Genomic DNA, 288358 nt, shown 5'->3' with positions numbered 1-288358 from the left:
TAATAGAATTTGAATTTTAGAAAGAGTGTGTTATACTAATTCACCCCCTCTCAATATAATTGTGAGCCTAACATAGAGCTCTTTCTTTTTTGTTTTGTAAATGTCATGACTACCACACATAGACATTTCAACCAAGAATAATACCATTAAAGTACCACTAATCACCCACAAATAACACATAGAAGGAACCATCAATATGATGGTATGATGAAAGAATAAGTATCTGGTAGAATACTGAGAGGGGGGGTGAATCAGTATACTAAAGAACTAATACAAACTCCCAAACTCAAAAATAAACTTATCAACAAATAACTCAGTTAGGATAATATCTCAAAGATTACCAACATCAACCAACATCAATCGGTTTGATTGTTATGACAACTTAACAGTAAACAATTTCAATCTTGTAAACATAAAACATGCTTAAACATATGTCAACATATTCATCTCTCAATGCTTCCAGTTATCATGCCATATCAGAATAGTTAAGTAGTTAATCAAATCAACAAATAAGATCATAACCACAAAAGCATTCACCACTTGACACAAATATTTATACATAGGAAACCCAAATAGGTAAAAACCATGGTGAGATGAGATTCACAAGGATAGCTATCTGAACTCTTCTGAAGTTTGCCTTGTTAGGAGCCAAGCCTGTTAAAGCTTTTACAATAAAACCCGTTAAGAACTAATTCTGTTAGGAATCACCCGGTTAAGGGATTTACAAATATGCCTTGATGAAAAGCACAATACCCTGTTAGGAGTAACCTCGCTGGAGGATTTGAGAATCCAAACTAATGGACCACCTTGTGAGAGGATTTAGAAAGTAACCAAGCTTGTTAGAGCTTACCCGGCTAGGGGATTTCAATTTTTGTTATAATTGTTATAAAACAATAGGTTTTCTTGATCTGTCTGAATAGCACTACATCTGCTTGATCAGATCCTTCTTAAGCTTCAATCTACCTTTACTCAAACTGTAGATCCATTCACTGGTTAGGCAACCACAAACTCAACTAGTTTCTGCCAATCTTGTCAACTTTACCAACACTTAACAAAACAATATCACCAACCTTAAATACAAATCAACTAGGTCGGTAACACAACAAAAACCTAATTCTCATCATCGAGATTACAAACAAGTCGGTACAATCTTGACTGTTAAAAAACATAACAATCTCTTCACATTAATCAAGAAAATTCCAACTGCTCCATGATCACCGCTTCATCGGACTTTGTAACTCATCACACGTTATGCATTAGATGCAATCCACTTTTCTCCTTTCCAAGATAACAAACAAACACACCAAATCAATCTGAACTAATCCTCATTCAAAGATCACACGTGCCTCTATCATTATTTCTCAACATTAGATCTTAAACCAACAAACTTGATCGGTTAGAGTTTAACAGAAAACAACTGGTAGGGTTTACCTGTTACATAACATAGAAAGGTTTAACCCTTTACACTGGTTCAACTTACAAACTACCATATACCGGTTTACAACATCTTCCTTAAATTTTATCATACCGGTTATAAGACAATAGCAATAACAACAATAACATCAGCAATGTCATGAATGCCATTCACCGATTCAATTGACATCAATGACAACATATCATTAATGCAATCTATATGCAAAATGCCAACAATCTCCCCCTTTGGCATCAATGGCAATACAAATATCAACGCCTTTGATTGTTGTTGTGGATTGGTGAATAGGAATCCTAGTTTACATTACCAAGTATTCACCATGCTCTATTTGTCTTCAGTCGGTCGCTAGTTCACCTAATCAGACACATAATTCTTCTCCCCAATCACATAATTCTTCTCCCCCTTTGACAACAATGCCAAATTGAAAGTAAAACATGTAATTCCAAATTTTCATTGTGCATCAACTTACTGCAACTTGATGCTCCCCCTGTGGAATACATCCACTTCCAAAAACATCAATTCATGTAAGATTTTCCAAGTAATTCAGGGACTGATGCAATCAACATCATGCTCAACTAACTTCATGAAGAGGGACAACCCCCAACTGACTTCTAAGATACTCAAAAGTGGTCTTAGGTAGAGGTTTGGTAAAGATATCTGCAAGCTGCTCTTGGTTAGAAACATGCTCTAAGATAACATCTTTACTTTGAACTTTTTCCCTCAAAAAGTGATACTTCAATTCAATGTGCTTATTCCTTGCATGCAAAACATGATTCTTAGAAATATTTATTGCACTTGTATTATCACACAAAATCTTTATAGGTTCTAAGATCTTCATCTTAAAACCTTCCAAAATGTGCCTCATCCAAATAGCTTGTGTGAAATTCATGTAAGCTGCTACATACTCAACTTCAGCAATAGATTGTGAAGTACAACTCTACTTCTTACTTCTCCATGAAACTAGCCTTCCTCCTAGAAAGAATGCTCCATCGATAGTACTCTTTTGGTCATCAACATTTCCTGCCCAATCAACATCAGTGTATACCTTCAAATCAAAGTTTCCTTCGTATGGATACCATAATCCATAGTCAACTGTACCTTTCAGATATCTAAAAATTCTCTTGGTTGCTATCAGATGTGTTTCCTTTGGATTTTTCTGAAATCTAGCAACTATACCAACTGCTTCAGCAATATTTGGTCGACTGTGAACAACATAGTGTAACTTGCCAATCATTGACTTGTATTCCTTTTCATCTACAGACTTAGATGCATCTTCCTTGGACAATTTACAACCTGTAACCATTGAAGCTCCAACTAGTTTACAGTCACTCATGCCAAAAGTCTTCAAAACCTCTTTCACATACTTAGATTGAGTAATGAACATACCATTCTTCATCTGCTATATCTACAAGCCTATGAAATTTTTTTTATTTCCCCTACTAATGACATCTCAAACTCATTCTTAATTTCAACTGCAAAATTGTTGCTCATGACATCATTACCTCCAAATATAATATCATCAACAAATACTTCACTGACCAGTATTTCATCTCCTTCAGACTTGAGATAAATGTTGTTGTCATCACTGGTTCTTGCAAAGCCTATCTTCATCAGATGTGTATGAAGTTGTTCATACCATGCTCTGGGTGCCTGCTTTAATCCATATAAAGCTTTATGCAATTTGCATACCATGTCTTCCTTATCTGTCAATGCATAACCATCAGGCTGCTCTATATAAACCTCTTCTTCCAATATCCCATTCAAAAATGCAAACTTAAAATCCATCTGGTATACCTTGAACTTCTTATGAGCTACAAATGCAAGTAATGTTCTAACTCCTTCCAGTCTTGCTACTGGTGCAAAAGTTTCTCCATAATCTTCTCCTTCTTCTTGTGCATAACCTTTGCAAACTAATCTTTTCTTATTGTGAACTACAACACCATCTTCATTTAACTTGTTTGTGAACACCCATTTAATACCTATAACATTCTTGTTTACCAGTCAGGGTACCAGGGTCCAAGTGTTGTTCTTCTCAATTTGATCCAATTCCTCCTCCATTGCTTTCACCCAATGATCATCACCAAATTCTTACTTAGCAATTCTTGGTTCAATGGTGGAGATCATGCAAGAGTTCTCTCTAATTATCCTTCTAGTTAGTACTCCAGCATCCTTATCCCCAATAATATTCTTAGGACTCTGATTCAACCTCACATATCTAGGAATAACATGATCATTCTCATCAGGTTCAGCTTCTTCATTTTCTTCTTCCTCTAAATTTATATGTTTTGGTTGAACAAGTACATCAGGATTTGCTTTATCGGTTTTTGATTTAACAGTTTCAGGTTCCAAAAGTAAAATGCAAGGATCTTCTTCCTTTCTCTCTGAACTAGTTCCTTTTTAAATTTCAGAACATTCATCTACACGAACATCAGCACTCTCAACAATTCTCTATGTCCGGTTGTTGAAGCATTTGTAGGCCTTACTCTTGTTGGAATAGCTAAGAAATATGCCTTCATCACTCTTAGCTTCAAACTTGCTTATGTAATCACCTCTTTTAATAAAATATTTGCTACCAAATATTTTAAAATAACTAACATCAGGTGATCTTCCATACCAATACTCATAAGGTGTCTTGTCCTTACCTCTTTTCACCAGAACTTGGTTCATTGTGTAGATCGATGTACTCACAACTTCTCTCCAAAAATTTTTTGCTACATTTCCTTGTATCAACATAGTTCTAGCTGCTTCAACCATTGACCGATTATTCCTTTCTACTATACCATTCTATTGTGGTGTCCTTGGTGCAGAAAGTTGCCACTTGATACCATTCTTATCACAATACATAGTGAATCCTCATAAGTGAATTCACCGCCTTGATTTGTTCTTAGACATTTTATCTTTTTGCCACTCTCTTTCTCAGCTAAGGCTCTGAATGCCTTGAATTTACCAAAATCCTTATTCTTATCCTTCAAGAATGTGACCCAAATCATCCTTGAACAATCATCAATGAAGAACATGAAATATCTATCACCTGAAATGCTTCTAGTTCTTATTGGTCCACATAGATTTGTATGAACCAAATCTAACAAGTGCTCTGCTAAGAAGGACTTTCTCTTGAAAGTTGAAGAAACCATCTTTCTTAACTAACATTATTTACAAAGAGCATTAACCGGTTTGTCTATTTGAGGTAGACATCTTACTGTCTTAGACTTTCTCACTTTAACAATGTTATCAGAGTTTATATGACAAAATCTATCTATTTTTGCTATCAAATAGTTGCTAACTTTAGAATTAAGATGAAATAGATTACCTCTGGTCTGTTTCCTGGTTGCAATCAATTCACCTTTGTTGTCAAAGATTTTGCACATACCATTTCTAAACTCTAGTGGGTATCCTCTGTCATTAAGTTGTGCCACACTCGGAAGATTGTGCTTTAGGCCTTCAACCCAATAGACATCATCAACACTGCTCTTCCCATTAAGAGAAATAACTCCCTTACCTTTAACCATATAGGGTGAGTCATTGCCAAATTTGACAACACCGCCATCAATTTCCTTCAAGGAAAGAAATTTGCTCCGATCATCGGTCATGTGATGTGAACAACCACTATCAATGATCCAATCATCAGAGTTATCCATCCTATACACTAGTGCCTTCTGATCTAATATCTCTTCCTTAATAGCTACAAATACAATATCTTCACTAGCATCATCATCAGATTCTTCATCAGTAATACCACTGTCAATAGAAACAAGACAATCTCTCTTTCCTTTACCCTTATATTTCTTAAATTTGTCTCTCTTGTATTCATTTTCACCATTAGGGAAATAAGCTGCTATATGACCAATCTTATTGCAAGCAAAACATTTCAACGATAGCTTACCTCTGTATTTCAAAGTGCCTCTAGGCAGTCATTTTGCCAACAATGCTTCAAGCTCCACTAAACTGTCTTCATCATCAACATCTCTGTTGGATCTAGATTCATAGCTATAGCCAGTATCTCTACTTCTTCCACAGATGAGTTAGAAACAGAAGCTCTGAATGTAGATTCTAATTTTTGTACACTACCATCATAGCCATTTAGTTCAAAAGCAATAAGTTTGCCAATGATAGAGTCAAGAGTTACCTTTGTTTTTTCAATGGATATCAGCTCTCGAATAATTGCAACTTGGATAGCATAGACTGGTAGCAGGCTTCTTAGTACCTTACTGATCACTGTGGCATCTTCCACTTTCCCTCCCGCACTCTTTATTTCACCAACTATCTCTTTTATCCTTTGACCATACTGCTAGATATTTTCACCTTCAGACATTCTCATATCATCAAACTTTCCTCTTAAACTATCCTCTTTAGCAATCTTAACATGTTCATCATCGCTATAAATCTCTTCAAGTTTTTTCCATACTTCATGTGCAATTTCAAGACCATGAACATCTACATATTCAGCATCAGACAGGGAACTGATAATAGCCTCTAATGCTTGATGATTCTCTTGTTGATCTTTCTTTTGATTATCAGTCAGAGTTCCAGTAGGTGCAGTATACTTAGTTTCTACATGATCCCAATACTAACTACCAAGACTCTTAATGTAAATCTTCATTTTTTCACTCCATATCCTATAGTTATCTTTGTTGAACTTCAGACCCTCTTTCTTCATCATGATCTACAATATCTTTTCATCAAGCTGTTAGGATTTTAGGTTAAAGAGGACTTGAGATGCTCTGATACCAATTGATGGTATGATGAAAGAATAAGTATTTGGTAGAATACTGAGAGGGGGGGCGGGTGAATTAGTATACTAAAAAACTGATACAAACTCCCAAACTCAAAAATAAACTTATCAACAAATAACCAAGTCGGTATAATATCTCAAAGATTACCAACATCAACCAACATCAACCGGTTTGACTATTATGACAACTTAACAGTAAACAACTTCAATCTTGTAAACATCAAAAATGTTTAAACATATGTCAACATATTCCTCTCTCAATGCTTCCAGTTATCATGCCATATCAAAATAGTTAAGTAGTTAATCAAATCAACAAATAAGATCATAACCACAAAAGCATTCACCACTTGACACAAATATTTATACGTGGAAAACCCAAATAAGTAAAAACTACAGTGAGATGAGATTCACAAGGATAGTTATCTGAACTCTTCTGAAGTTCACCCTGTTAGGAGCCAAGCCTGTTAAAGCTTTTACAATAAGTCCTGTTAAGAACTGATTCTGTTAGGAATCACCTGGTTAAGGGATTTACAAATATGCCTTGATGAAAAGCACAATACCCTGCTAGGAGTAACCTCGCTGGAGGATTTGAGAATCCAAACTAATGGACCACCTTGTGAGAGGATTTAGAAAGTAACCAAGCTTGTTAGAGCTTACCTGGTTAGTGGATTTCAATTTCTGCTGTAATTGTTAGAAAACAATAGGTTTTCTTGATCTATCTAAATAACACTATATCTACTTGATCAGATCCTTATTAAGCTTCAATCTGTCTTTACTCAAACTGCAGATCCATCCATCGGTTAGGCAACCACACACTCAACTGGTTTCTGCCAAACTTGTCAACTTTGCCAACACTTAACAAAACAATATCATTGACCTTAAAAACAAATCAACTAGGTCAGTAACACAATAAAAACCTAATTCTCATCATCGAGATTATAAACAAGTCAGTACAATCTTGACTGTTAAAAATCATAACAATCTCTTCACATTAATCAAGAAAATTTCAACTGCCAACACAATACTAGTGGAGAACCGTTATCGTTGAGAAGCAGTCAAATGAAGGTAAAATGGTTAACAAATTGTGGTATCAAAGCATGACAAAGGCTCTTAATCAAGACTATAAGCCTTTGGATAGTATCATCATAAATGATAGACCATATAGCAATGATAGGGTTGTGACAATGTTGTTATGAGTAAGAAATAAAGAGAAAAGGTCACATCAACATTGGGAGATCCTATATGTGTTGAGTTTGTCTATTGAAGTCCAAGGATCCATTGACAACAATTAAATCCAAAATATAGTAAAGGCTAAGAATAGAAGAAAGAGAAAAATGACTGTCCTAATAGTCACAAATGTGTTTGAAAATAGGGATCAAAGAGTTAGTGATTTTCTTTTATGATCGAAGACAATGAGAGCTAAAGGTTTTTAATAGGTAGAATAAGGATATCATCAAATTGAAAGAATGTACAATATGCAGAGATCTATCTCAAATTACTTAGTCATATCACATGATTCAAATCCTAGAGACCTATTGATGATGTAGAAGGTCTTCAACAAGACTTTAAAAAAACAAGTTTCACATTTTCTATATTAAATAATGCACAGTTCACTAAATGCAAATACAATGAACATATGACAGTATAAAAAGATGAACAAAGAAGTCACTGCCATGAAAGATTACGAGGAATCTTTTTGGTGCAAGAGCACTAAGGTCGCCTTTTGCAATTAAGGGGGTCTACTGTTAGAGTTTAGGTATTTTGAGTCAATTTTTTGTGTAATAAAGTCATTGTGGACCATTTATAAGTTTTATAAGGTCATATGGGTGTTATATTGAAAATATTGCACAAGTTGCAAAATATTGTAAAAGTTGTCATTATAAAATTGTAAAAACTTGCAAAATGGGAAGTTGAAGAGACAAAGTTGTAAAGGGGTAGTTGGAGAAGTTAGAAAGGGTGTACGAAGTTATTTATGAATACTAAGAGGGGGGGTGAACTAGTATACCAAAAAACTTTACCAAACACTTAAGCAAATTTATTGCAGACTGGTATAGCCTTTTAAATAGTAAATTGGTATAGCCTTTTAAATAGTAAATTGGTTAATACACAGAAAAGCCAAATAGAAAATAAAGCATTTACTCACAATAAAAAAATCACCATAACACAAGATATTTTGACGTGGAAACCCAAATGGGAAAAACCACGGCGAGTAAAACTCATAAGTCTACTATCTACAGAATAGCAACTAGATCAGTTAAGGTCAGATCAGTTAAGGCCTTACAATGTTCTTCACCAGAACAAATCCTATTAGAAATCCAGATCTTTGTTAGGAGATAAGTCCTGTTAAAGACTACCATGTTAAAGGATTTCAAATCCACGACTATGAACCACCATGTTAGAGGATTTTTGAACAGGCTTAACTAAGCCTACCCAGTTAAGGTTTCAAACTTGTTGAAGAGATTAGTACTCAACAAGTAAGTGATCTAGAAAGTAGCACATAATGCTTAGTTAGATCCTTGAATTGTCTTTGTTAATGCATTACAACATTACTTCAGTCTTTTGTTCAAAGTCTGTCACAAGATACTTTTTCCGCAAAGACCCAATATTTTTGTGCAACACTTCACACACATACATCTACATGAAAAACCCTAGACATGATGTCCTTATATAGGAATTTGATTTCATGTCGTTCTAATGAGACTGGACTACAATTTCCTAGGTACAATGCATCTAGACACAATTTGTAACACAACACAGAATCACCACATCAGTGTCGGTGGATGATAACTCATCACACTTTACAAGTTTGTCGGTTAACCAAACACAATATACCGATTACCGGTTTACAAACAAAGAATGGTAAACTAGAACATAGTGTTCCAATCCAAAAAAGATTGGTTTCTGCTTGGGGTCCTCGTATCACTTGAAGTCCTTGTACCACTTGAGGTCCTCAGTCATGCTTTGACCGGTAAGCTCCTTCTGCAAACACTGATAGTCTTCAACAAACAAAGACTATGCATACAATGGCATACAATGCCCGTTTGAGCCATACATCACATAGTACCCGTTGAGAATAACTCATACAACAAATAAGTGTGTGTCCATCAATGACAATCACAACTAAACATCATAATAATACCAACAATCTCCCCCTTTGGCATTGATGGCAACACTTAGGAAAATTTGACATCTAAGTGCTTACAAAACAAAAAATGATGCCATAATCAAAATTACTCCCCCTAAGCATATACACTACTCCCTTTGCTCAAATTAAACGCATGAAATACTTCAATACCACTTCCCATAAAATTTTCAAACCAAAATTACTCCCCCTTTGCCAACATTAAGGAAAAATTAATACAAACATGCCAAAATCATATTGCATAACATGAAAACAGAGTATATGTTTATGACAATAATGAGTAAAACTTTTCAAAAATGAATTTAAAGTTTTTCAGAAATTCCTTCATGTCTGTAGACCACGTGTCTAGGAGTGAGGCAGCAATTTCACTCTGAGTCTTCATCTGGAATGCTAATTCCTCCATGGCATCAATAGCACTCAATTCCTGAGTGACAATTATGGTGTCCATGTTCAGAAAGCACTTCTGAAGAATCTGCAACTTGGGTAGCAAAAGAAACTGAAGTTTCTGCAGATCTTGAGACCGCTTGTGGATCTTTGAATCAATCTTGTCAATCTGTTGCTGGTGAGTCTGTGCAGTCTGCCCATACACTGTGAAGGAATCATATGGCACTTTGAATTTGTCTATATATTACTTTAACTCCAATTGGAGTTTCCCCTTCTTCTTTAGGGCATCATCACATAACAAATCGGGCTGGCAGATTTTGCTCAGAAGTTTATTACCTTCAACCATGGCCACCGATATCATCTCTCTATTGTATTAGCTTGGCTCTGTCTTCATTAAATTGCTTCACCAATACAATTTTTAGTTCCTTTGCATGCTTTTTCTCAACAGTAGCCTGGGCAAAATCTTCCAATGATTGTACTTGATCACCCACTATTGTGCATAGAAGTTTCAACTGGGCCAGTGAGGAATCGGTACCGGAAAGATCAGTATCGGAAACTAAGGTTGAAAAAGTATCAACAACAAGTTGAATAACATCTTTTTCTTTCTTCCTTCTTAGTTTCTCCAATATTTCTTGAGCAAGTTTAATACATCTCAGGAGCTCATTTTCATCTACTGATTTGGTGAGACAAGCAAGAGTCAATACATTGTGACCGGTGGAATCAACATGTTTAACTTGACCTTGATCTCCGGTTGCCTTGGGAGTCTCAGAAGTCTTTCCACCTTCCTTTTCTTTGATCTCCTCTTGTCTCTTCTTCTCCTTCTCTTCTTTCTCCTTAGCCTCCTTGTCGGTTTTCTCTTTTTCCTCTTTCTCCTTCTCTAGTTTCTCCTTCTCTGCCTTCTCCTTCTCCACTTTCTCCTTCTCCGCTTTCTCTTTCTCAACTTTCTCTTTTTCCACTTTCTCTTTCTCTAGTTTCTCCTTCTTTGCCTTCTCCACTTTCTCCTTCTCCACTTTCTCTTTCTCAACTTTCTATTTCTCAACTTTCTCTTTTTCCGCTTTCTCTTTGTCTATTTTCTCCTTCTCCGCTCTCTCTTTTTCAACTTTCCCATTTTAGTACTCTCAACATCTAATGCATCCACATCAATAGAATCATTTTTCTTAGTTATTCTTTCTACTTTATCATTGAAGGTTTCATCCGGTTTAGATTTTGATAGGTCAGGCTCTTGCTCATCCTGTCAATTTTCATCGGATACCTTTTGCATCTTGACAGTTGCTTTAACCTACAGATGGGTGTCTTTTTCCACCTCAGAGACTTTACCTCCAAGTAATTGAAGTCTTCTCTTTTTCATGAAAAAGATGCCTTTGTACCGATTAAGAAGCTCAAATAATTCAGAATTAGAGGCATCTGGAAAAATATTAAGCAAAAATTTGCTCCCTAATTTCTTGCTCCTTTTCAATGACAATGCGCCATTTATTATCCAAAGAATTATACAAAGAATTAGAAACAACAGGTTTAATATCAATCAGAGACCAATCATTATCACATAAATACTTGATGAGTTCTTCCTCTACCTCCTGCTTTTCAGTATCTCTAAGATCATCAAAATAATATTTTAGATCATCACAAATTTTCCTTTTAATGTTCTTTATAATCCTTTGAAAATGCATCATAGGCTTGTAAGAAGGAACACATATATTTACCGGTGCAGAGGTTGAATGTACACTACCGGTTGACTTGGTCTTCTTACTCGATTGCCTCACCTTCTTTATTTCATCTTCTGATTCAATGTCTACTGAATCCTGTGGTTTGTTTTTGGTTTTTCTATTCCTCTCAAATACCTTTGGTAGAATAGCTTCCAGTTGCTTCTTGGCTGGTGACCTCTTTGTTACTTTAGGAATGGAAACAGATGTAACTGGTGCCGATACCAATGGCACAACTTTCCTCTTCTTCTACTTCGGTACTATAGTAGGATTAACCCTCTCAGAGTAGGTACCGGTCCTCTTCTTCTTTGGATCAAGCGGTGAAGCAAGTAGGGTAGAGGCATGCCCAGTAAGTATATCGTTCACCACTTCATAGCCCATAGGCTCAACTTCATCTTGTCGGCTCAATCGCTTCCATTATGCAATGATCCACTTTGATTGTGAAACATATATCATCTTCATACTTCTTAACCAGGTCACCTGATATCATTGTTCTCTGGTTCATCTTCAATCTGAACTCATCAAAATACTTGTTTAGAGTCTTCGGATAAGTAGATCCCACTTCTTGCAGACTCTCCTTGATTTGTCTTGTAACCAGTAGGTCACTTGACCATTGAACATCACCAACTCCCATAAAATACCCTTGAAAGTAGAAAAACAACCCGACAAGTAGTTGATCGAATTTGAACCTTAGTGTCTTGTCCTCTTTGATGGATTTCAAATTCTCCTTGAGTTGTTTTTGCATGCAGGTACACAAGTCATACTCTGCATCTTCCTTAATCATTCGATAAGCAGCATGCACCACAGCTGTAGGAACATAATTCATTTTGTTTACATAGAATACTCTATATCCGATCACCATGCACGCATACTTCACCAAGTCCTCTTCAATGGTGTTGACAATCATTTCCCTCTTGTCACTCACAGAACCGGTGAGCTCTGTCACTTTGGTTTTTGTGATCTTACGAAGAACAGGGACTTCTTCAATATTGCAAAAACCAGTCACGGCATGGATTGCCTCCAGTCTAATATCATGGGTTCACTCAAGATACATATTGTCACCATGAACCCTACTTAGAATAATTCTTATATGATCTGTGAATTCCTTGAGAAAATATGCTGCATTGTGGAGTTTCTTCTTCTCTATCACGTTGTACTCTAGTTTAATCTTCTTATCTTTTCCATAGAACAAATTCAACTGGCAGTGAATCACTAGAGACCCTAGGTCTTCCAGTTTGCAATCAATGTAACCAGAAACATCCCCTTTGACAATGACTCTGATGGGAATTTGAGATAGGGCATTGTATTTCACCTTCTTCCTAAGAGATTCAGATGACTCCTCAGGTGCGGAAGAAATAGAAGAGACTTTGGATGTAGAAGCCATGCCTAAATAATTTTGAATGATAAGAGTGAATCGATGAAAAATACCTTTTCACTCTGAACTGAGGTTCGTTGATGTCAGGCACAACACACTTCTCCAAAATCTTGCTTTACCACTCTTACCTCCACTCTAGATAACTTGAAATAATTGTTGAATCTTGCACAAGATTTCTTTCTGGATTTCTTCGAATGCAAGATTAATCGCTTTTGTTGCTCTGCTCAAGTTAGAAAAATGCTTCTTCGAAAATAGGTAAGTAAAAATGACTGCAAGAACCACCTTTATACATGCTCCTACTTCCATAATAAATGTATCATTGTTAGGGTACAAACCCTAATTTTACCTTTTACCACTTTATTTCTTCTGTCGGTCGACAGGTAACCAATATCGATAAAAGCACTTTACTGATATACTCTGAGGGTTCAAAACATTGTTACTGATATGTTCCCCCTTACTCTTTTTGAAGCTCAATTTGTCGATTTAGGGGTCTCCACACTAGGAGCGGAAACTGGTACATCTTGTGGCTTCTCTTCAGATTTCTTTTTCCAAATTTTATCCATATCAGCCTGAATAGTTTCAACATCGACCTTTCCTTTACCTTTTGGGTCGACTGGTTTGTCTTTTGATGGATTGTGTCTCAGTCTGCATGCTCTGGCAAGATGTATCAATTTGTTACAATGATAGCATACCATACCAGGTGCTCTCCATGGTCCGATGTTCACATTTCCGTTCTTTCTCCTACATGTTGCAACAGTGTGACCGCTACCATGACAGATCACACAGGTTGCTCTCCAACCGTTTGTCGCTCCATAACCATTTGACCTGTGGTCATAGGTTCTATACCGATTAGGGTTTCGATTCATAAGAGGTTCTTGGACAACTCCTTTTGATCTCGGTGAATAACCTCCAGGGTTGTTCATAACCGACCTGCACTCAAAAGATCTCTGCCCAAACTTTTTACATGCATAACAATAACCATTAAATCTACCAGTTCTAGCCTTGTGATCATACACATTGTTTTGCATGTAAAGGAAATTATTATAAGCCTTGCTCCTACATACATTGGCAATATGTCCTTCCTTATGACAGTTAAAGCATACAAGTTTGAACTTTGTCTTACCTTTTCTTTTTCTGCTTTTCTTAGATACCAATTTCTCTTTTGATGCATCAATCTTGGTTCCAAATGATTCATCTTCCTCATATGCAAAGAAACCAAGTCTAGAGGTATCCTTTGATGGCTTCATTGATTCCATCTTTTGATCCAACTTTGCAGCACTCCAGTTGAACTTTGCATGTATGTCCTTTGTCTCAACAAGTTCCTTGGAAAGAGATTCATTGGTCTTCATTAGGGTTTCATTCTGAGAAACGACTGCATTCAGTTCTGCTTGCATTTCTTCTTTCTCTTCCTTACCCTCTTGCAGATAAACGATAATGGTACCAATTTCTTGTTTCAACTTAGAGATCTCATGCTCCTTGTCCTTCACTAGATCCTCAACTTTTCTTCTGTTTTCCAGTTCCTGACTCATCCTAATGGTCAATCCTTCAAGTTCCCTCCTCAAGTTAGTTTTGGACTCATTCAGTTTCTCCACTTCTTCGACTAGGGCATCCATGTCTGCTTCATCAGAAGAGTTGTTTTTCAATAATTTCTAGCATTTTCTTAGCAAGTTCTCTTCTTTTGGCTAAAGAGGCTTTATACTTGACCTTAAGTTCATCATAGGCTTTCTCAGATTCAGCCAGACAGTGAGTTAATTCCCTCATGTTGTACTCCCTCGTATCTCCTTTCAAGTGGTTAGACTTAAATAAAGGTTGGCTCTAATACCAATTGATGAATACTAAGAGGTGGGGGGTGAATTAGTATACCAAAAAACTTTACCAAACACTTAAGAAAATTATCAGTTAACCAAACACAGTATATCGATTACCAGTTTACAAACAAACACTGGTAAACTAGAACATAGTGTTCTGATCCTAAAAAGATTGGTTGCCGCTTGGGATCCTCGTGCCACTTGAAGTCCTCATACCGCTTGAGGTCCTCATACCGGTAAGCTCCTTGTGCAAACACCGATAGTCTTCAACAAGAAAATAGTATGCATACATTGACATACAATATCGGTTTGAGCTATACATCACATAGTACTAGTTGAAAATAACTCATACAACAAATAAGTGTGTGTCCATCAATGACAATCACAACTACACATCATAAAAATACCAACAGTTATAAGTAGGCCCTTGTGAATAATTTGTAAGTGGTTAAGTGTGGAGGAAGGTGTGAGGATGGTTGGAAGATGGAATGAATAAGAAACCTCATTTTTTTTCTCCGTTTTCCCAGAAATTCGCTACTCTTTTTCTTACTACGGCTTGTACAAACGTGATGAGGGTTATAATATTATATGGTTGGAAAGATAATTGAACATAACTTTTTCATTCTTACCAGGTCAAAAGAAAATGTCATTTAAATTGTCTAATGGTCAAAACTTTCCAGTTCCCCAGTTCAAAAACTAGGTTTTTCCAACATAACAACCCATTTTTGAAGGTTATGTTCCAAAGAAACCCTATTCAATTTTGATATATGTTGTATAAATTCCAAATAGGTATCTAAAAATGGTTTTATATTTCTGATATGAATTCTATAGTGAAAGTTTTACCATAAAAAAACCCATTTTACTGTTGTAAATTAGCTCTCATGAGCAAATTAATAGTCATTATTTGAGACACATTTTCCAAAACAATCATACCTCGGTTTTACATATGATTAGTAATTCCAAAAAGGGTATCTGAAAATATATTTGGTTTCTAGAATTGATTTGTTAATGAAAAATTGTGATTAGTTTTGTCTCTGGACAAGGCTACAAGAAACTAGGACAGGTTATGTGGAAGTTGTGACAGTTAGAGGAATTTGTGTTTGTGGAGGTTGCTAAGGTGTTGAATTATTTTTGGGGGAGGATATAAGGTGTTCCTGAAGTATATTGAGCCATGTGAACACAAAATCCCTCATTTGCTATTTGTAGCCTAGAAGGCAAAGTGTCTTTGTGAAGAGGAAGCATGAAGTTGTGAAGTATCATGGTGATGGGATGTTTGAAACAAACCTTATCAGAATAATTGTTCATTCATAGATGTTATTGCGTCACTAATGTTTTCATGGTTTCTTGATTGGTTTATGAGGAGGTTTTGAGCCCATTGTTGTGAAATATGCCTACTTAGTATTGATATGTTTTCATGTTGTTGAGTTTTGAAGCCCACCTTTGCATCAAATTGGTATTAGAGATTAGAAGGTATGGGCAAGAGAGTTTTTGGTTGTGTGTTTGTGTTTGTGCAGGTTAAAGAGAGAACCTAATTTCCAAAAGACTAGGTAGAGAAGAGAGAGACCTAGGTGAGGCAAGGACAAAGCGGAAGCAAGGTTAAAGGGACTTGCTTGAAGGAATGGATTTGTTGGAGATGTATTTGCTAGGTAAGGGTTCAAAAAAAAAGAAACAAGAAAAGAAAAGAGAAGACAAAGAAAGGAAGAGGAAAGAGGAAAAGATGAGGCAAGTAGAGTTTGAGGAAGAGATTAGATAAATAAAGAAAGATTTGGAATGAATAGAGGAAATGGCAAAAAGACAACTTGAGATAGATCAGTTGCTCAAAAGAGAACTCAGTTGGCATTTGATAATTAAAAGGAAAGTTGTGTGGCCTATTAAAAGGTCAATTAAACAAAAAATACAAACAAGGACTGTAATACCCTAAAATTGGTCATCTAAACCATGGGCCCCTAATCTCGACAGCATCACCAAGGTCCTAACCAAAGGCAATTAAATAAATCTTGAGCACACAATTAATTTCTAAAATCATCAATGTCACATAGCAAATTAATCAACCAATATTAATTAAATATTTATTTAATTAATTGATCATTCCAAGTAAATCATTTTTAAACAATTATCCTATTTATTTTATTGAATATCCTAGCATATTTAATTAAATAAATCAATTTGCCATTAAATCATCAAAAAGAGGAATTAATTTGAAAAAAAAAATTAAAAATTGAGAAAATAAATCAATTGGAGATAATCTTGAAAAGCAAATTAAAAATCGATAAATAATCTAAAAGAAAGCAAATAAAACAATTAAATATTAAAATTGAATGAAATAGAAAATAAATCAGTTTTTTCCTGATTTTATCTTAATTTTAGTTCAATTTCCTTTAAAACTGAGAAAAGCATCCAATCACATCAATTCACCTAGATTGTGCTTCCTCTTGGAAAATCTTGACCGCTCGTCATCATTTGATCTCAGTCGTTGGTTTCTTTCTAATTTTTTTATAAATTCGGGCTCTCATCTCTCATTCAAAGATCCTGGAGAATATATTGTTATTATGTTGCTTTTGCTCTAGGTTCATTGAGAATTTGCATTAAGATATTTTATATTTCATATTGCTTAGATAATTTAGCTTAAATATTTATATATTGCTTAAATCATGTTAGATTAATCTTGCATATCTAGCTTAAATCTTGCATCCATTTAGCTCATATTCATGCTCATATAGATTAAATCCTTCGTTTAGGTGTTGTCTAGTCACTGGATAGCTTAGCAGTCTAAGAGCAATCTAAACTCGCATCTACTAGAAAGAAATGGGTCTCTTTGTAATGGTTTATTATTCATTGATTATTGATTTACTAACCATGCATCTAATGACTTAATTGAAGTGTTGTGTATTCTAGATACATATACATGTCCACTTTTCATGCACACAAGGACAACAACAATAAAGGAGGTAAACAATGAAGAGGTAAATACACCTATGAATGTTTTGACATCATCAAACATTGATGAAGTTCACAAGGATAAGGTAGACATAATTGTGGACGAATATTCCTACTATTTTCAGTTGTTTGATAAACAAATAGAGGAAGATGTTAATATTGCTGATAAAGTTGTTGTTGATCAGTTTAGAGGAGTTTGGAATACAATTTTCATAGATGTTAATGATCAAATTGGTATTGATACTCAAATTATTGAAGAAGAGTTGCAGACCATGAGGCTTCAATTAGGTGTTGTTATGTTGCAGGGGGAAACCAAGAGAATGTGAAAAGCAAAGTAAAGAATGCATGAGTAGTAATAATACTAACCAAGTGGGAGATATTATCATTGTTGTTATCCAAGTGCAGTTGTGTAGGGATGTAGATTGGAAGAAGTTATTGTCATTTTAAAGGCCTAAAGTGTTGGAAACCAATAACATTGAGAGGGGGGGTGAATCAGTGTTATATCGAAATAGTAGATTTTAGCCTAAACAAAATATTCATGCACCAACCGGTATACCGATATAAATAGAATTGAAAGAAGTAAAGCAACCAATAAGCCAAACACATAAATGAGAACCATAACATAGAGATTTATGCATGGAAAACCTCAATGAGGAAAAACCATTGTGGGATTTGTTACCCACAATATCAATCCACTGGCCATATGAAGAGATATTACAATATATGATGGGCATGCACTTGCAGGAAGGCTTACAGCCTAGAGCACACTGCTCAATCATGCAATAACCCACTTAATCCAAAAAACTCAACTGATATATATATATATATATATATTGATTTCTTATTCTTACTTATTCTTATTTATTTTTTTATTCAATCACATAAAATTTAATTACAAACTCTAAAGTATAATTCAATTTAAAAAATTCATACATGCACAGGGAATAATATTTTTTTTTTCCTAAAAATCCAAAGAGATGAATATGTTTCTAAAAAGTAAATCCACAGAGATGGGTATTTATCTAACATACACAGAGATGTATATATTTCTATTTTTGTTTTCTTTATTCTGATTTTATATTACTTTGGCAATAGATTTATTTTTGTTCAAGTTATTCCATTCTAAAAAAAATCTGATTTTTCGTAAAATAAAGAAAGTTCATTGAGGAAAAGATTTCAGAATTAAACAATATTCAAATTTGTATATGCATATTTTGAAAGAGATCTATTAACCAATTTATTTCCTACATGTAGAATAAAAAAGAAGAAGATTTTTTTTTTCTTTTATTTTATTTTATTTTATTTTATTTTCTTTAAAAAAATAAAATTAAAATATAAACTTCCGTATGTGCAAAATTTTGAAGAGACGAGAAGAATGTTTTCTTTGAAAAGAAAAAGCAAGCAATGCATGTGCAAGAGGGGAACCTAGAATTGAATGAAGAACCTTGTTGACCTCCTTCAATTCCTCCTTGAAGCTTGGTAATGATCTTCTCCAAAATCCTGCAACACATCTACAAAATTTCTCCTACAATAACATGGTATTGAAAATAAATTCATAAGAATTTCAAGACTACTTTTCATCCAAAAACAACGAACTCCCTTTTTCAAAAATTTAGAACTCAATATATAGAAAAGAGAGTCATTTTTCCACTACAAAAGAAATCAATTGATTTCCATATTCTTTTCCCAAAATAATTTCATGCAAAATGATTAATTGTCATGGTGGGGGTTACATGCAAAAATTGAATTTGAAATTCTCTTCTAGAACCTTCTCATTTCCTCCTACAACATGTGCTAAATAGCATATTGAGAAAATAAACAATTCCTAAATTAATTTCATGCAATAATGATTGTTGTCATAGTGGGGGTTACATTTGACCATGCATTCAAAATTCAAATTTGAATTCTCCTCCAAAAATGCATTTTGTAACTCCTTTGTCATAAAAATGCCATGAATAGAATTATTCTTGTCATATAATAATTTTGTAACTCCCATGTCATATGTTTGCTAAATATAATATTTATTCCTTAATATTTTGAATTTAAAATTTCTTTTCTAGAATCTTCTTATTTCTCCTACACCATGTGCTCAATTAGGATATTGAGAAAATAAGCAATTTTCAAATAAATTATGACCTCATGTGTGCGTCACCACTTAAATTCCTTTTTATTTAAAAACTTCAACCTCATTTCAATATATATTTAATATTACTCATTAAATTAATATTATAGTAGTAGTAGTAATAATAATAATAATAATAATAATAATAATAATAATAATAAGTCATATCAAGGTCCAAAAAGAGGGTTATGACATCCTTCCCCCCTTAAATTGTGCATTGTCCCAATGCACTAATTATAACTTTAAAAAGAGTTTGCTAATTCATAATGTTTAGAACTAAAGTGAAAACATTTGTTGCATCATAATTGAGTCTTCCCATGTAGTATTTCTTTTATCATATTGATTCCATTATATTTGAATAGAACAATGTCTTTGTTGCACAATTGGTATTGGCACTTCTCCAAGAATCTGAATGGCTCTATCATTATTCCTCATGATTCCTAAGAGGATCATTCATTACTTCATAAAACCTTAGTGGATAAGTTATCCTATTTTAACTGCCCCTATTAGTATTGTATCCATCCCTTTGATTTTGATTATGATGTGGCTTCTTTCAGATAAATTATTCTATTGATCCTTGTTGAAGTTAGCATTTCCCTTGAATTCATGCTTCGCCTTGAATGAATGATTCATGTTAAAATTCTATCTCGTTATTGCTAGAGCTTGAATCTTCCTTTAGTGTTCTTTTAGGTACTTCCTTCATGCCTACGAGTCTGCACACATCAACTTCTTCCCCAAGTTGGTATTGATCTCCAAAAATGAACTTTTTGATTTGACCCTCTCATCATTTGACACATGGGTACGCACTTTAACAATTTGGCAAACTTATTTTTATATTGTTGAACTGTCAAAGCCCCTTGTCGAAGATTATGGAATTATGTTACATTCTCATTGAAGAATAATTGTGATAGCCTCCTCTTATGAAAATGGCGAATAAACTGATCTCATGTGATTATATCCTTGTTATACCCATTTGTTCCTTAGTATTAGTCCACTAACAAGATTCATCTCTAGTGAGTTGATAGGAAACCCCATAATGTCTTAATTATTTCACTAAAGTCCTTTAGTTCAATGTATTTTCCCTTTCCATTCAACCAATCCTCAGCTCCTTCACCTATTTCTTCCCTTCGAACTTAGGTTGGTTAATTTCCTTGAAATTCTTAGATGGATCCAACATATTGTTTTCCCTCATTTATTCAACTGTTGCCAAGTTCTCATTTTCAATCCCACCTCTATTTATTGATGTCATGGTCTTGCATTCATTTTTCCATGGAGTTTATCTCATCCCTTTGCTTAGTTAATATGTTGATTATAGCTTCAACTCATATTCCATTATTCCCTTGATCTTGTTGATTTTCATCATTGCTATCTTCCCTTTGACTCCTTGTAGTGGTGGTATGTTTTCCTCTTCCACGTTCCCTGCCATCTAGGTTCACTTGAAATTTGATTCCCTTATTCAATTCTTGATTTAAGATATAACAATTCATCTTTACTACTTCCAAGATACTCTTCTAGATTGCATAAGTTGAGTGAGCTCAAGGCCTAGACTTGAACCTTCACTCTGATACCACATGTAATAACCCACTTACTTAATCCAAAAAACTCAACTGATTTTTTTTTTATATATATATATATATAAATATTGATTTCTGATTCTTACTTATTCTTATTTATTTTTTTATTCAATCACATAAAATTTAATTACAAACTTTAAAGTATAATTCAATTTAAAAAATGCATACATGCACAGGGAATAATATTTTTTTTTTCCTAAAAATCCAAAGAGATGAATATGTTTCTAAAAAGTAAATCCATAGAGATGGGTATTTATCTAACATACACAGAGATGAATATATTTCTATTTTTGGTTTCTTTATTCTAATTTTATATTACTTTGACAATAGATTTATTTTTGTTCAAGTTAGTCCATTCTAAAAAAAATCTGATTTTTTGTAAAATAAAGAAAGTTCATTGAGGAAAAGATTTCAGAATTAAACAATATTCAAATTTGTATATGCATATTTTGAAAGAGATCTATTAACCAATTTATTTCCTACATGCAGAATAAAAAAGAAGAAGATTTTTTTTTCTTTAATTTTTTTTGGATATAAAAACAATTTATTACATGTATTTGATTAAATCAATTAACAAAAACTGAGAAAGATTTCCTTGCAAAAATTTGAAATGGATAAAAGAGATTTCTTTTAAAAAAATAAAATTAAAATATAAACTTTCGTATGTGCAAAATTTTGAAAGAGACGAGAAGAAGATTTTCTTTGAAAAGAAAAAGCAAGCAATGCATGTGCAAGAGGGGAACCTGGATTTGAATGAAGAACCTTGTTGACCTCCTTCAATTCCTCCTTGAAGCTGGGTAATGATCTTCTTCAAAATCCTGCAACACATCTACAAAATTTCTCCTACAACTAACATGGTATTGAAAATAAATTCATAAGAATTTCAAAACTACTTTTCATCCAAATACAATGAACTCCCTTTTTCAAAAATTTAGAACTCAATATATAGAAAAGAGAGTCATTTTTCCACTACAAAAGAAATCAATTGATTTCCATATTCTTTTCCCAAAATAATTTCATGCAAAATGATCAATTGTCATAGTGGGGGTTACATGCAAGAATTGAATTTGAAATTCTCTTCTAGAACCTTCTCATTTCCTCCTACAACATGTGCTAAATAGCATATTGAGAAAATAAACAATTCTTAAATTAATTTCATCCAATAATGATTGTTGTCATAGTGGGGGTTACATTTGACCATGCATTCAAAATTCAAATTTGAATTCTCCTCCAAAAATGCATTTTGTAACTCCTTTGTCATAAAAATGCCATGAATAGAATTATTCTTGTCATATAATAATTTTGTAACTCACATGTCATATGTTTGCTAAATATAATATTTATTCCCTAATATTTTGAATTTAAAATTTCTTTTCTAGAATCTTCTTATTTCTCCTACACCATGTGCTCAATTAGGATATTGAGAAAATAAGCAATTTTCAAATAAATTATGACCTCATGTGTGTGTCACCACTTAAATTCCTTTTTATTTAAAAACTTCAACCTCATTTCAATATATATTTTCTTTCTAACATTACTCATTAAATTAATATTATAGTAATAATAATAATAATAATAATAATAATAATAATAATAACATGTCATATCAAGGTCCAAAAAGAGGGTTATGACAAATCATAATAGGAGAATCATTGAATACATAAAATTCTAGACAACAATCCACAAAAGTGTGAACTGCTAAGATAGCATCTTTTATATCAGAATACAGTTTCGGTTTAACCTCTGTTTGTTGCGGTTGAAACCCTAAACCCCTAAACCCCTTTACCGGAATACCCCTTACAATAAATTCCTCACATACATAATCTCTCTGATATATTTTGCATCATATTATATTTACATATCCATTACCATGTCTCCATCCTTATTACAAAATGATCTAATCAATCTACCCTATATACCATATACAAATTTATGCCTTATGTCGGCTTACAAAGATATATAAAATGTCAGATTACATGTTGGCCATATAAAAAAAAAAAGAATAAACATTAAAACAAGTTGTCGATGCCAGATCCAAGATAAGTCAGCCTCCAATACTGATAACCTTTACTATACCATGTCGGCCTGCATTTTCGATGACCAAAGAAATCCCCCTGACCTACCGGTGTCGGTGTTGGTGCCGGTGTAGAATCTGTGAAGTGCCTGTCGGTACACCATATGAAGCTGAAACCCAAAATCATGTTGCCATCAATGAAAACATAGTGAAACCTAACCAATAGAGTGTCAATTTCCAACATAAATATCTTAGCAAAAAGATGGGAAGACCCAAGATCAAGATGAAACCGGTCATGAAAGGCAACAAGGTAGATGGGTACCAAGTTTGCATGGACAAGATGAATCCAAAGGTGAAGATGAAGTTGTTTCTAAGAAGAGATGGAGAATAACATAAAGGAGGAGCATTCAAATATGGAGACCTATTACTCCATTCACTCCAAGAGGACTTGGAGATTTCATTTGGTCGAGAGTATGGTGCAAGAGCACCAAGGTCGCCTTTTGCAATTAAGGGGGTCTAGTGTTAGATTTTAGGAATTTTTAGTCAATTTTGTGTGTAATAAGGTCATTTTGGAAATTTTTAAGGTTTATAAGATCATGTATGTGTTATATTTCAAATATTACACAAGTTGCAAAATATTGTAAAAGTTGTCATTATAAAATTGTAAAAAGTTGCAAAATGGGAAGTTGAAGAGACAAAGTTGTAAAGGGGTAGTTGGAGCTGTTAGAAAGGGTGTAGGAAGTTATAAATAGGCCCTTTTTATTAATTTGTATGTGGTTAAGTTTGGAGGAAGGTGTGAGGATGGTTGGAAGATGGAATGAATAAGAAACCTCATTTTTTTTCTCTGTTTTTCTAGAATTTTGCTTCTCTTTTGCTTAGTATGACTTGTACAAATGTGATGAGGGTTATAATATTATATGGTTGGAAATATAATTGAATTAAAAAAATAATTATTCTTACCAGGTCAAAATAAAAGGTTGTTTAAATTGTCTATTGGTCAAATCTTTCCAGTTACCCAATTCAAAAACTAGGGTTTTCCAGCATAACGATCCATTTTTGAGGGTTATGTTCCAAAGAAACCCTATCCAATTTTTATACATTGTATAAATTCCAAAAGGGTATCTAAAAATGGTTTTATATTTTTTATATGAAATCTATACTGAAAGTTATACCAAACAAACCCAATTTACTATTGTAAATTAACCCTCATGAGTAGATTAAGAGTCATTATTTGAGACACATGTTCCGAAGCAACCATACCTCCATTTTAAATATGTTTAGTAATTCCCAAAAGGGTATTTGAAACTCTATTTGGTTTCCTGGGATTTATTTAATGGAAAGTTGTGATTAGTTTTGTCTCTAGACAGGGCTACAAGAAACTAGGACAAGTTATGTGGAAAGTGTGATAGTCAGAGGAATTTGTGTTTGTGGAAATTTATAAGGTATTGAAATTTTTTTGGGGGGAAGATATAAGGTTTTCCTGAAGTATATTGAGTCTTGTGAACACAAAAGCCCTCATTTTCTATTTGTAGCCTAGAAGGTAAAGTGTCTTTGTGAAGAGGAAGCATGAAGTTGTGAAGTATCATGGTGATGGGATGTTTGAAACAAACCTTATCAAAATCCTTGTTCATTCAGATATGTTATTGTGTCAAGAATGTTGTCATGGTTTCTTGATTCGGTTATGAGGAAGTTTTGAGCCCATCGTTGTGAAATATACCTACTTAGTATTGATGTGTTTTCATATTGTTGAGTTTTGAACACCACCTCTGCATCAAATTGGTATCAGAGCTCAGAAGGTATGGGAAAGATAGTTTGTGGTTATGTGTTTGTGCTTGTGCAAGTTGAAGAGAGAACCTGGTTGCTAAAAGACTGGGTAGAGAATAGAAAGACCTAGGTGAGGCAAGGACAAAGTGGAAGCAAGGTTAAAGGGACTTGCTTGAAGGAATGGATTTGTTGAAGAGGTATTTGTTGGGTAAGGGTTCAACAAAAAAGAAACAAGAAAAGAAAAGAGAAGAAAAAGAAACGAAGAGGAAAGAGGAAAAGATGAGGCAAGTAGAGTTTGAGGAAGAGATTAGAGAAATAAAGCAAGAGTTGGAACAAATAGAGGAAATGGCAAAAAGACATCAACTTAAGATAGAGAAGTTGCTCAAAAGAGCACTGAGTTGGCATTTGACAGTTAAAAGGAAAGTTGTGTGGCCTATTCAAAGGCTAATTAAACAAAAAATACAAAAAAGGACAACAATAATAAAGGAGGTAAATAATGAAGAGGTAAATATACCTATGAATGTTTTGACATCATCAAACATCGATGAAGTTCAAAAGGATAAGTTAGATAAAATTGTGGATGAATCTTCCTACTATTTTCAGTTGTTTGATAAAAAAATAGAGGAGGATGTTGATATTGTTGATAAAAAAATTGTTGATCAATTTAGAGGAGTTTGGAATACAATTTTCATAGATGTTAATGATCAAATTGGTATTGATACTCAAATTATTGAAGAAGAGTTGCAAACCAAGAGGCTTCAGTCAGGTGTTGTTATGTTGCAGGGGTCACCAAGAGAATGTGAAAAGCAAAGTAAAGAATGCATGAGTGGTAATAATACTAACCAACTGGGAGATATTGTAATTGTTATGCAAGTGCAGTTGTCCAGGGATACAAATTGGAAGAAGTTATTGTCATTTTACATGCCTAAACATCTTAGGAAAAAGATGGGAAGACCCAAGATCAAGATGAAAATAGTCATGAAAGGTAGTAAGGTAGATGGGTACCAAGTTTGCATGGACAAGATGAAGCCAAAGGTGAAGATGAAGTTGTTTTGAAGAAGACATGGAGCAGAACATCAAGGAGGAACATTCAAATATGGAGACCTATTAGTCCATTCACTCCAAGAGGACTTGGATATTTCATTTGGCCAGGAGTATGGTGCAGGAGCACCAAGGTCACCTTTTGCAATTAAGGGGGTCTAGTGTTAGAATTTAGGCATTTTGAGTCAATTTTGTGTGTAGTAAGGTCATTGTGGACCATTTGTAAGTTTTATAAGGTCATGTGGGTGTTATATTGCAAATATTGTACTTGATCACCGAGTCTTCATAATTTGATTCTTTATCATAGTGGATTTGTAGCCTAGAAGGCAAAGTGTCTTTAAGGAAGAGGAAGCATGAAGTTGGGAAGTATCATGGTGATGGGATGTTTGAAACAAACCTTATCAGAATCCTTGTTCATTCAAAGATGTTCTTGTGTCAAGAATGTTGTCATGGTTGCTTGATTGGGTTATGAGGAAGTTTTGAGCCCATTGTTGTGAAATATGCCTACTTAGTATTGATATGTTTTCATGTTGTTGAGTTTTGAACCCCACCTCTGCATCACTTTTCACAACTCACACAAAGAGATCATATAGCAACATTTCATTGCAAACACAGTGAAATGTGTGAGATCTTATGCAACGAATGCAGTCCAAAATGTATAAAGACAGTCTAAAACCCTTAAATAGTGTAGATTTGACCAAGGCAATAGGGTATGACAATCACAATTTGTGAGAGCAATAAGGAACGACAATATGAAAGGATATCCTCACTTTTGATTTGATGGTAACAATGAACTTTTCACTATCAAAACAAAAAGAATGCACCAAAAGACATGTATGAAGGTATTTGAAAACCCTAATATAGTCTTAACAATGAAAACATAATCCAAAGAAGCAATAAAGAGAACATTTTTAAGGAACACTTCCAAAAGAGAATGGATAGTAAGGTCATCATAGGATAGTGCTACAGCATGGATTGTTCATAGCAAAGAAAGACAAAGTTTGTGGCAGAGAGAAAAGGTAAAAGAAAGGTACAAACCTAGAAGGAGCAAAACAAAACAAGAGTAGCTAGAGTTTGTTGCTTATATGGAAGCACAAGAACATACCAAGGAGAAAATACAAATAAAAGCTTGTTCACAGTCATTAGAAAGGGCATTGTGTACTAGAAAAGGAATAGAAAAGGCATCATAGAGGATAGTGAGCTCCATCAAATATAGCAATATCCTTTCATGATACAATTACCAAGATCTGAAAACATTCAAGGATCTCAAGAGGAAATCCACTATGATAAAGAATCAAATTATGAAGATTCAGTTATCAAGTACAAGGTACCTTAATGTTTTCTCATTCATAGAGTATGGACTTTGTGATTGGGTTGCAAGCAAAGATAGTAAAAAAGGCAAATCATGACAATCCCTCAAGATAAGAGGGCAAAGATTCGTAGAATATAAGGTGATTGTCAAGCCACAAAGAAATCATTATTGATAATGTAGTAAGCAGACACCTAGGCCAAGAGATTAGCAATGATCAAAGATGAATATCATTAAGAAAGTCAATAACAAAGCAACATGAACAGGTCAAATATCAAAAGGTCATGTTGCGAGGATTCAATGACATGATAAAGAGATCATTGTCTTAGTCTCTTGAGATCTCTCTCAAATACTATGATAAGATCAAACCTTAGGTGCACAGAGATAAATATGTAGACCTAAGAGATAATCAAAGAGGAGTAAATTCCAAAGATAGTGAAGGTCACATATAACAACTTGAAGGAAAGATGACCATAAATGAAGTTGCAGACATGAGCATTCAACAAAGATAAGAATGCAATCCTCATTAAATGGTTTGGTAGTACTTAACAAGGAACCTTTGGATAGTGTTGAAGACAGTGCCTGAAGGATTAGGATAATAAAGGAGCAGAGCAACCAATAGAGGATAGTACATCTTCAAAGACAGTCAAACTTAAAAAATACAATGAGATAAGATGGACCATTAAGTTAATAAGAGGTGCATTCAAACTCTATGTGCTCTCCTATGACTAATAAAAGCATTATCAACCTCAAGATCAAGTTAGTCCTTTTGATATGCAAACAAGCTCCTTACATTATGCATCACCCAAGATGATCATTTAGTCAATGTAAATCATGTGAATTAAGGATCAGTTCAAGGGCCGAAAAAAGGGAGTTATTAGAGAAGATTCATGAGTTAGACCCTAGTTAGCTACCCCAAATGGATATAGTATGAGTTAAGGAATACCCCACCAAGCATTAGTTTGGGTCATCTTTGAGGGGTATTTTGCATGATTTTGGATCATTTTTCGATCCAAGAGGAATTGTTCATGCAAGTTGATGGATATTTCAAGAAGGAACACCAAGTTAGCATCACCAATTCGAGTTGAGTTCAAAGATGACACACTAATCAAAGCAAGAGTGCATCTCAGACCTATCCATCAATCAGGAATGAAGCTTCTTCCTCTATAAAACTTCTCCCTTCTTTTTATGTTATTTCTTTCTTTGTCTTGCAATTCACAACAAGTATTGCATTGTAACTCATATTTTTAAGATTGTAATATAAAAAATTCCTTCAAGTTCAATAAACAAGCAGCGTTTTTTCTTGGATATTTCTGGTTTTCATTATTGTAATGAATAATTTGATATGTTTTTTGTATTTTCTCTTCAAGAAACCTCTATATGCATTTCATTTATGCAATGCTAAAGCAAATGAATTCATATCAAATGCAGATATATGAGTTGCATTAGGATGATTCAGTTAGTTTGAAATTGTGTAACTTTGTTCTCCTTTATGCAAACTCTGAAGTTTAGACATTCTCATAAAATACTAGTGCATTCCATGATTAATTCTGAGTTGTTAAAAGCAAAGCATTTTTATCCAAACTGATTGTGAGTTGAGGAAGACAAACATAATCACAATTTTAGGAGAATTATTTCCAAGCAATCAATGGTTTTAGGAGGTATTTTCAAAGGAAAGTAGCCCATAATCTGGAGGTTCACTCCAATTTTAGGCAACTCATAGGCCTAGGAGTGATCCCATGTTGCACGGGATTGTTGAGTTTTAAGAAATTGGAATCAAGCACAATCCTTTGTGACAACAAGAACTTCAGATGCAGTCCCTTTACTTCTAAGACTTCTGGAGGAAGAAAATGATTACATCAAAACGAAAGTGGCTAGTATAATTGCACAATTAAGTTATGATCAAGGTGACAAAAATTCATTGGCTAAAGTTGGTGCTACACTAATACCAGGGATAACTTTAAGAAACCTCCCCCTAGGTAAAGATGTAAAATCTTGACAAATCTTTCATTATTTTGGGCGAAAATTATTAAATTTTTTGGCAATTTTTTTGTTAAGGAAAATATATTAAATTTTGTTGGCGAATTTTTTTCAGTTACATAAGAATTGTACCAAAATTAAGGCGAATTGTTCAATGGAAAAAATTAATTTTATTGGCGAATTTTTTTCTATTACATGAAAATTTTTAAAAAATTAAGGCAAATCTTTCATTATTCTGGGGGGAAAATAATAATTACATTGGTGAATTTTTTCCTATTGTGTGAAAACTGTATAAAAATTAAGGCAAATCTTTCATTATTTTTGGGGGAAAATAAAAAATTCATTGGCGAATGTTTTTCAATTGCACAAAAATTGCAAAATAATTAAAGTGAATCTTTCATTATTTTTAGGGGAAAAAACCAATATAGAAAACGCGTCACATCTTCATTGTAAGTGTACTGCATATCCGTTGGAATTAGAAACCTTCTTTTTTGCATGTATGAAATCTTGATCTAAGATTCTAAGCAATCCTTTCACATAGAAAACACTTCACTTGTCAAAGGAAGAAAAATACAGAGGATAGCACAGATTTAATATTCAATGAGAAGCTGCCAATATGAGAGATGTTGAGGTCGTTTCCAATTAACACTCCTCAGCAAAGTGGATACATTATTTGCACGTTGCATTTCAAAATGTAGAAGATAGACATATTTCTAGAGATAAATTGTTAGGAAGTGTTATTGCCTTGCTTGCAGAGGTTGTAAAATGAAGTGCATAGAAGGTGCAACTGAGTTATGGCATAAGGAGATATTACTAAAGAGGACTACGTTGTTGAAGGTTTGCAGATGCCATGAAGTAAAGCAGATCGATGACTTACCTTATAGACAAAGGGGTATTAAAATTTCCAAAGGTAACCAAAGGGATATTAAAAGGCTTGAGTGCAACTACATGCTTTGGCTATAGTTGCAAATAATTATGATTTCTCTGTCAACTACCATTTCCCCCTTATAATGGGTAGAATGCATAAAGAAATATGGGTGAAGACACATGAGATGAAGTTTTGGAGTCAGTCATTCTTGCTTGATCAAAACTCTCCAATTTTTCCCCTACCAGGAAATGCAATGAGAATCTTTCATCCTAGTATTCTCTACATCAATAACCACAAATGTGAGATAGTGGCATGGCTCATAAGGTAGTTGGCATTCATGGAAGCTTTTAATGCCTCAACACCAAATCTTTCATGTATAATGGCCTAGCAGTTTTGATTCAAGATAAAATAGAGGCAATGGGTTTTTCTAGGAGAATATTCTCTTGTGAATGGATCAATGGTGGGTAAAAAGGGGATCACATGTAAACGGTCAGTAGCTCGTTGCAATCCTTATGATTATAAAAGGAATACCAAGGTCGTAAAGAAAGATTATGAAATTTTCTTATCTCTTGGGAGAGTAGAAACGGGTCTTTGTCTTGTCTAGTGTGTATGGTGGATTCATGGTGAAAGAATGTACACTTTCTCTCATTAGTCTTTTAATTATTTCATGAATAGACTACTATATTGTTACTGATATTGTCTTCATTTGTACTTTTAGATGTTACATGAATCATAATATTAAGGAAATTTTGATTTGTCTTGGCAATTTCCTTCTCAATGTGTGACTGTGTAGTGTGTGTGGGTTTCCTTCAAGGTAGGAATTAAAGTCTATTTGCAAGTTATAATTAGTCTGGAGTAATATAATGGATCTATAAGAATATTTTGTGCAACTACACATGGAGCTATGTTAATGTTAGGCATTAATGCTCAAATAGCTCACTAATTTGAAATGGTTCACTGCTTGGGTTTGCATTCTTGATCTCAAATTTGACTTTGTGCCCTGGACATAAACACTAGTCTATTGAAGCTATCCGAGATTTGTTTCAAAAATACATCAAAATCAAAGTGCAATTTCCTTTGTTTCATAAATACATCAAAATCAAAGTGCAATTAAATGTAGAATAATTAAGGCATATCTTTCACTATTTTTTTGGAAAATATCCCATATAGCAAAGACGCCATGGTCCCTGTAAGTATCCTTCACGTTCGTTAGAATTAGAAGCATTCTTTTTCGCACGTATGAAATATTGATCTAAGATTCTAAGTGATCCTTTCGCATAGAAAACACTTTGCTTGTCAAAGGACTTTATGTGTGTTAGTGGGATGAAGAGTTGCATGGGTACAGATGTTACCTTGTTCCTAATGAAATATTGAATTGGCGGTTAAATGTTTATAGCAGACTGATAAATTTTGATCCTTTCACTAGGTGCATGAAGAGTTGCATGCCAACATGGATATAAATGTTATTTGTTCCTGAAGAATAAATTGAAATGACAGTTAAAAATGATTACAACATATTTAAGTTCTGATTCTTTGAAAGGCGAAAAGGCAAAAAGGAATATTTAGAACTTCTAAATTTAGAGCTTCCAGGTTTTTCATATATCCATAGCTATTGAGTTGATCAAGGAGCATTATAAATATCCCTCTACACTTGTTTTAGAATAGTATCAGAAATGGAATGCCCATATGTAGATGTTTCCTATGTGCTTATAAGATATAGGTTTATTGTCACCGGGTAGAGAATATTTCAGGAAGGTTGCATTTATAGTAGTACAATAGATTGCTTTGTAGCTAAAGGGGCACTGATATAGTAGGGGGTATCTAAAGGGATAATGAAAGGCCATTGCAACTACAGATGACCTTTCCCTAGTTTCCTACCTTCACCCTCTCGTTTCCTGAAGCCTCAGAGCTAGAGGGAGTGGAGAGAAGAACAATGAGGATAGGAGAGAATCGACTATAGTAAAGAGCCTGTTTAGTTAAGATTGATAATTAAATTTGGACCCCCTATTCTGCTTACAATATTGCTTTATGAGCTCCTCCTCTATTTCTTATAGAGAGAATCTTGCATCTGTGAGCTCCTCCTCTAGTTTTTATAGTTAGAATCTTGCATCCATAAATTTATTAGCAGTGTGATGGTGGTGTGGCTCAAGCAGTTGAATTTCAACAATATTTTATTCTTCACTGTGGTCTGTGACAATTTCATAATAGTTTTAGTGCATATAGTTTGATAAAAAGCTATCCTTTTCTGTTTTAGGTTTCATATTGGGAATATTTCATTTACATGCATATAAAACAAACATATGTCAAATGAGAACATGGCAGTTGTAAACATCATGAAGCTTGTTGCATTCCTTACTCTTATAAAAGGAATTCCAAGGCTGTAATTAAGAGAGTTCTTTTGGAGGGAATCTTGGTCTCTTTGGAAAAGGGTAGAGTAGCAATGTCTAAGTTAAAATGTGGAGTCTTTCATAGTGAAGTATGTAAATATTCCTTTAGCAATATTAATTAGTTTATGAATTGTCATGAAAATTACTACAAATATTATTTCCAGAATGTACTTTTTTATCTCACATGAATAATAATATCAAATATTTTGTTATTTTTCCTTGCAAATTTCTTGTGAAAGTGTAATTCTGTCTATGGGCTCTTTTCAAGGAAGATATTAATTTTCTACACGTATTGTAGTAGGTTTATGAACTTGTATAAAAAATTTAAAAATAAAAAAAGAAGATATATATTATTAATATATTGCACAAGGCAACTTATGGTAAGAGTGTATTTAATGAGACATTTATGATCAAGCTAATCGAATTCCTTTAAATTGGACATTGGGGTATTACCATATTTCCACATTACATGTTTGAATTTGAGTTGGAAATGTTGAGAAGTGAGGTATGAGTGATGGCCACACCGATAATCCTTAGGTCAACAAAACCACAGATAGCGCTTGTGGGTGAAGTCATTGATAAACAGTTAGGGGGAGTCTTGGTGAATGAGCACATGTACATAATGCATGCAGTGAAGACAATGCTAGGGTTGGAGTTTCTGATGGTGTATCACAAGCATAGGGTCAATTCAGACATTCTGACCTTTTTTCTTGCAATGTTATTGTAGACAGCTAAAACTGGTCAACGTTTGTGGAGTCGTATTTTAACATTTGCGCATTGCCTTATTTTAGGTTTTTGCATCGCATTAACATTTCTTCTATGTTGCGTACTTGGTCTTTATCATTTGCGAGCATCGAGTCCTTCTTCTGCATTCTTCATTTGTCTCGCTTTCGAATTTGGTCTTGTCGATAACAATCTTCGATCATGATTTTGGTCGATCTTATCCTGTCGCATCAATGTGCATGCTCATTTGTCATCATTTTGGACATCGTCAATCCTAATTAGGGTTTTGTCCTCTTATCAATCTTGTCATTTTGTGATCAATTTGTCATCGATCATTGTCCTCTTATCAATCTTGTCATTTTGCGATCAATTTGTCATCGATCATTGTCCTCTTATCAATCTTGTCATTTTGCGATCGATTTGTCATTGATCGTTGTCATTTTCAATCTTGTTGACTTGCAATCGATTTGTCATCGATCGTTGTTATTTTCAATCTTGTCATCTTGCGATCAATTTGTCATCAATCGTCGTCTTTCTCAATCATGTCAATTTGGATCAATTTGTCATTGTTCCTCATCAATTGGCGCATTTATCAATCAAATCATTTATCAATTCAAAATCATGATCGAATCGACATCAAATCAATCTTACATCAAGACCTAATTGTCGTCCTTGCATTTCTAATTTATCTTCTAGGGTTTCATGATTTATTCATTTAATCTTGTTTGTCATTTTCCCTCTAGGTTAAATAATTTATTTATTTATCCTAAGTCTTCTTGTCACAATTAAATATTTATTTAATTGGCTAATTAATTCCCTCTCTTTTTGTGAATTAATTAATGAATGAAAAATTGTTAATTAATTCATCTAATTTTCTAATTTCATCATTTCTAATTTTCCTAATTCCTAATTTCCACCTCATTTCTAATTTTCCTAATTCCTAATTTCCACCTATTTTCTAATTTGTCAAATTCAATTTCCACCTAATTAATTTCTCTCTAGTCTCTCCCTATTTTTGTGCTTCGGTGGAAGCACGAATTTCTCATGCCTCATACTATTGGCATAGTAAGATGTCATAAGCTTTTAGTCCTCTAACCTTTGCATTGGCAATATGTCATAATTCATGACATAGAAGTTGTCATAACCTTCTTCCTTCAACTCAATTTTGCCATTTTGAAATCAATTGCCTCTAATATCAATTTCATGCTAATCTTGTCTTTTCTCCAATTTATCTATAAATTGGATGAATTTCTTCAATCAAAGGGCCGAATCAATCACGCTTCTAGTATCTTTATGTTGTCTTGTCAATCTTGCTTTCATATTATGCTTATGCACTTGTAAGTGAGATCCACAAAACAAAGCCATTTGAAGGAGAAATAAGGACAATGGAGAAATATGGAGGAGACATTCACGTTTGCGATGGTTTGCATTTGATTTGAATGTTTTATTTCCATATCTTTATTGAATGTTTGTAGGTTTTGTTATCATTGCAATCTGGTTTTGTGATTGAACTAGTTTAATATCTATTTTCTTTGATGATCCTCAATTTCCTATCTACATTAATTGGTGAACCCGACGTGAAAATGCTTGGATCTAATATCTTTTTGAATGTTTTGTGAAGTTGCAGATTTTTTGTGGAAATTGCAGATTTTCTTCTTAAAAAAAATAGTCATAATCAATTGATCACATAAAAAATTTCATGTAGAATTAAAATAAATTATTTCTGGGTATATTAGATCACATTTTTAACTTTCCAGATCATCTTACAGTTTGTGATTTGGATAAATATTGAGGAAGTTATGACATTTTTAATTATGCTGCTGTAAATGGTCAAAATTTAAAAAAAAAAAACAAAATCATGCAACCTTCATCTAGATTAATTTAGCTTGGCAAATTAATCATGCATTTATGCAAATTTTATCTAGATGAATCTAGGGTGGTAAATTTGATAAATTTCACATAGATTAATCTAAGAGGACAAAGAATCACAACTTTTATGGATTAATTTTGATGGTGATTCATTTCTCTTGATTCTCTAACATTGTTGGTAGCTTTGTGGCGAAACGCTTGACAAAGGATTATTTTACAAATTACTAATGAATTGTTTGCAGGTTTGCTAGTCAAAGACCAAACAAATCAAAATCCTAACTTAGTCATTTTGCAGGTTGCCTTATATTCCAACCAAACTTTGTGTTTGTGATTTTTAATTAGGCACCTAGTATGTTTGCTAAGTAGGATGGAATGAACATGTGTTCACTTTGCTTGTCGAGTTTGACATTGGAGTAGGAGAGTATGCTCTCATCCTTCTTAGGGTGATCAGAAATCTAGACCTTCGATACCTTTCTCATGTTTTGGATTGTTTGTTACCTTTAGAGGGCCTGCCTTCCCGACCATTTGCTTTCTTTTGCAAGCAAGTGACAATCATGAGAAGGGAACGACCCAAAGTGAGCACAACCAGAGTACCTTGGCATTCTAACTCACTATAAATAAATACCTGATGGGCGAAAGCTTTGAAGGAAGGGTTACATGGGAATTGTAGTTACTTGGGAAGTGATGACCCTTGGACTCTTTCTCATATCAACATCTAAGTAGGGCCTCGCGGTCTAAATCGTGCTTGCGTGACTACATTTGTTTGGTATCTTGGTGGGCTTATGTCTCAATCACGCTTGCGTGACACCAAGGAGTAACACTTAACAGAAACCCTTATTAAACACCTTGTATTTAGAGGCCAAAAATCCTTCTAGTTGCTTGAGAAGGAGGAGTTCGGATACTTGGAAGAGATACTAAGTTTGTCATGGGGAGATTTCCATGGGGACTAATGCTTGGCTGCCCTGAGAAGTGAGTGTCATGGAGGGGAGCCCGTGGGGTCAATCATCTATGTATTCTCCTTGAATCTCATAACGAGTCTACCTCTCAAGTACCTATTGTCCTTTCCATCCATAAGAAATGTGTGAATGAGCAGGATTGTCTTGAGTCTAAGTTGAAATATCTTGTCTTCTTTGCTTGTCAAAAGTTGAATTGTGTCTCATTTCAAAAACAAGATAAATTGATTCAAAACAAGGTTAAACACAAGAACATTTCATCCAACAAAGTTCAAAACATCTTCAAACATGGTTGTCAAACATTTTTCAAAATCTTGTCTCAACATTCATGTCACTTAGATTTAGGTTCATCCTAGGTTTGCATTTTGCGAAGTCATTGTCAAGTACCAAGGTTAAGTTTCACCTAGGTCATACTCCTTTGCATATCAATAAGGGTCATCCATTTTGTATGTGTCCTCTTGCATTAGAGTAATACCATTGTCATACATTTGCATTTGCATACCCTAGGTCTCTTCATCAAGCTTAGGTCATTATCATATCATATTAGGGTCATTTGCATACTAATTGTCCCTTTGCATATAGTGTCAAAACTAGGTTTTGTCATACTTGAGTAATCCAAATCTTTGATAAACCCGAAGTCATTGTTAGGAAGTCTAGACCTTATCAAACCTTTTCTCTTTATGTCATTATGGTCATTTGGTCAAACCTAGCTTAGTATCCAAGCATATAGGGGAGACATTGTCATTTTGTCCTTTTGTCACTTGGTCCTTTTGTCCTTTGAGGTCTAGACATCATTTCAATTCCTAAGGGTCTTTTTTTTAGATTTGCATTTCAAAAGTTTGTCAAAACCTTCAAAAACAACAAAAACAATAGGTTGCATTCTTGCCATAGATTTCATTTTCATCTATTTAGTTTGCATTTAGTTGCATATCATAAATTATCCTCGAAAAATTCCAAAAATATTGCATTTACATAAGTGACATGCCTGTTGAAACAAGGTCAAAATCTAAAAAGATGGGCGAACCAACGTATCAACCCATTGACAACATATCAAATTCACAGTTTCAAACTAGTCAAATAGTACAAATTGAAGGTTCATCAAACACATCATTACCACCATATGGAATGGTTCAACTTGGACCACCTCCATTATATGAACCAGTATTTGTACCCATGAAACCAGGACATGGGAGTGTTCCACCAACACCAAGAGGAAATGCACCTTTCGATTGGAATCAACCAAACCTACAACATGAAATTCAAACATTACATGAGGAACAAACTCTTTCACAAGGATTTGGTTCAGATCAAGGCATTCAACAAGAAACAAATCCAAATATTTTACCAGATTCTTCATCAGATTCTGATGCCTCTGATGATGTTGATATGTTCCTTCAAGATCCAAAGTTGACAAAAAAGATGGATAAATTCTTGAACAAGGTCTTTAAGATGTTCCCCCAGAAATACCTTGACATGATGAGTAATGTGACCTCCTCAAGTGAGCAAATCAATGTGCAAAAACAACAAGGCGGTGAGCTATTAAGTTTCTCCCCGCATCCAAATGAAGAACATGTGCAACAAGAAACTCAACCTACCTTGATGAGTAAACGTGCTTCAAAGGCATTGACACTGACTATTCCTCAAAAGTCACCATTTGAGACAATAAATAATCCATTATTTAACGCAACACCTGTAACACAAGATCAAACAAGGACCACACAAATATTGACAACTGTCCCTCAACAAGAAGTGGTTCCTCACATGCATAAAATTGGATCAAAATCTAAGATGCAAGAAAGCTTCACGACTGGAATGCCTGATCTCACCAATGTCCAAAACAATTCCACAATGCAACAAAGTTCCTATGTCCCATTAAGCTCAATGTGTTTGCCAAACACTCACATACCTGTTATGCAGACTATTGTGACAGATCCTTCGATAATGGCGATACAAAGAGCTACAGATAGTGGTTTGCACCAACAACAACTGTTGCAACAATTGAGTAATACACAAAAGGTACAATCGAATGTGCAAACAAACAATGTACAACAACAACAATATCGCATTCGACAACAAATTGCAGCACCTTCTGCCTCATTACAAGTTAATGCAAACTTGCAACCACCACAATGGATTGGACAAACAACACAAGAAATTAATGCAAGTGTCATACCCCATCTTAAGGAGAAACAACAAAAACCACCCAAACAAAGTTTTTTCCAAATGATGGGATTCACACCGCGACAACAATTGGCACAAAGTTAGCAAATTCCGATTCGTTAGCATCAACAACAACATGTGCCCCAATATGTGCCAAGACAAACAAGCTATCATACTTCACAACCGCAATTGATGTCTGTGCAATATCAACAACACCCTCAATTGCAATATCAACCTAGGCTACAAATGATGATTCAACCACAAGAAGCACAACAACAAGGTCAATATCAAGGCATGGCACAACCACAACAACAAGAGGTCTACCAAGAACATTATATGCTGGAGACACCAAAGACGGCAATTTCAGAGCATCAACAACCGATCGGAAACACGATGTATCGACAAAGAGTACCCATCAGGATTAATGATGGACCTCCAAAATCTGACACAATTGCGCAACAGTTTGAGAAGTTACAATGACAAGTCGATGCATTAGAAACCAAAGGAACAAAGAAGTTGTACACAGATCAAGATTTATGTCCTAATCCATTTGATAAGAGTTTATATATGCCTCCCTTCCCTAAGAATTTTGAGGCACCTAATTTTGAGAAATATAAAGGGAATGGCAATCCAAAAGACCACATTCGAGCATTTTTCGCAGCGTGTACTGAAGTGAGTTATGAGGAAACATATTTAATGTGCTTATTTGCACGAAGTCTCACGGGACAAGCCATGGATTGGTATTCGCATCTGCCAGGAAACATAAAAACTTGGTCGGAACTGGCTCAAAAGTTTATATCTCACTTCGCATTCAACATCGACAGTAACGTGACCATGTCAGATTTATGCAACACCAAGCAAAAGCAAGGTGAACCATTAGTGACTTTCTTGCAACGATGGCGAAGCTTGTATAGTCGTTCTTCCCTAGATATACCTGAAGAACAACAAGTGAACTTGTTTATCCAAAATTTGGTCCCAGAAATGATGTATGAACTCAAATTGAAAAGTCCCAATACTATTGAGAAACTCATTAAGAAAGGGATGAACATTGAAACTGCTCTTGTAGCTAAAGGAATCATTAAGCTCAACAAAGACAGTGATAACACAAACAATTTCGGGGACCGAAATAGATTTTGGTACAAAAACAAGAATGTCACTAATGATGGAGTTGTTGACGCAAGAGTGGTGAATGCAAATCAACCCCCGTTCACAATAAAGAAATTGAGTGCTCCTAATATGTCAACTATGGAACAAAATCAAACACCAGTGAGAGCAATGTTACTCAACAACCGCAATACCAACAACATCCTCAACAATATACTCAACAATATAATCAACAACAAGGTCAGCAACAAAACCAGCAACGAAGACCTTTCCGATCAAGGGATGGGCCTCCTCGACAATTTACGCCATTGGGAGAGCCTATTGAGTCAATAATGAAACAATTAATACAAGAAAAATTTATCAAGTTACCAGATATCAAGGCAGAACCATTGGTAAAGCCACATTGGTGGAATGATAATGCCTATTGTGAATACCATCGGTCAAAAGGGCATAAAACTGCATCATGTTGTCAATTGAAACATATGATTCAAGACCTGTTAGAGCAAGGAGTAATTGAGGTAGATCCGCCCAACGCGACCTCTAACACTGATCATACAATTTTCAAAACTCCTTTGCTTGATCATGACAAGCGTAAAGCATCTTCTTCAAACTCTACCCAAATAGCAAATTATGCAAATACTGGTTATAACAATGTCATCAATTGTTTCTGAGCATCAAATGAGTATGTTTCCACCCTAAGAATAAAGGGACAAGATCCTTCTTGTGCAGTCACCACTCATCGATCCAAAATAGTCCTGAAAGGAGCTCCTGCCGTTCCTCCCAAGCCAACTCCTGTGAGTCAGTATAATCTCCTAGATCATCTGGGAAAGACACCTGCACAAATATCAATCCTTGAGTTGTTGAAAATGTCCCCTATGCATCATGCAGTCCTAGATAAAGCTTTAATTGAGTCCACTATCCCGACAAACATTGATGTTGACCAGTTTCAAACCTAAATAGGACATCTAGCTGTTTCCCAACACGTTGCATTTTCTGATAATGATATCTCACCTGATAAGCTCCCTCATAATGATCCTTTACATCTTGAAGTCTTTGTCCATAATTGCAAAATCCGACAAGTCTTGATAGATGGCGGAGCTGGTCTTAACATCTGTACCTTGAGAGTGGTCATTGGTCTTGGTTATACAGAAAAGGATATTGATTCTTCCAGAAGAATAACAATCAAAGCATATGATGATGTTGAGCACCCATCTAAAGGGATAATTACATTGCCTATTAGATTCGGTCCAGTGACAGAAAACACTTTCTTGCAGGTCTTAGACCTTGATCTCCCTTACAATATGATTCTTGGTCGTCCGTGGATCCATACAATGAAAGCAGTTCCATCCACTTATCATCAATGTTTAAAATATCCTTACAATGGAACTGAGATAACAATTTCAGGAGATCTTGATCCATTTCAATTTTGTGCTGCCCTAAAGGATTCTCCACAACAGCAAGTCCCAGTCAATAGAGAGGCCAAATCACATAGTTATGTGGATCCTAATGAATTGTTAGATGTTGTCAAAGGAAAATTGAAGATACAGGACCAAGGATGTGGAGAGTATTCAATGGCTCAAACATTCCTTATTGGGAATTTACCGATATCTCCAAAATCACATGGCAAGCCACATTTGTTGCAAAAGGAACCTAAAATGGTCATTCAGTATCAACCCCCCACTACATTTACAAGATGGGGTGAACTTGACAAAGAAACTTTAGATGATGATGTCATAGATTGGCTTTATAGGGATCTAACTGAGACCCCACCTGTCAGGTTGCCAGTGGAGCAATACGACAAAGGATTTACTATGCTGCAGAAGAAAGGATATGACGGTTGCAGTGGCTTAGGTCCTGACAAGAAAGGAAGACTGGAACCTATTATACCCAAGATGCGACCTCCAACTTTAGGGTTAGGTTTTGTACCATTGCGAATTGGACCCTCGTCTACCAAAGTGACCACGTGTAGAAAGGGGTGTAACTCTGATGATGAAACAATACCTGAGAATACCCGACCCGAAACTGGTTCCAATGAATGGGAGTGGAGTTCTTTTTCCTCTAGTTCCTATGCCCTTGACAGTGTTTTCCTTGACCCTAATGATTTGCCCATGGAAGACAAACATGAAATAACTCCTCCTCCAAAAACATGTCCTAATGCTTGGATAGAGTCATTCTTGGACCCAAGCTCTGAATTAGATACAAGCAGTTCAGACAGTGATACCACAAATGTTCACATCTTTACCATTTCGGCCCTCTCTCTCTTTAAAACCGATGATGACATGCCTCTCGTTTATCCCCAGCTTATCCAACATGACCAACAAGAGCCACTCACATTGGACTGTTTTCAAAATGACGAAGCAATTACAGAATTCCTGGGACTACGGGAAGGCATACCACAAGGTGATCATAAGGCAGGATTTGCTATTGATCTACATTCCACAGCATATTTTGGGGCATCAACTCCATCTTCCAGTCATCAAAATAAAAAAAGAAAAGAAAAAGTACAAAATCAAGAAGATAGGTCTTTGAGTGAAAACTGTAAGGCACTCTCTGATCATACAAAAGTAAAAATAAAAGACATACCTAGGGGTGAAAACCTCTCTGAGGTGCCCAAAGGTGGAAGAGTGGACATACCCCTATCAAGTTAGGATAAATCAACATTGCTTGTGGAAATGACCAAAGAAATCAATTTGGGTACACCTGACAACCCTAAGGTCATTCATTTCGCTGCTTCTTTATCAAAACAGGAAAAGATAGATTTTGTCAATTTCTTTCTTGAGAAGAAGATTAGCTTTGCATGGTCCTATGCAGATATGCCTGGCCTTGATCCAGAATTAGTCCTTCATCACTTGCCATTAAAAGCAAATGCCAAGCCTATCAAACAGAAACTCAGAAAGATGCATCCCCAGGTGGCTCTTTTGGTCAAGGTAGAACTGAAAAAATTACTAGATGTGGGCTTTATTAGACCCATTGATTATGCAAACTGGATTTCAAATTTAGTACCAGTTAGCAAGGTAACTGGGGGCATCAGAATCTGTACAGATTTTAGGGATATTAATAAAGCATGCCCTAAAGATGATTTTCCACTGCCAAATATCGACATCATAGTTGACATGACTGCTGGATATGAGATGCTCTCATTAATGGATGGTTTCTCTAGCTATAACCAAATTCGCATTGCTCCTGAAGATCAACATAAGACTGCATTCACCTGTGCTTGGGGTACCTATTGTTGGAATGTGATGCCCTTTGGTCTTAAAAATGCTGGCGCCACATATCAAAGAGCAATGATGACAATTTTCCATGATTTCATGCATACTTTGATGGAGGACTATGTTGATGACTTATTATGCAAATCTGTCACTAGAGATAGTCATCTAGCCATCCTGGGCCCAATCTTTGACCGAATGGCGACCTACAAGCTCAGACTCAATCCAAAGAAGTGTGTCTTTGGTGTCACAGCTGGCAAATTACTAGGGTGCATTGTTTCTCACAGAGGCATTGAAGTCAACCTGCCAAGGTTAAAGCAATAATGGATATGCCTCCTCCTTCCAATCTTCGGTAATTAAGAAGTCTGCAAGGAAAGCTACAGTCAATCCGTCGCTTTATAGCTCAATTGGCAGACAAATGTCATCCATTCCAACATTTATTGCATAAAGGAGTCACTTTTAAATGGACTGAGCAATGCCAATCAACATTTCAATCTCTTAAGGACTATTTGTTGTCGCCACCTATTATAATGCCTCCTATAGAAAGAAAGCCATTTATATTGTATATTTCTGCAACTGAAACGGCACTAGGAGTTCTCTTGGCCCAACAGGATGAGAACGGCAAAGAGCGAGCTATTTATTATATCAGCTGGACACTAGTAGGCTATGAGCTGAATTATTCAACTATTGAACGGGCATGCTTAGTAGTGGTATTTGCAACACAGAAACTCTGACACTATATGTTAAATCACCACACATTGCTGGTTGCAAAAATTGATCCCTTGAAATATTTGCTTAGCAGAGCAGCTTTGACAAGTCGCCTAGCAAAATGGGTTATGATCCTCAGTGAATTTGATATTGAGTATATAGAGCGAAAGGCAATAAAAGGGCAAGTCATAGCGGATCAACTTGCAGAGGCTCCTATTTATGATGATCATCCCATGTTGATAGATTTTCCGGATGAATCAGTCTTTGCTCTTACATCTTCTAATGAATGGAAGTTATACTTTGATGGGTCCCATACCAAGTTTGGATCCAGAGAAGGCATATTGTTTGTCACCCCTCAAGGTGATGCTATTCCCAAGTCCTACAGGATAACTTTTCATTGTACCAATAACATTGCAGAGTATGAAGCACTAGTCATAGGACTCTGAGTAGTGGTCCACTGGAACATCACACATTTACAAGTCTATGGAGATTCTCAATTAGTCATCTGACAAGTGAATGATGACTACGAGACAAAAGATGAAAAGCTTATTCCCTACAAGCATATGGTAGATTTCTTCAAGACAAAATTCACAGCTATCTATTTCAGTCAAGTTCCAAGAATTCAAAACAAGTCGACAGATGCGATGGCTACAATTGCTTCCATGTTGAATATGCCCCACAATATGAACAAATGTGAATTTTTGGTCAAACAGTTGCTTGTCCCTTCTTTTGAAATTCCGACAGCAGATGTGATGTGTGTTCTTGTTGGCCCTAACTCCCCATGGTACAATGACATCTATCAATATTTAAAATCCCAAACCTTACCACCTAACCTTTCCGCTAACCAACACCGAGCTTTCATCCGACAGACAGCCAAATATGTTATCATTGCCGACACCCTTTACCGTCATTCCTTTGACCATACCCTCCTCAGGTGTTTGGATTCTGACGAAGCACAAACGGCTTTACACGAGGTTCACGATGGTATATGTGGGGGCCACTTCAATGGTCTGAGCTTAGCCAAAAAGTTGATTCGTGCTGGATATTATTGGCCCACTCTGGAAAAAGATGTTCACGATTTTGTTAAAAAGTGCTACAAATGCCAGATCCATGGAAATTACATTCATGGACCAGCCCAAGAGCTTCATTCTGTCATATCTCTGTGGCCCTTTTCTCAATGGGGATTGGATCTTATCGCCAAGATTCACTTGACATCTGCAAATGCACACACGTTTATCATTACAACCACGGAGTATTTTACAAAATGGATCGAAGCTATCCCCATGACCTATATCACTGGTGTGCAAATTTCAAAATTCCTATTGAATTATATCATATGCCGATATGGGGTTCCCCTTGCCATAGTCACAGATAATGGCCGTCCCTTCAAGAATAAAGATGTCAAGGAACTTTGTGAAAAGTTTCATATCCAACACCGTTTCTCCAATCCATACTATCCACAGGGTAATGGTCAAGCCGAAGCATCAAATAAAACCATTATCAAGATCCTGAAAAAGGTTGTCAATGACGCTGGTCGAGATTGGCATGTACAGTTGAATCCAGCACTATGGGCTTATCGCACTTCTATCCGCACACCCACTGGTGCAACACCTTATTCCTTGGTGTATGGTGCGGAAGCCATTTTACCCTTGGAAGTGGAGATTCCTTCTTTGCGTGTTTCCTTGCAACATCTGATTGATGATGAGACGCACAGAGTCTCTCGGTTGCATCAGCTTGAGATGTTAGATGAGAAATGTCAGACAACTCTGACATATTTGCAAGCATATCAAAACCATCTTCGTCGCTCTTATAATAAGAAAGTCAAGGGGCGACACTTCGAAGTGGGAGATCTAGTTTTAAAGGCAAACCCCAAGAATGCACAATCTACTAACATCATCAAAGGCAAGTTTGAACCTAATTGGGCTGGGCCTTTTATAGTGACTGCAGCCTATGGCTTGGGGGCATATCAGCTTGCCACTCTAGAAGGTGAATCTTTATCCGATCCTGTAAATAGCATGCACCTTCGCAAGTACTGGGCATAATTTTCTATCAGTAGTTTTTCAAGTATGATCCTAAAAAAATACAAAAAAAGCAAAAAAAGCAAAAAAATACAAAAAAAGTGAAAAACAAAGAAAAAGAACAAAAAAAAAAAGTAAAGAAAAATGATTCGCCCTCTAGTGAAAACCTGGCAAACAGGCACTTTGGGCAAGTACCATGGTGAAAACCTAGCAAACAGGCACCATGTGTAAAACGATCATTGCTATGTCATCTATCATGACCTCTAGCTATGCTTTCTCTGTGCAGGTTTATCATGTCTATCCTCGTCCTGACCCAATGTTCTATTTCAGGCCTGTGATTGGTCAACATCATTGTCTTGCATACTCCATTTCTTGTGCATATGTTTCGGTCCTGGCCTCTATATATGTCTTTCAGATGTGCATTGGGTGTGTTCCCCTTGTCCTGATCAATCACTGGAACTTTTGAATTTAAAATGTCCTGAAATAATCCAAAAAAAATTGAAAAATGTCCTAAAAAAAAAATCCAGAAAAATCAAATAATGTTCTGAAAAAAACCCTAAAAATCAAAAAAATGTCCTGAAAAAATCCCTAAAAGGTCAAATAAAGTCCTGAAAAAATGAACACAAAAAAATTGTACACACTCGAAAAGCAAAACAAAAAAAAAAATATATCCTCTTGGTGCATAAGACAGATCACTGAGTATGCATCCAACGACACGCAATCACACACTGTGCTTTAATGAAATCATGCATAAATAGTTGAACTTTTTCAATCAAACCAGACATTCAAACTGATCACAATTGTCATATCAATCAAATGTTAACATCAATATCATTTGTCCTTGTCACTACTATCATGGGTCTTATACAGGGTGTGGTATGCTCAAAACCAGACTGTGTCCTGTCTTAAACTGGGTACCGCATTCCTTGAAACCTGACAGCATGATCGTCCTATCAACACTTTCAACTTTTGACAATGCAGATCAAGATGTTTGTTTGACTTGTTGGAATTAGCGAGTCTTATCATTTACTGATTTCTCTTCGATCATGTTCCTATGTTGCTCGATGATGTCACTGAGTGATTTAGAGTGACCGGGATGGTTCATGGTTCCTTTCTTTTTGTTGTGATTGTTGTTTGTCTGCGATGTGTCTGTCTTTTGCAAAAAGGGTTACATTTCAGCTCTGGCCTTCACTGCCATGATGCTACACATCCATTTTGCTACATTAAATAAAGGTTCTCACCTACAAAGTGCATTAGTGAAAGCAAGTTTTTCTTCGTCTCTAACTGTCCTCTGTCTCATTTCTTCTTACTAACATTTCTTCCGTCAGTTTGGATAGTCAGTTCGGTCTAGTGCTCCAATTTCCCCAAACACATATGCTACATCCTGCATTTGGTTAGTACATTTGCATTACATCAAGCATCATATCAAGCATTTTATCCATTTCATATTATAAATGCATCAAAAACACATAAAAAAATATATCCATACATGTTCCACAATAATACATAAACAGTGCATACACCATCCATACATGGAAAATAAACATAAGTCATAACACATTGCATCCCATCATATCGATGCATATCATATCATATATCCACATAATATCAGAGTATAAAATTGGATTGTCTGTCCTAAGTATGGCCCGCAGGCTGACTATGTAATATCACACTACATAATGTCAACTGTCTGTCCTAAGGAGCACGTGCCTCTGTCACTGTGTGCTCCCTCTGTCCTCCTCATCCCTGCCATGTCTAAAGGATGATGTCCCTCCTGTCCAAGGTCTTGACTGTGGTGGTCTCATAGGTCCACTCACCCCCATGCTGCTCACTGACCTCCGAGAGCGTGCCCTGCTCTCTGTCCTCGATCATGCCCGATATGATGATACTTTCTGCTCTGGTGGAATTGCACTCTCATATAGTGTCCTCCAATGGCATATCTTCTCTCCGGTCTCTACCAACATCTGTGCCATCTCCCATGCACTGGCATCCCGAATCGACCCAATATACTCAGTGACTCTCTGTTCTTCTCGCTGTGCCTGGGCTATCGCTGTATCTCGAGCCGCTGTAAGTCTGGCTATCTCTGCTCTGAACTGATCCTTCTCTGTCCTCAAGCTGGCATTCTGTCTCTCTAATGTCGCAATGTGATCATGCTGACTCGCTATGGTAGCCCTACACATCTCCATCTCCTCTATCCTAGCTGTCTCCGGCTCTATGGGTATATCCTGCAATGACTCCTGATCGGCTGAGTCTGGCTCATAATCGTCATCCCTCTCATCATCTCCATCCTCGTCGTCCCCCTCATCCTCATCCCTGCCCTCGTCCTCCTCATCCTCATCATCTCCCTCCTCCTCTCTAGCGAGTGGGAAGTCCTCTTGTCTCCTCGGTACTGGAATATCAGGATCTGTCAATGCCACTGGTTGTCGTCATGCAAACCATTGCTCATACTCCTCTGTCGTCCCGACATCCACCACATCTGATCTCCACTCCCACTGTCTCCACTGTAGCTGTGTGAAGTCAGCGTATGCTATGTGTGGCTGAATCATCCTCCCCCACTGACTCGTCTCTCTGTGAGATCGGGCAAAGTGTGCAGTCCCTCTAGGTACATCCTGCCTCTCTCCAAACTGTCGTCTGACTCTCTCTAGCAGGTACATCTCAATCACTCTTTGGTGATTCACTGGTCACCCAATCAGGTACCTCTCTTGTCTGTAATACGGTAGCTCCTCACTATCATCTGACCATCCAGGGCAATCAAGATATGGCCTCCATGTGAACTCTCTCAATCTGTCTAGCTCATGTCGCCAATACAATATGTATCCAAACGGACCCTGTCTCAGTGCTCCCCCATAACAGTACACATATGGTAGGTGTGGTACTACCTGTCTCTCTGCAACCGGTCGACATATGGCTATGTGCTCAAATGCCCATACCTGTAATAGTGTGACTCCACAACTCAAAGTCTGCACTCCCTGATATGCTATCCGATGCAACTAAAAATATAGCATAGCAAGCACACATGGTCCCCATGCATACACCGTCCCCTCTGTCGCCATCCACTCTAGCACTCATCCCCATCCAATAGGGAATCCATGTCCTCGTCTGTCCCCTCCTAGTAGGCATGCTATCACCACTGCTATCACCACATATCGTCGATCATACTCTGATGCCATGGTCTCCCAACCAATCTCCCTCTCTACGATATCCAGATCATTTGCGTCACATTCAAATAATCTGCACAAAGCATCTCTCCCTATCACTTGGTCATACTCTATCATCTCTCCATGAATCGGAATGCGGAGGATACACCATACATCCTCTAGTGTCACAGTCGCCTCTCCAGTTGCCAGATGGAATGAGGAGGTCTCTGAATGCCATCGCTCTGCCAGTGCAGTGAGTAGTCCTGTATTTGCCCTAATCTCGGGCATGAATGTGATATAGTATATTCCAAGTCCTGCTAATGTATCTCTGTCCGTGCTCCTGAGTCTATGTTGTAACATGAAGCAGTCAGGTCGGTTCTCCCGCGTGATCAATGGATACTGTCGACTCTGCATCACAATTGGGGCACATTTTGTCAGTTTTAGGGTTTGCTCCTACGGGCTGCATTTCCTTGTTTCATGTCCAAATCAGGGTGTTTTTCATCTATTTTGACCTATCCTATTCTTATCCCCCCTTTTCAAATCATTCGCATGCTGGTTTTGGCCAAAATTGAGTTCCCAGGGCACAACTATGCCTGTGTTCTGTATCATGCGCTTGTGTTGCATTGAACTACGCCTGTGTACCCTACACAAGCGCAGGATGCGCTCACACAGGCACAAAAGTCAGTTTCTGCATTCCTTGTGGGCCCCGCAATGTCCCACAAGCAATCAAAATTCATAAAATTGACAATATGGGTTTTTGAGATACATACCGCTACTCCCACATCGTCCGGTCGTCTGTAGGTGCGTACACGTTCTCCGAGGTGATCTGCCACTGGAATGTTCGCCATCTCTCTGCAAGTGTCATTTTCCAGAGCAACAAATCCTCCTCTTTGGCTAGTGCAAATGAGCAATTTTCACTCTCTTTGTCTCATTTATAGATCTTTGTCAGTGCATAGATGGACCTGCACTCTCTCCATCTCATGTCGGTCGTGGTCTTTTGCACCTTCAATTGCTTGTCATTCGTATATCCAATCTCCGATTTTCAGTCTGTTTGCTCCTATCATGTTCTATCATTCTTATCGATCAATTGGCCTCTTTTCTGGATGTTTTCGACCAATTCCTCGAGGGGGCATGCATATGTCATTGTCATTGTCTAGGGCATTTTCATTATTGTTCTTTGAAACAATGCTTAATATCGCATTGTCTCAAAGACGGGCAAAACGTAGACATCTAAAACTGGTCAATGTTTGCAGAGTCGTATTTTAACATTTGCACATTGCCTTATTTTAGGTTTTTGCGTCGCATTAACATTTCTTCTATGTTGCGTACTTGGTCTTTATCATTTGCGAGCATCGAGTCCTTCTTCTGCATTCTTCATTTGTCTCGCTTTCGAATTTGGTCTTGTCGATAACAATCTTCGATCGTGATTTTGGTCAATCTTATCCTGTTGCATCAATTTGCGTGCTGATTTGTCATCATTTTGGACACCGTCAATCCTAATTAGGGTTTTGTCCTCTTATCAATCTTGTCGTTTTGTGATCAATTTGTCATCGATCGTTGTCCTCTTATCAATCTTGTCATTTTGCGATCAATTTGTCATCGATCGTTGTCCTCTTATCAATCTTATCGTTTTGTCATTGATCGTTGTCATTTTCAATCTTGTCGACTTGCGATCGATTTGTCATTGATTGTTGTTATTTTCAATCTTGTCGTCTTGCGATCAATTTGTCATCAATCGTCGTCTTTCTCAATCATGTCAATTTGGATCAATTTGTCATTGTTCCTCGTCAATTGGCGCATTTATCAATCAAATCATTTATCAATTTAAAATCATGATCGAATCGACATCAAATCAATCTTACATCAAGACCTAATTGTCGTCCTTGCATTTCTAATTTATCTTCTAGGGTTTCATGATTTATTCATTTAATCTTGTTTGTCATTTTCCCTCTAGGTTAAATAATTTATTTATTTATCCTAAGTCTTCTTGTCACAATTAAATATTTATTTAATTGGCTAATTAATTCCCTCTCTTTTTGTGAATTAATTAATGAATGAAAAATTGTTAATTAATTCATCTAATTTTCTAATTTCATCATTTCTAATTTTCCTAATTCCTAATTTCCACCTCATTTCTAATTTTCCTAATTCCTAATTTCCACCTATTTTCTAATTTGTCAAATTCAATTTCCACCTAATTAATTTCTCTCTAGTCTCTCCCTATTTTTGTGCTTCAGTGGAAGCATGAATTTCTCATGCGTCATACTATTGGCATAGTAAGATGTCATAAGCTTTTAGTCCTCTAACCTTTGCATTGGCAATATGTCATAATTCATGACATAGAAGCTATCATAACCTTCTTCCTTCAACTCAATTTTGCCATTTTGAAATCAATTGCCTCTAATATCAATTTCATGCTAATCTTGTCTTTTCTCCAATTTATCTATAAATTGGATGAATTTCTTCAATCAAAGGGCCGAATCAATCACGCTTCTAGTATCTTTATGTTGTCTTGTCAATCTTGCTTTCATATTATGCTTATGCACTTGTAGGTGAGATCCACAAAACAAAGCCATTTGAAGGAGAAAGAAGGACAATGGAGAATTATGGAGGAGACATTCACGTTTGCGATGGTTTGCATTTGATTTGAATGTTTTATTTCCATATCTTTATTGAATGTTTGTAGGTTTTGTTATCATTGCAATCTAGTTTTGTGATTGAACTAGTTTAATATCTATTTGCTTTGATGATTTCCAGATTCCTATCTACAGTTATATATGAGGGTTTCCAAGGAGTGGGTGAAAAAACTCACCCATATGGTGTTCAAGCATTGCATATTTCATCGACATTGATGTGATGATCGACAATGTGGATGAGAACCTCCTCATTCCCCTCCTGCAAAATTATTACAATAGGAGGATTGAGGTGCGTGAATTTCCAATTGTGCAAACACAAAATGCGAAGTTGTTGCAAGCTTAGAGGAGTGATATACTTAGTAGTATCAATTTCCTCCTATATGTAGCCAAAATCAAGGAACCTGAGGAGGACGAGTGGCATTGGGACTACCTAACCACTAAAGGGTTCCTAGATGAAGATGAATATGATGAGGCAGGTGTAGCTGAGATTGTAGGGGCATTGGAGCTGGGGAGCGGAGAGGAGTGGATTGAGGACAATAGATGCGATGTGGAGGAAATTGCAAAAGGCAAAGCACATTCTTACTGGCAACAAGACTACCCGCTCATCTTACGAGTCAAGAAATCCAAACATGACAAAATGAAGGAGGAATGTGAAGCTATAGAGGTAGCAAGGCAGGCTCAGAATGTCTCTTGAAGTAAGGTGCAGTTTCTTCATTTTGTTTTAAATTTTGTATTGTGGGTTATGGTTTGCTTAGTTTTTTGTTAAGTACTTGTGCCATCTTTTTTGTCACTACTGGATATATGATGTAGTGAATAGTGTGATCATTGGAAACAATACTGGGAGGGGATATTTTTGGCTACAAGCCAAATATTCTTGTAAATATTTGATCTTATCTTCATTTTAATGGGTGTTGGCCCTACTCAGCTATGAATTTATCAAAAAAAAATGTTCAAATGATTTATATGAATATTATTGATGAAGTGATGTCATATGAGATTTTATTTTTAACTTCACTCTATTTTATGTTGAATAATAAGATATACTTTTAAGAAACATAACACAAATTTAATACTAATAACATAAAATTAAAATCGATATAAAATTTATACTAAATACTAATTTATTTTTTTGGTTGGTAATAGGTATATTTTATTAGTAAAAGATATATAGATACATAGCTGATACAAAATTTTGCAAAAACATCTGAACCATTTAGGCAGACATACAACATATCACCCATCGCCAAGCACTAACTACCACCATTAAACTAGACCAAGCACCAAAATCGGTTGGCATGATTTAGAAGAGCCAACCCAATCACATGTCAAAGACAATATCACCATTACAAAAGTTCACCCACCAACCCTATGGACAAACATCAAGCACCAACTACTACTCGAAGATGCATCCAAAATGGGCCCAAGTATCAATAAATAATGATCAAGCCTCATCCCAACATTCTCGGTCGTGCAAAACTATAATGGCAATTAAATTTCAATTTGTACACCTCCGCCCAAGTCATCATCTTGATTTGATAGATCTCAAAAATCCATTCTGCTTGAAGTCCTACAATCCTCTGATATGTTGTCGGTGGTCTCTATCATTTATTTATGCTCTAGCCACCTCCATTTTTCTCACCCTCATGTCAAACCTTGACAGTGCATCCATATGTGATTCCAGCTTCTTCAATATCTACATCTCATCTGCAAAAATGTCTATCAATATTAGATCCAATATTGTCCCAATCTTTGTCTTCCACTCAGACTTAGGCCTTAACACTTTCCTTCCTTCCAAGCTACTCCCATATTTATCAAACAAGACTAGCACGTGGCATGTAACCAAACACTAGAAGCTTCTGAGCTCAGTCCTTATCCTCCGTGTATAGATCTTGTGGATAATGAAGAGTTGCTTCATTACCTCAAACCCTGATTTGAACTGTACCAAATTGTCATGTAAATGGGTAGGAAATGACTTGAGCAAAAAAACCTCCAATACTACAATTATCTTTCTCATATGATACAGAGAGCAACCAAGAAACTTCTGCCATTTCAAATGCTCTTCAAGAAATCCCAATAGCTCTCTATGTTCATCCCAAGCCGCAGCTGCATGATCTAGGATTGTGTTAATCTTTGACTAAAGCAAGGACTGAGCCATATCTGCAATTGCTTTCTTCTCCATCCTCAAGGCATCTACTTTTAACATATCAATTTTATTATTCATCCTTGTCATATCTATCCTAGCTTGAACTAGGTCTCTTCTTAATGCCATTCCTTCTTCAGAGGAATATTCAATCATCTGAGGAGGCTTGTATGTTGGGCCTAAGTATAATAGTTCTTTTAATGATTTTACCATGTCCCTTAAAATATGAACCTCCTCATCTGCCTTCATTGCCACCTTATGGGCAAACTTTGCCATTTGCATGGTCATACCCATGGCCTCTGTGACAGAAGTATCTACCACTCTCTTGACCAGGAGACTCCCAAACAACCGATCCATCTCATGGCTTAGAGTTGGCCTTCTTGTAACGGAGTGCAAACACCAAATGACCAATTGATCTAGGTGATCATCAAAAATTGCTCAATAGAGTACCTTATTTCTCTGTTTAGGATCCATTGTGTCTAAGTCATTGTCATGCCTCCTTCTCAAGGCGTCAAAAGCCATTGCAGAAGATATATCCCAACCTTGTAAGAGAAGTACACCACCCTTCTTTACAATCTGTCTTCCCATTTCAAGGGTCATAATAGCCAATTATTCCTTGGCTGCCCTTAGAATATCATCCTTCATTCCAAGTCTCTCATCCTCTCTCAAGTTGTCAAGTCTGACACATTTTCTTCTCTCCAACTCATCTACCAAATTTCTTATTACAAATTGTCAAAACTCCTTTGTATTTATAAACTCATCATCATCCATAAACTGCTCACAAGCATTCAATCTTATGTCCTCACTAAGGTCACCTCCAAGCTTAAAAGTACAAAGGGCCCACTCTTGTGAAGGGTCCTAAATTGTGACACCCAATCTCGTGTCAAATCTTTGTGGAGGCAAGGGTGCCTCTCCCTGAAAATGAAAGCCCTCATAGAACTAAAGTGGAATGTCTCTACTCGGAGGTAATGTATGCAAAGGAGTCACAACTCTAGGACTCTCTGAAATCTAATATGGTTGCCTGCTTGAAAAGGAAGATGCAACCATTGGTTTCTTCTTTGAAACTTCTGCAAGTATCCTCTAAGATGGTTGAGGCTCTTGGGAGACTGGTACTAAAACTTGAGCAAGATTGGAAGCAGACTAGGGGCTCATCATAGCTAGGGGGAAGATGGTGGAGGGGAAGCATGACCAATAGGAGATCCAATAGATTGAGGAGAAATAGGTCTTTCTTCCTCCACCTCTTGAACTCATGGCTCAACCACCAATCTAGGCCTCTTATGAGGCAAAGGATTTTTGTCCACATCTAGATAGGCAACAAAAATTGCTCTCATTCTTGCTTTTGAAATATTTAACATTTGTCATGCTGGAGAAAATGAGCTATCCTCTCTAGTCTTCTTATGTTCCTCATATTGTATCTTGTATCATCTTTCTTTTCTCTTCAAGACATCATTATAATATTTAGCATTTCTAATAAGATCTTTTGAATCTTCACCATCCCATTGATGATGTTGAGGCTTTGCCTTCCCAAGGCCTTGAATAAACCACTCAGAATCATAGTACCTATACTTAGCCTAGGGAAGCTTATATTTATTCAACATGGAGTCTAGAATGTCATATGCTTTCCTATTTGTAAAGTGATACATCCCTGCCACAACTTGTGATGGGAGAAATAAACCTTTCTTATGAGCCCCTCTAACTAGGGACTTCTCTACTTCTGCTAGCTAATGCATGATTTCCAAGAAAGCAACTCTATCTTGGACAGTAATAGGCAAAAGCCTAGGGGTGGCAGAGCTACCAAAAACCCTAATAATAGTATGGTCCTTAAAGTAGAACCATGATCTCCAATTATGAGGGATTCTCAATTCAAGTACAAGATCCCTAGGTCTTAAAAAATTCCTTACTTCTTTGCTTAATTCCCCATCTTACCTCTCCTTGAAGAATACTTAGTAACTTTCTAACAAAATGGTTCTCAAAAGTAAGATAACTGGACTCATTCATGTGCATATCCCAAACATAAGTCCACTCTCGGATTGGAAGCAATTTACCATTTACTACATAAGTGACATGTAGGTCGAGATGCTAGACCTTAAGACTCTTGTACAAGAAAATATGCATCAGTAAAGAGTAGTACCTAAAGTTCATTGGCTTTCCCCTCTTAAATTCACATAGAGCGTTGTGAAGACCTTCAACCACTACAATAGCATAATCAAAATTTCTATTGATATCTCTATTCTAGATGTCCACATCCAATTTGGAATCATGCTCCTCACATTTGCAACACATACTTGACACAGAGCATAGTATGTGTTTGTGAAGTATCCAACAAATAAATTAGTATTATAGGGGGCAACCTCCTTTGAAGTTAATTAACTCTAATCTCTTCTCAAACCTTGAGGCCTCATAGATGCCAGCTTCTCTCTATACAACCCTTCACTGTTCTTATATTCTCTTCCCAATTCCTCCGGGTTGATGGTCTAATCCAAGTTAGGATTTAACATGAACACTCCATCAATTACCTCCTTTGTGATAGTTGTTGCAGCTGGGATTTTCATGGATGAGATGGTGTTGTTAAGTGGTTGTTATTGATCTCAACATATTGTTTGGCATTACTGTCTTTGTTGTTCTTAAGAGTAGTCATCTGGAATGTGTGATCCTAGAATTTTTGGTGCTTTGGAGGATGTGATTGGTGATCCAGATAGTTCTAGTTATTGAATATGGTGTTCATCATTGGTATTAGCATGTATCTTGGTCCTATTCTTATTCATGTTGCTTTGGGCGATGGTGTTTGGGTCAGGATTAAGTTTGGAATTCAAGGATGTGTAACGACTTGTGGTGTAGTGTGTGTATCATGATTTTTTGGGTCTGAAATTTGTAATGAGTGTAACGTGTTGATCTGTTTGTTGATGTGTATTATGGTATGGTCTACTACTCATTCCTTCCCACCACTGGAATGTTTAGTGTTGACCTATTTTACATCCCTATCTTGGTCGACTTGGAAGACTATGCTTCTCGGAAGACAGTATATATATGAAGATGATCTAATTGTGTTAGACATAGAAAAAGTGTAACATTGTTTTGAAGATATGTGAGATTGGAAAGGAAAGATCTGACTATTGGTGATATGCAGGAGAGTGTTGATATTGAGGGACCGGAAGCAATTCAGTTTTGCAGATTGTGTTTTAGTGGTGGATTCTTTCTTTCTTTCTCTCTTTCTTCGACAGTGAGTCTTTTTCTGGGTAGTGAGTCCACATGCAGTGAGCATTCTGGTAGTGAGCCACCCTTTGTAAAAATCACCTTAACCAATGCTTTTATTGAGAACTAACATTCTATATGTTTTTTCCCTTCTTGGGTTTTCCACGTCATATATGGTGTTCATTGTGTGATCGGTTGTATGTTTTTTTTTATATTGTACCTATGTTAATTAATTCTATTAGTTGGGATCCAAAGGTGAAAAGAATAAAAGTAATTGTTTTAAGTAATCAACTGATTCATTCCCCCTCTCAATTGCCCGAATATTCAACAATTGGTATTAGAGCTTTGGTTCCTTGGAGAAGAGCTTAAGCACTTGAGGTAGATCCTAATCCGATGACACATAATTGACTATTCCTATCTTTTGAGGGATCCGACTATAGTTTTTAGAAAGTGAAGATGAGGGGCTATCTGATATCTTTGGCATATAATACATGGAAAGCAATGGAAACTAAGTATGTTCAACCGACAAATTGTCTTACCACTCCTGATGAGATTCATGCCTATGAAGAGAATGAAAAGGCAAGGTATGTTATCTTTAGTGCTTTATTTAAGACTAAATTGACAAAGGTTATTTCATTAAATACAACTTATGAGATTTGAAAAAATTTGAGAGATATCTATGAATGAAATGATAGAGTGAAACTATCAAAGAAGCTAACAATTGAGCATAGATATGAAAATGGAAGGAGAGGACATAACTAGCTATTTTTAGAAGGTTGATAGTGTGGTAAATGAAATCAGAGAGCTTGGCAACACCCTATCAGATGAAGATATAATTGAGAAGATCTTGATGTCCCTACCGGAAAGTTATAGTGACAAGATCTCGGCTATTGAAGAAACCTATGATCCAAAGAAGTTCACTAGAGAGCAGTTGTATGGAACTCTATCAGCATTTGAGATAAGGAAGTTTGAAAAAGACAAGCCTAAGGTTGAGTATGCATTTAAAGCATCTAAGAAAGATCCGAAAGATGTAAGTTCAGATGAAATGGAAGCAAACTTTGTGAGGAAATTAAAGAAAGACACCAACAAATACAAAGGTATGTTACCCCTTAAATGTTTTAGATGTGGAAAGATTGGTCATATTGCTACTAGATGTCCAGAAAAAAATTCAAGAAAAAAATCTAGAGAAAATAAAGGAAAATTCAATAAGAGAACCTATAATGTCAAAGATGATGCTAGCATTTTAGATGATGAATCAGATTATGAAGATGGTGATTGCTTATTTTTGGTAGAAAGAGATGTTCCTAAAATTGATATCCCTAGGATTGTTGCTATTGCTTTACATGCTAGAAGAGATAGAAATAAATTGTTGATTGATAGTGGATGTTCAAATCATATGACTGGTGACAAGAGTAACTTTGTGAAACTCGATAAGTATGATGGTGGTATTGGTAGGTTCGGAGATGATCAGACAATACAAATTGTGGGAATTGGTTCTATTTATTTTGATGGAAAGCATAGTACTGACAATGTTTACTATGTGAAGGGTTTGCATCATAAGATTTTGAGTGTTGACAGATGTGTTAAAATAGATACAATTTTTTCTTTCAGGATGATGGTTGTGAGATCCGAAAATGATCCAAAATTGTTATTGCAGTAGGGAAAAAAACTGGTACAAATATGCATATGCTAGAAGGAGCTACAAAACATTGTTTGTTGTCTTAGATCAATGATAGTTGGCTTTGACACTAGAGGATGTGTCATATCAATTTTGTTAACCTGGTGAAGATTAGTTCATCAAGTGCAGTGAAAAATTTACCAAGACTATCCAAACCAGATAACAATATGTGCAAAGAATGTCAAGTTGGAAAGAAGATGAGGAACTTATAGAGGAAAGGAGCATTCGTCCATCAGATTGTTGGATTTAGTGCATACAGACCTATGTGGTCCGACCTAAACAAGGAGTATACAAGGTGAGAGGTATTTCATGTTAATAATTGATGAGTACTCTAGAATGTCATGGGTGGCATTTTTAGAGACAAGTCAAAAGCTTCAGAGAAATTCAAAATATTCAAGCCTAAAGTTGAAAATGAAGTTGACAAAAAAATTAAGTGTTTGAGGTCTGACAGAGGAGGAGAATTTACTTATGTTGAATTTAACAGTTTCTATGAGATCTAAAAGATAGTTATCTGCCCTGATAACACCTTGGTAGAATGGTGTAGTAGAAAGGATGAACCAGACAGTTCAGGAAGCAGCTAGAACAATGATCAAAGGAGCAGAACTCCCGAAAATCTATTGGAGAGAAGCAATTCATATTACAGTCTACACTCTTAACATAATTATATACTGGAAGAGACATGGAAAGACATCTTATGAGCTATGGCATAGTAGAACTCCGACAGTAAAATATTTCAAGGTATTTGGAAGCAAGTGCTACATCTGGAGAGATGAGGGTAATCTTAGAAATTTTGATAGTAGAGCTAATGAGGGCATATTTCTAGGATACTCTACAAGAAGCAAGGCATATCGGTGTTGCAACAAAAGGCTAAACAAGATTGTTGAAAGTGCAAATGTGAAGGTTGATGAATACACTTCTAAAGAGTCTGATGAATCAGATGAAAAAGAAAACAGAAAAAATAAGATCAGAGAAGGAGAAGAAGAAAAGGACGCTCGGGAAGCTTTGACATCAACATCTAAGACCCCAAAATATGTCCTAAAGAATCACTTAGTGTATCAAATTATTGGAGACAAGAACAAAGGAATCATCACAAGAAGCAAAGCAGCTCGAGAACAAGTTCAGTTATGTTTACTTTCAGAGACTATTCAAAAATAGTAGAAGAAGCTTGCAATAATCAGAAATGGATGAAGGCAATGAAAGAAGAACTAGATCAGATTGAGAAGAATTAGACATGGGAACTAGTTAACAAACCAGAAGACAAGAATGTGATTGGAACTAAGTGGGTATTTCAGAACAAGTTGGATGAAGATGGGAAGATTGTGAGAAATAAAGCAAGGTTGGTTTGCAAAGGTTATATTCAAATTGAAGGCATTGATTTTGATGAAACATATGCACCGGTTGCTCGGATGCAAGCAATTAGGATGTTTTTGGCTTTTGCAACTTTTAAGGATTTCCAGGTTCATCAGATGGATGTGAATCGACATTTTTGAATGGGGAACTAAAAGAAGTTTATATTGAACAACCAGATAATCTGAAAGATTCAAGTTGAAAGATAAACTAAAGGATTCAAGCTAAAAGATAATCTGAACATTGTTTGCATATTGAAGAAGACCATATATGGATTGAAACAAGCCCCTAGAGCTTGGTATGGAAGGTTAGACAACTACTTGACTGATCAAGATTTTCAGAAGGATTCGACTGATAGCAATTTTTATTTCAAAATTGATTCAGAGAAAATCTTAATTGTTGTAATGTATGTTGATGATATAATCTTTGGAGATAATGAAGGAATGTGTAGAAGATTTGCTAATGAGATACATAAGGAATTTGAGATGTCCATGATTGGTGAGTTAAATTCTTTCCTTGGTTTGCAAGTTAATCAAAATGATAAAGGAATTTTCATTTCTTAGTCTAAATACATCAAGGAATTGTTGAAAAAAGTTTGGGTTAGAAAACTCCGAACCGATTTGTACATCTATGACCACCAGATGCAAGTTGACAATAGATGATAAATCCCCTAAAGCAGATGCAAGTCAATACAGATCAATGATTGGAGGATTGTTGTATTTGACTGTTAATAGAGTGGATATCATGTATGCAGTTTGTTTGGCAGCTAGATTTCAGCAAGAACCAAAGGAGTCTCATTTTGTGGCAGTGAAAAGAATCTTCAGATATCTAAAAGGAACAAAAAAATTTGGTTTATGATACCCTAGAAGTTCAAATTTTACTTTGACAACTTATACTGATGCAGATTGGGTCGAAAGTGTTGATGACAGGAAAAGTACAAGTGGTGGAGCATTTTTTCTAGGCTCCCGATTAATGGCTTGGTGAAGTAAGAAGTAGGATTTTGTCTCTTTATCTACAACTGAAGCAGAATACATTGCAGCATCTTCATGTTGCACAAAGATGTTATGGATGAAGCAAAATTTGAAGGATATTGGTGTAACATTCAATGAACCTATCTCTATTATGTGTGATAACACTAGTGCAGTAAACATTTTCAAGATTCTGATACAACATTCTAGAACAAGGAATATATCCATTCGATGTCACTTCTTAAGCGAAAAAGTGTTGGATAATGAAGTAAAGCTTGAGTATGTACCTACAAAGAAGCAAATTGTAGATATCTTCACAAAGGCATTATGCAAGGACACTTTTGAGTATCTTTGGCAGAAGTTAGGGGTATTACCCCTTTCCAATTTGAATTAATGTGCATTTGGATGTGCATTGGTCCAATGAGCGGATTGCACATTTTTATCTAGACTAATGCTTGGGTGCTTCCTCTTAGGGGGAGCAAGAGTGAGTTTCATAGGGGGAGTCATGCTTGCCTTTATCATTGTTGTCAAAGGGGGAGAGATCTTGAGAGTTTCAAGTTATTCAGGTGCAAAGATTGTTTTTGTGTTTGTTGCTAATGGATGTTGCCATCAATGACAAAGGGGGAGATTATTGCAGATGTGATTGTCATGGATGAGATGGTGCTATTAAGTGGTTGTTAATGATGCCAACATATTGGTTGACATTATTATCTTTGTTGTTCATGAGAGTAGTGATCTGAAGATGTGATTGGTGATCTGGATAGTTCAGGTTATTGAATATGGTGTTGATTGTTGGTATTAGTATGTATCTTGGTCCTATTCTTATTCTTGTTGCTTTGGGCGATGGTGTTTAGGTCTGGATTAAGTTCAGAATTCGAGGATGTGTAGTGGCTTGTGGTGTAGTGTGTGTATCATGATTTTTTGGGTCTGGAATTTGTAATGAGTGTAGCGTGTTGATCTGATCATTGATGTGTATTGTGGTATGTTCTACTACTCATTCCTTCCACCACTGGAATGTTTAGTGTTGACCTATTTTAGATCTCTATCTTGGCCGACTTGGATGACCATGCTTTTCGGAAGACGGCATATATACGAGAATGATCTGATTGTGTTAGACATAGAAAAAGTGTAACCTTGTTTTGAAGATAAGTGAGACTGCAAAGGAAAGATCTGACTATTGGTGATATGTGAGAGAGTGTTGGTATTGAGGTACCGGAAGCAGTCTAGTTTTGCAGATTGTGTTTCAGTGGTGGATTCTTTCTTTCTTTCTCTCTTTCTTCGGTAATGAAGCTTTTTCAAAGCAATGAGCCCACCTGCAGTGAGCATTCTGGCAGTGAGCCACGCTTTGTAAAAATCACCTTAACCAGTGTTTTTACTGAGAACTAACATTCTTTGTGGTTTTTCCCTTCATGGGTTTTCAATGTCTTATCCGGTGTTCATTGTGTGATCTGTTGTATGTTTTTGTTTTCATATTGTACCTGTGTTAATTAATTCTATTAGTTTGGATCCAAAGGTGAAAAGAATAAAAGTAATTGTTTTAAGTAATCAACTGATTCATCCCCCTTCTCAGTTGCCTAAAAATTCAACAATAGATGTTAATCTACCACCTACCTTGGCTAAAACCTCCCTAGTATCTAGCTTATAATTGTTGGCAATGGCAGCAACCAATTCAATATTTATATAAACAGTTGGGACTACAAGCCTTGCAAGACCTCAATTCCAGATGTTCGACACAAGGATGTGTTCCTTATTCTTGTTGTATCCTCTGCTCCAAAGGCTAAAACCTTGTGGTGGGATTAGAGCATCCCTGCATCTCGTAGAATGATCAATTATGAACTTATCAAGCCTAGCTCTTGGCTTAGACTATGGATCTGGGAAGCTGCACAATTATCTCCTCTAAGAACTTCCTCTTGCCCAAGCTAGAAGACTCAACCATTACTAGAGCTAGGGTTTATGTAAATTGATACAGGTAATAGCTAGGGTTTCAAAATTAAAATTAAAATGATTCTCTCTGCAACTCTAGATGACCACTTAGACTCGTGAAATTGAAAGACATAGAGAAAGCAATGATTAATGTAACAAATACAACTATAGCCTGCGTAGAAACCCTAGAGCATAAACCCTTACAATGGTAAATTTAAATTGCAGAACCAATCTAGAGCATTTCAAAGCATGGTAGACGTAAAACAAAACTGGAATGAAGCTAATATAATGAAAAATTTATGGATTGCAACGAGAAATTGGATGTATTTACTACAGGGATGAATACTGGTTTAATGGCGAGAACTAGTTGTTAAATTAAATATACGAACATTGTGGTCCCAACAACTAATTCTTTGTTAGGCGGCAGCAAATGAGAAACAAGTGTGTGGATGTCTTTATTATTTCTTATTTCTTATTGTTTATAAAAACCTTTGGTACTACAGAGTTAGCTTCATCAAGCACTTCCGACTAACTGTGCAATCGCGCGAAGATCCTGGCCATTAATCTTACAGAAGACAATTGTAGATTATCATATTTCTTCTAGGCCACCAATTATTTTAGAGAGATACAAACAACCAGACTTCACTAGGGTTCCTAGGTATCCAAGCCTAGTCCCGGTTGAAGTAAGGATCACATTTTAGATTTTTTTGGAAAGATCATACGAAAGCATTCATAAATCTAACTAATTGACGGGCATTGGCTCACATTTATAGGGGGGTGAATCTATATAAGCCAATCCTTTAGATTTTTCAAAACTTAACAACCACAACATTATCAATCACATAAGATCTAACAATTATGCAACGCAAGAAGAACATACGATTTACATGGAAACCCTTTCAAGGGAACACCATTAAAAAATATCATTAATATAAAATCCTCTTTACAAGCTTTGTATGCACCAACCCACTAGAGACACCAATCTCCACAACTCAGCATCAACTCAACAAGAGACACTAATATCTTCTTTTTGGGAAGAACAAACTTCTAAATGAGTAAGTATTCTCCTCAAAATATTTCTCCTTTAATGGATGACAAAGCCTTCATAAAACGTGATTGTACACAATATTTTCTCACAGATATGCTCTTTGATGATACAAATTCTTTCATACATTTTTCTTCTTATATTCGCATGCATTTCACTTAACAAATCTGTCATAAATTACCTTGAAGATTTGGTACAAATCTGTTATAAGTCACCTCGAAGACCAACTGTCAATTAGCTATAGGCCACCTAGAAGGTCTACTACAAATATGCTCCAAAATTGCTCTTAGATCTGCCATTAGATCTTCTCTAAAACTACTCTTAGATCTACTCCAAAATTGCTTTTAGATTTTCTCTTAGATCTTCTCTAAAAATGTTCATAGTCATCAACTATATTTCAAACGGGTGATTCATAATTTAGTTTATGCCTTTAAACATATATAAAATTGTGGTCGGCTAGTCTTTAGCTTTCTTTATATGCAAGTTTTTGGCACCAAGGTCCAAAGGAGTTGGCTAGCTCTAAGATACAATCTTGGTTCCTACTACCAAAACAAAGGCTTTGCTCTAAAAGGTGCACTGTTATTAGCCAAATGAGCATGTTCAACATCGCCTTTGAGATATATGTTGTTATTCTCTTCAAATCTTTTCCCTTTGACATTATTCACAAAATTTGCAATAGTCTTCCCCTTTGTCATTGATGCCAACCTTACAATCAAACAAGTAGTGAACATGATATGAACATAATGCTCCCACTATCTTTATTGCTCTCCCTTTCTATGTCTCTCCCCAATGGCAAAGGGAAATTTAGTACTTTCACAAAGTAAACTTCCCCTTTCCATAATACTTCCTTTCGACATCAAAGCCATCATTTCCCTTTTTCAATAACCCTCTCCCTTTTTAAAATCAATGGTAATGAGATGTTTATTATACTTCCATCCACAAATAGATCATGGGGAACATCTCCTTATTCTCTAATATTCAATAATACTTCATTCTTTGAGTTGCCTTCTCTGTGGAGTTAAAAGATAATGTAGTGATTAACTCCCTTTGAATTCGTACTTCTCTCATGAACTTAATGATACCTCGAGTGCATTAAATGTAGTTTGCACAAGCATAGATTTTTCTTTCTTCTGATTATCTCATTCTTGCTTCCTTCTCCAAACTTTTGTATTTTTTTTAGAGCTATGGTATCTTCTTTCTTTTTTTGGCTAGGTGGTTCCACAAAATCACTGCTACCAAAGCATGCCATATGTCTATAATTGTTGTAGTTATAGCATACAACATTATAACCCACTAGAGCAACAAATGAGTTGTATTTCCTTTTTGAAAACCCATAACAACTATTTTGGTTCCATACATGACTATATATTGCATGTGTCCTACAATTGCTTTCTTTAAGACCAAAGTGATACACGAAAAGGAATACCCAAAGAAAGAATGTTGAAACCTAGTCATACATGTCTATCTGAATTTTGCATGGTTAACTCATGTAGGAGTGTGTGCTTCCAATGGAACTTGATTTTACTTGTTAATTTTTTCTTTTGATAGGGCTTTTTGGGGTTTTAGCATAACGCTTTGGTTCCTCTTCATTTGACTTCTTTAGTGCCTCTTTGGAGTCTTCTTTATTGGCCATCTGATTTTCTTCATATCCAAGGGCAATCTTTATAGATGGCGACCTTTTCTCATTTATACTATCATTCAAGATCCCAATGCATTTCTCAAGATCATGCAATGTTAGCCCTTTATAGGTTGAATTATTACAAGGTGATAATTTTAGATCGACCATTGGAGTTAATTAATTGTTATACATGAATGTGTGTGCCATATTGACTTTGTCACCTTAAACAAGCACTGATTAATCCGATTTCTCCCATAGCCCTAGAATTGATATTTAAACAATAAATCTCAAATCAACTAATTTATATTTATGTATATGTTTAAAGCCATCATATTTGAAACAAATTGATAATAAGGAGCTTGCATGTTTTAAGATCCAACTCACAAATCCTTATCATAGGCATACGAGAGTCAATCTGCTAAGTGTTGAGTTATATATATATGTTGCATTCTAATGCTCAATGTAATAAAGGGAAACCCACCTAGGTTTTGTAAGCTTGAAATGCAGAGGAATACACAATTGAAAGTGTTTCCTATTTGTTGGCCTAACTTTTGGTAGCTTTAGGCATACGAATCAAGTAAATCTTTAGGAGTTGTTGGAATACAAATTGGGGAACCATCAATCTACTTGTTGAAGGTAATTCATTTAAGGCTAGGCATACAAACCAAGAAGCAATATCAACTTCTTTGGTCATATCTTTTGTCAATAAAAAACCTCAATTCCCATTTCCTAACATTTATTTTTATTCCAAAAAATTTACATAATAAACTTTAAAAAACAAATAATGCTCAAACCTACAGAGATCAAATATCTAAACTAAAATTTTCTAATTTTATTCATTTCATTCATTTTAGAGCATCAATACTTCAATATTTTGGAAAGGACACAAAATATAGTCACCTAAAGCTTCAAAAAAAGTGGTAACTAAATTTAGGCATTAATACTTAGAACCAAGCATTAGTTTAATGCTGCAATTTTCATATAAAGTTTACATGAGTCTCTCTTAGGCTTGAGCCATTTCAACACTTCTTTACAGCATTGCCACTAGAGTCAAAGTTTTTGAACTAGCAATGCCACTGGAAAGATGTGATCCTTCCTTTGATGAACACATTTTCTCCTTATCACCATTTGAACTTCTTTCCCTCATGGCATTGTCATTCACATTTGTGTTGTTTAAAGAGAATGTTAAGGAGACTTTGAAAACTAAGCCTTCAAAAGCATGAGTCATCATAGTTTTACAAACAAATGTTAGTAGATATACTATGCCATGATCCGATAACTTGATAGATTGATGAGAAGGATAACATGACTATCATTGACTAGCATAACAAGAATGTCGACTGTAAATTTGACTATCTTTGGTACTAACACATTCTTGGAAGACCACCCTTGTCATCTCATCTTTGGAGTGGACGGGCTCCATTATCACTAAATGATAAGCCATACCCTTGTTTGGAGCTAGCCATATCACCTTTGAAGCAGCAACAATAGGAGTATATAAAGAACGTAATTAAGACAATGATAATTAAATTTAGGGTTCATAAAGTGGTTTAGAGTTCACAAGAATAATCCCTATCATCTATTAAATGCGCACATCATTGCTACATGTGCTTGATATGTCATGCACTGATAAAAAAGCAGCTTTTAATGCTAATATCAGATGGTAGTTGAGTTTTGGTTGAAAGCCATCAAGGCTTAGTTTCATCTCACATTTTGATTAAAAATTGTGCTATTTTTACCAGGTGGCATGATAAATTTCCCCTCATGTTTTTATTGTGTAAAACCCAGTACTCGGTGCTTCATTAATATAAGGCTTTTTTAATGCACAAAACAAAATATCATATTTATATTGCACCAATTCATTCACTTAGGATCCGAGCTTCTCCTGATATGTTGATTTGTATAACAAAAAAAGTTGAAACTGTTTGGACACGATATTCATTTAAACACACATTAAAATCTTTGGAGTATGTTCAAGTTAGTTGGCTTTATCCTTCACATATGTTGGATGCCTTGTGTGCTACTCCAAGAATATGGCAGTTACATCAATATACTAACTTATAAATGCAGAATTAGTTTTTGTATGCTCTTCTTTGTTAATCCAAATTTGAGGATCATATATGATATCAACCTTTCAGCCTAGCGAATCTTTAAAGCTCTTTGTTGTAGATTTATTATTTTATAATATTTGGGGCTGTGATACTGTACAGTATGCTTTTTATGTATTAACACTTTCAGCACATTCAGTTGTACTTTGCCTTTGGAATAACACTATTATCATTTTTTCTGCCATATGCATTTATTTTAGATGTTACGACCATTTGTGGAATGTGACCAACATTTCAATATTGTGCAGTCCTGAGTAGCTCAGATAACTCAGGGTAATGGTTTTCAGTCATGTTGATCTATAAATAAAAAGTTCACTCATGGCTTCCCAAATTCACTTACAAAACTGAGATTGACCATGGATTATCAGGCTGAGGGATGTAGGATCGTAGTTGCAATTGATGACAAGTCACTCATCGAACTAGCCAACATAGTCATGATGAAAAGGATCAAACTCTGTTTCCTACTATACAGATGAGGTTACAATTCTACTACCTAGTGTTTTGAAAATTGTCAGAAATTATCAGTGGGTAGATGAGTATCATCTGTGCACACGAAGGCATATTCCAAATTTCCAAGACAATAATAAGAGAACTAAGGGCCCAACATTTTGAGAAAAAATGCATATTCAAATGCAGTCTCCTTACAATGCCTATAACGACCACTCTCTCCAAAATGGCCAGTGTTCATGTTTGTCTTCAGAAGAACAGGCCGAGAATAATCTCTCTCAGTTAATTCACGCACCCTAGCGACCCACTTGGCAGCTTCCCAAAAACCAACCCTGAATATCAAGCATCGAATATCAGCCTTACATTAGAATGTCTCCTACAAAAACCTCGAGTTAAAAAAGAAGGTTCTCTTGAAAAAGTAAAATACACAAGCAGATATTGTTGTTGTGACAACAGTATTAGATTTGCCAAAGGCCATATTGATGCTTGGTTAAACAATGAAAATTGTAGACATGCCTTGAATCATGGAAAGATGCTGTCACCAACATGGCAGGGTAAGAAACCCCTTTCTGAATATTCTCATATGGAGAATAACTACGAATAGTTGAAAATTCAACAAAGCTCCTTGGATCACCAAATTCTTCATAATCCAAAACTGTGAGCGGTAAGCTTGGATCCAATAATGTGTTACAAACATCTAGGAAAGGAACCTGCATACAAATTTTTAGACAATACATCTTCTGCTTAGACAATGAGATAAAAATTCTAGTACTGTTGCTAGATATTAGCCAATGTATGTCACTGGTGGTATCAAACATAAAAACAAGTGATGCTTACAGGTTAACAAAGAAGCAAGAATTTTTTTTAACCCAAGACATCTTTAACATCTACCATTCATGTGATTTTGTCTCCAGAGATCAGTAAAAGCATTTTTAATTATTTATTTTGTTCCCAAGATATCACTTCTTAGATACTCAACCTTCAGAATTATAGCCCCGTATAAGTCTGGACATGTGTTGACAGATGAAGCTACCAGAAGCCCACCTGCACTGATTCCCATGGCTCCTAAATATTTTTTATGCACGTATCCCTCCTCCACAAGATATTTGCTGCAAGCAATGAAATCAAAGATGGAGTTGGTCTTCTGCAACGCTTTGCCTGCATTATGCCAGGACTTGCCTCCGCCACCGCCTCCTCTATAGAACCCATATACAGAATTAGTACCGTAGTCCTAGGCATTGATGAAAAAAGAGAAAACAAATATACACACCATTAGAACAACAAATCAGTTCATCTTTTCTTGGTTTCTTTACTTTCTAACACAAAATAATAGATATGAAAATAAAAACTTCTACTAATCCAAGCACATAACTAATGATAGAATCCATGGATTTTCATTTCTTTTGTATGGATAAATGCTCTTTTAATAACAGAAAGAGAGCTATGTACATCAATGAACAGTTTTTTGGAGGTCAAACTCCTCTTCGTTAGGGCTCTAAGCCTGTAGGTTTTGAACCAAAGGCAAAGCCTTTTGCCCGGGAACATCACACTTAACCAATGAACCAGTACAACAAACTCTATCTATGGGATGTTATTCTTTTATAAAATTATATTGTTACATGGTTAAGAACTCAGCAAGGCACAATCTAGGTGACTCCTAGCAAGATAGCTTATAGTCAAACTTTTACTAGATTCAGACATCTTGGATTACAATTACAGATACATAACAGAGTCCACCAGATAAAGACGATCTAGAAAACAGTTACACCAAAGATTCAATGGTACAACTACTTCAAAGTTTAAAGCAGTGTTTACTGTTGAGCAGTTATTACTGTTAAGTGCCATGTTTGCCTTCTATTACCTCTTCACTAAATGTGTAATGTCCCCCTTAAATTAACACTTAAGAAATAGGGACAATTAACTTGCAAAATCAACTGCAAGAGACTTCTTTCCTCAATTTCACTATTAATAATTATACGTAATGATAATTCATGCAAAAATGATTTGATACACATTGATTTCCACTTGTAATTTGATGCTATGAAGTCAATATCACTACTATCTCTGATTTGACAGTTTAGTGTATGCAAAAATGAATTTGATCACTAGATATATAGATATACACTAGGTGCAAGGTGTAGATGGATTATCTCTGCTTTTTCAGATATATTCGAGCAAGGATGATCTTTGATCTGCAACTCCACTATATATCGATAATGCCATGCAAGCTGTGTTTGCACTGGGGAACAATCTTATGTCATGTCTTGGTGCTGGCTGATTGTTATCTTTTGTGATTCCCTCTTCCATATCTTGTTTCCTTTCATGCATTTATAGTGGAAGTTTTTATCAGATTGTGTCTTATATTATTTCCTTTATATTTTCCTATTACCTCCACCCTCTCCTTGACCAATGAGAGCTGGCCTTAATATACCTTTGCCCCTCGAAGGAATGGTAACCTGAGAGGGGTCACGTCTCTTCTGATATTAATCATACCTTTTAGATATTTGTTTTCCTTTCCAAATCGTATTGATTTGTTGTTTGATTATATCTAAAATAATCCCATTTTAATCTACCTAACTATTTTTCACAGCATATCATTGTTCTATCAAGTCACTGTGATTCTTACTATCAAATCGCTGCTTCTATATGGATCTCATGCTAAGTCTACCATATTATATGGATTCGCTCTTTCTCTTGGGGTTATTGGCTTCAATCTGCAATCTGTATTATTCAACATTCCTATGATGCTGCAAGGCCCCCATATGTGGGATAATTTGGTTGTTTATAGATTTAAGTCTGAACAGTAAAGATGCGATTATAATAGATCATTCACCTCTTTGCCTACTTCCTTTATTCACCATTTGATAATCTCCCTTGAACCAATATTACCTCATGTAGTTGCCGTCATTAATATAGGTTGATATTAATAATGTGTCGAACTTGTATGGGAGCGTAAGATTGCATGGTTGAAGACAATGACGTGACTATGTGTGGTTGTAGTCTTAATTCAATGACAATCATCCTTTTGCAGAGACACTGTGATGCTATGCATTAATGTGCACAAGGTTACTTAACTCCTAATTATTGTTCTTCCTCCATCGACATTATTCACCATTCATATTGTTGGTTCACTATCCTTAATTTGATGCTTTCTAGATTACATTGATATCCTTACTTTGGTTTCCGTGTTCATGCTTGTCGTCCATCTTTTAACTCTTAAATTGGGGAAATTACAAAATGCCTTCAGAAAGGAAACCAAAACACATTGCAAATAGGAGGGAAAGCACTTGGAAGCAAAAGGAATTTAAAAATACTGTAAACACACACACTTTCTCTCTTCAGAGATTTTCATAGGTTGCCCGGATAAAGTCTAATTCCTGATTTTCAAAGTGAACAAAGAACTTTTAATTACAAGAATACAATCACAGGTGCAATTGAATGTTTAATTAGTACTGAATGCTCGAAAGACGGGTTATTCAGTGACAGTATATTGGGTAAAAGGCTCTTGAATTCAAGGCGACAATTAGATGGCTTTATGGTATACTCTGCAGAAAGCTATTCGATTGCCTATTTTACAGTAGAAGTACAGAAATCCCCAGTGAGGGGGCAGTGGGCAATAACAGGTTCCTCATTTTAAGGCTAATGCTTAAATATCTAATTGTAGTTCCAATATATAATCGGGTAAGGGATTTTCCATATGTACCCATGTTCAAACCAGGGTTTGAAACTGACTTTCTTATAAGGAGGATAGATGGTGATGGGGTGATCCAGGGCACATCATTACTTGAATCATTCTGCAGTGAAGCTACTAATCCATGCATCTGTTTTATTCGCATACAGCTAATCCATCCATCTATGATCAAGGTGGAAGGGCTGACTTAAGCTTGTTTGCCCTCTCGGGTGAATAACTTAAAGTACACAGATAAAGCACGTAATGCAGAATAATAATGCCATAGATATCAGGTCAAATATAAGAGATGTTATTCCATTCATAATCGTCCGTCACAAGTTACATTCGGAAGTATATAAAGATACCGAAGGGGTGCGAGCGCCAACCGCCGCACCGCAACTGCCACCCCTCGGTTGCTACTAACCAAGACAATTACAACTTACAACTTAATTAACTAGTTTTATTTGTTTACAATATTGCCGCTAATATCATCCCCCCCAAAAAAACAAGGTCGTTTCCGGACGACAAAACAACAAGGAAGGATTACAACATAAAACTCAGGACTGAGAAGGGGGTGGAGGAAGCATCCCTGGTGGAGAGGGGGCGGCGCTCAGGCGAGCGCGTAACTCGTAGACCTGGTCAGTCCGCAACTTGAGGTCCCGCTCAGCCATCATCTAGCGTTCCATCGCTGTTTTCACCATCAATGCGGCCTCCAAAACTTCCTTATCTTTCTGATCCACCTGCTCCAAAGCACTACTTAGTCAGTTCTCCAACATAGTCCTGTCTTCCTGCATTTCCGCCAACCGTGCCTTCAAGGCACCCCTAGTCGTCCTCTCTCCGGTTAATACTGTTTCCAAGGCAGCTCGTTCTGCATCCCATGCGGCCGTCGCCTGGCTCAACTGCTCTCGGTGGAGTTCCTTCGTCTTTTGGAGCCTAGTAACCAACTCATCTCGGGCCAACACGGCCTCCTTGCGCTGGGTCTCTATACTGTCGGCAATATATTGCATCCTCCGCAACACATAGTAAGTTTCTCGGAACGACTGCTCTATTTGCCTCAACAATGCCCCTCTGCTGGTTTCGCCAACCTGCTCTCGGAGGCCCCAATTCTCCAACATCTGCAAGGTCTTTGTGGTAGGCCATCCACCAGACTCGAAGCACTGAGTAAAGTGGGTCCTGCACCTGTGCCTCATGAACTCAAGTAGCCGCGCCAACTCCTCGTCTGCCCAGGCCTCACCCTGAGACCGTACTGAGGCTACTACCCATCTGGCTTCCACAGCCATATCCACCAAAAACTGCTCTAATTCCCTGTCGCCATCCCCTCTCGAAGATGCTACTATATCCTGCTCCTCCACAGCCTCGTGGGAAGTCTGAGGGAAACTCGGGGTGAACTCCTCCTGCGTAGGGCTCAACATCAACTCGCGGATGGGTGAGTGATCCCTCGGTACACTCCTCATAGGCTCTGGCGAACCATCTCCGACTAGGTCCACAATCTCGTGAGGACTCTGTTCCCGCCTTGGAGAAAGGACTACTGTTCCAACGGGGGCCATTGGTGCCAACTTGAATTGGCTCAGCCATGCATTCATGTCCTGCTGAGAAGGGCGATCACTCCCTCCAGAAGGTTCCGGTGGTACCGCCATCTCCCCAGCTGCTGTCCCTCCAACCTCTACTACTGTCATGGGATGACTCTCGTCCACCACCAGAGGTTCTACCAGTGTCATGGCCGCAAGTGGGGGGGCCATAATCACGGGTGTCCGGCCTTGCCCAAAACCAGGAACTGGCACTGCCATCACTACCACACCTAGAGGAGGCAACATGGTACCTGTGGAAGTCGTCTGCTCATCCAGAGGCTGCACGGCCGCCGCTGATGTTGCCCCCATGTCAATCTCTCCATGTTGCCCACCCTGACCTACCATTCTGAAACTAGTCTCCGTGGCAGAATCACTGGAGTCCTCCGCCTCCTCACTCGGGTCACTACTGCTAGACTCAGACTCTGTTGCCGACGCTGAAATCACTACCTTCCTCTTCCGTTTCGTGCCAGAGTGGATAGCTCCGCTTGGCACCATGGTGTCCAGGTGCATCCAATAAAATATGGGGGGCTGTCCAGGGTGTACCCGACCTTGTGGTGCCAAGTACTGGTCCTGGTCTGGTGAGCCCCGAAGGCGTACTTCATCCAAAAAGAACCTGATAGCATGGTAGGGCATGTAGAAAGTCTTGTGCTGGAGAGTCATGAATTCCTCCATTCTGTCCGCTAATACAGATGCCCATTCATATACTATACCGTTATGGATGCCATTCACGAGCACCATCTGTGCCATGGCAATATCCGAAGCTCAACTTGCTCCTATCAACCGACTCTTCATGACATCCACCAGGCACCGCCATATTCCTTCTCGTAAAAACGACTTCTTCAGACCGCGACTCTTGCTTGCATGCTGAAGGCTAGCAAGTTTTGCTTGTGTGAGGTCGTCGCGACACATCAGTTTCAGAAGTTTATCTTTGAAGTCGAGGGCTATTTTCTATGCCTTATCCACTTTCTTTCCGTGCATCCCTGGAATACCAAAAACTCTGGTAAATTCAGTCGAAGCAAACGATACTGTAAGCTGTTGGTGGTCATAATCAAACACTGATTGCTCCTGTGCGAGTCGTAAGTACCAATCATGGCGCGCAACACCACCTCGAAGTCCCTGATGCAAAAAATTGGCATCTAGATGGCCCACTGTACCTGTGCAAGTTGTAGTTGCGTCTTCAGAGGGTCATCATTCGGGGTCTCATTCCACCATCTCCTGCAATCTGTGCCAGTCAAACCCTTAAAAGTAATTGTGTCCATGGTCACGTCACTCTTTGCTGGAGTCTGCTGCACTTTGGAGCGTACCTTCTTCCCTTTCTTTTGGCTGCTGTCAGCCATGCCGCCTCTTACATTTACACCCGAAGGCAGAATCCGGACCACACCCTTGTTCCCTGAGGTTGATGGCACTGCACCAGGTAACTGCCGTAACTGCTTTTGCCGATTTTTCCCACTGGCATCCATTAAATAATGCTTCCTTTGTCGTTTGTGCCCTCTTTTCTTTTTTTTTTTTTAAAGAATAGGGTTAAAACAATAAACACGTGCCTCTTTCTACCTACCATGGACTACTGTAACCGTACGGTAATGTTGTGTCCTCCCATTGCCGTACCATTAATATTCTCCTCCTACATGATGTGGCCCTCGTGCGGTTCACTCCTAAGCTGGTGCGGGTTGCTTGTGTGGGCCGGCTGCGTGTTTGTTATGCCGCTATGTTGTTTTGCGGGGCTTTATGTTTGTGCGGGTCTTTATGCTTGTGCGGGTCTCCACCGCACGGTGGTCCCACTGATTGGTGGTCCATCACACGGTGGTCCCACCGTTCGGTGGTCCACCGTATGGTGGCCCCACCATCGTGTTTTTTTTTTGTTTTTGTTTTTTTTAATTTTTATTTAGACTGTCAAACATCCTGATTGGAGGGTCTAGGTTCCTTCCGTTCGTGGTAAACCTTTAATTTTGACCCATTGACGGCGTCTGGTATCTCCTTCCCGTCAAGCGTCCACAACTTGATCGCCCCGTTGGCATTGAGCTCACGTACCTTGAAGGGCCCTAGCCATCGCACTTTAAATTTTTCGGGTTTGATTTCGTTCCTCCCATTGAATTTCAGCACTAACTGCCCAAGAGTAAACTTCATTCGCCTAAGATGCTTGTCGTGCCAGACCTTCCGTCTTTGCTGGGCTACCTCTGTGGCCCATTGTGCCATCATTCTTTTTTTGTCCAACTTGCTTAAAGCATACAGTATCTCCCTGAGGCTCTGTAATGGGCACCCTAGAATGCCCAAAAACTAACCCCACTGCTGATAGGAATTTAGTCAAACAGTTTGCAGCCAATTCCTTATTCCTCCGTTTAATGTTTCAATGTTTTTTTTTGTGTTTTAAGTCTTTGCACAGGTATGAAACCACATAACATGAACTAAAAAGAATTTACAATAATAGGCAAGCTGGAAATTGAACTACTGCTGTTATAATATTATTTCCAGAATTAACAAACTCAAATACAAAGCAGGTTATTTTCAACTCACTAAATACTCCAGCATTTTGACATAATGTTCCAACAAAAGTTTCTAATTCTGCTGCTACAATAACATGAATAGTGCTGCATGAATAGTGCCAGATGAATAGTGCCAGGTGAATAGTACCCGCGTGAATAGTGCCACGTGAATAGTGTCGCGTGAATAGTACCCGCGTGAATAGTGTCGCGTGAATAGTACCCGCGTGAATAGTGTCGCGGCCTATAGCTGGAAATGCAACCAAATAATGCTGCTGCTTGTAGCTGGAAATGCACCCAAATAATGCTGCTGCCTGTGGCTGAAAAATGCACCCAATCTGCCTGTAAATGAAGCTGATCGCAAAGGGTTCCAAAGGCCAAACCCCAAGGGAATGACGTCTAGAATGTCACAAGAGAGGATAGACGTCCTCTAATGCCAAGAACGGATCTGCAACTCACACACCAAATTCTTCTCATATTCAACATGCCCAATGAAGCCACAAAAGCTCCCTTTTATTCTTTGTCCAAGGGGCGACCCAACTCACTCAAGCAATGTGGGATAAAACATGTTCAATATAAAACATATTAAAATATTCACTTATGTCTCCCTTGGTTGCCCCTTTGATTTACACATATCTCCATAAAATAAATATTAAAGTAACACTTTAATATTTTACAATTAAATTAAATGTTACTTTAATAAAACTTCAGGCATTAAAATATATTAGCAATCGGACTCCGAATAGCGTGAGTGATAGCTCGTCGGAAAGCTCTCGCCAAGGAGTATCAAATCCAATCACCAAAACTAGCCCCCGTTGTGTCCTGCTGACTTACTAAAAATAGTAAGTATGCCTAAAACTAAGTAAATCAACTTCGTTTTGGCCCAAACTGGAAATAACTAGGCCAAAACACTCCAGGATCCCTTTAAACCCTTCGTTAGCCCTCGGGACCATGTAGAGCTAGGCTAACGCACATATACTTGGTCAATCTGCTAGAGTGGGGTCATTACAGGCTCTCCATATCCCCGAGTCTGTTCTCTATTGCAATGCGAAGGCTTGACACCATGAATTCCGCTAGCACCACAGCTTCTTGCCCGTACATGAGTTGGAACGGAGTCTGGCCTGTGGTCACCTTGTAGGTTGTACAGTAGGCCCACAAGACCAAAGGTAACTTTTCTTCCCAGTCTTCTCCCTCGACACTGCACGACTTGTATATCACACTCACAATAATCTTGTTGGTAGCCTCGGCCTACCCATTGGCTCGTGGTTAATAGGGGCTAGATAGAGAATGGAAAATCTTGAATTCTATAGTAAGGAGTTTAATCACGTGGTTCACAAAATGTTCGCCTCTGTCGCTTGTCAACTACATAAGGATCCCATACCGCGTAATAACTTGCTCGTAGATGAATCTTGCTGTACTTACGGCCGAGTTGTCTGGTAGGGCTTGCGCTTCAACCCACTTGGTTAAATACTCAGTGGCTACCACAATGTAGCGACACCTCCTAGCGCGGCTCACTTTAAGCGGCTCGATGAAATCCAGCCCCCACCGCTCAAATAGTTCTTGAGCATGCGAAGGGTTGAGGGGCATGAAATCCCTTTTTAGCGGCCTCCCCGCTCTTTGGCAGGTATCACAACCTACTACCCATTCTCTCGCATCATTATACAATGTGGGCCACCAGAGGCCTGCTAGCAATACTTTCCTTGCCATAGTGTCCGGTCCCATATGGCCTCCTGCGGGCCCCTCATGTGCTTCCCTCAAGACGCTTGGCACCTCTTCCTCCATCACACAACGGCGTAACACCTCGTCGCGCCCCATTTTATACAATAAACCATTAATCTGCTGGAATGTGTGGCTTCTCAAAACAAGCTTTCTTCGCTCTCCTGGCGACATGCCTTGGGGGAACACAGAGGTGGAGAGATATTCCCCAATGGCATTATACCATGGTGGTAGCACTGCGATCTTGAATAGGTGGGCGTCTGGAAAGTCGTCATTTACCCCTTTTGGTGGCTCTCCGGACTTGATCCGGTACAATTGGTCAACAATGACATGACTTTTGCCTAGCCGTACAATTATTGTGAACGTAAACTCTTGCAACAAGAGTAGCCATCGACTAATCCTTCCCTGAATTATTGGCTTGTTGACCAAGTACATGAGGGCTTGATGGTCCACGTAGAATGTGAACAGTGTCGCCAACAGATAGTGTTTGAATTTTTGTACCGCATAGATCATCCCCAATGCCTCTCGTTCTGTTGTGCTGTAATTTTTCTCCGCTTTGGATAACAGTCTACTGGCAAAATAGATGGGATGATCCAACCCGTGATCTCCCACTTGGGCCAATGTGGCACCAATCACAAAGTTTGAAGCGTCCACATGGACATGGAACTCCCTATTCCAGTTGGGGTAAGCGAGGATGGGAGCAACTACCAACCTCGTCTTCAATTCCTCGAATGCTTCACTCTCCGGGGTCCCCCAAGTGTACGGCTCACCCTTACGAGTAAGCTTGTCCAAGGGGTGGGATATTTGTGCAAAGTTTTTTATGAACCTTCTATAGTAGCCGATATGGCCCAGGAAGGACTTTACCCTGGTGACATCCGTAGGAAGCTCCATCTCCACTATTACCCGTATTTTGTCTGGGTCCGTCTTCAGACCTGCTTTGCATACAATGTGCCCAAGCAATTTGCCTTGTGGTACCATAAATCGACATTTTTTTGGATTAAGGGCCAGCCTTGCCCTTCGGCATCTCTCCAGGCACTCTTTGAGGGCTACCAAATGCATACCTTGCACGCTATAGATGGACCCATCGTCGAGGAAGGCTTTAAAATTCCCTACCGACATCTTGTTGAATATGTATAGTATAATTCGTTGGAATGTTGCAGGTGCATTGCATAGGCCGAATGGCATCCGGTTGTATGCATAGACACCATCTTCGACCACGAAGGTGGTCTTCAGTTTATCTTCCTCCACGATTGAGATCTGGTTATATCCGGAAAATCCATCCAAAAACGAGTACATCTCATGGCCGGCCACCTCCTCTAGTATGTTGTCCATAAATGGGATTGGGAAGGGGTCTTTAATCGTAACTACGTTGAGACACTGAAAGTCCACAAAAATCCTTATTTGGTTAGCCTCCTTCTTTAGTGAAATGACTTTGGGCGACACCCATTCGCTTGTCTGTACTTTAAAAATGATACCAGCCTCCAGCATTTTTTCGATCTCATCGTTCACCCACGCTGCATAGTTGCGGTTCATCCTGTATGTTCTCTTTCGTACAGGGCGGGCTCCGGGTACCAACGGGATGCAGTGCACGCACATTTCGAGAGGTACCCCTTTCAAGTCTTTATACGTCCATGCGAAGACGTCTTTAAACTCCAAGAATATTTTGAAGGCCGCTGTCTTCAGCACGAGATCCCAGTCATCCCCGACTAATATATTCCCAGGTTTGTTTCCTTTAGCTTGGACTCTTCAAATTGAATTGGCTTGTCTTTCTTGAACTGATGTGCAGGTGCCTCGTCCACTCGGGCTTCCCCCTCCTTATATTCTCTGTATTCCGGAGGGAAGACCTCCAGATCGGCGGGCTCCTCTATCTGCAACATGTTACAGTGAAAAAGTTCGTAGTCCTCCATTTGCCAATGGAAGAGCCTGTTGAGTGAGCATACCTCATCTTCAGAACATCCCTCCAATTCGAGCACCCCTTCACTGTTCGGCTCCATCGCGTTCTTGCCCTTGCTTTCGTCGGGACCCCCTTCCCCTTTAGAGTCCTCTAAGTCCGAGTCGGAAGAGGCAAGCTCTTCGCCGACATCTTGGGTCCGTAGGTCAATGGTATATTTTCACCCTCCCTTCTCCATGGAAAGTGTATTTTTCTTCCAGTTGTGGTTTACCCTCGTGGTGATCAACCACACTCCCCCCAGGATGGCGTCATAGCCTTTTTTTTTCAAGGGAATAACTACAAAATCTAACATGAAGGGTTGCGTACCAATTGTCACTTGTTGGGCCATCAATATGCCGAGTGGCTTGATGCCGTTTTGGTCGGCTCCTACCAGATTAAATGTGGATGGCCACAGGGTGGGTTTCCCCAGCCTCTTCCATGTCTCTTCTGGTAGTACATTCACCCCAGCACCTCAATCCACAATGGTGTCCTTTAGAACGGTTCCAAGGATGCCCATTTCTACCATAGCTGGGTGTCTACCACTGTTCAAGGTTAGTAACATCAGGTCAGTGGAAGGGCTGGCAGGAACCTCCACCTGTGGTGCACTCGAAGGTACGTGTGCGGTGCTTAGCACATTGCTGAGGATGGCAGTCCTCAAATGTGGCATGGAATCTAGAAGGTCTTTTACCTTTATCGGTATCTCCATCTGCAAGACTTGCCCAGTAATGTTCTTTTCCGCTTTCAGGCGGGTTGAGGGACTCATCGGCTCTATGTTCTTTCGTCCCTCTGCCGCCATCTCCCGTTCAATGTCGGCCTTCGCCTCTCGCAGTCTCTCCTTCTCTATGCGGGGGTCGGGATACGTTGCCTTATTCGCCTGCGCACGAGTGATTGCCAACACTTCGCCCGTCTTCTCAAATTGAGGAGATTGACCCCCTGTTTAGGGCATTTTGTGTCATTGTGATCCCCGGGGTGGTGCAGGGCACCTGTGGTAATTGGATAATTCTGTTTTCATTGTTTATAATCATTTGAGTTTGATCATTTACGATCATCTCTCATTTACGATCATCTCTCATGTTTATTCCTATTGTGTGGTCATGACTACCTACAGCATGCTTATAAGCTGTGGAGTCTTAGTCCACAAGGATTTTGGTTTTGTTGTAATAAACGGAATAAATGACTTAGTCCATTTCTTGTATGGTCAAGAGTTTTTGGTATTTCTATAAACCAATCGCTCTTAGTCCATTGGACTTTAGTTCTGTTTTGTTATTTCTTGTTAATGCTCTGTTTAGCGGAGTTTTTTTTGTTTCCATCTTTGTTGGTTCGGTTGTTTCAACGACCCAACTGGTTTACACCGGTTGGGTGTCTATTGCTGTATTTAACAGTGCGTCCAACTTGTGGTTGGAACGAATGTCGGCGAAGCAAGGAAATAAAACAAAAAAAACACCAGTTTCGAAGAAGACTTTTATACCGTGTTTGTTTTCTGCAGTTCGGACTTAGAACAAGGCTCGCAGAGATGGAATGAGGATCAAACACATGTCGGATGTAAAAAAACACTCTAACGGATTCACAGACAAAACTGTAAGCGTATTTGTATATTTGTTTCGTTCAATAAAAGCAAAACCCCTTTGTTCGAGTTTCGGGTTAGAGTTCATTGAAACACTGCGAGCAAAGTTTTTGTTTTTTTTTTTTCCTCGAACTGCTCTGATACCAAGTGGTATCAGAGCCACAAGATACCTTTTTGGGAATAACAAGATGGGGGATGGAGATGAAATCCGTATCAGAATCACCAATGTAGAATTGGCTAAGATAGTCAAAGAGCAAATGGCAGAGAGCAGGGCTGTCAGAGAGGAGAATAGGGCAATGAAGAGAGAGTTAGATAAGTTGAAAGGCCAAGTAAGGAGAGGAGGCCAAGAAGAATCAGAAGGAGAAGAAGAAGAGCAAGATCCAGCCGGTCAAGCAAATATTCCGGAGGATCAAAGGGCAATCCTTGCGGCCCTAGAGAGGGTAGGAGTAAAGGATAGGAATGATATTCCTTTGTTCCATGGCAAATTGGAACCGGAAGAATGCATGGATTGGATAGAAGCTTTGGAGAATTATTTTGAGTGTGAGGTGGTACTTCCAAGCCAAAGGGTGAAGTTGGCGAAGTCCAAATTGAAGGGGCCAGCCCTTAGTTGGTGGAATTTTCTACAAAATGAGAGATTGGAAGAGGGAAAGGAGGTTATTTCCACTTGGACCAGAATGAAGGCAGAATTGAAAAGACAGTTTGTACCGGATGATTATGAAGTGACCCTTCATAAGAAGCTTCAAAATTTGAAGCAAAAAGATCTTGATGTGAGTACTTATACTCAAGAATTTCACAATTTGACCTTGAAGGCCAAAATGTTTGAAACTGAAAAACAAAAACTTGCAAGGTATATCAATGGATTGAAATATAGCATCCAAGATGAATTGACATTGGTTAGTGTGGAATCAGTCCACAAATGTTTCCAGCTTGCCCTCAAGATTAAGGAAAAACAAAAAAGAAGAGGAGAACAAAGTAAAGGAAGAGGAAACTCATTCCGTGGAAGAGGTAGGTTCAATGGGAGAGGAACTTTTCCTAAGTTCCAAGGTGAAAGCAGCAATCAAAGTGCTGATAATGATGCTGGTGGCAGAGGTTCATTCAGAGGAAGAGGGTCAAATAATGGCAGGGGCAGATCAAGAGGAAGAGGCCCTAATGTGTTCACCGGGAGATGCTTCTCATGCAACCAAGTTGGACATCAATCTTTCAGATGTCCACAAAAGAGTGACAGCAGCAATCAAGGAGATAGAAGGGTACAATTGATTCAAGAAGAGGATTGTCAAAGCAACTCATCATACCATACAACCTCATCCAAGCATGCTGATCCAGTGCAAGGAGAAACTCTTATGTTCAATAGATCGCTGTTGGTACCACTCAATAAAGAGCCAGCACAAAGGAAATCTCTATTCCGGACTACTTGCAAAGCAAAAGGTAAAGTCTGTAAGGTAATTGTTGATTCCGGCTCTACTGAAAATCTAGTTTTTTTGGAAATGGTAACCAAGTTAGATTTGAAAAGGCTTCCACATCCTACTGCCTATAAAGTTTCCTGGTTGAATAAGGAGCAGCAAACTATTGTGAATGAACAATGCTTGGTAGAATTTGAAATTGGTGATTACAAAGATAAAGTTTTATGTGAAATAGTTGCAATGGATGCATGCCATCTTCTTTTAGGAAGACTGTGGCAATATGATACTAATGCCCAGCATGATGGAAAAACCAATGTGTTCAATATAACTAAGGATGGAGAAAATTTTATAATGACACCTTTACCAGATGTTGCCAATAATTCAATCTTGCAAAGTAGTGTTATGGTTGTCAAAGAAAAAGAGTTTTTAGAAGGTCTTAAGGAAGAGAATTCTCCATGCTTTGCTGTTGTAATCAGACCTAAGGAAACTAATTGTGAGGGCAGGGAATTGAATTTAAAAGCCAAGGAAAGTACTTGTCCTAAGGTTGTATGTGATTTGCTGAATAAGTATGATGGTATTATTGCTGATAGTGCTCATGAGTCGCTTCCACCAAAGAGGTCAATCAGCCATTGTATTGATTTGATTCCGGGTGCTACATTACCAAATAAAGCAGCCTATAAACTAACTCCCGAACAAAATGCGGAAGTTGCACGACAAATCCAAGGATTGTTAGAAAAGGGTTACATACGGAAAAGTATTAGCCCATGTGCTGTCCCAGCAGTCCTTGCTCCTAAGAAAGAAGGAACTTGGAGGTTGTGTACAGATTCTCGTGCCATTAATAAGATTACTATTAGATACCGATTTCCCATGCCTCGGATAGAGGATCTCATGGACTGTTTAGGTGGTGCTAAATACTATTCAAAGATTGATCTTAAAAGTGGTTATCATCAGATCCGGATACGGGAAGGGGACGAATGGAAAACTGCTTTCAAAACTAATGAGGGTTTGTTTGAATGGATAGTTATGCCTTTTGGTTTATCCAATGCTCCTAGTACTTTCATGCGTTTAATGAATGAAGTGCTGAAACCTTTTCTTCATCAATTTGTTGTTGTATATTTGGATGATATTCTGATTTTTAGTGGCAGCAAAGAGAAGCATTTACAGCATTTGGATCAGGTCTTGAGGAAGCTTCATGAAGAAGGCTTGAGGATAAACTTAGAGAAGTGTTCCTTCATGCAAGAAGAACTTGTGTTCTTGGGTTTTGTAATTTCAAAAGGCAGTCTGAAAATGGATTCTTCAAAGGTAGAAGCCATCCTAAACTGGCCAGCACCTACTACAGCCACGGAGGTAAAAAGTTTTCATGGTTTATGCAGTTTCTATAGAAAGTTTATTAGAAACTTTAGTGGTGTTTGTGCTCCGCTTATTGATACTATTAAAGGAGGAAGAAAATGTGTTTTCCAATGGACTAAAGAGGCCAATGAATCTTTTGAATTACTGAAAAAGAAAATATCAGAACAGCCAGTACTTGTTTTACCGGATTTTTATAAGGTTTTTGTTGTTGAATGTGATGCTAGCAATAAGGCTATTGGTGGGGTTCTTAGTCAAGATGGTAGACCCGTAGCCTTCTTTAGTGAGAAATTAAATGAAGCAAAACAAAAATATTCTACTCATGATCTTGAACTTTATGCTATGGTTCAGTCGTTAAGAAAATGGAGGCATTATCTTTTACCAAAAGAGTTTATTGTTTTTACGGATAACCATGCACTCAGTTTTCTGAATAGACAAGAGAAACTTAACCATAGACATGTCAAGTGGATGGAGTTTTTGCAGGCCTATACTTTCAGCATTAACCATAAGAAAGGGGTTACTAATAAGGTGGCAGATGCTTTGAGTAGAAGGACACTTGCCATTCAGTCTATGCAATTGGAAAGTGCTGGTTTAGAGGCTATGGCATCCATGTATGCTACGGATGAAGATTTCAAGGAAATTTATCAGGTTTGTTTGGATATGACAGCAAGGTATCATACTGATTTTTCTGATTATTTGATTCAGAATGGGCTACTTTTCAAAGGTGGTTTACTTTGTGTTCCAAAGGGATCAATGAGGGAAAATATTATAAAGGAAAAACATTGTGGCAGCTTGGCAGGTCATTTTGGTTTGGATAAAACTTTAGAATCAGTCAAGAGGTTTTATTATTGGCCTAAGTTGCAAACGGATGTTAGGAAATTTGTTGAAACTTGTTTGATATGTCAAAAATCTAAAGGTCATTCCTCTAATGCTGGTCTTTACACACCTTTGCCCATTCCTTCTAAACCATGGGATTCAGTTAGTATGGATTTTGTGCTCGGTTTGCCTCGGACCAAGTCAGGTTATGACAGCATATTTGTGGTAGTAGATCGGTTTTCAAAAATGGCTCATTTTATTCCATGTAAAACTACTCATGATGCATCTCATGTTGCTGGATTGTTCTTTCAGGAAGTAGTACGTTTGCATGGTTTACCTTTGTCAATCATATCAGATAGAGATCCTAAATTCTTGGGTCATTTTTGGCGCACTTTGTGGAAGAAATTGGGCACTAATGTTTGTTTATCTTCTGCATATCACCCACAATCCGATGGGCAGACTGAGGTCATCAATAGGTCTCTTGGTAATCTTTTGAGGTGCTTGACACAAGAACATGGTACAAGTTGGGATTCAGTTTTGGCTCAAGCTGAGTTTTCCTATAATGATTCAGTGAATCGTAGTACCGGGAAAACTCCATTTCAGATTGTGTATGGTATTCATCCACGGGGCATTTTGGAATTAAGGGATGTTAATTGTTTGGAAAAGCCCAGTGCTTTGGCTGATGATTTTGTTACTGTTATGAAGGATATTCAGGATCAGGTTAAGGTAAAGCTTCAGCATTCTAATTCCAAATATAAAGCTCATGCAGATAAACGGAGGAAAGATGTCACATTCAATGTTGGGGATTTGGTCATGGTCCATTTAAAAAAAGAAAGGCTACCTAAGGGCCATTATACGAAACTTATGGCAAAAAAGATTGGACCTTTTAAAATTCTCAAACGTAGTGGTCCTAATGCCTATCATGTTGATCTTCCTCCGGATATTCATTTATCACCTATTTTTAATGTTGCTGATCTATATTTGTATAAAGGTCCTGTTGATATTTCTGTGACTGCAGGTGCTGCTGATTCTCTTGTTGATGCACAGCTTTCAGCTCTTCCTAAGGTACCTCCTTTGGAGATTGATTGCATTTTGGAAACTCGTGTGGCCCGGAAGACCCGACGTCATACATATTATGAACATTTGGTGCAGTGGAAATCCAGACCAGTTGAAGATGCTACATGGCTGTCTACTGCCGCTCTTGCGAAATTGGGTTTTTTTGTTCCAGCAGTCCCAACTCAAGGGACTTGAGTTTTCCTGCCTGTAGAGCATGGTGCAGGGCACCTGTGGTAATTGGATAATTCTGTTTTCATTGTTTATAATCATTTGAGTTTGATCATTTACGATCATCTCTCATGTTTATTCCTATTGTGTGGTCATGACTACCTACAGCATGCTTATAAGCTGTGGAGTCTTAGTCCACAAGGATTTTGGTTTTGTTGTAATAAACGGAATAAATGACTTAGTCCATTTCTTGTATGGTCAAGAGTTTTTGGTATTTCAATAAACCAATCGCTCTTAGTCCATTGGACTTTAGTTCTGTTTTGTTATTTCTTGTTAATGCTCTGTTTAGCGGAGTTTTTTTTGTTTCCATCTTTGTTGGTTCGGTTGTTTCAATGACCCAACTGGTTTACACCGGTTGGGTGTCTGTTGCTGTATTTAACAGTGCGTCCAACTTGTGGTTGGAACGAAGGTCGGCGAAGCAAGGAAATAAAACAAAAAAAACACCAGTTTCGAAGAAGACTTTTATACCGTGTTTGTTTTCTGCAGTTCGGACTTAGAACAAGGCTCGCAGAGATGGAATGAGGATCAAACACATGTCGGATGTAAAAAAACACTCTAACGGATTCACAGACAAAACTGTAAGCGTATTTGTATATTTGTTTCGTTCAATAAAAGCAAAACCCCTTTGTTCGAGTTTCGGGTTAGAGTTCATTGAAACACTGCGAGCAAAGTTTTTTTTTTTTTTTTCTACGATAAACACGATGCATTAGTCATATAACTGTGCCATTTTGAGTTGACTATAATTTGTATAAACAAAGGTTCGGACAAACGGAATAGAGGAAGTTGTTTGTTCGTATCATTATGTAATTCAGTTCTAAACTGTTCTTTCTTCACGGGAAACACAATGCCGAACGTCGAAGAACAGTTTAGGGCAAAATTTCTTAATGTTTTTAATGCTCGGAGCTGTTGAAATGAGAAAATGCTTCAAAGACGTTGTGTAACAAAGTTATACAGAAACACAGAACATTCTTGTTACATCTGACGGTCATCACACCTATTTCCTGAGATAATCCATTGATTTAATGTGCCCTAGCCGTACGGAAAACAACTGTGTTTAATCAAACCCGGAAATAGTTTAAATTGTTCGAAACATAGTTTGGAGAGTGTCATTATGGTTATTGATCAAATTGATTTATGCAGCAAATAAACTCTGGAAACCGTGAAGTTGATTTGAGAACATGAGATGATCCAAAACATGAAAAGATCGATTGGAAACAATAACCAAACACCATAGTTGAAGGTCTGAACCAGGAATGAGATCTGCACTGTTGTAAGTCTGTGGAAATAAATGCAAATTCAAATCAAAACCCCTGTTTATGAAACATAATTAGCACTTTGCCTGGCATTGGGTTCCAAAGCTTGACAAACCAGTCGAAGCCTAAACTAGTCTGATCAACTAGAGAATTGGGATTCCTAAGTGTAACAAGATTTGTTGAATTTTGATGCTATCTAATTATGTTACAACAGAACAGGGGAATGAATCAAAACAGGTGTATTTATGATTAAACCACAATATGAGCATGTGCAGTTGGAGAACCAGCAAGACCTGAAACTCAAAAGTGCAACAGCAATAAATCCTTAAAGAACTGTAAACCTCAGGAGGGAACAACGTTGGGCAAATATCCTTCCGGAGTTAGTAGACTAACATCTGAACATTCAGATTTATGTCGAACTGGTGGTAATGGATTAATGTTTCTTTAAATTAAGAATTCATCTTGTGATGATTATAATGGTTAAAAAATGAATTTCCTTTTATTCATCAAATCTTGAAAAACAGTCTGGATTTCTTACTGAATATCGCAGTGCTTGTTTGGGCTAACCAAGTTTATCGTTGTAGCGCTCTGCATCACGGGGCCACACCATCTACACAAGCTCTAGGGGGTTTCAGTATTTTGGCACTCCCGAGCGAAGTGCCCCCATTGGTTGCAGGCCCGACATTGGATTATAGGCCGCCCCTTAACGTCATATTGCATTCTGCTTCGATTGTTGTTGTTGTTGTTGTTGCCTCTCCCTCCTCTTCGGTTACCTCTGTAACCACCGGATGATGCAGTGGCGTCGGCTTGTGGCTGGGCAGAGCCCACTGATAGTGAGGGTTGCTCTTGGGCGAAGAATACCTGGTTCCCTTTTGTTTTCATGTTGTAGGGGCATTCTTTGACGGCGTGTCCCAACATCTGGCAAATTTCGCAAAATGCCCTCTTCGGGCAGATGCCCTTTGTGTGACCATCTTCCTTACAATCAGTGCACCACATGTCTTCATTTTTGCTCGTGCTTCCTTTCACGTTCTTAAATTCCTTCAACATACGGTGCATATCCTTTTGAAGAGCTTGCACCTTCTTACTTGATGATTCGTCACTACTGCTTTCTCTCGAGGACTCCTCTTCTCCAGAGGACTTGTCCTTTTTCTTCCGCGATGTTTTGTCTTCACTCTCCAAATCCATCACACGGTTGTATGCGTCATCGTATGAAGTGCGCGGTACAATTTTCATCTTCCTCCGCAGGGATGACCGCAATCCTTCCACGAACCATCTCTTCTTTAGTTCGTCAACCGGCTGGTTCTCCATCTTCCCCAGTAACTCCTTTAACCGTCGGCTGTATGTTCGCACTATTTCATGCTTTCCCTGCTTTGTGCTTAATATCTCCACCACGATCTCATTATCATCTCGAAGGAGTTGAAACTCCTTCTCAAAAGCTTTTTGTAGGTCATCCCATGTTCCCACCTTTGTTTTATCCACATCAGAGTACCAATCAATGGCTACTCCTCTCAGGGTGGCAGGGAACTGCACCACCCAATCCGCTTTGTCAACTACCTCGTTGGCTGACCATATTGTCTCACATGTACGACAGTGCTGTACGGGGTCATCGTTGCCATCTTCATTGAATTTAGGCAACTTCTGTTTGCCCGCCATCGATGGGGGTCGCTTCCTGGAGGTGGTTGTGGCTGCGTCTGTGCGCCGCTCCGTCCGGCGCCGATGGTGTGTCCTACGTGGGTGACTAGAGGTATGGTGCTTTGCCTGCTGTGTGTGGCACCTGCAACCGTATGGTTGTCCTCCCCTCCGTTCTCCCCCGCACCCACTCCTGGCTCCCTCTGGTGATCCTCACTTCGTGGCGTAAGGGATAAGTTTCTAAACTGATCCCGAGTCTCTTCGACTAGATTCCTCCGTAACCTTGTTTCCTCCAAAAACTCTTCGTGGCTCCTCACCCTACGGTGTTCTGGCGACGCGTAGAAATTTCCCTCGGCTTCTACACCCTCCGTGACACCTCCTTGGTTACCTTCGGGCCACCCTTCGGCAGGTCGTCCCTTAGCAAGTTGCCTCAGCCTCCGTCTACGTTCTACTTGCTGTTCCAGAATCAAGGCCCTCTGCGTGGTCTCCCACTAGTCCGTTTCTGCTTTCTTATTTCTATCTTTATTTAATAGGTTGGGCATTAATTCCCGTACATTTCCATAATTCACAACACAAACCGGAACATGCCTTTATTAATTCATTTCGTCAATACAACTCGTGTCAATATTGTGACACCTTTATTTGAATATAAAATGTTCCTTTGTCCCTATGGGATTCAGGGTTCAATTCCTTCCTGGCCTCGTGCCATCCTGCTTTGCTTCCTGACGGCTGCTTTCTTTGTACTGTTGAAGGATTTGTTGGCGTCGCTCTTCCTGGGCAATCTCCTCCAGGCAAGCTTCTTGTGCCAGCGATGCCTGTGCAAGCAACCGGGGAAGGTGGTTCATCAACCGATTTACTGCCGGGCTAACCTCCAGCGCTGTCCACACGGCACTTGGCGGGATTTCCGCCTTCGTGGCCTCTCGTCAGACGTAGGTCTCGATGGCTACCTGGAGCAAAATTGAAAATTCCCTCATCGCAGTGTCTTCTCCATTGTAGAGCTTTGTTTGCACGTCATCGGCCTCTGGGTTTATCTCACCAACGGGTAGGCCCATCATGTCCGTGCGCCATCCGCTTCTTCCATTCCCGAGTATGTCTAGGCAACGGCACCAAATGTTTGCCCTCTCGGGTGAATAACTTAAAGTACACAGATAAAGCACGTAATGTAGAATAATAATGCCATAGATATCAGGTCAAATATAAGAGATGTTATTCCATTCATAATCGTCCGTCACAAGTTACATTCGGAAGTATATAAAGATACCGAAGGAATGCGAGTGCCAATCGCCGCACCGCAACTGCCACCCCTCGGTTGCTACTAACCAAGACAATTACAACTTACAACTTAATTAACTAGTTTTATTTGTTTACAATATTGCCGCTAACAAAGCTCCCCTCCCGTGTTGAGTTTTTCTATCTCAATGGAATTTAGTTTCTTCAATAAGTCTGGCCCACTGACACCGATGAGGAATGAGTATATGAGAGGTGACTTCACCTGCAACCATCCCAATAGTTTGATTTGTTCCCTCTTAGAAAAATTTAACCAAATGTGTGTCCTTGGGCCTACTCTTATCTCAGATTGTTCATTGAATGGAAAGTCTTGCCCAATGAAGATGCTACCTTGGAGTTTGCAGACTTACAACAGAAAATTCCAACTTGGCAAACTTTGAAGACTGCATTTCAGGCTTTTCTTTCTTCTGTTTCTTTTTCATTTCATTTTCAAGCAAGAAGTTGTTAGCCCATCTTTATCTGGATCTTAAGCAGGAATCCTATTCAGATGGATACTAGCATCTCTCTCAAATAGATCTAGATCTCTCTTTCCTCTTTCTTTTCAAAGATGGATGGGTGAGTGTTAGGAAATAATGTTCACATGGGTTAGAATAATAACGTGTGCTAGAATATAATCAAAAAATAACATGTGCTAGAATAAAAGTGAGTTGTTATTAGAACTGACATAATTATTATGGGGATTAAATTTGTTATACGTTGGTTTTGTTGATTCAAGTAGCATCGATCAGATAAAACCATATACCTATCTGTTTATATCAAATGAAGAAAGACGGTAATGCAGATATATATTTCATATGAATGATTTATATATCGAACCTCTTCATTATCGAATTGCAACTAATACATGTCCAAAACATTATTGATATATAATCGGGTTATATTAGAATTGACCCGAATTAGTTATCAGGCTTGTTTGCTTTGATACCGATTCATTATCGGGTGTGTTTACAATGGCACAGATTAGTTATCGTAGACACCGAATGGATTGGTTGCCATATGGAAGAGTCACGACCAAGTGACATCTTGGTCGGACATGTCTAAAAGACATGTCCGATCAAGGTGCCACTTGATCGTGACTACCTTACTATATATGCATCATTCAAAAGAAAGGGGATGACATTGAAATCGATACATGTTCATCCTCTATACCAAAGAAAGGGGATGACATTGAAATCGATACATGTTCATCCTCTATACCTGCAGCAAAAGAAAAACAACAATATTATTGTCATAGTCATAATACCTAAAACTGAAATACACCATCTTGCATATAACTTGTTCATTAAATTGGAAATTGCAATAACATTTACATGGTATCAGAGCCAAGTTATAGAACCTGAGGCTATTCAATTTTGTGGAAAATTTAAGAACTAGTTTATATCAAGCATTCTATTTCTCTAATGGCCAATGCTATGAGATTCGAAGATAGACTTGGTGTGGGTGATGATTTCTCCGCATGGAAGTTTAGAATCAAGATGATTCTAAGGGAGAGCAAAGTCGAAACTTTTATCAAGACTGAATCTATGGAACCAGAGACCGAACCTGACAAAACATCATGGTTAGAAGGAAATGAAAAAGCAATCAAGATTATTGTTGATGGGGTGAGAAATAACATAATGCCCATTATAAAGAAACATGAAACAGCTTTTGAAATGTTCAAAGCACTTGTAAACACATTTGAGATATCAAATGCAAGTCGAACTCTGGCCTTGAAGCGAGAAATCAATCATATAACCATGAACAAAGGAAAGACAGTAAACGCCTACTTCATGAGGATCTCAACTCTAAGAGATGAACTAGCTACTCTAGGATATGAGATCCAGAGCAAAGAGTTAACACTCATTGCTCTAGATGGGTTACCTAGTACATGGGAAACATTTCCCCAAGGCATCAGTGCAAGGGACAAAATAAGAAAGGAATAAAACATAAGAATATAGATGAAGACCTACAAGTCCTAAACACTAACTCCACCAAGCAAAACAAGAAAAGGCAGTTTAGGAAGAGAAAAGGTCGTCAAGGCAAGAACACTTCAAAGAAGGACTTAATCTCACATCCAATGTTACAAATGTGATCAGTTCAGACACTATGTTGCAAAGTGCCCGGAAAGAACCAAGCAACATGCTACATTTGCCAAAGCAGGAAAGACTAAAGGGGAAGATGACTCCGGAAAGTATGTATTCTACTCAGCACTCACAAGCCAAGCTTCTAACAAGATCAACTCATGGGTGATTGACAGTGGTTCATCCAGGCACATCACAGGGTTTAGAGAAGTACTTGACTCCATGACAGAGGAGAGTAATGAGGAAGTAACCATCGGAGATGACTCCACACATCCAGTCAGAGGAATGGGAACCTGCACCATCAAATTGAAGACAGGCATATCTTTACAACTCGAAGGAGTACTATATGTCCTCGGCATCAAAAGGAATCTAGTCTCTATATCGGCACTGGAAGATAACGGATACAGAGTGACATTCATGGACAACAAAGTATTGGCTTGGCAAAAGAACTCTTCCATCAAGAAGGCAAAGACCATTGGACAGAGACAGGGCTATTTGTATGAGCTGTGCACAAAACCCAACCTAGCCCTAATCCATGAAGCCACTAATGCAAATGAAGTTTGGCATAGAAGATTAGGCAATCTGAATTTTAGGGCTTTATCTTCAATGGAAAACCTTGTCACAGGTCTACCTAAGTTAAAACAAGATCATTTAGGGGCATGCGAAGGATGTGCCCTAGGTAAAAATACCAAGGGTACATTCCAAAATAGTACTAGGAAAACTAGTAAAGTTCTAGAGTTAGTTCATTCTGATGTATGCGGACCTATGTCCATACCCTCTCTAGGGGGATTCTTGTATTATGTAATATTTGTTGATGACCACTCTAGGAAGACTTGGATCTACTTTCTGAAATATAAAAAATCAAAAGAGATCCTCTCTAAGTTTAAAGAATTTAAATCACTAACTGAAAACTACTCTGGAAACAAAGTTAAAACCCTAAGAACTAACAATGGGGGAGAATACACATCAGATTCGTTTAGAGAATTTTGTAGAGATAATGGGATTAAGAGGGAGCTTACTATACCTTATAACCCCCAACAAAATGGGGTAGCTGAAAGAAAAAATAGGACTATAGTCGAAGCTGCCAAGGCCATGGTTCTAGATCAAAACCTTAACACAAATCTCTGGGCAGAAGCATCCAGCACCGCTGTATATATACAGAACAGATGCCCACACTCCCATCTTGAAGATAAAACTCTTGAGGAAGTATTCACTAAAATTAAGCCAGATATCAGCCACCTTAGGATATTTGGGTGTCCTGTCTATATCCATGTACCTAAAGAAAAAAGACTAAAACTAGACCCTTCTGGAAAAAAAAGAATGCTTGTAGGATATAGTGAAACCTCCAAAGCCTACAGAATCTATGTACCTGGTCAAAGAAATATTGAACTAAGTAGGGATGTAATCTTTGAGGAAGACTTAGCCTTCAAAAGAGCTCAGAGCTCCATAGAACCTGAAATCTATGTCCCTATTTCTAACTTAGATGAAGATCCTGCTCCTGAATTTCAGAGGGAGAATCTAGATGAAACTGAAAATGAAAATGAACACTCACCTAGAAATCTCAAGAAAAGACCACTATGGGCCACCAAAACAGTAGAAGAAGCTCAAAGGTTTGCTGCTCCTTTAGGAACCTTCAGAGAAAGCAAAAAGCCTAATAAACTTACTAGCTATGTTGCTCTTATGAATGATCTATCTAAAAATGAACCTGACAATGTAACTGATGCCCTTAAACATCAAGTATGGAAGGATGCTATGTTTGAAGAGTATCAATCCATAATGAAAAATGATGTATGGGAGATTGTTCCTAGGCCAACTAAGAAATCTGTTGTTTCTTCTAAATGGTTTTTTAAGATCAAACATGCAGCAGATGGCAGTATTGAAAAACATAAGGCAATATTTGTAGCCAGAGGGTTCTCTCAAAAGGAAGGAATAGACTATGAAGAGACATTTGCTCCCATAGCCAGATATACCTCAGTAAGGACTGTGCTAGCCATTGCAGCAGCAAAGGGATGGAAGGTACACCAAATGCATGTAAAGACAGCTTTTCTTAATGGAGAGATCTCTGAAGAAGTATACCTAGAGCAACCTAAAGGGTTTGAGATTCATCATGCAGAGTCTCATGTGTGTAGACTCAAGAAAGCTCTATATGGGCTTAAACAGGCTCCCAGGGCCTGGTATGAAAGAATTGACACATATCTATCAAAACTAAGTTTCTCTAAAAATGATGCAGATCCTAATCTCTACTACAAACAGAACAAAGGTGATATGCTAATATTGATTTTATATGTTGATGACTTATTAATCACAGGAGAAGATCACCTTATAGATCAATGCAAGAAAGATCTATCCAAAGAATTTGATATGAAGGATTTGGGATTCCTTCATTATTTCCTAGGGTTGGAAGTATGGCAGAATTCTGATAACATTATTCTAAACCAAGGCAAGTATACCTTGGACATCCTGAAGAAATTTGGAATGCTAAACTGTAGACCCATGACCGCTCCAATGGAAACCAATCTTCATAAACTTAAAGAAGCAGTAGCAGAATCACCTTCTACTAACCCCACTCTATACAGGCAGATGATTGGGTCTCTTATGTACCTGGTAAATACAAGACCAGATATCTGCTACGCAGTGAATGCTTTGAGTCAATTTATGTGTGAGCCAAAGGAGATACACCTGGTTGCAGTAAAACACATTATGAGATATTTACAAGGCACCTTGAATCTTGGTCTCAAGTATGAGAAATTTGATCTTAATCTACACGGATTCATAGATTCAGATTGGGTTGGAAGTGTGACTGACAGGAAAAGCACCTCTGGGTGCTGCTTCAGTTTGGGATCAGCCATGATATCCTGGATCAGCAGAAAGCAGTCTTCTGTAGCGCAAAGTTCCACCGAGGCTGAATACATTGCAGCCTCCATGGCTACTCGAGAAGCAGTGTGGCTTAGAAAATTACTTGTGGGATTGTTTGGTGATCCTATGAAGCCTACTATTATCCATTGCGACAATCAAAGCTGCATAAAACTTTCAATGAATCTAGTGTTCCATGATAGATCCAAGCATATTGAGATTCCATACCATTACGTGCGAGATATGGTAGACGAAAATGTGATCCAATTGGAGTATGTGAATACAGGAGACCAGACTGCAGATATTCTGACCAAACCCCTTTCTAGAGTGAAGGTTGATCACTTCATAAAAGGTTTGGGTATGATAGAAAGGTAATTTGTTTTGTAACCTATACTTGCATATCAATAAGATGTTTAATGTGTAAACTTCTTTGTCGTGTTAGGACTTCTATGGGTGTAACTCCCTGTGTTCATATTCAAGAAGTGACAACTTCTCAAATATTGTACACTTGTATAGGAACATCATAAGGTGACGATCTTATGATGTTCAAACCAGTTATCGTGATAGGATCTCTGGTATGTCATGGATGTGCCATGATTGTGTTGTGATATTACATTTGAAATAGAATGCTAGTGCAGTTATCACAACTTGGATGTGTTGAAAATTTAATTATTTCATATGATTATCCTTAGTATTGCATATGTAGGCAATACTGATATCACGTGCTTAGGTGATATCATGTCATTACAAATTGACTAACCCCTTGTATCACATGTTTAGGTGATACTTCATAATTGAATGGTATAATCCTATGTAGAGTAAGATTATGAAACCTCATAAGGAATCTCGACCATCATAAGAAATGCGATGATAGATATGGTAACTTTATCTTCCCTAGCTAAGAGGGAGTGTTGATTCAAGTAGCATCGATTAGATAAAACCATATACCTATCTGTTTATATCAAATGAAGAAAGACGGTAATGCAGATATATATTTCATATGAATGATTTATATATCGAACCTCTTCACTATCGAATTGCAATTAATACATGTCCAAAACATTATTGATATATAATCGGGTTATATTAGAATTGACCCGAATTAGTTATCGGGCTTGTTTGCTTTGATATCAATTCATTATCGGGTGTTTACAATGGCACAGATTAGTTATCATAGACACTGAATGGATTGGTTGCCATATGGAAGAATCATGACCAAGTGACATCTTGGTCGGACATGTCTAAAAGACATGTTCGATCAAGGTGCCACTTGATCGTGACTACCTTACTATATATGCATCATTCAAAAGAAAGAGGATGACATTGAAATCGATATATGTTCATCCTCTATACCTGCAGCAAAAGAAAAACAACAATATTATTGTCATAGTCATAATACCTAAATCTGAAATACACCATCTTGCATATAACTTGTTCATTAAATTGGAAATTGCAATAACATTTACAGGTTTATTTGTTTATGAGTTGTTAGAACAACTCGTCTATGTAAATGGAGTTGTTATAGAAGGTATAACAACTCTCATGTAATATAGGATATGGAAAATCCTATATATCTGTTTGTAATTTGTATTATGATGTGTGTGAAGAGGAATAGGAGTAAGTATCATTTGGTATATAAAATTTTCTATTTTGTCGGCCCATCTTTATCTGGATCTTAAGAAGGAATCCTATTCAGATAGATGCGTCTTTCTCAATAGATCTACATCTCTCTTTCCTCTTTCTTTTCAAAGATGGTTGGGTGAGTGTTAGGAAATAATGTTCACATGGGTTAGAATAATAATGTGTGCTAGAATATAATCAAAAAATAATGTGTGCTAGAATATAAGTGAGTTGTTATTAGAACTGATATAATTATTATGGGGATTAAATTTGTTATACATCGGTTTATTTGTTTATGAGTTGTTAGAACAACTCATCTATGTAAACGGAGTTGTTATAGAAGGTATAACAACTCTCATGTAATATAGTATATGGAAAATCCTATATATCTGTTTGTAATTTGTACAATGATGTGTGAAGAAGAATAGGAATAAGTATCATTTGGTATATATATATTTCTATTTTGTCAGCCCAAATCTCTGATATGGTATCAGAGCCACAACCTCCATTTGCGTCTGCTTAGTTTTCGTTAAGTATACACCTGTCTCCATCAGAAATGAGAGCATATATTGGCCTATAGGATGAGCTAAACGCAGGCAACAAATGTGCAGTGTAGAGCATTTTAGACCAGTTCTATGGCTCTCCCAACTATGAGTATTTGATGGCAGATGGTTACAAGGTGTTTGTGAAAGGTTGTGTTGAGATCCTTAATCCAAAAGAGATGTAGAGGCTTACGAAGATGTTAGATCCAGAAATCTGGTAGTCAAACTAGTAACTTCTAGAAACCTGAAAGAGATGCAACATTACGGGTCTCTCTGAAGCTGAAGTAGACTCTAATACATAAGTGTAATTCACAATCATTTCAATAACCACTGATAAAGAAAGTCTTTCAAACAAAATTCCACAAAAGATTTCTTCATAGAGAACAAAAATATTTAGGATAACCCGGGAAAGAGTCTTTACACAATTGGGTGAGAACATGTGGAAAATGTGCTTGATTCTGTAGAGTGCATTGCTGCACTTTCTGTCATTAAAGTTGACATAAAGGAGATTACTAAAGGCGAGTAGAATATCATGATTGGGTTGATAGATCAGTAGCCATTGATGCTGGTCATTGGTTTCTTCTTTTTCCAAAGCATTTTTTGGTATAATTTTGCTTTGCAGACCCTTGAAGTGTGCAGTACATCATTATTATTTTTTGTTGGGCTTTAAATCTATTACATTTCCTTCGCAAAATCTGCAAATAGGATCTTTGGGTGCCTTACAAATTATGGATATGCTTGTTAGTTTCGTATGATGAACTTTATATCAGTCTAGATGGGTTTACTTACAAGCTCCATTTTATATGCTATGTGGATGACTATGGATATTTGTTGTTTAGATTTGGTTTGATGTTGTAATGTTCTATGGGAGTTGATATTTGTCCCTTTTTTTGTTCTTGTGTGGTTTGTCTTGGATGTTTTATAGCTTGTTATCCTTGTAAAAGTGTATTTGGAGTGCATGGTTGGTTCCTATAGTTTGTAAAAGATAAGTTCACATCAAGAGGAGAGAATATATTCATTCCTCACAATAGATGAACTGAGCCTCAAAAGCAAAATTTGCTAAGTAGCAAACTAATTGGAGGATGAAGGCATAGGAGGTTGGAAGACAATAGCGTTTCTCATTAGCCACTAATGATGAGGTCACTTTTGGTATTAGTGGCATTCCCCTTTCATTTCTATTTTTGTGTGAGTTATTTCCTTATGTGATCTCTTGGTGTAAAATATTGCATTGAACAAAAACACTAGGATAATGCAGTTTATGGAATCTTGAAACAGTTAGTGGTAATCTACAAAACCATATGAGGTGAACAGATGAATATGTTCTTGTTTGTGTCTAGGTTTGTGGTAATCTTGTGTGAAAACCATAAAAGGTTGACGAGAGGTGCCTTTCGTTTGAATTAAGATCACGAGCCACAAGACTTCAGCTTACTGCAATTGAAAGTGTTAAAGTTGAAAAGAGGAGAATGTAGGCATCATCGATATTGTATGCAGTTGTATGGGAGAGCAGCTGACTGCAGAGATCCCCTGATTATCGGACTTCTTAAAAGTCTGGTTGGTCAGTGACGAGTTCACTAGAAGTGAAAGTGGGATAAGTTCTCGTATGTAGGCGATCCTTTGCAGCAAGATCCAGAGAGCAGTACGCAGACCTAAAAGTATGCAATGAAGGATTTTAAATATTAAACTTTGCTTGCCAAATACAAAGGTAAATCTTGACTTTTTGACCTCTGTATGATCAAGAGCAGATTGAGATCTGAAAATGTATCTACAGCACTCTACATACACAGTCAATGGATTATATGACCATTAAAATCCTGCTCTAATCTCTTGCTCCCAAGTTCTATCGATTTTAAGCAAATTAACAAGTAGTTTGCAAGCCTTTTTCCCTCACGTCCAAGTATCAATAGTGGCTCCACGACTCTATTGATCAGATCATACTGTAATTGCAGCTTCCATACCACAAACAAAGTCATCAATTTGCCCACGCAATAAGAGAATGGCTCCTCTTCCCAAAAATGACTATTCAAGGAACTCAGCTGGCTACTAAGGGTAGAAGTTTCCAACTTTGTTTCTACTAGGTTCACATCAAAGCATCTAAAAATGATGTACCTTAGTTAGGATATTCACCCCAAATCCCACACTAAGGCTAGCTCAATCCTCCTTTTCCTTTGTTCACGCCTTTAACCCAATACATTTTTCTTTGTTATCACCTCTACACTCTTATTGCTTCAGCATTCCATAACATGCTTTCCACAACTCAACATATTCATGACAAAAGGATGATAACCCTTCACATCCAACACTCACAATGTCCAACAGTACATACGCTTTCTCTTGTCCAAGATGTCTCATAGTAGGGGTCTTAATTTGCTTCATGGCTAGCAGTAATCTTGAAATCCATGTTGCTATTATGAAATGGAATTAACTAAAGCTGCAGCAATAAATATTAATCGCTCAGTTTAGAAGACACTCACAACAACATTATTTCTTAATGGCTGCAATACGGGTGTCCATCCTTAGCATCAAATCGCCCATAGACAAACCTATTTAGTTCCTTACCAATTGTCCAAGATAATAGCAAATAACTAGCCTTCAAAATCTCTACAAATTAATCTTATAAATAGACTCACCAATAAAGTAAATGAAATACCTCAGTCATCCAAGCAAATCTTCAACCAAACCACAAAAGCCTGAAATTTGTCTTTAATGAAGAACTCACAAATTTCTGAAACTCAATCTTTGAATCCAACTGTGAAATCTGAGTGACTCCACCAAATCACCACCTAGGGTAGATCTTCCACCACCGCATCTAATCTTCCCAAGAGGGGTTTTGTCCTCCATAGGCTGAGATGAAGCACATTTAATTTTCAGTGCCACAAGGGTTTTCTCAATCAAAGAAAAGGAAAAAACAACGTATCCTACCAAATGAGCTCTCCAACCCCTTTTTATAACCTTTTTTGAGAACTATCTAGAAAACTACATTTTAAAATCACTTTCTTAATTTCATAAGCCTTCTAACTCTGATAAGTGATTTATTTTATTTTTAAAACATTTCCGGGCACTTAAAGTCACTTTTCAACATCCCAACATTTAAAAGTTTCCATTCTCTTTCCAACGAGCTATAATACTAAGGTGCCCAATAAATTATTTTAATTAAAATGGCGACCTTAGTAAAATTAATTAAATATCTACGTTACCCCAAGTTTCCAGGACGGGGGGACGGGGGGATGAGTTTCTGGGACGGCAAATTTTTTTGCCAAATTTGGGGATGGGGGGGGACGGCAAAGGGGACGGCTATATAAAATATAGGGAAAATTTAAAATATATAGGAAAATTCTAAATGTTCATATGAAAACATGGATAAAGCATGCATCTATACATTATATTCATATGAAAATATGGATATAGCAAGTGTATGATACTATGAAAACATTTTAGAATGCAAACATCGAACATACAACAGTATCAATAGACTCAATACTCAATATGCACTCATAATTCAGAATTTTAATTCATTCACATTGTCAATATGCATATCATAATAGATATTAAAGAAATAACATACATAATGGAGCCTAATCAAACTCGGAGGTTAAATTTTCACTACTTCCATCAGCGTAGTTTCCCCCTATATTTTTCGATGGGGGTTTGGGGGCAGCGCCCCCAAGTTGGGTTCAAGGGGCATCGCAACAAACATCATTAAAAAAAAATTGAAAATACGACTTTTTTATTTTAATATTTTTCCCTAGCCCTAGATGTGGGGGACGTCCCCAATCCATCCCCAGCCGTCCCCGGGACGTACGGACGTCCCCCACAGCTAGGGAAGTCGTCCCCCCGTTTCGGGGACGTCCCCTCAAAATTCTGACAATTTGGGGACAGAGGGGGGGGACGTCCCCTGGCTGTCCCCGAAACGTCCCCGGGACTGGGACGGGGGTTTTCAGGTAGGGGACGCGTCCCCGGGTTTCGTAGTTAAATATAGCTCATAATTACACCCAAGTGGAGATAATAGCCGAAATGCATCAGAATCGAAAACTAATAGAACAGGAGTGATATCAATGATGAAAGATGATAATCAGAACTGACCAGGTGACTAATAATAGACATTCCCTCCAAGAACCTCGAAGAACATACTGAAATCCAAAAATAACATCTGAAAGCGTGAAATGAATCATCTAAACCATCTGAGCTCACTAGTAGACTAAGTTGACACGCACCTAGAAGATCAATGTGAAAAACAATGCAAGAGAACTTGAAAAGGGGGGCATTACAAACATGCACTTAAGGTTGGACAATGTGGCTATAATATTGTAAAAGGTGACCATGTAACTTCTAACCTTGCCATCAATGTTCTCCCCTGCGAGATTCAAGATTCACATATGGTTGTAAATGTATTTTGTGACATTCCTCACATCTTCCACTATGTTCTTCACCCAACTAAGTTACCCATATCCTCATGGTGAAGGTCAATATAGTAGACAACACAACGACTCCAAAACAAAGAAGGGTGCCTTGCCTTTGGAAATTTACCAATTGACAAATAAACGATTGCATTGTCTATCACAATCTAGACAAGTTGCACAAGGTCTCAATATTTTGACTTCACTAGAAGCATTTACTAAATTCAAAAGCGCCATCTTGTAAGAGTTCTAATAAAATATAAGAGCTTTGATACCATGTAAGAGTTATACAATAGACTCAAGAAGCCAGGATCATCTACAAAGCCAAAACAACCTTCCAAAAGAGAGTAGCAAGAAATGAAAGCTAGATTATACAATCAAAATAGGATAGGATAGGATGCATAATGTACAAAAGGAACCTTGCTTATATAAGCAAGGTGAAAGATAGGACAACATAGGAATAATTGTCACAATCAGATGACATGAAACACAAAAAGTAAATGACCTAGAAGTGCCCTAAGTAAACTTAACTAAGCATGAATAGGACTTGGATGGGAACCAATTAGGTAACGTACCCCATTCACACCAATACAAATGACCTCCTAAAGCTATGAAAAAGTTGATTAATGTGTAGTTCTTACCATAGATGAAAAAATCTGCAAAAAATCTTTTAACTCCCGATTTTTTGCGAGTCATTTATGGCAATGATTTAATCTACAAAAAAATCTTGGACAATTTTTTTGAAAAACTCCAAGCCATTTATTGAAAAAAATTGCAAAAAATCGGGAGAAAAACTCAAATAAATCTGCAGTAATGATTTGTCGGGAATTCTTTTACTGATTACTATAATGCAATTGATTGCATAACTTTGCACCTCGCCATTTGTAAATCAATTAGTGTAACTGTGTGCTATCCACAACAAGTTAAAATATAGGTGCCTTCAAGGGATGTGGCATCTCCGAGGGAAGAATGTGAATCCTTTGGGTCTATGTGTGAGGAAAAATTCAATATGGTGTTTTTGCATGATATGGTAGTTTTATGTGGAAGTCTTGTGCTTCTTGAACCATGTCTTGACGGTGAAGGTATGTTGTGAAGGCTGACAAAGTTCATCAATGTGTATGAGATGAGCTGAAAATTTGAAAGGCTTTGTGTGCACATGCCAATGCCAGCTATTGAACAAAGTATTTATTTTATGGAAGATGAGAAGTAGAGGAGTTTTAATTCTACAGAAAGGTGATTAAAGGAATGCAAATCCTTTATAATGTGTATTGAACTCAAATTCATTTAGAGGTTGCACTTATTTTTTGGTATATGATACGTATTTAACTCAAACTTTGATTTATATATGATAGAAAACAGTAATATGTTCTACAAATTCAATGTATATGTGTGTTTTTCAAGAATATTTTAAGAATTATATATTTTCAAAAGTTCGATAAATTTGCCGAGTTTTTGCTGATTTTTGCCGAGTCCCGAGTTTTCAAAAATTTTAAGCCAAAAGAGTTATTGCCAAGTAAGAGTTTTTCATCTTTGGTTCTTACCATTTGTCCACACATCACACAAAATGTTGCAGCCCTTCATTTTCCAAATTATTTTTGGTTCATCTACTAGAACATTTGTGATATTGAGTGCACCCTATAATAATGGCACACTCAAATCATATAGGCTCAATGCCTTGAACACTTACCTACCACAGTCAATGAAATAACCAACTACTCTCAATAAGGAGACATCAAAACATCAAATGAAATGTTGTACCAAAAATTGACACATGTGAGTATCGTGCTACAATTTCCTATTCAAAGCAATGCCTTCCAATGAAGGTTTCATTGTGAGTGTTACAAGAAGCCAAAAAACTAGAACTAAAGCTACCCACACTACCCAATCCGTCATATATAGGGCCCTATAGAAGACGCGGAGGCCCCTATATCTCTTTGACCTTGTAGAACTAATACCTGCCAATGCCTTTAGGCTTCATTGCCCTTTTTTTCTTTGACTTTCCACCTCACTCTCAACCTCCTAAATTACTTGTATATGTGGCAAATCTTGGCAAACAATCTATGCAAGGTGCTTGTTGAGATGATTATTTCCTCCTCATATCTATCTCACAATAGTTGCAAATTACCATTTCACACATTGTAGCTATTGTCCCTAGGTTTATCACCATTTCTAATTGCAAATGCCATTTTGTTTTTTAAAACAAATAGAGATAAACCCTAACAAAATAGAAAAGAATAAACAAAACCTTAGCAACCTACCATAGACATTTAGAATTAAAACACAAATACTAGTTGCAAAACTCAAAAAAAGACAAAAAATAAAATACTAAATAATGAGTAACTAAACCCAAGCATAAAACATTTAGAATAAAAACACAAAGACAAATACAAAAGAAATATAAATGTGTTAGTGTTAGTTGTTACATATTTTTGAAATGACTCTAAATAAGTGCCAATTTCTTGTTCCCAAATGCCTACAACCTAAAACACCACTACTATAAAAAAATCTCCAAAATGATAAAAAATGATAATTTCATTTAGTTAATATGGACTTATGGAACTACATACAAGTTTATAATCAAAGGTCGAGTTATTGGCAATATTTAAACATGCCAAAAATTTGGCAAGAATTCATCATTGAGTCATACTACAAGTAGCTTGTGATCCATGACAACTTGCAAGCTCTACGAGTTTATGATGAGTTTTTCATCTATGGTTAGTTAAATTCTTGAGCAATCATTATTTACAATCCTATGAATGCCAATCTCATTAAACATGTAGACAAGATGGTGGCTAATAATATGGCATGTTAGTTTCCACTTGAAAATAGACAAAAAAATTGCCTACATTCATAGGGAATGAAACGGATGACTCATACAAATACTGTAATGCATGTGAAGCAATATGGATGGCCAATGAGAAATTGAACAAAAACAAATTGTTTGTACACCTTCCTTTATGGCCCATGGGATGTGAATGATTGATTTTTTCCATAGATCCTTTCATAGTCTGAAAGTAGTTGACGTATGAAATGGAGAAAAGGATCAAGAATATCAGGATTCAATACAAGGTTGAGAATACAACTTGCAAGAAGAGAAGGAAACTATGATCCATGGGATGTGAATGATTATTACTTTTTTTCCATAGATCATTTCGTAGTCTGAAAGTAGTTGAGGTGCGAAGTGGAGAAAAGGATCAAGAATATCAGGATTAAATTATGAGGTTGAGAATACAACTTCCAAGAAGAGAAGGAAATTATGCAAATATATAAACAACAAATGAAGTAGACAAGGAAGGTTTATGACCATCTAAAAAACGAATTCAAGAAGTTCAAATATAAGAGAGTATTATGTAGTCCCATGTACCTCTTATAATGGTGCCTTCAATATAAAAAATGCCTCTGCCTCGAAGCGAGACTGCTCCCTCCACCTCAACCTTAGTCCATTCCTCTGTTGGTGATGGGACGAGTCTCGATCTATGCACGCATATCATGTCTAGAACGTTGCGTCTCTAATGATTGATTGACCGGCCCATGGTGCCTATGCCTCTAGAAAGAAGGCTTCTTCTTCCATAGAAGAAGTAGTTCACCTGACCAACCACACCTACCTATGCTCCAAGAAAACAACGAAGCGGGGTGGTGTTGTGACCTTTTCACACATCGCCCCATTGCAAACGGGGACCCCCTCTTTCCTGCTTTCCACATTGGTTAGTTTAGGGTTTTGGCAGCATAGTAGGCAATTTTGAGTTTCCCATGCCCGAGTCTCGAAATTTTGATCATGCTTATTGTCGTTTACGGTTTTTGAAGTTATAGGATCAAGCGTGTGAAGTAGAGATTTTAAATGATCCTAATTTTTGTCTATGTAAATCTTTGAGCATTAACGTGTTTTTGAACGTCCACATCGATAATTTTAAAGTGCTAAGGTGTTTCAAGACCTTTTGGTGTTGTTTCCTTGCTCTTAGGAAGTTATTCAAGTTGATTTTGCACTTTATCCCGATAGGTTTCCTTGTGTTTCGCTCAAATTTTTGGTGAATTTGCCTAAAGATGAGTTTTATTGAGTTTTGAGGTTTCCTACCGATTTTGAGTGGAAAAATCATCATTTTCTGGATGAAAATCCATATTCTAAGGGTTAAAAGGTCAAAATTCCACACTAGAGGTGTTCTCCTCATATTCCTGACTACCCATGATTTTTCCCACTCAAAATCCAGACTGGACATGGATTTCCCTTGGAATCCAAACATGCCCTGTTTTTCCCCATTTCAGAATCCATACTAGGATCGATTTTCCGCCAGATGACTGAGAATTTGACTAAGTGTTGGGATTTTTCCTGACTACCTTCGTTTTCCACTGGGAATGTGGATAAGGTTACGAATGACTTTTATGATGATTCCTAACATGGATCGATTTTCCACTAGGACTTTTGTGACGAGATTTTGTGGATTTTTATGCGGATAATCATTCTAGAACATAGGCAAATTTCCACTAGAGATATTTTGATGATTTTTGTGTCTGGATGGCTATCCAAACTGGGGTCGATTTTCCCCCAAGAGGATTTTTGTGCTAATTGATGAAGTTTAAGTTAGAATTTTGATTCCAGACCCAAATCGATTTTCCCCTAGACCCATTTTTGTGCAAGTTGATGAGATTTTTGATAGGGATTTTTATCCCTATTTGGGGCGATTTTCCCCCAAAGGGGATATTTAATGATTTTTTAATGATTTATAAACCCAGAGACTTTTTTAAGGGAAAAAAATAATAAAACCCATTAGAATTTTTTCAAAAAACAAATGAAGTACGGCTGGCACAGATTTTGAGAAAATTTTACGGCTGACCCAAAAAAATCCGAAGACAACCCAGAAATCCTTGCAAAAAACCCAGAAAGAATCTGAAATCAGAATTGAAATCCGCTGGCACGAAATTCGAGGCACGAAAAACGATGCACCCACAAAATTTTGAAAACAACCCAGTTGAGCTCTCGAAAAACCCACCAATAATCTGCAATCAGAAAAAAAAATTGACATGATTTGAAGGGTAAAAATCCTAATCGAAAATGCAGATTTCTGTCCAAAAATGGCAGAAAAAAAAATTGCAGGTGGAAAAAATCGCATCACACGCAGAGGATTAGTGGCGTCGCGGGACGAAGCTCTGGTTAAAAAGAATCCGCCACAGAAAACACGAAGGACAGTAGAAAAAACCGCCTGAAAGAAAACCCTTTAGAAAAAAAAAATTGAATTTCGAATTCTGAAAAAATCACAGGCCCCTAGATTTGTTTTTTCAGTGATGAAAAATTTCATTCGAAAATTTTTAGAAAAAACAAAAACTTTCTTTCTACTTTGATACCATAATACAGATGCAAAAGCATATGGATTTCAAATAATTGATGTTGTTCAATTAATCGAGGAGACAAAGCTCCTTTAAATAGAGTTGCAAAGACGATGTTTCTAAAAGAAACAATCGTTAACTAGAGGCGAAATTAGAAACAACTTAAATGACCATTAATAACACAAAGAGAAAGATATTATTCTAATAAGTACAATTTTTTATCCCACATTGCTTGTGTGGTGAAAGTTCAAGGTGAAAACAAGTTTAAAGGAGGAGACCAGCATTATCATATTATTATATTTGCCAAGTGTGTGCTTGCTAAAGCGATTTTTCCTCTAGCTGGCGAATTTTGGTGAAGTGTCAAGTTGACACATTGGGTTGAAGATTGTTTTGTTGCTCATTTTTCCTCATTTCCAGCCCAAGGCAATTTTTATTGGCTGTCATTGGAGTGTGTTGAAGCTTCATTTTTCAGACTTTGGCGGATTTTTTTGGAGGTGGCGTCATTTTTGGAGGAAGGCGATTTTGTTTTGGGGAGGTTAAACCTCCATTTTTGGTGATTTCTTTCTCCTTGGGTGGTGGCGCCATTGTTGGGAGTTGTTGGTAATTGTTTTCAGACCTGATATATCCACCATTGCTGAAGATTTTCTACCTCCACTATTGGCTGGAAGTTCGATTTTCGGACTTTACACTTTGTTCCCAGCTGATTTCCACCTAAGGCAATTTTGCCTAGAGGCTGATTGGAGGCGTTTTCAGTCAATTTTCGGAGCTTTTCTGAGATGTTGTAGGTTTGAAACTTCATTGTAGGGCGGCTGTCCTAAGAAAAACTCTATTTCCAGCCACTTGTCATTTTTGGCGATCTTGTTTGGAAGGCGTTTTTTATCATTTTCAAGGATTTTTACTACTTTGCAAGGTGCTGGTAATTCTGAAACAAATTCATTTTCAGACTTGTCCTCAAAAAATATTCTTTTTACCAGCCATACTTGCATTCCCGGGATTATTTGTTTTCACCATTGAAGTCAATTTTCATCTAATTTGTGCACATTTGGGTGATTGCAACATGTTTTTAGAGATTGATTTGTGAAATTGTAGGTTGTCTTTAGATTTGCTGGTAGCCATTGTTGACTTCGGAAGGTGTCTTCAGACATAATTTTGTGTGAAAACATTACCTTTCACACCTTTCCTTAGTCATTGTTTGATCCGGTATACTCCTTTGCACTCTAATTTGAATATAATTTCTAAGTATAAGGAGGTGTTTTCAGACTTTGGTCTGAAAATTATTGATTTTAATGAATTTCATGAGGGTTTTATACCCCAACCTTGTCACATTTTGCATTCTATTGTTAAAATCTATTGACAGTGTGGATTATTTTCTTGATTTTCATACCCAAATTTGTCTAAATCATTAGGAAATCAGAATTTCTGTCAGGAATATTTTCCAAAGTTCTAACTTCTAGCTTCGTACAGGTACAATGTCGAAGTCCGAACTCAAGGAAAGGAGAGAACAACAAAAGATAGTTGAGACTGGATTCTATCCAGAATCCAAAATTGTCACCCAGATGGAAATAGGTTACAGACAAGAACAAGCATTTCCTGAACATGAGCCAGATGCGACAGCGTATGTTCGGAATTGAGACCTAGATTCCTTCCCCAACTTATGTGAACATTATGAAGAGTGGCATTTATCAGGCCGTTGGACTTCCGCAATCCATACAGTGCAGTGAGCTTATCCTGGAGTGTGCACGATATTATAATCCTCGCTCTCGAATGATTAAGACTCCTAAGGGTGCCATCGTTGCCTACCTTGTTGAGGATGCGATAATTGAGGTGTTTGGAATTCCATGTGGGATGGACATGAAAGATATAACTAAGGATGAATATGAAGACCAATATAAGAGAAGATGGATGCGTGCAAAACCGTAGTGAAGGAGTGGATGATCAAGCCTAGGACTCATCATTCCAAGGCTCCCAAGACACTCATGTGCACAAACTTCAAAGAGGAATATAGTGATTTAGTATTCCTTCTTAACCGAGTGATGGGGATGCCGCAGGGTGCAATATACAATGGATGGATGTTCTATTTCATCCAAGATTGTCTGAAATGAATATTGATAAATTGGTCTAGAATCATAAGTGACAATCTGGATTTTCAGTTAAGGAATGTGGAGCAATCCAAACCATTCGCCATGACTGCCTATTTGGTGTACCTTCTTGCACGATTTGTTACTTACAAGGGATTGATATGCAGAGGTGAAGTTGGGAATGGACAAGGACAATTCAGGAGTTATGAGTGCTATCCACAGTTGAGCATGTATCAAATTGAAGATTATAAGAGAGTGAATGATGTGTTCACCATGTACATAACACGAATGTTGCAAGGTGGAGTCCATGGGAGGTTGTCCAAGGAGGCAACAGAGATGATAGAGAAATATGGATTGTGGTATATACATTTTTCCACTTTCACATACCTTAGGATTCATGGATTTCAATCCGAACCCTACAGGCTTCCTAGGTATCCTTCTGACAGAGTGATCTTGTTGGAAGTGGTGAGACAGCTTCTGGAGTTTGATTCTATCCAGAAGGAAAAGCACAAAACGGGCATGTCATTTCCTATTTCAGTTGGGAAGACATTGGAGGTTTGCCAATCCACCTTAGCAGCTAGCACACCAAGTGAGGAACTTGCATTCTATCAATTTGCAACATACACAAGAAGAGAAAGGTTTGATCTAGATAAGAAAGTTGGAAGGATCAAGGGAGAAAAGTTCATCCACAAGGTAGACATAGAAGATTATTGGGCCAACCTGATGGACGAGCAGGCAGTAAAGAGAAGAATGTGGTCCAGAATGTCAATGGATTTCATGAGGAAGTGTGGACTCTTCCTCATTCCTGACCAAGTGTTAGATGATAGGGATCATGCGCATCCACAATATGAAGAAGGCGATTCTATTGCCTAATTGGTCAGATCCAGAAGAAATAGATTTGAATGTATTGATGAGAGAGGTCTTGAGTTTCTCCTGAGCATGAGTGGATATTTAGATGAACAAATTAGTTGATATGGGTGTTACCTTCACTTACGAAAAGATGAAATCGGAGGAATCCTCTTCCGAAGATGATCAGAGGACTATCAGTGATATCAGGATTCATGTGGATGAAGAAAGTCAAGCTCCCAAGAGAAGGAAGAACATGCCAAGAGAAGTCAAGGCTAGAGGGAAGAAGATTGAGGAGGTTAAGAAGAAGAAGCAAAAGACTATCATTCCTTTGCCTATCATTCCTTCACCACCCCTCAGTGTCTCATCAATCAAAGAAGTTGAAGTGTCAGAACAAAACAAGGGGGCTGAGCAATGTCCCAACATAGTATTACTACCAGAGAATGTTCAGAATTTACATGTCACAGCGACATCTGCTCCACCTAATGAGGATAATGATCAACCGAGATCCCCTACTATCCTTTTGGAGGTTAGTTTGGGAAAGAACGTATATGATTTGACCAGGGATAATCCTGATGATGATGATGATGATGTTATCTTGGCATTGAGAGGGTTTGATCGAGAGATGTGTCTCGATGATGGTATGGAGATGGCCTCTATTCTTGATTGGCTGATGAGGAGTATGGAGAAAAGTAAGAAAATGATAGAAGCACAGCCTATTGATGACATCGATGACTACTTAGCTAGAAGCAATAAGGAGAAAGAACCTAAGAGAGCTGAGATTTTGTCACACATAGCTAGAGATGAGACAGGAATGCGGATTGCGTAGGTGGTTGTTCCTATTGGAGGTGTGACAGCGGACATTGCTACTCCCATGGATTTTCAGATTACTTCAGTTGCCCTTGGTCGTACTACAAGAGAGAAGGAATTTCAAGAGGTTGGTAATAACCTCAAGGCAATCAGTGCGAGATTGGATAGAGAGATAGAGAGAAAAGAGAAGTATGAAAAAGAGAATATCAGACTTAGAGAGTACATTGCAGGAATAAGGTGTGAGAATCCCACCCTTATTTCCCCTACTGCAATTGATCGTGGACTACGTTCACATTATGAGGCAGCGAGAGATACACTCTCGGAGGTGGAGAAATGAATTGAAAATACAAAGAGATAGGCGAATGATTTCCTTACTCAATTTGTCCAAGCATTTGACAGGACAACAGGGCTCATATTCAGATTACAGTATTTGGAGGGAGTTTGGGAAGAATTCCGACCTATTCAAGAGAAGACTATTCCACGCCTCAGAGCTTTGAAGAAGATTCCTAAGTCCACATTGGTCAGGGAGAATGTTGTGCACAATGGAGATAGATACGATTTCCATGGCTGGTATTGTTCATTAGCCATGAAGAAATCAACTTATGAGAGCGCACAACTAAGTTGTGCAGAGATGGAAGGATCAATTCATGATATTCAGTTAAAGATCCCTGCCTCAATTGAGGAGTTATTGGGGGTTGATGTCAATGAGGCCAGTGGTTTACAATTAGCAGAATTAAGAGACAAAATGGAATTCATGTATTTCAATCAGTTGGACTCTTTGAAGAAGAGTCGAATAGATGATTTGGTCTCTTTGTTGATTCATGCTCATAATTCGTAAAAGCTCATGCCAGATTGGGAGAACACTTTGGATGCTTGCTTGGATGCATTGGACGTGATTGATTTACAGCAAGATACCTTACCTAGCATTTCCATGGAGTTAGATTCTGTATTGGCTAGATTCTTGGAGTATGCTAGGAGAGAGAGAGGGATGCAAGACGGAATCTTCTAGAATATTCCCTATTTGATGACTAGGTGTCTTTCTATTGGGCCATATGTTGGTGGCTCCATTTTTTATGTAAACCCTAATTAGGGCAATTCTAGGGTTTGTTGGCATAATCTTGCCCCTTGATTTAGTTTTAATCTTGGCCATTTATTTTGTATGAGACTATATAATAATATATATACCTCATTGCCTCTCATTTGTAAGAGATTTTTTGTAAAATTGTTGGTATATGCTACAGCTTTTGAATATAAATCATTGTTCGACTTGATGGTGATTTTGTCTTTCAAGTGTTGTTTTGCATTCAAGGTTCTCAATTCCACCAAGTTAGATTAGAATTTGCTTTCAATGTTTGTTAGATTGAATGAAAGAATTGTTGAGTATATTTGTGTGGAATATATGAATCCATACCACTAGCCTCTTGCTGATTGTAAGTACATCTTGCGTGGTCAACTGGAAATTTATGCAAACTTAACTTCGATTATTAGTATCCATTGTTATGCATCAACTTGGATGGTCTCAATGCTTGATGGTAATATGTAATGTCCCAACTTCGCAAATCTAAGAAAACACGTAAACAATGGATTTTAATGATTGATTAATTCATCTAGGGTGTAATTAGTCAAAATTCATTTGAGTTCATTTGTTATCAATAAGTCAATTCCATATTTAATTCCTAGCGGGATCAAGAGGATAAGCTACCTTAGGATGCCCGTAGCGCTTATCAGGCCCAAGGGCGGTACACTCCCCCTTGGCCCTACTGCCAGAAGCCCTTTGTCAACTGCAGTGGGTGGCCTACCTGACAGAGGCCTAGTTCCTGCTATCCCTGTTGCCTAATTCCTCATTTATCTCACTGGGTTTGGATATGTAATTGCTTTATTTATTATCTTAGTAGAGATCATTCCTCTAGTCCTTAATTGCATAATGTGGTTCATCCTTAATTAGTAATTGTATATTATTTATTAATTTATTTAATATGTGTAGATGTATTCATATTATATATATATATATATAAAAATGTATTTTAACCATCCTTAAATATAATTATATTGAATTTAATAGCTACAAAAATTTATGCTTTTATTAAATAAATACTTATCTATTTACCAGAATGTAACTCCATTAATGTATGATAATATTATTGCAAACCTAAATTGATGCGGTAAGAATCTTACCTGCGTCTCCTGCCTTGACTTTATCGCCCTTCGTTTCCTTCGTATTCTTTTCTTCCTGTTTCCCATGCCTCTCCTCTCCCCCACCCTTCCTCTCGGCTTGCACTTGAAATACCCGTGGGAGGGGTATGTGAGCGGGTGCCATCGGGGATCGTGGCTGCTGCGGTGAGTGGTGGTGACTGTTGGAGTCACCGCTCCTGCTCCAGCCGCAACCTTTGGCGTTTTCATTAACAGTTACCAGCGTTTAAAACATTGCATCTTTATTACGGTAATGTGTTTTAATATGGTTTGTTTAGTAAATACTTTATATTGCATGTATTAGCGTTTCAATATTATCGTATGGTGTTTTGGGTTTACTTCATAATAATTATAGAGTATTTCTTGGGTGGTCTATATTATCTATTAATATATATCTTTATGTTTATTTTATAATATATATTATATGATCAATATAACGTTTTATATTATGTATTAATATAATAATTTATATTGTATATTAATATTGCATTTGTACGAAAGATATAATATTATATTATATTATGTATCTAAAGTTCAATTAATAGTTAACATTAATAATTAAAAATATGATCAATACATATTTTATTAAATAATAACGGAAAATATAAATGTTATCTTTTATTAAATAATTACAAAAATGTGGGGTTATGACAGCCCTCCCCACTCAAAATTGCTTGTCCTCAAGCAATCTGGGATTAAGATGATTAATGGTCTCATCTCCCTCCCATGTGGCATCTTCCCTAGGAAGGTTCTTCCATTTGACTACGTACTCCGTTATGGTCCTCCTTAATTCTCTTTCTCGCTTGTCAAGGATAAGCTCAGGCTCCAAAATCAACTTCCCTTCATTATCAATTGGGGGTAGCTCGGTACAAGGGGAAATGTGTTGACCCAAAACCCTTTTTAGTCGGGATACATGAAATACATTGTGTATTTTACTGTGTTCTGGTAGCTCTAATTCATAGGCCACTTCTCCTATCTTTCTCAAAATTTTATAAGGGCCATAAAATCGTGGTTTCAATTTCTCAGCTCCACTGATTTTAATGGATGTCTGCTTATAAGGCTGGAGTCTTAAGAATACCAAGTCTCCTACTTCAAAAGATCTTTCAATTCTTTTTTTGTCTGCATACATTTTCTGTTGATTTTGTGCTTGGTGAAGGTTATCTTTAAGGGCATTCATGATATCCGTGTTTTGCTGGAGGAAATCTTTTGCACCTGGTACATGACTTTCGAAGCGGATGAGATCCCCAAAGGATGTTGCTTCATACCCGTAGAGGGCTTTAAAGGGACTCATTCGAATTGACATATGATGGGTTGTGTTGTAACAATACTCTCCAAGATGCAGCCATTTGACCCAAGCATTCTGCTGACCTAAAACATAATTCCTTAGATAACCTTCTATCCATTTGTTTACTATTTCTGTTTGCCCATCAGTCTGTGGATGATAACTGGTACTTGGTGTTAACTCTGTCCCTGCTAGTTTGAATAGTTCTTGCCAAAATATGCTAAGAAATCGTCTATCTCTGTCACTCACAATATTCTTGGGTAAACCGTGTAACTTGAAGATTTCTTTAAAGAAGATGTCGGCTACGTGAGATGCTCCAAAACTTGAAGGAATGGCCATAAAATGTGCATAGTTTGTTAATCTGTCTACTACTACAAAAATACAATCTTTATTCTGTACCTTTGGGAGTCCTGTTATGAAGTCCATGGATATACTCTCCCATTTTTGCTTTGGGATGGGTAGTGGTTGGAGTAACCCTGAAGGGAAAGTGTGTTCTTCTTTATTTCTTTGACACACCATGCACTCTTGGGTATGCCTCAATACATCTTCCTTCAGCCCTTTCCATGAAAAACTTTCTCTGATCTGCTTGTAGGTCTTATAATACCCTTGATGACCTGCTAAAGGAAGGTCATGGTAAGTCTTTATAATGTCTACTTTCATATTGGATACGGATGGAATATAGATTCTGTTTTTGTAGAGGATGAGGTCATCAATTACCCGATAATTTTCATCTGTTTCTTTCCCATCTAGAATGTTGCTAGAGAATTCGTCTTTAGCATATTCGGTACTTAGAGCTGCTTTCCAATCTATAGATAGGATTGATAAAGACCCCAAGTAAGGTTTCCTTGAGAGAGCATCTGCCACAACATTATATTTCCCTTTCATATATTCTATGTCGAAATTATATGCCTGAAGTTTACTCACCCATTTCTGTTGTCTATCATTCAAATCTTTTTGATTGAGAAAGAACTTCAAGCTGTTATGATCAGTTTTAACTATAAACTTCCCACAGATCAGGTATTGTCTGAACTTCTCTAGTGCATGCATAATAGCCAGCATTTCTTTATCATAAACTGAATAGGTCCTTTCTGTGTCTCTAAGTTTCCTGCTTTCGAAAGCTATGGGATGCTTCTTTTGCATTAAGACAGCTCCAATGCCTTCTCCTGAGGCATCACAATAAAGCTCAAAGGGTGTTGAAAAGTCCGGAATTGCTAAGACCGGGCAAGAGCTCATTACCTCTTTAAGTTTTTCAAATGCGGATTGGGCTTCATCTGACCATAAGAATGCTCCCTTCTTAGTTAAATTGGTTAAGGGAGAAGTTAGCTTTGAAAATCCTTTAACAAATCTTCTATAGTAACTGCATAAACCTAGGAAACCTCTGAGATGAGTGAGGGTTCTGGGCTTTGGCCAATTTTTGATGGCTTCAATTTTTTCTTCATCCACCTTAACTCCATGGGTGTTGATCTTATGACCAAGATACAAAATTTCTTCCATCCCAAACTCACATTTTGACATTTTGGCAAAAAGAGAATGTTGTTCAAGTAGGCCCAAAATTTCATCTATATGTCTCAAGTGTGCTTCCCAAGTTTTGCTGTAAATCAATATATCATCAAAGAATACTAACAGGAACTTTCTTAATTGTCCCCTGAAGATGTGGTTCATGTATGACTGGAAAGTGGCAGGGGCATTTGTAAGGCCGAATGGAAGGACCAAAAACTCAAAGTGGCCATAGTGGCATCGGAAAGCTGTTTTGGGAGCATCTTCCTTCCTCAATCTTATTTGGTGGTATCCTGATCTCAAATCTATTTTTGAAAAGTATACTGCTCCATGTAATTCATCTATAAGTTCGTCCACCCTAGGGATAGGGTATCGGTTCTTTATAGTCTTCTTGTTGAGTGCTCTATAATCAATGCACATCCGCATGGTCCCATCCTTCTTTTTTACCAGTACAACAGAGGAGGCGAAAGGACTGGAGCTAGGTTGAATGTGCCCTATTTCTAGAAGCTCTTTGATAGCTTTCTCAATTTCTTCCTTATAGCCCCTTGGATGGCGATAAGGGGTGGTGATTACTGGTTTTGCACCTTCTTCAAGTTCAATAGTGTGTTCAAACCCTCTCTTGGGTGGCAGTCCTTTTGGGATGTCTTCAAACACTCTTTTATGTTTTCTAATAATGGGTTTAATATCAACATGAATGGCTTCCCCTTGGTTTGAATTTTGGTCTAGTATCATGCATTGGGCAGCCCACTCTCCTTGACTACGTCTAAAAATCCTTTCCATTCTTTTGGAGGTTACCATTCTGGTTGTGCCATCATGCAACCCTTTGATTAACACTTCCTGTCCATTTTGAGTGAAACATAGTTCCAATTTGGGGTGATTGAGATAGAATCTTCCCAAGGAATGTATCCAAGGAATTCCTAGGATTACATCTGAATCCCCTAACTCGACCACATAGAAATCTTCTTTGGTAGGGTATTTCCCTAATGTTATGCTTAATTGAAGGATTTTTTGGTTACATGAGGAAGTGGATCCATCGGCAAGGGCTACTTGGAAACCCTTAAACTCTTGTGTTGTCAGCTTCAATCTCTTAACTAAGCTTTTATCAATAAAGTTGTGGGTAGCCCCACTATCCAGTAGTGCAATTACTCTCTGCCCTTTGATCGCACTTTTGATTCTAAAGGGATGGTGTTTTGAGGCTACGGAAATTGCTGCTAATGATACTTGCACCTCTTCGGTAATTTTTCCTCTTTTGCTAGGGGGTTCATTGAATTCTTCTTCTTCATCACTAGATAAGGCTTCCAAGTTATGAGCTTGGCTCTTCCTCCCACATATGTGACCCGGTTGCCACTTTTCTTTGCACTTAAAACAGTGATTTTTTTTCTTAAGCATATCTCTTTCATTTCCCTCTTTGCAACTGTGACCATGTTCCCATTTCTCATGACAATGGTAACATACGTTCTTTCTCTTAAGCTCTTCCCTTTCTTTAAAGGTGTTTCCCTTCCTAGGCCATTCTTTAGTATGTGTATTTTTAGTGAATGTTTTGGAGGGTTTCTCCCCAGTTGAAGTGTCTTCTAGGCCCAAAGCTTTATCTATGGCATCGTCTAGGGTAGGGGGTTTTAATGCTCTCATCAATCCTTTAATGGAGTCTTTGAGTCCCTCCACAAAAAGATAGGTGAGCCTGTCCTCATCCACTCCTGAGACCCTTACAGAAATTTTTTGAAATTCAGTGATGTATTCTTCCACTGTTCCCCTTTGTCTTAAGAGGGTTAATTCTTTGAAATCTTTTTGTGGGTGTTTCCTCTCAAATCTCTTAATGAGTTTCTAAGTGAACTCGTCATATGTTGTTATACCATCATGACCTTGTGTGAGGGTGCCATGATACCACCACTCATGGGCTAAACCTTCTAGGTGTAAAATGGCAAATTGGACTGCATCATCTTCTGTCATGGGGCTGAGATTTAAATATGTATTTAGTTTTTGTATCCATGCTTGAGCTGATATTTTTCTGGAGCCATCAAAGTTAGGTATTGATAGTTTATTTACTTTGTGTTTTAGATCCCTGCTGAATGGTTTTCTCCTAGGGGTCTCATTTTTCTTTGCTTCACAAAACTCCCTAAAAGATACAACCTCTCTTACTTCTGGCCCTAATCTAGCATAGGCCATGGCCATTTCTTCTGTGTTATTCATGGAGGAGTTATTTGTTTCTTCCCCATTATTTCCCTCTCTAGGTAGAAAATTGGGTTTTTGGATCCTGGAGCTAGAAGATGCATTATGAGTGTTTTCAGAATGATTAGAGTTTTCTTCTCTGCCATTGGAATGATTTCTAAGAGTATTCATGGTGGTATTCATATCTTGTAAGGCTTGAAGCAAAGCCTGACTTGTTTTTTCATTTTGCTCTATTAGAGCTTGAGTTTTTCTATCATTGTTTTCCATGAATGTTCTAAGTTCATTTTCCAATGGTTCACCCATGTGGTTACTACTTCCTCTGGTTCTCCTTTGATAAGTTTGCATTAACAACCCTTAACAGGATGGCAGAATCAGGCTCTGATACCAATTGTAATGTCCCAACTTCGCAAATCTAAGAAAACACGTAAACAATGGATTTTAATGATTGATTAATTCATCTAGGGTGTAATTAGTCAAAATTCATTTGAGTTCATTTGTTATCAATAAGTCAATTCCATATTTAATTCCTAGCGGGATCAAGAGGATAAGCTACCTTAGGATGCCCGTAGCGCTTATCAGGCCCAAGGGCAGTACACTCCCCCTTGGCCCTACTGCCAGAAGCCCTTTGTCAACTGCAGTGGGTGGCCTGCCTGACAGAGGCCTAGTTCCTGCTATCCCTGTTGCCTAATTCCTCATTTATCTCACTAGGTTTGGATATGTAATTGCTTTATTTATTATCTTAGTAGAGATCATTCCTCTAGTCCTTAATTGCATAATGTGGTTCATCCTTAATTAGTAATTGTATATTATTTATTAATTTATTTAATATGTGTAGATGTATTCATATTATATATATATATATATATATATATATATATACCCATATATATATTGGATTTCATTATCTAATTTCTATATATATAAAAATGTATTTTAACCATCCTTAAATATAATTATATTGAATTTAATAGCTACAAAAATTTATGCTTTTATTAAATAAATACTTATCTATTTACCAGAATGTAACTCCATTAATGTATGATAATATTATTGCAAACCTAAATTGATGCGGTAAGAATCTTACCTGCGTCTCCTGCCTTGACTTTATCGCCCTTCGTTTCCTTCGTATTCTTTTCTTCCTGTTTCCCATGCCTCTCCTCTCCCCCACCCTTCCTCTCGGCTTGCACTTGAAATACCCGTGGGAGGGGTATGTGAGCGGGTGCCATCGGGGATCGTGGCTGCTGCGGTGAGTGGTGGTGACTATTGGAGTCACCGCTCCTGCTCCAGCCGCAACCTTTGGCGTTTTCATTAACAGTTACCAGCGTTTAAAACATTGCATCTTTATTACGGTAATGTGTTTTAATATGGTTTGTTTAGTAAATACTTTATATTGCATGCATTAGCGTTTCAATATTATCGTATGGTGTTTTGGGTTTACTTCATAATAATTATAGAGTATTTCTTGGGTGGTCTATATTATCTATTAATATATATCTTTATGTTTATTTTATAATATATATTATATGATCAATATAACGTTTTATATTATGTATTAATATAATAATTTATATTGTATATTAATATTGCATTTGTACGAAAGATATAATATTATATTATATTATGTATCTAAAGTTCAATTAATAGTTAACATTAATAATTAAAAATATGATCAATACATATTTTATGAAATAATAATGGAAAATATAAATGTTATCTTTTATTAAATAATTACAAAAATGTGGGGTTATGACATAATAGTTTGAAAATCTATGAAGTATACCCTAGATGATTGCACTAAGCTCGTGTCAAAATCTGTTCGATTTGATGGTGAGACCTTGCCTAGTTTGATTCCACTAAATTTGTTCATCATTTCTTACATTCCTAGGCTTAGAATAGATTTCCTGAACCCTATTCCCTTTTGCCATTTTTTAGTAAGTCTTGAGTCCAGAACTACATTGCTATATCCTAAGTTACCAGCACACCCAATCCATATCATGATAAATGAAGTTAATTCGAGCAATTGTGTAAGTCCCCATGTGAAAACAGCAATTCACATCGACCATTGAGTTACCCACTCATCAAGACCTGACTGTAGAAACCTTGGAATAATTTTAGTTGATCTTATCCTTAGCATCTGAGGTGATTTTGTTCAAGAGAGGGTAAATTACTTTGGTATTTTATTCTGAATGTTATGTGCATAAAACACACATCAACAGGTGGGAACAGCGAGAGGACTGCTACCTCAGCTACTGGCTCAGATGTTTACGCTGTTGGCTATTGAACCATCGGGGATGTAGGGGGGTATATATAGTGGAAAAAGGAGAAACTCGATGAACCGGATCAGCCGCGTGTGGCTTATGGGTAAACTGATGCTAGAGTTTTAAGAACGAACGGGCTCAAATGCTGCTCCTCTCCGATGCACCCCTTTGAAGAAAGCTTCCTACGTCTTTGCTCGTGCTAATGAATATAAAAACAAAGAATACAACAGTCATATAAGCAATGTATTCCATTTCAAACAACGATAATGAGAAAGTAGCATACTTTGCAACTCAAAACTAGCCAAGATAGGATCTTTGACCATGATGTACATTTGGTTGAAGTTTGTGAGAAAAAGACAACTAAAACTATGGAGATGTTTTTCTTTTGCTTGTTAGAACCTTGTAGATTCCATGTAACTAGTAAGGTAACCAAGAGTCTCTCTAATGCTTAAGTTGCTCCTAACATTAGCCCTCAACCGAAGGACACATGAGAATACATGACCTCACTTCCCAAGACATGGGTTAGAGTTCATGCATATGTCTTTGAATATAAGCCTATTTCTTTAGCATATCCATTGTTTTTCTTCCAATTCCATCTCATATTTTCTGAAGATGACACATATACCAACTCAATGAGAGTGAATTGGATCATACAAGTAATTTTTAAGATTTTAAAGGGAAACAAGGTAAACAAATAAATTCTAGTGACTTCTATTAAAACTATTGAATTTCTACACCATGGATGCAAGAATTAAACTTGAGAACGGCAGGTAGCATTTTCTGCACCATTGATAAAAGACGCAACCTTATTTACCAGCCTCATTCTCAACTACAAGAGGTGAGTATTCATTCATTTAGCTAAACAATTAATGTTAAATTATACATACACACAAATATCAGCCAAGTATTTGGCATCAAGGTCTCCCTTTTATCAAGATTTCAGCTCAAATAACATGCCATTGTTATTGCACATTTAAGAGCAAGCACTTCACAAGCACAACTTTGGTAGAAATATCTTCTATTTGTTTTGTTTTTTGGAATAGCTATTCAAGTCAAACTCAATTTTAGTGACTCTGGTGTAAAGGTTGGCTATTAAAATAATCCTACAATAATGTGTTTGGAATCAGCATTTTCCCCCAACAACTACAATAAATTCGAGCAAATGCGTTTCATCTTTGGTTGCTGATTGTTTAGACATGAAACAAGGGTTTGTGTGGCAAGTTTCATCAAATAGTGAAAGAAACAGCAGTCATAATTGCAATTCACGTAGCTTCTTGATTATTTTCATACACAAAACAATAATTTTCATACACTCTAGGGTTCCCCAGTATCCAAGGTTGCAGATTTCAGTTAGGTTTTGGTGTAAAAAATCAACAGAAGAAAGGATGTTTTTAGATTCAAGGCACCAAGATTGCTCTTCAGGGTTTTAGCACTTCTTTAGATGAATTGTCATGGATAAAGTAAAACAGCTGCATCAGAATCACTGCTCCGAATTATTTATAGTTCATGTTATGTTTAATTCATTATTTTTTAAGAGATAATCGTATTCTGGGAAATCTACATTGAGAATGGCTATTTTGGATCAGCTATTTTTGGGCAACCTTTTAGAAGATCTCTTTTTAGTTGATAGTTATCTTTATCAAAAATCTAGTTGAGGATTTCCTGATTTAAAGTTTGGAATTTGTGAACAAAAGTATATAATAAGCTTGCTTTGTGCTAAGAAAACTATTCATAGCAGAGAAGTTCTAGTTAGTTTTCTCATTATTTCTCATTAAAAATTTTGTTAACGCTTCTAAATGTCATTCGCAGATTTGGCAGGGAATTCGCTATGCCTATTTTGCTGCTGAAATTATTGTTCAAAGTTCTTATCAAAGATCTTGTGTATGTGCATATGTAGGTAGAATTACTTTTTTGAATTTGCAATCTTTGTATTGCATGTTTTGATAAAGTGACGATTGTAGCTCTATACTCAATTCCTTGATTCATTTTTCAAAATTGTGTTATTTTTGTTCAATCAATTTAATCCTTGTGATGTACTTGCATATTTGGTCTCTGCTTTTTGCTAGAAATAGTGAATGTTCATTAGTTGCTATAGGTTGTTTGCTTTAAATGTAAAAAAATATAAATCTTTTTTGTTGTAAGCAGAAGTGTTCATAAACCTTGTGCTCTGGCCCAAGTACTATAAGATAGGCAATTACTTATTTCCTTTTGCAATGTATGTTCAAAAACCCAAGAGTTCAATTTTATACATTGTAAAAAGCTAGAGGTTGTCTCATTAGGTTTTAGGCTTTTCATTTTATTTTTTGTTACAGAGAGCTTCCGCTTCTAATTTGAAGAGAGGTTTATCTTCCTGTGTTGTTCCATTTTGTGTTGCACCAAAATGGCAAATTAAAATGCTACAAGGTCATTATGTAATTGCAAGAAACATACAAAGTCTATCGTGTTGCCTTTGTACCTTCTATTATCTCCTTATTTTGAACAAAAATTGAGGAAGATGAAAAAATAGTCCTACAACAATGTGTTTATCTGACTATTAAAATCCTATTTCTGTGTCAAACAACAATGCAAATCTGAGGCTTTGACTCATCTAGTAATTAAACAAGAAATAAAATAAATAAACCACTCTATAACTAATTAAACTCAAATGCATACGACACTTGGCTTACATCAGCATAGTTATCTGAGGCTTTCACTCATCCAGTAATTAGACAAGAAAATAAATGAAGCATGGGCAATTTCTGTGTCAAACAACAATGCAAATATGAGGCTTTCACTCATCTAGTAATTAAACAAGACAGAAAATGAAAGAACCATTCTATAACTAATTAAAGTCAAACGCATACAATACTTGCCTTACATCAGCATAGGCAATAATAAATCCACGATCAAGTAAGCTCATGAGGTCACTGCACCATCGCTTATCCAAGGTTTCTCCATATGCTCCATAACCATGTACGATACCTGCATTTGTGCCATCTTGTTTTACTTTTCGAGAATGGATGATTGTCAGAGGGATTCTGACAGCATCGTGTGAAAGCACTTCTCTCCGTTCACAGCAGTAGATTTCTGCAAAATCACTCCAAAGCTGACCTCTCTCGTTTTCTCTGTAGGCTTTAATAGACAGAATTTCTGGAACCTCAGTGGATTGAGGTGATGCACTATGATTCATGAAGAACTGTGATTTGCCAGTATTTCTACTAACCCCTAATACCTCCACCTGCTGCACTAATGTCAATTGTCGCCTCGATAAATCATAGTCAATTGTTGCCTCAGGCATCTGCAAGTACTCCAAAAGTAAAAGGTAAAAGACACTTCATTTTCCAGCAAAACTGTCAATATTGTACTGCAGATTCCAAACTTATTTTCAGGTATTCACACGTCAGATTCCATACAATATAAAGTAGTGACTATCTATTCATTGATAGAATATAGTCTATCCAGTCAAAACAGATAAATAAACCCAAGGTTTCATTGTGTTATAACTTAGTGGAAACCAACTCGTACCACAAAAAAAGACTGCAATCTATTATAGTTACTTAAAACACTAAGCAAACTACCATTATAAGTCCAAGAAAAGACTACAAAGTGATGTAGGATACCAAAGGAGAAGAGATCACTGCACGGAAAATAGAGGAATTGAAATCATCATTTGATCCCGGAATCACAACAGAGGTGTCTGCTGGCATCGGCAGGAACCACGAGTTAAGGTCCTCAAGCTGTTTTCCATCCTGCAAATTTGAAAGTGGTTACTTACCATAAAAAAATTAACTACTCTTATCACGCACATTAAAATGCACACACCATTTCAGCAGAACTTTAAAAACTAAGAATGGTCACAAAAATTGAAAACCTATAAAAATTTAACTAAATAGCTCATTAAAAATTGGCATTATTTTTGGTTTGATACCTGGGATTATATTTAAACGCCACAAAATAATATGCTAGCCAAATCATTTCTGCCATGTCAGTTACATTTACAAGTATTAAGCAGTGTTCCATGGGGGCATAATCCCCAAAAAATGGGCCAATCTGTAATGTCCCCATTTTCGTGAGCATCAAAGTTCGAAGGATTAGCCTATCATTTGACCCTTGTAGGCTACTATGGTGGATTAGAGGGTCTAGTTTGGGCGTTATGGAGCTCTTCAAGTAGTAGATGGCAGTGTTTTCCTCTCCAGATTGTTGGCATATTCTGAGGCTAGGCTATTCAGAGGTTTCTGGTTCCATTTTGAGTGAGTCAGTGGTTGTTGGAGAGGGACTCTTACTATTTTTAGTAAGGCAGTTGGATGCACCATAGTTGAACTACTCGCGACTCGGCTCGACTCGCCAAGCCCCTGGGAAAAAAACTCGGCGAAAAACTCGGCAACTTAAAAACACGCTTAAACTTAGTAAAAAATGCATTTTTTTTGCAATTTTTAATGAGAAGATGCATCCAATGAGTCAATAAATGATAACACAAAAGAAACAAGCTGATTCTAGATATATTTAAATGCAAAGTGTCTACAAAATCGCATCCTCATGAGGAATGCTGATGGCTGGAAGCCTGAAGCAAAATAGTAAATTACTAAATAGTTTTTGTTAAAACAAAAGTAAATACATCATTACAAATTACAATTACAACTTCCTCTTCCCAGCTCTAGCAAAAACATGGGGAGAGGTAGAACTAGAGGGTCTAGACTGTCTAGTCGTATAAGTCTGTTGTGGGACTGGGTGTGACTGTGCCTCCTCGCTCGGTATGGTTGATTGAGATTCATCCTCCATCCTGGATGAAGCTATGTCTCCACCTACCTCTAGCACTGGCAATGAATCCTCATCCTCATCCTCATCCTCCTCAATGTCATCCAGCCTGAAACCAAATCCACCCCCCTCCTCCATAGCCTGCCTCTCCAAATCAGTGATGTCAGTATCGGAAAACAATGGAGGCTGCTCTTGTGATGTCCAATCATTGTAAGGATCTATATCATCCAAGTCAATTGGACCACCTTCTAGTTCCTCTACCTTCTTTACGCGCAATCGAAGATTATATTGCAAGTAGACAAGGTCATTGAGCCGTTTCTGCGCTAACTTGATCCTCTTCTTTGTGTGGATTGCTTCAAACAAGCTCCAATTGCGCTCACAATTGGATGAACTGCAAGGCTGACATAAGACTCTGAGGGCAAATTTTTTGAGATGTGGGGTGTTTCCACCCCAATTTTGCCACCAAGCATCTGCAAAATAAATAAAATGGAAAAGTTAGAAAGCAAAGAGAAAAGAGAAAACATAATTTATCAATCATTTTAGTCTTTAGATCCCAAAATCCAAATGGCAAATGTTATTGTTAAGGCTCAAAAGTGCACCCAAAAACTAAGCTATTAAAACCTAGCACTTTTGGTTAACATGGGAACAATCACGAGTCTGTGGGTAAACTATTATTATGATTGGACCTCCGGATTAGGCCGGTTCCTGATATTGATGGATCATCTACTCTAACAAGACCTTAAGAAAACTTTTGAGGAAAAGGAAGAGGGAAAAAGAAAATAAGGATGAAAGAAATGCTACAACATAAACAAGGTGATACACCAAATTATTTGAAAGATGACAGAAAAATCTTTTAAATGCACCTGTTCTACACATATGACATCTTTGAATTCATATCACAAAAAGTGTTTCATACAAAGGGTTCTTGCTCAAAAACTTGAAAGGAAATGACTTTCACAAACAATTTTTTGATAAACTACAATGCATGACCTATGATTCATGCATGAGACAGAAAAAATTCAAGAAAGGTGTCATGTCCCCACTCTAGCTCAGTCTAGCAGAGACATGTGAGTCAGCTTATTATGGGGTCTTGTAGGCTGACAGGGTTGGACAGAGACCCGGTATGGTTATTCAGTGTTGGAGACTTGGTATTCTAGCAGTTATTGATCAGTTGGGAGACATTCCTTGTTTTTAGGAGGCAGTTCCTACTTTTTAGGAGGTTTGATCATGCCCAAGGTTGGGTCTCCATGAGATGCCTCTTTGGGTTCAGTTTCAGAGAGATTGGGCTTGTTTCCTAAATTTTAGGAGCATCCCTAGATTTTAGGGATGAGACTACCAGTGAATCCTTGATTTCCGACTTCAGTCACAGACAGGTGACAGGATGATTTTAGGGTTTGTAATGTCAGTTGGGCATTTTATGGCTATTTGGGTTATATTTTTAATATTTCCTAAGTTAGCGTTTAATAATTAAATAAGGCTAAGTTGTTAGCCATTTTGGAGTAATAAGGGGATTTTTGGCCTCATCTGGATGCGCACCCTATTGTGTGATAGCTCGTTGGAAAGATCTTGAAATTCTTTAAATCTTTCTCTTTGGTCTCAGGGCAATTCAGTGAGCGGATTTCTGTCTATGAGGAAAAAGGTCATTTTCTAGTAACATGACCACTTTAAAATAAGAAATTATAACATTTCCACTAGACCATGCCACTTGGAGACAATTAGGGTTCGATTTGCAATTGAGAGGGGTTATAAGGGGATAGGAGCTTCATTCTATCATCATCTTTTGCATATTTGACAACTTGTATGAATTTGCTCTGGAGAGCGATTTCTAGACTGGGACGCAAACCCCAGGATTAGGATTGGCTGGGACGTAGCCCTCAGCAATCTTTGGCACCGGACTTATAAGGCATTGTGTGTGGTGATTAAGGACAGAGGCATCAATTCTCAGTAGGGTTTCAGCATGGCCTACCATCTTTCTAGTGGAGACGTGGTTCATTGCAGCTGGAGGAATGCCATTTGCAGCAAATACACCACGTGGTGTATAGGGTATTGCTTGTATTCACTTCCAGTGTATGTGGGGTTGGAGAACATTCTTCATCTTCCAGTTTGACTTTGAATTTGTATGAGAGCTTGGGAAATACATTGGATTCATTGTTTGGCTTTGTAATTCAGACAAATCTGCCTGGTACGATTTGCAATAATTCTGACTTTTGCTGTATACCTCATTTATTTCAGTATTGCTTCATATTTGCTGTTATCTATTCCTTCCTATGCTATTAAACAATCAAAAACACAAAAACAAACAACCCTTTCTGCACTTCTGTCTAGTTCTGTAAGAAAAACTTAAATAAACAGGAAAACAAAATTAAAAATAAAAAAATTACAGCAGGTTAACAGCAAAGATCTATCAAGGATCTTTCAAAAGGTTATTTCACTAATAACACAAAAAATGAAAGTTGCTCTCAATCACACAATGAAAAATAACTCAGAAAATGATAAGGCATGAACTGATATTTTTATTCAAATCTTCTGTCAAAACTGCAAAATGGGTTACAAGATACAATAACTCAGCTAGGCTTGAGAAAAAATCCAGAACCCCCTGAAACTGAAAACCTTTCTTCCTTTATGCAAAAAGCCTTCCAAAGGCAAGGAAGAGATGACTAGTGCTCAACTGAAAGTCTCCATAAGTGATCTCCAAATCAAAAATATCTTGAAATCCGAGTAGGGAAAGGAACCCCCACAAAAAGGCTTCAAACTTTGCATATTTGTGTGAAATCAGGTGTAAACACTTGGTCAACTGAAGGTTGACCCATGAAATACTCAAAATCAGGCTCTAACTACAAATAGACTGGCCCAAACTCATGAATAACTGCATCCCAAGCCTAATTTCGACCCCCAAATTCATGTGATAACTTCACCTATCTAAGGTTCAATATTTTCCTTCCATGTGCATATTGGAAATGATTTTTAAAACACAATTATAATAAATATTAATTGGATTTATAGTCCATCCAATTAAATATTCATTTTACATTGTCTTGTGTATATGGAAGAAAGGTATTTGAACCTTAAAGTTAAAAGACGCAAGAAATTTTAATTTCCTTCATTAGGATATTGCTAGGAAATTTTTAACATGCGCATAACCATTAAGTTGAATATTTATTAATTATGTTAATGTTGCTAGGAAATATTATTTTATTTCTTTTTATTTTCCAACATTAATATAATGAATAAATATTGAACTTAATTTACATCCTTTAAATTTTCTAAGTCTAAAAAAGACTTAAGGGTTTTAGAGCCTCCCCACGGCTAGGCAAAGTTATCATTAAACATGTAAGTGGGAGTTTATGAAAACTTCGACCACCATGCATTAATCTCTTCGTTTTAAAAAATGCGATCCCATAACATAGGAAAAGGAGAGATGAAAGGGGGAATAAAGAGATGAAAACCCTAAAATGATATTCATTTTTGCAATGCAAGTTTTCATTTTCACGGCAGAAGAAAATCTCGCAAAGCTGCTAGGGTTTCAGACTTTAGATGAATAAAATGTGAACTCCTCCTCCATTGGCAGCCATCCACGACTTGACTAGAACAAGTCTACTCCATGCGTTTAAATTACATGGTTTTCTCTGAAACCGCGCATCACCCATTTGCGAAAATGAAAGGTATTTTTTTTTTGATCTGCATTCTTCTGAGATTCTCTGCGAAATTTTTTGGAGTTTTAAACAGTGAACTTGCCAATGCGTAAAGTGTTTTGTGGCATCTTAAAGAAGAGATTTTCTGCATTTTTTTATTTTTTATTTTGGAAAGGAAGCAACTGTAACCGAAATAAACCCAACTTTGCTTGCATTTTTTAGAGAAAAACTCTCTGAAATTTATTTAAAGGAAGCTACGTAATGACCTTTGCCATTTCATTTTGTCTACTCTGCACATCTAGATTCGATGAAACTCTGAAATTCCTTTATATTTCTAAGAAACGGGCAGAAACTATAGGTTATACTTGAATATTTTCGAAGAAGGAAAAAAAAAACCCTGATTTTTTAAGAATAAAACTCTGTTATTTCTGCACGAAAATTATGCAAATCTTCACAACACAAAACGTAAAATGGTTCTGTGTTGTTTCTACATTCTTCTGAAAAGAATCGTTTGGGCTTTTTTTTTTCTTTGGATATAAAAATTGCTGATAGTCACTTTATGCACTAAATTTTGCAAATTTCTCTCTCCCTTTCCGCTGGAAAAGTAAATGAGGAAATAGATGGTTTCATTGAACAAAATTCTGCAAATTTTTAAAAGAAACCCTCTCTGCAAACCTTTTTTTTTTTTTTAATATGGTATCTTTGAAGAAGGAATCTCTGTAGTTTTGTATGGTAAACTCTGAAATTCCTTTATATCTCTGCTAAACTTGCTTGATTTCCTAAAAATCTGCACTTTCTAAAGATGACATTCTTGAATGAAAATCTGTTGATAAGTATTGCTTAAGCCCAGCTTGCTATGTACCTTTTGCATTAGAATTAGTTACCACAGCTTCAGCTTTACTTTTGCTTGCAGTATAGATATGGTCTTCCTTTCCTTCTGTACGTTAGCAATTGCTTGGCATATTCCTTCAAACTCCAAAAACTTGGGCTTTTATTTCTTTTTTGTCTTTTTTGTCTGCAGTAATCTGCATCTTCATGGCTGCCTATACACCTGCAAATACCCTCTGAACAATCACATAGTTTTCATGAGCTGGGCTCAACCCTTGTGGGAGCCTCATTTAACCCCACTCATAATAAACCCTCTGAAATTAGCAATTCTTTACCTGTCTCTGCACATTAAACAAACAATCAGAAAAACACTAATTCTTCAAGGAATGAATATGAACTTTTCTTTTCTTGCAATCAAAGATATTTATTTTTCTGTGACGAGGGGATCTTGATTAATGATGCAAATGTATAGGTAAGATAAGTAGACATCTAGTCATTGCTTAGATCTTTTGATCTAACCCACTTCACCATTTAACTTTTTAGGACAAGAAGGAAACTGGAGGAGAACGGATTTCAAAAATGTAGACCTACGACGTCGAGAGCAGATTTACACCAGCCATATACCCCGAGGCAATGGCTGGTTCCTTTCTTATTTTATCTATGCATTTGCTTTATTAATTCAGTTTTCTCCTTTGCATAGGAAAGTAAGGATTACTCTCACAGTCTTGTGTGAGAGACAATTTATTTGTAGATTACTTCTCGTAATCCTTTCTTTTGCTCTGAAGATTAGTTCTCGTAATCATTTCAACTGTATAAAATATAATGCATTAAAAAACAATTGAAAGATTTCAATTATGTGACTGTAATCTTTGCCTAGGTACTAAAATTTTCCATTGAATTGTAAATATAATGAAAATTTCAGTAACAGTTATACCTGGGGTTTGAGTGGTTCTTCCTCTCCTAGCCAGCTCTGAAGAGAATAGCTTACCCCTTCCTCCCTCATAATTTTGGAGCTCACTCACAATGAGGTCTCTCTCCTCAACATCAGGTACCATCCTCTCAATGCATGTACTAAGGCCCTCCATGACTTCTCCATTTGAATCTGAGTAAGAACCCTCGAACCTAAAACGAGGGTTGAGGAAGTACCCTGCTGCATGAATGGGTTGGTGGAGCTGATTGTTCCACCTCCTATCAACAATTTCCCAAATGGGATCAAATTTGAGCCTATCCCCCTTGTAGTAATTTTTGATAGACTCCTTGGCCCTATCCATGGCCTCATAAAGATATCCCATTGGGGTTTTATCCCCATCCACCAAGCGAAGAACTCGAACCAAGGACTCTGACACCTACAATTGAAAAATACAAACTACAAAAAGATCAAAATTTAAATAATGAAGTTACAAATTAGTAATGAGAGACTTGAATCAAGAATAACTAAAATTTAAAAATTAAAGTTTTGAAGTAACAACCTTCACAATCTCTGCAGCCCTTTGTGCAAATTGGTTGTCGAAGACTATGCATGCGACAGCCTCTCCTTCAGGCTTCTTTGAATAAGGTGAGTTAAGTCATTCTCCACTCACAAACATTTGTTTCAAAGAAGTCAATGCAGCAAGAATGCTTTGCAACGTCAAAAAAATCGTTGCAAACCTTGTGACACCAGCTCTCACCAAATCTTTCCCTTGCGTGTGTTGTCTCATCAAATTTAGGACCCAAGGGTGATTGTAGATATATTTGGTGATCCTCCTTGCATCTTCCACAACTAGAGTCACCCACTCAAGTTTTCCTATGTCCTCCAAAAGAAGGTCAAGGACATGTGCTGCACAAGGTGTCCAAAAAAGAGTGGGGTGCCTCTCTTGGAAGATCCTTCCTGCAAAAGAAGAATTTATTCTTAAGAAATATGCAACCAAGTAAAACAAAGCCCACAACAAATGAGAATATTGCTAATGCCTAAAGGTGATAATTCAAAAGGATTCTACCTGCTGACACATATGCTGCTGCATTATCTGTGATGATTTGCACCACATTCTCTACCCCCACCTCCATGATGACATGCTCCAACATTCCAGCCAATGTTTCTGCATTTTTCACCTTGTTGGAGGCATCAACAGATTTCAAGAACACTTCATTGTCCTTGCAAGCGACCAAAAAATTGATGATGGTGCGGTTCTTGCCATCTGTCCACCCATCAGAAAGAATGGTGCAGCCATAATTTGCCCAATCAATTTTTTGATCCTCCATCACTTCTCTTGCCCTAGCAACTGCATTTGTGAGTAACCTGTAAGTGCAAAGTGAAATTAGGTCTTAGTACACAATTTTGATTTAATAAACAAGAAATCTAAAAAATAATTAAAAATGAAATCAAGTGGACTATGTAGTAATTTACTAACCTCCCACTCAAATCCCTGCGAGAAGGGGCCTTGTACCCCTTTCCTGAAACTGTCATAGCAGTCACCAAATTCAACCAATAAGCATTCTCCGCCACATTGAATGCAATGTTGTTGAAGTAGCAAAAATCAGCAACTGCAATGTCAGTTTTCTCATGTACCTCCTTATTCCATCCACTAGCCTCTAATGATGGTTGTGCTCCTGGTGTGTTTCTGGGCACAAAATAATCACCTATCGACCCTGATCGTTGTGATGGAAGTGGAACAGTGCTAGGTACTCTACTAGAGGAAGCAGAAGCAATGGGCGAGCTGATGGTGGGTTTGCGGATATGTGGGCCACGCCAAGAGCCCACTATGCCCTCAAGTGCTTCTTCTTCCTCTTCAAGGTCAATAGAAACACCTAGAGACTAAGCTATGGCTGATCTCATGGCTAGCTTTGCCCTCTCCCTTTGCAATTTCTTCTCTTCCCCAACTGCAAGTAGGGCATTCATTTGTCTTTTAATTTCTTCACTAGTCCCAGGGCATGCTCTAGCATCATGCCTATCTATCCCTGCAAGGTGGTATTTGAGGCGGTTGATGCCTCCATGAAGTATTCTCTCACACTTTATGCATATAATTGACCCAGGATCAGGTCCCTCATAGGCATACCTCCATGCCCCATCTCTAGCACCTCTAGAACAAGTGCCTATAAATCCAGATGGGCATGGATCTAGTGGCCATTGCTCCCTTGCCATGATTAATGCTTACTTAACCTACACATACAAAGTGAAAAGAAAAATTAACATTTTAGTTAAACAATCTAGCACTAAGCAAACTATTTACATTAGTTTAAATAAATTTAGACATCATTCGAAGTTTTCTTTTTTAAAAAGTAGGGTTTGAATTTTTTTTTGAAAACTAGATTCTTCAAAAAAATTGTGAAAATTCAACAAAACTTGTATTAAATCTTGTGTAAATAACTTAGAAATGATTTAGACTACCTAGGAATCATTTGTAATCAATCTAAATGCAACAAAAAATAAGCAAATTGTTTTAAAAAAGCATAGAAAAAAAAAATTAAAAAACTTACCTGGAATCTGATTTGAATTCAAATCCCCTTCAAATCCACTTGGAATCACTCAATAATCACCCCAAATCACCTTCCAAGCCCTTCCAAATGAGTTTCCCCTTTCTCAGCCCAAAACAATATTGGAAAACAAAAAATGAAAGCATTTTTAAGCTGTTTTCGGTTGATAAAGAAATGCAGGCGAGTTTTTGGCAAAAACTCGCCAAAAACTCTGCGAGTTTTCCTAGCGAGTAGAAGTCGTTACTACTTGCCAGGTCCAAAAACTCAGCAAGTTTTTGTCACTCGCCGAGTTTCGGCGAGTGTGTCATCTATGGGATGCCCAGTGGATATATTGGTTAACTCCCAGGTTCAGATGGAATTGAGAAATAATGATTAATGATTAAGTTCTAATGTTATAAATAAAAATTAATTATTAAGTGCATATCATTAATAAATTAAGTGGACTTTATTTAAAAGGGGAGTTATAAGTGAATAATAAAGTATACTTTATATTTTAATATTGTGCACCAAAAAGGAGGGAAAAGAAATGAAATTAAAGTAAGTTAAAGGAGATGAAAACAAATGCAAATTAAACATTATAAAAGGGCATTTGGATTTCATTTCATTCATTCTTGAATCATTCAACATTTGTCTTTTCTGGAGAAGCTTTGGCTTTGAAGAAGAAACCTAGGGTTTCGCTATAAATTCAATCTTGGAGAACATAGCCTCTCTTCGATTGTGCTGGTGGCTTCATAGGGAGGTCACGTTTGAGCTTTATTGGAGGAAATATCAATTGTTTCACAAGGGGTTTTGAAGTTTATTCTTGGCAGATCAGAAGTTAGAATATAAATATTTGTTGAATACATTTAATATTGGTTTGTGCTTGCTTCAACATTGGCACGTGGGAGTCTTCTTGTGCTACATTATTCAGGTGGAGACATTAATAAGTATAGCAGATCGAATGGATTATCAGTCATCTACTCTGCTGTTTCATTTCTAGAATTTTGGTAATCTTGTTATCTTTTAAATTTCGAGTATGGTTTGGTATTGTAAGGGCTTTAAAGAGATAATCAATAGATTAAAGCATAGTTGAACTCAAAGAAACGGGACTCGGACTCGGCTCGAACTCGGCAAGGCCGAATCGTCTCCGGACTTGAAGTCAAAACTCGGCTAGACTCAACAAAGTGAAAAACTCAAGAAATTTAGAAATTTTTAAAGATTTAAAACTTGTTTCATGCACCCTTTTATTAAATACTCCTTAAAGACACAATAACATCATCAAATAGAAGCTAATTTGATTACATACACAAGTATACATCAATCACATAAGAATAAACGCAAATTGTCGCTGAAAGAAATAACAAACATAGATATATAAATATTGTCAAATGTATACAATATTACAAAACTCATGGAATAAAACATCCATGTCATCATATGATCAAATGAGATGCAAACTCTCTCTTTCCAACTCTTGATGCACCAAATGAAAGTATATGTTGTTATATGGAATTGGAGCCTAATCAGGCTTAGAGGTTAAAATTTCCCTACTTTTATCGAGGGGAAGCCCTGCAAGGCCAAAAGACTTTTATTATTTTATACAGACGTCGGGTGTTATTTGTTTATTGTTTCTCCTCACAACTCACCTTTCTCCTCCTATTTTGCCAAATGAATGAAATGAAGTTCACTTTTAGGTTCAAAGCATGATATAAACCAAAAAAAATCAATTCAAAACATATTAGTTGTGTTTTTTTTAACTTTGAGTTACATGTCGCCGGCCAAGTTTGGGAGTCAGGACTTGCCAAACTTGGCGATTTTGGGCTATTTTTTAACCCAGACTCGTCCGAGTCCAAGTCTAAGCCCACTAAACTAGGCAAGCATGACTCAACTCGGAAATTGCCCAAATTCAGCGATTTTGGGTGATTCTCATTTCTCTGATATATATATATATATATATATATATATATATATATATATATATATATGTTGTCCTCATTTTTGTTTTCAAAAATGAAGGACCATTACATGAAATTTTTTCTCTATGGCATGCTTCCCGAGGCAGAATTTCGCCTAATCCTTGGACTGGCTTAATCCTCAGTCCATCCTTGAACCACATTTCAAATTTCGTCGCATTTTGGGTTCGTTTGCTATGTCTTTCCTTCAATTTTGGGTTTTTTCTCCCTGATTGCAGGTGGGAAATTTTCCTTGAATTGCAAGTTTTAATGATTTCTTTTGTTTTGGTCTTTGTAGGGAAATTTTTGGCTAGTTACAAGTGCACTTTATTGAAAAAAGAACTTGTAACTTACCTGTTATTTCCCCCTTGATGCCTTTTGGCTTTTTAAGTTATGATAGAGATTTTTTGGATAAATTACAAGTTAATTTTAAATTGCATATTTATAAATAACTTGTAATTCTTTTCTAAAACCCCTATTTTAATGTCTTTTGCTTGTAATAGGGATTTTAAAGTTTAAACCCCTATTACATATGTGCAAGTTATTAAAACTTGTTGTAGAGATTTTATTTTCCCTTTACAAGTAACTTTGTAACTTGCACATCTCTCTCGAAAACCCAATTTTGCCTAAAAATGAAATAAAGTGACATTTTAAACTTGCTATTTTGCCCAAAAAACCCGATTTTCTCCATAAAGTGCAAATTGGGGAATTTTCAACTTGTAATTTCATTTCTAAAACCTGATTTTGCCTTGTTGAGAGAAAAGTGACATTTAAAACTTGCTATATGGGATATAAAATCCGATTTTCTCTATTGCATGTAAATTAAAACTTGCATTTCTCTTCCAAAAACCTGATTTTCCTCTCCTAAGCCAATTTTGCCACAAATTCTTCCCAATTTTTTGTCGAGAAATTCAAGGAGCAAGGAGGCGATATTGTTGCAAGGCAATTTATGATTCAACCCTTGTTTTCTGCAAAAACAGTTTCCACATGATTCCTAAAACCCACGTTTTGGGGGATTCAAACTATAGAAAGTGGCAATCTCCTAGGTCATTTTGCCTTCCTTCACCTAGGCGTTGAAGTTGGAGGGAGATTTAGCCACTTCTTGTGCCATTTAACTTGCATTTGGTGCCACGTTTTGCTGCTTATGGCGTTTTAGTAAAAACATGGCAAGGGTTTTTGAATGCGGTTTAATCTCTATTTAAGAGCTATCCTTTCTTCTTTCAAAGACTAATCATCTTTTGAAGAGGCATTTTCAGTTTGAAGCAAGGTATGGTTTCTTTCCTTTCTTTGTTTCATTTTCTTGTTTTTCCTTTCTAGTTGTAAATTTGTGTATATGTTTATTTTGCCCCAAATTTCGGTTTTGTGAGAGAGATTTTCCCCTTTGTAAAGCAATTTTTGAATTGCATTGTTCTTCCCCATTTTCCCTCTTTACTTGTATTCGGGATTTTAAATCCCAATTACAAGTTGGATGAAAATCATTGTTCTTCCCTTGCAGTTAAAAAATTTAACCATCTTCTGTTGAAATTCCAAGTTGCAAAGATGAAAAATACCTATCCTTCCAAAATCGGGTTTCTAGAACTGGATTGCATGTTCAAAGTTCTTCCCATTTTCACGAAAATGTCATTCCCAAAATCTTTCAATTATTATTCATCCATATCGCCTATATCTGTACTTTCCGTTCACGTCATTTCCCGCAAGTCTAATTCTCATTTTTCACTCATTTTTCCATTTGCCATTTTACACGTGTACTTGCATTCGGGCTTTAAAAATCCGATTGCATGTGCATTCTTCCCAAACTTGTATACTTGTAAAATTTTCCCCAAGATCCAAAATTGGTCAAAGTCAAGATTCCTAGCATTTTTCATTTATTTCCCATCTTTCTCTCACAAAAACATGAAGTGCAAGGGTTAGAGTTCTTCCCATTTGAAGAAGGAATAATGTTAGTTGCAGCTGATTATGATGTTGCTTTAACACTTTTAAGTCTTCATCGCAGTATACCAAGTTGTCCTTCAATGTCAGATTTGCCGTCATCTCCAATTCCAAAGAAGATGAAATATAAATATGACAAGTACCAAAATGAGGTTTCACCTTCTCAAGTTTCCTCTCCTTTGGATCGCATAAAATATACAGAGATAGGGCATGTGGACATGTCAGAATTTGTCAAGAGGGTGGAGGATCCGCAAGATAGCAATATGCAGTAGCTGTTGGACAGCCATATCCATCATACATCTTCTTTTCCAGTAGCTGCCCTAGAACCTGAATTTGTTCTCACTTGCGCCCATCGTTTTGACAAGGAGACGAGAACCATTAAAAATGATGATGGTGAAGCAATGATCCACCTTGATGCAGATACAATTCAGAAAGTCTTCAGAATACCACCAGCACCTGTTTATATGGAGATTTCCAAAGATAGTGCAGCTGAGTACTATGTCAAAAGGGAAAAGGACTGCAAACGTCATATTAACAGGTGGATTCATGAGCCACGAGCCGCCTTCTCAAGATGGGCTAAGTTGTACCGCTATGACTTCAAGTGGAAAATTGGAGACATCATAACTCTCCTCAGCAGGATGATGGGTCTTGAACACTCCAATGTTTTTGAACCCTGGATGTATCAGTTTACCATGTTCATAAGGCAATCCCATCATATATCATGGGGAGAGTTTATCAGCGATGCTTTGTGTGAGCAACTTGCAGCAGTCCCTTCCACCATGACTTTCTACATGAATTCATACTTAGTGTATTTGGCAGCATCACTCAGACATTTCCCTGGTCTTTCTACCAAGGATGACCGCTCGCTTATACTTGTATGGGAATATTATGATCAGCTGCATTTGAGACCTAGCAGATTGCATTTCAGAAGAGTTCAAGATGCATTTTTCGGTTACTTCATGTGTCAATTTGACATAACTCTAAAGAACAGAAGGGCGTCAAATGAGGCATGGGAAAGAGTGAATGAGTATGGGTGCCTGTTTCTTCAATTCCCGACCTTTACCTATATGAGAGTCGGATGTTATAGTGGGCAGTCATACATGCTCCCTAGATACCCGACTGATAAGATCATAGTTGAAAAACTCGGACTCGGCAAACCAAAAATTTGGACTCGGACTCGGACTTGTGAAAGACTCGTGAAAGACTCGGCAAGGACTCGGCAAAAAAAAAAACCGTAGTTTTACAAAAAAACATAAAGAAATTAATGCATTTAGAGAACATAAGAGCCATAATTGAAACATTACACATGTCACATACTCATAGTTTCAAACTTTCAACTCTAAAATGTATAATACCAAGATTTCTTCAATGCTAATTATGCTTTTATATGGAGCCTAATCAGACTCGGAGGTTAAATTTTCCCTACTTCCATCGGCGCAATTTCCCCTTATATTTTTCAACGAGGGTTTGGGGGCAACGCCCCCAAGTTGGGGTCAAGGGGCATCGCCGAAGGATCCTGAAATTTGACTAAGTCTGGAAAATTGAAGAATCCTCCAAAAACTAGATTTTGCATTATAACTCCTGGAGGTCCGAAACCACTCTCAAACATCCTGACAGTATATATGGAATATAACTTAAAGTCTGGAATGTCATCCTGATCTTCAAATGCCCTGAAATTTGGCTAAGTCTGGAATGTCTTCCTGATCCTAAAATCTGACTAAGTCTGGAAAATTGAAGAATCCTCCAAAAACTAGATTTTACATTATAACTCCTGGAGGTCCGAAACCACTCTCAAACATCCTGACAGTATATATGGAATATAACTTAAAGTATATTCCATATATGAATCCTGACAGAGAGACCAAATTTTTTCACATGTTAAACTCAATTTTAAAGCTTGCATGACATTTTTTCTAGGTCGCGCGAGTCCATCTAAAAGACTCGCGAGTCCATGCAAAAGACTCGCGCGAGTCCTTGCAAAAGACTCGCGAGTCTTTCAGATGGACTCGCCAGGACTCGCCTCGCGAGTCCTTGGCGAGTCGACTCGTGGCTCCCATTGACTCACGAGTCCGTGGCGAATCCACGAGTTTTAAAACTATGGATAAGATCATACTTATGGAGTTGGGAAGACAGATCATGGTTGTACACACTCATCAGTCTGTCAGACATGAGGTTGGAATGGGGATTTCTACAACAAACCCATTGAAAATTGGTCGGTATTCTCTTGTCACTTCCGTCAAAGCCAAAGCTATGGAGATTGAGATGCAGGAAATTAAACTCAAAAGGTTTAAGTCCAGAGCTGATTTTGATTACCGAGGTATGAAGGAAAAGATCAAAAAGTCCTTTGTGCACGTGCATCGTATTGAGGATATCTGGGTAGATCTCCACACAGAAGTGGAGATTCTCAAGATGGATTACTGCACGCTTACTATTGAGCAGGTTATTGATTTGAACTTGGCGGATATTCCACAAGGGATGATTGATGATGGGCATGTACTTGATCCTGAATATATTTCACGAAGGATTGAGGAAGCTCCACTTCCTTTAATCCAATGGTCGCATAAAGAATGCACGTCCATTCTTGAAAGATTTCAGCCTGTCTTGGCTAACACCAATACTTGGCTCAAAGGTAATGGTGTTAGACTCATCAAAATCAAGGTTGGGAAAGAAGATGACTCTACGGGGCCTCCTGGATGTAAGTCTAAGATTCAGATTGACAATAAGGAAGGTGCATCATCTTCTGGCACCAGGATCAAATTGCGAGTTAGTCGAGCAGTAGTGCTTCCTCCTGAGGAAGCGACAGTTCGTGGAAAGGAAAAGTCACGGTTTCATGTTCAGGTGATCGATCTTGATAATCCAAAAGAAGGACAGCAATCTGATGATGCTCCTAAGTCTCTAGCTTCGGACTCACCTCATGACTTTCCTTCCTCTGTTTCCATTGAGACGCCTCTTTCTCCTCTTAACATAATGGTGGAAGAGTCTCCTCAGAATGTCGTTCCTATTTCAGCATTTGAGCCGCCTCCTGATCATCAACAAGAGGGTGTGCTAGAAATCCCTGAGGATACTCTTGCATGTATCCAATTGTTAGAGATTGATACCTCCACTTCTGGCTTTGAAGAATTTATGAGGCAATCTTCATGCCCATTGGTTACTGAGCAAACCATGGTCGCCATCCAAACAGATACTCCTCCCAGGGTGACCACGGCTGTTCAAACAGAAACTGCATCTCTTTTACCTCCATGGCTTAGTTCTTTTACCCCAAAGAGGAAGAAGCAAGAAATCTCGCCTGATGCCTTTGATTATCAACAACTTAAATAGTCTAGACTCAAGGTTGCTAAAAAGGCCAAGACTATCTCAAGAGTAACTGTTGATAGCAACAAGATGAAAGTGGCTGAAATTGTTGAACCTCTAGCAGATAAGCCACTTGAAGAGATGTCAATTGCTGATTACAAAGTCACAAGGGTAGAATTGGGCAAGCAAACGCATGAAGTGGTTAAACATGATGCCCAGTATTTTGTAGCCTCACTAGTGCAACGATATGATGAACTTCTAGCTAAGAAAGATAAGCTAGAAGAGGACAACCAGCAACTTGCTGCAGCTGTTCGTAAAATAACAAAACCAACTGGTGAAGTGAGTAATCTTACAAGTTCTTCCGAGGCACGAGAATCAATCAAGGGAGTTGAGCGAGCTGCTTGTTATCGGAAAAAATGTATAGTTTAGTAATGTTAATTATTGATAGTCAGTTAGCCGACGGGTAGGTAGTTGGAGTCGCGACGGTTGTGTCGCACCCCTTCAGCTGTCATATATTGTACCACCTCCAGGTGTTGGGGGACATGTAATGTGGACGACAGATTATAATATGAACATCTTTTGACATTAATGGAAAGCTTATTCTGGTACTTCCTTTGTAATTGCATTGTGCATTGCTGTTCAGTTTTTGTATTCTTCCTATTTACCCAGTGAGGTAAACATTTGGCGCCGTTGCCGAAATTATTTCGGGAGGGACGAGAATATACTACATGGCACATGGATAATGGGACAACCATTGCCCGAGGGGACGAGCAGTAACCCTGACGAGGATCACCAAGAACAGTTCGAAGGAGAACGAGCACTCACAAAAGATTTCTCTTCCATCCTTCAAGCGGCCATCGAAACACACGTACGGAGGGAAGCCACCATTGAGGCTGTTCCAGAGGATGTTGTGTGGAGCGCGCTTGGTGTAAGCCCGGCGGTGAATCGGTCAATGAGCAATTTGCCTAACCTTCTGGCTCAAGCATTTTTGGCTCTTCAAAACCGCAGATAAGACACCTACCGTGAGAACCGACGACAGCAAATTTTACGAGAATTTCATGAGCGCCAGGATGACGAACGTAGGGAAGACCGACGAAGGACAAATAATCCTTAAATTGTGAAGGGAGAGAAATAAAGAACACTGTTAGAAGCAGAAGAATTATGTTGATTGTATACAAAAGAATGAATTAATAAAGACGTGTTGTGTTTTGGTTTATGTGTTGTGAAACATGAAATTGTACCACAATTAATGCCCAATTTATTGAATAAAGACAGAAATAAGAAATTAGAAACCGACGAGTGGGAGGCTGCGCAGAAGGCTTTGATTCTGGAACATGTAGAACGTAGACGGAGGCTGAGGCAACTTGCCGAAGGACGACCTGCCGAAGGGTTGCCCGAAGGGAACCAAGGAGGTGTCACGGAAGGTGCAGAAGCCGAGGGGAATTTCTACGCGTCGCCAGACTACTGTAGAGCGAGAAGCCTCGAAGAGTTTCTGGAGGAAACTAGGTTACGAAGAGAACTAGTTGAAGAGACTCGAGATCGGTTCAAAAACTTATCTCTCACGCCACAAAGGGAGGATCACCGAAGGGAGCCGGGCACGGGTGACGGCGAAGGGGAAGCTAACCGCACGGTAGGTACAAGGCAGAACACCGTACCTTTGGTCACCACCACAAGAGACATCAGCGGCATCGGAGGGAGCAGCGCCGGAGGGCAGACACAGCCACAACCACCTCCAAGTGGACGACTCCCATCAATGGCGACCAAACAGAAGTTGCCCAAATTCAACGAGGATAGCAAAGATGATCCCGCACGGCATTGCCGTACCTGCGAAACCATCTGGACAGCCAACGGGGTGACTGACTAGGATGAATGGATGAAGCAGTTCCCCGCCACACTGAGAGGAGTGGCTATTGACTGGTATTCAGACTTGGATAAAACCGGGGTAACTACGTGGGATGAATTGAAGAAAGCATTTGAGAAGGAATTTCGGCTTCTCCGAGATGATAATGAGATAGTCTCGGAAATCTATGGAACAAAGCAAGGAAAGAAGGAGACCGTACGGGCATATGGCCGCCGGTTAAAGGAATTAGTCGGAAAGATGGAAAGCCAACCGGCTGATGGCTTAAAGAAGCGGTGGTTTGTCGAGGGTCTGAACCCTAAGCTACGACGAAAGATAAAAATTGTGCCTCCGACATCCTACGATGATGCATACAACCGGGCCATGGACTTGGAAAGTGAAAATAAGACGGCCAAAAAGAAGAAGAATAGATCTTCGTCATCCTCTGACGATGATACGTCGGAAGAAGAGAGTAGCAGTGATGAGAAGCCGAAGAAGAAAGTCACGGCCCTTCAGAAGAATATGGAACGGATGTTAAAAGAGTTTAAGACAATGAAGGGGGCCACAAGCAAGGATGATGAACTGTGGTACACGGATTGTAAGGAGAGCGGCCACACAAAGGGTGCCTGTCCTAAGAAGGCATTCTGTGACATCTGCCAGATCATGGGACATTCTACGAAGGAATGCCCATACAATCTGAAGGCACGTAACAAGCAAGTGCTCTTTGCACATGAGCAGCCCTCCACATCGGATTCAAACAATAATGCATCTTCCGGAGGCTACCGAGGAAACCGACGAGGCGGACGGGGGAATAATAATAATTCCACCAGAAACAGGGTCCAATACGATGCGAAGGGACACCCGATGATTCAATGTAGGGCTTGCAATCAATGGGGTCATTACGCACAAGAGTGTAATAACAATGACACCGCTCAAAAGCTATGTCGGTGGTGTGGCCCCGGTGACCATGAAGATGCCGATTGTCCGAAGTCTGGCGTAGGGGCCAATCTGATTGATATCGAAGGCAACACACGGGGTAAAGAAGCCATCCTTGCTCTTACCCGAGGGCAGGCAAAGGAAGCCCGATACCCCCATCCCCGCACGGAGAAGCAGAGAATGACGGAGGCAAGGGAGGAAATAGAAAGGGCCATGAAAGCCCAACGGGGAGAGACACACGAGTCATCTGGACCCTACTGCACAGACGCGGAGAGGAACATTGTACAACAGATGCTCCAAATGGAGGTACCTGTGAAACTGGAAGACCTCATACACACCATACCGCAATTGGGGACAGTGTTGTTGGGCACAAAGGTTGATAAACCCAAACCGAGAGACATGGACGCTCCCATACTAGGAAGCTCGGCAACAAATCCAGTTGTACTTACTGTCAACAATGGCCGACACCCAGCCGTGGTGGAGATGGGTATCCTGGGCACCATCCTGACGGATACTATAGTAGACGGCGGTTCCGGAGTAAATGTCCTTCCGGAGGACACATGGAAAAAGCTAGGAAAGCCCACTCTGTGGCCACCTATGTTTAATCTGCTAGGTGCAGACCAGCACGGGATTAAACCCCTCGGCATGTTGATGGCACAGCAAGTCACTGTGGGTGCACAACCTTTTGTACTCAACTTCGTGGTCATTCCATTGAAACAGAAAGGGTATGAAGCCATACTTGGAAGAGGATGGTTGGTGGCAGCAAAAGCAAACCACAACTGGAAACAAAATACACTCTCGATGGAGAGCGGAGGCAAGAAATTCACTATTGATCTCCGGACGCAGTTGGTGAGCGAGGAACTTGCCTCTTCCTCGGGATCTGAATCCGAGAGGGAAAATGACCCACGAGACAAAGGGAGAGAGGGGATGGACCCAGATGCCGAAGGCATATTACGAATCGGAGGTTGCTGTTCGGAGGATGACACAGATTCACTAAACGGATTGTTCCATTGGCAACAGGAGGACTATGAGATGTTTTCACCCTCCTGTAACGTATTAAGCGTCGAAGGAGAAGGAGAGGAGCCAGATCAATATCCTCCAGAATACGGGGAGTATAAGGAAGGAGAAGCTACAATGGACACCGTACCCGCACATCAATTTAGAAACAAGGAGGCCATGAAGTATGAAGAACCGACGGTGAAACCTTTGAATCTAGGTACGGAGACGGATAAGAAAATCATTCTGGTAGGAGATGACTGGAACCCAGTGCTGAAAACGGCCGCATTCAAGATTTTCACCGAGTACAAAGATGTATTCGCATGGACTTATAAGGATTTGAAGGGAGTCCCACTGGAGTTATGTGTTCATCGTATTCTGTTGATACCAGGCGCAGTACCAGTACAGCAGCGACCGTACAGGATGAATAAAAACTATGCTGCAAAAGTACAAAAAGAGATTGAACGAATGCTGGAGGCCAAGATTATCTTTAGGGTGCAGAATAGCGAATGGGTATCCCCCATTGTAATATCTCTCAAAAAGGATGGTAACGAGATCCGGATTTGTGTCGACTTCCGGCGACTCAATGCAGTTACCATCAAAGATCCATTTCCCATACCGTTCACGGACTCTATTCTTGAAGAGGTGGCCAGCCATGAAATCTATTCATTTATGGATGGATTTTCCGGCTATAATCAGATATCAATAGCGGAGGAAGATACGCTGAAGACGACATTTGTGGTGGAGGACGAGTATATGCTTACAACCGGATGCCCTTCGGTCTCTGCAATGCTCCGGCAACGTTCCAACGAATAATTCTCCACATTTTTGATAAGATGTCCGTGGGTAACTTCAAGGCGTTCCTGGATGATTGGTCCATCTACAGTGGGGAGGAGACGCATCTGAAGGCACTCGGAGAATGTATGGACAGGTGCCGAAGGGCACGACTCGCACTGAACCCTAAGAAATGCAGATTCATGGTACCTCAGGGTAGACTACTCGGACACATAGTGTGTAAAGCGGGACTTAAAACAGACCCGGATAAAGTTCGGGTGATTGTAGAGATGGAACCCCCACAGGATGTCTCCGGGGTAAAATCTTTTTTGGGACACATCAGATATTACCGAAGGTTTATAAAAAATTTCTCCCAGATATCTTACCCCCTGGATAACCTCACAAGAAAAGGGGAACCTACGTATGGGGAATGGCGCAGTCGGAATCCTTCGAGGAATTGAAATCACGACTGTTGGCGGCACCAATATTGGCCTACCCAAACTGGGACAGAGAATTTCATGTTCACGTCGACGCCTCCAACTATGCAATAGGTGCAACATTAGCACAAGTTGGGAATCATGGGTTGGATCACCCGGTCTACTTCGCCAGTAGACTACTCTCGAAAGCTGAGAGGAATTACAGTACAACTGAACGGGAAGCGCTCGGCATGGTTTACGCAGTATAGAAGTTCCGACATTATTTGTTGGCGACACCCTTCACCTTCTATGTAGACCACCAAGCTTTGATGTACTTGGTGAATAAACCTAGTATTCAAGGACGGGTGAGTCGGTGGCTGTTATTACTCCAAGAATTCACATTCAACATTATAGTACGGCCAGGGAAGAGCCATGTGATCGCTGACCAACTGTCACGAATCAAGTCGGGAGAACGAGCAGAGGGGGTGAATGATGATTTTCCGGATGCGCACTTATTCCGGATTGCGGTTTTACCATCCTGGTACACTCGTATTGGCGAGTACCTATCGACGTCCCAGTTCCCTTGGGACATGCCACCAGGGGAACGACGCAAATTGATCCTAAGGAGCCGAACGTTCCAACTGATCAATGGACTCCTTTACAAAATGGGGATAGATCAAGTACTCCGCCGATGCGTGATGGAGGAAGAGATACCGGGGATTTTGAAGGAAGCACACGAAGGACCCGCAGGAGGTCATATGGGGCCAGACACGACGGCCAGGAAAGTACTGTTAGCCGGACTATGGTGGCCGACGCTACATAGCGACACCAGAGAATGGGTCGGAAGCTGTGATACATGCCAGAGGGCCGGAAAACCACTAAAACGAGACTTCATGCCATTAAACCCTTCAGCGGCACAAGAGTTATTCGAACGTTGGGGGCTTGATTTTGTGGGGCCTTTAAAAGTTAGCAGACCGCGGCGATGTACATACATTGTGGTAGCTACGGAATACTTGACAAAATGGGTCGAAGCACGGGCCCTACCCGATAACACCGCGGTGAGTACAGCCAGATTTATTTACGAACAAATTATCACGAGATATGGAATTCCTCTCCAGATAACCAGTGACAGAGGAGGCCATTTTGTGAACCATGTGGTGAGACTCCTTACGACGGAGTTCAAAATTTTTCACTCCTTGTCCAGTTCGTATTATCCGAGGGCCAATGGTCAAGCGGAGGCAACCAACAAGATTCTGGTTTCGATCATCTATAAGTTGTGCGGGGTAGAAAAGGAAGATTGGGAGGAGCGACTACTGTCGGTGTTATGGGCATACCGCACCACCTACAAAGTAACGATGGGCCATACACCATTTCAATTAATGTACGGACAGGAAGCGGTAGTACCGATGGAGTTCATGGTGCCAAGTCTCTGAATTGCTATTGAGAATAAACTTGGCGATATGGAGAGCCTGAGGGAGCGCCTGTATGCCCTAAACAAACTCGATGAACGAAGGCTGATGGCACAATGGGTGACAGACGTGGCCCAGCAACGAAGGAAACATTGGCACGACCAACACATTCGGCGGGCGAGGTTCACCCCGGGGCAGTTAGTCTTGAAATATAATGGACGAAACGAGATTAAGCCTGGCAAGTTCAAGGTCAAGTGGTTAGGCCCCTACAGGGTCCGAGAGGTCGTAGCAAACGGGTCCGTCAAACTCTGGACCCTCAACGGACAAGAAATTCAGGAGGTTGTCAATGGCTCAAAACTTAAAGTATATCATCAGAGGCTGGAGGCGAGCAGGCAGCTCGACAATTGAAAAAATAAATAAATAAATAAATAAATAAAATAAATTTAAAAAAAAAAAAACTTGGGGTCCACCGTGCGGTGACCACCACGTGGTGGGACCACCACGCGGTGGAACCACCGTGCGGTGTCCACCGCACCACCTATAACCCCCACCGAAGGCCGCGGAAATATAAACGCCTCATAGCAGCCGATGAACAAAACACCACGCCACGCCGCGCAAAGGAAAAAAAGAAGGAACGCGGAGGGAACGAAGGAGACACCACGCGCAAGGAAGAGACACCGCCGAGGAAGGAAAGGAGGCGCCGAACCCCGCACCACCGACAACCCCCACCGAACAGCGCGAAAGGAATAAGGAGCTACCGTGCGGTGGGCACATCCAAACAGAAGTGCGTTCAAGTGCGGGGGTAGGTAAGCAAGTCCCAAGGGAAAACAACAATTATATGCTATGCCAACACAGGTTCGAATTCAACCAGCAGGGAGGAGATATAAAGAGACAACGCCAACGCCGTGCGGTCAATAAAACACAAAAGGCCGCGCACATGCCCCACGGAAAATAACGGATACAAAAAGGGAACGCACGGGGACAACAGCGATAAGTTTGAATTGGCTCCTCCCGGTGTCTACCGCACGCCCAACGCACAAGCATATACAAGGGATCACCTCCGCACAGTCTTAGCTGTCCAGAGGCAGTTAGCGGCTTTTGCAACGACACGGCTAAAATCAAGAATCATTTAGAGGAGGAAATTAATGGAGTCTGCAGGAAAAAGGAATTGGAAAAAACGGTTGCAGGAGGGCAGCCACATGAATAAGGATAAGCGAGTTCTCCCTTCGGGTGTACGCATAGCAGGTAGCACAATGGACGCCACGCAGAAGAGAAAGATACCACAGCAGCATGCCGCAAGAGGGAAAAACACATGGACTCCGCATAATATCACCTTTGAGGGATTGAACGGGTCCGAATGCAGGAAGTGGTGGCAGGATACACCAGATGATGATTTGGTGAAGAAGAGCCTTCGGAAAGCAGGAGTGGAGTGGGCCGTCCGAATGCCTGTGTTTGCTATCCGTGAGTACGAGGGAGCACTACGGTTCATTGTTGATACCTTTGATAGCCATTCACGGACGAGTACTTTTGAGTACCTTGGGAAGGATATCACGATATCCTACAAACCGGCAGATTTCACGAGAGTGTTTGGCATTCCAGGAGTGCATGGCAAGAAAGTGGAATTGAAAGCTAAGAAGATGACGCGGGAGGAAAAAGAATATTGGATTAAACGAGTATCCCGAGACTTGACCACAGCAGAATTGGAGAGCATTGTTGATGCCACGAAGAGCCGTGGGATGCGTAGGTCTTTTGTTGCAGAGGGCCATTGGCGGTGCATAATAGACGTCCTCAAGAGCAGGTTGACGGGGTCTGGTAGGGCATCAGATATCGCTCTACCGCAGATCATATTGATGAATGAACTTCTGAATGGCGTTGTGTATGATTGGGCTACATTGTTATCAGAGCGGATGTGCGAGTTCTTGAGGATGAAGCATCGCACGTTTTACATGCCCCACTATGCCATCGGATTGTTTCTGGAGGCCACGCGAGAAGTAGTACCGGAGGCAGAATTGGAGATACAGCCGCAGAGACCATTGACTGTAGGTGAGCCTCCTATCATGCATTGGAGACACCTTGACATTGGCCATTCTTCCGCGAAATGGAAAAGGATAGTAGAGACCCCCTCGGCAGAACCTGATAGTGGAAGAGAGACTTCCAGCAGCGAAGAGGCTTCGGAGGAAGAGGATTCGGCGGAGGATAGTAGCAGTAGGGCAACAGAAGAGGGGAGGATGGAGCCCGCGGGGGAGCGAGTCTTGTTTGCGCCACCCTCACTACCACTTGGCACACTTGTGAGGTCATCCGCGGGAGTGGGAGGCACGTCGATTCCAGCTTTTGGGGAGGGCCGCACACCCGTTGCACTTGGGCCAATGCAGCAGGTGGCATCACCTTCCATCGTACCACCTCCGCAGGCTAGTGCGCCACCCGCGGGACCCCCTCCGACCATAGAGGCACGCACAGAAGGCACGGCGGAGTCGTGTGGATCACCGCAGCAAGTAGTCGCAGAAGAGGAGCACAGGGAGGTGGTCGACGCAGAGCCTCAAGTGCGGCTAGACGTTGTGGGATCCGAGGCAGTAGTGACTGTGTCTGCCTCTTTGTTGGAGGAGCCCCTGGAGAGACACACTTTCGAGGTGGAGAGAGGCCCGGAGGTGTTGAGTACGGATCCATCGGTGGTGGCTATGGGGAGTTGGCTGACCCGGCGATTTCAGATGACGGTGATGCCACCAGTAGGAGCTGCTGTACTCTCACCTCAGCGAGAGCCTCTGACGGAGGTGGTAGACTTGGAGGATTCATCGGGTGAGACACCGGTACCAGCAGTAGGGCAGGAGATAGGAGAAGTCATCCCTGCTATCCAGGAGCAGGCGGGGGTAGAGGAGACACCTTGGTGCCAGCAGGATGCAGCAGTTTTGATCCCACTCGAGCCCCCTGCACCTATATCGGGGTCCCAGCCTTCGGGGCAGGATGGGGAGGACATTGAGGCTTACTTAGCAGATATGGTGACAAGGGGTCGGCGAGTGGTGGCAACGGCTCAGACGCGAGCTTTGCAGCAGGTTGTGGAGGAATTAGAGTAGGTCCTCCAGTTTATGCGGGTAGGCTGTTCGACAGCTTTTGCCACATGCTTTGAGTCACAGGGGTGGCCAGCTATTCAGACAAATGCAATGCTTGAGGCTTGGAGTGTGTCTCAGCCCGTCGTGGAGGGTAGGGTGACTACTCTCGTCTGACAGATTGAGCAGGTTTACAGGGATGCCTACTATGCACTACGGCAGACGCAGCATGAGTCCGCGGTCCGCGAGGCTGCTCGTACAGAGATAGAGAGAGATCTCGCCAGACAGCAGGCTTCCTGGGCAGCCGAGAGGACGCAGTTGTTAACACAGCTTGAGACAGCCCGTGCAAAGAAGGTTGCGGTTGACATCCGCCTGTCGGAGGAGCAGAGTGCGCAGAGCCTTGTGCAGCAGGAGTTGGATGCTGTTACTGCAGAGCGGGGTTTGTTGCAGACTCAGTTGGTCGGTATGACAGAGTGTGCGGATACAAAGGAGAAGGAGTTGCTAGAAGCTGCGCATATGGTGAAGACGGCTTTAGAGAAGGTGTTGGTGGCGGAGCGGGATGTGGCAGCCCGCACTCAGCAGGTTTATACCTCCGCGCCCGCCTGGCGGCCCAGACACCAGCATCCCAGCCTTCGACTTCAGGGACGCTTCCTCAGCCCCCTCCTTGACTTTGTTTTGGGTGTATATATGCATTGTCTCCATTTTGTTGTTAGTCGTCGGAGACGACTTCTTTTTGGGGGGGGATGATGTTATCGGAAAAAATGTATAGTTTAGTAATGTTAATTATTGATAGTCAGTTAGCCGACGGGTAGGTAGTTGAAGTCGCGACGGTTGTGTCGCACCCCTTCGGCTGTCATATATTGTACCACCTCCGGGTGTTGGGGGACATGTAATGTGGACGACAGATTATAATATGAACATCTTTTGACATTAATGGAAAGCTTATTCTGGTACTTCCTTTGTAATTGCATTGTGCATTGCTGTTCAGTTTCTGTATTCTTCCTGTTTACCCAGTGAGGTAAACACTGCTCAAAAGGTACAAGCACTGGAATCTTGGGTTGATCAGCTTCATAATCTATCTGCACAAGTCTTGAAGAAGGATTTCCAAATGATGGCCAAGTTGAAAACCATTGAAGAACAACTGAACCAAGTTTCTGATACTTTCAAACAGAACTTGGAAAAGGTAGAAGACAGCTTGACTATTTGGCTTAAAATTCCTCAGCAAAAGTTAAGCGTTCTTCTTGAACATCAGGTAATTCCTTCAAGAGTTGTGTACTTGGAATATCAGGAGCTCTTGGAGAACAAAGCCCTTGTTCATAAGTCACTCATTGAAGACATTGATGATGCTATGAGGCTGCGAATGGAAGTTTTTCAGGATATGGTCTCTCATTGTCAGAAAGCTTCTTGCACCATCATGGGTCATGATGGAGAATTGTTGATAGAAGAAAAGGTTCTTTCTGATCTAAAGTTGAAGATCCATCAAAAGTGGAAAAGTGAATCATTTTCAGCAGCATCCATTCAAGCCTTAGTGACTTATCAAGGTTACTTGTGGGAAATTCAGTCTTCCTTTGAGAGAAATAATGCCACAGTCCTTCGTTGCAGCGATGTTATCGTGAAAACCATGATCGTGGCCAAGAACACCCATGAACCAGATCCTGATAAGTTGCAAATGATCATCCAGAAGTTCGAAGGATTCATGTCTTCGCACTCTGCAGCTTAAATGTTTTTCAACATTAAGTTGTATTTTTCAAGAATTGTAATCTCTTAGTTGTAGTTTTTTTTTTGACAAGTTCCATGTAAAAGCCTTTTTGTAAATTGCAAGATAAGTCATTACTTGCACTTTTGTAATTACATGTAAGGCAACTACACTTTGAGTTTAGTTAGGACTGTAGTTGGAAAAAGTCTTAGTTAGTTATTGAATAAGTCTTGGTGGTTGAGAGAATCTTTCAAGTTAGTTAGGATCCTCCCACCTTTTTCTCAAGGCTCCTCTTCTATAAATACTGGAGGGGTCTATTGTAATTTTTTATCTTTTTGAAAGCAAGCAAAAACTCTGCTGAATTTGCAGCAAATAAGTCTTTGAGCTTTTATGTGTAAATTGAAGAATTGAAAGGAAAAGAAAAAAATTGCTCAAGCTTTGAGTCTTTGTGCTACATTCTTGAGTTTGTGTTCCATATTTCCTTTCTTGCAAGTGTTTCTTTGAGAACTTAATCGAATCTGATTTGCAGCCTTTGAGCTGCAAGTATTGGAGATTAATTTAGTTAAAGTAGAGGTTTCATTGGGAAAAAGTTGTAAGACTTTGTTCTTACACTTGTTCTTAACAGAATTTAGAAGTAAGTAGATTTTGTGAGAAATAGTTGTGAGTCTTTGAGCTTATACTACTTCCCATTGTTTTATGTAGAAAGAATAAGATATTTCAGTCTTTGTGCTGTTATAATTTGTTCTTAATCAAATTAGTACAGAAAAGGGTAGATAGGACTTCACATAATCAAGTCTTTGAGCTTGATATTGTTGTCCCATCCCGAAGAAAGTGACGGAAGTCTTTGAGCTTTCAGGAAACTTCATTTCCTTTCTCTCATTTCATTTCGAAAGTTGTTACTGTTGTTTTATATCAAATCACTATCACTTTTCTGTGAAGAGAAAAGGATATTGTCTTTCTTGAAAGAAGAAGAAAGATTGTTGTCCCATCCTATTTTATTTTTAAAGTTGTAGTTAGATAGGGGGAGTCTTCCCTTAATTATGAGAGTTTTACTCACACACTGTGGTTGAAACCACAATTTTGTATATTTCCCCAAGTGTACAAAATTTTCAACCAATAGTATATATATATATATATATATATATATATATATATATATATATACATGTATATATATCTATATAAATAAATATATATATATATAAAAAAATGTACATGTATATATATATTTATATATATACATGTATAAATGTACATGTATATATAAATATATATATACATGTACATTTATATATATATATATATATATATATATATCCTTTGGTTGATGAAGTGAGGGTTGCTTATGTTGAGTATGACACTCTTTTGAACGAGATTAAGCATCACTTATCATTGATTGATTATCTAAATCAGAAGAAGAGATGAGATGGAAGAGTTGAGAGCAAAGGTCCAATAGTTCAAAGGGACTTTCAGCGGGCGCTAAGCAAGGTTACCTTGCCACACTTCGATGGTAGTGACAAATACACAAATAGCGCTTGGGTTCAAAAGCTAGATAACTATTTGACTCTTGGGGCTATGGAAAACGATAAGGCAATTAATCTTGCCACCTTGCATCTAAATGACACAGCCCATAAGTTCACTAGCAAACTCATTGAGAGGTTTGACAAGGATTTAGAGTTACATTTCAAAGAGCTAGCACAATTGAGGCAACAAGGTACTATGGATTCTTACATTTCAAAGTTCCAAAGGTTGTCTATTGCGATTCCTAATAATACAAAAAGGAGGTTGGTAGTCCTTTTCAATGAGGGACTAATGGAACTCGATAAAGGATGGATTAAGGCCTTCGATACATTGAGTTTAAAGGAGGCTAGGAGTATGGAGTTTATTGCGCCAAAAAAAAAATCTCGTCCAACACTTTCCAAGATGAAAAGGATAGGAAACATGATAACAAGCAAAACATTCAACCCAAAGAGCCCTCAACAAAAGTGGAAGATGACTTTAAAAAGGAGCTAAGGATGAAAAATATTTGTTTCACATGCAAGGAACCATGGGCCCCATGGCATAAGTGTTTGGAAAAGGGAAAAAATGTCAATTGGAGGCATATTCAACTGATAAATCCAAATCAGAAAAATCAGACCAGCAAACTGAAACAAAGTGAAGAAGAGGAATCAATAGTGGAATCCAAGGAAGAGAAGAGAAGTGGAGGCATACTTGCTTGACTCTCTAGTCTTAAAAGAAATGATTCATACAGAGTTAGAGGCATATACAATGTTGGTGGTCGCCAAGAAAGTTGGAGCTAACGAAAATGTTGAAGTGACCAAAAATGGGTCATTACAATTTAAAATGTGAACACAATTGGAGTATGCTTGAGCACATGCACTCCAAGGACAAGTTATCCGTGTGTTCATGCGGGAAATTGTATTGCTACTCTTTTGGTCAACATAGAATAGAATGCTAAGTATCCCATCCTCTCTTGAATAAGGAAACCCTTAAAATGATCAAAGGGGATAAATTCAAGGTTCCAACTATCAGGTCTTGATGGCTTAGGATAACTCAACAGTTTGATGTGTTTTGCTGGTAACACTAAGGGGACTTATTGGTACAACAAGCTGGCCTGCATCTAACGATGCCTTTGTGTTAATGTTTTGTAGCTTCGGTCAAATGATTCTAACTGATGAAATCAAATGCTTAATTGGCCTATCGGCCTTAAGCATTTGATATCTATCATTCACAAGTATTAATCAAATTATGTGCTTTATGTGTTTAATAAGATTCTTGCTTTAATTATTAATCTATGAAATATGATTGTAAACTAATCATATGTATGTATTTAATAATGTATATTTATACATTATTAAATACATACATATAATTAAATTGATTATATTAATCATATTTAATCATATGTATATAGATATTGAGTATCGATCAGATTATATATTCTAAGTGAATCATATTATTAAAGTGTATCGGTATCAAATGCAAATTGGAATCGATAACAATAGATTAACCTTTGTTATGTATCGGCGTGACTATCATGGCCAATAAGACATATCTACGTAGAGACATGTCTCTACGTGGACATGTTCCACGTAGAGGCATGTCTCTACGTAGGCATGTCTCCCTCTATATGTAGAGGTGGTCAATCGGTACTTGTGAATATACAGAAATATTAAGTGTTGACACAAGGCCAACTGCCACCTTCAGCACAGCAGCCCGTATGCTGGTAAAATCGATAAGTAATATATCGATTGTTTCTTTGTTTAAAACGGCACTTGTAGAGAGATCAATATTATTATAAATCGATCATTGGAACAACATTTCATATTATAATAAATCAATATTCTTAGTGATTGATAATACTGTAATAAGACTTGGAGATTACATTCTTAAATTTAAATTATCCTATATTCAAATCTGATAAAACTTCAACACTTGGTTCTCAGACTGGGGAAATAAAAAGAAAAAGGATAGGGTTCAGGAATCCTAAGGACAATGATAGTAATGATTAATGTTGCAGGTAGCCAGATTTCACACAAACTAATCCCTACTTAGCTAGAGATATATTCACAACTCCATAGGAATAGTGCAAGCTCCAAGGGATAAAAGGATTTTCAAACTCTAGATAATCAATCAAGTACCCAAATCTAGCGCAACCTAAGACAAATACCCACAATTGAACTAGGCACAATAATAGGGTTCAGACTAACCATACACAGAGACCTACAATCAGCAAGCCCCCAATGGTATGAACCTAAAATCAAATCGGATACCTTTGCATTTCACCATTAAAATCATTGAACTCTAACTCTAACTAACCAAATGAAAAGAAACCATGCAAATAGAAGAGAACAAACTGACAAAAACCATACTTCAATGTTTATTGATTTGTTTCAGTTGCATTACAACAATTTCTGCTCAGTCGTCCTATTCTACCTACAACTACTTCTAATTCTAACTACTAAAAATCTAACTATCTAACCCTTCTAAAATTCTAACCCTTTACAAAAGAGAGGCACTAGCCTTTTATAGAATTTACAATTTGAATCAATGGCCGGGATTGAAACCATCCAATGGCTACAATCTGCCCTCTAGAAGCCTGGCAGCTTTAGCCCATGCCTAGTAACTTCCATTACTTCCTAGCTGCCACTTTCAACCACCTTCTCAGCTACCTATAACTATTTTTCATCAATTTTGCAAATCAAGTAACTGAGGATAACTGACATGTGTCCCCCTTTGTTTTGAATGCATTAATGGGGACCCACATATAGTTATTTTACAATAAGGCAATTCTGTTTTACAAACAAACTGATTTAATTTTTTGGAATCTCTAGCTGTGCATCCTTTGATTTTGGATATGCCTATAGCATTCTAGTTCAGCATACTGTCTTCACTTTCGCGCCTTGGTGTGTCGTGGTTGTATCTTTCATCTATAGCCTTAGCTTTCAACTTGTCGCTAGTGGTGAAGAAGGTCCTTCATTGGTTCTATTCTACGTTCGGCCATGCAGCACATTCTTCATCGACGTCACTCTGTGGTCATCATTTTGATCTTGCATGCTCCTTCCAGTGGCATTGATCTACAAAAAATGAGTTCAACTTGAATCAATTACCTTGCATATTTAGATAATTGTAGCAAATAATAATTGCTTTCAAGGTAACATTAGCCTTTTCTTTGGCAATGTCAAGACTATGAAACAACTGCCCAAACTTCATTTTTATTTGACTTTGTCATTTGTTATTACTTTACTAGCACCTTGGAGATTTCGGTATATTTTCGGTCATGAGGGGCAAAAATTTAAAAAAACGAAATGTTCCTCTTTAAACGCCCAAACACAACAATTTTTGACCTCCCTTTCTATGGTAAACTTTGGTGAATGAAGATGAAATGAAGAAAGAATGCCTTCCCCTTGACCCTTAAGTTGTATCGACACCCTTCATTTTTCATGCCAAAGCGCATTATTCTAGGCATAGTTTTCGGCAAAGGAAGGCACTAAATGAAAATGGCAGTTTATGCATAATCTTTTTTCTGTATTTTAGTCGGCAAGCGAAGGCATGACGGGAAAAAACGTCCCCATCTTAAAGTGCATTCGAACTACATTATTTTGTGTTTAGTTTTTTATGCCTATCACCTTCGGCATTTTGACGGGGCTTTATCGTGGGTTTTGACTGGCGCAACTTTTGTCCTTGGTTTTTTGCCTTGGTTTCTAACTCTGCGTTTTAAGTGCTTTGCTAAAAAAGCTTAGGGTTTTTATTGGCACTTTTACTAGCACGAGCAAATGAAATGATTTGATCATCAAACTCAGGCTCTCAAACGCCCTTCACCCTTTAACTTAACCTTCTCGTCAGTATGATTTTTGAAGCATTCGATCTCCTACTTCTCCCTACTTGCCTTGATGTATTTTTCAGCGAACTTGAGGGGCGATATTAAAAGTCTTAAGTTTACAATGCGCGATCCTCTTCATCGTTAAAAGGCCGACTCTTTACCATGTTTCAAAGTGCGATTTTGGAAGCATGAAGTGGTTTCAGCATATTCATCAGTGTATGAAATTCGAACTTCCTCCTGCATTTGGTTCGCAATGCTCAAACACTACATTCGAACTTTTATCGGGCTCTAGCAGGGTAGCAGGGTCGGGTTTGGGAGGCACGATTTTCCTCTTTGTTTGGTTTGGTTTGTTTTGTGTTCCCAACATCTTCGGTATGCTCAACAGGTTCTAGCAGAGGTTTATGGCAAAAATGATCTTCCATGGGCTTGGGCAAGCTACCAGGAAGGGGTCCCTGTCAAGGAAGGAGATAGGTGTGCAATGCACAACACAGTGCAAAGGTTAAATGCTATTGTTCATACTCATTACAACCTTCACCTCCATCAAAAACAAATCTTGAGCACTAACTTATCTCCCATCATTGACAATTTTACCTTCAAAAAGGAAGACCTTGCATGGGTTAATAAGTTGGATCTAGAAGCAAAGGTAGTAGCCATGACAAAAGAAGATAGAGCACAAGTAGACCCCTTGGATGTTGTTGCCAATGATACACAAGCAAATATCATAACCACATCATAATCGAGAACCTATCTTAGCCATTCGCATAGGACTTGTTGTACAGCTATGGATATTGGAATGTGTGATGCAGCTCCTGTATGCCATAAACTTAGCATAAGTTTTAATATGAGCTTTGTATACACTAGGCAATATTTATATATTTAAAAATGTTTTTTCCTGCAACTAAAATTCACTTATATACTCATGATCAATGTCTGCTTGTGTATATGAACAAAGTAATTTCTGTTTGATTAGTTTATCATGTCCTCAATTTATTTGTCGAAGGGTTGTAATGTCCCCTATTGGGATATTCCTATATTTTTGCCAAAGCACCTTGTAAATGCACGGGTCTGCTCTTTACATCAGTCTGATCTGCTGCCTATACTCAAATATGTGTGTGTGTGTGTGTGTGTGTGTGTGAATCCTTTCTATTCCATCAGGTCTGATTCTCTGGTTATTGATTTAATGTTTCCTCTTCATTTCCTTTGATGCCTGCTTGATTATTGTTTGCAAGTTTGTATTTGTGTTCTGATCTCTTTGATAAATGTTAATATCATTCTTCCAGACTTTCTTATAATTCTGATTTAGGTCTGCTCCTAAATCTGCTTTTAATGCTTCAGATATTTTGTTCTATTCTATGGATCCTTCCTTCTCAAATGAAAACTTATCCCCTTTATATCCTCCAATGTGAGGGAGAGTCGTACCTGTCCATAATGGTCACAACCTTTCACAATTACCACCCTTTGAATGAGTCACAACCCTTCACCATTGCTGCCCCTTTGAAAGAGTCACTTCCTTATCTTCTTCCCACAAATGCTTCCTTAATTCCTTTGATCCCTTCTTTCTTCCTTCATCCCTTTTATATCTCATGTTTGAGGGAGTCACAACTTTTCACTGCATGCCTTTTGACCATTTGTTAAACTTAACTTAATTTTTGTTATATTAAATTTTATTTTTATTTATTATTATTACTTATTAATAAATCCTATTTCAACAAGGGGACATTACAGTCCACCCTTCCCAAGATTGTTTGTCCTCAAGCAATGTAGGTTTCTAAGAACTAAATAAATTAACCCTTGGAGATTGATATTCCTTCTTTAATTTGGTTGACTCAACACTTGCACCATACTATGGATATCTCTTTTCTTTAAAACATGGGTGATCTTAACATATATTAAGATGAGGATTAGAGGCAAGCACAGATCTATTATTACCCTAAATAAATTCATATCTTTTTGGTTTACTCTTGAAATTGACATGTTGGGAATGCATCAGGTATTAAAATAATATTATAATTATTGTATAATGGTCATCTTAGTTGTCATCTTAGTTGTCTTTTTTAGTTCGTTTAGTGTAACTACTGCTTCTTTTATTAGAAAGCATAGTTGGCTTTTTAGTTTTTATCTTTTTAAGCGTATTTAGCTTTTAACTTCAATTAAACGGTTTGTTCTTTTTAGAACACCGTCATGTAATTCTCTATATATATGTTGTATATTCATAAATAAAGTAATTCAATTATTTGAGCAATTAATTTTTCATGGTATCAGAGCGGGTCGATGGGGTTTTTTACAATTTGGCGAATTTTTTAATAAAAAATTCGTAGCCTCTTCTTGCATGGAACTTTTTTCCAGAATTTTTTTTTATCGGTTTTTTTTTTTTTAAATCGTGGTTCTGTTTTTTGAGGGTTTGTAGAAGATTTGCAAACCAATTCATGGAAAATCACAAGTTTGTTTTAGGGTTCGAGTTTGAAGAATCGCAGATTTTTTTGCTAATGTCGGTTTTGGTTTGAGGTTAGAGGGTTTTTATGGCTGTTTCTTTGTACTAGGTGCCACACTAGGGTCTTCGATCAAAGAAAGAACAATCGATGAAGAAAAAAAATGCAAGCAAAAAAGACACTTAGTTCGCAACAGGAATTTTTTTTCTGAGCCGCGACTTTTTCTTTGTGTTTTCACGTGGTTTGTGCACGAATTTTTGTTTTTCACAGGCATTTTTGAAGGGTTTTTGGTTGCCATTTTTTCTGACCTGCACGTGTTCTCTGGCGACCTCCAACCATTTAATTTGCATGACGTTCTAGATGTGTTTGTCGTATTCTGTGTGCTGGGTGGCACGATTTTCAATCACTACATTCGATTTTGCTTTCGTGATCTGGGTGTTTTTTGTTGTCGGGTAATTATGTCATATTGTAATTAGAATGTTAAGTGTGTTAAGGGTCGGTGGTTACCTGACAATTGCCGGTAGTTGGCACGGACAACCTGTACCGACACCTATATATATGTACTTGGGCTTCTATTTCAATATATGTGTGATAAGCGAAAGAGAAACTATGTTTTGAATGTACTGGCATTTTGGAATCAATGAATACAGACATATGAGTTCTTCTCACTTGCATCTTGTTGTACTATTATATTTCCTATATTTTTGTACTGGTATGCACTAAATGCACACACACCCCTCAAGGGCAAAACATTTGGCATCGTTGCCGAATTAAACCTGGAATGACGGGAGCATACTGCATGGCACGACGATAATGGTACAACCAATGAGCAATGGGACAAGTAGCAATCCCAAGGAAGAGCTGGAGGAGTTGTTTGAAGGAGAGAGGGCACTGACAAGGGACTTCACCAGCATCTTACAAGCATCAATTGAAACTTACGTACGAAGAGAAGCCACCACAAAGGACGTCCCTAAGAGCGTCGTGTGGAGTGTCGTTGGTGTAAGTCTGGCGGTGAACCGGATGATCAATAAACTGCCTAGCTTGTTGGCACAAGCATTTCTTGCCCTACAAACTCGCCGAAAGGAAACCTACCGTGAGAACCGTCGGCAACAAATTTTACAACAATTCCAAGAAAGGAGTCGATGAGAGGAGGAATGTGACGAAGGCCGACGAATAACCTACCACTCGACGAATAACCTACCACTCGACGGAACGTAAGAATTGATGCCCATTACGCTGAACAACGACCGAAATTGTGTACCGAAGGGACAAGAGGAAGACGGACACGAGGCAGCAGCGAGGGCACTAAGATTGGAGCAACAAGCCTAACGAAGGAGACGGCTGAAGAAAATTGCCGAGGAAGGAAGTGGAGGGAATGGCAATGATGGCTCCACTGGCGAGGGCCAAGTTTTTGTATTGATAGAAACCACTAGAAAGCGGTTGAGGGACCTTTCCCTCACGTTGGAAGAGATTGGCGATGGGAGTACGGTAGAGCCATACACGCCATTTAGAGGTGACGAGACCAAGAGCAAAAAGGAGACCGAGACCGAGAACAGAGAAGTGGGAGATACTGGTGCGGCCGAAGGTGTCGAGAGGGCACAAGGGCACGGTAGTAGAAGCAATCTGTTTGGTTCAGGCTCATTAAATCCAGGAAGTCAAAGTAACCTGCTGGGACCCAACGTACCAAGTTCCGGCGGACCAATTTCTGGAAGGCCAATTTCTAGAGGGTCAGTTTTTGGAGGGTCAAGTTCTCGAAGGAAGACTGGGCCACAGCCAAGGAGCATAATGGCGAACAGGCAGAAGTTGCCTAAATTCACTGGAGACGAGGAGGAAGATCATGTACGGCATTGTCGTACATGTGAGATGATTTGGTCGGCCAATGGAGTGACCAACAAAGCTGAATGGGTGGTGCAGTTCCTTGCCACCCTACGTGGGGTAGCCATCGACTGGTACTCTGATACAGACAAGACGAAGGTAGGTACTTGGGACGAGTTACAGAAAGCCTTCAAGACGAAGTTTCGACTCCTTCGGGACGATAATGAAATCGTCACCGAAATCTTGTGCACAAAGCAAGGGAAGAACGAGATAGTACGAACACACAATCGGAGACTCAAAGAATTGCTGGGAAAGATGGATAGTCAACCCGCCGATGGATTGAAAAAGCGGTGGTTCGTCGAAGGACTGAGATCCCCTCTCAGGAAGAAGATGAAGATTGTCCCTCCTACCTCGTACGAGGATGCATACAATTGAGCCATGGACCACGAAAGCGAAGGAAAGACCTCGAAGAAGGATAAATCATCAGGTGATAATGGTTCCTCTAAGATAAGTAGTGACGAGGACTCGAGCAAGAAGGTTCACGCTCTACAGAAGGACATGCATAAAATGATGAAGGAATTCAAAGCAATGAAGGGGAGCAGTAGTAAGAACAAAGGGGAATTGTGGTGCACAGATTGCAAGGAGGAGGGCCACACTAAGGGTACGTGTCCGAAGAAAGCTTTGTGTGACATTTGTCAAGTATTGGGACTCTCCACCAAGGAGTGCCCGTACAATATGAAAACGAGAAGCGCCCAAGTGCTTCTGACTCAGGAGAAATCTTCCACAGCCACGGTAGCTGCTAACCCATAGCAATCGGCCAATACCACAGCATCTTCTGGCGGCTACAAAAACAATAGACAAGGAGGAAAGAATAACAATAGCACCCACAGAGTTTAGTATGATGCAAAAGGCCGCCCAATGATCCAGTGTCGAGCCTGTAATGAATGGGGACACTATGCCCGTGATTGTCCCAAGGGAGACACCTCTCAGCATATGTGCCGGTGGTGCGAGCGAGGAGATCACGACGACAGGAGTTGCCCGAAGTCTAGAGTAAATTTGTTAACAAATGAAAATTCCAATGAAAGGGAGACGCTTGCCATCACTAGAGCACAAACAAAGAAGGCTACTTATCCTAACCCCCATACGGAGAAGGAACGAGTACGGGCAGCCAAGGCTGATATTGAGCGGGAAATGAGGAAGGAGCCCCGAGAAACCCCGACAAGTACATCTGCTGAATCCGAACAGAACATCCTCCGACAAGTGTTGCGGACCGAGGTACCTGTCAAACTCCAGGACCTCCTAAACACCATGCCGAGATAAGAGAATCCATCCCTAATGCCGTAGAAGTGTCGATCCGTACAGCCACACTTCACACAGAGGTGTCGGTCAGCCCCTCGACTGACCCCATGTTGTTGGCGATGAACAGCGGGAGACACCCGACAGTGGTGGAAATGGGGATATTGGGTACGATCCTCACGGGCACCATCATAGACGGAGGGTCCGGGGTGAATGTACTTCCCAAAGAGACGTGGCGGAAATTGGGCAAGCCGACACTATGGCCGCCGACCTTCAACCTGGTGGGTGCCGACCAGCGCGGTATCAAACCCATCGGGACACTCATGGCTCAATAGGTGACGAATGGCACTCAGTCCTTCGTCCTCGACTTTGTGGTGATTCCCTTGAAGAAAAGGGGCTATGACGCAATCTTTGGAAGAGGTTGGCTGATTAAAGCCAGAGTAAATCACAACTGGAAGCGGAACACGCTGTCCATGGAGAAGGGGGGTCGGAAATTCATCAGCGACCTCCGAAGACAGATGGTGAGTGAAGAAATGGCATCTTCTTCAGATTCTGACTCCGATGGGGATTTCGGGGTGGATGAGAACAAAAGGGAGCCGAATGACGAAGGTGTTCTAGAATTAGAAGACTGCTCTAAGGATAAGGGAGGCTCGTTGAATGGGCTATTCCACTGGCAGATGGAAGATTATGAAGTATTCCATCCTGCATGCCACATGCTGCAAATTGAAGAGCCAGGCGAGAAATTTGAGTTTCCGCCAGAATACAAGGAGTACAAGGAGGGAGACGCCAGAGTGAATGATGTTCCGGCGTACGAGTTTACAAAGGACAAACCAATGCGATACGAAGACCCCACCGTGAAGGAGACAAACTTAGGAGATACTGCCACCCCTCAAAATATCTAGGTGGGAGAGAATTGGAATCTGGTGCTGAAGGTTGCAGCCTTCAAAATTTTCATGGAATACAAGGATGTGTTCGCTTGGTCCTACAAAGATCTGAAAGGAGTCCCACCCGAACTATTCGTCCATCGGATACCATTGGTCCCTGGAGCCCAACCGGTACGGAAGAGGCTGTACCGCATGAATAAAAACTATGCGGCCAAGGTGAACGAAGAAATCGAGCGAATGCTAGAGGGCGGCATCATATTTCGGGTGGAGACAAGTGAGTGGGCCTCGCCGATCGTGATCTTGCTAAAGGAGGCCAACCAAATCCGCATCTGCAAGGATTTTCGATGCCTCAACATAGTCACCATCAAGGATCTGTTCCCTATACCTTTCACAGACAGCATCCTAGATGAGGTGGTTGGCCATGAGATGTACTCATTTCTGGACGGCTTCTCGAGATACAATCAAATTTCGATAGTTGAGGAGGACAAGTAAAGACCACTTTTGTGGTGGAGGATGGAGTCTATGCGTACAACCGAATGTCGTTCGGTTTGTGCAATGCTCCGACAACATTGCAAAGGATAGTTCTCCACATCTTCGACAAAATGTCTATGGGAAACTTTAAGGCCTTCTTGGATGACTGGTCTATTTTTAGTAGAGAAAACACTCACTTGGTGGCACTGCGGGAATGCATGGAGAGACGTCGGAGGGCCAAGCTAGCCTTGAATCCGAAGAAATGCAGATTTATGGTGCCGCAAGGAAAGTTGTTGGGCCATATTGTTTGCAAGGCTGGATTAAAAACTGACCCGGATAAGGTACGGGTAATTGTGGAGATGGAGCCACCCATGGACATGACAGGAGTAAAGTCCTTCTTGGGACATATAGGATATTACTGGAAGTTCATTAAGAACTTTGCTCAACTTTCATTCTCATTGGAAAAGTTGACATGGAAGGGAGAACCATATGTGTGGGGACCGGCACAGGGGGAAGCATTTGATGAACTCAAGAGGAGATTGGTGGTTGCACCCATACTGGCCTATCCAAACTGGGACCGAGAATTCCACATACATGTGGATGCCTCAAACTATACCATCAAAGGCTACGCTAGCATAAGAAGGGGGACATGGGTTGGACCATCCCATCTATTTTGCCAATCGCTTACGGTCGAAAGCCGAGAAGAATTATAGTACTACTGAGAGGGAAGCCATCGGAATAGTCTATGCCGTACAAAAATTTTGGCACTACTTGCTAGCAACACCTTTCACTTTCTATGTGGATCACCAGGTGTTAGTGTACCTGGTAAATAAACCCATTATCCAAGGCAAAATAAGCAGGTGGCTATTACTCCTTCAAGAGTTCACATTCACCATAATTGTACGGCCAGGCAAGAGCCATGTGATCGCTGATCAGTTGTCCTGGATTAAGTCGAGAGAGCCGCTGGAGGGAGGCAATGATGACTTTCCGGATGCACATTTGTTCCAAATTGCCGCACTACCTTCGTGGTATGCAAACATCGAGGAATACTTGTCCAGTACTCGATTGCCAGCCGATATTTTACCAAGCGAGAGAAGGAAGTTGGTCCTAAGAAGCAGGACATTCCAGCTAATTAATGGGTTGTACAAAATGGGACCCGACCAAGTCCTTAGAAGGTGTGTGATGGAACAAGAGATTCTGAAAGTACTACGGGAAGCACACGAAGGGCCTGCAGGAGGCCACATGGGTCCAGACACCACCACACGCAAAGTATTGTTGGCCGGACTATGGTGGCCCACCCTGTATAATGATGCACAGGAATGGGTGGTGGACTATGATACTTGCCAGAGGGCAAGAAAAACGTTGAAGTGGGACTTTATGCCCCTCAATCCATCCCATGCCCAGGACTTGTTCAAATGCTGGGGTCTGGATTTCATTGGACCCTTGAAGGCCAACAGAACACGGAGATGTCGTTACATTGTGGTGGCGACAAAGTACCTCACTAAGTGGGTTGAGGCACACACACTGCCAAATAACTCGGCTTCAAGTCCGGCTAAGTTCATTTATGAACAGATCATCACAAGGTACGACATTCCAATTCAACTGACGAGTGATCGCGATGGGCACTTTGTGAACCATGTAGTTAAGCTGCTCACGACAGAATTCAAAAAATTTCATTCCTTGTCCAGCCCATACTACCTAAGGGCCAAACGGGTAGGTCGAGGCCACTAATAAAATATTGGTATCTGTGATCTATAAGTCGTTGGGAGTTGAGCAAGAAGATTGGGAAGAGAAGCTGCCATCCGTACTGTGGGCATACAGACTACCTACAAAGTCACCACGGGCCAGACACCCTTTCAGTTGATGTACGGCCAAGAGGCCATTGTGCCGACAAAGTTCATTGTCCCGAGTCTTAGGATAGCAATTGAAAATCGCCTAGGGGATATAGAAAGCCTACGGGAGCGATTGTACGCGTTGGGCAAGTTGGACGAATGAAGGATGATGGCCCAATGGGCCACCGACGCCGCCCAACAACGACGGAAATTTTGGCATGATAAGCATATCCGGCGCATGGAGTTCCGTCCAGGACAGTGGGTGCTTAAGTATAACAGGCGGAATAAGATCAAACCTAGAAAGTTCAAGGTTAGATGGCTAGGGCCATATAAAATTCGCGACATAGCTGAGAACGGAGCGATTAAGTTGTCCACATTGGACGACCCACCGATCAAGGAGACGGTAAATGGGTCGAAATTAAAAGTCTACCACAGTAGGCAGCAGCAGAATGACTCGGTTTGTCTGGAGGCCGGGCCTACCCGGCCAATTTGAAAAGGTAATTAATTTTTTTTTAAAGTTGAAAAAAAACCAAAAAAAATCAAAAATCCGTACTCTAACAAGCAAATCCGTACAAGGCAACATAACGTGGGGAGGTTGTACAAGGTGGCGCCATAGGTCCAAGAGTCCGTACACCCCAGTTGTCCATACAAGTTAAGGAGTGCCGACTTGAAATCCGTACATGTGGTCAGTGAAGAGAATCAAACAAGGGGACAAGGGTTCTATACAGTCTGTGCAAGGAAGTACAACGTCGTACCAACATCGTTGTAGCCGGCAAAATGAAAAGTAACGACATTTGAAAAAATTATAAGTGTTGGCGCTAGCAATTTAAAGAATCATTCAAATGGAATTGGGAAAACCAAGACTGGGGAAGCTGGATTGGCGAAAATGGTTGCAACAGTTAGACCAACCGTCTAAGTCAGGAAAGACGGCTGAAGCAAGCACAACAGGCATGGACAAGGGAAAGTGAGTGTTGCAGTCTGGACTGAAAATTGCAGGACCAGCAGACACAAGAAAGGGCAAAAAGAAGCCAATGTCGGAAAAAATCACATCTGACACTGTTACATTTGAAGGATTAAGTGGAAGTGTATGTAGAACTTGGTGGCTGGAGACCCCAGAGAGTAATGTGATTGAGCAGTCTCTCAGGAAAGCACGGGTACAATGGGCAATTCAAATGCCCATCTTTGTGATCAGGGATTTTGAATCATGTCTGCACATGATGGTGGCCACATATGACAGCGCAACTAGGGCATCGACATTCTCTTATCAGCAGAGCACTGTCACCGTATCATTTGCACCCAAGGATTTTGCCAGGGTCTTCGGCATACCAGATGAGGGGAAGAAAGTAGACAAGAATGCCACTAAGATGTCGCCAGAGAGGAAAGAGCAACTGCTACAGCTGATATGTCGAAGTGATCTCTCAGAATAGGAATGGGCAGCAATTAAGGCATCTAAGGGCAGAGGATTGAAAAAATCATACATCGTGCCAGGAGAAGGGCAGTGTCTGCCAGATGTCATGAAAAGAAGACTTACTGGAGCTAGTAGGGCATCCGACATGGCGGTACCCATGATTGAACTTATGAATGGATTGAGGAATGGGACAGCGTACAATTGGGGTGCAGTCTTGTCCGACAGAATTCATGAATTTCTGACCCTACGGCACAAAGCGTTTTACATGTCATTCCATGCCATAGGGTTATTCCTTGATGTTGTACGCACACAGGTCTCTCCAGAGAAGCATGTCTGGAAACCTCGGGAGACATTGGACTCTTCACAACCAGTCATATTCTATTGGACCCACTTGGATACCATCGCAAGTAGCGGGGAAGCCCATTCCAATAGGAAGCGAAGGAGACCACCACATGTAGTAGTGTTAGAAAATGAGCAAGAGACAAAGACAGTTGACGAAGATGCAGAAGAAGAGGCCGAAGACAAGGATGAGAGTAGTGCAGAGGAAGGGGAAGATTCTGAGGACACTTCTTCTAGGAGCAACTAGACTCACGACACATTTCGCCTTGCTAGCCAGAAAGAAATAGAGAAAACCCTTGGTACAGAGGAGAGTAGTGGCCGTGCAGTGTCTTTTGGGCACGTGATGAGAGGTATCCGTGGATTATCGGTGGGTGGAGTGTGACCTGCGGGAGTGGGCCGACTAGTGTATGCACCAGCAGTATTGACTCCAGATGGAGGACTGACACCTCTCCCAGCTTTGGGGGTGATGGTGGGAGCCATACCAGCCGTGCCCATTCCAAGATTTGGGCAGTTGAGACCCCGACCACCATTGCCTACACCCTCTAGTGTCGCCACAGCAATTCCAGCAGGGGATATACCAGTGATTCAGGCACAGAATGTGGCAGAGGAAGCTTCAGCAGTATCATTGGTTCCCAGCGAATCTCCTTGCACTGGGTCTGTCGTGCGGAGGGAACCTGTACATACCGAGGTGATGGCAGCGGAGGGCACGGTGACCGTAATGGCCAGAGATGATGATGCCATCATGGATGCGTGGCTGGGTCGCTATGAGATGCCTCCTATGCCACCACTGGGACCCCCACCTGCCTCACCCCAGCCACGTCCTTTTCCTGAGATTGTGGACCTAGATAAGGGTAGTTCTCATCTGGTGGAGGGGCAGCAGGAATTGGCGATGGACTTCCTACAGGACATCATTGGGTTTGGGGAGGAGATGACAGAGATGCAGCAACAGATGCGGGCCACTACCAAGAGCAAGCCAGAGGTCATAGAGATGTTTTTGGCAGAGATGGGAGCCAGTACGCAGAGGATGACAGCAGAGGTCGAGGCCAGTGCACGAAGATTGGCAGCCTCTATTCAGGAGCGAGCTCTTGGGCAACCTATCATTGAGGATCTCCTCACCTTTGCCACTAGAGGGTGTGCTGAGGAGTTTGGGAGATGTTTTGAGGCCAGGGGTTTTCCTGTTGTGGAGACTCCCGAGATGTTGGCAGATTGGAGTGAGGAGATAGCTAAAGCTAGTGGAGTACACTTGCTGCTACAGTGGGTAGAGCAAGCCTTCTAGGATGGGTACTACCAGCTCAGGCGTACCCAACATGGTGCATCTACAGCAGAGACAGAGCGGGTGGCGGTCATCACAGCTCGAGAGGAGCTAGTCACTCGCCTGCACACGATGGAGATGGAGTTGGCATGGCAACGGCCCTGAGCGACTCGTCTGGAGGAGGAGTTGGCTCATGCCAAGGCAGAGTTGGTCCTAGAGACGGCGGGGGGCGCGCAGAAAGTGGCAGAGCGGACAGCCCTTGAGACCCGTCTCAGCTCTACCCTCGAGGAGTTGGACGGCAAGCAAAAGGAGCTCATGGAAGCTAATTTTTGTGGTGAAGAAATCAAGGGAAAGGCAATTGGTTGTTGAGCGAGATCTGAAGCATAGGACGCAGTAGGTCCACCAGCTGAGGGAGAAGTTGGCAGCAGCAGCACCGTCGGCACCTTCTGCATCAAGGACGCCCTTTGTACCCCCTCAGCTTTGATTTTTCTTGTTTTGTCTTGGTGTCATTCCCCATTTTGTTTGTAAGTCGTCAGGAGACGGCCTTTTTTTTGGGGGGGGGATGATGTTGTCAGGTAATTATGTCATATTGTAATTAGAATGTTGTGTGTTAAGGGTCAGTGGTTACTTGACGATTGCCGGTAGTTGGCACGGACAACCTGTACTGACACCTATATACATGTACTTGGGCTTCTATTTCAATATATGCGTGATAGGCAAAAGGGAAACTATGTTTTGAATGAACTGGCATTTTGGAATCAATAAATACAGACATATGAGTTCTTCTCACTTGCATCTTTGTGTACTATTATATTTCCATTATTTCTGTACTGTTATGCACTAAATGCACACACACCCCTCAAGGGCAAAACTTTTTTTAGCATCTCAGCTTTGCTTCTTTTGTTTCCACTCACGTCACCTATATGTTTTTTTCTAGGCTGAGGCTAGGGCTTTCTGGCCTTGATCTTCAGAGGTTAAAAGTAATTTTGGGTTTTATAGTTTTTTGCCACAAAAAATTATTTTGGGGTTTTTAACAATTTTTTCCTTCAAAAAATTAGTTGTAAGGTTTTATAATTTTTTTTCCTCAAAAAATTATTTATGATGGGTTTTCTGATTTTTTTGCCACAAAAAATCATGGGAGGGTTTTTTATTTTTTCCTCAAAAATTATCAAATGGGTTTTCACGATTTTTTCCTAAAAAATTGTTTGTGGGTTTTCACAATTTTTTCCTCAAAAATTGTTTGTTGGGTTTTGATCGATTTTTCTCCTCAAAAATCATGTATCATCTGTAATCCGTGATGTTTGTGTGGGATTTTGTTATTCTAGGGTTTTACCGTATTTTTTCCACCAAAACAATGATTTGTAACCTCAGATTTATAGGTTTGTCGATTTTATCCTCCAAAATCATGAATTCTCTTTTGGAGGGTTCCTGTTTTAGGGTTTGACAATTTTTTCCACAAAAATCATGGTTTGTTGCTCTTTGGAGGGTTTGCCAATTTTTCCTCAAAATTGTGGTTTCAAGCTCAGTAATTCACATGTGAGGGTTACATTAGGTTGGACGGCTTCTAGTATTCTTGATCATTAACATTCTATAGATTCTAGGAGGGTCTCCACAGTAGCAAAGTGTCTTGAAGAGAAGGGGCAACCTTCTTTGTGTTTGTGATCAAAAACCTACAATGTCTTTTGTAGGGTATTGAGTACGATGACCATTAGGGAGGGTATTAAAATAATATTATATTTATTCTATAATGGTCATCTTAGTTGTTGTCTTAGTTGTCGTCTTAGTTGTCTTTTTTTAGTTCATTTAGTGTAACTACTACTTTTATTAGAAGGCCTAGTTGGCTTTTCAGTTTTTAGCTTTTTAGATTAGTTAAACAGTTTGTTCTTTTTAGAACATAGTCATGTAATTCTCTATATATACGTTGTATATTCATGAATAAAGTAATTTGATTATTTGAGCAATTAATTTTTCATCAAGCATGAACTAAACATGGACCGTACACATAAAAACACAGAGCATACACATAAATATATGTAGACATAATGAATAGGAAGATTACAATAAACATTATGAATCGCCCCCTTCTCCCCCTCATTTTATACTTATCAAGTCGGCTCTTTTCTTCTTCTTTACATGGTTGCACTCGTTCATCCTGATGATGAATCACAGAGGGTGGTTCAAAATGTTGATGCAAAAAATTCATACACAATCAAATTCAGAAAAAATAAATTCAATTTCATGGATTGTGGAAAACTCATGCATTCAATAAACATTATGACTAGCTAATCAACATATAACCAATCATTGCTTAGTTTGGTAGGAACTCGAAAAGGCTCCAATAAGTAAACTGCCCAAACCAATTAAGCCCAAGAGCACATCACATCCAAATCATGGCCATTCACCTCACATCCCACAAGCAACAGCAATGTCCAACTATGAACAATTCCATCCCTTGGGGTAATCAATTCATCACTTGACCCAGAAGAGGCTGGAACGTCCAACTATGACCAGTTCCCTCCCTTGGGGTAATCAATTCACCACTTGGCCCACCAGATGCAGGAACTTCCAACTATGACCAGTTCCATCCCTTGGGGTAATTTTAATTCATCACTTAGCCCACAAGAGGCAGCACAGGCCAACTACGACTAGTTCCATCCCTTGGGTTAATCAATTCATCACTCAACCCACAAGAGGTAGGAATATCCAGCTATGACCAGTTCCATCCCTTGGGGTAATTAATTCATCACTTGGCCCACGAGAGGCAAGAACGTCCAACTATGACCAGTTCCATCCCTTGGGGTAACCAATTCATCACTTGGCCCGCAAGAGGCAGGAACGTCCAACTATGACTAGTTCCATCCCTTGGGGTAACCAATTCATCACTTGGCAAACAAGAGGCAAGAACATCCAACTATGACCAGTTCCATCCCTTAGGGTAACCAGTTCATCACTTGGCCCACAAGAGGCAAGAATGTCCAGCTATGGCCAGTTCCATCCCTTGGGGTAACCAATTCATCACTTGGCCCACAAGAGGCAAGAAGATCCAACTATGACCAGTTCCATCCCTTGGGGTAATCACTATTCCACAATTCACAATAAATCTCTTCCACAAATCTGCTATAAAGTCTTCCACAAATGTGATGTAGAGTCTTCTATAATCTGATCATAAGACTGCCATAAAGTATCTAAAGTCTCTTCTCAAAAGTCTATTACAAACTCTTCATATACTTGACCATAAATCTTCATATAATATTCTCTTTTAATCCGGTGCATATATTATATACGTGATTGTCTTCATCACACGCAATACACATATGTTCAACAATCTCTCATATATACGTGATTGTCTTCTTCACACGCAATACACATATGTTCAACAATCTCTCATATTGCCTTGTCATTATCATTTAGTTGTAGCCTATATTTTTGGACTGAGTTAATATATCCCTTCTTATTGATTAGAATGCAAATCGATTTATCCTTACCCTAGAGGATGGCGGGATCATGCTCTGATACCATTTGTAATGTCCCCTTTTGGAATATTCCTATAAATTTGCCCAAGCACCTTGTAAATGCACAGGTTTGTTGTGTGTATGAGAATCCTTTCGATTCCATCAAGTCTGATTCTCTGGTTATTGATTTAATGTTTCCTCTTTTTTCCCTTTGATGTCTACTTGATTATTGTTTGTAAGTTTCTATTTGTGTTCTAATCTCTTTGATAAATGTTCATATCATTCTAACAGATTTTCTTATAATTCTGATTTAGGTCTGATCCTAAATCTTTTTTTCATGCTTCAGATATTTGGTTCTATTCCATGGATCCTTCCTTCTCAGATGAAAACTTCTCCCCTTTATATCCTCCAATGTGAGGGAGAGTGACGCTTGTTCATAATGGTCACAACCTTTCACAATTACCACCCCTCGAATGAGTCACAATGTAATGTCCCTTCCTTAGGCATCTTAGACTTGAGCGGAGGTTGGCCTACTATTAGGGTCCCGTAGGTCAGCAATGTGGTTTGGGGATCCAACCGAGGGTCGTGGAACTCAACAAGGAGCTTTTCAGGCCTTTCAGATTGGAGTTTTGGGGTTGAATTCATGGTTAAAATTGAAATATTAAAGTTCGCCTTATGTGAATAGTAACAGAGAAACATAAGATGAATAGTAAAAAGTGCCCCCCATCCTAGTAACTTAAGTTGTTTTTAAAAAAGGGCCAAGTTCACAATGAGGAATTAGACCCTCTCTCCTGGTGACAGGTTACATCAGTATTCAGCTTCAGTGTGCATTTGGCAGCCTTCATTGGGGATTTTAGTGCAAATTTATCAGTTTGAGGGCAGGTTTTTATCAATTAATTGCAGGGCAGACTTTCTAGAAGTCATCACCACCCATTTCCAGCTTATTCTCAACCAGCTGCTCCATTTTGGAAATAAGGGTATTAAACCCTAGGGTGTATTTGGAGTTGTAGCTAATATTAGAGTTGATTTCTTATATTCTATCTGGCTCGAAATTTGTATCAGATTTTAATGCTCAGTTAAAGGTATGTACATCGGTCCTTTCAAGTGAAAGGAAGTTATCTTAATTGCATTCTTAATGTGTTGTGTATTATTCTATATTGTATCGGCTATTTATTTCACTTAGCATTCAAAACATTCATCAAAAACTCTCAAAAACCCAAATAAAAGAAAGAAATCAGTCAAACCCCCACTTAACGTACGCTGGCCAAAGACTTTATCAGCAAAACAAACAGTTGGCTTGGATCAGATTTGGTTAGAATTGGGTTGGGGATCTTTCAGTGGTATCAAAGCCATGATCTTGCTAGCCTGTTGGGTGAAGATCAGTTATTTTCACTTCATTTTGGTTTGAGTTGTGATAGTGGACAGCGAAATGGGAACTAGGGGAAAGGTGCCTAGCAGGGAACAAATGTTGAGGGACCTTCACCATTCACAACAGAAGATACTTCGAAAATTGCTGCACGTTGAAGTTACACTTTCAAGGAAAGTTAGGCATTCTAATGGTGCATCTCTATCTACTAGAACAGCTAAGAGTCCTCATGCTTCACCAACAAATAAAATAATTATGGTCAGCTATGATAAGTATCGCTCTCTTCCTCAAAAGATACAAGACATGCTTTCGTTCACACAGTTTTTGGGCATACCAGATGAGGATGAAGATGACTTGATGTTTACAAGTCCACATCAGCAGCGAGAAAAGAACAAAATATCGAAGGATAGTAAAGAAAGCATTGGGGAAGGTGAAGAGTCAAATGTGCAAGTACAAGAAAGGGAAAAAGATTTGCTTCAGTCTATCCATGTTCATGATAAAGACAAAATTGGGGAAGGTGAAGAGTCAAATGTGCAAGTACAAGAAAGGGAAGAAGATTAGCTTCAATCTATCCATGTTCATGATAAAGACAAAATTCAGTCATGAGAAAGCTCTAGGATGGATGAAAGCATTGACATTCATAAGGACCATGAAGTTAAAGAAGACACCATAATGGATCAGCCACTTGCAGGGTATGCAGAAAAAAGGCAAGAAGATGTGTTATCATTTGATTTGCATCCTAAGGAGAACAAAAATCAGTCAGCCTATGACAGCCTAATGGTGGAAGAAGAGAACAAAGGTGTCTTTCAGCCTATCTGTGAGGATAAGAAGAGCAAAATTCAGTCATAATGTGAAGACCCTAGCTTGGAGAAAAAAGAATCACATGGTTTTCATATGGAGTACAAAGATGGAGACAACATCATTAGGGATCAGCCGCTTGGGAAAGAGTCTCTATGTACCTTGACATCACGTCCATTGGTTGGTGGAACAACTTGTGGATCCCTGAGCATCAAGAAACATGAAGGGAAGATCATAATTCTCAGCCTTGTACAAGGTATGGCAGCTTATTATAACCTTGGCTTCCATGATCTCGTACACATGTTTACATTAGAAGAGCATTTGATGAGGGTGTTTGAGATTCATTGCATTGAAGAGTTGTTCATAGAGACTAGGAGATTGCCCAATGGGAAGATTCTCCACTTTGACAATGTATGGTTCGTCATGAACCTTACTCCATGGAGTTGGTGGGAATCCAAGAACAGAGCAGCCATAGAGATGGAAGCATCGAGCAAGTTTGGGACACCTAAACTAAGGAGACCTATGATGTTCAGCTTGCTACTCCTCCTAGACCAGCACTTCTTGAGGAGACACCCACCATGAAGAGAGAAGCAAGAGAAGACAACCAAGGTACTGTTGACGTGTATTTTGTACACAGCCTAACACAGAATAAAATACCTAAGGGTATCTTATCCTCTCTTGAGAAAATAGTCTCTAACTGCTGAAGATTCGCATAAAGGATCAGTTAGGTAGACTCCAAGGTTCTTTTAGTAGGGTCTCTACATGTGGACAAGCTCCAGTGGTATGATGTGATTTGCTGGGATCACAAGGGGACTTACATGTGATGATTGAACTTCCGATCTGCTTTGCTGGACACAGGCTCTTACTAACTTAGATTTGAAAAAAAAAATGAAAAAAGGATAAGGGCGAAGAGAGGATCTAATCCTAATACTAAGAATGTAGGAACAATGATTTGATTTTTGATGAAACTCTAACTAGGTCTTGTTTTGACATCAATGGAACATCTACACAAGGCTAGTGCGATCTTCTAAGGGAAGCTTTATGATGTTCAAATCATCACCGCAGGCATAGATACCATCCAAGTTGATGCATATCAATGAAGAGGCGACAAATTGAAATTGAGCTTAAGCTGAACGATTCCAGTTGACTACACAAGGCGAGTCTGCAATCAACAAACTGCTAGTAGTATGGATATACGAATTCCACCATCAATCAATCACATTTCCTCCATTCATCTAATCATCTACCATCTAAGATTGAAGACTCAACAAGTAACCATGCAAATTGCAAGAAACGACACACTTCACCATTACTTCAATGAAAATGGAGTTTGTTTACAATCAATGGCAACAATTTCTTGCCTTGTCCTCCTATTCTACTCTAATTACTTCCAACTATTCTCTAACTATTCTAACTATTTACATACTATCTCCAACAATTGCTAATTAGCCTTTTACAAATGAAATGCCTGGGCTTATATAGTGCCCACAATACAATTTGATGGCTTAGATCAATTCAAGATCAATGGCCAAGATTCAACAATGAAAACCCTAATTAGGGTTTGTTACAACCATTACATAACATTTAATGCTTGACCAATCATAAAATTGTATTGCTTGGACACATGTCCCTTCTAGAAAAATCGACCAATGGATAGCCGGGGTAGGTACATCGGAGTTTGTGCCACCTTCCATGAGTTAAGTACATTGAATCTGGGCATGCTGAGGTGGACCACACTGACTGGAGGAGTGACGACTGGGATGCCACCTCATCTGACACTTGTAGCTTGCTAGATATTCAATTTGATGTCGTTGAGAGGCTATCTTTAATTAATTCATCTGGAATTATTTGCTTCTTCAACGAGCCCTTGTTCTAACTCCTTGTGTCCTTGATGTGCAGGAAGATGATGTACCTCGCCTTGGAACGCTGGATTGAAAAAGGTCGCCCTTGTCCTCACTTGATCGTCCTAGCGAAGACCGTCCTGGATCCGGCTTGATTTTCCTTGAAGAGATCTCCATTTGATGCCTACACAACATTTCAAAATTAGTACCATGATTTTGCAATACATAACATAAATTAGAGAGCAAATTTTAGGAAACTTAATGATAAGTCCTTTATTAATCATTTCCTAAAAACGACTGAGCTTATTGAAATTCAAAATTTCAAAATTCAAAATTTAAGCTATGACGATCAACGTTCAAAATCAAAACAATAAATTCATATCGCCATACCTCTCTTGAGAGCCTAACTCTAAAATGCAAAACAAGGAATTTGCCTAGGCAAAATTAAAACTTGAAGCCTTTGACTTGATCTTCAAGGATAATGAACGTCCTCTTTATTAATTCGCCACCCTTGGAATCTTTGATGTGTTCTTCAATGTCCTTGGCAAGTTCGCCTAACTTGAAACTCAAACTCCTTTGATAATGCTTGTGCCTTCCTATTGATAAGACTCGCACCTTGAACACAATTTGCACCTTCTCTTGAATGATAATTTCGCCCTCTTTTGTATGAAATTCGCTCCTCTTTTGCCTTCTCCAAGTCGCATATGAGAGATGATAAATGATGATGTGAAAATGAAATAAACTACTCCTCCCTTTATAGCGCTCACACCTCTCACCACCATTTAGGCCGACTTTTGTAAAAATAAAGCAATTTAAATGACTTTTAAATAAATAATAAAGGCCGACCCTTGTAAAATGAAACAAATTTTAAATCAAGCGCCCCATTTGATTTTTTATTAATTAATAATTAATTATTAAATGCCATCGTTCTAAATTAATTTAATCAAATTCGATTTTCACAAGGCAAAAAAAAATAATTAATAATATCAAGCGCAATATTTAAATGCCATTTCATTGAATTTTCAAGACATATCGAATTTTAGCATTTAAAATAAATTCAAAAAAAACTTGTTTGAACGCCAAATTTTGAAAATGAAATAATACGTACCTCATCGCCCTGGTCCCTGACTGAGGGACAGGAGCGATCCATCAATTTGGTCTTGATCCTTGCATTTTTGACGTCCAAAATCTTGATCCTTACGTTCAAATCGGCATTTTAGCTGGGTCCTTCAAGTTTGATTGACTTGTTTGTGCGAAGGAATGTCTTTAAGATGTGATATCGCCCTGGTCCCTTGGAGAGGGACAGGAGCGATCCTAATGTTTTCACTTGAAATTCTCCATTTGGATATCAACTTTTCCTCGTATGGTGAATAATAACCTTGCTTGTTCATTCCATGGTTGTTCCACTTGATTTCCACAAGACATTTAATCGTTGGAAGGATCATCGCCCTTGTCCCTTGGAGAGGGACAAGAGCGATCCATGTATCTTGGCTCAAATTTGCAAACACTTGATCTTCGTTCTTCGTTCATTGTCTTCCAAAGGACGTCCTTTACTTCGCCAATCCTTGCATTGTCTTGATTTTGAAGGAGCATGAGTGTTTTTGATGAAATCGCTTTGGTCCTTGTCCAAAGGACAGGAGCGATATAGACTCCTTAGCTTAATTGATAACATTTGGACGTTCCAAACTTTGATATATCACTTTCAAAAGACGCCTTGAACCTTGTATGACCTTGTGAAGCCTTGTCTTAACGTGATTTTTGCATGAATCGGTCAATACCTTCAACATCGCTCTGGTCCCTTGGAGAGGGACAGGAGCGAACTTCAAGTTTTTGAGCTTGTCCTTGCTTCCATCAACTTGCCATCACTTTCATCGCGTAGAATGAAGTCCCTTTGATCCCCTTGGATACTTGATGTTTGATAAACTTTCAAAATTTAGAGCTTCATGAGGATTTCGCTCTGGTCCCTTGGAGAGGGACGGGAGCGAACCTAGGTTTTTAAGTGCAAATCCTTCATTTTGGCGATTTTTGATGCTTTGCGCTTGATGGAGATGTCTTAAAATGTCTTTGCCACCTTGTACTTCGCCTTGAAGTGTCTTGAATTTGGAGGAAAAGGCAACATAACTAAGATATCGCCCTGGTCCCTTGGAGAGGGACAGGAGCGAATTTGTACTTGTAGTCTCCATCACACTTCGCCAGCTTCCAAATTTATCTTCAACGGTCTCGTAATGTTCCATTCCATTCATCCATGCCTTGGGTTTGATTGTAACTTAGCAAGAAATTTGTCTTAGACAAAAATCGCTCTGGTCCCTTCCTGAGGGACAGGAGCGAACTTAAGCATTTTGGTGCTTTGTTGGCATTTGGTAATCTTCAATTTATCTTCAATGAGTTCATTTCACCTCCTTCCTTGCCTTCAAACATAAAACTTGCTTGATCTTTGCCCAGATCGTACCTTATGAAGAATTTCGCTCTGGTCCTTCAGTGAGGGACAGGAGCGAATTTGACCCTCTAGGCAAAAACTTCATCATTTCATTGTTTTTGATCAAGTCTGGATGCTCTATCATGCTCATTTCGTCCTTCACCATGCCTTTGATGTCTCGATTCGTCCAAACAAGGTCAGGAATGGCTCAACTAAGCATTTTCGCTCTGGACCCTTGGTGAGGGACACGAGCGATTCGCCTTGGTCCCTTGGAGAGGGACAGGAGCGCTTTTCGCTCTGGACCCTTGGAGAAGGACACGAGCGAAATTTGACTTTTCGCACTCTCTATCAGGATAATTTTTATGGAATATAACATTTAAGTATAAGTGACATTTCACTTATACTTTAAGTTATATTCCATATATACTTTCAGGATGTTTGAGAGTGGTTTCAGACCTCCAGGAGTTATATTGCAAAATCTAATTTTTGGAGGTTTTTTCAGTTTCCAGACTTAGTCAAATTCAGGATCAGGACATTCCAGACTTAGCCAAATTTCAGGACTAGGGCATCACTTAAGTAGGACTTGCTACCCTATTGATCACCTGGGCGACACTCAAAATGCAAAGGCTAACTAACAAAACCCTAAAAAACCTAAAGAACAAACCCTAAAAAGCAAAAAAAGCAAGGGTCCCCATTTGCAATGGGGCGATGTGTGAAAACGTCACAACAGGTACCTTGGAAAACTGTGAACAGCAATCAGATTTTCTGAGTTTGAACAGTAGTATAGTGTCCTCATGTGAGTTTGAACCCAATGAAGATTGTGGAGATAATGATCCTAGTCATGCTGAGTGTGAAGGTAAGTATGTAATGAGAAATTAATTTTGCCAATATTCTACATCAGCAGATGTAGAGAGGCATGAATCTATTGATATGATGCCATTTCACTCTTATCATGATATTCCTTTGTTTGAGTATGTTTATGACTTAGCTCACATGTATGGAAAAGAGGAAGATGTCATGGAGAAGACCATTTGGGATGAACATGATGGTAGAGATGAGATTTTGCATGGGGAAGTGTTGTGACGTTTTCACACATCGCCCCATTGCAAATGGGGACCCATGTTTTTTGCTCGTTTTGCTCGTTTTCGCTTTGCTTTTTCTAGGGTTTTGTTAGTGTGTTAGTTGTCTGGATTTAGGGTCAAGCCTTAGGGTTCTAATTACCGTCTTTTCGGACCAAAATCCAGTCGTTTTTGAGGGCTTTTGAGTTTCCTTTTCTAGAATGCAAATTTTGAATGAAATGAATTCGCCAGAATGGTCTAATTTTCAATTGGAATGTTGATGCAGAGCTTAAATTTGTCTAAGTGTTGAAGATGAAATGTGAATTTTTGTCCAATTGAATATTTTTGACCAAATTTTGACTTTTTTGAATTTTGATCCTAGGCATTTCAAATGATTTGTTTTCGCCTTGTGAAGTGATAAAATGTGTAAATCATGATATTTTGGCCTGTAGGAGCAAAATCGCTCCTGTCCCTCAGTGAAGGACGGGAGCTCGTTTTCAAATATTTTACTATTCCTGTAGGGTCAAGATGAATTACGAATTGGAAGTGATGGAGAAAGGCGAGATCTTTCCATTGAATATAAATTGAAGATTTTCGTGAGCACAGAAATGCCTCCAGGAGCAAAATCGCTCCTGTCCCTCAGTGAAGGACCGGAGCTACAAATCCAATTTTGCTTTGTCCTTGCAAGATTTTAACATCTTGACGATGTGAAAAGGTCCAAAGAGGTACATTTTATCAAATGAATATAACTTGAAGTGCTGTCGGGGAGATCACATGGATAACCAAGTCCGGCTTGAGTGAGGTCCTGATCCTGAAATTTGGCTAAGTCTGGAATGCCCTGATCCTGAAATTTGACTAAGTCTGGAAACTGAAAAAACCTCCAAAAACTAGATTTTGCAATATAACTCCTGGAGGTCTGAAACCACTCTCAAACATCCTGAAAGTATATATGGAATATAACTTAAAGTATAAGAAAGAAGAAACATAGAAGGAAATGTCACTTATACTTAAATGTTATATTCCATTAAAATTGTCCTGATCGAGAGTGCGAAAAGTCAAATTTCGCTCGTCTCCCTCACCAAGGGACCAGACCGAAAATGCTTAGTTAGGCCATTCCTGACCTTGTTTGGACGAATCGAGACATCAAAGGCATGGTGAAGGACGAAATGAGCATGATAGAGCATCCAGACTTGATCAAAAACAATGAGATGATGAAGTTTTGCCTAGAGGGTCAAATTCGCTCCTGTCCCTCACTGAAGGACCAGAGCGAAATTCTTCATAAGGTACGATCTAGGCAAAGATCAAGCAAATTTTATGTTCGAAGGCAAGAAAGGAGGTCAATCGAACCCGTTGAAGACAAATTGAAGATTATCAAACGTCAACAAAGGACCAAAATGCTTAAGTTCGCTCCTGTCCCTCAGGAAGGGACCAGAGCGATTTTTGTTGTAGATGATTTTCTCGCCAAATTTCAACCGATCTTAAGGCATGAATGAATGAAAGGGGGCATTGCGAATCCGTTGAATATAATTTTCGAAGGTGATGAAGTGAAATGAGGCCCACAAGAGCAAAATCGCTCCTGTCCCTCTCCAAGGGACCAGGGCGAGGTACCTTGTAGCTCTCGTCCCTCTCCCAGGGACCAGAGCGATTTCCTTCATTAGACAGAATCCAGGCAAATGTCAAGACAAGTGTACGTTCAAAAGCAAGGAAGAACATGAGATGGACGCATTGAATACAAAATGAAGATTTTTTGGACGTCCACAAAGGTCCTAAATGTCTAGTTCGCTCCTGTCCCTCAGGAAGGGACCAGAGCGATTTTTGATATAATTGATTTTCTTGCAAAGTTACAAACAATGTCAAGGCATGAACGAATGGAGTGAAGAAAGACGAATCCGTTGAATATAGACTTGGAACCTGACAAAGTGAGATAAAGGCTACAAAACGAGGATCGCTCCTGTCCCTCTCCAAGGGACCAGGGCGATACAATGGTGATGTTACTTCCTATGCAAGTTTAAGGTCGATCCAAGTCAAGACGAGGTGGCGAGGGACATTTCAAGGCGTCTTTAGCAAGCACAAACATTAAAAGGTCGTCACAATGATGAAATTCGCATCCTAGGACATAGATCGCTCCTGTCCCTCTCCAAGGGACCAGGGCGATGTTAGATGCATTGGTCATTTTGTGCAAGATTTACGTAAGGACAAGATTTCATAAGGTAATGCAAGGTCTAAGGCATCGTTTGAAGATAACATACAAGAGTTTTGAACGTCCAAACATTGCTAATCAAGGTAAAAAGCTCACATCGCTCCTGTCCTTTGGACAAGGACCAGGGCGATCCTATCAAGAGCACTCATATTCCTTCAAGATCAAAGCAAGGTGAGGTTAAGCGAGGCAAGGGACGACGTTTGGAGGACATCACAATGAAGATCGAAGATAAAAGGATGCATATTGAACGTGGAAATTTGAAGATCGCTCCTGTCCTTTGGACAAGGACCAGGGCGATGAACATCCAAAGACACTCATGAACGCATGCAAGACATTCAAGCTTGAAGGACCCAACAAACATCGCAAAATCAACGTGGAGATGAGAACTTTGAACGTCAAAATTGCGAGAATCAGGACAAAATTGATGGATCGCTCCTGTCCCTCTCCAAGGGACCAGGGCGATGAGGTACGTATCTTTCACCTTCACAATTTGGCATTCAAACAAACATTTCTGAATTTATTTTAAATGCTAAAAATCGATAATCTTTGAAAATTCAATTAAAATGGCATTTAAAATTTGCGCAAAACATTAATTAATTATTTTTGCCTTGTAAAAAAAAAAAAATCGAATTTATTAATTAATAAACAAGGAAATTTAATTAATTAATTATTGTTTGCAATAAAAATGGAGCGCTTGAGTTTATTTTATGAAGGTCGGCCTTTGTTATTTATTAAAAATCATTTATAATTGCTTTATTATTACCAAGTCGGCCTTAAGGCAAGTATGAGGTGAGCGCTATAAAGGGAGGGTGAGAATCTTCATTTTCACATTATCATTCTTCATTCACATGCGATTTGAGAAGGTGCGAAATTGTGTTCAAAGTGCGATTTGGAGTTTACAAAGCAAGGTGGTGCCAAGGTTATCCAAGGTGGTGCGAATCTAAAAGTTTCCACTTGAGCGAATTTGCCAAGGCATTAGAGATCACGTCCAAGACTTGAAGGGTGGCGAAGTTGATAAGAGGAACGTTCTTTTGAAGATCACATCAAGACCATCTTATTTCAAATTTTGCCTAGGCGATTTTATTCATTTTGCATTTTAGAGTTAGCTCTCAAGTAAGGTATGGCAAGATCTCTTGTTTTAATTTCGAATTTTGATTGTCATTGCCTTAATTTTGAATTTTGGAATTTTGTTTTGCCTTAGCTCAGTCTTTTTTAGGAAATGATTAATAAAGGACTTATCATTAAGTTTCCTAAAATTTGCTCTCTAATTTATGTTATGTATTGCAAAATCATGGTACTAATTTTGAAATGTTGTGTAGGCATCAAATGGAGATCTCATCAAGGAAAATCAAGCCGGATCAAGGACGGTCTTAGCCAGGACATGGGCGACCTCTTTCAATCCAGCGTTCCAAGGCGAGGTACATCATCTTCCTGCACATCAAGGACACAAGGAGTTAGAACAAAGGGCTCGTTGAAGAAGTAAATAGTTCCAGATGGATTATTTAAAGCAAGCTTCTCAACAACATCAAGTTGAATATCTACCAAGTTACAAGTGTCAAATGAGGTGGCGTCCTAGTCATCACTTCTCCAATCAGTGAAGTCCATCTCAGCATGTCCAGATTCAATGTACTTAACTCATGGAAGGTGGCACAAACTCCGATGTACCTACCCCGGCTATCCATTGGTCAATTTTTCTAAAAGGGACATGTGTCCAAGCAATACAATTTTATCATTGGTCAAACATTAAATGTTATGTAATGGTTGTAACAAACCCTAATTAGGGTTTTTATTGTTGAATCTTGGCCATTGATCTCGAATTGATCTAAGCCATCAAATTGTATTGTGGGCACTATATAAGCCCAGACATTTCATTTGTAAAAGCTAATTAGCAATAAGAGAGAATTAGAGAGATAAGTTAGAATATAGTTGATAGAATAACAATTAGAGTAGAATAGGAGGACAAGGCAAGAAATTGTTGCCATTGATTGTAAACAAACTCCATTTTCATTGAAGCAATGGTGAAATATGTCGTTTTTCTTGCAATTTGCATGGTTTCTTGTTGAGTCTTCAATCTTGGATGGTAAATGATTAGATGAATGGAGGAAATGCGATTGATTAATGGTGGAATTCGTACATCCATACTACTAGCAGTTTGTTGATTGCAGACTTGCCTTGCGTAGTCAACTGGATCATTCAGCCTAAGCTCAATTTCAAATTGTCGCCTCTTCATTGATATGCATCAACTTGGATGGTATCTATGCCTGCGGTGATGATTTGAACATCATAAAGCTCCCCTTAGAAGATCGCACTAGTCTTGTGTAGATGTTCCATTGATGTCAAAACAAGACCTAGTTAGAGTTTCATCAAAAGGTCAAGTCATTGCTCCTACATTCTTAGTATTAGGATTAGATCCTCTCTTCGCCCTTCCTTTTTCATTTTTTCAAATCTAAGTTAGTAAGAGCCTATGTCCAGCAAAGCAGATCGGAAGTTCAATGTAAGTCCCCTTGTGATTCCAGCAAATCACATCATACCACTGGAGCTTGTCCACACGTGGAGACCCCACTAAAAGAACCTTGGAGTCTACCTAACTGATCCTTTACGCGAATCTTCAGCAGTTAGAGACTATTTTCTCAAGAGAGGATAAGATGCCTTTAGGTATTTTATTCTGTGTATGATTGTGTACAAAATACACGTCAACAGGAAGGCAAGTCCTATCATTCACATTCCTAAGATGAATCAGCTAAAGGTGAAGGAGGATATGATCATGGCAACCTTATCCCATTTTGATCACATTTATGAGTTCGTGGCAAATTTGTGGGGGAAGGATAGGCCCCAGGATCATGAAGTGTTGCAAGAAGCTTTGATCAAGAGGGAGAACAACTATGTGCACCTTCTTGTAGATAGAGATCACCTTTTCGCATTTGCATTGAGAACCATGAAAGAGGAGAAGTTAACTTGTAGCCATGATGCCTATACTCCTCAATTGGGAACCCCTTTAGTTGATGGCCTTCCACCCATGAAGGGAGGGAGGATGGAGATCTATGAGGACTCCCCACACAAGCATGTTGTTTCTTATCCTTCACACATTGATGATCATGAGATGATTGAGACACTTCACTCAGTGATCCCATTGGAGGATCAAATCATTTTGGTTAGTGAGGAGACTGCCTATGCTTTGGATTTTGTGGTGCGAGGGGGTAGAACCAGTCTGTAGCAGCACCTTGAAATGTCTCAATGAAATGTCTGACTGAAACATCTTCATGTTCCACACCAAGCACACCACATGCAATGTAGAAGGCAGCAATGTGCTCATCTGGATGTTGTGTGCCATCCCCATAGAACTTGGGAAAGTTCTTCCTCAAACCATCAGGAAGAGCATGTAAAGGCGGAGTCAAATTCAACGGACCAAAAGCATTCCCCCGAGGACCTTGAGCAGCCATCTTAAATGTCCTTGGTGAAAGCTTGAAAAACTACAATAAAAAAAATTACAATGAATAGGATGCCAGTATACTTCAACCAAAAGCGTGAGGCTTTTGGATGCGTATCGTATCACCAGCAGAGTCGCCAAAAACTGTTGGTGATTCAAATGGGCTAATCTGTTATGTAATGATTCAACAAATTTATATCAAAGATTCTACGATAGAATTAATAAAATATTTCAAATCTCTTGTTCAGCAAAAACCCAAGAAAAGTTATTCTAAAAACAACAAGACACTAGACTTCAAACAAAAGCGTGGGACTTTCGAATGCATTCGTGTCCCCAGCAGAGTCGCCAAAAACTGTTGGTTGAAAATTTTGTACACCTAGGAAGATGTGCAAAATTGTGGTTTCAACCATAGTGTGTGAGTATAAAACTCTCCTAATTTAGGGAAGGCTCCCCCTTTGCTTTCTACTTTCAACAATTCAAAAATAAACTCTAAATCTAAATCTATTCTAAATCTAGGTGAAACTCTGTCTTGTTCTCTTTTTTTAGAAAAGACACTTATTCTTTTCTCTTCTTTCAAAAAAGAATCACAGCTGAAAGCACAAATGATTAATGAAGTAAACTAAATAAAGAAGCAAAGTTTCCATAAAGGCACAAAGTCCTCTGTTGGTTCTCCGAGACAGGAAAATAGAAAGAAAGCTCAAAGTCTTCAACTATCTGCTCTCCTATCAACCTTTTTAGATAATTTTCTGGTAGCCAAGCACAGTATGTAGCATCTCAAAGTCTAACTACATGATGCACTTCTTATGCACAAACATAGAAAATAAAAGCAGCACAAAGTCTGCAAGTTACCCCCTTAGCTTGAGCTTCCTACAATAGTTTCAAACGTGACAAGCAACTCAAAGTCTACAGTATCAAATCTTAAAACCAATCTAAAACTCCAAACGCAATAAGCAGCTCAAAGTCTGCAAGATTGAGCTTGAATACCTCTTGTATAACACCTCAAAACTCACAATCAATCTTTATAAAATGTCGTCACATAACACCTTGAATCAACACAAAGTTTGAAAGCAATTTGCCTCGTTTAATCGATTGCAATCTGATTTACAACTAAGCTCAAAGTCTTAGAGTGTACATACAAATTGGCAAAATTTTGTTGTATTGCCAAAAGATATCGATTACAATCCCCCTCAAGTATTTATAGGAGAAGAGCCTTGAGAAAAAGGTGGCAGGATCCTAACTAACTTGAGAAATTCTCTAAACCACCATGACTTATTTCAACTACAGTCCTAATTTAACTCAACTTGTAGTTGCTTTACATGTAATTACATTTTACAAAAAAGCAAGTAAAAGCAACACTTGCAATTACAAAATTTGTTTTTACATGTAATTTGTCAAAACAAAATTACAAATGCATAATTGAAACTAAGTGTCCAAGACACGACTCTCTCTGCATCATCCTTTGCCTATGATGATCTTCATGCTGCTACAAGACACTCTGTGATCGAGGTAAATGACATCTTGAACCAGAACAAGAACTTGCACCCTTGATAGTCTTTGCGTCCTTGGCTAGCGAACTTCATCCTTACCACATGCTTGGGGTAGTACCATTTCTTCAGGAGGGAAAGGGTTGCCTTCCTCTTTTCATGTCATGACCATCTTTGTCTTGAAAGCATTCTATAATTTGCATCCATGAATTGTTGTTGTATCTCTTCTTCTTTTGTTCATTAATGAAGAACCCATAACACCTTATTCAAGATGATATTGTTATAAAACAATGCCCATCCCTTGATTTGTTGGTTTGATAGATTGTGTTTGCAAACAAGACTGACAAGGGAAGGGATAAATTGCTGCAAAAATGGGCTCACAAGTGAATTTCGGGTTTAGAGGACTGCATTACATGTGTAGAAAAACAAGAGCATTGACTTTCAATTATGGAGAATGAACATGCTATTTCAAATGTGTAATGGGAAAATACAAGTTTGCACTTGTAATTGGACCCTAGAGACTCATTTTCAAGTGTTTTTTGAGTGCATTTTGGACCAATTTTGGGTTCTGGGAGGCTGACTGTGAGTGCAATGTGGAGGAAAGCTTTTACATTTCCACTTGTCATTGGGTCTTGAAGACCCAACTACAAGTAACCAACATGCAATATATCTTCTTGGAAAACACTTGAGCATGGAAGGATATGGCTGCAAATAGGACAAGTTGCCAAGTTGATATGCAAAGATGAACTTCACACTTGCAGTCAGGTCTCCAAGACCCGATTGCAAGTGTTCCAAAGGGGAGAAAGAACAATGCAACTCCTACTTGTAGCCGGGTGTGGGAATCTCAGCTACAAGTGAGCAAATAAGTGATTTACTTGCAGTCCTAAAACTTGCAATATCATGCTAAAAACCCGATTTTCACAACAACATTTTACTTGTAGTCGGGTTTGAAAACCTCGACTACAAGTGACCTTGGCACATGATAAACATATGAACACAAAGGATCATTTTGTGGGGTTTTATCTCTTGGATCGCTGGCATAATGAGGGAAAAACTTACATTATTCACTTGTAGTCAAACTTGATAAAACCAGAAATGCAATGCTTTGGAACCCAAAACCACAACTTAGCCTTATGAAAATGTTTGCTGCAGGTCTATAATAAGGAGCAAATGTAAGTTGATGGAATAAGGAGATTTTTCAGTATCCCCAACATCAAATGACCCGTTGAAACGAAAGAGGGGTCGTGGCAAGCATTAAGCCTGAATATTCTCCAATCGCGTGAGCTTTCTTGGCATTCAAAACCGATACTAATGTTATGCATGGTCAGGTTTTGAGTTGGGGTCGGGTTTTAAGTATTCCAAAGCATATACGCATTCATGGGAGGACGGGTTTATGTTGCATGTAACACATACATCCTTGAGCTCAATCGGGTTTTACGAAAGGCATAACATGTCATTTCAAAACAAATCGGGTCATGAGGGTCTGACTACAAGTTTGATTTGGAATTCCAAAAGGGAGAATCTGCAACCACGAACTTGCACTCCTCTTCTTGAAACCCAAAAAAGCAATATGAGGGAGTAATAAAAGGGAACTATATCAATAAGCACTTGCAATCGGGTCTTGAAGATCCGACTACAAGTAAACAAGATCACATAAGGAACAACCAACTTGCAATCGGGTCTTGAAGACCCAACTGCAAGTGAATATTTACTTGCAATGTTGCACATAAAACCCCCACTTGACTTGTAACTTGACATTTTAAACAGTGAACCAACTTGTAATCGAGTCTTGGAGACCCGACTGCAAGTAAGTGCATTTACTTGCAATGAGTTTACTTGTAATGACATCCAAAAGACCCCCACTTGCAGTGACTGCTCTGAAACCCGAAATTGAACAGAAAGTGGCCAAAATGGGGCCCAAAACTAACCAAAATTTTCACAGAGATGGAAGATAAGTTCGTGATTGATTTATCATCAACAAATGTAGACTTTCCACCTTGGGAAGTGTGCCCTAGAGCCTTAAAATCTCAAATTTCAAGCAAAAATCTTCTACTTGCAGTGACTGCTCCGAAACCCGAAATTGAAGAAAAAACTAGGAAAATGAAGGCCAAAACTCACCAAAATTTGAACAACGATGGCAAAGACACCCCCTGATGACTAGACACTAACAAACGTGAGTTTTGCACCTCATAAAACGTGCCTTAGAGACAAAAAAGACATATTTTGTGTAAAAATTCATAGGGGTTGTCAAATTTTTGAAACTCCAAGAATTGGGACAATAGGCCCAGTCAGAATACGCCATGGGGTTTGAGGAGAAGTTCTTGCACTTTTGGTTTCGTAATGCCAAGATCTTGAAAGGTGATGAGGATTCTAAAGGAAAATTTAAAATAGGAATTGCACTTTCACCTCTCAAAACAAAACTCCCCCTTGAAACATGAAGTAACAAAGTGAAATAAAGGGGGTATTTTAAAAAATTGGATTTCACATTCCTCACCTGCAAACCATAGAAGTTGAAAAGGGAAATGTCTTAAAACTAAAAAAAGAAAAAATCGCACATCTTGCCATTTAGGTCCAAGTTCCCCCCTTTGTTAAGTGAAAGAGCCAAATCAAAAATCAAATTTGGTGTTCTTAGGAGTTTTGCAAGGAAATAAAGAGGTTCACATTTCACCTAAAATCTCTAAAATTCCCCCAAGGCAAGTAATAAAATGTTTAGAAACGATTCTCGCAATTCCTCTCAAAAGATTGGGTTTGGGCAAATAGCATAGGTGTTTAAGACATTCTCACATTTCAGCTTAAAAGGCCGAATTTTGTCCTTAGCTGACCAATAAATGAGGTGATGGGTAAAGTAAGAGGGAGATTTCAAAGAAAAAAACGTAAAAAATCACACATTTCCTTTGGAATGGCCGAGTTTCTTCTTAGCAAAGGGGCGAAAAGGAAAAAGTGAAAAGGCGTTCTTTAGAATAAAAGTCGCACACTTTTGCCTTAAACCCTGAATCCTCATAAGTTAAACGGCGAACAAAAAAGAAGTTCGACATTTTTGATTAATTTGTGAGTTTTACAAACAAAGCCAAAAGTGAATCTTTCATTTTTCTCCGAAGGCCCGAGTTAGAAGCCAATTCTTTCATTTTGGTTAAAAAGGCCAAGCTAGGGAGAAATTTTTAAAAGTACTTGGATTTTGGCCTTATTAGCCGAATTTTCTCCCATAGTCGATTGCCGAAAGTGAAGTTTTTTTTTAGGGCGTTTCTCGCATTTTGGATGAAGAGCCCAAATTTTGCCAAGTTTGCATTTTGCCTCAAAATCTTGAATTTGCAACCAAGATCGAAGGTGATGAAAAGTCGGACCTTTGGCATTAGTTTTTAGCAAGAGCAAGTTTGCATTTGCCTCCAATCACCTGAGTTTGCATTTCACCTTAAGCGCTCGAGTTTCCACCCAAGTCCAAACCTAAGGGTGTTGAAGAAAAGGTCGGGGCTTTGTGCATTTTATTCTTCAAAGAGTTTAATCTTGCTTTTCGGCTAAAAGAGTCAATTTTTTCTTGGGCCATAAAAGAGCAAAGTTGGGGATATTTCTTCAAATAGCGTGAGTTCCATTCAAGACACCAAGTTCACATTTTGAATCCCAGTCGTGCAAAGTTTCCCTGCATCTTCAGGCGCGAGTTTTACATTATTCCAAAACACCCAACACCGCGCCAAGTTTGCAATCTTTGCAAGGCATCCATTATTGCAAAGAGGAAAAACAAAGAGATTTTTTGCAATTTGCCACTAGAGGCGGAAATCTTCATTCAATAGAAGGGTATATAAGGCGAACTATTTCAAAGACGGAATTGCAGTTCTCATTTCTTCCAAGGGGCCGAAAATTTCCTCCATCAAGAAGTAGAAGGGCATTCATCCAAAAAAGTTCTCAACATTGCCAAGTATGCTTGATCGGCTTTAAAATTTTCATATGTATATTTGATGGATATCCATGTTTTAACTAGGGTTTTGTATGCAAACAAATCATGCAAACTTCAAAAATCTAGCCCAGGGATCTATCACTAGCAATCAAATTCGGCCTTCTATCTGAAAATTTTAACTTAGGGAAATCTCGGAGATTCTAAATTAAAACTGTAAACATAAAAAACATCTTTCCAAATGCCTTCGAAATGTTTAAATTTCCCTCGTATTTGGTAAAACAAGCAAGTTTTAAAACAAAGCGCATTTAACTTAGAAATTGCACATTTCACAAAACAACCCGGCAGTATAGGCAGCATCGCTTTAAAAGCATTCAAAATCAACAACCAACTGAATCCCAAACCAAACGCACCTAGTTCCCACTCCCAACCATGCCTCAGGATTCAAATTATTCAAACAGCAAACTGTAGCAGTGCTTTCAAATTTTGGTTATCATGTTGTTTTGCAATTATAATGTTGTTATCCCAATAATTTCAATGCTAACATCATCTTTGGGCACCGCTAACAACGTTTTTACCTTAAGTATGCCTCGTAATTTGTGTCCTGATGTGCAGGATAGATGTCACCTGACGTTGCTGAATCTTCTAAGGCACCTGACGCACCAGAAACATCCCAAGTACCCAAAGTTGACGACTCCCGCAAGTTGGAAAAAATAAAGTATCGATATCAAGGGGTCATACAAGAATCAAAAGTTTAGAATAAATGGGAGAATGTTGGCAACATTGACTTCAAGCATGTTGATCTCCAAAATTTTAGAGACAAGGTGTATGCTCCTAATACCTACGGGAAAGTCAAGAGAATGGTAGAAAGTGGTATTGCTCAGGCAGCAAGTTTCCCCCAAGCAATCCAAAATTATGAGCTTGTTGTCAAGGTTTCCAAGCATTATCTACCGGATAGCCTGGTGGTGGTCACAAATGGAATGATGATGGCTGACTTCACCCCGGAGGCCATTGGAGAAGCCTTTGATATCCCACTCCCTGAGGATGCAATTGCAGTGATGATGGAAGAAGCCAAAACAGCTTATGACATCGATCCTAATAAGTGCAAGGGAAAAGTAAATGAAGAATGGTTTAAAGTGAGAAGGCCCCGGAGCACCAGTATTCCCAAGAAGACCTACAGAAGCGACTTCATTGAGGAATATGGGGATATGATAACACTGCTCAGCAAAGTCATGGGATTCCCCCACTGCAACCTGTTTGAGAAGTGGATGTTTTATTTCACAGAGCAAGTCTTCCTTGAAAAGATCAAGTTTGCTTGGGCCCAAATCATAAGCGATAACTTCCACACATAGCTGGTCTAGCTCGCTGAAAAGAAATACTTCACGATGTCCTCCTACCTAGTGTACATGTTCGCCACACACCAGAGGCTTCCAAGGTTGATTCGCACAGGTGAAATTGGAAATGGGCCAAACCAGGTGAAGGTGTATGATAGTTACCCTCAACTCCACTATTACAATATAAAACAAAGGGAGAAGAACAACATTGCCTATGCAATAGGCCAGTATGAGCACATGAATGACGCATTCACCATGCGCATGGTCGGGATGATGCAGGAAGGATTGCATCAACGACTATCTAAATAGGCCACCGCACTAATATGGAAGTATAGATCATGGTATATCCAAGATTCACCTATTTGAGGATCTCAAGTTTTGAAGGTTCTCCCTACAGACTCCCGTGCTACCCTACAAATAGGATGATTCTCTTGGAAGTTGATAGACAAACATAGCCAGCCGGGCAAATCCTCAGGGATAAGAAGATATCAAGAGTCACATTTCCAATGACCATAGGGGGCAATGATGTGTATTTTAAGACTTTTGCACAAACCGAGCAATCTAAGGAGGAGCTAGGATCCTATTGTCTACAAGAACACTTCTTCAAAAAAAGTTTCAATCCAACTGGGTTAGGGAAGAAAGCTCATGGCAGGCATTATAAATATAAAATGACTGTAGAAGATTATTGGGCCAGTTGCAAGGATGACTTTGAAGTCTGCAAGCAGGAGTACTCGAGACTTAATGTGCACCAAATCAGAACCTTCGAGTATGCCCAAGTCCCAGATCAGCTAATTGATTATGGGGACTGTCTGCAATACCAGGACTATGAAGCAGTAAAGGACCTCCCACCATCGATCAATTGGTCACAAGATCCAATTACTAGTTTAGAAGCTATAATGGAAGGCCCTAGAAGATACACAGATGCTTGGCTATATCAACAAATTCAGAAGTTAACCCATGAGGGGATGAAGGGGCATCAAGTGTTGTGAAGGAAGAAGAAATTGAGAAGAGGCCCAAAAAGAAGAGGAAGAAAATGAAGGTTAGTGAGGGAACACGAACATCAAAGAGGTCTAGACTCTAGACGAGATCCGAGCCAATCACTTGAGGCCCTTGTGCTGGAAAAGATACCCGTAAGACCAGTTGCTGCCACAACATCAAAAGATCCCGACTCAATTGATGATGTAGTTGAAATTGACAACCTACCAACTCCTCCCCCGCAAATCGATTTGGTTGTCACTGAGGCAATTGGTTCGCAGGAGCCTAATGTGCAGGAAGTGGAGAAACAGACCATTGACCTGGGAGGACTTGAAATTCAGGTTGAAGAAGGAGAAATACAACCCAATGATGAGGATAGCAAGCAGGAGGCAGAGCAAAAAAAGACGGAGGAAGAAGGTAATACAAATGATGGGACAACTACCGAAAAAGAATGAAGAGCAAAAGGAGGTGGATGGTAGGGGGAATGAGGATGTCATAGGGAAAAATGAGGAGGAAAACAAAATTGCAGAGCTCCTTGGGACTGAAGAGCAACAGGTACAGGAAGTCACTCAACAGTTGTTGAGTGAAGTTGAGGAGAATTTAGCTATAAGGATCAAGATACAAAACCAACTTAGCCTTTTTCCACGACTAATGAACCTCGGGTAGATAGTGAATCTGCTGAGGCTTCAGGGCAACAAAACATAGAGTTGACTGTCACCTCAGGACAATCTACCCCTCATGCATGGTTGCAGTCTCGGATACATAAGAAAACCGCAACAAGGCCACCCATAAACTTGAATGACTTATTCTATAGGATAGGAGAACCTCAAGCCAAAGGAAAGAAGAAACCGAAAACCTATTCCAAAGTCACCAAGGATGCTCAGAAAAACCGAACAATACATATTGTTGCTCTGCCAGAAGGCAAATCAGCTGAGGAAGTTGCACTGTCCGATTATAATGTTATGTCAATCCCATTGGGAAAGGCAACAAAAGAGCAAGAAGTTGAAGAGTTCAAGGACTCCATGTAGAACATATTAGGCCAGCTGGAAAGAATGAATATTGAACGAGAAATGTATAAGGCACGTGTGGAGCAAGCCAAGGGCTATATAGATCACCTACTCAAGCCACTACAACATGCAACCGAGACCTATGTTCCCCCTTTGGCATTAGCACAAAAAACCATAACTGAGTTTGAGGGAGTTTGCGACACAGCAAAGGCGGTTAGAGAATGGATCGAGAGCATCAAGACAAGGGGAAACCAGGTGATTGTGGATGCAGCCAACATGATTATAAATCTGGAACAGACCCGTCAAAGGCTACAGGATGCCAAGGAAGAATTCAACAAATTCTAGAAAGCAATTGATAGGCCTCTTCCCATCATGAGAGCGTTGTTTTGGACTCACCTCCACATTCCCATACTATAGGAAATCTTTGATCCCCATGACATCAGCACTTCTGGGGAATGGTGCTAGATTTTTAGCATGAGGAGTGACATGGCGGACTACATCGGCAAAGGATGGGATGAGTGCAAGGGAACCTTGTCTAACGTCAAGACTTTCTGTGAAGATAACCTCAAAGCATTAGTCAATGACTGTAAAGATAACATGGAGTATGACAAAATGAGACTGTGCTGGAATGGCCGGCTAAAAAGTGATACGACCACATACTGCACAGCTGACATAGAGTTCGCCAGCAAGCTACACGCTGAAAGATGCCAACTAGGAGAAGAATCAATTCTGAATTGTTTTGTTTTAAATTCAATCTCTGACCAGCGTATTGTAGCTTGGGGTTTTGAGGAGGTTTCGAGTTTTAATGCGTTTTGGGGGTTTTTGAATGATATAATGAATAATGCAATTTTGGAAATCAATACAGAAACAAATTACAACTACTGAAATTAAATTTCACAATGTCTGATTTATTAACAGCAAGTAACAAATGCCAAGAATAAATGAATTTCAACTCTAAAATGCCAAATTGGCCTACCAGGGTCCCAACGCCTTGCCTGGAGGGCTTCTTTATTGACTTTATTGAATGAAGATGCTGTTACAAGAGCTTCCAAGGAGCTTCTCTACCCCACTCATCTTCAAAGAACTCTGCCGGTAAGGTTGGAGACGCAGGAACACCATATCTCCAATCTCAAATGACTTTCAATCCTATGGCGATCAGCATATAGCTTATGCTGATTCTGGGCTCGCTGAATGTTCTCCTTGAGTGCCTTAAGAATGTCTTGGCTCTCCTGAAGCCAATCCTGTGCCAATGGTGCTCTACTATCTCCGAGCGCCAAATCCAAAAATGTCATAGCATCATAACCATATAGAGCACGAAAAGGAGACATATCAATAGACATGTGATGTATCGTGTTGTAGAAGAACTCTCCTAAATACAACCAGCGAACCCAAGCACGCTGCTGTCCCGACACAGTTGCATAGATACCCCTCAAACCATTTATTCACAATCTCAGTCTGACCATCAGTTTGAGGAAGGTAACTGGTGCTGGGAGTCAACTCTGTGCCAGTGAGCATAAACAACTCTTGCCAAAAAGAACTCATGAACCTACTGTCACGATCACTAACAATGGTCTTTGGAAGACCATGAAGCCGAAATACCTCTCTGAAAAATACATCAACAACATGTGAAGCTGTATAATCTACTACTATGGGAAAGAAATGAGCATATTTAGTCAACCTGTCCACCACTACATATATGCAATCTTTCCCTTGCACCTTGGGAAGTCCAATGATGAAATCCATCGAAATACCTATCCACTTTTGTTCCAAAATGGGTAATGGTTGCAGCAGACCAGCAGGGTAGGTATTTTCAGTTTTATTTTGTTGGCAAGTAATACACTCCCTCACATCCTGTAAAACATCATCTTTGAGGCCCTTCCAAGTGAACCTCTCTCTAATCTACCTATAGGTCTTGTCATACCCTTGGTGTCTTGCTACAGGAGTGTCATGGTAAGCATGTAAAAGCTGATTTTTTAGTTTAGAGTCCGGAAACAAATATATTCTTCCCTTATAGTAAATCACATCATCCACAACCATGTATCTATCATCCTGAATGATTCCATCCATAATTTCACAAGCATGCTAATTTTTGGAATATTCTACCAAAAGTTGAGATTTCCAATCAGTTGAAATCTCACTCAATGAACAAAGAGCAGCAATAGATGGCTTCCTAGATAATGCATCAGCAACAACATTCTTTTTCCCCTTGACATATTCAATGTCAAAATCATATGCTTGGATCTTGCTAACCCATTTTTGTTGCCTCTCATTGAGATCCTTTTGTTCTAAAAAGTACTTAAGGCTGTTATGATCAGTTTTAACAAAAAATTTCCTTCCAACCAAATATTGCCTGAATTTTGTGAGTGCATGCATAATAGCCAACATTTCTTTATCATATGTAGAGTATATTTTTTCATTGTCTTTCAGTTTCCTACTCTCATACACAATAGGATGATGATTTTGCATGAGTACTGCACCCACACCTTCTCTTGAAGCATCACATTCAAGCACAAAAGGTTGGGTGAAATCGGGAAGTGCCAACACAGGACAAGTGCTCATCACCTACTTGAGCCTATCAAACACCCCCTGTGCCTCCTGAGTCCATCTAAAAGCCCCTTTCCTGGTGAGATCTATCAAAGGTGCTGCAAGCTGAGAATAACCTCTAACAAACCTCTTGTAATAAGCACATAGTCCAAGAAAACCATGCAACTCTGAAATGTTCCTGGGAGGTGGCCAGTCAAGAATGGCTTGGATCTTTTCTTGATGAACTTTGACTCCATCCACACCTATCACATGACCCAAGTATAAAATCTCTAAGAGCCCAAATTTACATTTGGACATTTTAGCATACAAAGACTGTGATTCCATAATGCTCAACACCTCATCTAAGTGCCTCAAATGTTCCTCCCATGATCTGTTGTAAATCAAGATATCATCAAAGAATACTAAAACGAATTTACGCAAATGCTTATTGAATATGTGGTTCATGCATGACTAAAATGTAGCTGGGGCATTAGTGAGACCAAAAGGCATCACTACGAACTCCTAGTGACCGTAATGGCACCTGAAAGTTGTTTTGTGAATGTCTAACTCTCTCACCTTAATCTGATGATATCCCAATCGAAGATCAATCTTCGAAAAATAAACTGCGCCATGAAGCTCATCCAATAGCTCATCAATGCGTGGAATGGGATACCAGTTCTTAATGGTTTTCTTGTTGAGAGCACGATAGTCAATACACATGCGTAAGGTCCCATCCTTCTTCACCAACACTACTGAAAAAGAAAAGGGACTAGAACTCGGTCTAATGAATCCCATGTCCAAAAGTTCTCTGATGGTCTTCTCTATCTCGTCTTTGTAGTCCTTAGGATGGCAGTATGGAGTGGTCATGACAGGTTTTGCTCCCTCTTCTAACTATATCACATGCTCAAAGCCTCTATCAGGCGAAACACCAGGTGGTATATCACCAAACACCACCCCATGCTTATCTAAAATCTGTTGAATATCTATATGGTAAGTTTTGCCATCCTGAGATGAAGGTGCCTTAGATGAGATAAAGCATTGTGTAGCCCAAAGGATGTCTTGATGCCTAATAATATTCTCCATCCTGCGTGAAGAAACCTCCTTGGGGCCTCCATCTGACAATGCCCTCAATATTCTCTTCTTACCATCAGCTAGAAACTCCAACTGCATCCTGCGGTGATCTATGTGTTACAAGCTAAAGTTGTCATTGCACCAAAAGATCGACCTGTCAATGCCCGATACAACCAGTAGACATAGAATCCACAGGACGATGTTAAACCATGTCGCGAATCCCCGCAAGGGACGTTGGCCCACTGCCAACAATCCCCCTCCCAGCATCACTCGTCGCAATTTGCGTGATTCGAACCTGTGACCAAGCTCTGATACCACTTGTTGCAAGCTAGGGTTGTCGTTGCACCACAAGATCGACCTGTCAATGCCTGATACTACCACTAGACTTATAGAATCCACAGGAGGCTGTTAAACCATGTCGCAAATCCCCGCGAGGGACGCTGGTCCACTGCCAACACTATGACATATCTGCCAATCCCCTGTAACCACTGCATACCAATAACTACAACATAATCCTCTAATGGTAAAACATAAAAAATCATTTGTCAAAGTGTAGTCTCCCATCTGGATACTAAGTTGAGGAATCCTCCTGGTACATCCCAACAATGCACCAACTGCAACCTTCACTCCAAATCCTAAAAATTCCTCTGACTGCAACCCACGTTTTTCTACGAAGTGCTAATCAATAAAATTATGGGTTGCTCCAGTATCTACCAAACACACTACATGCTGCCCTTGAATAGTCCCCTTCAATCTGAAGGTGTGGAACTTAGGATAGCTAGAAAGTGTAACCATAGTGACATTAGTCGTAGCTTGAGCATCCGTAGAATCTAGCTCAATTTGTGGTGGCTCATTATGTACCTCCTCATCATCAGTGTCCTGTATATGCTCATCCTCCACGTCTGAGCTCACCTCAATGAGATGGGCTTTGCCCTTGCCAAGGCATCTGTGACCCGGTTCCCAAGGTTCCTTGCAAGTAAAACATAGCTTCTTCTCAATTCATTTCTAGATTCCTGATCAATCTTAGGAGAAGATGTGTTTCCCTTCTACAGAATAAATGTCTTTCAGAAGGGTTTGGAGTTCTTGGGAAAGTTTTTGTTTTGCTGAAATGTGGAAGGTGGAGGTGAGGTATCCAAATCTAATGTAGTCTATATAGCCTCCAGCAGATTCTTAGGCCTCATAGGCTTTACTAAACCACGGAGTCTCTCATGTAGACCCTCAATGAAAAGCATCACTACCCTCCTATCGGGCATCTCAAGCACCATCACTGCTACACACTGAAACTTATTAATATGAGACTCCACATGTCCTGTCTACTTCACTGGAGCTAAGTACCTGTAATATAGTTCCACATCATTCCTGTCAAACCTGGCAATCAGTCTCTCTGTGAACTCTGAGTATGAATGAATAAGAGCATGATTCTAAGTGACTAATCCATGGTGCCACCAATCGTATGCAACACCCTCCAAATGCAGGACTGCAAACTCAATGGCTTCATCTTCAGCCATAGGTTTCAAGGATAAGTATATGTCCAACGTATGGACCCATGCTCGTGCACTAATGGAGCCACTACCATCAAATGTGGATAAAGTAAGCTTATCTGTAGCTTTCTTCAAATCATTATTCCATTGTTGTCTGGGCCATCTATCATTTTGTCCCCTCATAGAATCTATGCGTTGCATACAATATTGATGCAAAGGGAAAGCATCTCTGACGTGTGCCGGAAGTCGGGCCCACTCATCGCTGGCAGCCATAACTATATCCTGAAAAGTCACTCCATTCTATGGATCAACCAATGGTGGCTCATCTCTAGGAGTGAACCGAGGAAGCATAGGTCTATCGGCTGTCCTATTATGTGTCCTGTCTCTCCGTGGTGAAATAGATGCACTTCCCAGGGAAGATGGAGCCCTACTGCTGCCACAACTACCTGCAGCTGAAGCTGATCTACTATGACTTCTGTGCTGATTTCCCAAAGCCATCCTATCTAGTGTGTCTTGTAATCTGTTAATAGCCTGGACAATTCTTGGCTCAGCATCAGCCAAGCTTCTCATGATCTCATAAGGATCGAGTGGGTTTTGTCTTTCCTATTTGGGAGGGCTCGTGTGACCCTCTGGAATATCACCCATAATAGTCTCTACTGGTGGTTCAGTGACAAAGTTCAAATCCACCCGAGGTCTTCTGGGTGTGTAAAACCTATAAGTGCCAAATCTGCCCCGATGCATAGAATCCACCCATGACCCTCAGGCTGGTCGGATCATGGCTCTAATACCACTGATAGATGCTGACTAGGAGAAGAATCAATTCTGAATTGTTTTGTTTCAAATTCAATCTCTGACCAGCGTATTGTAGCTTGGGGTTTTGAGGATGTTTCGAGTTTTAATGCGTTTTGGGGGTTTTTGAATGATATAATGAATAATGCAATTTTGGAAATCAATATAGAAACAAATTACAAATACTGAAATTAAATTTCAGAATGTCTAATTTATTAACAACAACTAACAAATGCCAAGAATAAATGAATTTCAACTCTAATATGCCAATTTGGCCTACCAAGGTCCCGACGCCTTGCCTGGAGGGCTTCTTTATTGACTTTATTGAATGAAGATGCTACTACAGGAGCTTCCAAGGTGTTCCAACTGATCCAACATGTTTTATTCTTCTAAACAATGATTATCAAAAACAATTGGATGAATAACTGACAATTTTGAAGCCTATTCTGAAACCTTGCTAGGAAAGATCACCAATTTTGACCCTATATGCCCCTCTAATTCGCTGATGTAGCTCCAGTATGGTGTAATTCCACCAAACAAACCCTTGGCTTCCTCTTATAGGCTGCTAACAATGAATTCTGAGCAATAAACCTGAGCTGAAACCCTTCTAATTATTTCTTTGGCTTCCACAGGCAAAATGGAATGGTACGGCCAAGTCTAGGGAGTACGGCTGGCAAAAGAATGCACAAACTTCATCAAATTCGGTCTCCTTTCCACTCAGATCTGACAATCAAACTCCTATGATGCAGCTGTTACCCATCAAATGCTTGGATCGAACCCTTGAGGACCAAATATAATCTTCTATGCAAATCGGTTGATGATTGATGAAGGATTTGGGTCCTATCATCAAGAGATTAGAGAATTTCGTCCCCAACCTTGCCCCAGCTCTCTGCAAAAATCGTTGCAGACCTGAAAAGTATTTTTCTTCAAAATTATATACCAATAATGCCCAAAATGAATGTACAAAGCCTTCTTAACTCTCCAAGCCCAAATCGAACTTCTTAGAGGCATCTTTTTAAGATTCCTTGGAATCTTCCTCTTCCACAAAGTGGCGCCATCTTGAGGGGGGTCTTCATCATGAAGTTATAACCACTCTTTAAGTTATTAACTCTCCTAGGGAAAAGTGCAATGTAACTTTTAATATAAAGTTACTTATTCCAAAAGAAGTAACTTATAAAGTCACTTTTATTAACTTTTTCTAAATTTAGAAAAAGTAACTTTATAACATAATATTATAAAGTTTTATTATAAATGGCTCACCAAAGCAAAATTTGTCTAACTATTGGTCCCCTTTGGCTAACCCATCATCTCCCAACACTGAACTTCACCTATGGAGATGGGTGACAGGTGAATTTATGCATCTGGATAGCAACTAGAGAAGTGGGGACATTACACACGCAGACAGACAACATTTTGAAACCTATCAGATAGGCTGGTTCAAGCAGCTAAGAAGAATGGACAGTCACTGCGAGGACGTCCGCTTCCGAATGCATAATCCTCCTATTCCTCCCCTTAAGGAATTGTGCATTGTGTGCTTACAATTCCAGGAGTATGTTCATGCAAAGCAGGCAGCAGACCGAGATATCTGGACAGGATATTTGGTGGAAGAAAGTGACTTTTTGTAAAAAGGGGAAAATATCTACCTTGGGATGGTAAAAAGTGCATTCCCAAAGTCGGTTATTTCTCCCCAACTACCCAAGTACACTCTTCATATTTTGAGCTCCGTGCAAATGCACTTTTTGGGGAACAACTTTATGGTTGGTAGTTGATTAGTTAGTTGAAGGGTCTCCTCCCTTATTAATTAGGCATGGGTAGCCATGGTTTTATGGATGAATCTGGGCCACTAGTATTGTTTAATATGGGCCATTCATCCAATTTTGAAAATATATTTAAAGGGATTGGTTTTCCCTTATTTTTGTAAGTTCTTGAATTGTTGCAGAAACTTTGTCGAAATATACACAAAATTAATGGAGTTAAAAGCTATTGTTATTTCCTGTGAGCACATGGTTCACTTCTTCACCCTTTAATTTTTGTTATGTATTTTGCTTTCAAGTAATATATTCAGGTTTATATTTAATAGAGGTCTTTAGTTCATACCATTAAGGATTGGTTGATTGTCACTCCCACTACATAGTTAGTCTGAACTCATTTACAGACTTAGTTCGCTTGTTAAATGCTAGATGGGTGAACGTCTAAATTCAGCATTTGTGTTTAATAATTTGAAAATCTAGTTTCCTTCGAAGGTTGCATCAGGTTTTACTTATATAAATTACTGGCAAAGTAAAACATGGTTATTATAAGATCTCCATCTATTTGCTTGAATGTATTATTTTAGATAGAAGTAGTTAGTATCTCTCTTCCCTATTGACGTTGTAGCTATGGTCGGATCCTTTTGTGGGCCGACATGACTTACATAATTGTCTAATTGGCCTAATCAGCCTTAGACAATTATGGGTCCAAGTTATGGACTCTTACATTCATCAATATTATAATTGATTTTGTAAATTGCAATGAATATCCTATCTAGGGCCGACCCTATATGTCTGCCACCTTATATTGTAAATTGCAATTATATTATTATTATTGTTTCTTCTTGAGGGCCGACTCATTGTAAATGAGTGCCTCTCACATATATATAGGAGATGCACTTGTCATTTATGGAATATAATCAATCAAGTATTCAGCAAACTTCTTCGCATAGCAAAGCAAGAGACCATTCAAAAACCCACCTCATTCTGTAGCGAATTCATCAGCAGCGAATCCATCCTTGTCTAGCGAATTGATCCTAGAACAACGAATTCATCCTAGAGCCGTAAATCCCTTCCTTGGGGCAGAGAACTCATTTCTTGGACTGCGAACAGTCAAGCCAAGTCATTCCTCTGCAAGTGATTCCTGTCACAACAAATTGAAGGATGTGCGAATCATATTGAAGGCTGGTTGATGCCCTAGCAGTTCTGTTTCATGTTCAATTGTGTATAGTCTTCTCATATAGCTTCAAGAGTTGTAGCATACATGTAAAGACATGGTTGTTCTTGTCTAATATGATCTGAGAATTCATTGCTGGGTTTTTCACCTTCAAGAGGAAGGTTTTCCTGGGATACTTTGGTGTTCTCTGTGTTCTTTGTGTTGTTTTGTTTATTTGCTTTCAATCTGATCTAAAATTTAACATCCCCTTTTCCTCTTTTCTACTTTTTTTATAATCTGAAAGTTGAACCATCATGGTAGCATCAAGTTTAATGCAAAATCAGATGAAAACTGACTTGTAGAAGTCTAGGGGAAACTTTACCAAACTTTTGAGCCCAATCTGTCCACTAACATAAGTCCCCCTCGTGTCTACCAGCAAGACACATGAACCTCTGAGTCATCCCACAGTCAAGACCTAACGAAATGAACCTTGAGGTTGTTTCTTAGTGATCATTTTAGTAGCATTAGAACTACCTTATGCAAGAGAGAGTGGGATTGCTAATAGATTCTATTCTGTGTTGACCGGAAGGAGTTGAAATCCGACTTTAGCCACGTCAACAGACTGATTTTTTTGCAGATTTTGTGCTGAAAATAGTGAGAATTGAATTAATTTAGTTAGGAGTTAAAAGCTGAGAAGAGTTGCAAGACTTTGTGCTTGTGGTTGTTCCCATTTGAAATAGTTCAGAAGGTGCATCATACTTGAAGACTTTGTGTTGCTATATGATGTTCATTGTTCTCGTTTTATTATTCTGAAAAAGGTAGATAGCATAGTGGGAACTCAAGACTTTGTTTCTATTTTCCCGTCATGGGGGAAGTGACGGAAGAGGAAATAATATCATTTTTTCTGAAAAAAGAGAACAGGATGTCGTCCCACCCAAATTAGATTAGTGCTTAGTTAGTAATAGTAAAAAAGGGGGAGCCTTCCCTTAAATTAGGAGAGTTTTATACTCACACGCTATGGTTGAAACCACAATTTTGTACATCTTCCTAGGTGTACAAAATTTTCAACCAACACCCAGCAAAAACAATCCAACTGAAAGTCAGCACCCAACCAGCATAACTCCTTACCACTACATTTTGTTTCACTAAATATTGCAATCATAAAAACATAAGATTTAAGTTTTCAACTCTTATCATGATGAATGACAATTTATTTAAGTGAAGGGATGTTTCCTCTTCCTCTTTGTCTTCGTCTTCGTCTTCCTCAAGTTCAATATAAATGGCAAATTGTTGATTTTGCTTTTAATTGGGGGTGGACTATCATATTCATAGGCTTTTTGTGGGTACGAGGTGGTGGAAGGGCCCACTGGCACATTAGGGTTACAGCAGGTAGATTAGGTTTTTTTAACATCTTAAGTGCTTGCTAGGAAAGGGCACAGTTGATAAACATCCAAACATCCCTCGGCTGCCTCTTGCAAGACAAAACATCCCACCTTATAGGCAAAGGGGCAGGGGGGTATCATCCTTGGTTGTCCTCATCCCCATGTCCCAAGGACATCTCCATCTGCAAAATGGCAGTTTTTTGAGGGAGGTGTGGGTGTGTCCCCATGGAACACTTATAAAGTAAAACAAAAACGAAGGGAATTAATGAATAATTTGGAAAATATTTCATAATTTACAACTTCCGTAGTGTGCATTTATAAGGAAAAAATTGGCATTATTCAACACACTCATCAAAAATCCTCCTCTATTTCTGTATAATAGGACTAAATGCTCAGTGGCTGTTCAAGGAGAATAATTCTATGATTGAATGAAGAAAAGATTCCAGGACCATAGATTTTTAAACTTTTTTGATGGACCATGAACTCGGTGGGTTTGAGATTCCCATTAGACAAAAATGTGAGGGCCTGTCACCTCAAGTTTATTGAGTGAATTTATTCTTCTAGACATCAGTACAAAAAAGCAAAAGCAACTAATGTACAAAAGGTTAGTGATTGAGTCTCTCTCCTTCAAAGGATCTAAATCCTATTCCTTTCAAAATGCCTTTAGAAACAGAAATTACTTCTCAGAAGAATGCCAGCAATATTGTTTTAGTTTACATTATGCAAAATAATTATTTTCTAATATGATATCAAATTAATATTACCCGTAAATCACTCTGACTTCTACCCACATTGTGAATGGTATGCATAAGACTTCAAGAGAGCCCGTTATTTAAATCTTCAGGAGGATCAGGCTGAAGCATAACTCTGCCTTTGAAATATTGGCTAACAAAAAGATAGCTTTGGCTAATGGCAATTACTCATCATCTTTAAGGTTGGCCTCTGTTTCTGCTTTGTCACTATGTTTAAACAGATGTTGCTTCCACGAACAATATAGATATTACTTACAAGTCTTTCGACTTAAGTCTGTGTTGATCCTACTTAAAAGATGTCTTCTATATGCTTTCACTGTTTGAAAAGGACTATGGTATTTTGTAAAAGGTGTCCTTTTCATCAATATATCACCTTTTCCTATTGAAAACAATATACTATTTTGGGTCAAAGTAATTCTTTAGCAATAGATTCCAACAGCACCTCTTCTACTCTGATTTTCTTTAAATGATCTCGGGCAAATTACTAGATACTGTATAAATCTGTCTGTGGAGGCCGAAGGGTTGAAACCTTTTTACCATATAAATCAATTTTGCAAAATACGACTTAAGAGCATTCTTGAACTAATTATTTCCATAAGTTAGTTTGAATCAACAAACAAATTGAAACTTTATTCAACCAACTAGCTCAACAAAATGCCTGACAGCAAAAATTACCTTTAATAAACTCTCTGGCAATTAATTTTATGAGTGTTTATGTGCTGTTAAAAGACTAAAAATACCTTCAAATCTACTTGTAGAGGCATATCCAAAGAACAAATTATTGGCAATCCTCCTTTATGAAGATATAACACCATGTACTTGTCAAATATATCCAAATCCTCAATTGTGACACCTTCATCAACTTGGATCACATTCTGCAGATCAACTACCAAATCAAATTCAGAATGAATAAATCAATCAAATTTGAAATGTACAAAAGAAATCAACTCTATATATTTTTTTGCTGCTTAAATTCAATTATTTTTCACAAAGTGTTTAAACTATTTGAAAACATGTGACAATGAAAAATAGAAAACTTAAATCTTAGCAACATATTGCCACTCGAAGCAGTCTTTGTGCCACTGCTCTAATCCCTCAACATCAAAAAGTTTCTAGTGTCCGCAATCACTCTGTCAATAGGCTAAAATGAGGTATTCTGCATAATAGTGCTAGGAGTCCTTTATAAGATCCTACACTTGAAAGTGACAACCTCACAAAGAAAGTGGACAAAACATCTCTAATTAGGGCATAAAAAGGTGAGTGTCGAACCATCTAAGTCTCAAAATAGATGATGATGCCTCCCCTGTAATTTATAGTAGCCAGGGCACCTGAAAATAATGTGCTCCTTAGTTTCCACCTTCTAGAAATAGAGAGGACATATTCTCATTTTCTAGCATTGCAAACTTTATATGCCCGAAAATGAAATTGAAACACACTTTTGTTTCATCAAATTGGATTAAGAGTAGCATTGCCAATCACATGACAGTATCACCATGCACCCCTTGTTTTTGATGAGCCATATCAGAGATGTACATGAGATTGCGCAAATTTTAGAGCCCTTGGCTATAGTGTTGAAATTGATTGCTGGGAAAAATGTCCCATGGGTTAATTTTATGAGACCATGGGCAAGGAAAAGGAAGCACTACAATCCAAAATTCTGAATTATGAGAGTGGGTACATGCCAATTTGGGAGATTACTGAAGCTAGATGGGATCATCAAATGCACTACCACCTCAATGCTATAGGATGTTACTTGAATCCAACATATTTTTATTGAGCATCATTTGAAAATGGTGCAGAAATGACAAGAAGGCTATCCAAGTGCAATGCAACATGTTCTTCCCAATGTTGAGGAGAGACATGCAGCGATTTCAAAGTTGCCAATGTATAAGCAACAAAGATATTATCTTACATGCATAGTAGAGTCATGGAAAACAGCATCACCAGGCATTAAAGTTTAAATTAATAATTCGCAACCAAACTTCATCTATAGCTTTTTTCTTATTGAAAAATTAAAATAAATTACTACTTATTAAATTTTTGTAACTAATCTAATGTCAATGCAATGGTGGGAATACTTTGGCAAAGATGCCAAATCACTTTGATGGATGGCAATTCTTATGCTAAGACAACTATGCTGCTTCTCTCCTTGTGAGTGTTCTTAGGGTGTATTTGAACATACATACAAAGAAACACAACAACTTGAGCCAACAATGGATGAATGATTTAGTATTTGTCTACCACAACCTTCATCTTCACCTTAAGAAATTTTGAGCCTTAGAAGCTTTTAATACAACTAGATAATGAAAATTCTCACTTTCCAATTCATGATGTTCAATGAATTTCTAATTTCTAGCATACTCTAGTAGGTCAAAAACATTTACATTGCTAATCTCAGATAGTGTTGAAGATGATCAACCAATTGGCCCTGATGAGTCTGATCCTAAATTAGAATGAATCACAACCAATGAGAAGCCCTTGTTTGATGTAGATGATTTGGCTATCTTGAATGAAGTTTTGAACGATCATGACCTTCATCATATTGAGAAAAACAAGGATCCAAGACATCAACTTTCTCTTCACATTTTACAGTAAGGAGCTTTTGAGGCTAATTGTCTCGACAATTTTTGTCAAAAGACTTATGTTGTAATGGGTACACTGCACTTGACTGAATATCAATACTTATTGAGAATTGGGTGTAATAGGCAACATTGAATCTTTGTTTATGCCTAACGTTTGAACTTTGAACTTTGCTTCTCTTTCTACACATTATGTTTGACACGAAATAACAATTGCAGTTTTTTTCTGTGTTTTCATGAGTATTTTAGTATTTTCTATGTGACATGCTTTTCCCATTTTAAACTTGTTACAATTGAATCTCATTTATACTTTTGGATTGCCATGTCAATGTTGCGTAGATGTAATGCCAAAATGGAAACAATAGTCCCATTAATAAATTGTAAAAATGATTATAATGAAAGGTCCTTTGAGCCAAGGTTACAAAGGAGAGGTCCAAGTGATGCCAATTGTACTGTTGGTGTATGTATTATACCAATAAAGAACACAACAAAATACATACAGCAGAAAGAACATCCAAAAACATTGCAAACATAAATTGGATAAGCTTGCAACTTTATTAATATGTATAATGTGCATCAATTAGCTATAGTGTGGGGCACACATGACAACATGAGAGCCACCTTCTCTAACCTTTGTCAATATTCATATAGTTTTTCAACCAAGAGGTTCGTCAATTAGACCATAACCATCAAAGTAACAAATGTTCTAACAAAAACTTAGGTACACCACACATTGACATAGGTAATTGCACAAGATTGAAAATTATCAAATGAGCTAACCTATCCACCTCTTTAAACAAATTGGTGTCCCTACTAGCATGGGATCTATTAAAATAGCTTATGAGGGGTGAAGGGGAATGAAGAAGATGTCCTCAGTTGTAGAGGGGCTGAATTAGAAGGTAAAGGTGTCGTTATATCAGATGGCTCCATCAATCCTACTAATACTCCAGCTAATGAGACATTGAAGATCATCCTGTGGTAAAAAACAAGGAAACCCGGGGACGTGTCCCCGGCCTGAAAACCCCCATCCCAGTCCCAGGGACGTTTCGGGGACTTGGGGACAGCCAGGGGACGTTTCCCCCCATCCCCAAATTGCCAAGATTTTAGAGGGGACGTCCCCGAAACGGGGGGACGTTTGCCCTAGCTGTGACGTCCCGAGGATGGCTGGGGACGGCTGGGACGTCCCCAATCCGTCCCGAGAACGGCGAGACGTCCCCCACATCTAAGACTTTAAAAATATTAAAAAAGATTAAAAAATGTAGAATTTTCAAAAAAAAAAATTAATTTTCTAATATGGGCCCCTATTAATTCAAATTGTTATTAAAAAATTAAAAGGCAACATTAATTAAATTTTAAATTTATTAAAATTTAATTCATATCAAACGTTTAAAATTAATTCATATCATAAATAGAAAATATTAAATTGTTAAATTAATTGTTAAACATTTAAAAATTTAAAATTAATAAATAATAAATTATAAATAGGAAATCAAAATAATAAAATATTAATTCATTAGTACTATTTTGATTTTCATATTGTAATTGACAATGAAACTATATGGCAGCAGTGTAGCCTTTGGGCATTTTGACATTTTGTATGTTATTTCTTTAATATCTATTATGATATGCATATTGACAATGTGAACATGCTATATCCATGTTTTCATATGAATATAATGTATATATGCATGCTTTATCCATGTTTTCATATGAACATTTAGATTTTTCCTATATATTTTAAATTTTCCCTATATTTTATATAGCCGTCCCCTTTGCCGTCCCCCGCTATCCCCAAATTTGGCAAAAAAAATTGCCGTCCCGGAAACGCGTCCCGCCGTCCCCTACCGTCCCGGAAACTTGGGGTAACATAGGTAAAAAACTGGCACTGTTTCCCCTAAGTTCCAAGTACTTATACCCTTCAATCAGTTTTTTTAGATGGCAGTCAGCCTTCAATTACTGCTAGCAATTGTATTTTACCAGTTTTAAGGCACCTCTCTCAGCAACTATAATCTGATCTCATTCTACCCATACCCCTGATGGCCAAGCTCATATAGCTAAACATCCTCCTATAATGTAGACAACTGGACCTCCTCTTTTCTGATTAGTTGCATTATAGAATGGTGCAATGTCTTCCTACCTATAACACAAGTGACCCAAGTCTGTTCCTCAGAAACAGTAGCAAAAACATCATACCAATAAAGCACACAATATGAAAGAACATACAACAGATTGCCCACATAGATTTGAAACCACTAGTGCTTGACTACATATATAGTGCAGCCTAAGTAGCTATTGTACATGGAGGATATGTAATATGATGGCTCCCTTCCCTAGGATTATCATTTTCCATATAGGTTAGTTCACTAAAAGGTGTGTTGGTTAGAACCCAACCATGGTACATAAATAATCATATTAGTTTTATTGTAATCAGCAAAGTTAGTTCCTGATGGTAAAATGGTTGACAATTGCCAAGGGTCAGTAGTTCTTAATGACCATCGGCCATCCCATATACATATATACTTTTATTGGAAAAAGGATCGGGGACCACAATTTTGGAATTCCTGAATTATATTGTAATATCTCATGAATGAATAAATTGACAGATCTTTCTAGAATTGCTATTGTAAGTTAGTATTGGTTTCTACTTCATATACTATTTACTTTGCACAATCATTTCAGAAGCATTAGGCAATAAACATTTGGCGTTGTTGCCTCTACAAATCTTGGTAAAAAATAAAGGACGAGAAACATGCCGATATAATAGGACAGAACATGGACAAACCTGTGCAAGTCGATGAAGAAAGGGAAGACAAGCTCACACAAGGTATGGTGAACATGTGAGACATTTTCTCAAAAGAACGTGTTCCGAGGGAAGCCCTCAGCAGAGAGGTCCCTCAAAACGGTATCTGGGACAACTTATACATCAATGAGGAAGTTGACCACTTTTTGCACAGACTGCCAAAACTTATTGCTTGCCACTTCATCATACTCCAGTACCTTCGTGCGGAGAGGGAAAAAGAACACAAACAGTAGATACTGCAATGGTACATGGAGAGAAACCAAAGGGAGGAAGAGGAATGTGACACCAGCAGAAGACACACTCCTAGGAATTAATGCCCTCACATTTTAACAAGGACAAGAAAAGACTTCCAAATGATCATGAATTAGTACAAGAAAAAGTTAGATGGTCCCTATGAATAAAAGAACAAAGGGAATGATTGAGGAGATTGAAAGGAATTACCAAAGACATTGAAGGGTTCCTAACAGAGAGCCTAGGCCCATCAAGAAGCAAAAGCTGAAGCATCAAATGAAGTTGTAACTAGAAGAAGAGGAAAACCTTCACAACCAAAGAACATATGAAGGACAAGTGGGAGGAGATTGAAAGGCATCTACCACTCCCCAACAAAGCATACAAAGAACTCAGTAACGAAGCAGGAAAATTGTCTGTACTGTCAACATTGAGTCCCTTTAATAGCAAGAGCACAAATTGTATGGAATTGGCCCTATAGGATGAGCAAAAACTACGCTGCAAAATTTCAAGAGAAGACACAAAAGATGTTGGAGGCTATTATAATCTTCAAAGTAGAGACGAGTGCTTGGGTCTCATGAATAGTCACATCTCTAAAAAAAGAGTAGAAACAAATTCAAATATGTGTAGAATTTTGAAGCCTCAACACAATCACTCTCAAGGATCCATTCACAGACTCAATTTTGGACAAGGTTGTGGGTCACGAAATTTATTCATTTATGGAGAGCTTCTCCAGCTACAACCAAATAAGTATAGCAGAGGAAACTAAGCTAAAGACTACATTTCTAGTGGAAGACAAGATGTATGCATATAATCGGATGTGGTTCGTACTATGTAATGCTTCAGCCACCTTCCAAAGAATTATTCTTCACAGTTTGTACAAGATGTTGATAGGCAATTTTCAAGCATTCCTGGACAATTGGATATATGAAGACACTAATTTTTCTTCATATTTTCATTAGCTTTTGCATTGTGTAGTCTTGTAAGATTAAGAAGGGTTGAATGGTTGTTGTGCTTTGAAGAGAATTTTCTTGTACTTCCATGGACGCCCTTGCAAGTTGTTAATTAGTTGGATGCCATATTCAATCTTTGTTTGCTTGCTTAAACCTTGGAATGATAGATGCAGATCTTGTAAGGAGAATACTTCAATTCATAATGATGTTGGATGAATGAAGACAGGTTTCCTTGGACGTCTTGGGTTCAAAATAAGGGTAAGAGACTTTAGCACTGGATATCTGTGATTTCTAAGCACTATTTGGTATTGCTGGAAGTCTGGGTTTAATCTAGTGAAGCATGGAAGCATAAAACAGCTGGGTGCAACTTCCTTTCAAACTTGGGAATACCATTAATAGCTGGTCAATAGGGATTTGTGGAGCCAAATACAAACTGAACTTCAGCTACTGGAAAATCAAGGGACTTCTGGTCTGTATTGGTAACTTCTAGCAAGACGTGAACCTAGTTTTTGCTGCTCAAAACATTAAAGGTGCAAGATCAGAGTATGCTCGTGAACAGTGGATTGTTGGGTCAGCAAATACATCTTCTATGAGGTGTTTGGTTGAATAGCACAGTTCAGAATTTCAAAAACAGCGAACTCCACGATTCCTTTCAAATAAAATTCAGCTTCTTGAGGTCAGATTTCACTTGTCTTTCCTCCCTAGCATATTGTAATCAAGGTGATATTCAATAATTTCTGAAGTTTTCATGAATATAATCTATTATTTCAAGATGTTTTCTGCACTCTAAATGAAAGTATATTGAATGTATGAGACAGCATTGTGTTCCTGTGGTTGAATTATGAAAATTATTACATTTAAGCCAATCAGATCTATATACCAAAATTCTGAGAAAACTATACATATTCCAAACACATTAGAGTCATTGCATGTACTGAGTTTGGAGAAATAAATTTGAGTGGGTTTTGGGTAGAACTCCATAGGGGAAATTACATCTACTCTAAATTTCTAATTATATTTCCTCTTATTGATACAATAGCACTATTGCACAAATGTACTTACATGGACCTTTCCATAGCTTCCATTTAATAATAGAAAGGAATAAAATAAATCAACCAATTCTAAGATCTTAGGATAGTCTATAACAACCCTGTTCAAAGATGGTAAATAAAGAAAAAATACCTGCCATTCATTTGAGCCTATTTTGCCAACACTGCACTTGGCTACATAATAATTATCCATAACCATTTTATTATCTCCCAATGGAGCATTGGTGAGAATATAAAAAAACCCATGATGATGCTCTACAAAGTACTGGACACCAGTCTCCCGCTTTCGTATTCTTTGTATCCCTGTTGTTATGTCAGCTGAATCCATCAAATACACCTGTAGTGACACACATGTTCAAATATCAAACTCAATTTACCTAAAACAAAGCTACAACCAAAGCTTTTACATGGCCAAATGAAACTAAACATAGGAAACTACAAACTGAACAGCATTTTACCTCTGATGATGTCCTTGAATTGGAATTTATGGTGATGAACTGACAGTCTTTTGTACTTGCAATGTCAACACAGCAACTAGTGTCCTTTTCTTCAAACAATAGCATATCTTCATACTCTGAATCTAATCTTTTTCCTAATACTCTACATCAAAACATATGAGGAATAAGTTGTATAAGCTCAAAAAAATAGGTAAAATGCCCTCACAAAGCAACCTATAATATTTGCTGTAACCAGTCACAGTGGCTCACATCAGAATAAATTTACGAAACTTACTTGGAAGGCCTTTGCAAGTCATCACCGACAGTGTACAACAAAATTTGCCCATTTTTTGACCAAGCTAAGTTAACGACACCTATGTTTGTATTTGAAAGTATAGAACCTGTCCTTAAATCCTTCACAAAAAGTGTGAACAGCTCTCTTCTACTCACATCCAATGTATAAGCTAGATAACGTTGATCAGGAGAAATCCGATATGTACCCACATTAACATAGCCTGCATGGTTTCCAAACTATATTATTAGAGCACTATTCAAAAAATGATTTGAAATTGAAGGATGATCGTATGGCAAGTGTAAACTTGCCAACAAGAATGACAAAAAAATGATGGATATACAAACCAATACAAAAATAAATCAACATTTATCCAGCTATATACAGAATTACTGAAGCAGTGGTGCGTGCTTCACAAAAACTTTCTTGATAATCAGATTCAGGTATTATATGTATTTGCAAGCAGAAGCAAGGCACCTAATGTAAAAAGGAGGAGCTGCTGAAATAAAATCACTAGTCATTATGTAGCTTCCAATCAAACTACAACTATATTATATCATATCCTCTTAGCAAAGCGTTCAAAATAATGGACAACAAACCTTCAGGACTGAAACAGAAAAAACATCTCTGTGCCTATAGATAAAATGGAATTCATCGAGTGCATTTAGCGTTGCATAATAAATTCTTGCAAGTTAAACACTTTAAGTTTTGAGATCACTTTAAAATAGAAAATATAGAATATAAATCTGTCTGTACACCATACTAGAGTTCAAATTAGATCAGATAAAGATACACATCTAATCGATGCATCATCAGTGAATGGACAATAAATAGTGTTAACCACCCACACTGCTTTGCATCCATGAATAGGATTTTGGTTTCTCTTCAAGCAAGATAGGAGCATTGATCTCTTTGAAACGATCTCATGGGATGTGGCAAGACAGATCAGCTACCCTCAAGTTAGTTCGGTTCAATTTTCCATAACCCAGACTGGCTTTAACAATGAGCATGCAAATATGCACCAACATTACAATTAAAAAATATTCAGCATGTGATCAAATATCCAATATTTATAGTAACCAACAATGCCCATTAAGCATTGGTGATGACATGAACCAATACTGCCCTGATTTCAAGGCGGATGAGGAGGTTTTGAGTGGGCTCTACATTACAACACAGCTAGTCCACGAGATCAAGACCTTTAGACTTGCACAAGGAGATCTCTTTTCTCGTGAGGTAAACACTCAGTCCATATTGCAGCCACGTAAAAATATATTAAGGGCATAATTTAAGCTATGAAATCTAATATTTTCCTCATTTTAATTTATTATTAAATGTTGAAACTTAAAGTTGGCTAATGAGATTGATTTTTTTCTTTTACTCATCTCAGATACATGGTGGGAAATGTTTGATGCTAAGGTACCAAATCTTCAGAGGATTGCCATTCAAATATTGAGCCAATTATGTAGTGCTTCAGGTTGTGAGTGCTATTGGAGCATGTTTGAGAAGCGCAATAGACTATCCGTGCAGAGGTTTAATGATCTAGTCTATGTTCATTACAACCTTCATCTTCGCCACAAACAGATTTTCAGCACTAACTCCACCTCCATCACACTAGAGGAGCTCGATCAACAATCTGATTGAATCACTGAGGGCTAAAGATCTTATTTTTTATGATGAGAACCTCAATTGGGTTGACCAAGCAAATAGAGCGGTTGAGGCTGTGGCCATGGTAGAGGGGGAGGATACAGCACAAGCAAACACATTGGATGTTGGTGTGGGTGGCACGGAGATAGAGGCAAAGATTATGGCTGCATCATCATCCATAACCTATCTTAGACACCTTCGTAGGAAGGATGCAGGCTCCTCTCAGCCATAGACTTCTAGTTTTTGTTTCGATAATTGATTGGAACTTCTGATGCCATGGATTTTATATTCCATGAGTTTTGTATACATTTGACAATATTTATATATCTAATTGTGTTATTTCCTTCAGCTACAATTTGCGTTTATGCTTATGTAATTGATGCATTCTTGTGTATGTGATCAAATTAGCTTCTATTTGCTAATGTCATTATGTCTTTAAGTTTTATTTAATAAAGGGTACATGAAACAAGTGTAATGTCCCCTTCCTAAGGCAGAGGATTTCTAGTAGGGTTCGCCTATCAACAGGGGTTCTCGTAGGCTAATGCAGTGGACAAGGGACCCATTCAAAGGGGACAAGTGACTTTGGAGAGGTCTATGAGGCAATTCCAGAGCTCAGAGCCAATTTCCTAATTTTTAGGAAGGGATCCTATTTTTTAGGGAAGGACTGACAGTTCACCCGGAGATCACCTAAAGCCTGTGGAGCATAGCAAGAGACCCTATGAGCATTTTTAGTTGTTTGAGGACAGGCTTGTATATTTTAGAAAGGTTCCTATTTATTAGGAGCGGACGAGTAGTTCACCTATTGACCTTCTAGAAGTCGGGGAGATTGGTAAGGAGCTAGAGGAGCGATTTCAAGTGATCAAAGACAGTTCCCCCTATTTTTGGGGGAGAATCCCTATTTTTTAGGGGAAACAAGCAATTGGCCCACTATGTCCAGACATCACCCCAAGTACCAGTGGCAACATCAAATTTCAGTTGGAGGTAGTCGGGTGTTGGTTCCAGAATAAATTTGGGATATTAAAGTAATAACTTTAATATTTCAATTTAATTAAATAATGCACCTTTGAATAAAGTCATTTCTATTATTATAATAATAAAGTGGTCTAATGGAGGGGACCACCTTGGGAGACATGCTTCCTAGTAGACGCAAAGTTGTTTTTAAAAGCATATTTTAATATTAAAAAATGGATGCTCATGAAGGGTGGATTCGGACCAAATTAGAAAGCATCTTTTGAAGCACATTAAAAGAATATTACATAAGATGCCAAGGAACCCTAAAAAGGGTACGTGCAAGATGAGAAAAGCATAAAGAGACTTTAGAGTTGGATTTTGCCATTCATTCAATCATTTTTTCAGCTTTAGCATTCTTGGGATTGGAGCACTGAGTTAGGGTTTCAGCAGTTGGGGTTGTGAAGATGGAATCCTTCACAATTTTTGGGTGCTTACAGGTGTGAAAGATCACCCAAGAGCCTTCATAAAAGTTACATCTTTCAGCGGTTTGCAGGAGAAACACCATTTTCAGTTTTGGAAAGGATTTAACAGCAGATTATAGTTCAGACTTCAATAGTTGCAGAGCAGACTTTATAAGTGGTAGATCAGACCTTGTAAGTTGTAGATCAGACTTGGGAATTGCAGAACCAGAGCTAAAGCAGCCCCTAGGCAGGCCGTACCTGGCTTGAAACCTTTTGTGGGAGTTTAGGGAAGTTTTTGGACAGGCTTCCATGCCGATTTTCAGACCAGCACACCATTAGAACCAGCTGGACCAGTTGGGTAATCAAATCAGTCCCAGATGGTTATCTTTATCAGCCAATGTGGATAGTGTGACTTCAACACAAATCAGATTGTGTGACTAACTTCCAGGTATGCGAATTGTTTCTTTTGGTGCCAACAAATCAATAAAATTGTTCCTTGCTGTTCCATTCACAGTTCATTTTAATTTCCACCAATCTCTATTATTGCATTTATTTTCATACTTGTCAAAAACTCAAGAAAAAATCTAAAAATCAGAAAACTACCAAAACACAAAAAAAAATCAGAAAACACAACAAAATCAGACCAACATATGTGATCCAGGGGCAGAACACTACAAGAAGTTTTTAAATCCTTAAAAAACTCTGAATTTCTTGGATTTTTCAATTTGTTGAGTCTTTGTCAAGTTTTTGCCAAGTCTAGGCATCAAATCGAAGTCCGAGTCAAAAAATCAACTTGCCAGGTCCGCATCGAGTCTAAGTCTTGTAACTATGCTACAAACTTAGATATTTTATAAACCTACATGAGACCAAAATGATCCATGGGTGCAATCCTAGTAAACATGGAAGATTTTATGGGATATAAGTTTTTACCAATTTGGATCTGTACATGAAACTTTAGAGTTCAAGAAATAAAAATACGACTATTGAAGTGAAATTTTGAGGAAAAATGGAGAATAATTTAGTGTTTGTTTTTGGCCAATTTAACAATTTTATATATTTGATAAATCTTAACATGACCTTTTTATAAAGTTAATTGACAAAAAAAATTTACAGAAATTTTTTAGAAAGCCAATGAATAAAATAATGTGAAAAGAAAAAGACTAGAATCTTTTAAGATCCAGTATGCCTCCCAACATTAACCATTTTGAAAAATAATATGAAAAATAGTCAGTTGAGAAAAATAACCTAGTAGGGATTTCTTATAAAATAGGATTACATAAATAAAAATGGAAAAATGGAAAAAAATTTGAATCACAAAATATGAACAGAGGACAGATTTGAGGATAAAATAAATAAAGTGGTTTGACTACAATATTCCTTTTCATTCATGTTCATTATTGATATGTATAACTCTACCAACTCAAAAAATTCTTTGAAGACCTAATCTCTTCTAGCCATTAGTCTAAAAAAATTTTGATCGCACCTGCACAATTAACTTAATATATAGATTGTCAGATTAATTTTTTAACAAGTTTAATGACATAAGATATACAAATTGGGAAGAATGGGAGGCCACTTTTAATCTCTATTTTGTTAACACTTTTATGGACATTGGAGATCAACATATAAACTAACAAAACATGAGTAAGAAATGTAGGGACGCAAGCAAAGCGACTGATGTCATTGATGATGGTGATGATTATGATCTCCTTAAGGAGTGCAACTACAATAGTGATGTGGTTAAAGGCATGGGAATAATACTATAGCTATTTAGAAATAGTTTAAAATATTCTAGTTATTGCTTTTAAAACACATAAATGCCTCTCCCATCTTTGTATCTATTTCGCATTCTGCATTTACCAACCTCCTCTTCAAGACCTCTTATAGAGTTCTCAGTTCACAATGGCAGTTTATCCTAACACATGGCCTTTATCCTTTTCTTGACTCTTGTAAGAGTTCCCATAGCTCCCATTCCCAAGGAATGCATTCCTGTCTAAGCCAATAATCTATCCCAGTAGATCTTGCATTTGATATTATTGTGCTTTCAATGAGTCTCCTTTCAGATTTTTCAATTTAATCACTCATAGTTTACACCCATACAAAATAACTTGCATGACAGAAAGCCCATATAGAAGTCAACCCATATTCCGATCCCATGCTTCTGCTTGCAAGGTGTAGAGAGCTTCCAATGATCCTTGACACTCATATGTACATCCCTGCCAAGATGGCAGTCTTATAGTAGACCTATAAAGTGAGCAGTTTAGCTCTTCAGAGATAATGATCACCAGATTTTTGTAGAAGGGCCCAAGGTTAATAGGTTTAGATCAAACTACATATGATCCCATCCATAAGCAACATTGTCTACATATAAATTTATAATTAAACTGTGGTGAAATGAACTTTAATGTTTATAGCACTTTACACTTCAAAGGGGTGGACCCATTTTCTTTGGAATTATAAATTGTCATGTGAATTAGTTACCCACAAAGCAGGCCTTACTAGCTATTTTCTATGAAACCCAGGGACGCGTCCCCGGCCTGAAAACCCCCGTCCCAGTCCCGGAGACGTTTCGGGGACTTGGGGACGGCCAGGGGACATTTCCTCTAGTCCCCAAATTGCCAAAATTTAGAGGGGACGTCCCCAAAACGAGGAGAGGTCTGCCCTTGCTGTGGGGGACGTCCGTACGTCCCCTGGATGGTTGGGGACGGCTGGGATGTCCCCCACATCTAAGCTATTAAAAAAAAAATGTCGTATTTTCAATTTTTTTTTTTAATTTTCTACCATGGGCCCCTATTAATTCAAATTGTTATTAAAAAAATTAAAAGGCAACATTAATTAAATTTTAAATTTATTAATTCATATCAAACATTTAAAATTAATTCATATTATAAACAGAAAATATTAAAGTGTTAAATTAATTGTTAAACATTTAAAAATTTAAAATTAATAAATAATAAATTATAAATAGAAAATCAAAATAATAAAATATCAATTCGTAAGTTTAAAACTTAACGATATAAACTTATAGTATATATGATTAAAATTTAAAACTTAACAATATAAACTTATAATTGACAATGAAACAATATGGCAGCAGTGTAGCCTTTGGGCATTTTGTATGTTATTTCTTTAATATCTATTATGATATGAATATTGACAACGTGAATGAATTAAAATTCTGAATTATGAGTGCATAATGAGTAGTGAGACTATTGACAATGTTGTATGTTCAAAGTTTACATTCTAAAATGTTTTCATAGTATCATACACATGCTATATCCATGTTTTCATATGAATATAATGTATATATGCATGCTTTATCGATGTTTTCATATGAACATTTAGAATTTTCCTATAAATTCTAAATTTTCCCTATATTTTATATAGCCATCCCCTTTAACGTCCCCGTCCCCAAATTTGGCAAAAAAATTTGCCGTCCCGGAAACTCATCCCCCTGTCCCAGAAACTCGAGGTAACATAGGCTATTTTACAAGATTCTAAAGGTGATAGTGACAGATTGAACCCTAAGCATGTGGTTTAACACCCAAGGAATGCAAAACCATGATGGTTGTGCAAAAGATTGCCAAAAGGGTCCTTTTCATACCATCTAGTTGCCAGCCACGGTAATTGAGCATGACTTCTCTTCTTGGTAATTCATGGACATTAATATTATTTCTTTGTTTCTTTCTTGGTAACTCCATCTATTTTTTTCAATGGCATTACTTTGGTTCCTAATAGGTGCTTTTTGAGCACCATTTATACTATTATGTTCTAATCCTGATCATTGATTTGCTAAGGTGATCTTGCATCATGTAGAGCTCTCCTCTTGTGGTCATGGCCTGGTATTTGGCAGGCCTGTTCTGAAGTCCAAATTATCCATTGATGGTCCTCATAATTTTGGCAAGCGTTTGCTGCAGTACTTTCTGTCAGAAATTTGGTTAATTTTTCTGACAGCGAGGACTCCCTATGAGGATATCCACCTTGTCATCCTCTTGCTGCGTGCTTTCCCCACTACACAACTTGCCACTCCCTACCCTTTCCTTCTTGTTTGAGGTTGCTACATGTACGTATGCTGTTGCTACCTGTCTAGAAAAACTGCCAGTCTCATTCATGATGTTGGCAGCAGATCTTGCATGCTTCACAGCTCAGATTCAGGCAGGTGGCTTAACTACCCTCACTGGAGTTTCAGAGGTTTCATTTTATTGCAGGTATGAAGAAAAATTAGTGTCTTATCAAACTCAAATAGAAAAAGAGTCTTTATTTACTGAATGATGGCATTAGACTATTACTTGGTGGGTTTAGGATTAATCATTGTATTTTTATGCATAGACACTAGCTACTCACAATTGTCTGTTCTCTTCCTCCTCTCACTCTTCTTGTTTGTATGCCAGCACGTCATTGGGGTTTTAGGAAGTAAATGATGCACACTATCATCATATCCCTGTTCTTTAACTGAAAGAAACTGAGAAAGGAATAGTTTTAGATTGCTGTTTTCTGCTTCCGTAGACCATAGATAACTTCCATGTGAACACACTCTGCTTGTGCTGTCACATGATTTGATCAGATTTCAGCCCTTGCCTTCTTGCTTGGGCATGGGCCCCAAACCACGGATCACACAAGAACCTCTTTCTGCTGTTGTATCCCTTCTACAGTTCTTGTATGCCATAAAACCCTGCTATCCTCTCTTCCTCCAAGATGTGTTGCGAAATGTTTGTGTGCTAGAGATGCCTTCAATCCATTAAAAAACCTTTCTTCACTAGACAGCACATAATATGCACTCCCTCGAGTGGGAATATTGTATGTAGATCACACTACCATCTACAATATGCATTTGAATTATTAAAGGATTTGGAACAAGTCCCAGAAATCACCAAAGAAAGATGAGATCAGCAGGTGAATAGGCTATCCAGGAGATACTGGGAATTGTACATTTCGCCAAGAAACCATCCAAAACAACCAGGAAGCTGGTAGATATAGCTAGATAGGATCAGAGAACATGTTACAAATGATAGAATTTGTAGCAAAAAATAAGACAAAGTAAGCTCCAGAAACAGGATTCCATTTTTCCAGGTAAGCTTGCCACAAAATAGTTAGTAAGTAGTTCCTTCCTAACAGTGGTTCTAAGTTTTATGATTATCCCTTCATAATAGAACATGTCAGATTGTATTAGCTTGAATAACATTACCAATCTTTCATATTTTGTTAGTCTTTGTATCATTTCATCCCTAAAATGAATTAACTATATGGCAGAGCTCTCAAGATTGTCATATCTTTGCCATGAACTAGAATTACAGCATTCCTGCAGTTCAAGCTGAAACCTTGTTATTTTCCAAGTTCTCCATTGCTTGAGCATCACAAAATTGTGGTACATTAAAAGTGAAGATAAGTAAGAACAAGATAAAAGTTTCGTGCCAAACTGTACTGCAACTTCATTCCAGTCAAGCAAAACTTCCTCTCTATAATTTCCTCGAACATAATCAAAAAATGCAGCAGCATAACCATTTCGTCTTTCCCGTCGTCTGCAAAGCATAGGAAATTCTTTGCCTTCAGGAATGCGCTGGTAATATAACCTGCAGGACAAAAATTACATTGAAACCAAAATTAACAGAATGAAGTTGTCACCTCATAAATTGCGGGGTATGACAATGCATGATAGGAATTAGAGAATTGGGTTATGTTTAAAAGAATTAAGTTTGTAGGTTATAGCAATACATTGAAGTTAGCACTACTATTAACATAGAATATGGCCAAGCTGAAGACAAAAATTAAAAAACTAAATGTTGAAGTACATGTTGCATGAAAACTACATTTGGTTGTAAGCTTAAAATAGACAATGTAAAGATGATCTGTAAGAAATCAATGTTTAGTCAAAATATAGGCTTAAGGGTTGGAAAAAAAATATTACATACAATGATAAAGTCCAGAGTGGAAGAAAAGAAATTGCTGACTATTAAATGCCACGATTTCTGCATCATGGAACTTGTGCCAAAGTCCATGTCCCTCATTGGAAGTGTAAATTTTAAATGTCAGCTAATTGTACCAAAGTAACTATTGACACCAGACTTGAGGTCACAAACACCACAAAAAAATCAAGACATGCCAGATCTGCCCTCGCAATCACTGCCAAATTTGATATTGACAAAGAAAGAAGTTCTCACAAAGATATAGGTTACACTGGTTTGTAAGACTGGCCACACCCAGGCCTACTTCAACGCCAAAACCAGGAGCAAGAAGAAAGAAGAAGATATTATATTAAGGTCAAGGAATGACCAAAGTAGATCAATACTCAAAAGTCGAAGTTATGTTAGCTAAACAAAAATCCAATAGATAGAAGAGTTTAAAACTAAATCTAGGAAGCAATAGAACCAAATACAAGAGAATACTAGGCAAATGCTAGACAAGTCAATCACCATATACAAATTGTAATGTCCCTACTAGTTAGAGATCATTGTCCTGCAAAACAGATTGTTAGAACACAACAAAAATATATACATAACTAATCTAATTTGCAATTAAAGTTCAATTACTTAATTAACACTAATTTCAATTCTTAAAAATAAAAAGGATACGAATGCCATACGGAGATATGTCCTTAGGCAGCTGTGAAGCTCGCCTTCTTGGAACCCATCTTGGTTCCAAGCCATCCAGGAAATCGAAGGTGAATTCGATTCTTGTCTTGGATGTAATTTCTTACACCCAAGCCATCTAGGAAATCAAAGGTTAATTCGATTCTTGTCTTGGATGTAACTTCTTACACCCAAGCCATCCAAGAAATCAAAGGTTAATTCGATTCCTGTCTTGGATGTAACTTCTTACACCCAAGCCATCCAGGAAATCGACGGTTAATTCGATTCTTGTCTTGGGTGTAATTTCTTACACCCAAGCCATCCAAGGAAGACCATATGTCAATTCCTTGCCTTGGATGATGCATCTCATCATCCAAGTGCATCAGAGGGGACCGGCCAGATCCGTCTCTTCTTGGATGAACTTAGTCAACCAAGCCATATATATGTATATAGATATTCAGTATATACTGCCTACCAGGGATTATCATAATCCCTCCATTAGGCTAAGGGAATTTCTTCCCTATAGCCTCCATCATATAATCACATTAATATTATATTTTATAATTCATTACTGTTTTCCATTCCATAATTTACGTCTTCATTTTCATATTCTTTAATCTTTCTAATGATCCTAAATATACATACATGTTCTACATAGATTCCTATCTATATTGCTACATTCATATAAGTAATCATTAGAGATATATGTATTCATAAAAATGCATTAATATATATGTGTGTGTGTGGCACACACGTCCACACACATATATACCTTAAGACTTCTTAACCCCTCTTACCTATACGCAGATTGTAGCCTGCGGTTGGAGTTCGCACTATAGATGTCGCCTGCAGATTGGGAGGCATACCACAAAGAACACAAATGTTACTTCGTGTAGCTTGATAACAATTCTGATCTGATCTTATCAATGGTGATGTCACTAGATGCTTTTGATTCCTTCCCTTTATATCTCTCAATTTGAGGGAGAGGTCACACCTCTTCATCATGTATGCCCTTTGGCAAGAAACATACCCTTTCACCATTAGCACCCTTTGAAAGAGTGCAACTCTTCATTATTTCTACCATTTGAAAGGGACACAACCTTTCATAATCAGATCTGCACTTATTATTTAAATCAGATCTGCACTTCTCATTACCAAATTATCCCACCTATCAAATGAGGTTTTCTTCTCCCTTTTATATATCATTGTTGAGGGAGTCACAACTTTTCCTTTCATGTCTTTTGACTTTTCATTAACTTAATTAATTTTTAATTAATCATATTTAATTATATCATTTTATATTTTAATTTTATTATTATCATTTATTATTATATTCTATTTCAAAGTGGGGATATTATTATCATTTATTATTAGATTCTATTTCAAAGTGGGGATATTACACAAATGCTATTAGATGTGATCAAACTTGTGAAAGGAAGGACTCATTGATAAAGCCAAGAAAAAGGGCCACAAAAGAGCTAGGCTTTATTAGTATCAAAGTCACTGCCTCAAAAGCATCGATACAAAATCAGATGATGTCCTCAAGAGAAATGCCTGAGCTAGGAGATCCTAATTTTGAGCAGAAAAAGTTTATTTCCATTTTTTTGGAGACTCAAGAAATCATGGTTGTAGGAAGAACAAAAGAAGAGATTTGTAATAAAGAAAAATATTTGAGGGACAATTAGATTTAGGTGTGGAAAGAGAGTTAAAAACCTTGGAAGGAAGATGTCAAATCCTCTTAATGCCTCTCCTAGCTCAACCACCTCCCAAAAACTAGTAGAGTACATGTACTCTACCACTACTATGTCATCTACTTGATTTGTGAAGCCAGACTCCATCCACTCATTGAAACAGACATCCATTTCAAATTCATTTTTTGGCGGCAAAGAGTCTATAGTCCAAGGAAGTGTGTTGCAAATCTTGTCACACATGGTCGAACTAGCTCCTTTCCCTCTAAGAAAGAGCGCATCATACACGAAACCCTCATGTGATTATAGATAAAGTTAGTGATTGTACGAGCATTTTGCAATACCTCCTTAATCCATTCAAGTTGTCCAATATCCTATAGAGTCATACCAAGGCAATATGTTGCACGTGGGGTTAAAAACATAGAGTAATGGCTCGTCAAGAGTCTCCCAACAGCAACACAAGCAGCAGCATTGTCAACAATAAATTGAACCACATTTTGTGGGCCTACATCTTTGATCACAAGGTCATACATCTCAAGTAATGAATCTACTATTTTGATTATATCCGATGCATCCACAAATTTCAAAAACATTGTGCCAATATCACAAGAGACAAGGAAGTTAATGAGGGTTTGGTTCCTTCTATTTGTCTACCCATTTGACATAATGGTGCAACCACTATTTGCCCACTCTAATCCATGCTCATTAACAACATCCTTAACATTCTATACTACATCATTGAGCATACCAACCCTCAATGTTTAGTAAGATGGGGCTTGAAATCCAAGACCTGCAATTGCAATAGCATCCACCATATCTTGCCAATATGGAGACCTAGCAACATACAATGGCAAGCTAGAGTAGTACCAAAAATTTGCAATCGCCTTTTTTGCTTGTTCATAGACATTCTTCCTCCATCATGTGCTCTTCAAAGCGGTTTGTGATCCTGGTGTAGTACAAAGTGCAAAGAAAGATTTAATGTTTCCGGCACCTATGTTTGGGTTGTGTGCTATAGGTAGTGTTGACTCAAATTCCCTAAAATACTATTGTGCGCCACCTTCATCTAAATGGATGCTTCTTACATCGTTAGAATTAGAAGCTACTTCTATCCCAGTTCTCGCCTTTTTTGCCTTACCCTACGTAATCCCTAGAAAAGCTTCTTTTCACGAAACATGGCATTTGCAAGGCATTCTATGCATCTAGTGCTATCATGCCCTACTTCCTTCGCCAAATGCCATTCGAAGTGAAAAATACCACCAATGATTCTTTGAAACAATAGTTGCATTTAACCTTTGTTGTGCCCAAAAATACTGTGCAATGTGTCCATGCAAAGTCTTTCTAACATGGCATTATGATCAAATCTGCAAATCTACAAAAGCATTTCAATTCAGTTTTTTGATGGTTGGAGTTATGTCATCCAAATGATTTGATAGTTTAGTTGACATTTAAGGCCACAAAAAAGTTTTAAAGCATGAATAATTGTTTGGTAAAAATTGCAAGTTTCAGTTTAATTCTCTAAATATGTATAAAATTTTGTTCAGACCTCTCCAAGCCCCAAAAAAGGTCAAATTTGGCTATTGGAATTGTTTATAATTGAGGTGATCAATCAAGAAATTTAGCCCATATTATATCCCAATTTAAAATTAGATAAGTGAGGACACACAATCCCATTAATAATCAAGTACTTGTATAATACAACAAATCAACCATTAAACACAAACTCTGTTGAGGTAATATTAGGTTTAAGATGAAATGCAGAATTAAACTATATATTGCCTAAGGCTAGAGAAAATATGAAAAGAGGGAGTAGAGTATAGGCTTTAGGGTATAGGTTTGAGTAGGCTTTTTGCATTGACGTTTAAACTATCTTTAGGGAAAAAAAAGAATTAGAAAGAAGCAATCTATGGCAGCTTGTAAAAGATTGTAATATTGACTAAAGAGAGGACTTGGACTAACAAACATTTGGACAGTATGAAATATGATGCTCCCACCCCCCTTTTTCTGTTCAATTGTACTTCCCATTTTTCTATCTATTGAAGAAATCTGCCATTACCATGACCAGCAATTTGCCACTTTCTCACAGACAGCTCTAAGTGTTGCTTCATCGAGACAATGGTAAATGTCTGAGTTATATTCTTCATTAAGGTATATCCACTGATTTCCATAATTTTGAAGTAATAATATAATTATAAAATCAATGCTGCATTATTTTTTTAAGATGTATTAAATGCTCCCTCACATTCTGCAAGACTGCAACTAGTCAGTTCTAAATCACATTTTTCAAGTTAAAAATGGAAGATATGATTGATAAGTCTATTGTAATTCATTTGATATGTCAAAGATGTCACTGGCTGTGACAGTTTCCTCTAAGTGCTGCTGATTCTACAAAGCCCCTAGGGACTCATTTCAGACCAGCCTTAATGTAGGATTAAGTTAGCCTCTCATTGAGCTTAACTTTTTCAAGGACTATAGTTCACCTCATGATAGCTGGGAAATGCTTACTTGTACTGAATTCTAAGTTCTAAAAATAAAAAGGCTTGTTTTTTTATAAAACTATTGACTGATTTGTGGACTGTAAGGATCACACCTATGGCTAGTACAAATCTACCTTAACATAAAAAGAAATCACATTATAGTTCTTCCCTTCTATATGAACATTACAAGCTGAAAATAGAGTTGATGTCGATGACTAAAAATAACATAACAAAATTTGTATCCTATAAACAGCTCAAAAGGACCCTTCTTTTCTCTTTTATCCAAAATCTAATCTGGTCATAAAGACACGATATTGTTGTCACAAAACAACTATTCAAAAATAAAGTTAATTAGGACAAGCTAAAGTAATAAGCCAATCCAGCTTTCATAGCAGAGTCGCATCTTTAAATTCCCAGAGATTTTCACATGCAAAATTTCAGTAAAACAACATGCTAAAATTGATGAGGCCAGGTGCAAGAATTAAGTAACACACCGGGCTTCAATTGACAAGGCCAAGTGCAAGAATTAATTAACACAATGGGCTTAAATTGACCGGACTAGGCCCTACAGTTAGCATTATAAATTTTCTCTAGCCTTATTTAATACATCACCATATATAATGCTGTTGAACTATATATTGGACTATGTGAAGAAGAAAAAAATTAAAAATCGCCTACCTCCCGCACTGCTCCTACAAAGACGCATGTAACTGCTAAATCGACTTCTAACAGTAATTCTATTTACTGCTAGATTAACTTCTAACGGTTGCTTAGTTCTTTAAATGAATTTATCCACCTCCCACATTCTGAGATTAGTTAGAACGTCACATGACAACCATTAAATAATTTTTCTGCAGTTCTTTTAGGGTTTTCACATCAGATGGTTTGCGACGAAGATTTGTGCCCTTATTTGCCATTTTATTGCAATTTACAATGCAATTTGGCCGATTTAATCGCCAAAAAAATGTTGACCATGGGTCAACAATTTGTGGCTTTTTGGGGGGGAAGAAATTGACAGTTTGGGCAATTTTTAAAAAATTGTGATTTTGGTGGTTTTCACTCGTTTTCTGCTTCTATGGTTCAGCTTGTTTAAAGGAATTCATTAAGCATTGAAATGTACACAAATTTCACCCTTTCCACTACATTGAATGGATACTTCTACCAACAAGTTGCATGCATAAACACTTACAGAGTTGCATGTTTTTTGTGATATTTCCAATGAACTCATACACTTAACCATTCCAGAACACCAGACCAATGACTATGCAACACCTTTTAGATTACATTGATAATTCTCATGAGAAGAACTTCATTTTGCAAGGTATGAAAGAGAGGACTTGGACAAATTACATCACAGAGCATTTAAACTTGAAACAACAATTCACAAATATCCAAAGATTTATTTATGAATTAAACAGAGATTCATATCCGCTGAACAAAAGAATTAGAGATAAAACTAATTTCAAATTCTCAAGGTTATAACAACATTAGAACCTCATCGGCAATCTTCAGTTTCTTTCAGACCCAACATAGACAGTTGTCATGCCACAGTATATCTTCAGCTTACACATTACAGTTATAGACTTAGTAGACTTCACATCTCTAGGGAATTTCTCATATCAGCAGCCAATGACTTAATAATACCCACGAATCTCTTGCTGATGACCAGTGACTTGCCCTAAAAATTATGACATTAAATCCACATGCCAAGGTTTTCCAATTGCGCCCAACTTTACAAAATCCATGTCAACTTCTAAGGGAGACCCAGCTCTTTCCTTTTGTCTTTATCTCCACACCAATTGACACCTCTTGTCTATACCCACAACACTCCTCTCACACCATGTGGCTCTAAAAGAGAACGCTGCTTTAAAATAGCCAAATACTCCTCAACAGCAAGTCAAAGTTTGTCTTAAGCATTTATTAACTTCTACATTTTTTCAAGGTAGTACTACTTTTAACACTTTCATCTCCTCTTTCAATGCTAGGCATCTAATTTGCAATGGCCATAATACCTCTGACTTCAGCAAAAGAAATAATAGTTAAGTTGGTGACAAATTGAAACTCACACCCCTCCTCAGACAATCATAAGAAGTTTGACTCTTACAAGAATATTATCCACTAAATGTTGTGGACGGTATGAAGTCGACTTCCTTATGGCTAGCATCTTAAACCCCCTCTTTTATGAAATGAAACAAAATGAAAATAGAGACTGGACAGTGTCCTTAATAAATTGACAGTCAAAACTCAGAACTTCCAACACCCACACATTTATTATTAGGTATGAAATCTCAATAAATTTTATCTTTCCGCACAGATTCAAAACTGGAAGTATATCTTTCCCCCAGTAAAAATTTGTTGCCTGCATAACCTCCTTCCACATAATCTGTAGCTTTTAGTGAGCCACACTGAATTAACCAAAGAAGATCTTTCACCACCATGGCCAATCTTCTCCGAGAGAGTTTCCATCCTCAAGGAGGCTAAGACAAACCAACTTCAATCTCATAGACCCACAAGGGTTTCACCAAAGAAAAATAGCATAATCTACCTAATCTGTAAGAACCTTGTTCAAATGGACTTTGAGAGTTCTCTGACTGAATTATATTTTGATTCTTTTCTAATTCAGTTCTGTTAAGAATTTGGGATTCATAGGTTTCCAATGCTTTCATTCACAAATCATAGTTGATATGTCAAATAATGGTACATGAAATAAATACAAGTTTGGCTGTGATATAAACAACTACAGTAATTCATTTTTGACAAATATATGGAACTGACACTTAATTACCAAACAACAAACAGATATATGATTGTCACAAGAATATGCTTATTCTAAAGAACAACATGTGCACCTTATTGTCTTCTGACTTGATTGATTCTACAGGTTGTTCCTCTGCTCCAGAATGTATGCCTGACTCCTCATATACAAACTTGTTTCTGAAAAATAGCCGACTCCATAAACTGGCCACGTACTGGGTGATGGTACTAAATGCTAAGTTTAGTTTGTCTGGACTGACTGCACCCAATATCGGGAGTGTCATTCATTGAGAACCAGAGTATGTGAAGGAATATATATATCCAATCGTTAACACCAAGAGTCAATGTGAATATAAGTCGTCGTCTTTCTTGCCATATTTCCATTTCATAATTCCCGTGAAGAAGAGTCCCGCACAGATTGGATTTATCACCAAGAAATATATACATGCACCACCAATGTATCTGCGATGATTGGAAAGTCCATGGCAAGTCACTATTTATGCAATCAAAAACATGTCGTGTTGGTGAGAGTCCATACTCCTTGAATCCATTGATCCCCTCACAATCGGACTACTATGTCACCTTCTTATTCAAACTTGTTTATTCACGTATTGGCATTCAAGGCTTCTCAATAACTCTTCAATCTGGAAAATCATTAATGCTATGTAATGGGTGTAATTAGGGTTTTTATCTTTCAATCTTGGCCATTGATGTAGATTTGATCTTAGGCATTCAATTGTATTGAGAGCACTATATAAGGCTTGCTCTCCTCATTTGTAAAGGTTAATAGTGAATAGTTTAGTAGCAGACAATAGTTAGATAGCGGGTAGAGTTGAGAAGGAGAAAAGGAGAACAAGACTTTGTTGCAAGAAGCATATTATTTTCATTAAAGATATGGTGAATTTTATGTGTTGATTCAACATTTGCATGGTCTCTACTTCTCATTTATTTTTATGTTGATTAGATGGATGATTAATGGAATTTGCAAGTTCATACTATTAGTATTTTGCTGATTGTGAAGTACCTTGCATGGTCAACTAAACTCCTTTGTCCAACCTTAACTTGGATTGCTACTTGCCCATTGATATGAATCTCTTTGATGGTGTCTATGTTGTTGGTGGTGATTTAAACATCATAAAATTACCTTAGAAGATCGCACTAGTTTTGTGGAGTTGTTGCTTTGAATGGCAAAGCAAAGTCAAGTAAAGTTTCACTAAATCTTTCATAGTCTCTTACATTCTAGGATTAGACTAGCTTTCTAAACCCTATCTCTTTTGCCTTTTGTTTTAAAGTCAAGAAAAATTCCACGTTCTAGCAGCATTCAAACATTTAGGTTCAATGTAAGTCCCCCTTTGTGATTCCAACAATATCACATCAAACCATTGAGTTTATCCACACGTCAAGACCTGACATTTGGAACCTTGGAGCCACCTCGTATGATCACGAAGCTTAGCATAAGAGGAGATTTTGTTCAAGAGAGGATCAGATACCTTGGTATTTTATTCTATGTATGAAATGCATAAAAAACACATCAACAATACCCCAAGAGGTATACTACTAAACACCTTGCTATGCTTGGATAGCAATTTCTAAATGTTGGGGTGATAACCGCTCTTCTGTTGCTTTGTGACTGTAGGAATTATGACACTCTTCTGCCCATTCCACCTAATAATGTCAAATTAACCTCTCCATCCTCTTTAAGGAGACTACTCTTGGACCACCATCTGACATCCCTCTAAGCATTGTTTGCTTTCCATTTGTCTCAAAACTCATCTCCATAGAATGAAAATTCATCATGAACTCTACAGGAGGCCGCATCTAGTGCATTCCTAGAACAACATTAAAGTCTCCTATATTCACCACATAGAAATCATCTTTCAAATCATATTCCCCAATGTATACTCAGATTAGAAATCTTGCAATGCAAGTGAGTTTAAAGTTTAAACCCATCTACCACCATTACCTTGAATCCCTCAAATTCTTCTGTTTTGAGTCCCCTCTTGGCCACAAGACCCTCATCAATGAAATTGTGGGTAGCACCTATACCAATGAGGGATTTTTCCGCTGCCCACAAAGTACACCCCTAACCTTAAATGATCCCACTTTCTAAAAGCTAGAGAGTTGGGTGATGGTCCCATTACAACCCTATTCCTTTTTCGTGTCTTCTAATCAACTTTTGTCTTCACTACTATCAAAATCTGAGTGTTGATCTGATTTCTCATGGCCCCATCACAACCCTGTTCCTTTTTCGTGTCTTCTAATGAACTCTCTCCTTCACTTCTCTCAAAATTTGAGTGTTGATCTGATTTCTCTAAAACTGATTCATCTGCTGAAAAGCATTCAATTTGTTTAGATTTTCCCTTAACACCACACTTATGGATCCCATGGCTCCCTGCAATGAAAGCATAGTTTTTTTCCTTGTGAGGTCATTTAGTTATTCACTATCCAATCCGTTTGTCTCATGCCTTATTTATACTAATATATTATTAATATTATATTTATATATATTGTATTGCAATATTTATAACAATATTAGTTTATAGTTATATTATTATAAAATATATTTTATAATTAATACAATATTTATAACAATATTAGTTTATAGTTATATTATTATAAAATATATTTTATAATTAAAATTATTAATTATATTTATTATTATATAATATATTAATTTTATTATATATATTACATTTTTTTGCCGAATGAACCCAAAACAAACACAACTCCACAAAAAAATTTGTCAAATCCACAAACCAAATTCACAAACCCAAACCATTCCCTATGAAAATGTCTTTATCTTTATGCTTCTTGTGTAAGAATCCCTTTGACCGAAATTTATTCTTGGAAATGGAAGACTCCATGTACCTAGCTTTCTTGATGGCTTCTTGTAGTGTACGTGGACTAAGTGCCTTAATCTAACCTCTCAAACAATTTAATGAACCATCCATGAATAGAACAAGTCTCCCCTCTAAAATATTTTTCACTGTTGACGTGTCTAAAGTCGCGTAACTACGACTTCATCCGACCAACGCAGAATAGAATGTACTCGCTGAGTATCCTATCCTCTCTTGTATAAGGAAGCCCTAATGCTGTTTTAGTTGATCAATGGGGACGACCTCAAGGTTTTGATTGTCAGTTCTTGACTACGGGATAACTCAGTGATCGATGTGTTTTGTTGGGAGCACAAGGGGACTTACGTTTTGCAACAAGTTGGTCTGTTGCGATTCTCGAACTGGGAAATAAAAACAAAAGAGAAGGGTTCAAAAAGCCTAAGGACAAAGATGATAACAGTTGATGCAGCGGGTAGACAGATTTCGATAAACCAGTTCTTGTTTCACCAGAGACACCCTCACAACTAGACAAAAACGGTGCAAGCTCCAAGGGATGAAGGATTTTCAGACCGGAGACACTCGTTTTAGTCACCCAATTCTGGCGCAGCCTAAGACGAACACCTGCAATTGAACTAAGCACAGTTTGGGTTCAGACTAACCATGCACGGTGACCTACAATCAGCAAACCCCCAATGGTATGAACCAGAAATGCATCAAATACCCCTCCACACTTCACCATTAAAATCCCTACACTCTAAAATTAACCAACTGAAAGAAAACATGCAAACAGACTAAAACAAAGACAGCAAACACCATATTTCAATATTCATATATTTGCTTCATCTGCCATTACAACAATTTCTGCAGCATCTCTATACTATTCCTAAAATCTAACCTATTCTAACTCTAAAATCTAACTACAAAACTCTAACTTTTTACAAAAGAAAGGCCTCTGCCTTTTATAGATTTTACATGTCGAACCGGTAGCCAAGATTGACTGCATCCAAGGGCTGCAACCTGCCTTCCAGAAGCTAGCAGCTTTAACCCATGCCCACTTAATTCTTAGTTATCCCTCCAACCACAATTCCAACAACCTACAACTGTTTGGTGTTAATTCGGTCCTCTTGGTGGTTGGGAACAGTTGTCCACAACTGACTTGTTTCCCCTTTGTTTCAAAATATCTTAAGTGGGGCCCACAAGCAGTTTTACAATAAACAATTTCAGTTTTTAAAACTGAATTTATGGAATTAAATCCAAAGGTGCATTTTTTCTGAGAATGCATAAACTTGTAACATTCTGAATGTTCTTTGGTCTTTGGTCTCGGTGGTGGACTTCAACTTGTGGTTTAGGTATTGGCGCGCATCCCAATGCTTGGTTCCAATATCGCGCTCTTGCATCCTCTTCTCCAGCTTCCAGCGCCTGGCCTTGATCGCGAACCTTCCTCAATTTACGTTTCAGGCTTTGTTCTGGTTCTTCCCAACGACGTCCTGCAAACAATCAATTTTAACTTGCATTAATCATTTGAAAAATTAACTAAATTAATTTAACAAATATTAAATTTAACTTTAATGTCTGGCTTCGTCTCGATGGAGTTTGGGCTTGAGAAGCTCTTTGTGAGATGTATCTTTTGAATGCTTCTCCTCAAACGTGAACTCCGATCCCTCGTCTTGATGATGTTTGGGTGATTTGAATCCACTGAAGCTTCTTGGCTAACTGACTTGCTTTCAAGATGACCAAACTCGGTTGCTTAGGATAAAATGTAAACTTGCTTAAGGGAGGAAACTCGGCTCTTGGAGCCAAAATGCAAGACCCCCTTTGTTTAACCATGTCTTTAGACAAACTCGGCCATTTGGAGTACATTGCAAAACTCAGCCGTTTAGAACACTTTGCATATTCGGCGTTTAAGGATATTTTGCAAGGCTACCATTTGCTCTAAAACTCGCGCCCTCTTCACCTTGTGCAAGGTCATTTTAAAATGCCTCCCCTTTGAAATTCGGTTCCCTTGGTCCTTTGTAAAACTCGGTTGCTTGGGCGAACTTAGACATTCTTCATCTTTTCAGCTTAGATGAAGATTTGGCGAGTTTGGGAAAACCTTAAGTTCTCGGACCAAATAATGAGATTGCACGATTTATTCCCTTTTGTCTAATTTCGGCTAAGAACAATATTTTGCGAGGTTTGCAACTTTAAAATTTTTGGCCAAGAAGCCAATTTAGCAAACTAAAGTCATTTTTGGCCTACTTGAGGAAAATGAGCGACTTAGTCTTTAGCTTTATACACCTAACTTTGATAGACTTCAAGTATTTTCCTCCTACTGTGCGAGTTTGGTCTTGTGAAGATTTTCGAGTGTTTGGATCATTTTGAGAAATTTTAACTTAACGCCCTCCCTCCCCTTTTTGGCTTCTTCTCTTATAATGCGAACTTGAACTCTTCGAAGTTTTTCGGCCTTGAAAGATGTTTTACGAATTGGTTGTGTTTTAAAACTCTTTAATCTTCGGCCCAAATGCTTATATCGTGATTTTAACTTTTTCAGTTTACTTGGCTTGTTTGCGAGACTTTCTACTTTGATCCATTTTCGGGAAAAATGAAGAATTTGTGCAATTTTGAATCATTATTTCAATTTCGGCCTTTAACTTGACTTTGTGAGCGTTGTTTTGGACGCCTTTCACTCTGCAAGTGAATCTCGGGCACCTCAGCCTCTTTGCATGATTTTCATTTTGGAGTTTTCGGCTTATGAAGTCGATTTTCCCTTTGCTTATGCGATTTTCGAGCAAATGAGTGAAATGGCGCGAGTTTAGTCTTTTCAAGCAAGTTGAAGATTGTGAGAGTTTTGAACTTCAATTTGTATTCCCCTCTTTCACTGATTTTCAGTGCTTAAAAGGACATTGCGCGATATTCTACTCTCATTTTCGTTGTCGGCCTGATTGGTGAGACTGTGCGATTTCGGCCAAATGAAGAATTTTGTGAGACTTTTAACTCTTGCCAATTTCAGCCCAAAAGCCGATTTTGTAAGCTTCAAGTTGATTTTCAAGTGATTGGAGGATTTTGTGAGATTTGATGAATTTCGGCTCTTTGAAGCCTTTTGAGAGATTTTGGTTTCCGATTCCATTTCGGCCAAAAGAAGCTATATGTGCAATTTTTGAACTTGCTTTGAAATTTCGGACTAGATGAAGATTTTGTGCGAATTAGTTTTAAGTTCAGATGCCCTCGGATGTTGAACTTCGGCCATTTCACCATGAATACGTGATTTTGTTGATTTTGGCATTTTTGGCTCATTGACCGATTTGGCGAGTTGTTAATTCTTTCACCTTCCTTCACGCAAGATGGACAAACATGCTGAGCTCTTACCCCTTTCTCCCCTTCCTCCCACCGGGGAGACTAGATCAAAAACAATGGGGGGTCCCCAAAGCAGAGGTGTGTGTGCGAGCACAACAGTCACCAATACTAATGGCCTCTGAAAATCAGCAACATAAGCATCCATTGAACCCCATTGTTTTAATTGAACCAGCTCCTTAAAATGCAGTTTTAAGTCTCTTTTTATCAAACATGTCAATAAGCCTTCCTGAGAACTCTGCACATGAGGTAATTCGATCATAACCCATTGTAATCATTCCAAGATGCCATCATTCATGAGCAATACCATCTAGGTGAATAGCACCATATTTGATCGCCTCATCTTCCTACATGGGGTCTACTTGAAAGTAGGTGTCCAATTTTTGCACCCAAGCTCTCATTGGGGGTCTTCCCTAAGCCATCATAGTAAGGAAGGGTTATCTTCCCAACCTTTCTCTACAAATCATTATTATGTGTTCTTCCACCTGCACAAGGCATATAAATCAATGTGAGGTCCTGTTGGTGTCTATTTTATCATCTACCAAACATTAGAATAGGATACCCGAAGGTATTCTATCCTCTCCTTTAAAATCACTATTGATTCCAAGGTCTATATGTGCGAACAAGCGACTTTAGTGGAATAGCTTCTTGGGTAGTGTATGCTGAAAATCTCAAGGGGGACTTACGTTTAACAACTATCTTGAACAACGTGGATTTGGCAATTTTAGGCTCTTCTTTTTTTTTTTTTTGGATTTTCTAGGGATTTAGAGTTTCAAAAATAGGAAAAAGGATAGGGTTTAGGAAGGCTAATTCAATCCTATGAACTCTGGAGACAATATCAACTAGATGCTCTCGAGAAACCAAACTTTGTTTCGCCACACTAGGGACAACTACACAAAGTCGGTGCAATCTTCGATGGGTTGTGCTTATGATCGAGATGTTGGGATGCACAGAGGACGGGCTCAGACTAACTTTGCATGGTAAAATGGAAATCATCCATTTACCAAAAGTAATGAGCGGAGATACACCATCAATTGACACTTATCAAATCCTTCATTCAAATTAACAACAATGAAAGCAAATCTAAATTAATTTTAACTAAGTGTTGAGGAAATTAAAACCATGCAAATCATTCAAACAATAGGGATTACAAAGCAGCGCACATGCAATATATTATCTGGAAATGACCTTACGCAACAATACATCAAAAACCTCACTCTCCAAATGAGAGGAGGCAACCTTATATAGTTTTTCAAAATAAATGAATGGCCGAGATTAAACAATGATCAAAGGCCAAGATTGAAAGTCATAAACCCTAATTAGGGTTTCCCAAAACACCATCAGTTCGAGTGAATAAGAAAGTGACACATGGCACAGCTGCTAATCTCACTGAGGTGAGTGCCTACTTTCCTCCTTCGTAGATTCGATGTACCTAGACACAATGAGCTTGACCTCCTCCATGGTGACATTTGGCAAACTGCCAATCTGGAAGTCGATGATGTCCACATCATCGGTGCAGGTAGCGAGGATGCTCTCCCACTCAATCGCTTGGGCAAGAAAATTTTCATCGATGAAGAGAAAATTTGCAATTTTCGAGAGATCGCCTTTGTCAATCATCCCTGAACCCTTGAAGAAGCTAAACTAGATCCTGGCTCTCAGGTTTTCTGCTTGCAAATGTTTCTCCCTTATGCTTTCCTTCTTCCAGATCTCTGACGCCACATGGAATACCTTGCCCAGGATCTCTCTAACACTTTCCTCTGTCACTTGGTCTCGGATTTCTTAGAACTTCAATCCGAGTGACCAAGGCATAGTACCATGTGTTGAAGTCGTACCTGTCTCCGGCCTGTATGATACCTGCATCCACTAGGCTTCTCTTCGACAAGCCTCGGATAACCTTCAGATGTGGGAGTATTTCATTCTGAATTTCATCCACATCCTCCCAATTGGTGGCTAGATCCTGGATACGATTGATCAATGAAGAGGCTGACTCATGTACCAATACTAAATTCTCTACCAGTATGTCAGCACGCGTCGAAGCGTCTGAAATCCACTCCTTTGCTTGAGTGTACGAGCCCTTCATATCATCATAATCCTTCATCGATCCCTACTGAAGAGGCTGTGGCGGAGTAACCGGGATCTCACGGTTGAGTGGTCTGGTAAGATGGAGAACGTACTTTCTCCACAATTGGTTTTCTTCTTCAACCTTCTTCCTCTTTTCTTTTTCATGGGCACAACTTGCCTTCAGAGCGTTGCAAGAGTCGTCAAAATACTGGACCTCTTGGTCCTGGGTGGGCTTACCCAGCTCTATGGTGGTAATCTTGTAATCATCCGCGGCGACATTGTCCCTAGTCTTTCCTTCTTTGGGCACCGCTATCTGGACTATCCTGAACCCTGCATTGTCTCTCTGAATTAGAGAAAACTTTCTAGCGGGCTTGGGTGGTTTAGTTGTAGTGGGCTCATTCACCCTCTCCAGAAATGCTGCAGTGACCTCTTCCGAACAGGCCTCCTTGGGGACCTTGGCCTTTCTTCTTTCCCTCAACCAATCCGGAATGGTTGATTGCTCTACAGTATTCCGGTCAAACTCATCATCTGCCTCTCCTGGGTTTGTTGGTATGCCATCCAAGAAGACTGTAGGCGCTTCAGCTTGCTCTCTGTCTGGACTTTGGACGACCTCTTCCAATGCTTCCTTAACCGGATGAGAAGGCACTCTCACTTCATCGTCAATCATGCAAATGTTCATCTCTTGCTCCCCAATTGCATTCTGATCGGGCACAATGGAAGCGGCACTCAGGATGGAGTGGCCTTCGCTGGACTCCCTTCTTTCACCTACAACCCTTTTCCCTGTGACCTTTGTGGAGCTTCCAACCAACTCCTTCCTCTTTCGAGACCCAACACTTTCTGGATTTCGGGCATCACTGGCAGAGGTACAAGGATTGATGGACAGAGTATCATCTACTCCCATCAATTCGTAGGTCAAGGTCACACCTTTGGCTTTTAACTGCCTTGTCTTTTCAGACGTCCACCACCTCGAATACTCAACCACCGATCTCATGAGGTCTACTAGATCTGACTTCTCCCCCTCTGTCCAATCTATTAAAACTAGGGGTTCATTTTTCATCTTTTCAAACCCTGGCTGCTGAAGCTCTAGGCTTTCCTCCACTTGATCGGCAACTTTGAATACCTCTATTGCTCTCACCATGCTCAAAGGAATTCTCAACCAGATCTCAAAGCTATCGGTTGCGTTAGCCCAATAATCTTTTAGATCGGCTTTGTGTTCATACGTTGTCCCTTCGACCTTCTTTATCCTATGGAACAAATCAAAATTCCTTCTCGCCTTGTACTGATAAAAGGGATACCAAGCTAGCTCCTTCTCAGCTGTCGTAGCAGCTTATGCCGATGGACATGTTTCCAGCCCATTACCAATTGTAAGAGAGGAAGTCCCTACCTTCTTCTGTTTTTCCCTCTGAATTACCATGTACTCTTCTAATTGCCTTACAACTTCGAGCAACACAACTCGGTTGGTAGGGTAAGCTGGAAGCTTGTAGGGAGGCCTTGAGAATCCCTAAATTCAGAGGTAAGTGAACTTTGGATATTGGATGTACCAATATCCGAACCGACTGATGAAGTCCATAGACTCTTGAGAGAGTCTCTAGTGCAGCCCACCTTGCAAGGTCTGAGTGATGTGCATAAGGAAAGTATCATTCACTCTTTTGAAATGGAATTTCTCTTCCATGTGGAGCTGGGGATAGCAATCATACACTGGAAACTAGTTCTCCTAGTTCCCTACTTCTCCTCTACAAGTGAGACCTCTGTATCTGTAGGTCAGGCCAAGGAATAAAACAGGTAGGAACTCATGAAGAAAGTCCTATTCGTCTCTAGGTTCCTCAGCTGGCTGTCTAGGTTGTCGCTGATCATCCTAGCCCAGTCTATCATGTTTACTCCAATGATTATTTCATTAATGAAATAATACATCCAGGGTTCGAATGGAGCTCCCTGAGGGTTTCCCATTATTCTATTGAGCAGGACGATCATGTCTCCAATGTCTTCCTTGAAGTATGCTTGCATTAGGCTCTTCCTCTGAAGTTTGGAGGCGCCCTTCCTTGGCTTATCTAGCTAGGAATGGTTAACTATGGCATCATATTCCTCCAGGTGGTCCTGATACAGACCATCAGCTTTGTCCTTTGTCATATACACTGTGTTGTGATACTCTGGGATCCTGAAGGCCTCTCTGATGGCCTCATCACTGATGTTCGCCAGTACCCTTCCATCAGGTGCAACAATGTCTTTACTGATGGGGTTGTAATGTTTGTCACATTTCACTACTAGTTCACTGCATTGCATGGTGGAGAGGAAGCCAGCAGCATGCACGATGCCACTCTTCATCATCTTTCGCACAATGGTGGTAGGCACAAGGTTATCCAGACCAAACATTCGCTTCTTAAATTCCCTCAGATTGATGTGTCTAAGGTTGGTGTCACTAACGTTCTTCCATTTTGAAGTCATCCTCGACTCCGGAGGAGCATCTTTATCCACTTGAAATTTCATAATGTTTAGGACCTGCAGACAAACAATGAAATTTTAAGTTTAGAAAATAATTTGCAAAATTTCGAAAAAAAAAAACGGGGCTGCGAAATGGCTAAGTGTCGGAAAATTTCATCTTATATTTCGTTATGAAAACTTGAAATCTCATTTGAAAAACCTTTCAATCCCAAGGATGATCGTGATCGTCAATCAACACTGAGCGTCATAACTTTGAAAAACTTTTTTACTTGGCCAAAAAAAAATGATTTTCTTTCTCCAAAATTTTCGAAAAATCGTTTATTAAATTCTGGAAAATATTCAGAAAAAAGCCATAAATTTGTATCATGAATTTAGTTTCACCTTCGAATGGGTAGAAGTAGGGCTAGAATTCTCTCAAGAACACTCAAAAAATTCAGAAAAAGTTAAATAATTCTTCCTCGTACTAGTTGTCTTTCTCCAAAAATCTGTGAAACTTTTGCCAAAAAAGTTATCCAACTTCCAGCAATATAAAAAACTTTCTCCAGATGATCTTCAAACTGAAATACTTTACTAAGCTCTCCTTAGTAACTTCGAACTTCTTGGTGTAGAAATGAAGTTTACAATGAAGTATTTGTAAATAAGGTTAGATCCTCAATTAGAAACACTTAAAATCTTCCAACTCATACTTCCAATTCTAACTTCATTCTTTAGGAAAGTGTTGTCATGTTTCCAAGTTTTAAGAAAATATCTTTGAAAAAACTTTCCATTTTGATTTAAGTTTGAAAATATCCAATAATCCTCCAATATTCTTGTTGACGGGAATAATCATTATGTTATGTTGGTATATTATGTTTATGTTGTCGTCGGTAATAATGAGTTACGGCAGTCAGTTAGTTAGCTGACGGGTAGGTAGTTGGAGTCGTGACGGTTGTGTCGCACCCCTTCGGCTGTCATATATTGTACCACCTCCGGGTGTTGGAGGACATGTAATATTGACGACAGATTATAATATGAACATCCTTGGACATTAATGGGAAGCTTATTCTGGTACTTCTTTCGTATTTGCATTGTGCATTGCTGTTCGATTGTTGTATTCTTCCTATTTACCCAGTGAGGTAAACAATTCTCTCTCAAAAAAGACCTTCCATTTTGGATTTAAGTTCGAAAATCTTTAATAATCCTCCAATATTCTCTCTCAAAACCTTCCATTTTGGATTTAAGTTCGAAAATCTTTAATAATCCTCAAATATTATCTTTCAAAAAAACTTTCCATTTTGGATTTAAGTTCGAAAATCTTTAATAATCCTCAAATATTATCTTTCAAAAAAACTTTCCATTTTGGATTTAAGTTCGAAAATCTTTAATAATCCTCAAATACTCCAATTTGAAAACTTTCTATTTTGGATTTAGGTTCGAAAACTTGGATTTTTATGACATCACTTGCATTTTGTTGATTTTTCTTGACTTTCATGTGTAGGCGGACTTTTGAAGACTCACCTTCATCTTCTTCAAACTTTGGCGGACTTTTGGAGGTCTTCCTTGATGTTCTTCACATGCATGGCGGAGATTTAGAGGTCTCTATGTAGGGCTCTAGGCTCATATACCTCTAACATGGCGGAGTTTTAAGACTTCTCCTTCAAGCATAGCAGACCTTGGACATTCCTCTAGCTTAGTCATTGTTAAGTCAGGGCGGAGTTTTAGTGTTACTTCCATCATGGCGGACTTCTCTGAGATCATCATCATTTTGCCAAGGTAGGGCGGACTTTAGAGGTGGTACCAAGGAGGGCGGAGTTTTGGGCTCCCTCTCCTTATTCTTCTTGACCTATGGCGGACTTTGGAGACTCCTCTACATGGCGGGCTTTAGGCTATACCCCTTCATGGCGGACTTCTAGACCTCTCCTCATGGGCTCATCCTTGGCTATCCTCCTTCCTTGGGTGGACTTCTAGAGGGTCTCATGGATAGGGCGGAGTTTAGACAAGGCTCCCATATGGCGGACTTTGGAAGGTTGGCCTTCATGGCGGACTTTGGAGAACCCCTCTTCATGACTTATCCAAGACATGGTGGACTTCCTTGATGTGACCCCAAGGCATAGGGCGGAATTTTATTGATGACTCTTTCACCTTCACACACCTTCCTTCTAAGGCGATTTTTTGTTGAGGCTTCCATATGGCAGAGTTGTCTACACCTGCCATGACATTCAACCTTATCCATTAGCCATATTTAGACAAAATTTTGGAAAATTTCAAAATTTCACATCTTAACCAAAATTAACCAAATTAACTTGAAATTTGAAATCCATATTTAGGCAAACCATTTGAAGCGATACAACCCCTAAAATGCAAGGAACTAGCTTTTTAGGTCAAAACTTGGAATTTTTGGGTCCCAGTCAAAGCTGGTCAGTGGTGCTAGTGCAAACCCTAGATTCCCATCCTGAAAAAGCAAAAAGCAGGTATCCCTAAAAAATAGGGAAAACTTTCTAAAAATAGCCATACCGAGGATCGGGCTAAAAATGCCAAAAATGAAACTTCCTAAAAAATAGGAAAAAGCAAAAAAGCGGACTTTCTAAAAATAGAAAGTTGTCCAAATTTGTCCAAATCAATTGCGATCTTCGTCCTTCGGCTTGTCTAAGCACTTTGGTGATGTTTGTACTCTGGAATCACATGATTTGCAAAAACTAACTTTCAATCGTCAGGGCCCGAGCTGCTCAAAACTAGGCAAGGCTTGGTAGAATTGAAGCGGAAGGTCATAGGATACTAACAAAAATCCTAGGAAGCAAGAAAAGAGAGGGTCCCGATTTGCGATGGAGCGATGTGTGAAAAAGGTCACAACAGGTCCATATAGTCTCTGAAAGATATTGCAAAGTAAAAATATGGACCTACATCGGTCCAATCTTGCATGAATTGATCTTGCAAATCATTAATTGGAAGCTCATTATCAGCTTGTGGTTGGACTCTAGGAGGAAAGACCGGCATGAGAGGTCTAAATAGTTGTTCCCATATGTTAATTTACAGTTCTGTTGTTAACTAAGCTATCTCCATACCCATTATTGCCTCCATTGTTATTGTTATTATTGTTGTTGTTGTGGTTGTTATTCCCTCTAAATTGTTGAGCCATCATATCTACCAATCGTGCAATGCACATATTTGTTTCATGTACACGCTGATTTGCTTCCTGTTGTGCCTTAACCAAGTTATTTAGAATGTTCATCGCAAGATCCTCTCCTGCATTTCTATTACCCATGTTTACTTCCCGCTGTTCACCTCTTACTAATAAGTTTGTTTTTGGTCATTCTTCAATGTTTGGGTTGCGTTTGTTTCTTCTGGTGTTATAATGATGTGCATAAGGCTGCATTACTCAAACCCCAGTCGTGTCACTGTTCATTCACACTAAACCCTTTAGGATGGCAATAGGCTACTTTGATACCACTGTAATATACACCCTTAATTTTTTTTGAAAGTTTTCTAATGCTGGATGTATGTTTTGAGATAAACCAGAATACAGATAGAAATAGCAGTGATAGTATTTGCAGCAATAATATAAGAGAATGATACCCAATATGTTCAATATTAAACAAACCCCCAAGTGGAAATGTATATCAGATTTATTACAAATTGTGGACAGCAATATATGATTTATATTACCAATACCCCGATGGCCAAAATACATTAAAATCGTAATACAAGCATACCCATTTGCTGTTGTTGCAAAATGGGACTGATGAAGGTCTGAAAACAGTAAATTGGAACTCCAAAATGAAGCCAAACTCTTCAAAGTTCAAACCCAAAGCTTCTCTTTTCCCAAAATGATGCACAAATTAACCCTGAACTCTAGGCATTCAAGCCTAGGAAGCTCACACCCTACAAGGAGGATGTACGACCAGCAATATGCAAATGTACAACCAGCAAAGTAGAATATGTGTGCATTAAACCATCCAAATCTTCCCTCCTCCCCTTCTCACAATCTGCCCTTCAATTTCCTCTATCCAAATCAACAGATGCAAACCGAAACTGGAACAATGAAGCACAAATGTGGTCTCTTGATGAAACCGCCAATCAATCTACCAAGAAGCATCTTTCACCATCGAAGTAGATGCCCTCTGTGAAGGTTTCATCCTCACAAACCTTTTGGTTGAACCAAGTCCAAACTAGCAGAGTCCTATTATCAACCTCCAAACATGAATTGGAGAAATGAACTCAAGGGGCTTATTTATACAATTCCAAATCCCACATCCCAATTAGGATTGCAATGTTATTATTTTTAATTTAATATCCCCTTATGTCTCTCATGTAGGCACCCACCCCTAGAAACCACTTTATTTAACATTTTAAAGAACGCCTTATATCCACTCGGCGCCCACATAAAGTTACTTTATAAAATTAAACAACATTAAGTTACATATTTAATTTAATTTTAATACTTTAACATTATTTAAAATAATAACTCTGGACATCATTAATTCCCAAATTATCAACATCAAATGCAATCACCAACCAACCCAATGTAGTACCACTGCCAACTAACCAAGTTGATGTCCACACTGTAACTTACTAAAAATAGTAAAAACGGACAAATTGTCTGAAACCCCTCCAGAAAGTGTCATAATGCAAAGCTTAACAACCTGAGCTCAAAGCAACACCTAATAACGTCAAAATAGCTGGACAAAACATTCAGCAAACCCCAAGAGTTCCCTAACCCTAACTCATTAGCCTACAGGAACCCACTATATAGGCTAACGGTCATCATGTTGTCAATTCTTAGGAAGGGGACATTACATTGAAGTACATAGAATCTCGATATTTGAATCTATTCAAGTAAAAATGGCCACCATTGAGATTAAATTCGTTGGGTTCCTTGGGAAGAAGTAATGGAGTTGAAAGGCATAGTTGATTCCATTACATTCAACTATTGTTTCATGGATGTTAATAGATTTGCTGGTCAGCCTCCTAACTTAGGAAATAGTATGAGGATGAGAACACATTAGGATGTTTGGTGGCAGATTCTTCTAAGATTGAAGAATTGAAGCTGCTCAAAGCAAATACTGATTATCATAAATATGGAAAATATTGAAAATTCGGCAATCTGATTAGAAATGCATTCTAAGACTTCGATCTTTTGCTGTTGGCATCACTAGCCTTGAACATGGCTTTGATCAATGTATTAGGTCTCCACTGCTTTATAGAAGAATGAAAAAAGCAACATGTTTCCTATTAAATGGACATCCATTTTAATGTGCTCTCTTTTCCTTGCTTTGCTATGGTGCTGTTTGGCCAAGAAATGGAATACTATTGGAATTTCCAATTTTCATGAGATTCTTTCTAATAATGATGTGAAAACCTGACTGCAAATGAAATTGGATTTTAATCTTCCGAATTCTAGTAAGAGATCCCACCCCGTTATTAAAAGAGCTTTGAGAATAATTCAATCTCCCATCAAAGTCAAATTCAATAGTAAGTGCTATGGTAATTTTAAGTGGAAAGATGGCACTCCCCTTCGGAAAATAAAGTCACTTAGCCTATATAATCTGTTGACTGATTCCCAGGATATACTTCTTAACCAGGTCTAGAGTCTTAATATTGATAAAAATGATTCGTGTGCATCCATTAAAGCATGTTGGTCTAAGATATTTATTGTTCTCTAGATGAATTTTGTTACTCAAAAAGCTTGTTGTTGGTCCTCCCTGTTCTGTTTGTAACTGTCATGAAGATGCTGAGCATATTTTCTTTAAATGTAAATTTGCCATCGCTATCTGGTCTATCTTTATGTGTAATGTATTGGGGTGGGATTGAAGAAATAATGTCACTTGGCAGGAGATTTTGTGTGCTTATGTTAGAGGTTTGAATGCTGATCCTAATGTGTTTTGAATTGTTCTTCCTGCAGAAGTCATGTGGCTTATTTGGAGAATGAGAAAAGAGGGCTTGTACCAGGGTAAAAGAAGATGCCTTACTGAGTCTACTGGTAGACTCACTTTTCTTTTGATTATTGAACAGGTTACACTGACATTAAAGATTCCAGCTGATAGATTTATCAAAATAGTGGATGAAGGTTCTGCTCATGTATTGAAATCAGACATTCAAGATGTAAAAATTTTGGCCCCAAGATCTGAGGAAGATTGATGACAGATTTTAAAAGGAGTATATTGATTTTCAGAGCAAGTATTCTAAGTTGCATCAATACAAGTTAAAAAGAGATGGTACTGTTAGAGGCCTAGAGATTAACTGTTAGAACTTTGATAATAGTGGTTGGAAATGTATCTCTTCTCCTCTTGGAACCATTCCTGGTGTTCATTCATTCAAGGCAAGCAAAGCTCAAGCAAATAACAGGATGCAAAATGTTGATACTGATAACAGTTAGTAAACTAATTTCAGAATGGTATGTAATTTTTGGGTTTATGAAACAAACCACTCAAGGTATATCTTTTATTCTATTTTGATATATAGCCTGGTGGGGATCTTGATGTGACTGCTTACAGTCACATATATATTGTATCCAGACTATTTTATTTTGGTAATCGAATATCAATTTTTTTTAAAAAGTTCTCTTTTCTCCTTGAAACACAATCCCTGAGGTGATACTGCAATAATCATTTCCATATGCCAACCAAGAAATCATGTCCCTGGAGTGAATAACAGGCAATGGAACAGCTTGAGTAATTTTAATACCATGCAATATAAGACATCTCAACTTATAGTCACAGTATCAATCAAGAGAAATGTAAATATGATCAGACAAATTATTAATAATTCAAACAAGGAATGAAGATTATCTTCATATGTCATTGCAGCTTGTGTCCTATCATGCTCGAGATTTGGTTAAAGTTGTCTACAATTTTTTATATTATTACATATGGACATTGAGCAAGAATTTGTTCTCTAATGGAAAGTCATGGTGGCCAAGACTTAAGAAAAACTCGGCAAAAATCTCTGCAACCTAAAATATTGCTTAAATGTCTTTTAAAACACTTTTTTTTTTAGCAAAATTCAATGACAAAATATATCCAATTAATACAAAAGTATTTTCTATTAGATTTGATTTATTTATATATAAAATTGAATACAAAATTGCATCCACATGCGGAATCTTGATACAATAGTTAGCTGGGAACTATTATGAATTTATGATGATTTCTTTTGAAAATCATCATCATAATTAATAAATTGCATGTAAAAAAATTTACATCTTCCTCTTCCCTAGTCTAGTGAAAACTTGGGGAGGGGTTCTAATCCTTGCACTCCGTTGCAACTCCTTGCTTGACATTTAAAGCTATCTTTGCGGCTCTAACTCGACCAAATCAATGAACTCCTCTAATTTGTTGTCTACCTTTCTTGTGCAAAGTTAAAAGTTGTGTTGTATTTTATAATAATGATGGCATTTGAATCTTTGATATTAATAGTATGACACTTCATCACTGATAAATAATATTATGATAGTGATAAAAATAATTATCTAAGTTGTCAATTATGGTCTTCACTCCCAAATCCTATCATTGTAATCAAATTTCTTATATGAAAAGAGGTCCCAATAACTAGTGGGGACCTAGGAGTGGAAACCCCAACGAGGTTGAGGAGCAGCATCCCTCCTAGAAATTTGAGGGCAATGCCCCTAGAGGGGCCGAGGGGCAGCACCTCTTGTGGAGGTTTAGAGGCAATACCCCCAATGGGGTTGAGGGACAATGTTGCTTGTGGGGGTATGGGGACAACGCCCCTAGCAGAGTCAAGGGGCAGCACACCCACCACCAAGCCCAATTAAGGCCTTTGAAACCACAAAAACTTCATGTTACACACCGTTTTCACAATTTTATCACTTAAGAAGATGCAGTCAACATAAAATGCCTATTGTTATGTTTGCTAATATTTGTTATCTACCAATGTATTAATTGTCCGTATTAAGTGGGTTGTCACTCTCGGGTAGTTAATATGTCAATTGGTTGACAATTGTGTTTCTCTCAGCAACCATTGAGTCTTTTAAATATGTTGTGTACCACCACATAAGGTAGTAGGAAATAGTTGGGTCGATTGTAATCCTTGGCCAACCATCTCTGGTCTTCTCCTTTGTAATAATTTTGTGTGCAAATAAAGATATATTTTACTGTTGTGTCTGGTATGCGTAGTCATGTATATTATAATTTCCTATATTTGATTTATTAAATATAGCAGTAAATATTTGGCACCATTGCCTTAAAAGAAATCAGGCCAGCCTTTCGTGCTTCAAGCCCTTAGACCCCAATAAAGGTGAGAAGAGGCCACAAGGTGGTCAACACCAAGCGATTAGGTGATCCGCCGACCCCCGGTTGAAGGGAGCATAGGGACGAGTCAAAGCATGGAAATACCCAGAGTGTTGGGATGCTAGAGGACGTGTAGAAGATGCGCATGTGGCCAAGAGTGCAAGGAAAGCACCAGAACGTAGCGGTCAAAACAATCCACCTAGGTCCGGCCCACCTGGAAGTACCCGAAATGTTGGGGACGCTGGAGGTGGATGTGTAGAGGACACCTACGTGGCCAAGAGTGCAGGGAAAGCATTGGAACATAGCGGTCGAAACAGTCCACCCAGGTCCAACACACAAGGGAGTACGCAGGTGAGAACCCAATTTGCACCATATCAAGAAGTTGCCCCTCGTCGAAGGTGACCAAGGTGTAGAAGACTCAAAAGGTGGATGCGTAGACCGAGATTACAAGAGAGGCACAATAACGCGGGCAAGAGGCGAGACAGTCCAATCTGGTCAAATACACACGGTACCTTCCAAGTGAAAAAAATGAACACCCAAGAGAAGTAGAAACTCCCTAAATTTACAGGGGATGGATTGGAGGATCTCGTAAGCCATTGCAAACCCTGCATAACAATATGGGAGGCGAATGGTCAGGATGACCAAGATTATTGATTGAAGGCTTTCCAGCTACCTGTTGTGACGTTTTCACACATCGCCCCATTGCAAATGGGAACCCCTTCTTTTTTGCTTTCTAGGGTTTGTCTTTTAGGTCTTTTAGGGTTTTGTCCGTTAGCCTTTGCATTTTGAGTGTCGCCAAGGGGATCACATGGATAGCAAGTCCGGCTTGAGTGATGTCTTGATCCTGAATTTTGGCTAAGTCTGAAAGTCCTGATCCTGAAATTTGGCTAAGTCTGGAATATCCTGATCCTAAATTTGACTCAGTCTGGAAACTGAAAAACCTCAAAAAACTAGATTTTGCAATATAACTCCTGGAGGTCTGAAACCACTCTCAAACATCCTGAAAGTATATATGGAATATAACTTAAAATATAAGAAAGAAGAAAGATAGAAGGAAAATGTTATATTCCATAAAAATTATCCTGATAGAGAGTTCAAAAAGTCAAATTTCGCTCCTGTCCTTCACTAAGGATCCAGAGCGCATTTCGCTTCTGTCCCTCTCCAAGGGACCAAGGCGAAGCGCTCCTGTCCCTCACCAAGGGTCCAGAGCGAAAAAGCTTATTGGAGTCATTCCTGACCTTGTTTGGCTAAATTGAGACATCAAAGGCATGGCGGAGGACGAAATGAACGTGATAGAGCATCCAGACTTGATCAAAGACGATGAAATGATGAAGTTTTTGTCTAGAAAGGTAAAAGCGCTCCTGTCCCTCTCTGAAGGACCAGAGCAATTTTCTTTAGATACACATTTTTAGACCTTTCTTGGACATTAACTCTTATTCATAGCGTGAAGTAAGATGAAATCTTCCCTAGAAAAGGAATTTCGAGATGAAAAGTGAGACAATTTGGCCTAGAAGGCAAAAAGTGCTCCTGTCCCTCACTGAAGGACCAGGGCGATTTTTATGAAATCAACAATTTCCCTCCGAGATTATGCTAAGGCAAGGTTGTGCGAGATGGGAAGGATCTTCTAAAGCATGGTGAACAAAGATTTGCCTTCAAAACTTGATAATCCTAGCCTAAAATGCAAAAAGTGCTCCTGTCCTTCACTGGAGGACCAGGGCGAAAACCTTTGGAAAATCAATTTTGCCTTGCAAAAACAAGTTAGGTATGCATGGAACAAGTAAAAGAGATCATCACCTACTCCACAACGAGAATCGACAAATGAAAGATGAAGGATTGAGGACAAAAGTGAAAAAGTGCTCCTGTCCCTCACCCAGGGTCCAGGGCAAAAATGTCATAAGGCACATCCCTTCTAAAAGATCAAGTGAATTAAACTCAAGACTCCAATCAAAAATGTCATTTTAAAATGCCTAGATGAAGTTTTGAACGTGAAAATGAGGAATGCAAGGCCTAGATTGAGAAAAGTGCTCCTGTCCCTCTCCAAGGGACCAGAGCGAAGTTAATGGCATTCATTATTTTTTACCATATTTGGGCGTTAATATCCTCCAAATCGCATTAGATGCCAAATTGCTAACTTTGGAATATTTGAAAGAATTAAAATTAAATTGGCATTAATAAATTGATTTTAGGCCTTTAAAAATCAAACCTTTATTGTGAAGGCATTTAAAATTAATTTTTAACTAAGTTAAAATTAAAGGTGGAGCGCACAAGGCATTATTTTGCCTTTATTTGACAAGTCGGCCTACTCCTTTTGAGTTTTTATTTATTATTTCACCTTTTATTTGCTAGGTCGGCCTCATGGGTAAGTGGAAGGTGAGCGCTCTATATATTGGAGGTGTTTTTTCACAATTTAAATCATTCAATCATCCTTTCAAGTGCGAATTTGGAGAGCTACTAGAAAGGCGAAATTCATTTTGCAGAGGCGAATTTCTTGCTAGATTGGAGGATAATTTCCAGATTTTTTGAAGACATTTGAAGGCGAATTTCCAGATTTTGAAGAAGCTCGTGGAAGGTGAAATTCTTTTGAGGCTAGAGGAGGCGTGATTCATCCAAAGGGAGAGTTTTGATCTACATTTTTGCCTAGCGAATTCTCCTATTTTTGCATCATTTCTTAGAGTTAATTCTCAAGAGGAGGTATCAAGATGGCGACTCCCAAGCTCGAAAGATCTACAAGTCGGAAGGCTCTCCTCAAGGAAAATCAAGCCAGATCAAGGACGGTCTCCTCCAGGGCGATCAAGCAAGGATAAGGGCGACCTCTTCCAGTCCAGTATTCCAAGGCGAGGTATATCATCATCCTGCAAATCAAGGACACAAGAAGTCAGAGCAAAGGGTTCGTTGAAGAAGCAAATAGTTCCAGATGAATTAATTAAAGCTAGCTTCTCAACAACATCGAGTTGAATATCTACCAAGTTACAAGTGTCAGACAAGGTGGCATCCTAGTCATCACTTCTCCAGTCAGTGTGGTCCACCTCAGCACGTCCAGATTCAATGTACCTAACTCATGGAAGGTGGCACAAACTTCGATGTACCTACCCCGGCTATTCATTGGTCGAATTTTCCAGAGAGGACATGTGTCCTTAAAATACAATTATTTCATTGGTCGAGCATTAAATGTTATGTAATGGTTGTAACAAACCCTAATTAGGGTTTTCATTGTTGAATCTTGGCCATTGATCTCAAATTGATCTCAGCCATCGAATTGTATTAAGGGCACTATATAAGCCCCGACTCTTCATTTTGTAAAGGCAGTTAGAGAGTTGAAAGGAGAATAGAATAGAAGATAGAGAGTCAGTAGTTAGAATAGCGAATTAGTCTAGCAATTAGAGTAGAATAGGAGGACAAGGCAAGAAATTGTTGCCATTGATTGTAAACAAACTCCATTTTCATTGGAGTAATGGTGAAGTGTGTCGTTTCTTGCAATATGCATGGTTTCTTGTTGAATCTTCAATCCTAGATGGTAGATGATTAGATGAATGGAAGAAATGTGCTTGATGGATGGTGAAATTCGTATATCCATACTACTAGCGGTTTGTTGATTGCAGACTTGCCTTGCGTAGTCAACTGGAATTGTTCAGCTTAAGCCTAACTTCAATTATCGCTTCTTCATTGATATGCATCAACCTGATGGTGTCTATGCCTGCAGCGATGATTTGAACATCATAAAGCTTTCCTTCGAAGATCGCACTAACCTTGTGGAGATGGTCCTGTGATGTCAAAACAAGACTTAGTTAGAATTTCATCAAAGATCATTCATTGCTCTTACATTCTTAGTGTTAGGATTAGATCCTTTCCTCGCCCTCGTCCCTTTTTCTTTTTTTTCAAATCTAAGTCAGTAAAATCCTGTGTTCCAGCAATACTCAAAGCAAATCAGAAGTTCACTCATCAAGTGTAAGTCCCCTTGTGATTCCAGCAAATCACATCATACCACAGAGAGCTTATCCACACGTAGAGATCCTACAGCAAAGAACCTTGAAGTTTCTCCGATTGATCCTTTTCGCGATATCTTCAACATTCGGAAACTTTACTCAAGAGAGGATAAGGTACCTTTAGGTATTTTATTCTGTGTTTGATAGTGTACAAAATACACGTCAACACTACCCCGCGGGGAATCGCCATCGACTAGTATAAAGACCTTGATTCTAAGCACAAGACGGGATGGAATGATTTGAGAAAAGCATTTCAAGACGAATTCAAACTGCTTCATGATGACAATGAAATTGTTGCAGAGATTTACAACACCCAACAAGGCAAGAACAAGAATGTACGAGCATACAATCATAGGCTCAAGGAACTGGTGAAGAAGATGGAGAACCAACAAGCTGATAAGTTGAAGAAGAGGTGCTTCACTGAGGAATTGATCCCCTCGCTATGCAAGAAGATGAAAGTAGTGCCTCCATTCTTGTACGCCAATGCTTACAATCAGGCGATGGACATCGAAAGTGAAAACAAAACATCCTCCCGAGGGAAGAGGAAGACTGATGATGAAGAGAGCACCGAAGGTAGTAGTGATGAGGAATCCAAAACTGTACAGGCCCTTCAACGGGATATGTCGAGAATGATGAGAGAATTGAAGGCCGACAAAAAGAACCAATAAAGAATGTAGTGAACTATGGTGTACTGAGTGCAAAATTGAGGGGCACACAAAAGGTAATTGTCCTAGAAATATGTTTTGTGAGATTTGCCAAGTGTTGGGTCATGCAATAAAGGAGTGTGCATATAATTTGAAGACTAAAAGCATGCAAGTATTCTTCACACAAGGAGGGTCTAGCCCATCAAAACCACAAAATGTATTGCCATGCAGTTATGGAAATCAACGAGAGCAAAATCAAATACAGTACGACTCCAGAGGACATCCTATCATACAATGCCGACAATGTAGTGAATGGGGACACTTTATAAGAGACTATCAGAATAAGAAAGACAACATACAATTATTGTGCAAATGGTGTGGACCGGGGAATCATTAAGACACCGACTCCCCAAAGCAAAAGGGTATTTATATGCAGGATGTGGTGGAACAAGATGAGGCAATTTTGGCAATCACGAGAGCACAAACGAAGAAGACAGTGTATTTAGACTCTTGTACGGAGAAGGAACGACTTTGAGAAGCTAGAACTGAAGTAGAACAAGTGTTAGCAAAGGAACGAGTAACCTCCAATGGAACTGCAAGTACGTCACTGAAAGATGCCGACACCAAAATGTAGCAATCTGACTTAGTTTTCTGATTTTTAAAATTCTTTGGCCAGCGGAAAAGGAAATTGGTTTTGTTTGCTTGTTTTGTGGTTTTTTGTGTTTTTGTGCTTTTGCAATGTATGCCTTGGAATTTAAATAATGCAATTAAAAGACAACAATAAACATAAACTAATGACTGAAATAAAATTTCAGATTGAGTGATTTTTGTAACAGCAATTATCAAAAGCCAATAAACAATGGAATTCACGAAAGACATGCCAAAATTGGCCTACCATAGGTCCAACGCCTTGCCTGGAGGGCTACTTTATTAGCATAAATGAGTCCAGGCGCTGCTACAAGAGCTACCAATGAGTCCTAACTGCTCCAATGAGTTTATTTCCTCTAGAAAATAATTACCAAAAACAAATCTAACATAAATAGACCAAATTGTTGCTGTTTCCTTCAAACCCCCAAGAGACTTCACTGAAAATGGACAATTTTCCACATTGATTTGCTCCTATCTCTCTCCAATGACTTCATAAGCCTGAAAGAATGATTCCAATCTTTATTCCTACTGCTGACAATGACATTTGTACAGAAAATTCCAAGTAAAACCCTTCAATTTATTTTTTATGAATTACCAGGCAAGCTACAGGTGTATGGCTAGGCTAGGAGAGGTATGGCTGGCCACAAACTGCAATAATTCACCAAAATTTGCCCTCTAACTGCTCAGATCTGATTCTCATGATTAGTTGCTGCTGTAAGTGTCAAAATTCCTCTCAATAATACCCTTGTTGATCAGATATAAGCATTCCCAGCACTCCAAATTGACAAAATATGAAAGGGTTTTCGTCTTTTCTCTCAGAAATGGAGGTCTATGTCTGCAAAATACGTTGCAGACCTACAAAATAGTTTTCTTCTCAAAAATCTTCAATCACATAATGCAAAAATGAGCTCCCAAATGCTCTTTTAACATTCCTCAAACCCTAATTCGAATTTGGGGTTAGGGTTGGACTTTTGGCATCATTAAACATGTTAAAATGTTTATTTTTATTAAAAAAATACTTCCCCTAAGTGATTTGACCCATTGAGGGTCTAATTCCTCATTAAAAGTGGTCATATATTTAAGTTATAACTTCTAGGAAAATGTGCCAAGGGGCCACTTTATTAATATAAAGTGATTGTATTATTTCACTATTATTATTTATTTAATCCAACTTAGGAAATATTTTAATATTTTCTAATTTATTCATAAAATGAAATTCGCGACTCAAATTTGAATTTTGTCTGAAGCACTGTGATCACTGATGTTGTCTGAGTCCTGCAAGCCAACTGACATTTCCTCCTAAAAAGTAGGGACTCGCCCTAAAAAATAGGAACCTCTCCAAACACCTATAACTGCTCAAAAGGATCCTGCTCTGCTCCCGGGTCCCCCGGGTGGTCATCCAGTCAACTGCTAGTTCTCCCTAAAAAATAGGAGACCTCCCTAAAAAAGTAGGAGTTGTTGTCTGAAGGTCCAAAACGGCTCATAGAGCCCCTGCAAAGCTCCATGACCCTCAGCATGAGTCCCCTAACCATATGGTTGACCTATGGGAACTCGAATGGTAGGTCAACCCCTGCTCATCTCACATGTCGCCTAGAAAAGGGAACATTACAATCTTCCCTTCCCGAAGATTGCTTGCGCTCAAGCAATCTGCACCTGCACGCTGAAAACCAATTCCTGGAACCCATATCAATCTAATAAACGTTGCTTCACCCAACCGCTGCGCTACTCTGATATAAACATATGTATACCCAAAGTGAAACAACTCATCATGGATCCACTAAAGAAATGCACCACACATGTCAATACCAGGATCCCAAATCTTTGCACTGTCATATCCATCCATCATGTCAATACTCATTATACTGCTGCTATGAACCTGGACATCATCTAACCAGCTAAGTACTTCACTCCAAGTGAAGCCACAAGTACCACCAACCATCAATTCTGATATGAATCCATCAATGAGCCAATTTCCAACAAGGAAAGTGTGTTGAATACTTTTCCAAGACCTCCAAACAGCTGCTGTAACTTTACCTATATTTCCACAAATTAATGTGCCTTCGTTAAAGGTTGCTAAGTAAATGTTTTGTTGAGCCATGTAACAAATGAAGTTCCTTACATGCTGATCTTCATAGCCGACTGTCAAATCTAAGAAAACTGAGTCACCAATCAATAAGTACAACGCTGCCTTATCATATGAAAGAGGTGACAAAATCAAAGGTGCATTGGGAACACCTTCCATGCCAATCAAGGATAACTCATTAGTGGCTGGTCCACTATGAGCCTCATTATCAATTCCATCACCACCATGTAAAAAATAACCAATATCAGCTGAAAAATCAGAATTAAATAGCTCTTGTTCCTCCTTACCAATATGATGATGAGTATCATGAATGTGCTGAAGTTGAAGCTTGGCCTGATGAGCTATCAACTTGGCTTGCCTAGCTCTTGCCAACCATCCTTCATTCATCTTCTGAGATTGCTCTATATCAGCTGTCCCAAATGCACAAAATCTGATTTATGATGGATTGTATTATTCACATTATCATAACCCATGATTGCACCATGTGTACCCTCAAGTCTAGAATGCAAATCATTATTCTCTTCTTGACCAAATCTTGAGGAAGAGAAGTCATATCACTGTTATTATGAACCTCGTGGGGTGGCTCAAATGACATGCTAGAGGCTGCTGATTTGCCAAGTTCAACATACACCTCCCCTATCAAGATAGACTGACACACATCCGTCTAACTCTCCTCGGAACCATCACCATTAGGCACATTTTCTGTTTTGTTCCCATCTTCTAAGGTCGGACTCATTATGACATGTATCTTCAATATCAAAAGCATCAGTAACACCCAAACAATGAGTGTTTGCATGAGATAACCCCTCACAACCATCATCCTCATGCACCAAAACATCTAAATCTTGATTATGCTCAGTAGTAAGACTGCTGTCATAAAAGTCAGGGCTGCTATGGCGTGTTTTCCCCTTGCATCCCTCTTGTTTAACACTCTTAACATTACAGTCACTGCAGGAATCAAAGAAGAACATAGTTCAACAGGTGCTACAAACAACCATATGCATCAAGGTGGTAGACCATCTTCTTGACAACACCGTTAGCCAAAAACAATGCAAACCACAAGAGGAACCAACAAGGAAACCACCACATGAAGGGAATGAGGCCAATGATCCAAAGTTGTTGACGGTGAGCATCGGAAGGAAGCCAGTAGTCGTTGAGATGGAAATAATGGGGAAGAAGTTGACAAACACCATCATCGATGGAGGCTCAGGAGTAAACGTACTGCCAGAAGACACTTGGAAATGTCTGGGGAAGTCGACACTCTCGCCGCCGACCTTCCACTTGGTAGGTGTTGACCAGCACAGCATTGAGACATTGGGAACATTGATGGCACAAAAAGTAACGATTGGGACACAACAATTTTTCTTGGACTTTGTAGTCATCCCATTGCAGAAGAAGGCATATGACGCACTCCTCAGGAGGGGATGGTTGATTACTGCCAAGGCAAATCATAATTGGAAGCGGAACACACTCCCGATCGAGAATGATGGGAGGAAGCATGTCATCAATCTGAGGAACCAATGGAGAGTGAAGAACTGGCATCCTTCGACTCAGAATCTGAGGGTGGAGAGTTAGGTATGGACGAAGGGAGGAAAGGCACGAAACCCAACAATGAAGGGGTGCTCGAACTGGAAGATTGTTATGAAGATGAGACGAGTTCCTTGAATGGACTATTCCACTAGCAAATGGAGGACTAAGAGGTATTTTCACCAACATGTAATTTTCTTTAAGCTACAACTCTCGATGAAGAGCAACAGATGAAAGTATGTAAAGTTATGAATGATACATCTAGTAGTACAAAGATGGAAAGTGGAAGGGAAAAGCCCACGAAGGAAGAACATAGGCTGTACGAACAAGGGAGCCTACATGAAAGGAAATCATACCCATACGGAGTTAGATTGTACGAAGTGTACTATTAAAAACCATAGAATTGACAGAAAAAATTAAACAGAAGGAACTGTATAGGCAAAGGCAACACAAGAAGTTCATAAACCGTACGGAGAGCACGAAGATTGGCCACGAGGCTATTTTTGTACACCGTACAGAAGGCAAGAAGGGGTTGTGCAAGGTGCAGGTCATTTACCGTACAGGCACAACCACCAGACGGAATCATAGGCAATTAGAAAGTGCTTCATCAATACGAAATTGTAGATAGATGAAGAAGTCTCCATCTGTACGTCGTAAGGGAAGAGAAGTCCATGCGAGTTCAACTATACGAGGAGTTTTCATGACATCTAAAAAAGCCCGTATGGTGGCTAGAAGAAACAAATCCGTATGAGGGGTCCGTACGACAATTGAAGAGGCACGTATGGTGTCCGGATGAGATAGATTTGTACGAGGTGAAAGAAAATTTGTACGAGGTGAAGCCATATGCCACATGCATCAAGTTGAACATGTTGTACAAGGAAGCACGAGTGTCGTACGTGGAGGAGAAACAGGTACCACACAAGGAGAAGGTCATGTCGTACAAGGAAGCAAGGGTGCCATATGTGGAGAAGAGTTAGGTACCACACTGGGAGAAGGTGTCATACGGCCCACACATGCTAGGAGGTATGTTGCACGAACAAAAGAAAGGAAGACTGTACACCTTAGTGAAGAAGTCGTCCACAAAAGTCAAGCCATATGTAGAGGTTAGGCCGTACGTAGCTGAAGTCATACCGCACAAAGGAAGAATCGGTATGCCACATGGGGTTGCAATAAAAGAGTCATACGTGAATACCATCAACCCGTACATGAAAAACAGAGCCATACGGACACGGACACAGGCACGGGTGGAAGGCGATCTGTACATCAAAGGGATCAAGCCATATGGAACCATATGTGAGGAGCATCAAACCGTGCGAAGAGTGCATCCAGATTTGGCTATACGTAAGGACAAGCCTAGTTTGTACGGGTCGGTCATTGAACTATATAGGCACATAGGTGTGCAGGCCGTACATGGCGACGAGCAGACCGTACATGTTATGTTTCAGACTGTATGTAATTTGTATTAGACCATACGTGATGCGTATGAGGTCGTACTTGAGGTGAGGGGAGTCGTACGTGGTCAAAAGCATGTTGTCGAAGCAAAATCTCTATTTTATGGATTCGTCAACATTGTTTTTGACATCTTAAAAAATCACAAAAATCATGGTGCTGCCCCTCGACCCCGCAATGGGCGTTGCCCTTGACCCCGCTAGGGGTGTTGTCCCCAAACCCTCGTTGGGGGTGTTGCCCCCAAACCCCCATTTGATTTGGCAAGTACACTATAAGTTGGGGTCGTCCAATCCAAGTCAGTGTCTATCATTACTCTTTCCAAATATTACTTGATGTTTACTTGTCGTCTGGAAGACGACTTTTTCTTTTGGGCGGGATGATGTAGTCAGCATAAAATGCTTATTGTTATAATTGATAATATTTGTTATCTACCAATGTATTAATTGTTCATATTGAGTGGGTTTTCACTCTCGCGTAGTTAATATGTCAATTGGTTGACAGTTGTGTTCCTCTTGGCAACCATCGAGTCCTTCAAATATGTTGTGTACCGCTAAGGAAGGTAGTAGGGAATAGTCAGGTCAATTGTAATCCTTGGACGACCATCTCTGGTCTTCTCCTATGTAATAATTTCATGTACAAATAAAGAAATATTTAATTGTTGTGTCTGGTATGCGTTGTCATGTATATTATTATTTCCTGTATTTGATTTATCAGATATAACAGCAAACAAAAGAAATTAGGTATTTGGCACATTATCGTGAAATTGTGTGAGGAAGATCAAGGGGCATTTATGCATTTATAAGGCAAACTTTTGAACTTTTTTTCACATTTTTTCTTCATCTTTCTATGTTTCACATTTTTTTTATGAATTTGGCAAGTTTTTTGTCAAACTCACAGAAATTTGGGTGAGTACTTGTAAAAAAACCACGAGTACTCACCAGAAACTCAACATGTCTTACTGACGAATTAACTTGCGAGGAACTCAACAAGATAAAAAAAATGGTGAGTACTCTCCGAGTTAGCCAACTGTGAACATAAATATGTATTTGCACATAGCACACATATGTGTGCGTATACATTCATACAAGCAATTAGCAATTATATCTCTGCACATATATTTATACTATATGTCTAAGAATAATATGGGTGTATATATACACATACAAATGTGAAGATACATGTGTGTGCATTCAAGTTTTGACGGACAAATGCTGTATACTTCAGCGTTTGGGTAAGATCTTGAAGTGGACTTTTCTATGGTCTTGAGCTTCTGAAGCTTACGTTGAACACGAACCCGTGCTACAAAACCTGAGTTTGAAGCTCAACTTGGAAGAAATTCTTCGGCCAGATAAGCTAGCACCTTGGGTAACCTGGAGATTACACCATATATAGGGAAAAAAACATACTCCAGCTCTCTGGTAAAAGCCCAATAGTCCCACCTCTGCATAGCCAGGAAGGGTTTCCCGATGGCACGTTGAATCGAGGCACTATCTAATGGAAGGTTGGACATCAGATCAAACTTTGGAGGAGCAAAACATTTTTCGTAATACAACAATAATGTTTCTACATTCTGTTCAAACACCTAAGTCAAGCTGTTGGGTAGAATTCTGAAATAGGAATTACACGAACAGAAATAAATAATCAAAACTTTTTCACTACGAATTGCATAAATAAAAACTTCTGTATGAGATCGTGAAATGGAAAGAACAATGTATGACATGTAGATAAAAAGTTTGAACCTACCATGGACCCCAGCGCTCTGGGGGAGTAGAAAACTCAGGGGCCATTCTGGATAGCATCTCAGCCTCCAACTGTCGTTGTAATTGAGCTGTGTCTTTCATGAAAGCTTCAGTGTAATGATTTTCTTGTTCAAGATGTTGAGATACTGCAGGGTCTTGGGCATTGGACATCCATTGGTAAGGATCGTGCCATGTTATCCCGTGGGCAGAAACTGCAACAGGTTCCTTCCTTGGAATTGGAGGCTTCAGTTCATTGAATAATCCCCTGTATTGTGATGATCTTGAAGAGCTCCTCACAATGCAAAACAAGGAAGAAGAATGGAATGGGAATTTGATCGCCAAGTTCTGCAGTTTTCTCATTCTAGTCTTTTGCATTGATTGGATTGATGAAATTCAGAGGGTGGTCTTGCGATTTGCCGATTTGCTACTGATGAGTAAAATCCCAAACTAGTTATCATAAAGCAAATACGCATGCTACAGAATAAATATGATATTGCTCTTTATGAATTAATTTTTTAAAAAGAGGAAAAGTATTTAAAAGTATTATTCGATGGACTTATATATTTAAATATTTGAAAAAATATTTTAAAATATTATTAGATGGTCTTTTATATTTTTTTAATATTTAAAAAGATATTAAAAAATATTATTAGACGGTCTTATATATAAATAATTGGGTTAAATATTGATAGTTGATTTGGATATATAAATAGTTTTGTGAAACATGGTATGAAAAATATAAATGTGTTATGTTTGATGGACTATTTATCTATGTGTCAATAGTCATTTAATAGCACTTCTATTTATATATTTTTATTAGTTTGTAATAATTTTATGGGTGCTATAATTTAAAAGTTCTTGATTAATATGTTTTTTTAATTAAAAGTGGCATAACAAGGGTGCTAATTCATTAACAATCTACATCTAACATTAACAACTAATAGCACACTTATAGCATGTCAAAAAAAAACATTAAAAGTCTTAGCAAAATAAGTTTGACGATAAAAAAACTTAGCAGAATATAACATAAAACCTAAAAAACTAAAACTAGCCATCTAGTGTCTACTTGAGCACATTGCTCCTATCTTTAGTGAGGAACTTAAAGAGCTCCTTAGAGTTTCCTTTCTTTTCAACATCCTTTCCCAGCACTTTCTCTTGCATCAGGCACAGGGAGGTGGTCAAGTTATGCATCACACACAAGCTAAACCTAAAAATACTAATTATCTTCTTCTCCATCTCCAAAACTTTTCTTCAAGGCCTCCAAAACCACTATAGTAGTCTTCCAAGTAGCACATGTGCTTGCACTCCCCCTTGGTGAGTGTCATCTTCTTCCGACATGGCCTACTGAGTCAAGTCCACCTGTTCATCTTTACCATTATCATTATGCGTTGAACTATCAATAGTGGACTTAGTCGAATTCTCATCCTTCCCCATGTTGCCCACATCATCATCCTCATCCTCAATAGCATCACCATCATCAATAGTGTCCTCTTCCTCCAATTCCTCATCATAATCCACCAGTTTCTTTCCTTCCTCTTTGCCAATTGTGATCCTATCCAGCCTATTAGAGTGTCTACGATTGACACTCTCACTTTTGCTATCATCTTTACACACCTCCACCTTTGCATCACTGACAACCTCCTCGATGGCTATCTTAGGTTTTTTGCCAACAGGGAAGGTTTCTTAAGTTTCCTTTTTTTGTCTGCAACGGAGGTGGTATCAGACTACTTTAGGACACATTTGCCTTCAATAACCATGTCATGGGTTGGGGTAGCAAGGGAACCAAGGTGAGATGGGGTTTTAGAGACAATCAGGATGTGTAGGCACTTCTTTTTGCTAGAGCCAAGGGAATCAAGGATAGTAGCAAGAAGGAGAGAACCAGAGAAAGGGGCTTTCATAACCACCAATTTCTTGGGAGGGCATAGGAGTGGATGGAAATTGTAAAAGTAGAAGATAAGACCTTGATGGAAAGTGATAGGCTTCCAACCTTGGGTTTTACCCATCTCAACAGCATCATTAACCCATTTTTTAAGAGAATTTAACAAAAAAAATGTAAAGAAAAGAAAACCATGATTATGAAAATGGTTAAGCAGGGGTAGGTGATAATAGTAATAAACTTTGAACCTGCCCTCTAAAGTGAAGAATTTCATGATCATGAGGCAAACCTGATCCCATGGGTCCAGCAGATTGGCTCTAGCAAATCCTCCATGAAGTTTCAAAAGCTCTTAATTTTCTTGAAAGAACTAGGACAAACTTTCATTATCCTCCACCTTGCTCTATTTTTTTCTATTTTCTACCTTTGGTAGAGAAGCTCGTCACTTTTTCTATGACCTCCTCATTGATTTCAAACAAGACACCCCCCACCCTGACTTTCCTATTATCCCATGACTTGGCAAACTAAATAGATAGGTTCTCATCATACCTATTGATGCATTCAATAAAAAGTGCAACTCCTCCCTCAATGCAAATATGCCACACTATAGCATTCCTTTTTTAATTTAGCATGAGTGCTAGGTTCAATTCTCACCCTATCCCCACACGTGGTCTAAATAGTCGCAGTTAACATAGTAGCAAAGAGCACAAAAACCAGAGACTTAACCCTATCTTTCACTAATCATCTAAAACTAGCCAACAAAAAATACCTTAAGGCTTTGGATTTAACCAACAGGGTTAAATGTTTGCCAACAGGGAGATAGTAATTATTTGGCATCTGCATTAAATGTTGAGCATGCCAACCTTCACCCATTGTACACAAGGAAAGATTACACTAATCCATCTTCATAGAAGGCAAAAGGGGTTGAATGGTTAAAGCCGGAAGCAAGGTGGATCAAAATTAATTTCAATGGTGCACCTAGGGGAAACCCAAGGCCATCTAAAGCAAGGTGTGTGGTTAGGGATGAGCGGGGTAATTTGCTAGCTATTCGAGCTCAAAAACTCAAGGATGGGAAAAACAATGAAGCTAAAGTTAGTGCGACATTATTGGTAGTCAAATTGGCAAGCAATCTTTCAATATCCAATTTGCACTTGGAGGGAAATTCACAAATCATAGTCAGTGGTATTATAAAAGGAGAAACACCAAATTGGAAAATCAACAAGATTGTAAAGATTATCAAGGCAAATTTAAGCCACTTTCAAAATTTCAAAATTACCCATGTTAGAAGGAACATGAATAAGGTGGCAGACACCTTATCAAAATGAGCAACATCACTTAATGAAGATAATGATGATTTTTTGTTGTTGGACTGATGAAATTTGCAAATCGAGTCTTCAAACATACATCAGGAGGATTAAAGTGATGTGGATTTAAGGGTGTTGATGGATGAGTGTTTGATATGTTTGGTGATGCCTGCAAGCTTTTTGATAAGATGTAGGGAGTTTTAATTATAGTTGCAAGTGCTCCTTAAATTCTATCCAGGCATTGCAGATCTCTCTATCTTGGGCACTAAGTAATTGGAGTGATTTTACTAGTGGTGGAGGTAGGGACTCTGTTTTCATTATAGTAGTTTGTGAAGCTTTGGCAGTAGGAAGAATGAAGGCCACTTTCAACCTTAGATCAAGGAAAAGACAAATTTTGTTTATGGGGGAGAATACTGGATTGAGAGTGAAGAATATTTTCAAATTTGATGATCCTATGTTTTAGTAGATGATCAGAATACTTTTAGAGGATGGATTTATGAAGACAGGGCATAAGTATCACTCAAATATAGACATATCATCCATGGCACTTCCCTGGTGTTTGGAGTTGGGCATGAAGGAAGAAGCCTGGTGGATCATGGAGTCCTGTGTAAAAATAGAATGGAGCTTGGGTCTGGGTGCATTCATCAGTATGGCAAGGTCGAGAGAAGATTTCATGGCTAGAGGCAACGAATGGGTGCAGATCGTCGAATTCACTCCTCCACCTAGGCCCTTCATGGATTGGTGTTCTATAGAGAACATAGAAGACCAGCATGAAGTGGTAGCTATTGGTTTCAATTTTATTAAGGAGTATATCCAAGAAAGGGAGAAAGAAAAATGACTCAAGGTTGCAGATGGCCCAAAATCAAAGAGAAAGAAGATAAAGTTTGCAAAAGAGGATTATTAGGTGTCGCAAACAGATAAGGAATGATGCCAAGTTGATTAGGTTTTATTGTTTGTATGGTTTTTATTTCTTAGTAAAATGTAATTCTTATTTGATATCAGTCAGACTATATTCAAATTAGGTAGAGTCGAACCTTGGTTGAGTCATTTTTTTATATTGTTTTTAGTTTTCTAATGGTAGTTGGGTTGGTATGGTAGTTTTTATGGTGCTTATGCAAACTAGTTTATAGACTCCTGAAATTAATTTTTGAACAATTAATATAATATATATATCAACTTTACAAATAAAAAAGAAATTTGTTAATCAAGTTTTTAATAAAAGTTAAATATTTTTTTCTTTATTAATTTTATAATAAAGTTTTATATTTTCAAGAAAATTTATTATTATTTTTTTTCTTTATTTTAATAAAGTTTTTAATGCCAATTTTTTAACAAAAAACATTGTATTTAATAAAGTTTTTTTAATCATGTTATCAACAATAATGTAGTGCCTCTCCCCGATTCATCCTTATGGGAGGATGTGATAATATTTAGGACAAGGTTCATGTTTATTCCTTATGATGATACATCTTGGATATTTCATATTTACATTTGATACTTGATGATTTAAATGTGTTCATTATTCATGATGGATCATATTGCTTATGGGATTTTGAGGATTTTTTTATTACACTAACCCTACTCTATGATTATGATAACTAAGTTGGTGCTTTGATGATTGTGATTGTCTTCTAGTGTCTTTGTAATTAGAGATGATGTCATACCACTCACTACAAGCACAATATGATGTTGTGATTCTCTATTACTTGCTTGATCATTTATGATGTATATGTGTTGCATATATGTTGTATTGTGTTTAGTGGTGGATGCAGGTTTGTAGGTACTAGACATCGACTTCACCTAGTCTAACAGGTCTGAGCGTGTCTTTATCTCAATGGCAAGTTGTTGGAGATGGCACGTGTTTCCCTCTTACAATCTAGGCTTAAGTTGTCTACCTTGTCAGTTTTGTGTTGTGGCGCAAGTCGGTGGTTAGAGTTTTACGTCAATGTTCGACCCCATGTCTGGTTGCCTTGAGGTGATTTTATGTGATTAATATTTAATTATCATTTCATTAATATAGCTTTAATATTACAGTTTGATTATTTATATAATATTTGGATGACTATTTAATATTTATTTTATTGGCTTGGTTAATGATTAATTGAACTTGATTTATTTATTAATTGATTTATTGTTGCTGGTTATTTATTATTTATTTATATATTATTTAATTATGATTTACTATTTATTTGATTTGATTTAATTATTATTAATTAATCAATTAATTATTGTGGAATTTATTTATATAGTTTTATTTGATTTATTATTTATCCCTTGGTTATTATATTTATTACCTACCCTATTATCCTATTGGGGTTGATTTGTTATTAATTTGCTAATGTTAATAACACTATTGTTATTAAATATATATTAACCTTTGTTATTACATGGTTATGGGGATATATTATATAACCTACCTACCCTTCTACCCTATTGGTTGAATTGTGGGGGGTAAGTAAATAATATATTAAATATTACTTGCCTCGATATTGTGCATGGTAGGTATAATATATAGTTTTATGGAATATTTTGATTGGTTGATGATTTTCTATGGTTTTGAACTAACTGTTTATTTATTAAGCTTTCTGGGAATGTTGATGGGTTACCATCCGGGAGCATTCTTATTGTGTTTGGAGTTTGGATTTGGTTGAAGCTTGAATTGATTTAAGATTTGGTGATTGAATTTGGAATTGGTTGGATTGGAATTCGCTGGTTGGATTTGCTCTACTACAAGTCTCTTTGTCTTCGCTTCGATTTTTCTTGGGTGGAGCTTTGACTCTCTTGACATTTTAGTTTGAAAGATTGACTTCATTGTGTCTTTTGGAAGATTGATTGTAGATAAGATTTCAATGTTTTAGAATTGCAATTTTGGTTTGGGAAAAAAATTGAATTATGTATATTATATAAATACATATGTGTAAATATGGAAAAAGGAGAATTGTTGGGGATGTTTATTCTACATATTGTCTTTATGAACTTATATAATCCCTTCCTTATATTCTTGTTGGTCTTTAATATGCCTTTGTATTGTTGTTTTGTCTCCCATTATGATATATTGCATCTCCATGAGTTTCTGTGTAAACTTGGCGTCTTTTTTTGTAAGCATGTGTGAAGGAGGTGCTAGGAAATGTTGTCAAATTGTGTTTGTATGATCCTATTGATTTATTCTGAGTTTTCTTGGTCTTATTTTGGCCTCTCGTACCTTCTAGGAGTGTCTTGTGTTCATCTTGAGAGCCTATGTACAAGATTGTGTAGCTTCGTCACTTAAATTCTTCTGTTTTATGTCATTTTTGCTCTTTGAACCCAAAATGCTAAAATATGGAACCAAAACTCTAAAATATGTCATGTATGTGCTATATAATGACCTCTATGTGCTAAATTGTCTCCCAAATGTGCTAAATTGGTTTTTTGATGCATTATTCTACCCTAAGTTGCCAGATTTGTCAATTAGGTCTTGTGAAGTCACTTTTCCAAATTTTGGGCTTTTACCAAAGGCTTCTTGTGATTGATTTGATGTACTTAGAGGTGTCTTTGATTTGATTTTGATCCTTGCGTGACTTTTTTGAGCTCCGGTAGGATGATTTGTGCCTTACCGTTGAGGGTTCTGCATAATTGTTGTTTTGCTCCAACAAGAGGAAGATTGTCTTGTTGTTGAGGGATAGATTTTGAATGCTCCAGTGAGAGGATAGTACCTTATTATTGAGGATGTGTTCAAATATTATTTAGAAAGAGGAAAACTTGTTACACTCATGTTTATTGCTATGCTTTTGTTAGGGAAGGCTCATGCCTCATATGTTGGTATCATGGTTCATTTTATGCATCAGTTTTGTATCAATGATTATGATTTTGTATCATTTGATGTTGAGCCTTCATGATATTATTATGATGTTATTTTGACTCATGTTTCACCCCCCAAGGACTTGGTCCATGGATAGGGAGAGTGGGCTCTTGCATGTGTAGGATCGGGGTCGTGAGCAATTGAATTTAAAGATTCTTTTTCTTGAGTTTAATTTTAATTTTCATGGTGGTTATTTCAAATGTTTGACTATGTTAGTCTTGTGTTGGGTTAAGTATTGTTCCCTATCATGTTCACTATGAACATTGATAGAATGTACAAGGGAGAGTAGCTAGCGAAGAATGTACCTAGATCAAAATTGTATTGGTACCCTCATTGAACAAAATTTATTATTTTATGGAGTGACCAAAGAGGTGGTACATTGCATGAGTTAATTAATGCTAAGTGATATCCATAATGAAATGAGTTCATTTGCTAAGAAATATAGTGTCTTGCGTGTCTGTTTAGCCTTGTTTCCAGGATAGGGTGTTGAATGTGGAATTATAGAGATGGATGATCCTTTTTATAGGAAAATTTAACTTTATAAGTGCCTTGACCAAAGCCATGACCTTGAAATAGATATTTGCAACCTAGCAAATTATATAATTAACACTTGGTTGAATTTATAAAAAGTTATGATGTTATATGGAAATTGGGAAATTAATTATTTTTCATACTTATCTTTATGCAAAATTTGAGCATATGTTTATTCTATGAGATACTTGGGTTACGTACCTTGCATTGTGGAAAATTGAACTAATATTTTTTTTGAGAGAGATTGTTGTGATGAGATGTGCATGAAGGCCTAGGTCACATGAATGGCTAGGTGGATATATTAATTTTCTTGTGATTGCAAGCATGCTTGAAAGATTTATAAACACACCAAGTACCACACGAAAAAATGTACTTATGAATGATTTATTTGTTAATATTTATATATATGTGACCAAGGTATAATCTAGTCAAAAATATATTTTTGGATGAAAGTTATAGTTCCTAGATGATATTTTACCACAAATATTAAAAATTGAGATGATTTCTCTATGCGATATTTATGTGTGTGAATAAACTAAATTTTAATGTAAGTGTGTATAAGAATGTTAGTAGTGTTAAAAAGAAGCACCTAGTAACTTGGACAACTCACCACACTGCCAAGATATGGTAAGCTCAAGTATGAATGTGCATTAATGTGATATTTAAGTTATGGAAACATGCAAAATATTTTTTTGACTTAAGATTTAGGATTGGTAAATCTTGTTTGAACAAATTTTTCTTAAAATCTTGATTTTTAATTTATAGAGCTAACATCAACCAATGAACTAATGTTATTTCTATGAGTTCTCAAAAGGATAACACCAATGCATGGAAGAGAAAATTGATGGGGAAGAGGTTGCCTAGCCTTGTAAAAATTGAATGGTAGTGATAAATTTCACACACACTCACTTAGGATTAATTTTGGTAATGATTGTTTGGTGATCATGTGTGTTTGTGAAAATGAATGTGTGTATTTGCATTATCTTGAGTGTTTTAAAAAATAAGAGATAGATTTCATTAGTTGAAGAAAATACTAACTCTGTTTGGTTTTAAATGTGATGGCCTTGTTTTAGTATGATGTATTGGGATGATGCACATTTTAAGGAGGAAGGCATGTAACATCCCATTATTTTGAATTAATTAAATAATATAATTATTATTTTTAATTAATTAAGTTATTTATAATTATAAAAAAGGGGGATAATATTGATATTGATTATGTGGATAATGTGTTGCAATATCTCCTTTCGAATGATTCTTTTTTTTATTGCAACGTATTATTTTCTATCATGTGTAACTGCTCATTACAACGTATCCTTGCAAAGTAAATGACATTCATAAAATAACAATGTATGCTTATGAAATCCAAAGTATAATTGTATATTGGGCCACCAACTTTCATAGGCTATTAACATTGCATTCCCTAAAGAGAGATCGATTATTGTTAATGATAAAAACTTGAAAACATAACCACCACCTCAAGTGGTATATACATGTATAAATAAATGCCAAAAGAAACAACTATCTTGGCTAATAGGCAACGCTCCACTAAATTGAGGGCCAACCTTAAATTACATAGTCTAAGCAACATATTAGGTCTAGAAAATGTCAGTTAATTTTGAGTGTTTAACACTTTTAAGCCTAGAAGTCAAAACTTAATGTATGTGATTTAAGTTGTCCCCTAAATTGAATGATAGGTAGTGTAGCGTCATAAAATTGCAACCTTGCAATTTTCGACCGCATTTGGGTCTTTGCATTGCCGAATGAATCCCTAAGCTCGATTGGAGACCCAAGACATGCTCAAAACACTTGAAACTTGCACCCCGCACTGTTTTCTATCATTGCATGTCCTGAATTAGGGATAAATAGGTGCGTTTGTGCCCCTTTCCGCCTAGAACAGGGGTGTGGTGCCCCTATCCCTGCCCTATTTTGGGCCTCCCTTGATCAAATCCTGCATTGGGTTTGTCAATTATGAGCGAGAAAGAGTTTTCCTATGTCGGCCTAAGATAGAAAATCAGTTAAAAACCCCTAATTGGCAAGTATATAAGGATCATTTCCCCTCCTATTTTCATAAGTTCAAAAGAAAAGTCCAATAAGTGGAAATTAAGTTCATGAGCAAAGTGACGATAAGCGACGACAAGTTGATCATAAAGTACATTCAAGCATTCAAGCATCCATTCAAGCATTGAGCATTCCAGGTCTCCTTTCAAGGCTAGGTGTTGCATTCAATTCAAGGCTTCAACCATTGAAGAGGAGATCTCTACCAACATTCAAGGCATTCTATTCTGCATATCTTTTCAATCAATTCTATCAACACTTCAATTGCATCCTCTCTTGAGGTGAACTTTACTTCGAATATTTGCTTTCATTTACTTGCAAGTTTTTTCAATCACTTGGTTAATTCCAAAACAGGGTTTGACCCGAAGGAAAATCCCCAATCCCAACAACATTTCCTCTCTTTTCTGTGTGTAGGTTGCAGGTGCGTAGCTGTAATTGCAGGTTTAGGCTTCATTTTTAGAGACAGAAAAACCCTTTTTGACGAGCGGATTTTTCGGAGGACCAAGTACACTTTCAACCCGGTCCCGATATTTTTTGCTTAAATTTGCAGGGAAGCTCTGTCTCGACATCTTACTGCTAATTCCAGGTGCACAACTTCATCCCGCATCTCTATCTCAAGATATAATCATTTCTTTGTCATCTTTACACTTGCTCTCAATTCATTTAACTCAACTTGTCTATTTTAAAAGAGGTTTACTTTACTTTCCAAATCCATTGCCAAATTCATTACAATTCATTTAGCATTCAATCTCTTTCCATTGGGATTGGATCTAGTGAATTCAACCCCCTCTTTTAAATGTAATGTGTGTGAGAAGTTGAAGGGAATCCTTTGTGAAACTTCCATTCCTCTTTTGAGGGGAGTAAAGCTTTCCACTTGATCTCCCCTCATCACTTTTCACCACATCACATTTTAGTGAACGTAACGTGCTTACATGCTTGACATTGAAAATTATTGCATATTTTTCATATCCAAGTTTAATTTTTTTGCAAAACTTAGTGGTTAATTCAATCAAACCCTAGTTGTTAAAATTGAAATTGAACTTGTGTTTTGCAAAATTTGTTATCTATTATTTTAGATCTGAAAATTACATTGCTTATCAAATTCAATTCTTTCATTATCTTCTTCAATTTGCAAAATCAAATTTACAAAATTAAGTGGTCAATTATCAAAACCCTAATTTTAAAAAAATCAACTTGAACTTGTGCAAAAATTGGATTCACATTCAATTTTCAAATTTAGGACTATTTTCAGACTTGTCTTCTTGCCTAAAATTCAAATTTTCAATTTCCCTCCTTTTTCTAAAATTCAAAATTTCAAAATTAAGTGGTTAGGCCCTAAAACCCTAATTTTCAAATTTACTTGGATTTTGTGTAAATTTCAATCAATTTCTGTTTTCTAAATATTATTCAAGGTGACCCTATCTATTAGGTTTGACCTTTTTCAAATTTCCAATTCAATTTCATATCTTTTTCAAAACCCTAATAGGGTCCTATTTTGACATTCAAACTTCAATTTCACTTGTCTAAAATTCGTAAAATCAACCGATTTTTGAGGGTTAGCTCTCAAATCATTGTAGCTTTCATCCTTGAAAATTTTCGAAAAAGTTGGGTGGACCAGGTACACTTTCAACTTGGTCCCTACCTTTTTTCCCAAAATTTCGAGAGACTATTATGACTGTATTTAATTGCTTAAATCTAGAAAATTAGCTAATTTTGTCAAATTTTGATCCCTCTAAAATCAAAAATATTTCCCAATTTTAACATTACAACTTTCAAGGAAACATTTAAAACTAAGTGGTATCCCATTGGCCCTAATTTTAAATTTCACTCTCTTTTTATCATAATTTTTCTTGAAAAGTGTGCCATTTCTTCTTTCCACAAAGTTCAAATTGTATAATCATCATTTTATTTAATTTTGCATTATTCAATTTTGCAAACTTGGTTCCCAAAATTCAAAATTCAAATTGTCCCTCTATTGCATGAGTTTTACAACTATTAGTCCTACCTATACTATCCTCGTTAGACGAAGCATTAGAATTAAGGTTTCCCAAGGTTTAATTCCCAAAGAGATGGAGCCTAATTTGGGTGACTTCTTCAATGATGATAATGTTAATTCTTCCCATCCTAATAATAGCCCTATCTACCCAATTGACGATTCCAATGATGAAGAAGAAGCTTTGACTAGAGTTTCCATAGATCAACTTTCAAAATTGGATAATCAATTCGACAACTTCCAACAATGGATGTCCCAAGAATATCCTAATAGTGAAGCTCTTCCATTAATTGAAGGTCTAAAACGCATGATTCAAAGTGATAAGAATGGAATTGATATATTGCATGGTATTGCTCACATTTTTTATTCTAATATTATGCCTATAAAGAGTTGTGCTAATAAATTAGGTTATTCACAACCTCCTACACAAATAAATCATTTTATTCCTTTGACCACTTCAATGACTGGTATTCCTACTTTCACTTCAAACATCAAGACTACATCAACTCAAAATATCATACCTACAACCATTAGTCATGAGGGCAATCCCTCTTCCTCAATCAATCCTCCATATTTATCTATGCCCTCAATGATTATTCCTATTGTCTCTCAACCAGTCAATGTGACACAAGGGGGAAATTCATCCAATCAGTCTATCCCACCTTTCGGTGTACCATTTGCTACTCAATCATCACCCATGCCTAATTACCACAATGTTCCATCAACTTATTCTTGATCAATGCCTTCTTTCAATAACATCATACCACCTTCTCAATCAAACATGTCTAACATAAATTCCTCAATCGAGGCAACAATTAATAACCTTGCTCAAACTGTGTCATCATTGCAACAACAAATTGCTTCTATCAGTCAATCCAAGTTTAGTGTGCTCACATTTGATGTTGTGAGCCCGCTTTCTCTTGATATTGTTAGATTTGTCCCTCCTAAACATGTTGAAGTCCCTCAATTGGAACTCTATAATGGAAAAGGTGATCCTTTAACACATGTCAAAACATTCCAAACTTTGTGTGCTGACTTTGCTTATGATCAAAGATTGCTTTCCAAATTGTTTACTAAAACATTAAGGGATAATGCTTTACAATAGTATTGCTCTTTGCCTTCCTATTCCATTACTTATTTTCAACAATTAGCAAATTTTTTTATTCAACAATTTTAAAACAACATAGGTCCTAAAATTACTTTGACTGATTTAATGCACTGTAAACAAGGTGTTCAAGAAAAAGTGATTTATTTCATTGGTAGATATAAGTATTTGTGTTCTCAAATTTATTTTCTAGTGCCTGATAATGATATTCAAAGAATTTTCATTTCTAATTTGCAAAAATACATTAGGGAAAAACTTCTCCTTTCTAAGTTTACTTTCTTTCCGTAGTTGTGTGCAACACTTCACAATTATCAACTGACTGTGAGTCAACTAGAAAAATCTACTCCTATGGCTCCTAGTGATAAGGGTGAGAGTTCTCAACAACCATTTGTGAAGTTCAAACTGAACAAAGGCTTCATCAAATTCAATGACACCATCAACAACAACAATGTGAATGCTACAATAGGTGTGAATGATAAGGGAAATAAATCAGCGGCTCCTCTTAATCAAAATCTTAAGGTTTTCAGTGATCCTTTACCCTCTCATACCTCTAACGTGATTAAGACTGAACATAACTCTTTCTCTCCCTCTGATTTCACTATCACGACTCCAAATTTGGTGAGTATGGTAGAGAAACAAGAAACACCTAAGGATCAATGTATCACATTTGACCCTAGTGAGACCATTAGAGCACTCGATGGCCCTTTACACATAGTTGCAAAGATCCAAGGCAAACCTTGTCGAGGTGTGTTTATTGATCCCTCTTGCATGGTTAATGTAATCACTAAAGAATATCTTTATACTTTACATTTGCATCAACCAAACTATGATGATACTAATGTGGTCATTAAGTTATTTGATGGATGTTCTTTTCCTACTATTGGTTCTATCACACTCCCTATTGAGGTTGACACTAAATCTATAGATGTCAACATTGTTATCATTCCTTCATCTAAACAATTCTGTGTGAAGTTAGGCTACCCTTGGCTATCTTCCATGAAGGATATTGCCTCTCAAATCCATAAGTGTTTGAAATTTCCCCACAGTGGAGAAATTATAACTGTTAACCATATCTTATTTCAACCAACCGAAAGAAGCCCAGGTGTTCCTATTGATTATTTTTGGCCTCAACAATTACAATCTCTTCCAACAGGAAGTGATGCTCTCTTTCAATCTTATCAAAAATGGAAGAAAGATATGATCTTATCCTTAAGCCAACCTATAACTCCAACACTTGATATTCCCACTATTCTTGAAGATGAAATTCTTCCTCTAACGGATAGAACTAATCTTCCTCCTAAGAAAGATTCCCAATCTATTCCTATGGATGAAACTATGCCTTCTCCTAAGATGAACAATAATATTCCTCCTAAGGTTAGACTTGTACCTCCTCCTCATGATGGACCTAGTTTCCTTCCTACATTGAACATTCCTCCTTAATATGGTGTAGTTCCGCCTCCTTGCTCTTAGAGAGAAAAGAGACCTTCCTCTCCTCTTGTTCAACCTAAGAGACCTCAACCTAACCATCCAATTACCAAAGATGAGAGCATTCCTCTTTCAACAAACATTTCTCCTTGAACAAACATTCCTCCTTTGGTAAATATTCCTCCTTCTTCTCATCCTTCCACTAAGACTCAACGGATGTTGATGAAAACGTCATGCTTGAGCTCGTGAAGCTGTTCCTCAAACTATTCAATCTCCCAAAACACCAATAGTTGACATGATTCCCTTTTGTTCTAAGCAAGATGTTGAACCTACATCTCCAAATCATAAGTTGCAAAAAACATTGATGGTTTTACTTCTATTCATGTTAGGGCTCCTCTTTCTATAAATATTGATGAAGAAATATGTGAAAATGTTATTCATGGTGGCAATACAACTCCTAATGCTTCTGTTAGTGAATATGAATATGTTGATGTTGACAAACATTTATCTGCAAAATTTTCAACAACCTTGATCCTAGCTCCTTGAATTGAACAAAGTGACTTAGCACATGGGCCTAGTCCTTGAATGGATCTTGTGATAGCTCCATCTGTTGTGCTCAATGTCGCTCCTCTGGCATGTTTCTCGCCTTCCCAAAATAGTGATCAGAAAGATCGGGAGGAGGATGTCATGTAAGACTAGTTGCATTCACACTATAGATCATGTACCTCTCTCTCTCTTCTTTCTCTTTTGTGACTATTCTTCTATGTGTATCCATGTTCGTCTATTTTTTGTCCCTAGTGATGTCTACTTGAGGACGATGCAAAGCATCAAGATCTCTTTTGGTCTCGTTCATGTTGACTCAAAAGACACACGTGTTCCCTTTCTTCCAAGGTGGTTTCCTTTCTTTGGGGAATGAGGACTATTCTATGCATATATGCATGATATACATGAGTTATCATACAACATACTGACCCCGAGGAAAGCAAAGCCACCTCATTCTTTGTTTTTTGTGTTAATTATGCTTGGGTTTATTCCTCGATTTGGAGATAAATCCTTGTGATAACATGCTACCTCTTTTTCTCTCCCTTGGGTGTATCCTACCTTAAAGCAATTGCTCCCGATAAGCTGTGCACGATCACTTTAATGTGGGGGCATACATTCCACTCATATTTTCCTTCTTTATACTTGGAGTTACTTAGTGAACTTGGCTTTGCTTTGTAATTTTTGGTATCCTTGCTTTTCATGACTCATAGTGAGTGGAACCTTGCTATTTGTAGTCATGGTTCTCTCCCTCTTGATCTTCCCTTTTACTTTGTCAATCGAAGTCATAAGATCCTTAGTCCACTAGGGGCTTGGTGTATTTTGCCTCCTTGACATAGTGAAAGTCGTTCAATCTTGTTTCCTTGTACTTTACCAATAGTATTGGTGTACACTTATACTCCCGCTAAAGTGGGGGCTAAATGTAGCGTCATAAAATTGCGACCTTGCCCGCTAAAGTGGGGGCTAAATGTAGCGTCATAAAATTGCGACCTTGCAATATTTGACCGCATTTGGGTCTTTGCATTGGCGGATGAATCCTTAAGCCTGATTGGAGACCCGAGACATGCTCAAAACACCTGAAACTTGCACCCTGCACTACTTTATGTCACTGCATGTCTTGAATTAGGGCAGGACAGGGGTGTGGTGCCCCTATCCTTGCCCTATTTTGGGCCTCCCTTGATCAAATCATGCATTGGGCTTGTCAATTGTGAGCGAGAAAGATTTTTCCTATGTCGGTCTAAGACAAAAAAAAAATTAGTTAAAAACCCCTAATTAGCAAGTATATAAGGAGCATTTCCCCTTCTATTTGCATAAGTTCGAAAGTGAAGTCCAATAACAGAAAATTAAGTTCATGAGAAAAACAATGATAAGTGACAACAAGTTGATCATAAAGCGCATTCAAGCATTCAAGAATTGAGCATTCCAAGTCTCCTTTCAAGGCTAGGTGTTGCATTCAAGTCAAGGATTCAACAATTGAAGAGGAGATCTCTACCAACATTCAATACATTCTATTATGCATATCCTTTCAATCAATTCTATCAACACTTCAATTGCATCCTCTCTTGAGGTGAATTTTACTTCGAATATTTCCTTTCATTTACTTGCAAGTATTTTCAATCACTTGGTTAATTCCAAAATGGGGTTTGACTTGAAGGCAAACCTCCAATCCCAACAACATTTCCCCTTTTATGTGTGTAGGTTGCAGGTGCACAACTGTAATTGTAGGTTTAGGCTTCATTTTCAGAGACGGAAAAACCCTTTTTGGCACACGAATTTTTTGGAGGACCAAGTACAGTTTCAACCCGGTCTTGACAACTTTTGCTCAAATCTGCATGGGAGCTCCGTCTTGACATGTTACTGCTAATTCTAGGTGCACAACTTCATCCCGCATCTCTATCTCAAGATATAATCGTTTCTTTGTCATCTTTACACTTAATCTCAATTTGTTTAACTCAACTTGTCTATTTTAAAAGTGGGTTACTTTACCTTCCAAATCCATTGCCAAATTCCTTACAATTCATTTAGCATTCAATCTCTTTCCATTGGGATTGGATCTAGTGAATTCAACCCCCTCTTTTAAATGTAATGTGCATGAGAAGTTGAAGGGAATCCTTCGTGAAACTTCCATTCCTCTTTTCAGGGGAGTAAAGCTTTCCACTTGATCTCCCCTCATCACTTTTCACCACATCACAGGTAGAAAATAGAAGGAATATTAATATAAGATTAGACCATTGAACCGTGGGAAAGAAATCAAACAAAAATACGCTTTATCATTCTGATAATAACCAGAGTTTATGTAGAACATCGTAGTTTCTAAACCCCAATTCCTATACACAAGCCTACATGGATAAAGCATATGGAGTGAGTAGATTGAAAGGATTGTAGTTGAGTTACTCTGGATATACAGGGAATGACCTGATCTTCAAGAGGAGTTGAGGCCAAGATTTGGGTAGAAGGAAAAATTATGGGAGACCACCATTAGAAGACAAATAGTAGAATCCACAAGGGAATTCAAGCATTTACTGAGTGGCCTGCAAGGTTTAGATCATAAAATTTTCATGCCCTGTTAATTGATGTGAGTTACCATCAAATGAATATGTGTATGGAGAGCAAATATATCAGGTTAGTCCCATTCTAATATATTTTGATAATGAGATATTCTCTTTTTATGTTGCAAAAGTAGTGTTGGTTTAGAATCGACATTAAAAATTTTATTCTTAAAATTTATATATAATCTATCCTTATTTGCAATGCTTTCCTTGATGAGAATCCTTCATTGTATATAAATTTTCCATATCTTTACATGTGCTTATCAATGAGTCAATGTAGCCTTGTCTTACTTTAATACCTTATAAATCCTTCTAGGGAATCCTTACCAACTTTGGGTTGACATGAGTAAATGCATTCAAAGCTTATGATAGATCCTTACTCTTTAGGAAATTAATGGATATGGTTACCTACTTCAACCTTTGTATAATTGGATTTCTAAGCTGAGCATGTCCTCATTTGGATCCCTTTTATCCCTGCCACATCAAATATTTTGAGCTCAACAATCTTTATATCAATACAAGAACGCTCAAAATCAATAGCCCTTGAATCGATTTAGTGCCATCTAAACTCAAACCAATTATATAATTATCTTCCCTTCAATTGGTGACCATTAGGATAGCTCTTCATGGGCTGTTTTGTTCACTGTTAGAGTATAGGAGTACTGCAAAAACGTATATCCCCTTTGACCCACATCAACATGTTATAGTATTTATTTTCTTTTTAAGGTGGACCACGGTGATAAGCTTCTGCAACTTTAGATATCCTATGAAAATATACCGTGTATATAAATAAGTATGTTATTGAGAAAACTAATAGATTAGAGTAGAAAAGTATTAATAAAATATTTTATTTCTTTTGAAAAGAAAGATAAATCTTGTTTTAGTTTTAATTTGCTAGTTAAGTGAGGCTTAGATATGTTGTTATTGTATTAAGAAACTCAAGACTTAATGTTTTGAATATCTTAAAATTATTGAATTCTTAACTAATTATTATAATCTAGATTGTTTGGTTCAAATAGTATAAAAAGAAGTAAAATCCCTTTATATTATCATCTAAGAAAGTTATTTACTAATATCTCATTTAGTTATCTTGGGGGTATATTGTATTCTTTTTAGGCAAAGTAGTTAGGGTAATAGATATTGTTGTAGATGTCACTTAACAATCCTTATTTTGGAAAAGGTTAGTTGGGATATAACATTTTCCGATATCAAAGGATTACATATACAAAATTGTAATGCTATTAAACATGGTTGTATTGCTTGTTTAACAAATGTCTAGTTGTTATGTTGAAATGTTGATAGTAAAGTATAGTAGATATTTTAATATTCACCATTTTGTTTTGTTTATTATCACATGATATATGAGTCTTTGATCTATATCGAATGGTTAATCTAGTATGATAAGGTTCTCACCAAGTTAGATAAATGAACACTATAATTAAAGGGATGTAAATAGAATAAACTAGAAATCTAGGTGTTGCAAACCTAAGAAACAAATTAATATTGATTGACGTATTTATATTGTAGTTATCATTAATTAGTTTAGTTAAGCATGTATACACATATATTATGATTATATATGTATTATTCATACATACACATGTTATACCTTCTTTTATTTAATATTGCATATTCTTAATTTATGTTTATAGGTCACAAGTGAATTGGTTTTCATTGTAGTAGAAACGTGATATTTTATGAAATACATACTAGAAACTTATATTGCACTTTAAACATATATACTACTTGTTGCATGAAGGAGAGTGTGTTTATCATCTTGTATAATAACATTTCTCATGTTATCTAGTAGGAGAACTCTGCATTGGTTTCATAATGGTGTCCATATGCAAATATAAAAATGGATAGATACATGCTCCTTATGCTCTTATACAATATTGTGTGCATTTATGTGCTCCTATATGCTCATATGTAATTGGAGTCTTCTTGGAATGTTTAGAAATCATGTTAACTTGGTGATTGAGATGGATGTCAAATTATTGATTTGATTTCAATAGAAAAGTATAGATGTTGCATTAGAATATTAAATAATTCCATTACTCTTGCTAGTATTACTTTCCTAGTCTTCCTTGTGTTGGGTCGAGAAACCTTCGTATCGTAAAATATTCTGAGGAAGTGAAAATAATTCATGGTAGGGTGGAAATGCATTTCAATAATGTTCTCACCCACAAAAGGTGTCAGGTTTTAGGAGTTATTATTAGGAGGATCCTCATGTTATATTATTATGTGTTCAAGTAATCAAGCTTATAGTTGAATGTAAAGGATTATGATTCCTTATTTCTACTTTAAAAATGACTTATTGTACTAAAATTTCTTGTAATTAAAGTAATATGTCTTTGATCTATAGAAAATAAACATGTGACTTTAACTTATGCTATTTTCTGTAAATTGTAAATTATGCAAATATTTGATTTTGGAGGATGTTATAGGCAGCGAGCCCTTACAAGGGTTTTAAGGGATAATGCCCCCGAAACAAATTTTCATTTATAATTTATCATTGTGATTCCTAATCGTTTATCATTAGGTCATAGATCTAATGGTGGATATTTTGTGTGGTTTGTTTTCCCTAGAAGGCAACCCTATTTGATTAGGGAATTGTATTACGACTGAACAAAGTGATGTTTTATTAGAGTCTGATAGTTTTTAACTTACCTCTGGATCTCCATTGGTGATACTCTTATGAGAATATTTCTCTACAAGTATATTGTAATTTGTTGGTTATTTTTGAATAATATATTGGGTGGCTTTTTGAGTGTGGGGTTTTTCTCCCGAAAGGGTTTTCCCAATATAAATCACTATGTTGTGGTATGTATGCTATTTATGTTTATTTTCATTAAGTTTTTGTAACCATTGTAAATATCTATAAAAGCTTTGCATTACCCTCCTCTGAAGATTAGTGTAGGAAGTTGTTTTGCTACCATAAATTCCTTGTAAATAACACCACCTAGATCTACTACTAGTGAGGTGGGGCAACTCATTTTTGCCTCTCAATCTCTGCTAGAGTTCTCTTTTCGTGCCTAAAACTAGTTTTTTTTTTAATTTGTCATAAAAAAAATTATAGTATCATATTTTTTAAATAAGATATCTTCGAAAAGCTTGTTTTGAGTACTTCATAATGGTGTAGACCTTTTTCCAAATTTTGTTGTAGGTTCCCAAATGATGTTAGATATTTATTTTTATCTATTGAGATCATAATTTTTTTCCTAGATCTCAAATATTCATGATTATTATGAAATTTTAAAGGTATTAGGAGATCTATCAAGATATCCATGCAATTTTTCTAGATTTAACCCTATGTGCATTAAATTAAATTTGTCAATAGTGGTAGATAGATTCGCACTACAGTAAATATTTTTAAAATCTAACTCTAATATACCCAAAAAGATAGTAAAACCTATGCCAACAATTGCTTAGTGTTTTTTTTATACAACCTAAATTTAAGAGGGACAACTCCCTTGCATGGTGTAGATTTAAATTTTTGATGATATTTTAACCCAATAATAACTAAAGGTTATAAAAAAAATGAAAAATATGAAATAAAGATAAACTCCAAGCCAACAAACCTACAATTATTAACTTAATTTTATTGCATGTTTTTTTCTAATAAATATTACTAACCTTATTGCAACATAAAGAGAATGCCTCTTAGGACACTACAACAATTACTATGAATATTTATAACATGCAATAGGAAAGAACAAATACTCCAAACTTTCCAAGATCACATGACATAAATGATTTCATATATAAAATGAATGATGTTATAATCTAATTTGAAAGGGTATTATAAAGAAATTCATTCACCAAACATAAAAAAAGCAAACAACTCAAAAATATTCAAACAACTCAAAAATATTCAAATATTCTCTTTTTTTTTTTTTAATTTCTTTGTAAATAGTTGTCAACTCTCTTTTACAATTTCACTCTATGAAAACCTAAAAGGCTCTTTCAAGAAGATGATGCCTTATATACATGGGATTTCTTTCTTTAATTTAATTTACAGCTTTACAATAAAATTAAAATGGTCTTTTGGCCCATTGTAAAGAACTATAAAATAAAATTAGATTAAGTCATATAAAATGACTTAAACTATAAATTGTGAAATAAAAATTCTTTTTAAAATATTTAATTATTTTGAGCTTGATCATTATCTAGAAAATTTTATAACTTGTTCGTAGGTGAGTAGGAAGCTTTATAGTTCATGTATTGCTTCACCATAGGTTTCAAAACTATGGTTTCTAGAACCATGGCGTTGGGCAAACATTTCCAATGATTGAAAATTTGTGATTTCATTTATCTTTGTCTCAATTATTTATAATATTTTTTAGAAGCTACAAGTTGTATATGATAATGTATATAGTTTGGTCATAGTGTCAACATTAGCATTTTCTTGAGTAAATATTATTTGTATATAATATCTTTGAAATCGTTCTTGGTTTTCGGGAGTCCTCTAGAGCTGAATCATTTTCTATTGGGATATTTACTTCTATAGCCAAAATAATTTTCAACAAATTCAAATTTTATGTTCTTAGTCTCTTTAGAGAGCTTATTTATCTCATTGATACTTGGCCTAATGATTGATAATTTTCATTCAACACTTCTAATCCATGTCATGCCATTATATTCTTCAAGTTTGGTTAAACAAATTTTATTTAGTACTATATTCATGTCGATTTTGACATTTCTTCTATGTCCCATTTGTTGAACACACCACAAGAATAAGAGTGGTGGTGAATCATTCTAAACCACAAAACACTTCACTTCTGATCTATTAAATTTTAAACTGTAATTAATTTATCAGTGCAATGATGAAACATGAAAGCACAAAGCACAACAAACACACGAACACTAGATTTATGTGGAAAATCATAAATAAGAAAAAACCAATATGAGAATTACACTTAGAATATGAATAAATGATTACAATGTTTAGGCTCAAGGCCAAGGAGCACATTTTCTCACCATCAGTTATTCTTAGGTTCTCAAACTTATGCTTTAGATTTGTCAACTTGGATTGCTTTGTCTTCTCATCACCTTCATATATACTGCTCATTTTTTCCTGGAGCTCTTTAGTAGACTTCAACCCAACAACTTGAAAAATATTGCATCACTTAGACAGTTGATAATAGAAACTTTATCCTTTTCATTGTTCTCATGTGCCATAGCCTTATCTAGAGTCTCAAGACAATTTTCTAGAGCACTATACCCATCCTTGATCCTTTCCCATATTCCAGTTGGCAAATATTCCAAATGAGATTCCATTCTTTCTTTCCAATAGGAGTAACTTATCCCATAAAATCTTGCTGCATTGAAATTAACTTCCCGTGCCATTTCGGATCTTCCTCAAGCATTTAAGCTCTTCTAAGATGAAAAAGGCTCTAATACTAATTTTTGAACACACTACAATATTAGGGGGTGGGAGGTGAATTAGTCTGGACCTATAAAAACTTCATTTATGATCTATTAAACTTTAAACCATAATTAATTTCATTGAAATTATGAAACACGAAATCACAAAGCACAAAGCACAACAAACATTGGAACTCTAGTTAGATTTGCATGGAAAACCCTAATCAGGGAAAAAACATCGTGAGAATTACACTCACAATATGAATAAATTATTATAATGTTTATGCTCAAGGCCAAGGAGCACATTGCCCCTGCAAGGACTTGCAAGACTGAGGCACACAACCTTAGGGCAAGATACAAAGGGTTGCACAAACTTCCAAAAGGAAAACACCTTCTTCTAGCAAGTCCAAAGAATAAATGAACTAAAATAAACAAGATCTCTTGATCATGAAACTATCCTTGAACCACTATGTCAAGCGGCCAATAACATGGCAAACTTATCTAGCCATAAACACTATCTCAACTCTCTTTTCAACTATATTTCAAACTTTTGCAATAACAAATATACTTTCACATTAGTCATATGCACTTCACATCAATTCACATCCATCCCATACTCACACATTCACACTTCTGTATATACATGATAACTCATTGAAACCCTAAACTAGGTCAACCACATACAAAATATACAATATTACACAAATTGGGTCATCTAGATCTATAACATCAAATGTGATCCACTCTAGGAGATAAAGAGGACCCAAACACATCATACCATATCCTTTCCAATAGATTCCAATGAACCACACATACTAACACATCCTTCAAGGTCGACACCAAGTGAAACGTGTAAATAAACACTGTAGCACACCAACCATTTGACCAAAAAGCATTCTCCAATCCACAAAAAATAATGTAGATCAATACACAACATGGTGAGATCCATATCAACACCAAAACTTAATCACCAAAATATGTTCAAACCACATAGGCATGATCCAAATAGAACACATCACATTTGTCAACTGGAACCCAGACTAGGTGATAGTATCAAACTCAAAACATCATAACTTCACTTCTAGGATGAACCATGATGCAGGAGAATCCGGTGGTGTATGGGCAATCTTGCATCACCCAAAAATATATCTTTTTGTTTAGTTTTCTTTTTATGTTTTTGCAGTTCTGGATACCCTTTTGGACAAATATGAGATTCCAACTCTCATAATTGATAAGCTGCCTTTTCTAGCCATATGCCAAAATAGCAGGTTTTTATTTGAAGGAGAATGGAGCCCAAAATTTGCAAGAAGATTAAGGAAGGAAAAATAATCACATTGGAAAAAGAATTAGGACAAAAGCATTAACGGTTTGAAAGTTATTAAAGTTTCAATTTCTCAAAAAATAAAAAATAATTCTTCCAAGTCAGATTTGAGGCATTAAATGGTGTCGAACAGGCCAAAAAATAACAAGAATCAACAGAGTGGATTTATAACATATTCTACACTTAGAGATCTTTTCGACGCTTCAAATGGTTTGTAAATCTGATTCCCGGATCAAAAGTTATGGCTGCCGGAAGTTAGACAATTTTTTTGGAAAGTTCCAATTTTCGAATCTGGTTGTATTTTCATATTTCCAATTTAATGTTTTGGCATTTGTTCGCCAAATAGTAATTTACTAAATTGTAATTTTGGCTCCAAGATGGGGAAAGGCTATTTAGAACTCATTGAGGAAACTCGTGGGTTAGTTTTGGGATGTGAGTTTTGGGAGTTGAGAATTTGCATTGTAAGGGGTTTTCCAGAAAACTCTATTAGTTGTGGAATTGTAGCCTATGAGGATTTATTCCTCTAGATTGTACTTGCATGTTTGCAGATAATAATAATCAATTTTTTTGTGTCTTTTATTGCAATTTGTGGTGTTTTTCTATCTCTCGGGTTTTGCCCTCATCAAATCATCACTATAAAATTGAATTAGAACACTACAAAAATCAAATAAAAATGTCTTCCAAGATGTAACACAAAAAAAATCATATCAAATAACTGCCAAGCATTCTTTGGACCAGTTCTGACAAGCATTCTAATGTTAGAAAAAACAACAACTAACACAACCATCCGAGCAAAAAAGGTCTTGTAAACTTTATAGTATAAAATACACAAATCATACACATTATGTATAGAACCGTACTCCAAAATATTCACATATCAGAGGAATGTAAATTATTCTTCCACTAAGACATTAAAAACTCTATCATGCATATTGAACTATCCACTGCACCAACCTTCCAAAAATACCTCATACTAAATTCATATCTTTACCACCAAACTCAACAATATCAGACCATACCTTTCCGAACCATTTGCAAGACATAGTGGCATTAATGACAACACAAGAGAGGTTGACATCAATGACAACATAACACAACAACTCAAGTTTCCAAAACCATTCAATTAAATTCTAGATAGATTCTTCCTTTCTCATCACCTGGAGTTTATTTTTTAATTCTTTGTTCTTTTCTTCAACTTATTTATATTTTATCATGGTTCTTTTAGCATAAAAGCATCCATCTACTATTACTTTTTCTATCTAAGACTTAAAAGCTTTAACAAACATTTGATATGTGTTAAACTTTGAAATTGCACTCTTAGCAACACCTTATACATTTGCATCATCTATAACCAAAGTTCAACCTAATGGCCATTTTGAAATATTTAAAATAATTTAATATAAAAAGTTAGTGTTTTAACCCACTCTTCAAGCTTCTCCCTAGTGGCCTTCTCTTTTTCTATTTTGTGCACAAAGTTCAGTAGTTGAAACTAGGAAAGTATCCTTCATGAGATGCAGAGTCTATATCAATTCTTGAAACCTAATAATCATTTTTTCATAATTTCGAATTTATATTTGTTCTTAATTGGTTTGGAAATTTCCAAATATTGTTCATTTGATGAGTCTATTGTCAACCTTGAATTACGTTAAACATTTTTAGGTTTCAAAGTAGTACATTGTAATAATTTGGCAACCACATCATAATAAGGCTCAATGGGATCTTTATATGTAGTTTTATTGAAAATTTATTTCTTTAGTCATTGGAATGAATATGGGACTTTGGATGAGCTCAAGGTAAAGGCTAAAGCAATTTGGGAGGAAAAATAGTTTTTGATGGTGATGTTACAATGGTGTCACTAGGTGATGAAGGAGAAAACATTTGAATACTATTATATATATTTGAGGGGTTTGGAGGTGAGGGAGGAGATCCTTGTGACAAGGACACATTTTCTTAAGGATCAATATTTTCTTGTTGGGCCTCATCTTGGACACCTTTATATTCTTGAGGTCTATTTGTGTAGTACCCCTCCTTGATTCATCTTGTCTTTTGTGCATTAATAGATCATATTGATATAGCTTAGTTTACTTTAAGATGATTTGATGGTATCTAACCATGTACTATCCCTAATTCATGATTATATTGGATACAATGATGTTTATGATAATGCTTGATTGTCATGACTGTCTTTTAAGTGTATTTGTGATAGAGACAATGTCATATCACTCATTGCGAGCATGATATGATGTTGTGATTCTCTTCACTTGCTTGTGTATTTACATTATATATATTTCATATGTTGTTGTATATGTATTGGTGGTGACAGGTTTGCAGGTACTAGACATCGACTCCACCTGGTTTCACAGGTTTGAGCGTGTGTTTATCCCAATGGCAAGTTGATCGGAGATGACATGAAAACCCATTCTACACTCTAGGTTTAAGTTGATTACCCTTGTCAGTTTAGAGTCTTGGTGTGAGTTGTTGTTTAGCGTCAAGTGGTTTCTTGAGTTATTCTATGTTGGATTGCTTTGTAGTGTTATGACTATTTATTAATTAAATTATTAATTAACTAATTGATTTATATAGTTTAATAATGTTAAATAAATTAATGGATTTACATAGTTTATAATAAAAAATTAAATAAATAGTTGATATAAATATTTAATATTAATGTGTGATTATTAATTAAATTATAAATTAATTAATTGGTTTATATAATTTATTAATATTAAATTAAATTAGTTGATGACATTAATATTTAAATATAATTGCCGATTCAATTATTGAAGGTTATTATTTATTAATGTTATTTTGTGGATCATAATATTTGGCATTTATAATTATGCATGAAATATTATTTATTTACTATTATATTTTATATGTATGTGGGAGATATTAATGGCATTGAGTTTAAATTATTATTGGCTAGAGCATTTATATGTATCCATACATTTAATTATTTGTTTATTATTTTATTTATCCATTTATTTATTGTTGGGTTATTTATTACTTATTTAATTATTTATTGTTTTATTTATTTATTTGCTTTATTGTTTATTATCTATCTATTTATTTATTGGTTATTTATTTGTTATTATTTCTTTACTTACCCCTTGTTATGATTGGCTCTCTTGGGAAGTTATGGTTATGAAGATATTATTATTTAATTGCTTGTTGATTTATTTATTTATTATTTATCTCACCTACCCTCTCCCATTGTTGGCTGTGAGTTTGGAGATTGTAATAATATTATTTTATATTATTGTTGTTTTAATTTTCGAGATGGTTGATAAGAAATGTATTATTTTGGTTTAATTATTTATTTATTATTTAATTATTTGCCCTACCTACCCTATTTTATTATTGGTTGAGATATCTGGGTAAGTTAAATAATATTATTTTATATTGTTCTACCTCAACATTTGGCATGATTGGTATGAAATATTACATTTTGGATTATTTTGATTGGTTGGAGAAGTTGTATAGTTTTTAGATCAATTTCTATTTATTGGGAGATTTGAGTTTATTGTGTGTGTGTGTGTGTGGTTTGGTTGGAGAATTTTCTAAGAATTATTCATTTGGCTTTTGGAGCTTGGTTTGGATTTGCTTGAGGTTATGATTTTTGTTGGTGGATTGAAGATTTGGCTTGTCACTTCTGCAACAATTTTGCATTCTATGTGTTTATGTGTTAATTGAAGATTTGGCTTGTCACTTTTGCAGTAATCGATTAGGAAATGAATGTAATGAATGTTGAATGGTATCATAATGGAGATGTGTTTATGTGTTAGAGTTATTTACGTGATGGCATTGAAGTACCCTAGGGAATGGTAGATGTTGTGATGTATTATGCTTGCATAATTATGATGTTATATATATTTTATATAATCTTGTAGATGTTAATTAATGCTTTTGATGTAATGATAGTTTACTGTGCTGTGTTAGTAGATGTTTTAAAAAATAAATTATTCTCTCTAGTTGTATGTTAGTTGGTTGTATTTCTCTAGGGTATTTTGGCAGGCATTACACTTTTCCTACAACTTGGGTTTAGAATTAGGAGTGTCTTGGCACAAGAAATTTTTTGTTTTTCTCCTTTGTCAAGCTCATGGCCATCTCCCCCCACTAGCTCCATTTATAGTTAACCTTGTCTTACAAATTTTGTGTAGCATTATAGATTGTGCCCTCTAATGGTGCATGCCCAATTTCACACCATATTTGGCACTTACTTAAGTGTTCACTCCCCTAGTGAATTTTAGGACCATTCCTAGCCTTGAACCAACCCTCAACTCAAGGAATATGTTATGTGATGCCCTAAAAATCTTTATTGATGACCTTAATTTAAAAACTTTCATCAAATTATCGAGACAAGGACACGTCTATATATCATGGGGTCCACTACTTTTAGCTCCTACTTTGAACAATCCAATAGACTTGAACACTAGCACCCAGTGCTAGTTTCCCACTGATTTGGCTTAGAATTTTTAGACATAGTGTGTGTCACCCTTGCTTTATGTGGCATTCTTTCATTTTTTACATTTGATCATTAAGTGTCAAGTTTTTATCAAAAAATATAATTCTTACCTATATATATGCATGAACTTTAGCATTTGAAATTATAAAATGATTTGAATTTTATGGGAAAACTTTGTTGAAATCAAGACCTAGCTCTACAAGTTTGAAAGCACTTTTGATTTGCATACAAGTTATATTGTTGTTAGCACTCTTGTTTTGATGATTGAAACTCTCTAAATGTTGAATGGTGATTAGATTTATTAATTGATGATTGGTTTGTATCTCTCCATGTTGGCATTTGGCATTATAACAGACAATGGGAGATTGTTGGCATTTCAATAAGGATATTGAGAAGGTTGTTGATGATTATGGATATAACTGATTAAGGATGTTTACCGTCTTGATATTATTATTTTGTCATTGATGTCAAGAAATTGATTTTCTAATTCAGTATGATGTTGCCATACCTTGAGAAGTATGATTTGAAGAGTATAAAGATGTTGGTAAAAGACACAGAAAGAATATGATGAATAAGGGGATGAATAAGGTATTCAATGGGCAACTATTACCGAGTCAAACAATGATGAGATCATGATGTTTAGATTGT

General features: G+C 38.0%; 1 protein-coding gene across 4 annotated transcripts; it reads right to left on the bottom strand.

Moving 5' to 3' along the window:
* Positions 1 to 67142: 67142 nt before the first annotated feature.
* Positions 67143 to 259802, bottom strand: LOC131076988 (uncharacterized). 4 transcript variants are annotated; one of them, XM_058014346.2, is made up of 11 exons: positions 259346 to 259802; positions 220313 to 220470; positions 211845 to 212064; positions 211571 to 211712; positions 211246 to 211449; positions 204244 to 204378; positions 123008 to 123136; positions 122261 to 122685; positions 68532 to 68748; positions 68069 to 68262; positions 67143 to 67884 (listed from the first exon to the last, which is right to left on the bottom strand). In XM_058014346.2, exons 1-11 carry the CDS (start codon positions 259714 to 259716, stop codon positions 67698 to 67700), a joined length of 2382 nt encoding a protein of 793 aa, XP_057870329.2. In that variant the 5' UTR covers positions 259717 to 259802; the 3' UTR covers positions 67143 to 67697. The 4 variants fall into 4 exon arrangements, with proteins under 4 accessions (XP_057870329.2, XP_057870332.2, XP_057870330.2 ...); XM_058014349.2 differs by having other exon boundaries at positions 220318 to 220470; positions 259346 to 259481; XM_058014347.2 differs by lacking the exon at positions 204244 to 204378.
* Positions 259803 to 288358: the final 28556 nt, after the last annotated feature.

Source organism: Cryptomeria japonica, chromosome 6 (genome assembly GCF_030272615.1).
Source record: "Cryptomeria japonica chromosome 6, Sugi_1.0, whole genome shotgun sequence".
Lineage (NCBI taxonomy): Eukaryota > Viridiplantae > Streptophyta > Pinopsida > Cupressales > Cupressaceae > Cryptomeria > Cryptomeria japonica.
The sequence above is the reverse complement of the archived record's forward strand: the minus strand, read 5'-3'. Positions and strand labels throughout refer to the sequence as shown.

What these genes read in the sequence shown, in the direction of transcription:
- LOC131076988 (XM_058014346.2), bottom strand. Translation starts at nt 259,716, where the DNA reads ATGCAAAAGACTAGAATGAGAAAACTGCAGAACTTGGCGATCAAATTC. An exon ending in TGAAGTTGCAGTACAGTTTG is followed by an intron (nt 212,065 to 220,312) that starts GCACGAAACTTT and finishes GAAACCATGCAG; the next exon opens with GCTATGTTAATGTGGGTACA. An exon ending in GCATCTTTCCATGATTCAAG is followed by an intron (nt 67,885 to 68,068) that starts GCATGTCTACAA and finishes CTTGATATTCAG; the next exon opens with GGTTGGTTTTTGGGAAGCTG.